General features: G+C 44.9%; 2 protein-coding genes, 2 long non-coding RNA genes and 1 other non-coding gene across 13 annotated transcripts; 2 read left to right on the forward strand and 3 right to left on the reverse strand.

Annotated features, from left to right (window-relative positions):
• Positions 1–45,510: 45,510 nt before the first annotated feature.
• TRNAR-CCU (transfer RNA arginine (anticodon CCU)) lies at positions 45,511–45,583 on the reverse strand. Its single transcript has one exon. It is a non-coding gene; the product is annotated as a tRNA-Arg (tRNA).
• A 29,256-nt stretch (positions 45,584–74,839) lies between these two features.
• On the reverse strand, positions 74,840–80,691 carry CCDC185 (coiled-coil domain containing 185). The gene has a single exon (XM_081485607.1). The coding sequence runs from the start codon at positions 77,187–77,189 to the stop codon at positions 74,970–74,972; it is 2,220 nt and encodes a 739-aa protein (XP_081341733.1). The 5' UTR covers positions 77,190–80,691; the 3' UTR covers positions 74,840–74,969.
• An 18,440-nt stretch (positions 80,692–99,131) lies between these two features.
• Positions 99,132–232,426, forward strand: SUSD4 (sushi domain containing 4). Of its 9 annotated transcripts, none has more exons than XM_081485688.1 (10): positions 99,132–99,420; positions 100,031–100,216; positions 176,438–176,650; positions 194,613–194,786; positions 199,039–199,227; positions 221,230–221,235; positions 224,844–225,035; positions 226,138–226,282; positions 229,570–229,952; positions 231,023–232,426. In XM_081485688.1, the coding sequence occupies exons 2-10, from the start codon at positions 100,066–100,068 to the stop codon at positions 231,049–231,051; spliced, it is 1,482 nt and encodes a 493-aa protein (XP_081341814.1). In that variant the 5' UTR covers positions 99,132–99,420; positions 100,031–100,065; the 3' UTR covers positions 231,052–232,426. The 9 variants fall into 9 exon arrangements, with proteins under 9 accessions (XP_081341814.1, XP_081341811.1, XP_081341815.1 ...); XM_081485691.1 differs by lacking the exon at positions 221,230–221,235 and adding an exon at positions 101,094–101,213 and having other exon boundaries at positions 99,330–99,420; XM_081485685.1 differs by lacking the exon at positions 221,230–221,235.
• On the reverse strand, positions 205,681–213,685 carry LOC145504592 (uncharacterized). The gene is made up of 2 exons (XR_014052315.1): positions 212,211–213,685; positions 205,681–206,011 (listed from the first exon to the last, which is right to left on the reverse strand). It is a non-coding gene; the product is annotated as an uncharacterized LOC145504592 (long non-coding RNA).
• A 27,019-nt stretch (positions 232,427–259,445) lies between the features above and the next one.
• On the forward strand, positions 259,446–269,460 carry LOC145507981 (uncharacterized). Its single transcript, XR_014055269.1, has 4 exons — positions 259,446–259,518; positions 266,197–266,311; positions 268,939–269,114; positions 269,215–269,460. It is a non-coding gene; the product is annotated as an uncharacterized LOC145507981 (long non-coding RNA).
• Positions 269,461–280,774: the final 11,314 nt, after the last annotated feature.

Below are 280,774 nucleotides of genomic sequence, written 5' to 3' on the forward strand. Positions count from 1 at the left end.
GGAATCACTACCAAATATCCCCGACACCTTTTTCTGTTCTTACTTTCTACTCACTCAAGTCCTCCACTCCCCACTTTTCTCCAAGCCTTGGTCTTCCTGTCCCCAGCCTTCTCAAAGGCTTCTTCTGCCCCGCAGAGCTAGGGGAACCCACTCTCTGGAGCTGCACACACTTGGGTGTGGTTCTTGGCATCCATCTTACCATGGGTGTGATCACAAGGAAGTTGGTTTACTCTCAGGGACTCAGTTTCCTCATCTGTAAAATGCACACCATGCCTGTCTCATGAGGTTGTCGTGAGGGTGAAATGAGATGACAGAGGTGAGACTTCTGATATGGAGCGTGGCACTTAGTCAACTCTTAGGAACTGTTACTCTCCCTTCTAACCCTTCTTCTTTTTCTCCTTAATCTCAGAAACCCCATCTTCCTGTGGAAGACCATCACATACATGCAGGAAGGGGTGAAGCAGGAGAGAAACTGCTGGAAACATGGGTCTGGACCAGATTAGAGAAGACCTTGAATGCCACGTGGGGAATTTGGACTTTATTACGTGGACAGCTAGGAATGGGTTAAACTGTGTCCCAATCCCCCCAAGTATATGCTGAAGTTCTAACTCCCCATACCTCTGGACGTGACCTTATTTGGAAATAGGGTTTTTACAGGTGGGATTAGTTAGGTTAGAATGAGGTCATACTGGAGTGGGGTGCGTCCTAAACCCACATGACTAGTGTCCTTATAAAAAGGGGACATTTGGAGACAGGTACGTGGAGAGAACACCATGTGAAGATGAAAGTGTGTAATTGTAAGGGTTTAATTTTGAATTTATACTGGATCTGCTTCTGTGACTTTAACTCTTATTTTGCTGCTTTTACTATTATGTGTGCAGGCCAAGTTGCTTCAGTCTTGTCTGACTCTTTGCAATGCTTGTACTGTAGCTAGTCAGGCTCCTCTGTCCATGGGATTCTCCAGGCAAAAATAGCCCTCCTGCAGGGGATCTTCCTGACTCAGGGATCGAACCCATGTCTCTCATGTCTCCTGCATTGGCAGGCAGGTTCTTGACCACTAGTGCCACCTTATAGGCATACATAATAGCCTACCTAGGGGAGATAACCTGACCCCACCCACCCTTGAAGGACTGTGACCTTCTTGAATTCTTTGTGTGACAAATGGTGCCCCTTTGCTGCTTACCAGAGAGGCTCAGAAAATTCACATTTGGAGTGGCCATAATTGTAGATAGCTGTGGCATCTCTGTTTGTTGATATGACAAGAGATATTCCATTTCATACCACCCATGAAATGACTGTAAGGAAGTGAAACTAACACATCCCCCTTCCTGAGGCTTGCCATTCTAGGAGATATTTGCAAGGATTGAATGATCTTTTTACTTTGCTTCTTCACATCCCCCCATCACTGACCCATAAATGAACCTGGCATCCAGGCCCCAGGGAAGATGGTTATTTTCGATATGCTAGTCTGCCACCTTCTCAGTCAGCCAGCTTTCCTTCCAAATAAAGTCGGATTCCTTGCCTCAACACCTTGTCTCTCGGATTTATTGTCTTATCATGTGGCAAGCAGAGCGAGCTTGGACTTGGTAATAGGTGGAGATCAGGGAGATGCTTCTGCAAGCTAAGAAGTGCCAAAAGTTACCAGCAAACCACCAGAAACTGGGGAGAGACCTAGAATATTCTCCCTCACAGTCCTGAGCGGAACCAACCCTGTGGACGCTTTGATCCTGGACCTCTAGCTGCCAGAACTGGGAGACAGTAGACTTCTGTTGCTCAAGCCCCTCGGTTTATGGTATCTTGTCACAGTGGCCCTGGGAAACACACAGCTGGGACGTTCTGCAAGGTGGGAGCTGGAGTCAATAAATGATAGGCGGTGCTGTACTGGGGACAGGAGATGTGGCCGCGAGTGCAGGTGATGACAGGAGGGGGGATGAGGGAAGCCAGAGGCACCACATCTACGGGGTCTGGCAGATGTGGAGACAGGCTAAGAGGGAAGGGCAGAGTGACAGACCCTGAGGTCCAGGCCTGGGTGGCCAGCAGCTCTGTCTGTGTGTGTTGCCATGTGCACATTGCCCGGACAGCCGTGGGTTCTGCCTCCTCTGACAGTATGGGCCCTTCTGAAGCCTCACGTGGACTTTGCCCTTGATGTGGATCAGTCCGAGCCCCCATGCCAGCATGGGGCAGAATGCTGCTTCTGTGCAGGTCCCACCAGGGCAGACCAAGAGCTGATCCGTGCAGACCCTCAAACCAAGTGTGAAGCAGTGACACCCAGGAGGTGGTGATGGTAGAGAACTTGCATTCCTCCAACACTTGGTAAGAGGGGGCTGGAAAGAGGGGGAAGGTAACAGCATCTGTGTAATGAATAATCCTCCTCCTCTTTGAAATGCAAACAAAGAGCCTCAGCCTTCCAGGCAGGGTAGGGTTGTGGTGGGCAGGTGTGTAGACACCTGGCGCAGAGGAGGGAGAGGGGCCTCACATTCCAAGACCTTTGTAGGCCTAATTTCTTCCCTTCAGGACAGAGGACTCCTGTCTGCAGAATAGAACCTTTATTGTTGTTATTGTTAGTTTTCATTTTATTGGAGTATAGTCAATGTTTACTTCCCTGGTGGCTCAGATGGTAAAGAATCTGCCTGCAGTGCAAGAGATGCAGGTTCAAGCCCTGGGTCAGGAAGATCCCCTGGAGAAGGAAATGGCAACCCACTCCAGTATTCTTGCCTGGAGAATCCCATGGACAGAGGAGCCTGACAGGCTACAGCCCACAAAGAGTCGGACACGACTGAAGCAACTGAGTGCAGAAGCATAGTTGATTTAAAATGTTGTGTTAGTTTCAGGTGTACAGCAAAGTGATTCAATTATACATATAGACATGTATATTCTTTTTTAGATTTTCTTATATAGGTTATACCAGAATATTGAGCAGAGTTCCCTGTGCTATACAGTAGGTCCTTGTTGGTTATCTACCTTATATATAGTAGTGTGTATCCCTTTATTGCTGAAGGTGTACATTTTTTATAGCACTCACTGGTTCATTTATTCATAGCACATACATTGTGAACCTTTGCTATATGTCGAGCAGAAAGATCAAGTCTAAAGTTTAAAGATAAGAAAGAGAGCGCCTGTCTTCATGGAGCTTACCCCCAGAGACAGGTAGACAGCTAAATATGCAATGTGATTTCTGCAGGTGGCAAATGGCATGAAATTTTGCAAGTCAGATAATGGGGGATACAGCACAAGTTGATGGGGAGAGGCCTGTTTTAGATACAGTGGTCAGGGAAGGCTCCCCAAAGAAAAACAAGGGTGAAGTGAGAGAGTAAGTCCCACGGGGACCTGGGGGAGACCACTGGGGGATCAGGCGGTGACTTGCAGGCCCGCAGGGAGTTTGTGTTTTGTTCTAGGTGTGGTGGGCGTCAGGGGAGCACGGGCTCCAGGACAGGTTTTGCAAGAACGGATGCAGAGAGAGCTGCTCTGTTGAAGGACTCTTTTAAATGCTGGGCCCGTGCAGGGCCTACGGGGGCTGAGTGCCCCAAGAAGAGGACTCTACTCTGGGCTCAGTGAACCCTCTTCCCGCTTCCTTGAGTTGCGCCCCCACTCCACCGCTCTGTTCAAATCAAAGACTAAATGAACAACTGCTATGAGCTGCCGCCTGAATAGCTGGGCAGCTGTGAGGCTCTTCACAAGTACTATGCTGTGCTGTGCTAAGTCTCTCAGTTGTGTCCAGCTCTTTGCAACCCCAGGGACTGTAGCCCGCCAGGCTCCTCTGTCCATGGGATTCTTCAGGCAAGAATACTGGAGTGGTTTGCCATGCCCTCCTCCAGGCGATCTTCCCAACCCAGGGATTGAACCCAGGTCTCCTGCATTACGGGCAGATTCTTTACTGTCTGAGCCACCAGGGAAGCCGAAGAATACTGGGAGTGGGTAGCCTATCCCTTCTCCAGGGGATCTTCCCAACCCAGGCATTGAACTGGGGTCTCCTGCATTGCAGGCGGATTCTTTACCGACTGAGCTTCCAGGGAAGCCCTGTTCACAAGTGACTCTGTTACAAAGAGAGTTTTAAGCATGAAGTGCCAAGGGCGCTCCGAGTAGAGGGAGGTAGAAGGGAGCTGTCTTGTTGTTATTATTGCCATTCATCATCATTCAAAGTATTTATTAAGCACCTAATTGAGCCTGATCCTGTGCAGGGGTTTTATTTTACTTTTCAGAGCTCTTAAGGACTAAGCAATGTGCAAACAAGGAAAACAAATATCCATATAAGGCAAATAATTCGTATCATTAATTTTCCTTTTCTCTCTCTTCTTTCTCTTCAAAGTAGTTTCTGACTCACAAGCGTCATCACAGATGACTGGTACATGCCAAAGGCTGTCGCTGGACTGGTGCTGATCTCACTGAAATGACCACCTCATCCCTGTCCCTGCTCTCCCAAACACACCATGCACATACACACACACACTCAGCACACACACACATACACACACTCACTCACCACACACACTCACCACACCTGTGCATTTTACAAGATGCCTGGAGGAGGAGGATGCTATCCTGGGAGTAATGGGGAAAAGACTGAGACCTTGGTGACCCTGTTGTTTGCTGTTCAGTTGCCAAGTTGTGTCCAACTCTTTGCAACCCCGTGGATTGCAGCACTCCAGGCCTCCCTGTCCCTCACCATCTCCCGGAATTTCCCCGAGGGCATGTCCATTGAACTGGTGATGCCATCCTATCATCTCACCCTCTGTTGCCCTCTTCTCCTTCTTCTCCTTCTCCCTGTGGGCTCAGAAATGGAGGGAAAGGAGCTGAAGGAGGAGGAGAGCTGAGGGCAGCTCACAGGGCAGGTAGAATCCTAGCAGGGCTGCCACATGCTGGCTCTGGGACCCTCCCCAGTCCCAGCTGAGCCCCACATCACTGTACCCCCACAAAGGAGAGGGCTGAGCCCACTCAGATGTCACTTCCTCTGTGGAGTTTCCCTGGAGCCCTTGTGTGTTCTTTCCTTTCATCCTTTGAAAAACTGGCAGAGCTCTTGGGCCTTATTCTGGGACTGCCATGTTCAGTTTTGGGTTAGAGATATATTGTCTGCGGTTTCAATCTGTATTGATTGAATGGAACATGAATGACTCATTTATTTAATAAACACTGAAGGATCACAGATTGTGCCCTATTCATGGTGGCTCCACGTCAGGGGTACGAAGTCGAGAAGAAATGGTGTCTGTCCTCAAGGGTTTCCAGTCTATGGAGGAGGCCAGACGGTCATTGTCACCACCTTCAGGAGCCATACCATGGGATGCTGGGCTAAGTCAGACCTGCACTGAGCTCCCCTTGGGCTGCTACTGTTTAGAATCTGTGTGGTCCAAACCCAAAGATGTCAAGCAGGTGTGGATCTGTTTAAACCAACTAAAAGCCTATGGCTGGGGCCCTTGGGTCCTGAGCTTATCCTGAGGGGCTGCCCTCCCTCCCCAGTTTGTCCCACATGCAGATTGATTTTCCCCACTTTCCTTATATATTTACAATTTTATCTCCATAAATTCTCCAAGCCGGAATATCACACTGCATTAGGGCTCTGTCTTCAATGCATTACTACTCTAATTCATCATGCTGTTTTCAATGATGGAGGCTTGGAGCCCAATAAATCACCCTGCACTTCCTAGCTCTTGGTCTAATGAATATAGAGCTTGGGAAGAGGCTGAGCTGGTTCTGGGACCCTCCTTCCTTTAGCACTGTCTTCATTCGAAAAGCTCCCTTTAACCAAACCTGGGGGAAGGATGGGGCCAGAGTGGGGTGAAGTCTGTGGGGACAGACTAGGGAGGGTAGAATTAAACATCAGGTTCCTTTCCTCCCTCCCTCTTTCTTTTGCCTCCCTCTTTCCCTTCCTTTCTTCCCTTTTATTTGAACAATTCTTTATTGAGTACATACTCCATAGCACTCTAAATATTAATACATCTTAAATTCCAGGTATCAAATACCTGGGTTTGCTTATTCTATCCTTATATATATACACACACAATCCAAAAGTCATCCATCAATGCCATCTCTGCTGGAGAGTTAGTTAGTCCCGACCGACTAATTTAGCTCAGCAAGAATTGGTTGATCTGATGAACCTTGGTGAACCCTGGCCCACTTGGAGCTATTAAAGGACTGAGCCACTCGGTGGAACCTGGTGATTGGGAGCATCCTGGGTGACTATGGGGAAGGTGGGCTCATGAGGGTCAGCACAGTGAGGGTCTCTGATCAGTAAGAAATGAAGAGTTTTGGCTTCTGGTAGACTAAAAAGGGGGCTCCCCAGGTGGCATTAGTGGTGAAGAACCTGCCTGCAAATTCAGGAGATATAAAGCCCTGGATTTGATCCCTAGGTCAGGAAGATCCCCTTGGGGAGGGCATGGCAACCTACTCCAGTATTCTTGTTTGGAGAATCCCATGGACAGAGGAGCCTGGCAGGCTACAGTCCATGGGGTCACAAAGAGTCAGACACGACTGAAGCAACTTAGCATGCATGGATGCAGACCAAGAAGGGGCTCTGAGAACACACATAGCACTCCTTTCTAGTGCTGCTCAGAATGATCAAATTATACCCCAGAAGTTTGGGTAAGTACTTTGCTTGTTGGAATCCGAGTTTTCACAGTTATAGAATGAGGAAGTTTTTAATTATTCTGCCTAAGAAATTTATCCTAAGAGAATAACTAAAGGTTATACGCCAAGACTTGGCTGAAGGACACATTGTAGCATTGCTTATAATATTAATAGCAAAATTTTGAAAATAATCTAAATGTTCAACAACACTGGAAAATGGACCAATTACATGATGGTGTTTCACATAATGGTACACTCATAGAATAGACTACAATGTAGTCTTTATTTAAAAATTTTTTTAAAATTGAAGTATAATTGATTTATGTGATTCCAGTGTATACCAAGTAGTTCAGATTTGTATCTCTAGATATATATACATTCTTTTTCAGATTTTTTCCATTATAGATTATTACAAGATGTTGAATACAGTTCTCTGTACTATACAGTAGGTTCTTTTTGTTTATCTATTTTATATATAGTAGTATTTTGTATCTTTTAAATCCACACTCCTAATTTATCCTCCTCCCTTCTCTTTCCCCTTTGGTAACCATAGGTTTGTTTCCTGTGTCTGTGAGTCTGTTTTATAAGTAAGTTCACTTGTATCAATTTTTTTAGATTCCATATATAAGTGGTATCATTTGTCATTATCTGATGTACTTCATTTAGTATGATAATCTCTAGGTCCAGCCATACAATATAACTTTAGAATTAGGTGCAGTATCTATATCCGTATATATCTGTCTGTCATCTATCTATCACCTATCAAGAGAGGGAGAAGGAGACATGAAGATGTTACATGTGATAAAATAAGCTTAAAAAGTTTATAAACAAATATGTGTAGTATATTTCCATTTTGTTTACAAATATAAGTATGTCTATATGAATATCTAGGGCTTCCTTGATAGCTCAGTTGGTAAAGAATCCATCTGCAATGCAGGAGACCTAGGTTCAATCCCTGGGTTGGGAAGATCCCCTGGAGAAGGGAATGGCAACCCACTCCAGGATTCTTGCCTGGAGAATCTCATGGATAGGGGAGCCTGGTTGGCTATAGTCCATGAGATCACACAGTTGTATGTGACAGAGCAACTAACACACACACACATATGTATATCTAGAAGGAGAAAGAACATGAAGAAGTGAGAGGAGTACATTTGGAAGTATAAATAGTGAATGTTCATGGGGTTAGTTTTCAGTGTTGAGATTAAAGAGTATTTTGATTTGCTCTTTCATTTATCTGTACTATGTAATAAGAGTTTAAAATTAAAAATTGATAAACTTGTAAACTAATGTTAATAGAAGTATATTCAATACTGCTACTATAATTCAATTATAACAGCAAAAAGTGGAAACAACTCAAATGTCTATCCACAGATGAATGGAAAGCAAAATGTGATCTATCCATACAATGGAATATTATTCAGCCTGAGAAAGGGGTGAAATTCTGACCACTACAACATGGATGATCCTTGAAGACATTATGCTGAATGAAACAAGCCAGACACAAAATGACAACTACTGTATGATTCCACTGATAAGAGGACTTAGAGTTGTCCAAAACATAGACACAGAAAGCAAAACGATAGTTGCTAGAGGCTGAGGGAGAAGGGAATGGGGAGTTACTATTTAATGAGTATGAAGTTTCTGTTGGGATGATGAAAAAGTTTTGGAGACGGATGGAGGTGATGGTTGTACAACAGTGTGACTGTACTTAATTCCACTAAAGTGTATACTTAAAAATGGTTAACCTGGGAGATTTCATATTTATGTATACTTTACCAGTAAATAAATAAATAGTAAAATGATAACTTCAAATGAGGAGGCTCTACCAGGTGCTTCCCATGGCCCTTCCAGGTGTAACTCCACGACTCCCTCCACCTTTGACAGTGTCGGCCCAGGCGACTTTGCAGAGGATGGAGCAGACAGCCAGCTCGCATTCTCTGGCACCTGTGGTAGGTGGCAGGCAGGGTTCCCAGTGCCCACTCTCATTATCAGAAAGACAAGGCCTTGGCTTCCTCCAGGAAGCCGTGGCTCTGGCTGCTCAGCGAAGAAACCTGGAAGCTGGCGCAGAAGTGAGGGACGTTGTTTTCACAAGGCTAATTAACCAGATGTGTTTTCCTTGCATGTGTCTGTGTTTCCACATTAGGTTTTGCAGCAGAGAGGATATTAAAGCTAATTAAGCTCACAGCTTTGGACAGAGCTCTGAGTAACCGACAAGTTACTTCTCATGGAAGCACACTAGTTAGCGCTGCTATCCTTTACCTGAAATCACCCATCTCTGCAGCCCACCAGATACCAAGGCTCCCAGGTTAGAAGATTTACAGAGTCCACTGGAGATGTAATTCTAGAAACGCTCCTTCCCGCTTTAGAAAGATTTTATAAGCCTCAAGTTAAGCTAACACCACACTGTGCTCCATCACAAACCCTTTGCCTCAGTCAGACCAGATTCCTTACTACCCTCATCTATGCCTGGCTCCCCCTTCTCAGCATGATCTCATTGTAGGAGACCTTTCATGGGCATCTCCCTGAAGACCACCTGCAAAGGTGTCTTCAACACTGAACAATACATTCAAGGGTGGGTCACTACAGCCACATTTCCAAGCGGCCCTGCCCTCCTCAGCCACAGCCAATTGACGCTGACCAGAAGAATCCATTCCAGAGGCAAAGTTGAGTCATATTCTCTCTGCAGGGAATCTGACATAGAAACATGGAAAAAAATGGTTCAGTTAGCTTCAGAACCCTTGTGGTATAGCCACCAGAATCTAGCCCTGCCTCACTTAGGAGAGATTTAGCAATAATACTAATTCTGCTTAACACAGCAATGAGAGGAATTGGGATCAAGTCAGAGTCAGGGCAGTAGGACACTTGGGCAGTCACCAGTGTGATTCTGCTCCAACAGCTTTGGTCATTGTGTCTCTCTGTTTTTAAGTTCAAACTTTCAGGAGAACCTGGCCAGCTCAGCTTGGGTCAGGGATCTACTATAGGGACAGTCAGGGAGCAGAGACAAGATCATGGGGCAGAAATGGATATGGGATGCTTACCTCTGAGTTTTAGGGGATCTTCCCTAGAGAAGGGGGCACTTTGTGGGCCACATCATCCTTTGAGAGTTATGTATGGACATGGAGCACAGGAAGGCTGTCTGCAGACAGAGAGGAATGACCCCGGGTATGGAGAGAAGCAAATGTGGGAGAGGAGGTGGAGCTGAGGGCGGGGGAGGATGAGGAAGAAGGTAGCTCTCACATCTGAAGTCCAGAGGTGTTGCTCCAACCCACTGTGAATCCCACTCTCTGTGACCACCACCTCAGTGACTCAGCTCTTTTAAATTTTTTGTTTTATATTGGAGTGGTAGTTGATTTACAGTGCTGTGTTCATTTCAGCTGAACAGCAAAGTGATTTAGTTGTACATACTCATATAACTGTTCTTTTTCAGATTCTTTTCCCATCTAGGTTATTACAGAACAGCTCTTGATAAAACCATTCTGCACCTGTTATTTGATCACTTCCCTCTTGAGAAGGCTTAGCTGCCTGTGAGTCTGGAGGCATTTGTGAGTCCTGGGCAGAAGGCAGGATTTGTTCTTATCTGATCACAACCATTTGCCTGGCTGTGCAGGCAAGGGCTATTAGGCTGAAACTTAATTCTAAAGACAATTGTGTCCATGCCTACCTCCCACCGCCCCTCAGCTTCACCAGGCTTCTGGAAACTGAACAGAAAGGACTCTCTGTGCCCCTACAGACATGAATGAGGCTTGGTACTTCTGCAGGGAGCTGCTGACTTTCCATTCTAAGTCTTAAGGGCCAGATGGATGTTCCTTGGGGAGCAAGGTCCTGAGTGCTCCAAATACTAAATGCTCAGCTGCTGCCTCTGGGATGAAAGGACAAAGCTGTTTCATGTGCTTCTTGGCGTGTGCGTGCATGCTCAGTTGCTAAGTCATGCCCGACTCTTTGTGACCCCATGGACTGCAGCCTGCCAGGCTCCTCTGTCCATGGGATTCTCCAGGCAAGAAGACTGGCGTGGGTTGCCATTTCCTCCTCCAAGGGATCTTTCTGATGACCCAGGGATTGAACCTGGGTCTCCTGCATAGTCTTCTCAGTATTTCTTCCTATCTTGCCAGTTTCTGGCTTACAGCGCATGTCACTCAAATTTCCTGCAAACTGCCTGCCATTGTGCCACTTTTGAAAGAATGGTGCCTGGGAAGAATCAGAACAAATGGGGAGAACCAAATGGGTCCCCCCTGTGTGGGGCACAGAATGAAGACTGGGCGCAGGCCACACCCTGGGAGGGGCAGTCACACAGAGGAGGGGAGAGGGTGTGATGAATCACAAACACACACCAGGGAAGGGGTTACTGGCTTGAAGGGTGGATTCAGTGAGTCTGGGTAAACTCCTAGGTGTGTTTGCTTAAAAGCTGAAGATTGATTGCATCTGGAGGGCGGGGACAGCTGCGGCTTGGTGGGTGGGGTGACATTCACACACAGGTAATAGACATGAAGAACGTCCAGGTGTGGCGGTCAGTGGGCCCTAGGAGTCCTGCACAGAGCTCACTGGGACAGGTGAGGGCTGGTCTCCAGGAAGCTGTTGAGAAGGTGCTTTTGAGGAAACAGCTCAGAGCAAGGATTCAGAGCTGGGGACGGAGAGACAAGGTGAAAAATCACACGATGCAACTGATCATTTGCAGAAAGAAAGATAGGCAGCTGGCCAAGGTCAGTCACCAGGGCTCCTGCTGTGTCAGGGCCAGAGGACTCTCCAGGCTCCTCACTGAGTGTGAATTCTCTTTGGGACATCAGTGAGAGGCCCAGACCTGAGTGCAGGGAGGAAATGAAGCCAGGGTCTAGGTGAGGTTTAGGAGTAATCTATGGGCTTCCCTTGTGGCTCAGCTGGTAAAGAATCCACCTGCAATGTGGGAGACCTGGGTTCGATCCCTGGGTTGGGAAGATCCTCTGGAGAAGGGAACGGCTACCCACTCCAGTACTCTGGCCTGGAGAATTCTGTGGACTGTATAGTCCATGGGGTTGAAAAGAGTCGGACACGACTTAGCGACTTTCACTTTCACTCACAGAAGATGAAGGTCAGGGGCAGGGAGGTGTGGAAGAGAGGAAGGAATGGGAGAGCTGGGATTCTAAGATGGTGTCGAGAAGCTGATGTTCAGGCTCCCCTCCTCTGAGCACTGTCTTCTCTGTCCACCTGGTAGCAGTGATAGACTCCCACCAGCCACTTTATACCTGTTACCTCTGCCCACTGGCCTCATGATTGTTTCAGAAGTGGGCACCTCCAACCTGGGCTGGAAGAAGTCCTCCCATGAGTGTTTAGGTTAGAGACTAAGGGACTCTAGGCGTCATCTGGGTTGTCTCCTTGCAGAGTTTATGTCAGCGCTAAGTAGCATGAGCAGTGTTTCCTGCCGGTGACTGAACAGCAAAGAAAGTTACTTTGCAGAGAGAGGGAGAGATGAAGAAGCAAATACACAGACAAGGAGAGAAGCAGAGTCACTTTCCTTTCTTTTTGTGAACTATTTCTGAGGGTCCAGACACCTGTGGCCTTGAATTCCTTTAGAATATGCTGAATTCTTTTTTTATGCACCAAATAACATTTTTTCTTTTCATCATTTTTATTTTATTTTTTTAAAAAACTTTTAATTTTGTATTTGGGTATGGCCGATTAACAAACAATGTTGTAATAGTTTCAGGTGCACAGTGAAGAGACTCAGTCATCCATATATGTGTATCCATTCTTCCCCAAACTCCCCTCCCATCCAGCCTGCCACACTAACATTGAGCAGAGTTCCCTGTGCTATATGGTAGGTCCTTGTTGGTTATCCATTTTAAATATAGCAGTGATGCACCAAAGAACATTTATAAAGCAACAATTATAGAAGATACAAAGATCAATAGAAATATTTAAAACAATGGGGCTTGGGACTCCCCTGGTGGTCCAATGGCTAAGACTCTGTGCTCCCGATGCTGGAGACCCAGGTTTGATCCCTAGTTAGGAAACTAGATCCCACATGCCACAACTAAGGCCTGATACAGCCAAAAAAATAAATATAAAAAATAGAATAATGGGGCTCAGGTCACGTAGCTCAACTAGACAGAATACATTTTTTTTTTAATTTTAAAAATCTTTTTTGGACTTAAACTTTCTTTTTTAAAAAATTGAAGTATATCTGCTGTGTTAGTTTCAGTTGTACAGCAAAATGAATCAGTTATATATATATATATATATAAAATATTCTTCCTTAGATTCTTTTCCCTCATAGGTTATTACAAAATACTGAGTATACTTTCCTGTGCTATACAGTAGGTCCTTGTTGTTTATCTATTTTATATATAATAGTTTGTACATGTTAATCCCAAACTCCTAATTTATCCCTCTCCCACCCCCTTCCTCTTTTGTAACTGTAAGTTTGCTTTCTATGTCTGTGGGTCTATTTCTGTTTTGTACGTAAGTCCATTTGTACACTTTTTTAGATTCTATATGTAAATGATATCATATTATATTCATCTTTCTCTCTCTGGTTTATGTTACCTAGTATGATAATCTCTAGGTCCATCCATGTTGCTGCAAATGGTATTATTTCATTCTTTTTATGGCTGAGTAATATTCCATTGTATATATGCACCATATCTTTTTTTTTAACCACATCTTCTTTATCTATTTATCTGTCAATGGGTATTTAGGTTGCTTCCATATCTTGGTTATAGTCAATAATGCTGAAAGAACACTGATGTGCATTTACCTTTTGAAATTATGTATCTAGAGAAAACTAGAATATCCTGCATTTCTAACAGAGGTTATATTGCCCCTAAGGAGGCAAAAAAGCCTTTGATATTACAATGGCTTGTGGCCCTCCAAGCCCTCCAAGGGCCATAGTACATAAACATATACAGAATATATCTGCAGTATTAAGATTGTATGAGGTCAGACCTCATTTCAGAGACCACACAAAGGTCTCTGAAACAGTTCCTGAGAGAGGGTGATAGAAAAGGTTGACAAATCGGGCTCTAAATCATTGGAATGAACCCCTCACCCCACCCTGCCACCTCTTTGTTTCTCAAGATGGCTGTTGAGATTTTGAGTCCCAAAAGCCTTAACTGAAACGGCCATCCTTGGCGTGGTCCCTCTGGAGGGGTGGGAGAAAGAGGAGCTGTGGGGAACCAGGTGGCTGAGCGATCCTGAGAGCATGGAGACCCCTCAGGGTGATCAGCATCAGACCAGGGCCAAGACCAGGGCAGGGCACTCAAGAGGCAGCTGGCACAGGAGGAGTGGAGCCATGGACTTGGCCAAGTTGTTCACGGGTGGCAGTGGTCAGAGAAGTTCTAGGAGAAGAGGAATGAAGTACTCTCCACACAAGGTTCTCACAGTCACACCCGCCTCAGACTTGCTTGCCTGGGTCACGTGATCAGGTTGCAAGGTCACTTTGAGCCCTGGCTGGAAGCTGGGCGGTGCTGGCTCGGAAGCCCCCAGGGCACAAAGTGGAGATGCAGCCCAGCCCAGGCCAGATGGGCCACTGAGGACCCCCAGGCCTGACTCAGGTGGGTGTTGGCACCAGGACCTGTTTTGTATTGTTTTAAACAGCTTTATTGAGATATCACTCACATATCACGTGTGTGTGTGTGTGTGTGTGTGTGTGTGTGTGTGTGTGTGTGTGTGTTCAGTCGCTCAATCATGTCCGACTCTGTGACCCCATGGACTGTAGCCCACCAGGCTCCTCCGTCCATGGAATTTTTCAGGCAAGGATGCTGGAGTGGGTTGCCATTTCCTTCTGCAGGGGATCTTCCTGACCCAGGGATCAAACCTGCATCTCTTGTGTCTCCTGTATTGGCAGGTGGATTCTTTACCACTGCACTACCTGGGAAGCCCCTCAAATACCATATATATCCTCTATTTAAAGTGTGCAGTTCAATGGTTTTTAGTATATTCACAGAATTGTGCAAACATCACCAAGATTTTAGAACATTTTTAGAAAATTTTGAAACATTTTCATCACCTCAGAAAGAAGCCTTGTACCATTTAGCTATCACCCCTCATCCCCTCATCCCCTTTCCAGCACCAGGCAAAAGCTAATCTGCTTTCTATCTCTATAGACTTCCCTGTTACAGACTTTCAGGCAAATAGAATCATATAATACATGGTCTTTTGGGTCTGGCTTCTTTCACTCAGAACCATGTTTTCAAGGCTCATCCAAGTTATGATAAGTATCAGTACTTTACTCCTGTTTATGGATGGATAATATTCCATTATATGAATATACCACATTTTGTTTATCCATGCATCAGTTCTCAGTTGGGCTGATTCTACTTTTTGCCCATTATGAATAGTACTGCTATAAACATTTGTGTACAGGTTTTAATGTGGACATATGTTTAATTTCACCTGATAATATACGTAGGAGTATTGCTCAATCAAATGGTAACCTGTGTTTGTTGGAGAAATTTACAGAGTGCTTTCTAAAGTGGCTGTACCATCCTGCATTCCCAGCAGCAGTGTAAGAGGGTTCAGATTTCTCCCTATCCTCACCCACACTTCCTATTATCTGACTTTTTGATTCCAGCCCTCCTTGTGCGTATGAAGTATTATCTCATGGTTTTGAACCAGTGCCCAGTTTTGCAGGTGGGAGATGGTGGCAGGAAGAATTGAGTAAACCAAAATTCTTGAAGGTGGGTGGACAACAACTGTGGAATATTCCCAAGTGATCAGTCTACTGAGGGCAGGACCCAAGCTGAGGGAAAAGGAAATAGGAAATTGGGTCATTTCTCCAATAGAGATGGGAGGGATCTGGGGCTCCAGTGAGGTGGGCTTAGAGATCAGGTCAGATTTTAGTATCAGCAGAGAATCAGAGCAGCTTAGGGAAACTGAGGCAGAAGCTCTGCCAAATGGGTAGCAAATAGTATAGAGACCACCTCTCCCTACTCCTGCTCTCATGGTAGACATCATTAATCCATCACATAATTCTTTCCTGCTAAGCCCAGAAATAATCTCAACACATCATTCAAGGCTGCCACTCCCAGTGGAAGTCTTCCCTGTAGTTCAAACAGTAAAGAATCTGCCTGCAATGCAGGAGACATGGGTTCGATCCCTGTGTTGGGAAGATTGGACAAGGGAATGGCAACCCACTCCAGTATTCTTGACTGGAATCTCATGGACAGAGGAGCCTGGTGGGCTACAGTCCATGGGATTGCAAAGAGTCAGACACGACTGAGTGACTAACACTACTATACTACTCCCAGTGGATAAGTGTTGGCATAAGCTACTTGTTTCTTACCTAGAGTATTCTTTATCCCTAGATGAGGCTCACCCAGGGAGCAGGGAGTGGGAGGCCCTGACTCAAGAAGCACTCAGGGCTTAGGTCTGGAGTCTGGGGGAACAGGGCTATTGCTGGAGCCACTGCAAATGAGGGTGAGTGGCCAGTGGGCTCCATGCCCTGATCAGACAGGCTCCCGTTTGGGTAGTAGAGCTGAGGTTAGGGAACAAGCAGAGGCTGAAACAGACTGCCCTCTCCAATGCTTAACGATGACCAGGAGGCTGCTGGTCTGATAATCAGAGGGTGTGATGGTCCTACCAGGAAGCACTGCTGCTCTCATGGGGCCATGTGACTTAGGGAGAGAGCTCAGTATATAGGAGGCTAGTGGTGGGCATGAGTATGTCACTGGGCAGTAAGGGACACCATTTAGGATAAGAGATCAGTAGGCCCAAGGGCCAGGCATCTCCAGCAATGTAGGGCCAGAGAAGACAGACAATCTAGAGCAAGCTGAGGTGGTCCCTGGGGTCATTTCACACGTCTCTTAATTCACAAGGCAAATTTCTGGCCAGAAAAGGTCAGATGTGAGGCATATTATATGCTCAGAGCTGGCATCCTAGGAACAGTGAATGAAGAGTTGGAGTCTCCAAGTCTTTGAGTTGAAATGGCCATTGGGGAAGGGAATTTGGGAGCAGCTATTGTATTTTCAGTATCATTTTCCCCGTTTGGGTGATCCTATGTTGCACATAAGAATGCATTTGATTGATGCTCTATGAATCCTTTAATAGAACTCACTGGACCTGAACACAATAAGGACTCATTGGACCCTTTAATAGGACTCACTGGACTGCTACATTGTAGTCTTTCTTATCTGAAAAATAATGTTTCGAGAAGCAAACTGGAATCTGGAATTTATACCTGCATTTATTCATCTGTCCAACAAACATTAACTGAATTAGCAACTAGGAATCTTAGAGGGGACCCTGCCCTCCAGTAAATAACAATCTTTTCTGCACTCAAGTTCTGAACCAGCTGAAAAAGAGGACAAACAGTAAGGCAGATGGAGGCCAAAATATCACAGTTAGTATTGATTGGTTGAAAAATGCAGCTTGGAGTAAGAGCAAATGGGCCTGTTAACTGAATCGTCAAATTAGATAAATTGACCCAGTTATAGAAGTGCTGGGTAACCCAGGCCTCCTTCCTAAAAGGCCAGGACTGGTGCCAGTATCAGTGCCAGTATCAGCCCAGGTTCCAGCAGGAAAAAGGAAGAAGCTGTATCAAGGCCAGTATGCCCAGTTTATTCTTTTCAAAACCTCTAAAGGCACATTTCCTGCCCATGGTGAAGTCAGTTAGTGAGAGAGGATGCTGACAGGAGTTCACACATCCACATGGGAGAAACCTTTAGGAACAGGTAAAAATTGTTCTTTTGTCACTAAGTCATGTTTGATTCTTTGCGACCCCATGGGCTGTAGCACGCCAGGCTCCTCTGTCCATGTCCAGGCAAGAATACTGGAGTGGGTTGCCATTTCCTCCTCCAGAGGATCCTCCAAACCCAAGGATTGAACCTGTGTCTCCTGCATTGGCAGGCAGATCTTTTTACCACTGACCCATCTAGGAAGCCCCAAAATTGCCTATCCCCAGATATTCCAGGGGCTTCCATAGTGACTCAGTAGTAAAGAATCCGCCTGCCAGTGCAAGAAATGTGAGTTTGATCCTTGGGTCCAGATAGAAAAAAAAAGATGATCCCCTTTGGGGTTTCTTGTGATGGGGTTTTAGCTTCATACTGGAAATTGTTCTTTTAATAAGGGACTTTGGTACTTGACTTGTAGACAGAGGAGCTATTTTTTAAACTAAGACTTACATTGAATTCAGCCCTTGTACATCCCAATGTGCTTTTGGAAACCATTACAATAAAGCATGAACACTTGACCTCTCTGGTTATGCGGAAGATGAACGCAGCACAGGAGACTTGCTTCCAGTTCTAATTGAAACCATCTATATTCCAGATTCTACTTCTTACCGATCTTTCGGGAACAGCACCCAAGTAGAAGCTCCGTGTTTGGTTGAGCGGGTGCGTGCCTGCGTGTGCCCGTGGATGCCCATGACCTCGTGCCAACAGACACATTAAAGAATCAAGTGCAGAGGACTGAATAGAGTTCTCGGTGCTATACAGAAGCTCCTCATTAGTTATCTATTTTCTATATAGTAGTGTGTATCTCAATTCCAAATTCCCAATTTATCATCCCTCCTCCCTTCCCCCCTAGTGATCATAAGTTGTCTTCTCTATCTGTGACTCTGTTTCTGTTTTGTAAATAAGTTCATTCGTACCATTTATCTGAAAAAGAGTGGATGTATGTGTATGTATTACTGAGCTACTTCACTGTATGGCAGAAACTGACACAACATTGTAAATCAACTACACTCCAGCGAAAATTAATCTAAAAAAATAATCAAGTGCAGCCAACATTCCTCAGGACATACAGTAAGGTCTTGCTTGGGGGAAAACAAGAGCTCCTAGAACTCTCTGAGACAGACAGACAGACATGGCCAATGAACTGCACTGGAGGACTTACCAAGGGAGTCAGAGGTGATGTTTTAGATTTCTCACCCTTTAATTGTGATGATTAAGGATCTGCAGACTCTCTCTTTTAGTAACAAACCCAAAGGTACGCCAGAAATAAAAAAGGATTTGAAATATGCAACAGGCAATGCGAATACCCTCCATGGTGACTTTTCAGATAGGGAAGAGGGAATAAAAAACAATGAATGCTAATTAGTTTACATTAATCAAAATTGTATCCGGCTTTTTTTTTTCTTTTCAGAGCTCTTAAGTATGCGGAAGCAGGTTATTCAAATTTCACCCCTGTTTTTCAAAAATTAATAAGGGCCATACATTAGTGTAACATTCTGCCTGTTTCATAGAATATATTAGTAAAGGTTTTAATTACTGAAATTATACAGTCATAAAAAGATGATTTAATGAAAGCAATCATATCATTTGCATTCTTTGCCTGCCTGCCTGCAAGATACTGCAAGGAGTGGTAAATTAGACTGAAGAGGAGTCGAATAATTACCACCATTGTAATTCTGCCTGAGGACACTAGGCTCATATGACTTCAAGCTTCAAGTAAATACCTGTTTGAGGCACAAGAAAACCAGCTTTGTCTGAGAAGGAGGATTAGAGCTGACAATGGAGTCTTGAAGTCTCTTTTCTTTTCCAATATCCAGAGCTTGTCCTTCCTGGAGGAATGCATTATGACCTCATCTCAGATAAGGGAAAATTAATTGGTATGCTCTTTTGTTGAAGAGGGTTTTGTGGTGGTTCAAATAATTAGAGTTGACTCTGGAAGTGATGGCTTGGGTATAAAAAAAGACAGATTATTTTATTACTCTCATTTTTCTCTCACTTGCCACAGGACAACAAGGGTGTGTGTGTGTGAAATTGTGCACAGGACTGAGTTGTGTGTTTTGGGCTTGTAAAGCCAAATCCTAAGTGTGGGCAGATGGAGACTGACCTGCCCCTGGGGTCCTCCTGGACTCTCCCCACAAAGAGGGGGGGAAACCCGGTGACATATAAACAACACTGCTGGGTGCTGCTGAGACCCCACTAAAGGGCCACCTGGGGTTATTCCAAGGGCAGTGGTGGTGGCCAGAGGCCTGAACTGGGTTATTCTCCTTAGATTCATACCAACCCTCAGGTGTAAATTCTGGCTTCCCAAGTTACATTCTACAACTCTTCTATGATACCCCCCGTTCTGTGCACCCTAGGGGCACCCCTCCTTTGATGTGTCATTGATGCCAGGACTTCAGAGACAAGGGGTACACTTGAACCTTTGTTTCTTCTCTGTGATCAAATCAATGGATATCCTTTGTAGACCTACTGTGTACAAGACCCTGTGTTAAGCTAGCAGAGTGTACGTGGGGGTATTGTCTTCACTGCATAACAATGCTTTGCGTGCAAGGTATATATCATTTGTATACTCAGAAAGAGAGAAATTCAGTGTTACAGGGACTTAATAACAGGGGAAAAACCAGTCAGATGAGCTGAGTAAAGGATTCTTAGAAAACGCTGCATTGAAGACAGGGAGGAGATGAAGTCAGGCCATTATTATCATTATTAGGCTAGAACCCTCATCTGCTCTTGGAAGATGCAAAAGCGGTGGCTTAAACAGGCTGCTAAAGGCTGCGTGGTGGGAGTTTGTGAAGTCAGGTCTATGCCAGTGTCTGATTCCTGCGCCTCTGCGCTTTGTTCTCCCCAGCCATGTCCTATTAGGGCTGGAGGAAGCTGATGAACCATCGTGCTTAGCTCTGAGCTTTCAGGGATAAGTAAGCCACTGGGTCCAGAGAAGGGAAGTGGCTGGGCTGAAGTCAGCCTGGGACAGAGTCAGGGCTGAACTCTGGCAAGAGGACATGCAGCTAAGGACAGTCACAGAGGTCATGCCATGTTGGGAAAAGGGATTGCAGGGTGGGCAGGTTCTTGTTGATGTCAGTCATGGCCTCTAGATGGAGGAGGCCCATGGGCAGTGAGAGGCCTGGGGGAATGCATAGGTATACTGATCAGAAAGTGAGGAAGGGGGATTGAGAAAAGAGACAAGCTGTTTCCGTACTGCAGAAAGTACAGAAGATATACAGATATATAGATATCAGATATATTTATATAGATAAACAGAAAGTACAGAAGATATATATAGATATATAGACCCCCCACTCATTGGGGCCCTGAGCTGCTCCCCTGTCAGTCTGGGAGGTCTACTGAGCTGGGTTGGGGGGATGCTTCCTTGGTACTAGGTTGGAGGTGCCAAGGGTGGTTATGGACCCAGCTACTTGCAGTTGAGGGCTACTCTGTGCCCATCACTGTGCAAAGAGGCTGGACAATCAGAAATCTGCCTAACGGAAACAAACAAACAAACCAGAAAATAAATCTGCCTAAGGAGCTGAGGAGGAAACCCTGGAGAAGGAAATGGCAACCTACTCCCAGTATTCTTGCTTAAAAAATCCCATGGACAGAGGAACCTGGCAGGCTAAAGTCCATGGGGGTCACAAAGAGTCCGATAGAACTGAGCAACTAAACAAGGAACTGAGGAGTTGTTGCTGGAGAGAAATCCTCAGGGAAGAGTCAATTACCCAGGTTTGGGTTAGTGCTTCAAGGGGAGGGCAGTTGTGCCATACCCTGTTCTAAGCATGCTACATATATTAACTTTTAAATTCTTCCACTTCTGAAGTATTAAGTCTCCTATTACCAGATAAGGAAAGGGAGACACAGAGAGTTTCGGTAACTTGAGTGGGAACACACCATGAGCAGCAGAGGTAGGCTTCAAATCCAGAACCTTCATTGTCAATAGCGAGGCTACACTGCTTGGCATAGTACAGTGGTTGTCACTCGGACGTGTCTCCCAGCCAAATCCCCAAGGACTGAGTTCAATGCTGGAGCCAGAAGAGTAGGGAGCTGCAGATAAAGACTGAAGGTTGTTTTCCTTAAACATTTCAGAGAGTCCAGGACAGAGGTCAATGCTGCTGTAGTACCTACATGACAAGCCACAAAGAGGGAGAGAGTTAGATGAATGAATAAAGAAGATGCGGTACATATATACAATGGAGTATTTGTTGTTGTTCAGTTGCTCAGTCTTGTCTTCTGATTTTTTGCAACCCCACGGACTGCAACACATCAGGCTTCCCTGTCCTTCACTATCTCTGGGAGTTTGCTCAAACTCATGTCCATTGAGTCGATGATGCCATCCAACCATCTCATCTTCTGTCGCCCCTTCTCTTTCTGCCCTCAGTCTTTCCCAGCATCAGGGTCTTTTCTAATGAGTCACCTCTTTGCGTGAGTAGTGGAATATTACTCAGTCATAAGAAGGGACGAAATTGGGTCATTTGTAGAGGTATGAATAGACCTAGAGTCTGTCATACAGAGTGAAATAAGTTAGAAAGAGAAAAGTGAATTTCGTATATTAACGCATATACTGCTTCCCTGGTGGCTCAGATGGTAAAAAATCTGCCTGCAATGTGGGAGACACAGGTTTGATCCTTGGGTCCGGAAGAGCCCCTGGAGAAGGAAATGGCAGCCCGCTCCAGTATTCTTTCCTGGAGAATCCCATGGACAGAGGAGCCTAGTGGAGTACAGTCCATAAGGCTGCAAAGAGTCAGACACGACTGAGTGACTAAGCAACAGAACAAAGCATATATGTGGAATCTAGAAAAATGGTACAGATGAACCTATTTTCAGGGCAAGAAGAGAGACAGAGACATAGAGAACGGACATGTGGACACGGGAGGGTGGGACAAACTGGGAGAGTAGCATTGCTATGTATACACTACCACTGTGTAAAATAGATAGTGGGAAGCTGCTGTATAGCAGAGGGAACTCACCTTGGTGATCTGCAATGACCTAGAGGGATGAGATGGGGTGGGTGGGAGGAAGGCTCAAGAGGGAGGGGATATATGTATAATTATGGCTGATTCACGTTGTTGTATGACAGAAACCAACCCAACACAACAATGAAAAGCAATCATACTCCAGAAAAATATAGCACGGCTCTGAGCAGTGAGGGCATTACTCTCAGGAGACTATGACTGTGCCTGATGATTATGACACTTCTCAGAAAAAAGAGCTAGGGCTGATTCGCAAGCACAGGAGAGACAACCTTAAAAATACTGTATGGCAGGGAACAAGGGGAGTGACTCAGTAGTTGGTGCCCATTATCGTGGGTTGTACGTGCAAAGCATCCTGTATTTCCAGGTCTCTGGAAGTTTGCACTGAGCTGTATCAGCTGGTTCCAGGTGGTGGTACCTGCCTTCACTTGGGGGGTTAGCAGGTCTGGAAAACATTGCTCCAGTTACAGCACAGGGTCCACAGCTTTGCTGGCGAGTACTTACTTGAGCAAGAGATGCATTGTTGGCCTCAGGTCAAGAGCAACTCGAGGGTGGCAGACGCTGAGCTGTACTTCTGGACTCCTCCTCTCAAATGAAAGATTTATTCTCCCCACTGCTGCCAGTTGACAGCTGAGGACTGGGAACTGGCCTCAACAGAAGACAGCTGCCTCACCCAAGTTCATGTCCCTTCCCGGGGCTAGTGGGCATACAATGACTGGATGAATCAGGGGTACAATGACCTGGGACCCTTGCCCATCTGGGGACAACCCTGAAGGGGTGCCCTAGCTCCAGAGCTCCAGAACTCCAGGTGGGAATGGCTGAGGCTTTCATTGTGTCTTTTATCACAGCCTGACCCCTCCCTCAGCTCAGTCCTGCTTCACCTCTCGTGGGGAGCAGCCCCAATAAATGCCCATCTCCAAGGTAGCTTTAACACTCAACATGTGAACAAGGGTCAATATATAGACTATACGGCTCTCTTTCAACTCTTGTAGGAAGTCTAAGAAAAAGAGTTAAAGGTGAGGATTACAGACTTGAAGCTGAAAGAGTCTGGCCCCTGTTCCCCACCCCATACCTTGAGTTTGTGGAATCTCAAGGCGCAAGAACTCTGCAATGGTTGTCCATGTTTCCAACTGCTGGATGATTAAAACAGTAAAATCTTTGAAAACTACGGTTTCTGATTAGCCAAGATAGCCAAATGATTGAAAAAAACAAGTATGTATGCAGTACAAATCAGTCCTAGGAATTATTACATGATAATAGAAAATGAGGACAAGCATTAGAAAATAGGAGACCGTGTGATAAATGCAACTCTAGTTTCTAGGGAGCTGATGTTAAATGATGACAGGTCATTATTTAAAAATAAATAAATAAAATAAAGAATTGTTTGTGTGGTATGGGGACTTGCCTGGCAGTTCCAGTGGTTAAGATTCTGTGCTCCCAATGCAGGGGGCCTAAGTTTGATTCCTGGTCAGGGAACTATATCCCACATGCTGCAACTAAAGATCTGAGTGCTACAACTAAGGCTCGGTGCAGCCAAATAAATTAAAATAAATATTAAAAAAATGTTTATGGGTTTATCCCAACACTGCTTTGACTGCCTCTTTGGGGAACCCATTTAAAAGAGCAAATAATTTAAAAGCAGAAATGCAAAATAGAAAAGATCCTTCACAAAGTGACTTCCACTTGAAACTTGAGAGATTCTTTCTGGAAAACCTCTGAATTCTATTGCTTGCTCTGCTTTCAATGTAATTTCATCAGATTCTGATAGATGTCTACAGATCATCCAAGAATGTATTCAACTCTGAACCCACGGGGCAATTCAGAGATATGAAAGCATTGATACGACCTTGGTCAATTCACTTCCCCTCTCTGAACGCCAGTTTGTTCATTTGTGTGGTGAGTTGTTTAGATTACCTCACCTTTTCCAAGCTGTGTCCCGCGAAACACTAGTGATCCATAAGACATTAACCAGTTACACGCAAGAAATGTTCCAAGATTGAGTCAGTTTGGGGAAAGCTGCAGACCGTAGTACCCTTTGGAATACAAACAGTGTGTATAATGTATTAAAGCACTGCTCCTCAGCATTTTTTACATGATTGCACACATAAAAAATGATGATATTCTGTTTCTGTAGCTCACTGGAGTAAACAGGAGGAGATTCACATTTACATATATTACATTTTCCTTTATATTGTATACTTGTGATTAGAAAATGAAATACAAAGACTTACTTTTTGAAAATGATCTCTAATGAGAAACTTGAGCTTGCTTTCACAAACTTACTTTTTAATTTAGGTTTTATATTTGAAATGGCTGCACATAAATCTTAATCAAGATTTTAATAGTTAGCATTGGAACACATATGTTGTAGCAAATGGCAGAATAATGTCTTTTATTCCTCAGCTGGCAGAAACTTTCCCCTCACCACTAACCAGAATTCACATAATTTGATCTCTTCAAGTTGCATTTTAAGGGTAAGATGCTTCTTTATTTAAATCCAGCAGCTTTTCTTTTCTTTCACTGACAAATTTAATATCTTATGATAATGTGAATGGATTTAGAATGCAATCATATTTGATATTAGTATTTCTAAATAATAATAAAGATTTTCCTTAAGCCTACACAAATGTTCTGCTATTGCTTTTTAATCGTTTTTAAGATTCATGTATTAGTCTTGATTACTGTCACCAGTAAATCACATTAACCCCATTTATCCAAAGGTAAATTTTGCTTGAATTCATAAATTTTGTCCATGCACATTTATGTTTTCATGCAAATTGCAGTTTTGGTAATTTTTCTAATTAATTTCTATCAGATGCTCAAAAGTTATTAGGTCAGTTCATTTCAGTAGCTCAGTCGTGTCCGACTCCTTGCGACCCCATGGACTGCAGCACGCCAGGCCTCCCCGTCCATCACCAGCTCCCGGAGTTTACCCAAACTCATGTCCATTGAGTCGGTGATGCCATCCAACCACTTCATCCTCTGTCGTCCCCTTCTCCTCCTGCCCTCAATCTTTCCCAGCATCAGGGTCCTTTCAAATGAGTCAGTTCGTCACATCAGGTGGCCAAAATATTGGAGTTTCAGCTTCAACATCAGTCCTTCCAGTGAACACCCAGGACTGATCTCCTTTAGGATGGACTGGTTGGATCTCCTTGCAGTCCAAGGGACTCTCAAGAGTTTTCTCCAACACCACAGTTCAAAAGCATCAGTTCTTCGGCGCTCAGCTTTCTTTATACTCCAACTCTCACATCCATACATGACCACTGGAAAAACCATAGCCTTGACTAGTCGGACCTTTGTTGGCAAAGTAATATCTCTGCTTTTTAATATGCTGTCTAGGTTGGTCATAACTTTCCTTCCAAGGAGTAATTTTAATTTCATGGCTGCAGTCACCATCTGCAGTGATTTTGGAGCCCCCCAAAATAAAGTCAGCCACTGTTTCCACTGTTTCCCCATCTATTTGCCATGAAGTGATGGGACCAGATGCCACGAACTTAGTTTTCTGAATGTTGAGCTTTAAGCCAACTTTTACACTCTCCTCTTTCACTTTCATCAAGAGGCTCTTTAGTTCCTCTTCACTTTCTGCCATAAGGGTGGTGTCACCTGCATATCTGAGGTTATTGATATTTCTCCCAGCAATCTTGATTCCAACCATTTAGATAGTCAGAACTATTTTTTAGTATACCTGCATAGTGAGAATGATTCATAAGTTAATTTTTAATTCTTCCTTTTGTCCATAAATTCCTGACACAATTCTTTCCCTGGTCAACCAAAGGACTTCAGTATAAAACATCAGAAATGGATATGATGATATCATTTATGTAGAAAAAGTTAAAAACAGATGGGATGGCATAGCTTGAATTTCATTAGATTTACCACTTTTACAGTATCATTTACTATAAATTCAGATCTATAGGTAAACTTGCCTATCTGAGGGGCTTTTCTGTGAGTAAAATAAGGTGTTACTGTGTCTCATGATTTTCAGAATAAATGCTTGATGTATATCACTTACTCGTTCCTGTCATTGCAGCTATACCATCAATGCCCACATCTCTGCAGGGTTTTGAGAGTATTTGTTTCAGTGCTTTTCATCTATCACTTTGACTATTTCATCACCTGTGGTTTGTTTTGGTACTTCTCAGCAAAACCTGTATGGTTCTTCCAAGCCATTTTCTCCAAAGATTCCTACCAATGCAATTGTGCTAAATCGCTTCAGTCATGTCTGACTCTGTGTGACCCCATGGGCTATAGACCCCAGGCTCCTCTGTCCATGGAATTCTTCAGGCAAGAATACTGGAGTGGGTTGCCATTTCCTTCTCTAGGGGATCTTCCTAACCCAGGGACTGAACTCAGGTCTCCGGGATTGTAGGCAGATTCTTTACCTTCCGAGCTGCCTTATTGAACACAATCACTAACATCTGTAGATTCATCAACCAGCAGTGAAGACATTTTAATTCTGTAATTTGCCTGTGTGCCATCTGAAATGCTATGATGCACCTACTAATAGCATTATTCCAAAGTGCTCCCTTTCCTATCCCCTTTGCCTCATTGGTTCTAAACACAGGGCTGATAATTTCTAGGCAGTGGAAAAAGTGAGCTGTTATGCAATCATAGGACACATTTTGGCTTCTAGTTATTAATTGCCTGACTTTTATCTAGCTTCTTTGAACTGATATTCTTGTAACTGATCTTTTGAAGTTATTTGTTTCTTATTTTGCACTTGGAGATACTTAGAACAGTTTTTTTTTTCCTGTCTAGAGATGAGTATTTTGCAATAACACGTTGACATAATTTTCTTGGCATCTTCATCTTCTTTCTTTTTAAAATTTTAGTTGTGACAAAATACACATAACATAAAATTTACCATCTTAACCATTTTTAAGTGCACAGTTCAGTAGCTCTATGTTCATGCTGTTGTGCAACCAATATCTAGAACCTTTTCATCTTGCAAAACTGAAATTTCACACCCATTACACTACAACTCCCCATTTCTTCTTCCCTTCAGTCCTTGGTTACCACCAGTGCTACTTTCTGTCCCCATGATTTTGACCACTCTAAGCACCTCACATAAGTGGAATTATACAGTAATATTTGTCTTTTTTTCGTGACTATTTTACTTAATTTAGCATAATGCCCTCAAGGTTCATCCATCCACACATGCTGGAACACGTCAGAATTTCCTTCCTATTTAAAGCTGAATGATATTCCATTCTATGTGTAGACCACATTTTGTTATCCATTCATCCACCAGGACACTTGGGTGCTTCCTCCTTTGGCAATTGTGATTTATGCTGCTATGAACATGAGTGTACAAATATCTCTTTGAGTGCCTGCTTTCAATTCTTTTGGGTGTATAACCAGAAGTGGAATTGCTGGATCATATAGTAATCCTATTTTTAAAAAAAATTTCAGGAAATTCCATATTGCTTACCATAGCAGCTGTACCATTTTATATTCTCAACAGTGCACAAGTGTTCCAGTTTCTCCACATTCTTTTCAACATGTTATTTTCTGTTTTTTTTAATACTAGCATCCTAATGGGCATGAGGTGGTATCTCATTGTGGTTTTGGTTTGCAGTTTCCTAATGATTAATGATGTAGATCTTTTCATGTGCTGTTGGCCATTTTTACGTTTTTATTGGAGAAATATCTATTCATCTTTTGCTAATTAAAAAACTGCTGAAAAATATTTATGACCAAATTAATATTTATAGACACAGTAAAATCTAGGTATATTTCATATTATTTAGTAGATAGAAAGCAGAATTCAAGTTCTGAAGAAAAAAATAGGTAATGATACTAAGCCTAATATCATTCTATAACATCTGTGACATCATCTCATTGTTTTATAGTTCCTTCAAGTAAAAGCACAAATTCTCCAAATTCCTAAGTGAAGATCTTTCAGTTTGTAGTATATATATTTAACAATACCTGATCACCAACTTTATTTTTATTGAGGTATAATTGACAAATACAATTGTACATATTTAAAGTGTACACTGTGATGATTTGAAATAAAGTATACATTGTGAATGGACTACCACAATCAAGTTAATTAGCATCCATCACTTCACATAGTTACTTTTAAAACTAATTTATTTTTTGATGAGGATACTTAAGATTTACTCTAATCAAATTTCAGGTACATGGTGCAGTATTATTAACTATTCTTACTATGTCATACATTTGATCCTCTGAACTTACTCATAAATAAAGTTTGTATACTTCAACCAACACCTCCCTGTACTCCCCCTCTCAGCCCCTGGCAATTATTCTACTTTCTGTTTCTATAAGTTTGCCTCCCCCCCAACCCCCCGATTCCACATATAAGTGAATCAGAAATGCTTATAGTGGCCCTTTTCTTCTTCTTTGCTCTTATCTCCATCACTTACATTTAGACATCACTGCTAAGCCAATCTCCCCAGAAGTCCTTTCTGTGTGGTTATTTTCCATTTTTCACTCTACAGTTTTACTATAATTTCTTAAGTGGACTCTTTGGCCCTTCCAAGGCTATTTTCATCTGTGGGTAGCCATTTAACTGTATTTTTTGTGGAGGAACAAAGTCTAGTATATCCTACGCCACCATCTTGCTGACATCATTCTCTCACTTGCCCATCTTTTAATTGGGTTATTTTGTTTTGTTGAATTGTAGGAGTTCTTTATATGTTCTGGATGTTGATCTCTTATCAGATACATATTTTACACATATTTTCTCCTATTCTGTTGGTTGCTTTTTCACTCTGTTGATTGTGCCCTTTGATGCACAGAAGTTTTCACTTTTGATGTAGTTCAGTTTAACTATTTTCACTTTTCTTGCCTATGCTTTTGTTATCAGTGCTTCATTTTGATAATTGTCCCATGCCAGTAGGATAAGATTGAAGAAGAAAATAATTATTGTGTACTCTAATGTACATTTGAGGTACTTCACATTTTAGTGCCTAATTTATGACTTTCGTGTTTTTAAAGCTACAATTTTGTTCATAAATCTTAAGGTCTTTGTTGTGCCTACATTGCACAGGCATACTGATTAGCTAGCTCTATATTGAGGTCTGAGAAATCCTGAAGGAAAGAAACAGGTTCAACTTTGTTTAACCAGGCTTGATCCAGAATTTTCTAAACCTGTTCATTATTTTACAGAACATTCACATTTTATAGAGTATTGTACAAGTTACTAAAGTAACTTGAGAGATACTTTGATAAAATATGAATTCATCGATTTTTCAACCTTCTTGGGTATGGGAATATCCCTTTGCTCCAACAACATTAAGATCAAATTCTGATTTCCACCTAACCTCTGTGTCAGGCTCAAGTGTCGTATGTTGGGCAAAACACAACAGCAGTAACCAATAAGGAGCTCAGTGGTTGTATCAGCCAGCTATTGCAGCAGTTTAATGCTCCATAACAAAGAAGATATTTATCTTTATTAATTTTGTCCCAAAAGCGAACTGGAGGTTTTCACATCAGAAACAAATTTCTTATTCTATTCACAGCAAGAGATGCTTACTAGCCAGAGTAAAGTTTTAAGAATGCTTTATGGGAGTGGTAATCTCAGTCTGTAGGCCGAGCACACAGAGAAATGAATTTCTAGTGTTATGTGCAGAAAGAAGAGGCAGCTTTCCCCCCTTGCCCTTCTGAGAGAGCCTCTTCCGAGTCTTAATGAAAGCATCCTTACCTTAATCCTTTGGCATATAAATAAATCTCTCCAGGGAAAAGATAAGCCCAGTGTCTCCAGTTTTATATCTCAGAGGTATCTTCAAAGTTCCAGACCTCATCCTCCCTTGAAATGTGCACATACCTCCAGAATTAGGTAAATCTCTCTGGAGTTTCTAAACTGTTGTAAATTGCCTTTCAGGGTTTGCTTTTAGCCTAGGAAGCAAATCTCAGTGAAAATTGTTTAGAAAGCACTAACCGTGCAGAAACATTAAACACAGTTTCTCTACAATCTCATACTGCCCCAAAACTCAGTGGCTTAAGAGAACTATTATTTCTCGCAAAATTAAACGTTAAGTAGGGGCTTCTGCTGCTCTGGGCCATGCTTAGCTCATCAGGGTTGTTGATTCATGCGTCTGTGGTCAGTCGGCACATGGGCTTGCGGTGGCCTCAGCAGAGGTGGCCTGGGCTCCGCTCCGTGTGTCCCGTCATCCTCCAGCAGTGCAGCCCAGCCTTATCCTCACGGCACCAGCAGGGGTCTGAAAGAGAATAAAAATGCACTAAGCCTCTGGACGCCTGGGCTCGGACTTGGCACGCTGTCACTTGTGTGCCACATTCTTGTTAGTCACCATAAGTCTGGGGGGCAGTCCAGAACCAAGCTGCGGGGGTGCCGGGGGCGGGGTGCGTATGGGGCGGGGTGCGTATGGGGCGGGGTGCGTATGGGGCGGGGTGCGTATGGGGCGGGGTGCGTATGGGGCGGGGTGCGTATGGGGCGGGGTGCGTATGGGGCGGGGTGGGAGGAGGAGGAAACAGACTCCGCCTTATGATGGGCGGGGCCTCAAGGGGGTGAACGCAGGGAGGAGTGGTGAGCCTGGCCCTTGTTGGCCATCCGCCTTTCACAGAGGTGCTCGGGATTAATTCCTAGTGAGAAACCACGCTGCCCTGCTTCAAAGCAGTGAGTCTACCCCGATTTCCACAATCTAGACAAGAAACATCAGCTCATAGTCTACAGGCCTGTGAGTTGGGGGCAGATCACACGTGCGTGTATGTGCTCTCCTTCCCCTACCCTAATCACACTTTTTTCCTCTCATAATTTATGCTGTTAAAGAAAGATTAGAATGAACATCAAGGATAGCCCCGAAAGGCAAAAGAAAGGATCAAAAGCTAGCAAGTAACATGAGAGATCCGTGATGCAGGCGGAGGGGAGGGATGATCCCAGACCCATCCCTAATACTTGCAGAGCTCAAGGCAAGAGTACAGATGGAGAGCCAAGAGCCCAATGTCAAAATATGTTGGAGTTCTGAATCTGGCCAATACATCAGGTGAAATCTATTTGAGCTTCCTACATCGACACATATTCCTTTATTATTGCCTGGAGGCCAGGTTTGGGTTTGAAACTCTTGAACTCCTTGAAGGTCTGTGCTGGGAGCATAGGAAGAACTGATCCCTGGCCCCCAGACCCTGACGCATTGCCTGCTCTCTTCTCTTTTCATTTCTGACTGCATTCCATTCTGCAAGGGGCCTTGTGAGCTAGCATATTCACACAGGTGTCCATACACACAAGGGTACACTTGTGAGCACATGTGTGGGGCCACCCAAGATGGACAGGTCATGGTGAAGAGGTCTAACAGAATGTGGTCCACTGGAGAAGGGAATGGCAAACCACTTCAGTATTCTTGTCTTGAGAACCCCATAAACAGTATGAAAAGGCAAAAAGATAGGACACTGAAAGATGAACTCCCCAGGTCAGTAGGTGCCCAATATGCTACTGGAGATCAGGAGAGAAATAACTACAGAAAGAATGAAGGGATGGAGCCAAAGCAAAAACAACACCCAGTTGTGAATAGGACTGGTGATAGAAGCAAGATTCGATGTTGTAAATAGCAATATTGCATAGGAACCTGGAATGTTAGGTCCATGAATCAGGGCAAATTGAAAGTGATCAAACAGGGGATGACAAGAGTGAACATTGACATTCTAGGAATCAGTGAACTAAGATGGACTGAAATGGGTGAATTTAACTCAGATGACCATTATATCTACTACGGTGGGCAGGAATCCCTTAGAAGAAATGGAGTAACCGTCATAGTCAACAAAAGAGTCTGAAATGCAGTACTTGGATGCAATCTCAAAAATGACAGAATGACCTCTGTTCGTTTCCAAAGCAAACCATTCAATATCACGGTAATTCAAGTCTATGCCCTGACCAGTAACGCCGAGGAAGCTGAAGTTGAACAGTTCTATGAAGACCTACAAGACCTTCTAGAACTAACACCCAAAGAAGATGTCCTTTTCATTATAGGGGACTGGAATGCAAAAGTAGGAAGTCAGGAAACACCTGGAGTAACTGGCACATTTGGCCTTGGAGTACAAAATGAAGCAGGGCAAAGACTAATAGAGTTTTGCCAAGAGAATACACTGGTCATAGCAAACACCCTCTTCCAACAACACAAGAGAAGACTCTACACATGGACATCACCAGACGGTCAACACTGAAATCAGATTGATTATATTCTTTGCAGCCGAAGATGGAGAAGCTCTATACAGTCAGCAAAAACAAGACCGGGAGCTGACTGTGGATCAGATCATGAACTCCTTATTGCCAAATTCAGACTGAAATTGAAGAAAGTGGAGAAAACCACTAGACCATTCAGGTATGACCTAAATTAAATCCCTTATGACTATACAGTAGAAGTGAGAATTAGATTTAAAGGACTAGATCTGATAGACAGAATACCTGATGAACTATGGATGGAGGTTTGTGACATTGTACAGGAGACAAGAATCAAGACTATCCCCAAGAAAAAGAAATGCAAAAAAGCAAAATGACTGTCCGAGGAGGCCTTACAAATAGCTGTGAAAAGATGGGAAGGGAAAAGCAAAGGAGAAAAGGAAAAATATACCTGTTTGAATGCAGAGTTCCAAAGAATAGCAAGGAGAGATAAGAAAGCCTTCCTCAGCGATCAATGCAAAGAAATAGAGGAAAACAATAGAATGGGAAAGACTAGAGATCTTTTCAAGCAAATTAGAGATACCAAGGGAACATGTCATGCAAAGATGGGCTCAATAAAGGACAGAAATGGTAGGGACCTAACAGAAGCAGAAGATATTAAGAAGAGGTTGCAAGAATACACAGAAGAATTGTACAAAAAAGTTCTTCACATCCCAGACAATCACGATGGTGTGATCACTCACCTAGAGCCAGACATCCAGGAATGTGAAGTCAAGTGGGCCTTAGGAAGCATTACTATGAACAAAGCTAGTGTAGGTGATGGAATTCCAGTTAAACTATTTCAAATCCTGAAAGATGACGCTGTGAAAGTGCTGCACTCAATATGTCAGCAAATATGGAAAACTCGCAGTGGCCACAGGACTGGAAATGTTCAGTTTTCATTCCAATCCCAAAGAAAGGCAATGCCAAAGAATGCTCAAACTACTGTACAATTGCACTCATTGCACATGCTAGTAAAGTAATGCTCAAAATTCTCCAAGCCAGGCTTCAGCAATATGTGAACCATGAAATTCCAGATGTTCAAGCTGGTTTTAGAAAAGGCAGAGGAACCAGAGATCAAATTGTCAACATCTGCTGGATCATCGAAAAAGCAAGAGAGTACCAGAAAAACATCTATTTCTGCTTTATTGACTATGTCAAAGCCTTTGACTATGTGGATCACAATAAACTGTGGAAAATCCTGAAAGAGATGGGAATACCAGACCACCTGACTTGCCTCTTGAGAAACCTGTATGCAGGTCAGGAAGCAACAATTAGAACTGGACATGGAACAGCAGATTGGTTCCCAATAGGAAAAGAAGTACGTCAAGGCTGTATATTGTCACCCTGCTTATTTAACTTATATGCAGAGTACATCATGAAAAATGCTGGGCTGGAGGAAGCACAAGCTGGAATCAAGATTGCTGGGAGAAATATCAATAACCTCAGATATGCAAATGACACCACCCTTATGGTAGAAAGTGAAGAACTAAAGAGCCTCTTGATGAAAGTGAAAGTGGAGAGTGAAAAAATGTTGACTTAAAGCTCAACATTCAGAAAACTAAGATCATGGCATCCAGTCCCATCACTTCATGGCAGATAGATAGGGAAACAGTGGAAACAGTGGCTGACTTTATTTTTCTGGGCTCCAAAATCACTGCAGATGGTGATTGCAGCCGTGAAATTAAAAGACGCTTACTCCTTGGAAGGAATGTTATGACCAATCTAGATAGCATATTAAAAAGCAGAGACATTACTTTGCCAACAAAGGTCCATCTCGTCAAGTCTATGGTTTTTCCAGTGGTTATGTATGGATGTGAGAGTCGGACTATAAAGAAAGCTGAGCGCTGAAGAATTGATGCTTTTGAACTGTGGTGTTGGAGAAGACCCTTGAGAGTCCTTGGACTGCAAGGAGATCCAACCAGTCCATCCTAAAGGAGATCAGTCCTAGGTGTTCATTGGAAGGACTGATGTTGAAGCTGAAACTCCAATATTTTGGCCACCTGATGTGAAGAGCTGACTCATTGGAAAGGACCCTGATGCTGGGAAAGATTGAGGGCAGGAGGAGAACGGGATGACAGAGGATGAGATGGCTGGATGGCATCATCGACTCGATGAACATGGGTTTGGGTGGACTCAGGGAGTTGATGATGGACAGGGAGGCCTGGTGTGCTGCGGTTCATGGAGTTGCAAGGAGTCAGACACAACTGAGCGACTGAACTGAACTGACCTGTGAGCACATGCAAGTTCTGGCCACACCTTTTGCACATAGCTGTCTACCTTTTGGCAGCTCAGATCTGGGGAACAACTCATAGATGTCCTACAAGTGGGCTGAGGTCATCTGGACAAGCAATTCTAGGGACCCAGGCACTGAGCTTGTGGTCAGTGTGTGGGTAATGGTAACACCAGCTTTGGGTGGGCTCCTTGTCCTAAGGAATGAGGTGTGGCTGGAGGAGAGCCAAAGGGGGAGATTTCTATTCCCAGGTGGCAGGGCAAAGGCCTCTCTTGCTTGGATCTTAGGGAGTTTCTATGTGGGTCAGCTAGTTTGCTTGATGATAATGGAGGATTTAGAGTTGATTTTAAAAAACAAAACTCAGATCTTTTTAAAAAAATTAATTAATTTTTTTATTGAAGGATGATTGCTTTACAGAATTGTGTTGTTTTCTGTCAAAACTCAACATGAACCAGCCATAGGTATACATATATCACCTCCCTTTTGAACCTCCCTCCCATCTCCCTCCCCATCCCACCCCTTTAGGTTGATACAGAGCCCCTGTTTGAATTTCCTGTGCCATACAGCAAATTCCCATTGGCTATCTATTTTATATATGGTAATTTAAGTTTCCATATTACTCTTTCTATACATCTCACCCTCTTCTCCCCTCTCCCCATGTCCATAAGTCTATTCTCTATGTCTATTTCTCCATTGCTGCCCTGTAAATAAATTCTTTAGTATCATTTTTCTAGATTCCTTATATATGCATTAGAATACGATATTTATCTCTCTCTTTCTGACTTACTTCACTCTGTATGATAGGTTCTAGGTTCATTCACCTCATTAGAATTGACTCAAAGGCGTTCCTTTTTATGGCTGAGTAATATTCCATTGTGTATATGTACCACAACTTCTTTATCCATTCATCTGTTGATGGACATCTAGGTTGCTTCCATATTCTAGCTATTGTAAATAGTGCTGCAGTGAACAGTGGGATACACGTATCTTTTTCAATTTTGGTTTCCTCGGGGTATATGCCTACGAGTGGGATTGCAGGGTCATATGGTGGTTTTACTCCTTGTTTTTTAAGGAATCTCCATACGATCTTCCATAATGGCTGTATCAGTTTACATTCCCACCAACAATGCAAGAGCATTCCCTTTTCTCCACGCTCTCTCCAGCATTTATTGTTTGTAGACTTTTTGATGATGGCCATTCTGACCAATGTGAGGTGATATCTCATTGTAGTTTTGATTTGCATTTCTCTAATAATGAGCCAGAGGAGGCAATGGCACCCCACTCCAGTACTCTTGCTTGGAGAATCCCATGGATGGAGGAGCCTGGTAGGCTGCAGTCCATGGGGTCGCTAAGAGTCGGACACGACTGAGCGACTTCACTTTCACTTTTCACTTTCATGCATTGGAGAAGGAAATGGCAACCCACTCCAGTGTTCTTGCCTGGGAAATCCCAGGGATGGGGGAACCTGGTGGGCTGCCGTCTATGGGGTCGCACAGATTCGGACACGACTGAAGTGACTTAGCGGCAGCAGCAGCAAGAATAATGAGTGATGTTGAGCATCTCTTCATGTATTTGTTATCCATCTGTATGTCTTTGAAGAAATGCCTTTTTAGGTCTTTCTCCCAGTTTTTGATTAGGTTGTTTGTTTTTCTGGTATTGAGTTGTATGAGCTGCTTGTATATTTGGGAAATTAATCCTTTGTCAGTTGTTTCATTTGCTATTATTTTCTCCCATTCTGAGAGTTGTCTTTTTACCTTGCTTATAGTTTCCTTTGCTATGCAAAAGCATTTAAGTTTAATCAGGTCCCACTTGTTTACTTTTGTTTTTATTTCTGTTTCTCTAGGAGGTGGGTCATAGAGGATCTTGTTTTGTTTTATGTCACTGAGTGTTCTGCCTATGTTTTCCTCTGAGAGTTTTATAGTTTCTGGTCTTACATTTAGGTCTTTAATCCATTTTGGGTTTATCTTTGTGTATGGTATTAGGAAGTGTTCTAATTTCATTCTTTTACATGTAGCTGTCCAGTTTTCCCAACACCATTTATTGAAGAGGCTGTCTTTGCCCCATTGTATATTCTTGCCTCCTTTGTCAAAAATAAGGTACCCATAGGTGCATGGGTTTATTTCTGGGCTTTCTATCTTGTTCCATTGGTCTATATTTCTGTTTTTGTGCCAGTAACTTACTGTCTTGATGACTGTAGCTTTGTAGTATAATCTGAAGTCAGGAAGGTTGATTCCTCCAGCTCCATTCTTCTTTCTCAAGACTGCTTTGGCTATTCGGGGTCTTTTGTGTTTCCATATGAATTGCGGAATTTTTTGTTCCAGTTCTGTGAAAAATGCTGTTGGTAATTTGATAGGGATCACATTGAATCTGTAGATTGCGTTTGGTAGTTTAGTCATTTTCACAATATTGATTCTTCTTACCCAGGAACATGGACTATCTCTCCATCTGTTTACGTCATCTTTGATTTCTTTCATTAGTGTCTTATAATTTTCTGTGTACAGTTCTTTTGTCTCCTTAGGTAAGTTTATTCCTATATATTTAATTCTTTTTGTTGCAGTGGTGAATGGGATTGATTCCTTAATTTCTCTTTCTGATTTTTCATTGTTAGTATATAGAAATGCAGGTGATTTCTGTGTATTGATTTTGTATCCTGCAAGTTTGCTAAATTCCCTGATTAGCTCTAGTAACTTTCTGATACTATCTTTAGGGTTTTCTATGTACAGTATCATGTCATCTGCAAACAGTGAGAACTTCATTTCTTCTTTTCCGATCTGTATTCCTTTTATCCCTTTTTCTTCTCTGATTGCTGTAGATAGGATTTCTAGAACTATGTTGAATAATAGTGGTGAAAGTGGACACCCTTGTCCTTGATCTTAGGGGGAATGCTTTCAGTTTTTCACCATTGAGAATAATGTTTGCTATAGGCTTATCATTTGTAGCCTTTACTATGTTGAGGTAGGTTCCTTCTATGCCCATTTTTTGAAGAGTTTTAATCATAAATGGGTGCTAAATTTTGTCAAAGACTTTTTCTGCATCTATTGAGATGATCATATGGTTTTTATCTTTCAATTTGTTAGTATGGTGTATCAGATTGATTGATTTGCGTGTATTGAAGAACCCTTGCATCCCCGGAAAAAACCCAACTTGATCATGGTGTATGAGCTTTTTGAAGTGTTGCTGAATTCTAAAACTCAGATATTTTTATTTATTTATTCTTTTTTTTTTATTTTGTACTGGGATACAGCCAATTAACAATGTTGCAGCAGTTTCAGGTGAGTAGCTAAGGGATTCTAACATACATATACATGTATTCATTCTCCCCCAGACTCCCCTCCCATTCAGGCTGCCACATAACATTGAGCAGAGTTCCCTGTGGTATACAGTAGGTCCTTGTTGGTTATCCATTTTAAACAAAGCAGGATGAATATGTCCATCCCAAACTCTTGCAACTATCCCTCCCCCCAATCCCTCCCCCATAGCAACCATAAGTTAGTTCTCTAAGTCTGTGGATCTCTTTCTAAAACTCAGATTCTTTTGAAGTAACTTCTTCCTCATTGACTATTTTCCCTCAGTTCCAGTCTAGTCACTAGTTATGGCAGCAGTATGGGTTAGGGAAGGAAGGAGAGCAAAGCAGATGCCAGGAAGGGTCCCTAGAGTCAGAGGACCCCAGAGATGGCCTGAGATAGCAGCAGCAGCAGGCCAGCCTCTGCCAAGTAGAGCTATGACATCTCAGAACACTCAGGCCCTGAAACATCCCGGTATAGCCCACACACAGAGGGTAAAACCACTCCCACCCCACAAAACCAATATGCCACAATCAAACCATGGAGCATTCAAACCTCACATCCATACAAGGACTTTCAGGTGAATGTTCATAGCAGCTTTACTTATAAGAGCTGGAAACCGAAAGCAACCCAAATGCCCTTTAACAGGTGAATGGATAAAGAGATCACAGTCGAAGGACATACAATGCACTAACAATAAAAATGAAGAAACAATCAATGCACACATCATCAGGGATAAATCCCAATTACGCTGAGTGAAAAAAAGTCCAGCCTGAAAAATAATGCATACTGTATAATTCCATTTCTATAAGAGTGTAGAAAAAGAAAATCTATAGTGGCAGAAAGCAGATTCATGTTTGCCTGAGGATGGGAGTGGGAGTGGGAAGGTGGAGGAGGAAACTTTCTGGGGTGATGGATATGTTCATTATCTTGATTATAGTGATGGTTTCCCAGTTGTATACATATGTCAAAAATTATCAGACTGTACACTTGAAGTAAGTTCAATTTATTGTATGATTATAGACAATCTGTTGTCTGCAATGGAGAAGGCAATGGCACCCCACTCCAGTACTCTTGCCTGGAGAATCCCATGGACGGAGGAGCCTGGTAGGCTGCAGTCCATGGGGTCACTAAGAGTCGGACACGACTGAGCGACTTCACTTTCACTTTTCACTTTTCACTTTCATACATTGGAGAAGGAAATGGCAACCCACTCCAGGGTTCTTACCTGGAGAATCCCAGGGACAGGGGAGCCTGGTGAGCTGCCATCTATGGGGTTGCACAGAGTCGGACATGACTGAGGTGACAGCAGCAGTAGCAGTAGTCTGCAAACTGATGAACCAGGAGAGCAGTGGTGTAACCTGGTCTGAGTTCAAAGGCCTGAGAATTAAGGGGCTGATGGTGTAAGTCCTGGTCTCAATCTAAAAGCTTGAGAATCTCATGGTATTTGAGGGCTGAAGGAAGTGGATGTCTCAGTTCAGGCAGAGAGCAAATTTGCCCTTCCTCTGCCTTTCTGTTCAGGCTCTCAAGGGGTGGTTGAGCCCACTTGCACTGGGGAGATGATCTCGACTTGATCTACTGATTCAAATGCCACTCTCTTCCTGAGACACCCTCATAGACTCACTCAGAAATAATTTTTACCAGCTCTGTGGGCATCCTTTAGCCCAGCCAAGATGATCCATGAGCTTAACTGTCACAGCGAGTACATGCTGTGTATCTTTAATGTTTTTGGCAGCATGTCAGATAGTCAATAGGAGGAGATGAGACAGTCATTACCTCCTTGGCATCCATTTCCCTTTTCCCCTTCTCAATAGCTCTTGGTTTTTGTTTGGGGGTCCAGATCAACCAGCTTGATCCTAGCCCTGGAGGCAGTACACTAGGCCCAGGCAAAGCTTGTTGGCACAGTTGACCCCCACCCACTATACTCAGCGGCTGTCAGGTGTGGCCATGAGACCTTCCTCTTGGAATCCATGACAAAGTTGTCTCTCTTCCTCTGAGCCATGTGATCTGACCTTGGAGGTCTGGAATGACTGCAACTGTTTTTGCTTCAGTGAGTAAATATAACTGAGGGTAAAGCCTACAGATAGAGGAGGGCAGAGGCAAGAAAGATGGAGAGAGAGAATGTAGGGCTTTAACACTCTGTGGTCCTTTGAATTAACCCATGTCTGAAGGCCACAAAGCTTTTAGACTTTTTAGTTAGGGATTAATATGTTCTTTTTATTATTTAAGCCAATTTGAGTTGGATTATCTGCTACTTGCAACTGGAAATATGCTGATGGATACAGAATTCAAGAGTATAATCCCTTATCTTAAATCCTGGAAGCCTGGCATGTTTCTAATTCAGAATTTTTCAGATTTAGAAAAGTAATCCAGTTCGTAAACTATACATTACGTAACACCACAAGTGGAGTCTGGGCAGCACTCTGCAAGCAACACAAGTATTTCTGCAGTGAAACATATGAATATTCATAGAAGGAAGAAAAATTAGAAGTATAAATAGTCTTACATTGGTTCAGGTCAAGTTTTGCTGCCTTGGGAGTTTGTTTCCAACTTTGGGAAGAAAACGCTATGGCTATCTGAGCATTTGGATTCCAGAGTTACAGGTAAAGAATTGTGGTTCATATTTGCAGGAACACAGATGGACCTAGAGATGATCACACACACTAAGTGAAGGAAGTCAGACAGAGAAAGACAAATATCACATGATACTACTTAAATGCAGAATTTTAAAAAATGGTACAAATGAACTTATTTACAAAACAGAAACAGACTATGCTTCAATCAAAAAAAAAGAAAGAAAGAATTGTGGCTCATTCAATATTTCTTCCTTCCTTTAAGTTCCTTTTGTCCAGCTGGAAGACAGTATTTTAATAATCCAAACATCCTAGGCTAAGGCCATCTGAAACCAGTGCTACACTTTGTGATGTAGTCAGTGCATTGCAGATGCACTTAACATGATAAGTATTTACTAACAGAATGAACGAACTGACCAATAACTGTGTATTGAGAATCTACTGTGTTGAGAGCACAGAGAAAGAACAAAGGGAAGGAAAGGATTAACCAGTTAGTGAAACGATCCTGGCAGTCACAAAAGGCTAAATAGCAATTCCTTGGTTGAATGAACACACTGTGGGTCTGTAATCACTAAATTGTCCTCTGCCTACTAGTGGTTTTTCTTTAAAAAAAAAAAAAAAAGCCAGGGTTGGACATGTTCAAACAGTGGGGGAGGGGTGGGGCGCAAGTGAAGGGAGGGTGCCTGGCTGGAGTCCTAGAGAAAGGAACCCCCAGAGTGTGGGGGACAGGAGGGTGGGCACAGGTCACGGAGGCCCTCAAGTCTCAAGTTAGGGAATTTGGTCCTAATGCCACAGGGAAGGGAGTGTGGGGTCGCTCAAAAGCTGCTTCCAATCCTTTCAGAGGATGTGGAAAAAAGATGGGGTTTGGAGTCAGGCAGACCTGGGACCAGATTTTGTCTCTGCCAATTGTAGCATGAGTTTGGATGAGTTCATTTTCTCAATTAAAAATGATTTTTCGAGCATGTGTGGAGGAATCCAGATAATGAATACATGTGAAAACGTCTAGTTCTGGGGGCTGTCAGGTAAGGGATGCTAATTCATTGATGCTCACGATTTTTATCTGCTGTTCCATACACTGTGTTGGTGGTTGGGAAATGGAACATGGGACTATCTCGCCAGCCTCGCTTGCCTTCTGCTAGCCGCCCCATCATTCTCTAACTGAATACTGTCTTGAGTATAACAGTTACCATAATTTGGGAGTTATATATGAGAGGGAGAAAAAGTCCACTTCTGTCAAGAGGTCAGCTCTGACTTTTCATGGATAGCATTACACTTAAGCAAACCTAAGAATCCACTTCTGTTCTTTGTAGAGGTTGCAGCAATTATTGTTGTTGTTGTTATTGCTATTGCTGTTATTGCTATTGCTGTTATTACCATAATAAATTCTATGGACCACTGACCGTATGTGGGACACAGCTCAAGACCTAGAACCAGATTCCCTGCTCAGTCCCTACAAGTAGAATCCACTTTTGTCCCTTGACTTTCAAAATCATCCAGACAACAGTGGCCTCTTGGAGTAAGATTCATTACTATTGGTATCTGAGTCACAGACATTTTCACAAGGATCATTATCAGGCTGTTTAGACACGACTTTTTGCAAATTGTCTGCCTGGCAGCCATAAAAGTGTGTCACTCATATCTTCCACAGGAGGGAGCAAGGTTGACTGATGGCTCCAGTAGGATCCAAGATGGCACCTGCATGGGGGACATGCTTGCCCAGGGCTGATCCCAGTCAACAGCTCCGCAAGGTGGGGGACTATGGCAGCCCAGTTTCTGCAGGATGGGGACTCCCTAGATGAGCTATTTTTCTTCAGAGACTCTTTATCAGCTTGGCAGGAGCTTTCTTAGAATAACGCTGAGTTCTGAGAGTTTCCCACATCATCCTTCTTTCCCTCTGGTCCCTCCAGGGTCCACACTAGCACAGCCATCTGAAGGCTCACTTTCCCTCTCTTGCTCCCTCTCCTCTGTCCTTCAGACATTTTCCCCAGTAAAAATCTCTTGCCATCTGAATATCGGCTTCCCAGAAGACTTCAATTATCATGACTTCATACAGCATCTTGACTGGTGCAGCTGGTTGTGAGGGCAGAGGCAAGGCTGTGAGATCTCCGGGCCATTTCAGCCTTCCCCTTGGCCTTCAAACCTGCTCTCAGACTTGGGCTGGTCCACCAGCACATCTTTGTCCCACATGGAATAGATAAGATTTTTCCTTCTCTGCCAAAGTTCTCAGTTGGTGTGTATTTATCTTGCTGACGGCTCCTGGCTGTTTTTGCTCTGAAACAGACACCAGCCTAGATCAAAGATGAAAGCATCTAGAGTTGGCAGCCTAAAGCAGCTACCATACAAATCGGCATCTCAGCCCCATTCATTGTTTTAAACAGGAAAATGAATCTTCTGGTCTTGCAAATTATACCTGGTCATGTAGAGATAACGGCGAATTATAGCTTTCAGAGAAGCCATCCTTTAAAGAGGACATGCATGTTTCATGGTATTTAAGTAGACGTTTGAATGTCAAAGGGAGTGTTTGTGTGGCACTTTATCATAAGTAATGTGACAGATGCTTATTCATCACCCCTAAGATACCAAAGAGAGGGAAAGAAAGAGTATGGTCTCTGTTCAGGTTGTTCTGCTATATTTCTGAATCACTACATGATTAAGTAGATTGTGATGGGAACCAGTTGGGTACCGACTTTGGCAGAGAGCTCCCAACAGTTTCAAACTCACTTCCCTATGGCATGGGACCTGGGAGCACCTGCCTCTCTAAGACCAGCTGGCCAACCCTCAGAATTGCCTGGGTGTATAATCGAGAATGGCTCAGTGGTAAAGAATTCACCTACAGTGCAGAAGACATGGGTTTGATCCCTGGGTTGGGAAGATTCCCTGGAGGAGGAAGTGGCAACCAATTCTGGTATTCTTGCCTGAAAAACCCCACGGACAGAGAAGCCTGGTGGGCTACAGTCCAAAGGGTTGCAAAGAGTCAGACATGACTGAGAAACTGAGCACAGCACAGAATTGAGAGGGTGAGAGATGCAGAGGGGGAAGGAATGTGAGCCAGAGCCTGCTGCGTGACTTGACTTCTATCCTACCCTGTGGAGTCCTGGTCCACACACCCCTTGGGCTCCGATGCCTTGAGAAATTGGTGGACATGCTGGAGCCCTCAGTGTCACCTGGATTCTGTGAAACACCCCCATGGACCTGGCAAATTTCCAGCTTTGTTTGTGACTCACAGCAACCTGGCTCCCAAGTCTTAGTGGCCCTTTAGGATCTAGCCTGCTCTTGCCCTTCGTTTATACCCTGCACTTCATTTATCTTCTGTGATCTTGACTGCTACGTCCAATATCTCAATGAAATTAATGACACTTGTTGAACCCAGGGTCTCGCCCTCAGTGCCTCTCATCCAGGTCTGACTGCAGCGTTTGACCTAAGCGTCACCCACTCCTGACCCTCCCTCCTCTCAAGGGCCTCCCAGCCTCTTCTCCTGCCTTTCAGATATTCTTTCTTCCTTCCTGCCGTTTGGTTGACCTCCAAGGACAGATTTTCATCTTTCTTCTTTCTCAAACATCCCTCTAGGTGGGCACACTCTGCTGCTTGCAGTGGAGCAGCTTTTTAAGAACAAGTGTCCTTATGCTTTCTGGGAGCAAGAGTGCAGCGTCACCCTCCCAACACCCCATGCCACCATCAGGACCCTACAAGTCTCCAGTAAAGCTGACCAGCCCCTGCTTTCCTGTGTGAGTAGTTTGGGAGAAAAATCAAGGAAAGGGGGTGCATTCTACCTCCCAAGTCAGAGAGAAGGCCCTAGTTTCAAGGAGGGAGACAGAGCGAAATCAGTGTCCAAAGGCCAACCTGTTGAGACCATGTAAAACACACCTGGCCTCCATCACTTCTCATCTTCTCGTCCACCTCACTGGTCCTCACCATCATGATCCCTTGCCTTGGTGACTGCATCTTTCCTTATTGGCCTTGCTGCTTTCCCCCTAGTGCCAACCCAGGTCAGAGAGAGCTGCTAAGTTTCTTCTCATGTCACTCAGAGGACAATAAAAAGGCAAAGAAAGTCCTTCCAGAAGTCTACAAGGCCCTACACAATCCACCTTTCCATGACTTATTAATAAACTTCATCTCCTCTTCTCTCATTACCCATTTCACATCAGCCTAGTTGGCCTCTTTGCTATACTGCTGGTATGTGGTTTAGCTCCTTGCCAGTCCATCTGCCTGGATTACCCTTCCTTCAGTTCCTCACATGGCCCACTCGAATGACTCCTTCATAGTCTTGCTCAAATGCCACTTATCTCAGCGTGGCCTTCTCTAACCATTATATTCACATCTGATATTCCTCAGCCTCTCCTGCTCACCCTTCCTCTCTCCCTGCTTGATTCTCCTACATAGCACTTGGGTTCTAAATACTATATAATTTACTTATTATTTTACTTGTAGTATGCTTCTGCCAACTAGGATAGAAGTTCCATCACTTTCCCAATGTGGTAGCAGTAAGTTTTGTATGTTTGTCCTCTGCTCCTTTCCTAGATCCTAGCACAGTGCCTGCCCACAGTAGAGGCTCACCCTTGGCTGCTGAGTAGACCTTTTTTACCTCCTCCCCCAGCCCTCTGCCCTGGATGCACCAGGCTCCTTCCTCTGTGCCTTTCTGCCTCCTGAAGATACCCTCAGCTGGTCCCACCCAACCTGCTCAGATCTGCCCCAGTTCTTCACCATGTCTTTTTTTTAGAAAAATATTTATTTGTTTGTTTGTCTGCATCAGGTCTTAGTTGTACTGTTGGGATCTTCTATCTTCATGGCAACATGTGGGATCTTTATTTTATTATTTTGTTTTTTTCAGATAGTAAAATTTTGCTTTTTATTTTTAATATAATTTTATCTTATTTTATTAAAAAAAATTTCAGTTCAGTTCAGTCTCTCAGTCATGTCTGACTCTTTGCAACCCCATGGACTGCAGCACACCAGGCCTCCCTATCCATCACCAACTCCTGGAGTTTACTCAAACTCATGTCCATTGAGTTGGTGATACCATCAAATACACATTATTGGAGTGTAATTGCTTTACAACTGTAGGGTCTGTGGGATCTTTAGTTGAGGCATGCAACCTCTTAGTTGAAGTATGTGGGATCTACTTTCCTGACCAGGGATCGAACCTGGGTCCCCTACATTAGGAATGCAGAGTCTTACCCACTGAACCATCAGGGAAGCCCTTCCCCTGTCTTTCTAACCATACCAATATGTCAAGGAGACAGTCAAGGGCCTCCTCCTCCAGGCAGCCTTCTCAGTTCATTTCCTCCCATGCTGAGTTCTCCCTTCTCTGGGTTCCTTTGCTTTTATGACTCTGGACAGATGTGGTGGCTATAATGGACCTCAGTCACCTGGGGAACAAATAGTCAAATAGAATAAATTCTTTGGGGACGAATTGCTTCTGTTTTTCCCCTAAACCTTGTGATTCCCCCAAGAAAACAGGAAGAGGAGAAGAGCAGGGGCCACTGCAGAGAGACGGCTGTCAGATGGACAAACCCTGAAGGACGTTCCTAGTAGCCCAGAGGACAAATGTGTGAGGTGCACGTGGTCAGCAGTCAGGAAACAAGTGGCAGCAGTCAGGCTTGGTGACGCCACAGCCTCAGTGGTCTGGGGGAGACATGAGCTGCCCTGGGACTCTCTGCAGGAAAGAGGGCATGGCTCTTCTTGATGAGGGGCGGGGACTCGGGCAACACTGGCTTTCCAAGTCCATGTGATTATGAGCTCTGTCATTGAGATGACCTGGGGTCCACAGGCACCATCCATAGTTGGTATCTGCTCCAAGGACAATAGACTATCACTTGTTGATCAGATTTATTCAGATGACAAATATGCTGGAGAGTTTGGCAGAAATGCCACATTGAAAAGAACAGTGCCTCCTTAACCCTTCAAATGTAGTCTGTGGGAGATGCATCCATAGAATAGAGTCTTTCCAGAATGGATGGCAGCTCGTCTTATGCACAAAGGGTCAGGGACACACATAACAGCATTCAATTTCTTTCTCATTTTCTCATGTGCGCTTGTCATTCTTAACAGGCTGATAATCCTGTGAATGGCCAGGACCATGTCATGCTGTGCTGTCTCTTCCAAAATGCCTAATTCTGAACACACAGTAGATTCTAAGTAATTTTTTGATTGACTAAATAAAAGACAAATGTCTTCCTATTTCCATGTGAGGGATGTAAATGTACAGATGTAACGCCTCATCGTTTTTTGAGAATTCAGCCTTGGCATTATTCTATATCTTCTGTCCCCACAAAATTGTGCTGCATATAAAGGGAGCAAATAGCTTTTGAAAGGGATTGAGGGACTTGGGAATTATTCCAAGAGAGAGTGTTCATCAGCTTGTGACAAAGAGTCAGAGAAGGATGGCTTGGGCTGTAGAGGGCAAGTTCATGCAAAGTGCAATGGCAGCTCTGACAAGTTCAAGCTCATGTGACAGAGCAAAGCACAAGACCTGCCTCTGAACAGCCAGTTTCAGGATGGCTTGCCCACCTACCAACCCCCATAGTACACTGGGGTCTCCTGTCCCACCGGAGACCCTCTCCCAGCCCACTTCTGGTGATAAGATGGCATCCTCTGGAGAAAGACCAGTTTCTTTCTTTCTCTGGGAAAGACCGTGTCTCTTTCTCTGGGACCCAGGATCTTTGGGGCAGTGGGAGTAACAACCATTCTTCCTCTTAGCAGAGATTCAGAGCAAGTCACCCAGAGCTGTTTGCAGCCCTTGCAGGTATGAGGTGGGAGTTTTTGCAAGGACTGCTTTGCCCCAGTAGCCTACCAACTGTGTAGTAACATGAAGTCCTTCAGCTGATGGGGCACCCAGGAGGAATCAGAGGGGTACTGAAACCTCGCTTTCACCGCCTCCCAGGACTGCTGAGAGCCTGCTCTGCTCCCAACCCCACTGTGTCCATCCTGGAAGCTTGTACAAATCATTTCAACCCAGAACAAAGCAAACACCTTGTGTTCTGGCATCTGCAGTATCCCTCCCAGCTCCAGGAAGCTGTGGCTCTAAATTCAAGGCTTAACTAGCAGATGATGCGAGCCCTCTGCTTCTTTTCCTCCGCCGCCTGCATTTGCTGTTTCATCGTGTTCCTTATCTCCTCTGCCTTATGGGACTGAAAGTAAAGAGAAACGCAAATCCATCACTTTCACAGTTTGTTGGCAGCTCAGACTCACCAGTCTTGCAGCTGTTTGCAGTTCTTGGAAACAGTGTTTGTTGGGGAAAGATGACGGGACCACAGCCTGGTAGGGGAGACAGAAGTGCAATAGGGTAAATCCAGGTAAAGGTTTGTGGAAGCACAGATGGGGAGTGGCCAGCTGCTCAGGGATATGAGAGGAAACTGAAGGGGGGCTGGCAACTGAATTGAAGAACTGAGTCTTCAGGAGAGCTTAGAAGTTTCCCAGCCTTCATCTTCGTTGCACCATCTGCCAAGAAAACACTCCCTTGGCAATTCCTGTGGCTGGTTCTTTTTCTTTCTTTCTTTTTTATGTTAAGATTTTATTTTTTAGAACAGTTTTAGGTTCATAGCAAAATTGAGGGGATGGTAAAAAGATTACCGATACACCCCCTGTGCACACATGCAGTCTTCCTCATTATCAACATCCTCTACCAGAGTGGTACATTTGTTACAGTGATGAACCTATGTGAACACATCACTGAAAGTCCATAATTTACATTACAGTTCACTCTCAGTGTTGTACATGCTTTGGGTTTGAATGGGTAGTTCTTTTCATTCTTTAGCTCTCATTTCAAACGTCATCTCCCTGAACTGAAGTGTTCATCAGTGGATGAGTGGAAAAACAAAATATCCCATACAATGGAATATCATTCAGCCTTGAAAAGGAGGGGAATTCTTTTTCTTTTTTTTTCAGAGCAGCAACCTGAGCTCATTTGCATTTATTTACTTATTTTTTGAAAACTTTTTATTTTGTATTGGGATATAGCTGATTAACAATGTTGAGGTAGTTTCAGGTGAACAGTGAAGGGACTCAGCTATATATATACATGTGCCCATTCTCCCCCAAACTGCCTTTCCATTCAAGCTGCCATATAACATTGAGCAGAGTTCCACATGCTATACAGTAGGTAAAAAGGAGGGAAATTCTGATACATGTTTCAACATGGATGAAGCTTGAGGATGTCATGCAAGTGAAATGAGCTAGCCACTGAGGACAAATATTGTATGATTTTGATTCTTTGAGGTGCCAAGAGAAGTCAAATTCACAGGGAAGAAGCACAATGGTGGCTGTTGGGAGGTGAGGGGGAGAGAAGAAGAGGGGAGCTAGTGTCTAATGGATATGAAATTTAGGTTTGGGATGATTAAAATGTTCTAGAGGGGGAAGGCAATGATAGTTGTATAGTAATATGAACGTACTTAATGCTACTGAACTATACACTAAAAAATGGTTAAAAGGGTAAATTTTATATTATCTACGTCTTTCAATAACAGAAAAAATAAGATGCAAGATACAACTGAACAAAAGTCACCTCCTCAGAGAGGCCTTCCCTGGCTTAAGTTTCCTGATATAGGTGAGAGAGGATTGATGAGAGGAGAGCTACAGGTCTGGGAGAGGAAGGAAAATGAGAAACAAAAGTATTTTAGGCAGCATATGATGGAACACTGATGGAAAACTTAAGATTTCAAACCTCTGTCTTTAGAAAATGGTGCCACTGCCCAGAAATAGACATATCCAATGGTGAGTTTGTCTCAAATGAACATAGAAGTGATGGTGAGCTTGGTGTTGGCCAGGCTGAGTGTGAGCTCCAGAGAGGGCATCCTGGAGGAGACAGCAAGTAGATGGAAAACATTTAGGGCATTTTTGTAGCACAGGAGAGAAGCTGGACCAGGAGTTAGAGATTTAGGAAGCCCTGCATGGAGATGATCGAAGCCTTGATAAGGGAGAGTCATGGACAAAATCTAGGGTCAAAGCCTTCTCCAAAGAGCTCTTTTTTTTTTTTTTTAAATAAATTTATTTATTTTAGTTGGGGGCTAATAACTTTACAATATTGTAATAGTTTTTGCCATACATTGGCATGAATCAGCCATGGGTTTACATGTGTTCCCCTTCCTGGACCCCCCACCCACCTCCCTCCCCATCCCATCCCTCTGGGTCATCCCATTGCCCCGGCCCTGAGCCCTTGTCTCATGCATCGAACATGGAATGGTGTTCTGTTTCACATATGATAATATACAAAGAGCTCTTTTTAAAGATTTTTAAAAAAGATTTAGACTTAGTGTTTATTGCATTATTTTTTATATATTATATATTATTTTTAGAATAATTATTTCTTTATTTTGGCTTTGCTGGGTCTTTGTTGCTCCACGTGGGCTTTCTCTAGTTGCAGGGAGTGGGGACTACTCTCTAGCTGTGGTGTGCAGGCTTCTTATTGTGGTGGCTTCTCTTGTTGCAGAGCACAGGCTCTAGGGCATGTGGACATCAGTAGTTGCAGTTCCTGGGCTCTAGAGCAAAGGCTCAATAGTTGTGGTGCTCAGGCTTAGTTGCTTCTCATGTGGGGTTTTCCGGGATCAGGCATTGAATCTGTGTCTCCTTCACTGGCAGGTGGATTCTTTACCACTGAGTCACCAGGGAAGCCCTCCAAAGAGCTCTTAACTGCTGCTTAATATTTCATGTTGTTGTTTGGCTTCCCTATTTGATTGTAAACTTAACTGCTCTTCTACTTTTTCAAAGGTGACTTGATAAATGACCTCTTTTAGCTTCAGTTTCCTCAACTCTAAACTCTAAAATGGGACTAATAATACCTACCACATAGATAGCTGAGAGGATGAAAAGAGATCATCTCCTAGAGTGACTAGCATCATGCCTGGAACACAACAAGTATACAACGAACACAGAATATTGTGTTGATGTGATTTATTTGTTTCAAAACCAAACGGTGTTCTTGCGTCCCTGCCAGATGTGCATACATTTCCTGGTCACTCAGGGTTCGTGACAGTGGGCGGGAGGAGAGGGGTGGGGCTGGAGGGATTGAGGTGGGGGTTCTGTTCTATTCTTGTCACTTCCTCCTGTCCAGCCCTGAGGTCACTTCCTAATTAACCTTGGGAGAACTGCCCCTTCCTTGGTTTATAACAGTCACTCCTATAATACATAGGAGGGGATTGGTATATGGTTGCAGATTCAACTGAAAATAGACTTCCCAGTAGCCACAACCCGCATACTGCTCTGAAGCTCCTCTCTAGCACAGACATCCAGTTCTTCTTGCTCTCGAAGGGACTGCTCCTGCTGGACAGATGGGCGGTTGCCAGAGGACGGACAGGGCCTGAACAAAAGAGAAAACAGCGGGGACTCATCTTTCTTGGAACTCAGCCTTAAGCAGCCCAGAATCCCACCGTCTCCCCACCTTCCTTGTTTTTCTGCTGGGGTTTGAGGCCATCCCCTCCCCTCAGGAGACACCCAGGTTGATCTGACCAACGTTATTTGCTCTCCGCTAGTCTGTGCTCCCAGAGAGAGAAGGGGAAGAAGAATTTAATTAAGTCTCTGAGTTTCCAGATGCCAGCAAGAGTGCCCTCAAGGTGTCGATGTGTGAGTAGCTTTGGGCTAGTTTTGAGTTATTTTTAGGACTATAAGGAATCAGCCCTGAGTCACTGCACAGGCTCCCAGGAATCGGTGGACATGGAGCTCTTGGTCCCTGGCGTGGAAGGGAAGGAGAGCCTTACCTTGACCTTGCTGCTTTTCCCTCTAAGAAGCCAAGTAGAGGATCCTAGGGGGGGCTCAGACAAGGATGTGCAGCATATGAGTTCTTGTAGAAATACAACCCCTCCCCACCCCCATGCTCATCCCATCTCCCCACCAATTTTTCCTAAGCTATTTTGAAACAGTCATGACAAGGTTTAGAATGGGTTTAAATTCAGGTGACAGTGATGATTCTCTGCAAAGATCTGGAAAGCCCGATGTGCTCTTATAGACAAGGAGAGGACTGGACTTGGCCATTGCGGGAAAAATGGCCACTACCCTGGTTTGGCAGCATACACACATGTCTTCAGATATCTCAAAGAAAAACTCAGATTGTAAAAAAAAATAAATTTTGACCTAACTTCCAATTTACAGAGAAATGACAAGATTAGTACGAAGAATGTTACTCAAATATAGGCATACCTCACAAATATCATGGGTTTGGTTTCAGCAAGAAGTGAATCACTCTAATTTTTTGTTTCCTAGTGCACATCAAAGTTATGTTTACATTATAGTCTATTAAGTGTGCAATAGCATGACTAAAAAAGCATATATAACTTAATTAAAGATACTTTGTTAAGAAATGCTAACCATCATCTGCACCTTTATAATCTTTCTGCAGTAACACATTAAAGATCACTGGTCACAATCACCATAACAAATAATGATAATGAAAAGGTGAAATACTGCAAGAATTACCAAAATGTGACACAGACACATGAAGTGAGCCAATGCTGTTGGAAAAATGGTGCTGATAAAACTTGCTTGACTCAGGGTTGCCACAAACCTTTCATTTGTTAAAAAAAACAAAAAAAACAAAACAAAACCACAATATTTGTGAAGTGCAATAAAGCCCAATATACAGAGTCTCCCTGTACCCCAAGAGTTAACATTCTACTATATCTGCTTTATCATTTTGTGTCTTACCACCTATATTGATCCAGGGTAAGACTGAGACAATACTATTCCCTAATCTGCAGATTTTATTCAGTTGTCATCAGTTTTCCTATAAAGTCCTTTAGAACAAAAGAAAACCCAAGACTATGTTATTCAGTTGCTGTGTCACTTTATTCTGCTTTAATTTTGAACAGTTACTGAGTATCTCTGCATTCATGACACTGGTATTTTTTCATAGTACTGGCCACTCATGTTGTAGGACAGCCCTTCCTTTGGGTTTGTGTGATGTCCCCTTGCTATCGCGTTCAGGTCATGTGCTCTGGGCAGTAAGCCCGTAGCAGTGGTGCCATGTCCTTCTCAGGACACCGTGTCAGGAGACACGGGCTGCTGTCTCTTTGTTTCATCACTAGTGATGTTAGCTTTGGTCATTTGGTTACGGTGGGATAGGCCAAATTTCTCCACTGTAAAGTGACTTTTTTACCCTCTCTGTTAAACTATTTTGTGATTAACAAGAATCTTGTCAAGAGACACTTGGAGATGATCTATATAGTCCTCCAAATCTCACCCATTAGTTTTAGCATCCATGGATGATTCTGGCCTGAATCTATCATTATGATGATGGTTGCCAGACGCTGGTTTTCTAAATCCATTGTTCCTTTTACATTAACTTGTTGGCTTTCTACTATAAGGAAGACTTTTCTTGGTTATCTGTCTATTATCTATCTATCTCAGTTTTTTTTTTTGGTAAAACAAAACAAAACAGCATAAAATCAGTCATGTTAACTAAAAAAATTCGATTTATTCCCACAGTGGTGTCCTTCCTTGAGCCTTCCCTTGCAAGTAAACGTGTCCAGGCTGGTCTGGTGAGCTGGAGCCTGGCAGGAGGAGTCATTTTACAAGAACTGAACTGTATTAGGGCTCTGAGTGTGGTGGCGGATTTGTGCTGGCTTTCGACAGGGGCAGGTTGTGGAGGGCAGCAGGTAGGGGTTGAAGGAAATATCTTGCATGAGTCACTGTGAATCTAAGAATGTGAGCAGCTGACAGGTATGTCCGCATGACAAATCAGGGCTCACAAGGGGGACAGGGGAGTTTAGAATTCTGGACACACAGCACGCTGTGCTATAGAACCATGTGGCCTGGCAGCAGTAGCAGTGTAGGGAGATGGGGACATTGGGATCTCACTTGGGCATGTGGACTTGCTGGACTCTCATGTGGGCTTTTTGGAGGATGGGAGCAGGCCAGAGGAAGAGCATGGCCCACAAGCATGGTGATGGAGGAGGGACACCTACTCTGGGTACATCCAGAGGCAATTTTGTGAGTCCAAGATCTTATATGAGCAGATCGAAATAGAAGCCAATTAAAATTGAGGGTTACCTTTGCAGGGCACGAATAATGACACAGACGCAGGGAAAGGACATGTGGACGGGGTAGGGTGTTGGGATGAATTAGGAGATTGGGTCTGATGTCTGTGCCATGTGTAAAAAAGACAGCTAGTGGGAACCTACTTTATAGGGTGGGGAGCTCAGCTTGACGCTCTGTGATGACCGAGGTGGGTGGGAGTCGGGGGTGGGAGGGAGATCCAAGAGAGAGGGGCTATATGTATACATATAGCTGTTCACTTCATTGTACAGCAGAAAGGAGCACAACATTGCAAAGCAAGTATACCCCATTCTTCTAAAAGCAAAATAAATCAATAAATAAGTGATGCGTACCTCATGTTAGTGGCTGGAGAGGCCATGGGACATGAGTACCAATCCACACAGCACTTTCAGGCAAACAGTCCCTGAAAAGTGATACTCGTTGCAGTAAGGATGGGGCTTGCTTGGATCTGGAGCGTGGTGCCAAACTGGTGAGCTGCTCCATCTGGCAGCCTCCCATGCTTATCAGCACAGTTTGGTTGTCTCCTGCTCATTCATCGGTGCTTCCTTAGGTTCTGAATGGCAGAGTACCAGTCCTCCTCCTCTGAACTAGACAGTTGCAAAGATGGACGAATGTATGACAGAAGAACACCCAAAGATGATGGAAAATGGGGAGACATGGTTACACAGGGAAGAAGCATCACCCCCATCTACCAGCTAGCCCCATAGGAAATACTCAGTCCCACCTTTCATTAATTGAAGACCAGAACATTATTATCTCTGGCATGAGGAGAAGTTATCCCAAAGAAAATGTACAGTGGTATTCATTTATCATTGACTCAAAAATAACGAGTGTCCTACATTACATTTCGATTGTGTTTGGGTATCACGTCAAATCAAGCGGTGTGAATCTGTCTGTGGGAGCGAAGAGATGCTCCACTAGAAAGCCTTAATTTGAAATGCTGAGTGCATTTTCCACTGTGTACACTTTAGTAGTTTTCATTTGGAAGTTGCTGGTGGTGCAGGGTTTTCTACAATACAGTCTTTACTTCAGGCTTTGGAAAACGTGCCAAGATTTACAATGCAGGACAGCTGTGCTCTCCCAAATATTACTTCTTAAGTGATCGGGGGGGAAGTTTGGAGATAAGCCAAAGTGCACTCTTGCAGCAGGTCTGGGTATGCCTCTAGAGCCCTGCCGGGCCACCAGAGGCCACCTGATCCAAGTCCCTCCTTACAGGATGGTGACGAGCACAGTTGGCTGATCTCCGGCCCCTGGAAGCTGTGTGTCTGATGGCCTCCGAGCTCCTGTGTGCAGGGGTTGTCCCTCCTGGATCAGGGAGTCACGTGGAGCTCACAAAACAGCTGCCAGAGCCTGATCCGGCCAGCAGGGATCTTCCCACTGAACTGCTGCAATTCAATTTCAGTAAATATTTATTGGCAGTCGACATCAGAACAGATGCTCTGGGAGGAGGGTTCAGGAAGTACAAACAGGACCTGCCTTCAAAAGATGGACAACTTAGTTGGCATTCAAGTAACTTGTGTTGAGGAAAAGTGGGAGAGAGTGAACAGAGCTTGGAGCTTTGTGTTTGGGCTTTGATCTTGTCATGGGTTTGGGGGGTGCTGGATACCCGGAAGGACATTTCAGGGTCTCCATCCACACGAAGTTTCCCTGTCCTCGTCATACATGGAGGATAACTATTCTTACTGCATGGATTTCTTGTAAAGGTTAATGGGAGACTAGACAAAAAGCACTCAGGGAGGTGTCTGGCCCAGATAAGAGGAAGCAAACAAAAGTTGGCTTTTGAGGACTTTCACATGATGGGCACACTTATTTACCTATGTGCTTCCCTCACCCTTATGAGCAGAGTGTTATTTTTATGCCCCATTTACAGATGTAGAAACTCAAGGCCAGAGAGGTGAAGGGCTTGCTTTTAGTTAGCAGTTCATCAGCAGTAGGACTGCACTTAACTGCCCACCTTCTGACACCTGACCTGAAGGCATCCTTACCCTGACACGACTGGCCCTTGTGGTGTCATGATCACTGATGAAGAAGAAATGTTCTGGCATCTTCTCAACAAGCACACCACTAATAACAATGATCTCGTGTGTGCCTGCAAAGTCATTTCAGTTGTGTCTGACTCTATGCGACCCTATGGACTGTAGCCTGCCAGGCTCCTCTGTCCATGGAATTCTCCAGGCAAGAATACTGAAGGGGGTTGCCATGCCCTCCTCCATAGGATTTTCCTGGCTCAGGAATCGAATCCATGTCTCCTGCATTGCAGGCAGATTCTTTACCACTGAACCAGTGGGGAAGCCCAATGATCTCTTACCTTTATGTAATTCCTTTTACCTTCCAAAGTGCCTTCACATCTAGTACCATTGATCCCCTCTGCTCTCAAGAGGAATCTCTGTTCCACCTGCAAAAGTCAACTTCTACCAAGACTTTTTCTGCCTGAAAGACCGAAGTGTGGCAGAACGAATGTTCTGGACAGTGTCTTTTCCACTCTGGGCAGGGAGAAGGGTGGCTTTCCTTCTGGACTGAAAAGGCACAGTTTTTTTTTTTAAGGCATTCCTTTTATTTGCGGCTTTTGTGCAGCATCCCTAGCCCAGTCCATCCACCCCACTTCAAGCTCCTTCTACTTTATGTCATGAACTAGGGGAGCGTTTCCTCTTTTCTTCAGTACTTTCAAAGCCCCAGACTCATCTTGGGATGATGCAGAAGGCACACTGATAGGATGCTTAGACCAATTGCTTACCCTTATGTATGTCCCTTGGCATACACACACAAGCGTGCACATGGGTGTACACTTCTGCTTCCCAACTGCCCTACTGAGTGAAGCTCATTGAACACCGATTAGTAAAACTCTATGGAAGTCTGCTAGTTCAAGTTTCTACCTTCCCTCCAGAAGCTCAAATGTTGATCATCCACATGTCTCATCTTCATCTCCTTCAACTTGCGGGGGGTGGGTGCTGCTCCCATTAATAAAAGTTACATTCAATAGAAGCATTATATTCCTTCCTTTGAAGTGAGGTTCTTTTTCAAACAACAAGTGCAAATAATTATTTAAGAAACATTATGTAAAAGCAGCATTGTGTGAAAACTACACAATTCAAAATCTATTTTAGAAGCTTTTTTAAAAAGCAGGAAATTCAGAGGGAGAAGCAGATGCCATATTCTTTTCATGATAAATGCCTCTGCCCCCAGGGGCAAGGAGGCCTTGGGAGACTGCCTGGCTGGTGCAGAATAGTATGGGAAGATTTTCCAAACACCGTCACTTTCCGCTTCAACCAAAACGCCCTTAGACTCAAGCAGTTCTGACCATAAGGGTAAGGATGAGAGGAGTATTTTGCTGGTTCTGATATCTGCAAGAAATGCAGTCAAGTAAGCAGTTGATTTAGTACCTTGCTCCCTCCCCTTGCAGAATTTACCATTAGACATTTGACACATGTGACCGAACTCCTTGGCAGAAGTTCCAGTGACCGAACAACACCTGGGTGAACTGAATGGGCCAGGTCTGGGGTCTGCAGGGTCCCCAAAGCGGCTTCAAAGGAAACATCTTGTAATCTGAAGCCATCTGCTGAGGAAAAACTCGATTTGTTTCTTGTGGTTTATCCCCACATTATCACTAGGTTCCTAGGGGAGAGGGCCAGGAAGAACAAGACTGATCACAACCATAGCTACCACATTCCAGAATAGCCACAGGCTTCACATACACTATCTTGTTCATCTCACAGGACTCCAGTGAGGTGGGGACTATAATTATGCCCATTTTCCAGTGGAGGAAACTGAGTCTCACAGTGGCTACATCCCCTATGGACAGTCCCATCGGCTGGTGAGTGGCAGAGCCAGTGTTTAAACCCAACACCATTTGCTTCAGCATCTAAACTTTACCAGCTTATTGTACAACTGCATTCTTATACCCCTTCCAGCCATTAGCCCTCCGCCCCCACCCAAGGGGAGCCACTCTCCTGACTTCCATAGCGGAGATCAGCCCTTCTGTATTTGTACTTTACAAATTATTCATTAATTTATTTACTTAAGCTGCACTGGGTCTTCATTGCAGGGCGGGCTTTCTCTAGTTGCAGCGAGCAGGGGCTACTGTTCATTGTGGTGCTCGGTCTTCTCATTGCGGTGGCTTCTCTTGTTGTGGAGTGTGGGCTCTAGGCAAGTGAGCTTCAGTAATTGCAGCACATGGGCCCAGTAGTTGTGGCTCACGGGCTTAGTTGCTCTGTAGCATGTGGAAAATCTTCCCTGACCAGGGATCGAACCTGTGTCCCCTGCATTGGCAGGTGGATTCTTAACCACTGAACCACCAGGGAAGTCTCTGTATTTGTACTTTAGATAAATGGAATCATGCAGTGTGTGCTCTTTGGTGTCTGGCTTCTTTCACTCAACATTAAACTTGTGAGTGTCACCCACATGTTGAGTATGGTTGTTGATCATTGGTATGCTCTCGGCCATATAGAATTCCACGGTGTGACTATGCCTCCATTTATGCATCCATTCTGTCACTGATGGACACTGAATTGTTTCCTGTTCTTGGCTATTATACAAAACACTATTATGCATGTACAAACTTTTAAGGTTGTAAATAAAATATCCATATGTACAGTCACATCATCTGTGAATAATGAGAATTTTTACTTTTTATTTTCCCCCTTTTCCAAACATTATACCTTTTATTTGTTTTCTTTTTCCTTCCTGATTTTAAAAGCCTTCACTGTTTCACCATTAGATATAATGCTGTGGGGAATTCCCTGGCAATCCAGTGGTTAGGATTCTGCGCTTTCACAGCTGAGGGTGTGGGTTCAATCCCTGGTCAGGGAACGAAGGTCCTGCAAGCCAAATGGCCAAAAAAACAAAACAAACAATCAAAAAATAATGTTTGTATAGGTTTGAGGGTATTCTCTTATCAGATTATGGAAATCCCTTTCTATTCTGAGCTAGTTAATTTTGTAAACCATAAGTAGGTTTTCTGAATTTCATCAAATGTGTTTTCTCCATCTATTGAAACAACCATATTGTTTTATTGTTTTAATGATAATGGGGTGAATGATAATTACAGATTTTCTGAAGTTAAACTTTATATTCCTGAAATAAATTCAGCTGAGTCATGAAGTGTTATTTTTTTCATAATGTGCAAGATTTATTTTGCTAATACTTGTGTAGGATTATTGCTTTTATGTTCCTAAATGAGGTTTTCCTACGATTTTTCTTTATTATATTTTCTAGTTTTAGCATCAAAGGTAAAGTGGACTAGAATAGATTGGGAAATAGTCTTTTTCTTTTTTACTCAAAGAATTTGTGTAATATTAGAAAGATATGTTCCATGAACACTTGGTAGAATTTACCTGTAAAATCATCTGTGCCTAGTGATTATTGGTAGGAAAATTAAACAATTGATTCACTTGTTTTGATGGCTATGGGCAATTTCTATTTGAGTCGGCTATTTTTAAAAGAACATGTTCATTTCTTCTAAGTTAATGCATCTTTATGCATCCTTTGGCATGTAGTTTTTTTTATAGTTCTCTCTTATCTTTTTAGTCTCTGCTGGATCTCTCATTATATCCCTTTTTATTTTTAATATTACTCATGCATTTCTCTTTCTTGAACAATTCTGCTAGAGGCTTCCCTATTTCATTCATGTTTTCTAAGAAGCAACTTTTGGTTTTTGGAAATCATGTCCATTAAATCTTTGCTTTCTGTTTCATTAATTTTGACACCTATAGTTATCTTTGTTTAAATTTATTCTATTGTTCTTTTTTAAATTTCTTAGGTTGGGTACTTAGCTTATTAATTTTCAGCTTTTCCTGTTTTATACTAATAAGTATTTAAGTCTCTACATTTCTCTCATGTCTCTTATATTATCTTTTTAACTGCATGCCAGAAGACTTGGTATATTGTATTTTCATTATTGTTTAGATCTAAACGTATTTAAATTTCAACATTTTTAAATCCAGAAGACATTTAAAAGTGAAATTTAAAAGTTCTAAATGTATATTTTTGAGGTCTAATTTAATTGCACTGTGGTTTAAAACTTTGTTCATATGATAATGGATATTTGAAAATTTTAATTCTCAAATATGATCTATTTTAATTTAATAACTATTTTAATTCTCAAACCATGGTCTATTCCATGGTTAGTCTTTGTAAATATTGTCGTATGGAATCTATGGATGTCCTATAAGCAAAACCTTATCATTGCATTTTTATATTTTTACTAATTTTTTGTCCTATCAATAAAAAAAAGAGCTACCTTGAACATCACCCACTCTAATGATGAGGTTAATTTCCTTATGTACTTTATCAATTTTACTTCAGATATAACATAAGACTTTTTAGAATTGTTCTGTCTTCCAGATGCATCAAACATTTTGTTACTTCATAGAGCCCTACCTATGCGATGCGTTTCTGTATTAAAGTCTACCTTTGCTGACAGTAGAAATTTTTCATTTGGTTAATATTTGCTTCATACATCTTTCATTTCCAGCATTTCCCTGTCCTTATGTTTGTATGTGTCCCCTGTGAATAACACAGCACTGAATGCTTTAAAACATCTAGTGTGACAATCTCTGTCCATTGTGTAGTAAGTTTAGTTCTTTTTCATTATCGTGATGCCAGATTTGTCTGTCTTTCCACTATGCTGTTACCTTCTGCTTCCTATTTGTTTTTCTCTCTGCCTACTTTTCTCTTCTTTACTATTAAAACTTTCCATTTTTATTTGCTTTCTCTTTCCATTTTTTTCTTACTTGTTTGAAAACGATGCTATACTGTTTTTTCTCTGATGGTTACCATGCCATGCAAAACTGCTACACATTAACATTAGTATCTCAACCTTCTGAGCAAATCACACAAAAATTTCCTCTCAAATTTCATACTATTAGTCTGACTATTGTGTTGGCCAAAAAGTTTGTTCAGGTATTTCCATCACAGCTTATGGAAATACCTGAATGAAATTTTTGCCAACTCAATATTTTCAGTTTTTGTCCTTTTAACTGTTTTTATATTTCTGTATGTTAGACATGGAAATTAAATGATAACATTTTATGGACAGTATTAATATTTGCCTACTTCTTTACTTCTTTGCATCTCAGAGCTGTCTCCCAAGATTTTCTCCCATCTTCCTGGAGTGCATCTTTTAAAGTTCTTCTTGTTTAGATCTATTGGTAGTAAACTTGGTTTCTGTTTCTCTAGAAACGCTTTTATTCACTCTCATAAGTGGAGATATTTTTGTTGGCTGGACAATTCAAGGATGACTGTGATTTTCCTCCAGCATTTAGAAGATACTATTCCATTGTCTCTTGGCTTTGGTTTCTGCGGTTGAGAAAATTGCTGTCAGTCTGTCATTGCTTTGAAGTGCTGTATTTTCTCTTTTTTAACGCTTTTAAAATTTTCAGTTTGCTTTTGTTACTTGGCATGTTGTTTTCAACGTGTCCAGGTTTGGATTTACTTTGTCTTGTTGGGTAACTGCCATGATTACTGTGTCGTTGTATTCGTCTACATCAGTTCTAGAAAATTATCTTTAAATTCACCCTCTCCCCTATCTTTTCTACTCCTTTCTCCTGGACTCTGATTTGATATTGGAACTTCTTTATCTTCCTTGTCTCTTTTTCTCTCTTTTGTACTTTACATTTTGTTTCTTTATACTACTTTCTAGAACATTTCTACAGATCTACCTTCAAGTTCACCAATTTGCTCCTCAATTGTGTTTAATATTCTACTTACTTCACCCTCTGAATTTTTTCATAGTTATAACTATATATTCCATTCAAAAAGTTATATATCTTTTTCAAATCTGCCTATTCATATTTCTTATTCTCTCCTGCTAGTTCATCTTTATGAGTCCATGTTTTTCTTAAACCACTTTATATATGGTTATTCTCTATTCTGATTCTGAGAATTCAAATATTTCAAATCTATATGGGTCCTAATCTATTTTATTCCTGTTGATCATCATTCATGATGATTTGTATCCTTGTATGATTATCTTTGTGAGCTCACATATGGCTGCTCTTGATCTGTGGAAAACAGACAAAGATGCTTGTCTCCAGAGTGGTTTCTTTTTTAGGACCAGGAACACTGCTGATATGGACCAGTGTCATCCTCTTCCATAGTCCCTGGACTGAACTGAGAATCTCAGAGTCAGCTTCTCTCTCTTGACATACTGTTATCTGGAACTGTCCTCAAAGCAACTCTGTCTGTATGTGTAGTGACTGCTCAGGTCTCTGACTGTGTGTGTGTGAGTGTGTGTGTGTGTGTGGTGTTCCCATGAAGGTTTCTCTTATTTCCATAATCCCAGCAATGCAAAGAAAGTGTATTTTATGAAAGATATGCATGCAAGCATGCTAAGTCACTTTAGTTGTGTCTGACTCTTTGTGACAGTGTGGACCATAGCCCACCAAGATCCTCTGTCCATGGGATTCTCCAGGCAAGAGTCCTGGAGTGGGTTACCATGCCCTCCGCTGGGGGACCTTCCTGACCCAGGGATTGAACTCACGTCTCTTTTGTCTTCTGCATTGGCAAGCGGGTTCTTTACCACTAGTGCCAGCTGGGAAGCCCATGAAAGATATACTTATTCTGAAACAGAAGGATCCTCAAGGTCATTAGTCTCTGATACGATAAGCAGAAATTTGGGCCTGTTTTGGCATCAATAAAAGAGAGGAGTATGAGAATTCAGGGAAAGATGGAAACATTTCATTACCATTAAAGCAATCCTAAATAAATCCTAGTTATTGTTTGTGGCATATAATTTCCTAAATCTCATCATCCTGTCGTTGCTTTCTGATCATCTCATGTGTATGAAGCTTGCTTCCTAAGTTCCAAGGGCTACACAGTATCCTCTCTTTTATTTAGCATCTCAAGAGCACTTTTGCCCACTTCACCTCATTTTGTAATGGCCACGTGAGGCCTGACTTGCAGACTGAATGGATTATAATGCTGTATGCAATAAACTTATAATGAACACAGAGACAAGTCCAAAGGAAGGGCTTGAGTCCCAAATTGGTCCAACCCAAGTCTTTCCTGGAATTTTCCGTACTGGAGGCAAAGAAGTCTCTCTTCTTGGATTGCAAGTAGGAAATATAAGACCGAGACTGCTGGTGGCCATCTTCCATGTCACGTAGGGAGAGTGAATCTGTAGCCTTGATTATCACACAGGTATGTTTCTGAGCTGAGCCTAGGAGGATATTTACAAAATGATTATAAAGAAGGATGGGGAAGGGGGTAGTCCCTGGCAGTTCCTACTTTCAGACTGTTGCAGGAGGGCTCCCTCCCTGTGCCATTACAGAGCCTAAGGCTTCTGTCCCCTTACCACCTTCAAGGCAGTGAAAGTGGTATGGCTTTGAGCAATTGCTGTCATCCACCCAGTATCAGTGACAATTAGGCTAATGGAGAAAATAAGATTCAGAACCTTTTGAAGTGGTCTCTCCTTCCCCTTTTGAGAATTAGCTCACCTCTCCTTAACCTCAAAAATGTAAGCTTGCCAGGAAATCTGACCTCCTAGTTCCTGTGAGTTAGAACATCTGCAACATCGAAGTGGAACAATCGCTCCTTTAGAAGCACAGAAAAATTAAGTGGAAAGAGGGCGATTCTGGTTTCAAGTGTTATGAGAAAGGGAAATGGGTCTGATTGTAACTAGATATAGAAGTGGAAAATACCCAGAACACTCTGATTTTTAAAAAAGGCAAAATCAACTGGCAAGTGTTTGGTGTCTCAAAAAAGAATTTTTTAAAAGTCCATTGTTAACTCCCCATTATACAAGATACACTAAAAGGAGAAGAATACAGCTTCAGAAAAATTAACTGGAAAGCACAGAAAAATTAACTGGAAAGAGGACGATTCTGGTTTCAAGCGCTATGAGAAGGGGAAATGGGTCTGATTGTAACTAGATATAGAGTGGAAAATACCCAGAACACTCTGATTTTTAAAAAAGGCAAAATCAATTGGCAAGTGTTTGGTGTCTCAAAAAAGAATTTTTTAAAAGTCCATTGTTAACGCCCCATTATACAAGATACACTAAAAGGAGAATACAGCTTCAGATCATTTCAGTGACATTCCAAACCCAGGAAGGATTAATGCCTGCAAATACTCAACTGAATCAGTATTTTGTCCCCTCAGTGCATAATCATTACAGGATCAGGATGGAGTGTGAACATTAATAAAAGCTGGTCCAATATGGAATTAATTCCATTTCAGTCAGTGGATGAACACTTCAATCCTCTAGAGCCAAAGATAACTTTTTAAAAACTCCTGATATCTGTTCTAATGAAACTAATATCACTATCAGTTGTTCAAATTCTACAATAAAAGACATACACATGTTAATGTTTGACAAAAGTTAGGTTAATTTAGCATTCATTCCTCCCAAATTCTGAGTGTCCTTGAAAATAGGATTTTACAAAAGCTTCTTTCTTTCTTAGGATTTAAAAAAAAATATTTTGTCCAGCATTGGAGTCAAGAAAATATTATATAATAAAAGCTAATGTGGAGTCCTTGTTGTATGTTCAGCACTATTCTAGATACATTACATGTGTTGATCCATTTAATCATCACAACATTTTCCCTGGTGGCTCAGATGGTAAAGAACACGCCTGCAATGCGGGAGACCTGGGTTTGATCCCTGGGTTGGGAAGATCCCCTGGAGGAGGGCAGGTAACCCACTCCAGTATTCTTGACTGGAGAATCCTCATGGACAGTGGAGACTGGCAGGCTACAGTCCATGGGGTCGCAAAGAGTTGGACACAACTGAACGACTTTTGCTTTCACTTATGAGTCATACACTCTATTTCCTTTATATGGATAAAGAAACTGATGCATGGGTGGGTGAAGAAACTTGCCCAAGGCCACTCTTAGTTAAATGATGGAGACAGGATTTGAACATGGGTAGTCAGGTTTCAGAGTCTGGGTTTTAATTACTATGGCATATTTCTTCTTCATCACTGAAAGACTGGCAATGTCTGGAAACAGCATAAAGAGTCAGAGAGAACTGGGTTCAGATCCCCGCTCTGTCACTTGCTAGCACCATTTCAGAAATCTTGCGCAAGCTCTCTAAACCTCAGCTCTTCATCTGTGGAATACCATAACTCACTTATGTTATAAAGGTTATCAAATAAAAGGATATAAATGAATGTAAAAGTGTCTAGTGTATGTCAAGTGCCTGGCACATAGCAAGGATTTGATAAGGTTTGACTAAAGGATAGAGTGTTTGATTCTATAGTTTTGATCTGATAAGTACTGAATACAAATATTTAAGCCAGAATACCAAGCCTTTAAATTTTCATTGAGAGAATATTTTCTAACATGGACTCCTTTAAACCAGTTCAATTCTGTGACCAGTTTCCTAAACGATACAGTCATTGCTTCCAAATTTTTCTATTTTTATTTTCAATTTGTAAAACTTCTTTGCATTTAGACCAATTGCATTTATTTATCAATATTCTTGACAGTATCAAATGCTACCAATTACAGCTTCTGCTTTTGTGGGAATTATTTTTACCAAGTTCAGTTTCTTTCAAGCCAAATTATACAGATATACATGTATAGAGAAAATTTGCTTCTATCATTCAATTTTTAGTCAATAACAACTGTTATTATTTTCAGTTTGAGCCTTGTTGAGTTTATTTGGTGTTAATACATTTCTCCTAAATATAGTTTTCCTGGATTCAGGTTTTGACGTTCTTATTGTCACCAGCAAAAATGGTATTTTTTTTCCAGCAGTAAATAATGTCAGGTTTTTTTTTATTTTTAGAAATCTTTTGAGATAATTGTAGATCCACATAAAGTTTTAAGAAATAAGGCAGAGAGATCTGATGTGTTCTCTAATTTTTCCTGATGATAACATCTTATAAACTATAGGACAGCATCACACTGAGGTACAGCCAAGACACAGAACATTTCCTTCATCAGAAGGATCCCTCATGTTGCCGTTTTATTTCTATGTGCACCTTCTTCCACCTCCATCCCGTCTATACCCCTTGACAGCCAGTAATCTGTTCTCCAGTTTTGCAATCCTGTCATTTAAATAATGCTATATAAATGTGGAATTGGGGCTTCCCAGGTGGCGCCATGGTCAAGAATCTGCCTGCCAATGCAGGAGACCCACGAGACTTGGATTTGATCACTGGGTCGGGAAGATCCTTTGGAGGAGGAAATGGCAACCTATTCCAGCATTTCTTGCCTGGGCAATCCCATGGACAGGGGAGCCTGGCGGGCTATAGTCCATGGGGTTGCAAAGAGTTGGACATGACTGAGCACACACACATACACATGTAAGTGGAGTCACATTTTTAGGATTGACTTTTTTCACTTAGCATAATTCTCTGGAGATTCATCCAAGATGTTGTGTGCATCAGTACTTGTTTCCTTTCCATTGCTGAGTAGTATTTCAGCAATAATATGGATGTGCCTCTGTTGGTTTAACCTTTTAGCTGTTGAAGGGCATCTGGGTTAACTCAGTTTGAGATTATTATGAACAAAGCTGTTACAAACATCCATGTATAGATTTTTGTACGAACATAAGTCTTAAGTTCTCTGGGATTAATGCTGGGAGTGCAATTGCACTCCTATGGTAGTTACATCTCTCAGTTTTTGAAGAAACTGATCAGTTGCTTTCCAGAGTGGCTGTACCATTTTGTATTTCCACCAACAGTGTCTGGATGATCCAGTTTATCTGCATCCTTACCAACATTCCATGTTGTCATTATTTCTTATTTTAGCCATTCTGATAGGTCAATAGTGATATCTCGTAGTTTAAACTTGCATTTTCTCATCTCGTAGTTTGCCATTTCATCTTCTTAACAAACTCTTTCACACATCAAAGGAAGTTCTTTCACACATCAAAAGCTTCTAATTTTTATAAAGCCCAATTTATCAGTTTTTTCTTTTATAGATTATGCTTTTGGTGTCAAGTTTAAGAACTCTTTGGCTAACCTTAGATCTTGAAGATTTTTTCCTAAGGTTTTTTATATTGTATTATGATTTGCATTTAAGTCCATGATCCATTTTGCGTTAATTCTTGTATAATATTTGAGACTTGGGTTGAAGCTCTTTCCTCCTTGCCTCTCTTGCTCTCTCCTTTCCTCCTCCCTCTTTGTTACTTTCTTACTTTTTGCCTCTAGATATTCATTTGTTCCAGCATCATTATGTTTAATTGTCTGTCTTTCTCCATCAGATTGCTTTTGTATCTTCATCAGTTCAGTTCAGTCGCTCACTTGTGTCCTACTCTTTGCGACCCCATGAATCGCAGCACGCCAGGCCTCCCTGTATCTTCATCAAAAATCATAATTGGACATATTTATGTGGGTCTATTTCTGGTTTCTTTATTGTTTCATTAATGTATGTGTCTATCCCTTCATCAATATCGCATAGTGTTAATTACTACAGCCATGTACTAAGTCATGAAATTGAGCAGACTGATTCCTCCCACTCTCTCTTTTTCAAGTGTTTTAGCTATTCTAGTTCCTTTGCCTTTCCATATACATCTTAGAATAACCTTGTCCATGTCTACTAAAATTCTATCTGGGATTTTGATAGGAATTACAATAAATGTGTTTATCAGTTTGGGCAGAATTGCTGTCTTTATTGAGTCTTCTAATCCACAGAGAGTATGTCTATTTATCTAGGTCCTCTTGCTTTCATTAACATTTTGTGATTTTTAGCAAATGTCATATACATATTTTATTAGCTTTATATCTAAGTTTTCCCAAGTTGTTGCAAATGGTTCAGTTCGGTTCAGTTGCTCGTGTCCAACTCTTTGAGACCCCATTGACTGCAGCACACCAGGCCTCCCTGTCCATCACCAACTCCTGGAGTTTACTCAAACTCATGTCCACTGAGTCAGTGATGACATCCAACCATCTCATCCTCTGTCTTCACCTTCTCCTCCTGCCTTCAACCTTTCCCAGCATCAGGGTCTTTTTCAATGAGTCAGTTCTTCACATCAGGTGGCCAAAGTATTGGAGTTTCAGCTTCAGCATCAGTCTTTCCAATGAATATTCAGGAGTGAGTTCCTCTAGAATGGACTGGTTGGATCTCCTTGCAGTCCAAGGGACTCTCAAGAGTCTTCTCCAACACCACAGTTCAAAAGCATCAATTCTTCAGCGCTCAGCTTTCTTTATAGTCCAACTCTCACATCCATACATGACTACTGGAAAAACCACAGCCTTGACTAGATGGACCTTTGTCAGCAAAGTAATGTCTCTGTTTTTTAATATGCTGTCTAGGTTGGTCATAACTTTTCTTCCAAGGAGCAAGCATCTTTTATTTCATGGCTGCACTCACCATCTGCAGTGACTTTGGAGCCTCCCAAAATAAAATCTGTCACTGTTTCCATTGTTTCCCCATCTATTTGCCATGAAGTGATGGGACCAGATGTCATGATCTTAGTTTTCTGAATGTTGACTTTTAAGCCAACTTTTTCACTCTCCTCTTTGATTTTCATCAAGAGGCTCTTTAGTTCTTTGCTTTCTGCCATAAGCGTGGTGTCATCTGCATATCTGAAGTTATTGATATTTCTCCTGGCAATCTTGATTCCAGCTTGTGCTTCATCCAGCCCGGCATTTCTCATGATGCACTGTGCATATAAGTTAAATAAGCAGGGTGACAATATACAGGGTGACAATGTACTCCTTTCCCAATTTGGAACCAGTCCATTGTTCCATATCTGGTTCTAATTGTTGCTTCTTGACCTGCATACAGATTTCTCAGGAGACAGGTCAGGTGGTCAGGTATTGTACTTTAGGTATTGCAAATTGTATCGTACTTTAAAATGTCAATGACCCTGAGTTCATTGAGAATATATATAAATATGATTGATTTTTGTATGTTGTTCTTATATCCTGTGATCTTGCTGAACTCGCTTATTAGAAGATTTATGGACATTGCTTTGGATTTTCTAAAAAGACCATCATGTCATCTATAAATAGGATAGCTTTTGTTTCTTCTTTTCCAATCTTCTGTCTTATGTTAATATTTCCTTTTCTTGCCTTCCACCATGATGTTTAATAAGAGTAGTGAGAATGGACATACTTGCCTTGGTTCTGATCATGGAAGAAACAAGTTGGGCTTTCAGTATTATATGTGATGTTTGCTGTAGATTGTGTGTATGTGTATATCGAATCAATGCTCTTTATTAAGCTGAGGAAGTTCCCCTTTATTTCTATTTTTCTGAAAGTATTATTCATGAATGGATGTTGAATTTTGTCAAACATCTTTTTCTGTGTTGATTTATGTATTCATGTGCTTTTCTTCTTCAGTTTGTTAATATGCTGTATTATTAACATGGTGATTCATTTTCAAGTATTGAATCAACCTTGTAATCTTGGAATAAACCCAACTTAGTTGTGGTGCATAATTCTTTTTATATGTTGAATGCAATTTGCTAATGCTTTAAGGATTTTAAAGTCTATACTCAAGAGGGACATTATTCTGCAGGTTTTCTTTGTCTATTTGGCATTATGGTAATAGTAACTTCACGAAATAAATTCAGAAGTGTTCTCTTCTATTTTCTGGAAGAGATTGTATAGAATTGGTGTTATTTCTTTTTTAAAATTTATTTATTTTTAATTAAGGATAAGTGCTTTACAGTATTGTGTTGGTTTCTGTCAAACATAAACATGAATCAGCCATAGGTATATATATGCCCCCTCCCTTTTTAACCTCCCTCCTGCCTCCCTCCTGATGTTATTTCTTCTCTAAGCATTTGTGAAATTCTTGAGTGCAACCATTTAGGCCTGTATTTAGTTGGGGGAAGAGTTTTAAAATAATGAGTTTAATTTCACTAGTGATTATTGGCTATTCACATGCTCTGCTTCATATTGTGGCAGTTTGTATTTCTGGAGGAAGTGATCCAATTATCTAATTTGTCAAACTTATGTGTATAAAGTTGTTCATGTGTGGAAGTGTGTGTATGTGTTAGTTGCTCAGTTGTGTTGACTCTTTGCGAACCCATGGACTGTAACCTGCCAGGCTCCTCTGTCTGTGGGGATTCTCCAGGCAAGAATACTGGAGCATGTGGCCATTCCTATCTCCAGGGGAATTTCCTGACCCAAGGATTGAACCGGGTCTCCTGCATTGCAGGCAGATTCTTTACCTACCGTCTGAGTCACCAGAGAAGCCTAAATTTGTTCATAGCATTTCCTTATGATCCTTTTGATGTCTTTAGGATACATAGTTATAATGCTATTTCATTCATGATATTGGTAATCTGCATCTTCTCTTTTTTTCTTTGTCATTCTTGTTAGTGGCTTGTCTATTTTATTGAATTTTTCGAAAAACCAGTCTTTGTTTCATTGATTTCCTCTATTGTTTTTGTTTTGACTTTAACTGATGTCTGTTCTTTTATCTTCTTCAGCTTGCTTTGGGTTTACTTTGTTCTATTTCTAGGTTATTCTAAGGCGGGAGTTTAGATGATTGATTTGAGATTTTTCTCTTTTTAAATATACTTAATTCTATCAATTTCCCTCTCAGCACTGTTTTAGCTGTGCCCCACAAATTTGACATTTTATTTTAATTAAATTTAACGTATTTTTAATTTTTTCCTTTAAGACACCGACTTAGGAATTGTTTAGAATCATTTTGATTAATTTCTAAGTGCTGGAGATTTTTCTGTTATCATTGTCATTGATTTCTAGTTTGATTCCATTGTGATCAAAGAACACATTTTGTATGATTTCAATAATTTAAATTTCTTGAGTTTATTTTATGGACCAGGATATGTTCTCTCTTGATGTTTGTTCCATGGGCACTGGAAAAGAATCTGTGTTCTGCTGCTGCTGTATGGGGTTTTCTATAGCTGTTGATTAGATCTTGTTAGTTGACAGTGTTAAGTTTTTCTATATCCTTGTTGATTTTCTTTTTAGAAGTTCTATCAGTTGTTAGGAGAAAGGTATTCAAGTCTCCGGCTACAATTGTGATTTTTTTTTTTTCTTTTCCATTCTATTGGCTTCTGCTTCATGTATTTCATATTTCTGTTGTTTATGTGTATGTGTTATGTGTTAGTCGCTCAGTCATGTCTGACTCTCTGCAACCCCATGGACTGTAGCCCACCAGGCTCCTCCTGGGATTTTCCATGCAAGAATACTGGAGTGGGTTGCCATTTTCTTCTCCATTTTATACATAGTAGTATGTATATGTCAATCACAATCTCCCAATTTATCCTCCTCTCCCTTTATACCCTGGTAACCATAAGTTTGTTTCTACATCTGTGGCTCTAATTCTGTTTTATAAATAAGTTCATTTATATCCTTTAAATTGAATTGTTTGCCTTTACTAAAATTTTATGTATACATGTTTAGAACTATGTCTTCTCAGTGGGTTGACTCTTGTAAGTTTACATTTTTTTCCTGTTTATGGTAGTTTTTTGCTCTGAAGTGTGCTTGATCTTGTATTAATATAGCCACTGTTTAGCAAATATTTTCTCCCAGTCTGTGGCTTACTTTCTCATTCTCTTGATCAAGGTTTTTTCCTTCTTTTCTTCAGTTTCAGAAATTTGACTATGGTATGTCTTATGGGTTTACTCTTTTGCAAGGGTTCACTCAACTTTTTGAATATGTAGGGTTAGCTCTTTACCAAATCTTGAAAGTTTTCAGCCATTATTACCCTGAGCACTTTTTCAGTCCTACCTTTTCTCTGCTCCTCTGGCAATATACCATGAATGTTAGAACTTTTGTTACACTTCTACAGTCCATGAGGCTTTAACTTTTTTGTAATTTTCTATTTCTCAGATTTGGTAATTTTTAAGTCTTACAGTTCACTGATTCTTTCTTATGTTCCCTCCATTCTATTGTTTAGCTCATCCCCCAGCTTTTTATTTTTGTAAATGTATTTTTCAGCTCTAAAATTTTCATTTGTTTCTTCTTTATACCTTGCGTGTTTTTTTGTTGAGATTTCCTGTTTGCCAAACAGTTTTTTGTTTGTTTCAAGTGTGTTCATAGTTGCTTGTTGAATCATTTTATCATGAGTGATTTAAGATCTTTTTCAGGTATTTCTAACACTGTAATCCTCATTTCCTGTTGTTGTTCAGCCACTCAGTTGTGTCCGACTCTGCAGGTCATGGACTGCAGCACTCCAGGCATCCCTGTCCTTCACTAACTCCAAGAGCTAGCTTAAACTCATGTCCATTGAATCGGTGATGTCATCCAACCATCTCACACTCTGTTGTCCACTTCTCCTCCTGCCCTCAATCTTTCGCAGCATCAGGATCTTTTCCAATGAGTCGTTTCTTCACATCAGGTGGCCCAAAGTATTGGAGCTTCAGCTTCAGCTTCAGCATCAGTCCTTCCAATGAATATTCAGGGTTGATTTCCTTTAGGATTGAATGGTTTAATCTCCCTGAACTCTCAAGAGTCTTCTCCAGCACTACAGTTTGAAAGCATCAATTCTTCAGTGCTCAGCCTTCTTTACGGTCCAATTCTCACATCCACACATGAGTACTGGAAAAACCATGGCTTTGACTACACAGACCTTTGTTGGCAAGGTGATGTCTCTGCTTTTTGATGTGCTGTTTAGTGTTTAGGTTGGTCATAGCTTTTCTTCCAAGGAGCAAGCATCTTTTAATTTTGTGGCTACAGTCACTGTCCGCAGTGATTTTGGAGCCCGAGAAAATAAAGTCTGTCACTATTTCCATTTTTCCACCATCTACTGGCACATATTGTCTTTTTCATTCAGTTCAAGATATCCTTGGTTCTTAGAATGAAGTGTGATTTTGAATTGAAACCTGGACATTTTGTGTATTGTTTAAGGCTGGATCTTCTGTTTTACCTGGCTTCCTCTCATACTGCTCTAGAAAGGGAAGGAGGTTGAGGCCTTATTATTGCTAGGCAGGGGTATAAGTCCATTCCCCAGTCCACCTCCATTGCCACCTGAGGAGAGGAAGGGGCACTCTTCATCAGTGCTGAGTGGAGGTGGGGGTGCTGGCTCCCTTCTAGGCATCCATTGATACTTTCTTGGCTGGAAGGGCTAAGAACACCTCATTGCTACTCTTCACATGACATCTACTGATACCAAGGAGCTGTTCCTGCTGGAGGGTGATAAAAGTCCTGTCCACTAGGCTTTATTGGATACTACTCAGTAGGGAGAGAGAAGGGTCCCCTGTTACTGCGTCATGGTGGTGGTGGTGGCAGTAGTGGTTGAAAGTCTAGGCTCTTCAAGTGGTCTCAAATGACACTGCTAGGGTGAGGAGCTCCTTGTCACAGCCTGGTGAGGGTAAAAGTCTAGGCTCCTCAGTGGGTGTTGGGAGCTTGGGTAAGCGTGGGGTCAATATATATGTGTGTGTGTGTTTTTTCAAAAGGAAGACTAGAGAAAAGTAAATACTTCATCTTCTGTCAGTTTTATTCTGTATTGATTATTTCTACAAGTAATATTCATAAAGAATTGGATAAAAGAATGAAAGTCTGTATTTCTATGAGCAAAGAACATTAGTAGGGTAATGGCATGGGATATGGATGTGGGGTCAAAATATCCTGCTTAATGGCTTTTATTTTGACTGGTAAGCATGGGTATAAAGAATTCTAAGAAAATGACCCTGGCCTTAAGTAGCATTCAGTCCAGCTTGGAAGCCAAGATGCAGATTGCAAAATGGATATGTCAACAAAGCAGCAACTTCTAAGTGCTCAATAAACCATAAACTGAACATCTTGTCAAAGAAGGCTGATGCTGAGAAGGAGCAGCCAGGGAGGTCCCATATTTCATACAAAAGGCAGGTTGTGAGCTAAGCTCAGAAAAATCAGACTTGGATATGATAGGAGGAGGCAGCTGGTGAGAAGGCATTGAAATAGGGAGAATGGAATTGACAAAAATGGAAAGTCAGTAGTATAAAAAACTGTAATATTTAATTATTGCACGTGTATTATGTTCTGGACACTATGCCAGATGCCTTTTATTATTGTACTTGATCATCTTTCACAGCTTCCCCTTTGAAGTACAAATTACAATCCTTTTTTACAGATAAGGAAACTGAGGCCTAGGAAAGTAACTTCCCCAAAGTCACATACCTATGTCAAGATGAAGAGCTAGATTCTGAGACATTTTAAGCTCTTTCTTAGAATGCTGGGAATGTGCACAGCACTTGGCTGGAACAGCACTAGCTTTGGTGAAGGGAAGAGAATGATAAGATTGAAAATTGAAGGAACATGTACCAACAAAGGAACGAGAGCCCGAGTAGGCCTCTTTGGGGACAGCAGGAAGAGGGGAACTGTGGCAGGGAAGGGGGCCCAGTTTCCATCATGTAAGATGGGAATATGGCTCTCACGCTGCCCTTTGTTGTTTTTTTCTAAGTTGCATTAAACAAAACAAAACAAAACTGTTTTCTCTGGTCATGCCTGGGGTATGTGAGATGTTTGTTCCCCAACCAGGGATCGAACCTGCATCCCTGGCACTGGAGGTGTGGAACCCTAAACACTGGGCCACCGGGGAAGTCCCTCACAATGACCCTTGAATAAAACCCCTTGCCAGGTCACCTTTCATGTCATTTCAAAAATACTAAGATGACAAAAGTCTTCCAGTGGGACTTATTCTTTCTCTCTCTCTCTCTCTTTTGAAAGACAAATGTTATTCACAGTACGCTTTTAGAAATTTTTGATAGAGACTTTGAGATATGATGGGTTAAATTCTACTTAGCTTCTGGCTCTTAGTTTTTAAAATGTCAAGCTCCTGAATCATGTTTAGTCACTCATTCAGAGCCTGGTTAGGTTAATTAGACACAATGTGGGTAGACAGAATGACATCACATACCTCCTTCAGAAGACACAAAGGAGCAATAGAAGGGAAGAAGAGGATTCTAATAGAATTTTGTTCCAAAAGACTGGATGAGACTGACCAAAAAGGGGGAAAAAATTGGACCCAAAGATTCCACTCAACTCTTGAACGACATGTCTGTGGTGGTGTAATCACTAGTGCTAAAGGCATTATAAACACTTTCTATTAACACGGGAAAGGAAGGCCAAAGAAGTACCATCTGAGAGGATCCACAGAAAGCCGTTGCCAAAAATATTTCACAGAAGGTCAATTCCATGGAAGGATCCAAGAGAAAAAAAAGTTCCATGGTTTGTGAAAAACACTAGGTTAATCAAATGTGTCTTTACTGCAAGACTTTTCAGAGCCTTTAAAATTTTCAGCTGTGTTATGAACTCCCAAGAGGGGATGTAGTATGCTGTGTTCCCCAATATACTTGTTGACAGGAATTCCCCCCATGCTTCCCCACCTCACTTTTTGTTTTTGGAGATTTCCTATGACAAGTGCTTCACACTTCACCCTTGCATAAGTTCTGGGACAGGGAAAGACTGAAGCCATGGCACAGAACTCTATTCCCCACTGTAGACTTTTTCTTTGGTTCCTCAAAATATGTCTGACATACATACGCTTCTGAGATTACTTGAGAGCAAAATGAGTATTTTCTATTTAAAGCCAAATGTACAAAGGCAAGTAATTTTCTTAAAACTTGGAAATTTTTATCCCACCCTCTTAACCATCCCAATGAATCAATAAACTAGTTCGTGAGAGAAACTGCTGCTATTTTATATACTTTTTAAAAATCAATGCTCAGCCATAATCAAATTAGAAAATGAATCACATTGCCAGATCTCTGTCTAGCTGCCTGGGCTGGAAGCTATTTGTCATCAGGTTCTCAGTAGCCCCCTCTTTGCTGCCCAGCTGGGACCTGGGCCTCCCTGGCCATCTGATCAAAGAAGTTGTTGGCAAGTGTTCTCACGTCATCTGTCCTGGAGGCCCTGGAGATCTTCTGGAATTCCTCGAAGGTTGCGTCTTTCTCTCGCAAGATCTGCTCCATCCTCTGCTCCTGTCTCCGAATGGCTTCCTTGATGCCTTCGATGTGGCACCTTTCCTCCTTCTCGGCTTTCAGCTTCAGGATGTGATGATTCTTCTCCCGTAGGATGTTGAGCTCTCGAATGTGGTGCGCCTTGTCCCTGACGTTCCTGTGGACCTGACTCTGGGTCTGAAGGATCTTCTGGTCGGCCAGCTCCTCCAGCAGAGACTCCTGCTCCTTTCTCTGCTCCTGGGACTCTTCCGCCCACCACTTCACCTGCTGGAACTGCTCCTCCTCCTTCTGGACTTTGTCCTTCAGCTCTCTGTGTGGCTCCTTCCTCTGGCCCTCAGGCATCTCTTGGGACCATTGGGAGCTCTGTTCCAGGGACAGCTTCCTGAGGAGCTCCTCAGCCTTGGCCTGGCAGTCCATGAGGACCTTCCTGGCCTGGTAATTGACTAGAGAGCTGAGACTGGTCTCCTGGATCTTTTTCTGACCCTTGGTGGGGTGAACGTGCTTCTTTAGACTGGTCTGCGCCAGCCTCTTCTGCAGCTGCAGGCTGTTGCGCGCCTGCAGGTCCCGCAGCATCCTCTCCGGCAGGCGTTGCACCCGGCACTGTTTCTCTGGCTCCGTCTCGGGTTCGGAGGGGGCCCCCTCCAGCTTCTCCTGGCGCTGCTTCTCCTGGTCCTCCAGCGGCGCCTTCCACCCGCTGCTCTCCTGCTGGTTCGTGTTGGTGACTCGTCTGTCCCGCCGCCGGACTCGCAGCTCCCGGTTCAGCCGAACCTTGCGCTGCTCCTTGTCCTGCCGCCACTGCTCTTGGCTCTGCTGCAGCAGCAGCTTGCGCTCCCTCTCCAGGGTCAACTGGACCTTCTGGTCGGAGCGCTTCAGCTCCTCCCAGGCTAGGGCCGCCTGTTGCTGCAGCTCCCGCATCCTCTGGGCCTTTTTGAGCCGGCTCAGCACCAGGGCCACGATCTTCTGGTCCCTGGAGGACATTACTGCCTCCTCCAACTTGTTCTTGAGGACCTGGGTGTGCTGATTCTGCATCTCCTTGCTGGAAACTAGGGACTGGGAAAGCTGGCTGGTTAACGACTCCACCGGATCATTGCTGTGTCTTTTCTGGATGTGCATGCAACCTGACTGCGTCCCGAGCTCTCTGGAGGACACAGAAGACTTCACCGTGTGAACTGAGGAAAGGGACCAGGGACGTAGACCTCTGCAGACGGGCACTGCCCACTGGTCTCCGCTCTGGGCCTTTTCTTCCTCAAATGCTCGGTTCGTGGGAGTGTAAGCTCCCTGCGAGTAAGGTGGGGGCGAATCTCCCTGGGCGGGAGGGTAGTGCTGGCCGTGCTGAGGCTGGGGCTCCAGCTGCCAGGCCGGGCTGTGCCGGCTGCCTTCCTGCTCCTGGGGCTTGGTCCTTGCCTCCCCCCAGGCATCCTCCAGGTGCCGGCTGCGGGGTCGGGGCTTCCTGGCGCGGTCTAGGAATCTCCGGGCCACGTCGGTCAGGCTGCGACTTTCCTGCGGCGAGTCGGAGTACGGGCGCCGGCTGGGCCGAGGGGTGGGTGAGCAGAGCAGGTGAGGCCAGGGCGCGGTGGCCTCGCTCTCCTCGCCTGGTGTCTGGGCCCAGGAGCACAGGCCCGCTTCGGTCGGCGGCGGCCCCGACCCGTCCAGCTGAGCCAAGGATGCGCTCTCCTCGCTGGGCGGCGGAGGCTCCCAGAGGGCCGAGTGGGGCCGCGGGGAGAAGCGGCCGAAGCCCTGCATTCTCCCTCTCTGCGCGCCCAGCGTCTGAGTCCGGGTCCCGGGTCCCGGCGCTGCCGAGACCCGCCCTGCCCTCTGATCCCGGGGTCCCTGCCGCCTGTGACGCTCCGGCCACTTCACAATGCTCCCGGCGCCACCCGGCCGCTGCAGCCCTCGGCCATCGCACACCCTGGCCTTCCTAGCACCCCGCGCGGCGAGAAGGGGGGACGGCGGCTGGAGGCTGGGAGAGGGCGCGTGGTAGAGGGGGCTGTAGAAAGTCCGGGTCACCCTAAAGATGAGGGTGCGTAGTGAACCCCCACCAGTGTTGCAGGCAGGAATTTGAGCTCGCATTTGTACATCTTAAAGTAGCAGAATTTTAAAAGAGCACAGGTAAAGGCATTCCCCCCAGCACAGAATGTGGCCTGGAAGTGTGGGGTCCTTTAGTCACAGGTCCCTACCACAGTGCACCTCTGCAGTGTAGGCATAGTCGAGGCACATTAATTTACATGCACCATCCTTTTGCCCTTTTAACTTAGCAAGCCCAAAGTATATTTTTTTAAACTTTTAGAGGAGAGAACACAAAACAAAAACATACTAGTTTGTTTCCTCCTAATACAGCAATTGCTGCTTTTGTCAAAATAGGAATGTTTTGACATTCTGAAATAGCATTGGTGGACACCATGGCAAATCACTTCATCGTTTTCCTTTTTCTCCAGTTTTATGAGATGACTTTTTCGGGTTGAGGCATTCAGGGCTCATGGGAAGAGCACTAAATTTGGTCATGTAAACTTGAGTTTGACTCTCCTCTGCCACTTTCTGCTTGTGCGGTCTTGGTCAAATTGACAACAGCTTTCCTGACCCTCAAACTCTGGAACAGACGACTGGAAGAGGGGCCGTGACAATACCACGGTAGGGTTGCCCTAAGGTAGATGAAACTATGCCTCAAGAGCTTACACCTTAATACAGTCAATAAATATCATTTTGATGTCCTTCTAGTCTTCAGTTACAAATTGTAAGATTTAATACAGTAAGTCCTTTACATATGAACGCGTTCCATTCCGATAGTGTGTTTCTAAGTCCAGTTTGTTCATAAGTCCAACAAGATCAGCCTAGGTACCCAACTAACACAATCAACTATATAGTACTGTACAGTGATAGATTTATAATACTTTTCACACAAATAATACATAGAAAACAAACACAAAAAATAGAACATTTTTAATCTTACAGTATAGTACCGTGAAAAGCACAGTAGTACAGTACAACAGCTGGCATACAGGGGGCCAGCATCAAGTGAACAGGCAAGAGAAGTTACTGACTAGAGGAGGGAGAGGAGGTGGGAGATGAGATGGTAGAGCTGAAGGATCATCAGCAACAGGAGGGCAAGCTGCAATTTCACTCATGCCTGACATTGGTGTTCCAAGTTCTGGTTCCTTGCTAGAACCAGATGCACGTTTCCATCTTTGAAGGTTTGCATGTAGGGGACTTACTGTACATGAGTTTACAAAAGTTTCTACAGATTCCTAGCTTAACAAAAGAAGAACAGAATTAATGTCATTAATGTCATCCTAAAACAGTTTAGGTAAAGGATAGAGAGCTAGGGAGTGGTGACGTCCAGGCTCCATTGTGTTCATCGTGGACTGTGGATCTTGGTTCAGTCACTTCCTTTCTCTGGGATGTAATGAGGAAACAGTTATGGATAATATTCTCCAAATATGGTCAATCCTTAAAGAAGAAAACCAAGCATTTACTCATCCCAGTCCTCTTCCCCCACATCTTCTTGACGCTTCACAGTGATTCCAGCTAGGCAGGGCCAGTAGAACTGATAACATTTCCTTAAGACAAATCTGACACTTGGCTGTTTTAACTGATTCCCACAAAGGTCAGTGGGTCAGTGGTGGAAGTTTTGATTTTAGGTTCACTTGTCTTTCCATGATATCATGCTGCTTCTCAGGAAATGCACTCTGAATTGAGACTTGTATTATGGACTGAAAATTTATGTCCTTCTCAATTCATACACTGAGGCTCTAGTGGGATGGTATTTGGAGGTGGGGCTTTTGAGAGGTGATTAGGTTTAGATGAGGTCATGAAGGTGGGGCCTCCGTGATGGGGTGAGAGGAAGGGACCAGAACTTTAGCTCTCTGCCACGTGAGATCACAGACAGAAGGTGGCTGTCTGTAAGTCTGGAAGTGGACCCTCACCAAGAACTGAATGTGCTCTCACCTTGACTGAGCACTTCTCAGACTCCAGAACTGTGAGAAATAAATGTCTGTGGTTTAAGCCATCCAGTCTATGGTGTTTTGTTAGAGCAGCCTGAGCTGACAAAGATGACATGCTTTAAAAAAAATTATGATCAGATGTATATTCAAGGGTCATGACAGCCATGTCCTTGAAGCCATTTGGTAGCAACCTTGACCAGAGTGTCTGAGGCCTCCCCGGGAGCCCACTCTACCTGGATGGGAGCTCACGTGCAGTCATCAGCACGTCTATAGCCAAGGACAGGAGGTTGCTTCTACCCTAGATTTCTATTGGTGCCACTCATACCATTATTAGAGAAATTATTTGGTGATTATAATTTTTGCTTGGAGGCAATTTTACATAAAATAAATTTGAAATGGAATCGTTTAAGTGAGGAGATATTTGGGCATGAACTGAGTCGTGCTGAACCCTGAGTGTCATCTCTCTCTGAAGAAGCTTCGTAAAACATTTTGTACATCTACATGTGGTTCTGGCTGGCACCAGGTAATTTCCTGTTACAGAGAAGCGGTGTTGTGTGGGTGAAAACACAGCCACTCAAGACCCAGGAGACTTGCCACCAGCCAGCTTTGCCACCTGCTGATCACCTGCAAGTGGTCATTTCACTCTCTGTCTGGAGATTCTGGTGGTTTCCTCATTGCTGTAAGAGATGATTTGTAAAGATCTCATTCAGTCCCAAAGGCAACTGGAAAGAGGAGTTCAATCCAGTAAATCCTGCAGGCTTCCTTTTGTAAAACAGAAATGAGTTAATCCCTGAAAAATGCTTACAGCAGTGCTTGGCATGTAGTTGCTGCCTAATAAAAATTAGTCACTAGAATGATAATTATCATTATTCCAAGAGCACTAAAACCATAGCAGTGTAGGGCTGAATTTAAAGACATAATTTGGCAGATGTAAGCTATTATATATGGAATGGATAAACAGCAATGTCCTACTGTATAGCACAGGGAACTCTATTCAATGTCCTATGATAAACCATAATGGAAAAGATTATTTTAAAAAAGAATGTATATATCTATACATGTATAACTGAGTCACTTTGCTCTATAGGAGAAATTAACACAACATTGCAAATAAACTATGCTTTAGTTGAAGGAAGGAGGGAGGGAGGAAGGAAGAAAACAAGAAAGAGAGAAAAAGAAGAGAAAGACATAGTTTGGAGCAGAGCCAAGATCCTCAGTTCCAGGACTCTTTGGCCTTTTTCTTGCCCTAGAGGTTGTCAGAATTCCTAGTGGAACTGAGAATAGCCCACCCACTTCTGCTGATGATAGAACAGGGACACAGTTTTAACTTCATAATGCCACTAACATTTATTAAAATCTGAGTCAGGATTAGAAAGATAATCAAGGACCTTCTCCCATAATATTTCTAGGAGAAACTCATCCAGATTACAGATGTGGTAAGTGGTTAAACTGTAAATTCAACAGGATTCCTAGAGGAGGGAGGGGTTAGTTCTCAAGGGAAGTTCATCCAGGTTGTTCATAAGGAAAGAGTTCATGTAGAACGATGGTGCTAAATCTGGGAAGGCAGCTGGGATCACACCAGACAGAGATGAGCAGGAGGACACAGCTGGCAGAGAATGCTGCGTGGCCGCAGTATGAACCTCAGAAATGCCTGACATATGAGGGTCCTGAGTGGGTTGTGTAGTGGGGACTTGGGGTGTGTGTGCAGTTCAGTGATGGGTGATGACATCAAAAAGATGAGCTGGACCCAGATTCCACTGAGCCCTGAATGCCAAGTCAAAGAGCATAGGCTCCCCACTGGGCACCCAGCATGTGTCCAGAAGTGCTCAGGATTCCTTGAAGCTGCCATGGGCCCAGAGGAGGGCAGGGCTAGAGGACTTTAGGGCAGGCTCTGCAGCTTCTTGGGCTTCCCTTGTGGCTCAGCTGGTAAAGAATCCGCCCGCAATGTGGGAGACCTGGGTTCGATCCCTGGTTTGGGAAGATCCCCTGGAGAAGGGAAAGGCTACCCACTCCAGTTTTCTGGCCTGGAGAATTCCATGGGCTGTATGGTCCATGGGATCGCAAAGAGTCAGACATGACTGAGTGACTTTCACTGCGGCTTCTGTCTCTGCTTCACTCAGAGCAGCTCAGATTTTCTCTCTTTTCTATCCTGGGGCTCTTGGTAACAACTCACTGAAAAAGGTTGGGACTTCCTCTGCTTATTAAAAAAAAAAGTGTTGAAATCCACTGTGTAGACAACAGTGAGGAGTCAGAGTAAAAATCTTGAAATCAAAAAAGTGACCTGATTTAGTTTCTATTTTAGAAAGCTCACTCTGGTAGCAGGGTAGAAGATGAATTGAGATGAGGAGTAGGGTGAGGGGAAATCAGAAAAACGGGCCAGTTAGGGAGTTGGCCAGTAAGCTGGGCAAGCAGGAAGGAAGTGAGTGTAAACCTGGACAATGGCAAGGGGACTGGAAGACACGGAGGCAAGGTGCAGTTCAGTGGTCAAGGGACCATGACCTGAAAGTAGATTCCATCTGGAGAAAGAGGGTTTCTAACCCAGGCACCCGGGCAGATGTGAGTGTTAATGACAAGAGGTCTCAATCGAGGTGACCTTGAGAACAGTAATCTGGGAAATCAGGTGAAAGAAGCTGTAATAAAAGTGAATACTGCACAGAACAGCAAACAAATGTCTGGAAGAGGCTGACGAAACTGGGAAGAGAAATCTTTTCCTCTCAGGGGCCTGGTGATAAAGCACCTGCTTGGCGCACAGCTGCTGGAGGAGGACAGGTGCTTTTCACCTGCATCTTTAGCATCTGATTAACATCCCTGGGAAGATGACAAGCTGGGACGCCTTGGTCAGCTCTTCCACTGGGCAATGAAAGAGATGTTTTGTAAACGTTAAACTGCCAAGCATTCCCTTGATACTAAGAACAATTAGCCTTCTTTCCATTTGGCAGAAAAATCCTCACTGTATTTCACTGAAGGCTTCAGTATTTAGACCTTCTGCCAAATGAAGACCTGGGCCTCTTTTCTGCATTTGTTGAAGATTTGGAAAATATAGCAAAATATGCTCTGGCCCCATAATTTGAATTGACCTATGGAATAGAAATGTGTTTTGGGCCCTTCCTCAGAATGACTATTAGTGGTAGTGACTTCAGATTTAATCTCTTGGCACAAAGCACCTGGTTCTTGGATGGGCCAAAGGGGAGAAATAAGCTAGAGTTTCTTCATCCAATAGCCACACCTGGGTATGAGCATTTGAACGTGGGTAGTTCCAATTGTCATGTGCTGTAACTATAAAATACACACTGGTTTTAAAAACTTACTATAGAAAAGTTAAATATCTCAACAGTTTTTTTAGTATTGATAACTTGTTAAGAGGGTTGATATTTTAAATACAATAGACTAAATAAAATATATTATCAAAGTTAGTTTCACATGTTACTTGTTTTAATGTGGCTACTAGTCAATTTAAAATTATATGTATGTAAATATATATCATATTATATTTCTATTGGACACCAGTGCTCTGGATAATTGAGGTTCCCCAGTATTCATGTTGTAAGCGAAAGCTTTCGATATCTGGGTAATTTTTATTTTACGTAAATGTATTGCTTTGAGAAGAAGGGTTTAAGATGGTGGCATAGGAAGACCCTGAACTCACCTCCTCCCATGGATACAATGAACTGACAGCTACATGTGGATGATCTTTCCCTGAAAAAGACCTGAGAACTAGATAAACAGTGCCTTGACAACAAAAAATAAAAGAGATGCACTGAGACATAGAAGCAGAGACACAGTCTCATCCAGGGCTCTACCCCAGAAACAGTGACCCACAGTTGGGTGCTGTGCTTAGTTGCTCAGTCATGTCCAACTCTTTGTGACCCCATGGACTGTAGCCCACCAGGCTCCTCTGTCCATGGGGATTCTCTAAGCAAGAATACTGGAGTGGGTTGCCATACCCTCCTCTAAGGGATCTTCCCAACCCAGGGATCAAACCCAGGTATCCTGCATTGCAGGAAGATTCTTTACCATTTGAGCCACTAGGGAAGCCCAAGAATACAGGAGCGGGTAGCCTAATCTTTTTCCAGGGGATCTTCCCGACCCAGGAATCGAAACAGGGTCTCCTGCATTGCAGACAGATTATTTACCAGCTGAGCTACCAGGGAAGCACAGTTGGGATGAATGCCAAAAACACAGAACTTTCCCTCAAGGAGTGGAAAGATTGAGTCCCATGTGAGACATCCTAACCTTTGGGTGCAGCCCCGGAAAGATGAGCCCCCCAAATCAGTGAGAATTGAGTCAAGGAGAACCACAGAACTATCTGTTCCTACAGCAGAGAGCAGAGAACCTTCTCTTAAAGGGCTTACACGCAGATGTATTTGCACTGAGATCCAGGGTAAAAGCAACAGGAAGGCAAAAAATGGCAAAAATCACCTAGATCATAAAGGAGGGAGACTCACTGATTTTACAGTGGCTGCCAGAGGGACGAGAACCTGCTGGGACTTTGTCAGGGTTGGGCATGCTGATGGGCACCATTTTTACAATTTCATCCTAACTTGCTGGTGACAGAGCCACCAATTTTGGTGCTCTCCTCTAGCATGTTAGCACTGGAAGACATGCTCTACCCACTCCACAAGGCAACCCAGCTGGGTGTGCCTAACCCACTCTGCATAGCAGCTGTGCCACAACTGGGATAGACAAATGCACTGTGCCCTGCCTTCCCCATGCAGCGGTCATGCTGCAACCAAGCCAGGTGAGCGCCCCAAGCCCCTGACTTTTCCACACAGCAGCTGAGATCCCACCATAGCTGGTGGATGCACGCAGCCTACACGAGGGCCACCCCTTGAGCACCTGGCTCTGGTATTCAGGGTAGACTGTGCTTCTGGGCCCCAAATATCATCTCCTACACAAGAACACTCCTTGAAAACTGGGAGAAGAAGGTGTCTTGCTTTATACCTATAGACAAACACAGATAGTCAGGCAAAATGAGGAGACAGAGGAATCTGTTCCAAACCAAAGAACAAGACAAATCCCCAGAAAAAGACGTTAATGAAATGAAGATAAGCACCTTATCTGATAAATAGTTCAAAGTAATGATCATAAAAATGCTCACCAAACTTGGAAGAAGAATGGATGAACATAGCAGAACTTCAACAAAGAGATAGAAAATATAAGAAAGCACCAAACAGAAGTTAAAACTGAACTGAAAGCCATACTCAAAGGGTTCAGTAGCAGACCAGATGAAGTAGAAGAATGAATCAGTGAGTTGGAAGATAAAGCAATGAAAATTACCCAGACAGAGCAGCAAAATGAAAAAGAATTTTAGAAAGTGAAGATAGCTTAAGTAATCTCTGGTTCAACATCATGTGGAATAATATTTGCATTATAGTGGTCTCAGAAAGAGAAGACAGAGAGAAAAACCTGGAGAGATTATTTGAAGAAATAATGGTTGAAAACTTCCTTAATCTGGGGAAAGAAATAGATATCCGGGTCCAGGAAACCCAGAGAGCTCCAAGTAAGATAAGCCCAAAGGAAACCATACTGAGACACATTATAGTTAAAATTGTAAAAATTAAGGGTAAAGAGAGAATCTTAAAGGCGGCAAGAAAAAAAATGTTATTATGTAGAAGAGAAACCCCGTAAAGCTATTAGTAGATTTTTCAACAGAAACTTTATGGGCCAGAGGAGAGTGGCATGAAATATTCAAGGTGCTGAAAGGAAAAAATTTCCAGCCAGTCATTCTCAACCTGACAAGGTTATCATTCAGAATTGGAGGAAAGATTGATTTTCCAGTTAAGCAAAAGCTAAAGGTGTTCATCATCACTAAACTGGCCCCACAAGAAACATTAAGGGGAGTTCTGTAAGCTGGAAAACAAAGGCATTAATTAATAGTAAGAAACCATACAAAAGTAAAAATCACACTAAGAAGGTCAGTACACAGGAAAGGTAGCAGATCAACCACTCAAAAAGCAGGTATGGAGGTTGAAAGACAAAAGTAGTAAAATTAACTAAAATTACAACAATCAGTTAAAGGAAGCATAAAATAAAAAGATGTAAAAGATAGCAAAACATGGTGGAGGGTGTAAAAATGTAAAGCTCTGGACTGTGTTCAAAGTTAAGTTTATATCAACTTAAAAGAGATTGCTATATACGTAGGATGTTATATGTGAACCTCACAGTAGCCACAAGGAAAAACTTAAAGCAAATACACAAAAGAAATTCAGAAAGGAATCTGGAACAAGAAGGAATGCTTCTAAACTCACTTTACTGTATAAGGTTAGCACTACCTGATACCAAAACCAGCTAACGTCATCACAAAAGAAGAAAATTACAGGCCAGTATCCTTGATAAATACGGATGGAAAAATCCTCAACAAAATATAAAGAAACCAAATTCAATAATACATTAAAAGGATCATACACCCCATGATCAAGTGGGATTTCTTCCAGAGATACAAGGATGATTCAACATCTGCAACTCAGTCAGCATGATATACCACATTAACAAAATGAAAGATAAAAATCATATGATCATCTCAATAGATGCAGAAAAAATATTTAATCAAATCCAATATCTATTTAGGACAAAAAAAAACCTCTTGACAAAATGGATATAGAGGGAATGTACCTTAATAAAGGATATATATGATAGACCTGGAGATAAGATCATATTCAGTGATTAAAAGCTGAAAGCTATTCCTCTAAGATCAGGAACAAGACAAGGATGTCTACTCTACCAATTTTATTTAATATAGGAACTCCTGGCCACGGCAACTAGGCAAGACAAATAACTAAAAGGCATCCAAATCAGAAAGGAAGAAGTAAAACTGTCATTATTTGTAAATGATATAATGCTATATACAGAAAACACTAAAGACCTTCCCTACCAAAAAACCTACTAAAACTAATAGATGAATTCAGCTAAATTTCAAGATACAAAATCAATATACAGAAGTCCGTGGCATTTCTATAAGAAAGATAAATCAAGAAAAAAAACCCTGTTTACAATTGTATCAGTAAGGATAAAATACCTAGGAAGAAATTTAACCAAGGAAGTAAAATACCTGTACACTGAAAATTGTAAGACACTTATAAAAGAAATTTAAGAAGACACAAATAAATGGAAAGATATACTGTGTTCATGGACTGGAATAATTAATATTGTTAAAATGTCCGTATTACCCAAGCAATCTACAGGTTCAATGCGATATCTATCAAAATTCCAGTGGCGTAAGTCACAGAACTAGAACAAATAATTCTAAAATTTGTGCAGAGTCAGAAAAGATCCTAAATAGCCAAAACAATCTTGATGAAGAACGAAGCTGGAGGTATCATGCTCCCTGATTTCAAACTATGCTACGAAGCTTGATAATCAAAACAGTAGGTACTGGCACAAAAACAGACATGCTGATGAATGGAACAGAATTGACAGCCCAGAAATAAACCTACACATATAAGAACAATTGATTTATGACAAAGGTGCAAAGAACATGCAACGGAGAAAGGACAGTCTCTTTGGTAAATAGTGTTGCAAAAACTGGACAGCTACATGTTAAAGAATGAAGCTAGACCACTGCCTTACACCAAACACGAAAATCAACTCAATTTAAAGACTTGAACGTAAGGCCTGGAACAGTAAAATTCTTAGAAGAAAAAATAGGCAGTAACCTCACTGTCATCAGTCTTAGCAGTGTTTTGTGGACCTGACTCCAAAGGCAAGAGAAGCAAAAGTAAAAATAAGCAAATGGGATGACATTAAATTAAAAAGCTTCTTCACAGTGAAGGAAACTATCTTCAAAACAAAAACCAACTACCTGGATGGGAGAAAATATTTGCAAATCATGTATCTGATAAGGAGGTAATACACAAAATCTATAAAGAACTCATAAAATTTAATACTAACAAGAAAACAACCCAGCTAAAAAATGGGAAGAGGAACTGAATAGCTGCATTTCTAAAGAAGACATGCAGATGGCCAACAGACATAAGAAAAGATGTTCAGCAGTACCAATTATTATGGAGATGCAAATCAAAACCACAATGAGATATCACCTCATACCTGTTAGAATGGTTAGTATCAAAAAGACAAGAAATAAGTGTTAGAGAGGATGTGTTGGTGGAAATGTAAATTGGTGTAACCACTATGGAAAACTTTATTGAGATTCCTCAAAAAATTAAGAGAACTACTATACAATCCAGCAATTCCACTTGAGTGTTTATTCAAAGAAAATGGAAACACTAATTCAAAAACATATATGCACTTCTATGTTCATTGCAGCATTATTAAGATGTGAAATCAACCTAAGTGTCTGTCCATGGATGAATGGATAAATAAGATGTAGTATGCATACCCAATGGACTATGACTCAGGCATGAAAAGGAATGAAATCTTGCCATTTGTGACAATATGGATGAACCATGAGAGTGTTATGCTAAGTGAAATACGTCAGAGGAAAAAGACAAATACCATATGATCTTTCATGCTAGGAAGTTGCATCAGTCATGTTCTACTTTTTGTGACCCTATGAACTATTCATGGGATTAATAGTTCATGGGATTATTATTCATGGGATAATGAATAATATCCCATGGCCCCTCTACTCATGGGATTCCCCAGGCAAGAATCCTGGAGCGGGCTGTCATTTCCTTCTCCAGCCATATGATTTTACTCATATGTATTAATAGAACCTAAAACAAAACTAAATGAAATAAATGAACAACTTCATAGTTACAGAGAGAACAGATCAGTGGTTACCAGAGGGGAAGGAGGTTGGCATGCAGGCGAAGGGGTGAAGAGGGTCAATTTTATGGTGTCAAAGGTAGTGTATACAGATGTTGAACTATGATGTTGTACACATGACACTAGATAATAAAAAAAAGTATTGCCTAGAAATTACCTTTTTCTAAGAAGATAATATTTTGGGTCAAAAAGTATTTGTCTCAATGGCTAGATGATAGGGTAAATTATTACATTTCGGAATTTAGCTTTGCAGTACAATTTCACAGGAATTCAGCTCTTTCACGCCCCACTCCCAGTTTTTCCTTACTACACAGGATGCCCCAAAGCAACAGTATCTGAGAACACAGAATAGGCCATACTCTACTGTGCCTATGAGATACGGATTCATTAAAAATACCAGACCTATAAAACAGTGAGAAAAAATTTACACGAACACCCAGGGCAGTGAAAGAAAAACTTATGTTAAGGCAGTTCTAAGAAGAAAATTGTAGCTTATAAACTTCCTTGAAAAAAAAAAGGAAGAAAATGGAACTATGAAAGTTAAGTTTCCATGGAAACAATCATTTACCCACAATGCAAATATTCCATGTGTACGAGAGTAGATATGTGTAGAAACTAGGGCTGACCCATATTAAGTTGGAGCCTTGGAGTGTTATCATAAGTGCTTTATGTGTAAACTCTGCCACAAAAATGTGAAGTTTTAGGGGGCTGAGGGTGCCTTCCCTGCTGATAACATCAGCAAAGAAGTGAATGCACAAATATTACAATACATGCAGAGTCAACGCTCACAGCAACTATCCATCACCAGACTTGTATTGTAGACCTATCTCCCTTCACTTAGACTTTTCAGAAAAACAAATTTTCTTTGAAGTCAAAAATGCCAGGCTCAATTTTAATAAAACAGAGAAAGATAAAACAGAGCTTACAAAGAAACCATACATTTTTTAAAGTTTCAACAAAGCACACTTGAAAATATTTTTAATACAATATGTCGAAGATGAAGAAGAAACTCCAAATTGGGTAAGTTACTAAAGCACAACTATTTTTTCCAAATTTTCACTGGGAAAGCCTCTTCCTATGTTTAACTTTACATACTATTTGTGATAAAATTTCAAAGATACATATATTATGGTGCAGTTGTGTGTTCCTGAGTCACTGCTGAATGATAAAGTAACTGCACCCCATTGTCACACTGAAAGTGAACTCCCTTTCAGTTCTCAGAGTACTTATTTTGAGTCCTTCCTCCTTCATAAGAACTGATTAATTGCCATCTCCTGCTTTTAACTGCATTAAGGTTACAAATGTGAAAAACATCAAAATTCTAAGACGAAGCAAATTTAGAATAATAATAATATTTGTGCTTTCACTTTCTTGAGGATGTTATCAGCAGAGAAGGCACCCTCAGTCCCCTAAAACTCCAGCTGCTGCATCCAGCAGGCCGATCCTCCTGTGGATATCATATGGTATTCTTTTCACTTACAGCCATCCCCGCCAGGACTGCAGTAGAAACTCAGCAACCACAGGTGGCTTTGTCTGTGTGCTCAGCAAACACTTCTTTCCACAGGAACCTTACAAAGGTGCTTTTGTCTACATGCCTGGTTCTCTGCGTGGCCCCAGTTCAGGGCAAAGTTATGAACCGTTCTCCCTTCTGCATGGAATGATTCTCCTTCAAGTCTCAGTTCAAGGGAAGCCTTCCCTGACCACCCTGACCAGATGAAACCCCTCTCACAGCCCCTTAGAGCACCAGCCCCTCTCCTTGGTGGTATGTGTCCATTGCAGAGCTATTCTTGGCAGCTCTGTGATTAACAAAGACCTCCACCAGAAAGTTCCATGAGAGAATGGGCTTGCTTGCTTTTGTAACTCTTCTTCATTAATATTTCTCCAGTGCCTGGCATGGTGCCTGGTAGGTGTAAGCACTTAACAGATATTTGTTGAACGAATGAAATAAATGGTTGGCTGCATCAAAAGTTCAGTATCTAACTACAGCTGAACCCCCATGGGTGAGTATCCATCTTTTTCTTTGTGTACATGCAACTCTTGCAGTGGAGATTTCCAATCTTCCTTACTTGACTCAATGCCCAAACTTGACCCACCCACCCTTTGTTCCTGTTCTCAGCCCTTACATTTTGGACAAGATCAAGAATTATCAAAGCATACTTCTTCAACTTCTTCTTCCTCTGGACCTTCACCCATTTTCTTCTTCCATCTTTTTTTTTTTTTTAACAATATTTTGATGTGGACCACCTTTAAAGTCTTCGTTGAATTCATTACAATGTTGCTTCTCTTCTACCTCCCGGCTTTTTGGCCACAAGGCACGTGTGATCCCAGCTGCCTGACCAGGGAGCTGATTGAACTCGAATTCCCCACAGTGGAAGGTGAAGTCCCAACCACTGGACCACCAGGGAAGTTCCTCCTCTTCCTTTCTGACTCAGAGCAGAAAGTGTCCCTGTCGCTTACCAAAGCCAGCTCCCCATATTCTGATCCTGCCCGCCTATTCTCCCTGAGGTCACTGCTCCGTCTTGCATCCCCTATTTTGACTTTTCTCCCTTTCTCCAACTCCTTCCTCTCACCTTACCGCTGTGCTCAGGTGACTCCCATCTTCTAAAACATTGGCCTTTGGTGATTTAGCTCTACAACATCACTATCCAGTAGACCTTTCTGCAGTGGGGGAAATGGTGTATATCTCTGCTTTCCCATATGGAGGCTACTACCACATGTGGCTAGTGAGACTTGAAATATGGCTAGTGTGACTGAGATGTGAAATTGTAATTTTATTTAGTTTTAATTAAATTTAACATTAAAATAGATACATGTGGCTAGTAGACTCCATATTGGACCCTGTAGCTCTAAACTGTAAGTTCCAAAATCATATTGGTTAGGTTAAAATAAATTATAGATGTACAACCTCTTAACCATTTGCCCTTGGAAAAGCTACTTATTAATAAGTTCTTAAGTACTAAACTTTTTCACCTAAAATTATGATAATGGTATTTTAGAGTTGTTATTAATGAAATCATTTATGATATTACACTTTAGCACTAAGGGTATATACTCAAAATGTATTTGTTGTGTCATCACCATCATCTTCGTTGTTATTCAGTCCTATTGAGATTGCTTTTTAAAGCTCCAGTTCAGATGTTTTAATGACCAACAAAATCAGTTTAGCGGATCTTGACTAGCAGATTTTTTAAAAAGAAATAGACTAGACTAAAATAAGACTGTAAGTGCCTTTCCCTGGTGGCTCAGATGGTAAAGAATCTACCTGCAATGCAGGAGACCTGAGTTCGATCCCTGGGTTGGGAAGATCCCCTGGAGAAGGCAATGGCTACCCACTTTAGTATTCTTGCCTGGAGAATTTCATGGACAGAGAAGACTGGCAGGCTACGGTCCATGGGGTTGCAAAGAGTCAGACACAATCGAGTGACTAACACTTTTCACTTTCATGCAGTAGCAGTAGATATTAATTCATGAAACATTTGATTGTTATAAAGTGCATTGTGTACCAGATGGTGAAGTAAAATGTATTTCTTAACATAAGTTGCATAAAAAGAGTTGGGTTTCTCTGGAAGTGCAGCTTCCAAGTTGAGCTGGTCAAGACATATCCCAGAAGCCTGATCCAGTGGTCTCTTCTCAACCTCTTCTTGATTTCTTGGTCCTGTTTGGCACCAAAGTCCACCTCTGTTTGACTTTTTTTCCTCTGTTTACCTTTTCTCTTTCCCATCCAGTATTTCTTTGAAGGCAACTCACATCAAAATAACTCCAGGAGGGTAGGGACCTATGGTTGTTGGCCTCCAAGTTGCCTACCCCTTCCCTCTCCACGATTTTGTCTCTTGTCACCCTGTGAACTCTCCTCTCACAGTAAATAGGATTCACCTATGTAAACAATAGGATTTTGCAGAAATGAAAAATGTGACTTCTGAGACTGGTTCGTAAAAGATGTTGTGGTCTCCACCTTGCTCTCTTGGATCACCTGCTCTGGGGGAAGCCAGCTGCCATGTGATGAGGACAGTCATCTTGGAAACAGATCCTCCAGTCCCAGGTATGTCTTCCAACACCTGAAATCTGGCTTACAACTTGACTACAACCTTGTGAAAGCCCTGGAGGCACCCATCTGAGCTGTTCACAGATTCTTGATTCCCAGAAACCAAGAGATCAAAAACGTTGCTGTGTTAAGATGTGGAATTTTTGAGTAATCTGTTATGCATCAATAGATAATGAAGGGGGGGGATGTTGTGTTCTCTTTAGACCGCATGTCTCTACCCCAGACATACAGAATTTGGTTTTCTGGGGAGGGACCTAGGAATCTGCATGAATGTCTCTGGGTGATTCTTTGACCCTCTATAGTTTGGGAACCACTGCTCTTTTTTCACTGACTGCCCTCCTTCTTTCTTCCCTCCCTCCATTCCTCCTTCCTCCTACAGTACCGTTTCCAAAAGCTCTGTCCAGGGCTTCTTTTCTTTTTATTGTGCACTCCCTGGGTCAGGTACATCTGTTCTGTGACTTGAACAGACAACCTTGGAGAAACCCATGGACCCACTTCTTCCACTCCAAGCCCTCTTCAAAACCCCTAAGCTGGGCTGCTCTGGTGTCTCAGTGGTAAAGAATCCTTCTGCCAATGCAGGAGACATGGGTTTGGTCCCTGATCCGACAAGATCCCACATGCCACAGAGCAGCTAAACCCATGCACCACAGCTATTGAGCCTGTGCTCTAGAGCCCGGGAGCTGCAACTACTGAGCCCAAGTGCCCTAGAGCCCATGCGCCACAACAAGAGAAGCCACAGCAATAAGCCCTCAAGCCCTCACACCACAGCTAGAGAGTAGCCTCCACTTGCCTCAACAAGGAAACAGCCTCTGCAGCAACAAAGACCCAGCACAGCCAACAATAAACAAATAAACAAAATAATTTTCAAAAAATGCTCCTTAGGCCTGTTTTCCAACTGCCTGCCTGATATCTCCATATGCATCAATATTTCTTTTCAGCAAATCAAACTCACTGTGTCCAACATGGAACTCATAGCTATCCTCACAAAACCTTTGCATTTATGTTCCCTATTTTTGATAGCAATTTATAGCTTAGTCTCCTAGGCTCTGAATCTTGATAGCATCCTTGTGTCCTCTTTTTCCTTGCCCTCCACACATCCTGGTCCCTAAAATCTGACAGTCTCCTCTTCAGAGCCTCCCATGGTGACTGCCACCCCTCTGGTTCATACCTCATTACAGCTTATTGGGACAGCTGCCCCATTTTCTCACTCTATTCTTTCCCTACAACTTCTTCCATTCCAAGCTTTGATCCTTTGATGACTCTCGTTTTCTTCTGAATAAAGTTTAAACTCCTGGAATGGCATGTAAAATACTCAACAGTGTGGCCCTAATGGGATGTTCTACCATCTCTTAATTTACCTCTAAACACACATACTCTCTAGGAACAAGGCATTATCCATAATTTCCTAAACATGCCTCAAAGGGGTCTATATCTTTTCTCATACTATTATGACCCCTATAGAATTAAAAGTTTCCCTTGAGAATAATCAAAAACATACTATAAACCACCTTGCAAAATTTACTTGTGATGTAGTCTGAATTGGTAAATGTGATGTAGTCTGCAATGGTAGATATAGTCCATGCCTGCACCCTTTCAAGCCAGTCCCCAAACCAGGTTAGGAGAAGGTAGGGGGAGAGTGTGGGTGCAAACCTCATTGTGTTACTTTGTTGCCTTTAGATAACAGATAGGAAAAAGGAATTTTCAGCTTCCTGTGGGACTTCACCAGTTTTAGCTATATTGGTTGTACTTCTGTGAAAATATGTACTCACTGTTCATTTATTGAGCTGTACACATTATTAACTCTGTCCTAGACATCTTGGTGGTGGATGTCAAGATTAAGACCTAGTTCCTGCTCTTTGTCGACTCTGGTAGAGAGTAGCAATTGCCAGAAAAAAGATACGAAAATATCAGGGGGACTTCACCGGTAAAGAAAATCACCTCTAGGTTGGAAGAGTGGGGAGCAGGGGTAAATAACTGCCTACCTCCCTCACCTTCAATGTAAACTCCAGGAAGGCAGGTATCTTTGTTTTGTTCAAGTCTGTGTTTCCAGTTGCTAGAGGACAAATCTACACAGAGGAGGACCCAAGATATATTTGTTGAACGAAGGGGTAACTGAATAAAAAAATTTTATGTAGAAAAAGTATAGGTTTAGGTTCATAACTGTGAGCCCCTTAAAGGCTGAAATGATATCCATTTGCATTTTTTATGGATTTGCATTGTGTTCAGCATGTCTTAAGTGCTCAGTCAGTGCTGGATGAACGTTGAATAAGTGATTCCATAGTGAGGCTTGTTTTCTCCCACCCCTTTCCTGGTGTCATGAAGTGTTAGCCTTCCTGAAGAAAATGTTCATGCTAAGTTGACAGTGGTTTTAAAGGCAAGCATCTTTAAGAAACCAAGATAAAAGACAAGGTTATAGAAGATTAGGCAAGATAAAAAGGTCAGGAAAATAACATTCTTAATGTAATTAACTGCTGAAAGTGTTCCTGAAAGCATCGGTTTACCTTTATCTAATAGTCTATTAAATGGAAAATTTGACTATAGGTGGTGATACTGGTAAACCATCTCATTAGCAACACTTGTTTGATTTAATCCAAGAACCAAATACTGCTATGTAGAGGTCAAAGCTTAAAGTTATTGAAGTTTATCCTACTCAAAATTAAATAAAAAAAGCCAAAGGCCCAGATAATATTTCTGCTGCTGTTCTTCCCCACCCCACTCCCTGCAAGTGATTTACATTTTACTAACTGAAATTATATTCAAAGAATCAGATATTTATGGCTGACTCTTAAGTGGCAGTTATGTCTTTTCATATTGAAATTGCTTAAGGCTTGTTTTAGTGAGAAGCCCACTGGGTCCAGAATTAATTGCTGAGGAAGAATCAAAAGCAAGAGAACATGATGGTCTTTGCCCTGAAGCAGCTTACCAAGAAAGCAGGTGAAACACTTATTAAGAAAACAAGGCGAGGGAAGTAAAGAAATACGTGAGTTCAGATTAATTTACAGACTTTTGGCAGAGACTGCTAGTGGACTGTTGAAATCTGACCTTTCCTTCTCTAGAAGCATCTTTCCCTGGGACTACATTTCCCAGTGCCCTTTGCACTTTCATGAAAGCATGTGACTAGCTGGCCATGTGACCTAATTCTGGCCAATGGAATGTTGGCAGAGAAGATGTGGACCACTTTCAGGCCTGAACCCTAAGCCTTCCCCTCCTTCCCCTATGGGCTGATATAAACAACAACAACAAATTTTTTTAAATTGTACTCTCTTGGCCTGGTTTTGAAGCCCTGAATAGAGCTGATCTAGAATTGCCTTCTTAGGCAGTCAATCAACTCCATATTCCAAATCACTTCATTTGTTGGGCCCTGACATGCTGGGACCACCAAACATACACCCTTATTGCCCCAGAGTCAGGTACCAGACAACCAGGTATGACCCTGATGCCCAGAGCCTTCCCATCCCACCAAATTATTCAAAGCAGCCAGTCTACAGGGATTCCATGAAAACTAGCTAACTCACTCCCTGCCCCTGCAACTTAGCATACATCAGTTGCCCCATAGAACCCAGTTTGCTGTTACTCTGTCCCTGGATACAACCGCCTGTGTGGCCCTGCTTAACAACTTTCTCTCATTAAGAGCTCTAAGTAAGTAACAGAGAATTCTACCTTTCATATGGCCAAGTGTCATTGCTGGGTCTCACCATCTTTAAATCATGAAACAGCTGAAATGGCAGTGATCAGAGTCTCTTGGAAACTATATTGAAGATGACAAAGGTACTTTCTGCCTGGTCTTGAGTGGCTTTCTCTAACTCTCGCATTTCTACCTCACTGACAGTGCCCTGAACTATCCTATGAAGAGAAAGGAACTTCTATTATGTTGGAACCGTTCCTTGTTTTGGCTTATTGGTTGTGGCAGTTTAGCCTACTATAATTATTACAGGAAAACAATCAACCTATTGCTAGGGATATAGTGTGGAATAAGGAATTGTCCAAAGAGATAGGCGAAGCCACTATCTCAATAATCTTTATGAGGAGAGGAGCTCAGAGTTGTTCTATTTAAAAATGTCAAACTAGTGTAGCAGTTAACCTTTACTGGACATCCTTTCACTCCTGTCCAAGAAAAAGCTTCAGTCAAAGGATGCCCTATGTAGACAAATCTCCATTATCTCTAGCTTCAAAACATACCATCAATGCATAGTATTCTCAAAGTTAACTTCATGTCCTTAAGCCCCAGGTTCATTCTACCTTCTCCCCTTCTATGTTTATCTTTTACCCTCCTATCTTTTCTTTTGCATTGCAAATTAATTTTTAATTATATAAGCAATACATAATAGTCTTCTAACCAAAATTATATGCAAATAAATAATGAAAACAAAATATGAATTATAGAAACAAAATTATTCTTTGATCACTCCCCCCAAAATTCCATTTGCTCTCACCACTGTCTTCTGTGCATCCTTTCAGACATTTTCTCATTTTGTTTACATTAGTTGATAGAAAATCTATGGTATTGTTTTTCTATAAATTATCTTTTACTGTCCATTTTGTCCCACAATTTGCTTGTTTCACCCAAAATGCTTCATAGAGCTCTCCATGGTCCTGTATGGAGATCTAGTTTATACCTAGTGGCTACATACCGTTCCTCAGTGTGACTGTACCACAATTCATTTATCCATTCCTTTATTCAAGGTGTTTCCAATTTACCATCATTAATATCTACATTAAGCATCCTTGGATGTGCTTGCCTTAGTACTGACTAGGTCCTGGGTGCTCTTCAGGTACTTTCTAGCTGTGATCTCATTTAAGTCTCTCAGCAGTTGTATGAGGTAAGTACTGACATCATCTTTGCTTAGTGGGTGAAGTGTTTGAGGTGAACTTCCTAAAGCTTCTTTAAGGAATAATAGTGAGTGGTGCCTCTGCAAAGCCATATACCTCCTCTAAGTAGAGCATGATTTAAGGGCATCCAGGCTTCATTTTAATCAGGTATGGTAAGACATGCAGACATGGAAATTACTGTCAGGAAAGAAGTTTTTGTTTTTATTGCTCACAATTCCCTAGAAACAGGGCCACTTGGAGAAGCACCAGGGCCAATCAGGAGGCAGAGGAAGTGAGGGGAACAGTAGGGAATGTGTGGTTTTCATGAGAAGGAAGAGGTGAGTGGGTAAACAAGTTTATAACAGGCTAGTTTTAATAACTGTGGTATGCTTTGAGCCATAGGGGCTGGTACCTGGCCCTGGGGTGATTATGGCAGGTGGATAGGGACTGTAAGCGTGAGAGCCCATAAAGGAGGGTTGTGGGGGTTGGGCTCTAGTTTACTTTCTTCAGGAATTGGTCACACTTTGCAAAGTAGCTAAGTTTAAACCTGGAGAAGGGAAGATTCAAGGGGCCATAAAGCCATCTCCAAATGGATAAAGCACTGTCTTAAGGAAGAGGAGCTCCATTTAGCTGTGTGGAACCAAGTGGGAGAGCTAGAACCAGTGTGTAAAAGTGTCAGGCAGGTAGGTTTCAGTTCAGTACAAACAGGGCTTTTCTAAGAGAGCTGCGGGCAAATATAACAGGTTTCCTCAGGCATTCCATGAGGCTAGGGGACCACTTAGTAGAAATGTCAGGGAGAGGACTCAAGCTTAGGTCCTGCGATTGTACCAGCTACACTTGGATGTTTCTTTCAATCCTGATATTCTGTGTACAAAATGATTGTACTTACCGGCTGGAGAACATATCTCAATAATGCTTAGACGTATCTCTTATGATTGTAAAGACATGCCCTTGATCAACAAATGTGTTTGAGCTTTGTTGATTTGATGGCTTATTAGAAAGCTTTAAAAAATTTACTGAGAAAAACAAATATTCAGACTCTAGAGGTCAGTCATAGGACCTTGGAAGCACTGGGTACACAACTAAGATTCTGGAGCCCCAAAGCACAAGATTTAGCAGAAACCAACTTGTGCTCGTGAAAATCTTATTCTGTGCAAAGTGGCTATCTCAGTTTTACAAAGCAAAAACAAAACAAAACAAAAAAACCACCCCACAACACACACCAGACTTTGATTTATCTACTAAAAGTTAATCTATCCTGAAAGAATTTGTTAAAATGACTCCCAGTAAGAGTGGACAGAGTGAAAGTTGTAATTTCCCAACTACCAACAGTATGTGAGATTTGGGGAAAGCCGATAGAAGCAAAGGATGAAATTTGGTAGAGGTATCTGAAACATGGTTTTCCTATCCACAAATTGCTACAGAATAATGGGGTGCCGCTGGCAGTAAAGTGATGCCTGCCAGCACCATCTCATTAGCTCACACCCCTTAACTACCGTGGCCGGAACGTCGGCCTCGAAGCCAGGCAGGCTGAGAGAGACCAGTGTCGCGCAGGGACAGCGGGCGGTCAGAAGCAGTGCGGAGTGAGTCGCCTCCGGCTACGGGGTGGTCTCGGGCACCGAAACCCTCACCGAGACAGCACCGACGAGGCGAACTCTCCCCACCGCGGGCTGGGAGGGCAAACACCCTTGACCCCCTTGGGTTCCGATCCACGGCCCCCGAAGCCTCCACCCCACCCCCCCGCCCACTCCTCCGTACTCAACCTTCTGCGCGCCCGGCGGAGGTTCCGAGGGACCAGCGCATCTCCAAGACAGGCTAAGAGTCCTCGCGCACTACGCCCGCGACTCGCAAAAAAGCAAATACAAGGGAGCCACGGAGGGAGAAGAGTGTCATTCGGGCTCCGAGGGGACACGCAGAGCCTTGGTGGGACGCGGTTGGGGGCGGGTGGGAGGGGTGGGGCGGGCTAAACGCTGGAAAAGAAGAGACTTTGGCAACTGGCCACCTCCCCTCCCTGCCCACGTGAACCCGGTCGGTGGTGAGGATCCTGGGGTGAGGACCGGCCGGGCTGCGCACTCTTGTCCCACGGATCGGAGCCACCACCGCGGCAGTAGCCTAAAGCGGGGCGCTCTCCCACGCCGAGCAGGCGCGTTGGGGGCACGGGAGGACGCGCGGAGGCCGCGGCGGCCACCGGGACTCGCGCGTAGCCCAGGCGGGGACCGCCGTGGTCCTGCGCCAGCGAAGGGGCGACCCGGCCATAGGCATGTGGGAACCATCCGCCAGGCGCCTGGCGTCCCGACAGGTGCAGGCGCGCGGGCTTCCCATTGGTCGCGGCAGCTGCGACGGCGGGCCGTTTCCCCCTCCCCGCGCTCGCGGGGCCCCTTCCCCAGCCGCGGCGCCGGCTGGGTCTGCGAGGCGCGTGCCCGCGTGCGTGCCCCGGCTGCGCGCCTCCGCCCCGCCCCCGCCACCTCCCTCTTTCCGCGCCGCCGCCGCCGCGCGCTCGCGAGCTCAGGTAGCGGGCGCGCGGGCGCCTCCTCGGGGGCGCGCGGCCGGGCTGCCATCCTCCCGCCCCCCCGCCCCCAACCCCCGCACCCGTCCGCTCCGGGAGCCTGGGGAGGGAGATCGCGGGCGGGGGGAGCTGGAGCCGGGCGCCGCCACTGCCGCCGCCGCCGCCGAGGCTTCCGTCTCGCTCGCTCGCGCAGCGGCGGCAGCAGAGGTCGCGCACAGATGCGGGTTAGACTGGCGGGGGGAGGAGGCGGAGGGAAGGAAGCTGCATGCATGAGACCCACAGGTAAGACCGAGAGCCCTGGAAGGGGCTTTCCATCCCGGGGAGGCGCGCGCAGGCCGAGGAGGGGGAGTTGGTGCCTGGTTCCGCTCCCCGAGGGAGGAATTTTTTTTTTGTTTCTGACAGCGCAGAGAAATCTCACTGGGGACTGGGCAATAGGACCCATCCCGATCCTGGGGAAAACCAGAGAAGTAGCTGGGGGGATCCGGTGGCCACATCATGAGATCCCTAAGAGTGAAATGTATAGGCCCAGGGAAAAGTGTTTTTTCAGCCTCGAGAGGCTGAAAGGCTTTAGACTTTCCTGTCGCGGCCACAGCCGCTGAATCCCGGGGACCGGCGCAGAGCCAATGTGCGCTAACCCCTGCCCTCCCTCCCCTCCTCCACCCCTACTGCACGCGCAGCATCCCGCGGCGGCTGTTACTAAGTGTACCCCGCGCTGTGTGTGTGGGGGGGAAATCTCGCCGTGGGAAAGGGGGCGGGGGCCCGTGCGGGGGAGGAAAGGGGATGGAGCCGGGGAAACAGAGGCTCCGGGTCCCAGGGCGGAGAGGCGGCGGGGGGAGCGTGGCCCCCGAGCCCCGGCAGCCTTGGGTATTGTCGTGTTCGCTCCTGGTTGCAGACTCTTGCAAGCCGGATGCCCTCTGTGGATGAAAGATGTATCATGGAATGAACCCGAGCAATGGAGATGGATTTTTAGAGCAGCAGCAGCAGCAGCAGCAGCAGCCTCAATCCCCCCAGAGACTCTTGGCCGTGATCCTGTGGTTTCAGCTGGCGCTGTGCTTCGGCCCTGCACAGCTCACGGGCGGTAAGTGACCCCGCGGTGGTCGGGAGGGCCTGGGATGGCAGGGTGGGGGAGCCTGGCTGGCAGGACAGCCCTGGCCCCGCCAGTCCCCACCCCCCTCCAACCCCCCAGACTTCTGGGGGTACCGGAGAACCTGAGGAGCCCCTGTGTCCCAGCCCGAGACCACCCTTCTTCATTCAAAACCCCTGGAGTTCCCAGAAAATTCCTCTGTGGAGCCTGCACAGATTCACACACCCACATTCTGTCTGGAGCTTCCCACTAGCCACCCAGCCTGGCTTCTCCGAAGGAAAGACAATAAGCCTGGCCCATTATTTTCACTTTGACCAAAGAGAAACTGAGAGAGAGAGAGGAAGAGAGAGAAAGTGGTGCGTATGTGGTAAAGGAGTAAAGTTTGTGGACCTTTGTGCCCTCAGGAGGCAGAGGTCAGATTTCAGCTTCTGGATTTAGGCGAGAGTTGCAAAGGACAACCTTTATGAATGTGACGGGTCTGGAAACGTGGCCAGACTGGCTGCAGGACAGGTTTATTTGAAAGTTAACTTTCTCTCGCCTTGGGAGGTGGAGTGTTCGGGCATGCCCGTGCGTGCTGGGGTTGGGGAGGGGATGCAGAGGTCTTCCTTCAGATGTGTTTCTGGAGGATTGCTCGGCTCATTCAGGCCCGATTTACAGGGCAAGTAAAGCCGAGTGCTTTCCTGTGAAGTGGAAGTTAGCTGAAATCAGATTCAGAGCCTCAGTCCCCATAGGTGGTTAATCTCTAACATACTCGGCTCTGGGGGACAGGGCTCTCTTTTGGCTATGGTAGAGGAAGACCGATGGCATTCCTGTCTAAATTTCAGAGCCTAAGATTCTTTCTGCCTCCACTGCTCATTGCTGTCCGTTTCAGATTCTCTATGAGAGCTTGCTGATATGGGCATGTTAAAAGGGCAGAATCGTGTGTCTGGAGCTGACAAGCTGTTAATACATGAATAAATCATAATTGCTGGAAAAGCAGGTATTGAATGATGTAAGTAAACCATCTGAGTGTTTTAAAATATTGCTGTTTTAGAGAATTCAAAGGTGAAGATGGAAATAAGGAGTGAAAAATTAGCAGAAGTGGGGAGGGGAATACCAAGTTGGGCTTTAACACAGAGTAATAGGTAACTTAGGTGCTGCACTTAGAGGTCTGAAAGATGCCCAGAGTCTAAAGGAGCTTCTTGTGATGTGCCTGTCTATGGGAATTAGTGAGAAGACACTTGGTTTAGATGAGGGACCTGGTTAAGTTTGGGTTTCGGTTTTTCAACAAGAGGTAACTTTTTTGGTGGTCTTTTTTTTTTTTTTTAATAGAAAAGTCTCTGAGGCAGGTGTCCTCTTCATAGAGGACAAAGTCAACAGAGATGCTAGGCCAGCACCCGTATGGCCTGCCTGGGCTCTGGTGACAGCCTCTTCTGCCGTGGGCTTTCGCTCCGCTTGGAGGGTGAGTAGGACCAGGTGGGCAGGACAGCCTTGAGCAGGGCTGGGTCATTACCTCCCCTCTTTTCTCCTCTTGCCTCCAGTTCTGGCTCGTTGTTTCCTCAAACCAGGGCCACCTGATTCTCCGTTTTCTCCATCCCTTTCTCTGATCTAGATGACAGGTTAATGAGGGTTCATGTACCTGTCTCTGGACTGTTGTTATTGGAAGTGTGAAGTCCAAGCACAGCCTGGATTTGAAGGCTGGCCCTTGGTTCTGCCATTTGTGTTTACAGAGCATCCCCTCCAAGGATCTCAGATCTGCAGACACAGCACAGCCTCCCCAGTCTCCTACATTAGTCACCCATGTGACTGTACAACACGTCTTTCACTTCTCTCTTCTGAGAGGCGAAGATTTCCTCAAAAAGATCCAGGGCCTCGAAGAAGGTGGGAGGAGGGTCGCCTGTCGCCTCTCCCTTCTTAGTTCTCACATGCTGCAGAAAGGCTGACCATCAGCTTTGTGTCATCTGGAACTCCCCTCAGGCTGAGAGTGTGATTTCTGGAAGATGATTTATCATTTCATAATTCTTCCATGAATAAACAATTTGGGTGGAGAAAGGTGGTGGATGATGTTTTGTGAAGTTCACTACACAGAGATTTGTTTCTTAGGAAAGAAATCCACGTGGAGGGTCCAGGAGGGTTTTATTAAATCAAATTCATTTTAATTCCAGACCAGTGCTTCTAAAATTCTCACGTGCATACAAATCACCTAGGATCTTGCGAAAAGGCGGATTCTAGTTCAGCTGGTCTGGGGTGGGCCTAAGAGTCTCCATTTCCAACAAGCTCACACATGATGCAGTTGCTACTGGTCACAGGACTACACTTTGATCCATGGAATTCTCCAGGCCAGAATACTGGAGTAGGTAGTCTTTCCCTTCTCCAGGGGATCTTCCCCACCCAGGGATCAAACCCAGCTCTCCTGCATTGCAGGTGGATTCTATACCGGCTGAGCCACAAGGGAAGCCCACACTTTGATTAGCAATGCTTTAGACTAAAGCATTCATTAAGATAAGTTGGATTAAGATAACTCTGGATTTTCTGCCACCTCTATCCAATACCCAAATACAAATGACCTGTGAAAGGGGTGGGGGGGGAGTCTCACCCAGGTATCTAATCTTTTGGTGGTACACAGAGCTGAAACTCTGTGCTAAAACTCAGCGCTGTTTTTTTTTCCCCCAACTGTATAAAAGGTGCCTATTTAATAGACACTGTTCTGAAATGTAGATTTTCATTTTTGATTGCTTTCAATGGAAAGGAACATGACAATAGCAAGATATAATAGTCTCAGCTAGGAAAAAGAAAAAAAGCTTGTGCCCGATACAAGAATGACAGTAAAAGCCTGAACTGAAATGGGAAAAATGGAGAAAATGATCAGATGAAGAAAAGGGAGGGAAAGAACTCCATGGAAAATGAAATGCTTTGTCCTAGAAAGATGGAGGGTCAATTCAATTCTTGGAGCCCTGGGAGAGCTTTAGTGATCCTGAGTTGGCCTGAGGGGACCTTTGGATGGGTCTTTCCAGGTTGTCATTTGTATATTAAGGAAAAAGTGCCCGCATTTGGGACCACTAACATCATGTACTGTGAAAGGACTAATACCAGGTTCATGGGGAGACACAGGACCTCGCTGTGCCCAGAGTCTGCATGGAGCATGGCTTCTTTGGCTGCTTCTTTCTTCTTTCTCAGTGTGTGTTCCCAGAGATGGTATTTGGGTATTTGATCACTGCTTGGAGTGGTCCACCCAGGTTTAGAGCAAGAGAGCTAAGAATTTGCTTTGTGTTTAGGTTCTTGAAGGCAAACTCATTAGCACATCCTTATATTATCAGGAAGACTTCCCTGGTGGCTCAATGGTAAGGAATCCACCTGCCAGTGCAAGAGACACAGGTTCAATCCCTGGATCAAAAAGATCCCCTGGAGAAGAAAATGGCAAACCACTCCAGTATTCTTGCCTGGGCAATCCCAAGTTCTGAGGAGCCTGGTGGGCTACAGTCCATAGGGTTGCAAAAGAGTCAGACATGACTGAACAACTGAACAACAGCAACATATTATTAGAAACAGTGGCCAAGTTCTGCTGCTTGATAGCTTTGCAGCTTTGGGTCTTAGAAGCCTCAGTTTCCTCATCCGTAAAATGAGGATGATGCTACCTAATTTCTGGGGTTTCTCTGATGGATGGGGGTCATGAATGCACTCAGTAAACATAGACAATAGTGAGGAGGGGGACTAACCAATCTATAATCTTCCCTACTTGTTTTATTCATTCAGGGAACACTGAGCACTTGTCCCTACCCTGTGCCAAGCACCGCTGTATATAATGTTCTTTTTACCTTGAAGAACCATTCCTTCCTCTCTATTTTTTGCCCAATGAACACATTTCTCTTCAAGACCCAACTTAAAATGCCATTATCTCTTTCACATTTCATTTCTCCCCTGAGCTAAGTGTAACCCTTTGTCATGGTGTTGTCTTATCCATGAGACCATAAGCCCACTGAAGGCAAGAACTTTGACACTATTTTTCATGTCCCGGGCACCCAGCATGGTATCTCCTACATAGAAGGTGCTCAGTAAGGCTGATGGACAGCAAGAAAAAAGATTGCAAATTACTGCTGCACAACTTAGAAAATAATTACCACGGACAGTTACAAAAGTACAGGAGTGTCATGGCAGTTCAGGCCACTTCCATTTGGAGGTGGTCTAGGAGGTTGGTAGAAAACTCAGGAACATTTCCAGGGAAGAAATGGCACTGAGGATGGGATCTGAGGGAGGGAATGGTTAGAACATCTCAAAAGAGGCATTTTGTGCAGCGATAAGGAGTTGGTGACATGTTTGGACCATTCAGGGAGAGAGAACAGTCTAGATCTTCTGGAACATGATATGAAAAGTGAAAGTGTTAGTTGTTCAGTCATGTCTGACTCTCTGTGACCCCTTGGACTGTAGCCCATCAGGCTCCTCTGTCCATGGCATTCTCCAGGCAAGAATACTGGAGTGGGTAGCCATTCCATTCTCCAGGGGTTCATCCCAACCCAGGGATTGAACCCGGGTCTCCTGCATTGCAGGCAGATTCTTTACCATCTGAGCCACCAGCGAAGCCCAGAACATGGTATACCAGCAGGGAACCAGCAGGTAAAGAGGGCAAATAGATTGGAAGCCTATCGTAAGTGTCCTTGGAAGCCCAAGTGAGGATTCTGAGTGTCACACGGCAGGCGGTGGGGGCCACTAAGGGTTTAAAGCAGGAACATAATATCATCTGAGCTGTGCTGTTTCCTTTCTCTGCTTCCGAGTCTCTGACCCAGGGCACTCCCTGTGGGGCTGCCCTGTCTGCATATTAGAGTTGCGTCACTAGTACCATTGGCTTAAGCTCCTTGAGGTCTTGTTTGGGCCACGTGTCTGTAGCATTGAGCTGTGTGCCAGGAGACAGGAACAAACGCTGTCTGCCTGGCTCACTGATTTGGAGGTGCTAGTCCTTTGGAGTTTGAGAAAGATTTCTTACACTGTGGAGCATAAACTTTTCCTGCAATGTTATGTCTAAAAGCCACAATTTCAACCTGTACTTAATTCGGTCTGTAAACAAAAGTCCCAGTGCCTCAAACTATAAAGCATGTTTCTTTAACAAAAGGCCACTCTAATATAAGCAGCATGGGAATGCTTTTGATTCATCCCTGAAGTGAAATCTGAAAGCTCTGGGAGACACAAGAGAAGGATTTCATACCGCCAGTAGCAAATCTCTCATCTCAGAGGCCTGAAGTGGTGAGCTGGAGAGTGAATCAGTGGTTCTTTAATTCCTGAGAGTAACAAAGAGTGTAGGTGAAGATCTCTCTCCAGGAAATATTGATTAGATACGTGAAGGAAAGCACCTACATGATTCTTTTCCTGGTGTCAGAGGCATATTTCAAAAGCTTCCAAAAGGCCATGGGGACTTGCCCTTAGCTGGGAAGCTCTGTACACCTCGAGAGCTCTGTGTTCTTTATAGAGGTGACAGATTGAGTCCGGTCTCTGCTGTTAAATAGCTCCGTGGCTTTGGGGAACTGGTATAACTTCTCCTTCGCTCAACTCCTTCCATATCACTCACATTCTTTAATTCTGTGATTATAAGAATTTGATGGGTTCTGTACTCTGGGTGAAGCCAGCTCTGTTTTTCCCCTCTATCCATTCATCTTTTGTGAATGTCTTGCATGCCTGGGGGATGTGCAGATAAGGGAACGTAGTCCTTGCTCCCTAGGAAACAGACAAGTAAGGGCTGGTTTCTTCTCGAAAATTTGAATGCAGAAGCTTGCATTAAACTATTTTTTCACATACTATTTTTTTTAAATGGGCTTATTTCTGAGACTTTCTTTTATATATATATGATTTCTGAGACTTTATTATATATATATGATCCTGAGACTTTCTTTTATATATATATGTATGATTTCTGAGACTTTCTTTTACATATATATGTATACATACATGTATATATAATTTTATTTATTTAGTTTTTGGCTGTGCTGGGTCTTTGTTGCTGTGCGGTCTTTTCTCTAGTTGCAGTGAACCTGGGTTTTCTCTAGTTGCAGTGCACAGGCTTCTCATTGCAGGGGCTTCTCTTGTTGTGGAGCAGGGGCTCTAGGGCACTTGGGCTTCAGTAGTTGTGGTGCATGAGGTTAGCTGCATCCCAGCATGTGGGATCCTCCCAGACCAGGGACAGCGATTGGACCTGTGTCGCCTGTATTGGCAGATGGATTCTTTACCACTGAGCCACCAGGGAGGCCCTTCACATAGATTTTTAATTCAGTTTAAAATTTAGTGTTACTTATTGATACTGATGAAGAAGGTGATTTTTCCAGACTTCTTCTTTGATCCTTGTCTTATTTTGCAAGCTCATTTGGTGTTTGATAATTGAAAGAACCACACATAGCAGTAGTATGTCTGAAGAGGTCAGTTGGGATCATTGCCTCTGAATTGAGGGAAAGAAAGGGGCAGAAAAATAGGTTTTTCTAACTTGTTTATAAACACAGTCACGTTTCACCAAAACCAAATACAACACTGAGGACAGAGACATCAGATGCATATTCTCGTGCATCAGATACCTCATTTTGTCAACTTACGGGTCTGTTTTCATAAGAACAAACTATTTAACTGTTGCTAACCAGGAATGATTGTAAAAAGATGGGACAGTTTTTAAAGTGGCCAACATCTGAGTGGCTGATAAAAATTTGTCAATTGTTATAATAGTACTAATGGCAAACCTTTAGACAGTGTTTACTCTGTGCCAATGCTGTTTTCCACATTACATGCATTAACTCATTTAATCCTCATGACAGCTCTATGCAGTAGGAACTATTATTTCTCAGGGTCACCCTGTTAGAAAGTGAGGCATGGTGACCCAGATTATCCTTTTAGTTGTAAGCTTGCTCCATAAGCATGGAAAAGCTAATCGCTAAATGCATTTTTTGCTTTTTATATTTCAATCCATATATTTCTCTTTAAGCCGGTTATTGAATATTTCGGAACTTTGGCTCATCCACCTTGATATAACAGAACTCTTTTTTTTTTTTCCAATTGAAGTATAGTTGATTTACAGTGTTACATTAGTTTCAGGTGTGTAACAGTGATTTCATAGTTTTTTAGATTATACTTCATTTAAGGTTATTATAAAATATTGGCTATATTCCCTGTGCTGTACTTCACATCCTTGTATCTTATTTATTTTATGCTTAGTAGTTTGTTCCTCTTAATCCCCATCCCCTGTTGTGTCTTTCCCTGCACTGGTAACCTCTAGCTTTTTCTCTGTATCTATGTCTGTTTCTGTTTTGTTATACTCATTTGTTTTATTTTTTAAATTCCACATATAAATGAAAATGTACAGATTTGTTTCTCTCTGACTTACATTGCCAAGCAAAGTGTCCTAAGGTTTACCTATACTGTTGCAAATGGCAACATTTCATTCTTTTTCATGGCTGAGTAATAGTCTGTTATATGTACTGTATGGTGTATATACCGTATCTTCTTTTTAAAATTTTTTTTTAAATTGAAGGATAATTGCTTTACAATATTTTGTGATTTTCTGTCATATATCAACAAAAATCAGCCATAGGTACACCCATGTCCCCTCCATCCCAAACCTCCCTGCCATCTCCCTCCCCACCCCACCCTTCTAGATTGTCACAGAGCCCCTGTTTGAGTTCCCTGAGCCATACAGCAAATTCCCATTGGCTATCTACTTTACATATGGTAATGTAAGTTTCCATGTTACTCTCTCCACACCTCTGACCCTCTCTCTTCTCCTCTCCCCTGTGTCCATAGGTCTGTTCTCTATGTCTATTTCTCCACTTCTTCCCTGAAAATAAATTCATCAGTACCATCTTTCTAGATTCTATCTTTATGTGTCACTATTCAATATTTATATTTCTCTTTCTGACCTACTTCACTCTGTATAATAGGCTCTAGGTTCATCTACCTCATTATAACTGACTCAACTGCATTCCTTTTTATGGCTGAGTAATATTACATTGTGTATATGTACCACAACTTCTTTATCCATTCATCTGTCGATGGATATCTAGGTTGCTTTCATGTTCCAGCTGGCCATATTCCAGTAAATAGTGCTGCAGTGAACATTGGGGTACGTGTATCTTTTTCAGTTTGAGTTTCCTCAGGGTACATGCTTAGTAGTGGGATTGCTAGGTCATATGGTGGTTTTATTCCTAGTTTTTTAAGGAATCTACATACCGTCTTCCATAGTGGCTGTATCAATTTACATTCCCACCAGCATTGCAAGAGGGTTCCCTTTTTTCCACACCCTCTCTAGCATTTATTGTTTGTAGACTTTTTGATGATGGCCATTTGACTATACACCATATCTTCTTTATCCATTCATCTGCTGATGGACACTATGGTTGCTTCCGTATCTTGGCTGTTGTAAATAATGCTGCTATGAACATGGGGGTGCATATATCTTTTAAAATTAGTGTTTTCATTTTCTCTGGATATATGCCCAGGAGTGGAATAGCTGGATCATGTAATAGTTCTATTTTTAATTTTTTGAGGAACCTCAATGCTGTTTCTCACAGTGACTGCACCCACCAATTTACATTACCACCACCAGTGTGCAATGGTTCCCTTTTCTCTCCATCTTTAACAACACTTATTATTTGTTATCCTTTTTTAACAATAGCCATTCAAACAGGTATGATTTTGATTTGCATTTCTAGGGGCACTCATTTTGTGTTGTGACTCAAAAGCAGAAAACATACAAGCAAATCAACAACAACAGAATCTCCCAACTCAGGATAAAGTGAGAGCCACAGTGCCAAAACCTTGACTCCAAATGGAGAAAAGGAAAAGGTTAGACACTCTTGAACCCATCAGGATGTGTTTTATCTCCATTCCTGTCTCTGTGACTGTCTGAGGAAGGCGGTGAGAATGAACAAGACATGCTCCAAGTCTTACCTGCCCTGAGGAGCAAAGGGTGCAAAAACAAAGGGCTGGTTTCTGGGGCCTTCTGCTGGTGGCCTTCAGACTTTCATCTTCCCCTCCTGTTTATCATTCCCAGTGAGATAGCATTCTTTGGAGGGGTCCTGTTCCATGTCATGTGGTCAAGCATTGACCACATAATTTTAGCTAATACATGTTTAGAATGTTATGGTCTGCATGGTGTCTTTACATGTGTCATCACCTTTAATTTTCTTAACACAGTGAGAGGACGAGATTTTGATTTTTTCTGTCCTTTTTTTCTTTTTTAATTTGAAGAAACATTCTCTAGGAGTTTAATCTCCTAAGGTCCTACAAATAGACAAAAACCAATAAGCAGTCAGGCCTGTTGGTCAAGACTTTCCTCTTTGTCATTCTACACGCTAAGTTGCTTCAGTCATGTCTGACTCTTTACCACCCTATGGACTGTAGCCTTCCAGGCTCCTCTGTCCGTGGGATTCTCCAAGCAAGAATACTGGAGTGGGTTGCCTTGCCACCTCCGGGGGATCTTCCCGAACCAGGACTGAACCTGCGTCTTATGTCTCCTGTCTTGGCAGACGTGTTCTTTACCACTGGCGCCACCTGGGAAATCCAGCCTTTAAAACTGTTTTTTCATATATATGATGTACATGATAATCTAGTTCAGCTCAGTGCAGTTGCTCAGTCGTGTTCAACTTTTTGTGACCTCATGGACTGCAGCACACGAGGCTTCCCTGTCCATCACCAATCCCCGGAAATTACTCAAACTCATGTCCATCGAGTTGGTGATGCCGTCCAACCGTCTCATCCTCTGTCATCCCCTTCTCCTTCTGCCTTCAATCTTTCCCAGCATCAGAGTCTTTTCCAATGAGTTAGTTCTTTGCATCAGGTGGCCAAAATATTGGAGCTCCAGCTTCAGCATCAGTCCTTCCAATGAATATTCAGGACTGATTTCCTTTAGGATTGACTGGTTTGCTCTCCTTGCAGCCCAAGGGACTCTTGAGTCTTCTCCAATACCACAGTTCAAAAGCATCCATTCTTCACTGCGCAGCTTTCTTTATGGTCCAACTCTTACATCCATACATGACTACTGGAAAAAGCTACTACCGTAGCTTTGACTAGACAGACCTTTGTCAGCAAAGTAATATCTCTGCTTTTTAATATGCTGTCTAGGTTGGTCATAGCTTTTCTTCCAAGGATCAAGTGTCTTTTAATTTCATGGCTGCACTCACCATCTGCCGTGATTTTGGAGCCCAAGAAAATAGTCTATCAATGTTCCCATTGTTTCCCCATTGATTTGCCATGAAATGATGGGACCGGATGCCATGATCTTAGTTTTTTGAATGTTGAGTTTTTAAGCCAGCTTTTTCACTCTCCTCTTTCACTTTCGTCAAGAGGCTCTTCAGTTCCTCTTCGCTTTCTGCCATAAGGATGGTGTCATCTGCATATCTGAGTTTATTGATATTTCTCCTGTCAGTATTGATTCCAGCTTGTGCTGCATCTATCCTTGCATTTTGCATGATGTAATCTGCATATAAGTTAAATAAACAGGATGACAATATACAGCCTTGACATACTCCTTTCCCAACTTGGAACCAGTCTGTTGTTCCATATCTGGTTCTAACTGTTGCTTCTTGACCTGCATACAGATTTCTCAGGAGGCAGGTCAGGTGGTCTGGTATTCCCATCTCTTTAAGAATTTTCCACAGTTTTTTGTGATCCACACAGTCAAAGGTTTTGGTGTAGTCAATAAAGCAGAAGTAGATATTTTTCTGGAACTGTCTTGCTTTTTTTGTGATCCAGCAGATGTTGGCAATTTGATCTCTGGTTCCTCTGCCTTTTCTAAATCCAGATGATGATAATCTAGTTAGTATATATCAAAACATAAAAAGAAAAATTATACCTGAGGATCATGAGCATGTCAAAAAGGTCCTTCAAAAAAGTTAACTTTGAAGTAAGAATAAGGTTTGATTGTTGATGCTATCTGAGAGCTGCTTACTCTACTGTCCAGGAAGCCATGTTTGATGGTATGATACTAAGTTTTAGCGAAGAACTTGGCCCAATATTTTGTCTTCTTTAAGAGAAAGATTGCTCTACTATTCAAAGACAAAAGAAGTTATCCACTCAAGAAGAAAACCAAATAGAAATAATTAAGTGACTTGCGCACCAACTGGAATTGAAAGTGCATTGTAAAATAGCTTCTTAATTGAGAGTATTGTAATTGCTTTACTAATCTGAAACAAGGTAAACTGGGAGCATCAGAGAAGTCAAACAAAATAGTTCTTGACATTATTTGGCAGTGACACCAAACTTGAGAACCCCTGTTACTTCACCATGAAGGCAAAAAAACAGGTAGCCCCAGGAGGGCAGGGGGCTGTGGGTGGGCACAAGTGTGAGTTCATCCAGCAGACGTCTGGTCTCCAGAAATGGAATTTTACCCTTAGAGGTGAGAGGAATTGCAGACCTTGGTAAACTTGGTGAGTACTCATTTCATTATTGTCTCAGTAAATTGACCTTTTCAAGAGAAAGGATGAGTAAGGTTTTTTTTGGAAATGACGGTTCAACCTGGTTATCTCATGTTTCTGTTTGAAATTGGTGACTTCTCTGTCTTGGAATTACCAGTGAGGGAGCAGAGCCAAACAAGGAGGGTCACTCTGGTTCAATATACCTTTTTCTCCAAGTAACCAAAATACAAAAATTTCTTATTTCTTTGACTTGGTTGCCTTTCTAAAAGATATATGTGGTTAAATTGGGTGAACCAGCAAGAGAGAGATTCTTTTAAGAAAGAAAGAAAATCCATTCTTACAGTGGATTCTTTACAATTTGGATGTTGTGCAACATTGTGACTGATGTAACTGGTTTCCAGTTTCAGAGTCTCAGTACATAGAAGAATCCTTTGGACTTAACCTAAACACTTAAAGTCAGAAGATTCTGATTCTCTTCAGGCAGAAAAAACAGAATCTGCTTGTTTTGTAGAAACTTGATAGGTTTAGAGGGTTAATCCTGGGAGAGGCTCTCCATGTTCTATTAGACTGCTTCTGGTAACTCTGAGTCTCAGTGTCAGAATCTAACCCAAGGATACATTTTCACAGTTTCTTTTGGGAGTGGAATCTGCAACTTTAAGTGGTTGTATGACAGCATGTGGGTTTCCTGCCTGCAATCAAGAATCTTCCTGCAATGCAGGAGCTGCAGGAGACGCCGATTTGATCCCTAGGTTGGGACAATTCCCTGGGGGAGGGTATGGCAACCCACTCCATTATTCTTGCCTGGAGAATTGCATGAGCAGAGGAGGCTTGCAGACTACAGTCCATGGGGTTGCAGAGAGTCAGACACGACTGAAGCGTCTTAACACACATGCATGACAGCATATACTCAATGGCTCATTGGGGCCACCTCTATGTTTAAATTATACTTAAAAGAGGGGAATAATCTTTTAGAAACTTGAGTTCCTCTGGTATGGAACAATTCAATAGTTTTGAATTGCTATTTCTATTTATCCTTTAAAGGGCTTGCTCAGATTTTTACCATTGGGTTGTAAATGGTAGACCAGGTTTGTTTTTTTTTTTTAATAACACCCATCTGTTTACACCATTGTTTTATAGAATGAGAGGTGCTCTTTTGCAGGTAATGATGACTTGGGTTTGTCTTCATTTCTTGAGGCAAAGAGCTGGAGCCATGTAGGGTCCAGTGGAAACTACACAGTCAGTTTTCCTTGCTATTGTCATCAGCTAGCCTAGTGATGGTAACCTAATTGCTGCCTCAGTTTCATTATTTGTGAAATATTTGGACCATCTCCCTCCCATAATTGTTGTGAGAATCAAATGCATGAATAGGGGAAAGTATTGTAACTATGTCAGATGTCAACATCATCACCAGCAAACTGCTCATGAATAATGAATGCTTGCTACATTGACTATGCTGGGGTTAGCCTACCAAGAGCTTCCTCTGTTTTGAAGGAATATAGTATAGCAAATACATGACAACACCCAGTAGCACATGCTGAGACAGGTGTGTGGTATTGAAATCACCTGGTGGTCGCTGGTCCTTGGCCCCAGTAGAGACCTCACTGTCATGATTCCTGTGGCAGGTCCTATGGGGGAGATTTATATTGGAGGCTCTGGGGATGGAGGAGGAGCAGGGACAGCTTATCAAAGAAAAGAACACTTGAGCAAAGTCTCGAACAGTAAAATAATTTTCCAGGCATAGAAGGTATTCGTTGAGAGATGCTTTTCCTTTTTTTTTTTTTCGGGAGAGAGTCTTGAGTAATGCTGAGGATTGAGTAATGTTCAGATGCTGAGATTGAGAAAGAATATGTACCAAAAGCAAGGACTAGCCCAGGACAGCGTTAGTAAAGGGCAGATAGATTGAGAAGAGACAAGAGAGGAGGCTGGAAAGGCAGGTTGGACCCACATGCCCAGCTAATTACATTTGGGCACCATCTGTCCATCAGGCAGTTGAAAACTCAGGTGCCCAGGAGAGAGAGTAGAGCCAGAGATGTAGGCCTCTGCATCAGCTACATGGAGAGATGAGCAGGAGCTGGGGGCGGTGGGGGGCGGGGAGGAGGCTTAACTTTCCCAGGAAGAGAGTGTAGAAGAGGTACTGAGGAGGAATCCCAGGAAATATCCATGTTTAAACATCCACATTCTAAAGAGGAGAAGCCAGTAAGGAGGGTGAGGAGTTGTGCCACATTGGTAATAGTAATAATAATAAAACAATGATAACAACAACAGAACTTGATTCTGTTGATGACCGATTCTTTTTGAGGGCAGGAGGTTTTATCTTATGTTATTATTAGGATGATGATGTTTAAGTGCTTTGAATTCTGGATACCCACACCCATTGGACAGAAAGGAGAGCAGGGCAGGAGGGAGGAAGGCTGTTTGGGAGGATGGAAAATCTGCAAAGAGATGTTTGAGGCTTGACTGCAGGAGAGTCACTGTCTTTTCCAGCCTTCATGGGGGACGGTGGAGCTAACCCAAGAACTAGAGCTGGACAGGGCCACTAGGTGCCCCGGGGTGGCTGGTGGCTTTGGGTGTTTCCCCTCTTGGGGATGTTGGGCAGAGGGGATGGAGTTCGTGAGCACAGTGAAAGTGCTCATGGCCTTGTAGTCTCTGCCTTGTAGTCACCCCTTCCTCTGAACTCCTGGGGGTTGGGCTGCAATGTTTTATGAGCTTCGGGGTTCGGCCTCGGATGCACGTCCTTCCTTCACACATCCTTTGGCAGCCCTATCCTCCAGTCCTTCAAAGATTCAGTCTTCTCGGGCTGTCAGTTAATCTTCAAAGGTGCGATTGTCAGAGAGTGATCCCTCTGTCACCCCCACCCCCTGTGACCAGCTCTGTCACCTCTGAAGCAAGTCACTTAACCTCTCCATGCTTTGGTTTCATCTGTACATCAGGGGCAACAAGGCACGTTCCTCTACACTTCGCGGGGGGCCAGGTGTGCAGGTTCCGAGAAGGCAGGGTCAGAAGACAGGCGTTTTATAAATACAAGACGGAGTTAGGACTGCCTGTCTGGAAGAAGACTTCTCTGCTGTGCCTAGGGCCAGTTTTTCCCTTTCGCTTTCCTAAATCCCAAAGAAAGATGCTCTGCTCAGCATGGAAACGCCTCCCCACGTGCGGGTCCTGACCTCCGTGAAAGCTCATTTTGTGCAGACATGATGTCAAGGCGGCTGGAGGAGCTCTTTTGCTGCAAAATGGATCGTGCCAATCTGCTCAGGCCCCGCTGCCGGTGCATTCAGTGAATAGTCGCCTCTGGAGATGGAGAAGGTCCTTGTGCCGCGGAGAGGAACTTCTCAAGAGCTGTTGGCCCAAGCCCAGTCAGCCCCTTTACTGTGCTCATAGACGCCCCTAGAAAAAGCAGTTCAACACGCGAGGCAGGCAGGGGATTCATTAAAGGTGCTTCAGAGGTCTTGGAAGGCAGCGTGTCTGTGTGTGTCCCTCTCCGCCTCCCCCTTCTCCCTGTGGTATTTCTGCTGCTGGAAGCATTTGGGCCAGCATCTTCTGGCTCAGGACAATAAGATGAATTGAGAACTGCATCTGGATCCAGGGACTCAGTGCTTTATCCACCTTCTCTTACCTTCGGCTGCATGCTGTCTCTCATTCTCAGGAATCTCTTTATAGTTTTGTGGATGGGATGCTGCTTTTGCAAGTCTGTGGCTGGAGGTCGTGGGATCCTAGTCTTCAGCCAGAATGCCTGGAAATCCCTTTTGCGATCCACTCAGAGCCCTTTGGGGGAAAAAGCCTGTTAGCCGCCGAGGGCACCTCTCTGTAGCCTCCTCAACCCTGGAATGCCGGGTCCTGATTTGGGGAAGGAGTCGTTTAAAGGACAGCCCCATCAGGGGCTTTGGATTAATAGAAGAGGGTCCTGCATGGTTTTATGAGGTGGCAGGGCATTTATCCTCTGAGAGTGGCTTTGCTGAAAATCTGCCTTGTAGTTTTCATTTACATGGTAATGAGCTCAGAGCTTTTGCCCTTTGTTACCTCCAGATGAAGGAAGACCCAGTTCCTTGGGGGCTCCCCCAAGCACAGAGGATCTAAGACTGGGAGTGAACCTGCCCTGTCCCTGTGAGGATCACCTTTGTGCCCTGGGCAGCCGCACTTGAGGGCAGATTTCTAAGACTCTGTTGTTGCTGCTGCTGTTAAAATTGTTCTCTCTTGCTTTCCTTCATGCAGTGTGGCTACCAGAGGCTTTAATCAAAAGCAAAGCCGTGGACTGGTCTCTACCTCCAGTTTGCGGCATGGTTTGTGTGCATCTCACCTCCCACGCACCTTGGTCTTCTAATACTTGGCATTTTCTCTAGTCCTTGATGTGTTGATGTTGTTGCTAAACTGGGTCATGTTCTCGGTGATGTAGCATCAGCTAACGTGCAAGGAAACGCAAGAGGCTGCAGCAAGCCTGTTTCTCCTTGGGCCTTCCATGTACACGTAAGCTCTATTTTTCCAATATCATTCCTGGATGAAGGTACAAGTTGAAGAGCCAGATGGCCACGTATCTTTTGAGTGTTCCAGAAGAAAGATGATGCACTACAGATGGCCTGTTGACTTGGAAAAACAAGGGTAGGGCAGAATTTAACCCTAAATTAAGGTTAAGATTAGGGTTAGGGTTAGGGTTAGTAGCCCTCCGGCTGGCCTTTACCCAGGCCTGAAACATTACCTGCCATCCTCTTTCTACCTTCCCAGAGCCTTCCTGTCCTTGAAGAGACAGCTTACATCTCCCTTCCACACCTTCTGCGACCTCTTGGACAGTCCTTGGCTGCCTTAGCTCCGAGAACCCTCTCTGTCAACAGAACTCTCACAGCATTGGAATCGTAGGCTGTTGAGCTGGGGAAGACCATGGAGATGGTTGGTTAGGGGGTTTGGATGGAGCCCCTTGGCTCTCCCACAGAGTTTGCCTGGACAGAATGGGCACTGAGGGGACCTCGCTGAGCAAGCCACCCCACATCCCCACCTGCTTCCCCACCTGCTTTAAGTGGCTGCACCTCCTCATATCCTGTTACCAACCTGCAAAAACACTGTACCCCATCCAGCCCCACAATTCTAAGGAGGAGGGAGAAGAAAGTCTCTCATCTCCTTATGTAGCACTTTTAGTCACTGAGGACAAGGGGTCTGGAGACAGATCTCTGGGACTGAATCCCACCTCTATTGCTTGGTTGCTTTATACGTTGTGGGGGAAACTGCTTAACCTGTCTTTGCCTCAGTCTCCTCATCTGTGTAATGGAGATAATAAAAGCCCCATCTTAGAACTGTTGTGAGGAGTGGATAGGTTAATACATGGAAAGTACAGAGACCAGTGCCTGGCTTGTGGTGAGATTTCATTTGTGTTGACTGCTGGTCTCCTCATTGTCCTTATCATCATCAGTATTTTTTAACTTACAAAAGCTCCTGAAAGCTAGGATCCACAGCTGATTAATCTTTTTTTTTAAACCTGACCATGCACTGTGAGTTCTAGATACTCAGTAAACATGAATCTAATGACTAATGAAGGTGCTGAGGACCCGGACAATATTTCCTAATGCAGATCTCACAGCTAGGCTACAGGTTCCTTCAGGGCAGGCACCAGGCTTTTCCCTGGTGATCTCTCAAAGCACAGTTGACCGAGAGAGTCCTACCTAGCTCAATCAGCAGGTTAAAGGACTCTGCGGCCAGGATCTGCTTTTATATGAATAAAATATGTTGTTGAGTTGAGCACTTTATTACTTCTGAACTCTCTCTTCCCTCTTGCATCTGACATCTGGGCAGGTGGCAGCAACTGCTGCAAGTAATTGGCTAGAAGGACACTAAGTGGGTTGATGTCTGGCTTTGCCTTGAATATCATCCCTCCCTCAGTGAGTGACAGAACCTGGAGGGTTTAAGGTTTCACCTACTCTGACCTTAGGGGATTTAAACATGGCTCTGAGAGTCTAAGGGTGAGAAAGGTAGGAGGTCTTCATCGCCTGTTACCTCTATCCACTGTCACATTTACTCATTAGGGATTTATTAAGCACTTACTATGTTTAAGGACCACATTATATAACAAGACTATAAACAGGAAGAAGATAGTGTCAACCCTCAAAGAGTTATGTGTCTGTGCATTTGTACTGTTGACCATTTGCTTGAGCTGCTGTGACGAAATACCATAGACTGGGTGGCTTAAACAACAGAAATTTATCTTCTTATGGTCTGGAGGTTGGAAGTCCAAGATCGAGGTGCCAGCAGGGTTGGTTTCTGGTGAAGGCTCTCTTCCTAGCTTGCAGATGGCTGCCTTCTATCCATGTCCTCACCACATGGCTTTTCCTTAGTTTGTGTGCAATGGGTAGAGACAGGCCAAGGAGAGGGAGCACTCTGGTGTCTCTTGTAAGGATGCCAGTCCTATTGGACTAGGGCCCCATCCTTCTGACCCCATTTAACCTTAATAGGTTTAATTTAACTTCTGTATAGGCCCTGTGTCCAAATATAGTCATGTTGGGGTTTTCGGCTTTAAGATACAAATTTGTGGGGGTGGGCACAATTCAACCCTTAGCAAATGTCAAAGGAAGACAAGTTCTAGTGGCAAGATATTGTGAGAATCCAGAGTTCTTATCCAAGGCAGGGAAGATCAGGGAAAGCTTCTAGGAGGAGATGATAGCAGAGCTGAGTTCTAAAGGAATAGTGGCAGTTAGGTGCACAAGGGGAGGAAGCAGCACTATGAGCCAAGGTGAAGCCATGTGAACCTGCCTCTGTGTGTGTGTTTGTGTGTGTGTGTGTGCGCGCATGCGCACACGCATGTGCATGCGTGTTTAGGGGGCTGGTTTACAAGTCATTCACTTACCTATGTATGCATGTCATGAAGTCATTCATCAAATATTTCTTGAGGTTTGCTCTACACAGACCAACCATACGCAGAGTCTGACAGTGGGGTCCAAAGATGATCTGGAAGTTCAAATTTGCCAAGTTTTTCAAATTACAGGGCCATCAGATTTGCTCTAACTGAATCAGCCTACTGTTAGACACTCCCATTATTCCATTACAGTTGTCAATCACTGAAAAATCAATTGCAGGTGGCTCCCCAGGCCACCTGGTGGACCCACTCCTAGTTTACGTCAGGTAAATATTGGATTATCATGTGGAATTAGCCTGTAGAGAAGTGACGGGTTAATACGTACAGTATCAGGAAGCTATCTTTGATTATGTCTTTAAGTCAGTTTGGAAATATCTTTTATGAAGCAATTTCTTCTCTCCTAGTCAAAACATTTCTTTTGTTCTTTTTTTTCCCTTCTTCTGATATTTTAAGTTGAAACAAATGAAACAGCTGAAGGGTTTGTGAATCTGGATTTGGTTGTGGTACGGTTTTGAAGGAGGCCTGTGTTAGGAGACCCGAAACCCTTTTTGTTTAAGAAGAGATGTCATCCAGGCAGAAAAGACAGTGCCAAGTACCCTAAGGCCTAGCTCCTCCTTCCCCTGCTGCTCCCCCACAGCCTAGGAGTTGCAGCCTAGTGCCTGAAAGTGAAAATGTTAGTCACTCAGTTGTGTCCAACTCTTTGTGACCCCATGGACTACATAGTCTGCCAGGCTCTTCTGTCCATGGAATTCTCCAGGCAAGAATACTGGAGTGGGTAGTTGTTCCCTTCTCCAGAGGATCTTCCTAACCCATGGATTGAACCCGGGTCTCCTATACTGTGGGCAGATTCTTTACCATCTGAGCCACCAGAGAAGCCCATGGTGCCTGGGATCCAGCTTATGAAGGCCTGAGAACCGCCCCCCACCTTGTATCCCACACCCCTGGTCCTACATGTGGGTGAAGACTGGTGTGTGCATTTCTCTGAAGAGAATATGCTGCTTTCCACAGATCCTCAGATGGGTTTGTGACCTGAAAGGGTTAAAAAACAATTACAGGCTTAGAACAGAGGGCTGTGGAGTGAGTCTGTGGCCAAGCTCCTGACAGAAATGGTGCAGAGAAGGAGACTGTTTTCAAGGGTTTGGCAAATTATCTTTCCTCCTTATTGAGTACGTTTCTCTGGCCATTTTGGACTTGAACACCTATAGGCTGAGGTTCAGGGGGTAGTGGGGAGAGAGGGTCTAAAGAGAATCTGCAGACAGGGAGGCTGACAAAGTCACCAGACTGGCAGCCTGCGGAGAGCGGCCCCTTTAACTTAACCCCTCCTCTGCCATGGCTGTGGCAAATCAACGCTGTGCAGTTTAGAACTCTCTGATATTAAGTGGTTTTTCTATAAATTTTTATAAATATCAAAACAATAAATAGATAGAGAAGAGGTGGGGTGATCATTTACTCAACCAGCATTTTTTGCACCTTTATTACATGTGATGGAGAAGGAAGTGGCCACCCACTCTAGCATTCTTGCCTGGAGAATTCTATGGACAGAGAAGCCTGGCCAGCTACAGTCCTTGGGATCACAAAGTCGGACACGACTGAGCCACTAACACACATATTACATGTGAGGCACTGGCCTAAGCAGGGTGGGAGAGGCAGAGGCGAGTGACAGGTGGGACCAAGGAACTGGTGCGCTTATAGGATGTGGTGTATGGAAAATATTCCTCTACCTTCCCCCCTGAAAATGTTGACAGAATGAGAAATACTCCAATAAACTGGCAAAAGTGATCCTTATCTCTGTAATTCTGCAGGTCATTGTGACATACTGGGACATATAGATTCTATAAGTGTGATGATGCTACTGTTTCTAGTGTTGTAATAGGATGGTTTAGTTGCTCATGAAAAAAAGTGTTGTTTTTTTTCTTTTGGTTATAATTTTGCTATAATGAATGTTCAAAACATAATTGATGTCTCTGTTGTTCAGGTTGGCCAGGCTTTGGATTAGTATCAGTAGAACTGAAGAGACCTAGGGACTGTCTTAATGGCTAAAGTTCCAGAAAGGGGTTGAATTATGGGCTTCACAGCTGGTTAGTGGCACAGGTGGGACTGAGGCCCAATTGATCTCTTCTCTGCTGGGGCTTTTCTGTGACATCATTCCCCATCCTTCAGACACCTGGAGATTATAACAACAGGACCCACCTTTGGGGGTTATTTGGATTAAATGAAATAATACATGGAAACACTTATAACTAGTGCTGGCCAGGGACAGAGAAGCTCAGAGAATGCTGGCCACTACTGCTCCGCTCCTGCTAATCCTTCCCTTCCATGAACCTTGTTTTCCATAAATTCACTGAAAACTCTTCTTCATTTCAGTAGGTTCTTTCCGCCCACACCCCTAGTCTTGGGTCATGTACTTCATATGCCTATGAGCTGCTAAATACTTCTTTTTAATTTCCCTCCAGTACATTTAGAGTTGAGCTTCCCTGGTGGCTTAGACTGTAAAGAATCTGCCTGCATTGCAGGAAGTCTGGTTCCATCCCTGGGTCAGGAAGATCCCCTAGGGAAGGAAATGGCTATCTGCTCCAGTATTCTTGCCTGGAGAATTCCTGGTGGGCTGTAGTCTGAAGTTGCAAAGAGTTGGAAACAACTGAGCGACTGAACACATTTAGAGTTAGAAGGAACACTCAGATCAGCCTTGCATTTTTAGGGGGGGCAGAATTTAAATATTTTAAGACTTCACCTTCCTGGGGCATTGAGGCTGTCTGCCCCCTCTATCTTCTCATCTGTCCATGTGCCTGAGTCTCCCTGGGCTGGGATTCGGGGTCCTACACCCCTGAGACTTTCCGCAGGGGCAGCAGGGCACAGCTACCCAGGCCTGTGGGCTGTTCCAAGGCTGGTGCGACAGGTTCCTTTGTAACAAGGGCTCAATTTTTGTTCCTGGAAGCACACAAGGTGCTATTTTCTCCAGGGAACTGAAGTCCAAACTCTCAGGCCCTTTTGTGCCATACACCAATGGCCATTGTTTCACCAACACCTGTAGTGTTTTCAGTGAGCTCAGCTCACTCACACCAAGACTCAGGGGTGGTGTAACAGGAACCTTCCCTTCATGCTGAGACCTTCAGACTCCTGAGAACCGTGAAGGTTCACTGTGTCTCAGTACAGGGAAACCATCAAAGCTGGCACAAAAGCAAAACTACAATGAAGCCATTGATGATTTATGTGAGAATATTAATTCAACACTTAACATACTGAAAAAAGATAGAGAAACTGTGTTCATCATGCTTAAGACTTTATAACTGAGAACTGAAAGTTTTAAAACTTTTTGTTACAAGTATATGTTAGCAAGGATACCCAGTTCAATATAGTTGGGTTTGAGTACAATGGGTCTCCCATAGCTGAGGGTTCTGCATCTACAGATTTAACTAACTGCGGATTGAAAATATCCGAAAAAAAAATTCCAGAAAATTCCTCAAAGCAAAACTTGAATTAGCCTCACACTGGCAATTACTTATATAGCATTTACACTGTATTTCTAACTATTTACATTGGATTTACATTGTATTAGGTGCTATAAATAATCTAGAAATTATTTAAAGTATAAAGGAGGATGTGCATAAATTACATATAAAGAATCTGTCTGCAATGCAAGAGACATGGGTTCAATCCCTGGGTCAGTAAGATCCTCTGGAGAATGGAATAGCAGCCCACTCCAGTATTCTTGCCTGGAGAATTCCATGGACAGAGGAGCCTGATGGGCTACAATCCATGGGATTGTAAAGAGTCAGACACGACTGAGCGACTAACACTATCACTATTATATATAAACGTATATTATAGGTAGATACTTTGCCATTTTATATAAAGGACTTGAGCATCTATGGATTTTGCTATCTGCAGGGGTTCTGAACCAGTCCCCCAAGGATACTGAGGGATGACTGTATTTACATGCCTTAAAATGCTCCTCTCAGACAAGAAATCATAGTATTATAAAATAGTATTTTAGATTAGTATTTCCTTTATGCATTCAAGTTAGAATCACTAACTATGTGAAAGGCTACATTCTAGGTTCTATAGAATGACTCCTAAAATAGAGGTTGAGATGTATTTAGTTGGGAAATAATTTTATTCCCTATACTTGTGACAGAAGAAGGTATGCGTTGAGTGCATAATCATAGCATTTTGGAGTCCAAGAGTAGGAAAGATGGCTTTTGTCTAGTTTGAAGAGGGAAGGATTGTAACAGAGATAACACTTGAGTAGGCCTTGAAAGGCACATACAATTTCTGCAGGAGGACATGGAGAGCAGAGGATTTTAGAAGAAAAAGCATCAACGTAGGCATTACCATGGACAAGCATAAGGTATGTTCACTGCCTGGCTTCCCTGGTGGCTCAGTGGTAAAGAATATGCCTGCCAATGCAGGTTCCATCCCTGGGTTGGGCAGATTCCTCTAGAGGAGGAAATGGCAACCCACTCTAGTATTCTTGCCTGAAGAATTCCATGGACAAAGGAGCCTGGTGGGTTACTGTCCATGGGGTCACAAAGAGTTCAACACAACTTAGTGACTATATGATAACAATGTTCCCTGCCATGTAAAGATTCACTGTGGCCTGAACTGAGAGCATGTTTTGGAAACATACAGTCAGTAAGACTGAAAATGTAGTAGCCATATTATTAATCATGGTAATAATGATGGCTAACATTTATCAATTACTTGCTTCACTCCAGGCACATTTCAAGTGCTTTATATGTATTAACAGCCTTATGAATTAGGAACTGTTTTCTAATGCCCATTTTCAGACCAGCAAACCACAGCAGAGAGAAATGAAAGGACAGACCTAAGGGCCTGGAATTAGGAAGGGGAGGCAGTGATCAAGACCATCCCCAAGAAAAAGAAATGCAAAAAGGCAAAATGGTTGTCTGAGGAGGCCTTACAAATAGCTGAGAAAAGAAGAGAAGCTAAAGGCAAAGGAGAAAAGGAAAGATACACCTGTCTGAATGCGGAGTTCTAAAGAATAGCAAAGAGAGATAAGAAAGCCTTCCTCAGTGATCAATGCGAAGAAATAGAGGAAAACAATAGAACAGGAAAGACTAGAGATCTCTTCAAGAAAATTAGACATACCAAGGGAACATTTCATGTAAAGATGGGTACAATAAAGGACAGAAATGGTATGGATCTAACAAAAGCAGAAAATATTGAGAAGAAGTGGTAAGAATACATAGAAGAACTATACAAAAAAGATCTTCACGACCAAGATAATCACAATGGTGTGATCACTCACCTAGAACCAGACGTCCTGAAGTCTGAAGGCAAGTGGGCCTTAGCAAGAATCACTACAAACAAAGCTAGTGGAGATGATGGAATTCCAGCTGAGCTATTTCAAGTCCTAAAAGATGATGCTGTGAAAGTGCTGCACTCAATATGCCAGCAAATTTGGAAAACTCAACAGTGGCCACAGGACTGGAAAAGGTCAGTTTTCATTCCAATCACAATGAAAGGCAATGCGGAAGAATGTTCAAACTACCGCACAGTTGCACTCATCTCACACGCTAGTAAAGTAATGCTCAAAATTTTCCAAGCAAGGCTTCAACAGTATGTGAACTGAGAACTTCCAGATGTTCAAGCTGGATTTAGAAAAGGCAGAGGAACCAGAGATCAAATTGCCAACATCCGTTGAATCATCTAAAAAGCAAGAGAGTTCCAGAAAAATATCTACTTCTGCTTTATTGACTCGGCCAAAGCTTTTGACTGTGTGGATCACAAACTGTGGAAAATTCTTCAAGAGATGGGAATGCCAGACCACCTTAACTGCCTCCTGAGAAATCTGTATGCAGGTCAAGAAGCAACAGTTGGAGCGAGGCATGGAACAACAGACTGGTTCCAAATTGGGGAAGGAGTATGTCAAGGTTGTATATTGTCACCCTGCTTATTTAACTTATATGCAGAGTACATCATGAGAAACGCTGGGCTGGATAAAGCACAAGCTGGAATCAAGATTGCTGGGAGAAATATCAATAACCTCAGGTATCCAGATGACACCACCCTTATGGCAGAAAGAAAAGAGAAACTGAAGAGCCTCTTGTTGAAACTGATAGAGAAGAGTGAAAAAGCTGGCTTAAAAGTCAACATTCAGAAAACGAAGATCATGACATCCAGTCCCATCACTTCATGGCAAATAGATGGAGAAACAATGGAAACAGTGACAAACTTTATTTTCTTGGGCTCCAAAATCACTGCAGATGGTGAGTGCAGCCATGAAATTAAAAGACGCTTGCTCCTTGGAAGAAAAGCAATGACCAACCTAGACAGGATATAAAAAGCAGAGACATTACTTTGCCAACAAAGGTTCATCTAGTCAAAGCTATGGTTTTTCCAGTAGTCGTGTATGGATGTGAGTTGGACTATAAAGAAAGCTGAGCACTGAAGAATTGATGCTTTTGGACTTTGGTGTTGGAGAAGATTCTGGAGAGTCCCTTGGACTGCAAGGAGATCAAACCAGTCCATCCTAAAGGAAATCAGTCCTGAATGTTTATTGGAGGGACTGATGCTGAAGCTCCAATACTTTGGCCACCTGATGTGAAGAACTGATTCATTGGAAAAGACCCTGATGCTGGGAAAGATTGAAGGCAGGAGGAGAGGGGGACAACAGAGGATGAGATGGTTGTATGGCATCACCTACTCAATGGACATGAGTTTGAGCAAGCTCTGGGAGTTGGTGATGGCCAGGGAGGCCTGGTGTGCTGCAGCCCATGGGGTCGCAAAGAGTCAGAGATGACTGAGCGACTGAACTGAACCGGGGCTGGGGTCCTATCCAACCATCTGGCCCTGGAGCCCTGAGGGTCTACCCCTCCTTGCCTCACTGTCTTCAGGCAGGGGAGCCTCAGCCGTGAAGCGCCAGATGTTAGACCAAGGATGAATCTGTCAGCCTCTCTCTCTGCTTTTCCTCTTAAGCTCTCTTTCTCAGTACACCTTGAACCTCAGCCCAAGGGAAGTGGAGCCCAAAACCTCCAGAGAAAGGAAGTCATACATAGGAAACATAATTCCCCAGTCTCTTGAAGACTGTTTCCTTCCTAAGAACTCATTGGGAGGACACTGGGAAAGCACTGAGAGTTTCTGAAAGGAGCAATAAGTTTGAGCCAGGCTTTAGGGTCATGGTTTTCCACCAGGGCGATTCCCACCCCCAGGGGATGACTACAAATGTCTAGAGACATTTTGGATTCATGACTGGAAGGGGTGGAGGGTAGAGGCCAGGTATGCTGCTGAACATCTGACAATGCACAGAAAATACAGCAAAGAAGTACACAGCCCAAGGTATCCATGAGGCCAAAATTGAGAAGCCATGCTCTGGGGTGATAAGCTTGTCTGTGGTTGGGGTAGGGTAGGCTGGAGGGAGACCCAGAAGGTCTGGGTGGACCAGGAGAAGGTGTTCCAGGGGAGGGGTGATAAAGGCCCAGAAGAGGCACTGACAGCAGAAATGGGAGGGGAGAGAAAGCCAGGGAAGATCTTTCAAAGGATGGATGCAAAATAATAGAAGGGAAGGCCAAGGAAGAAATTGCAGCCAGAGGTTTCTAATGTGGGTGTCAGAAGAGTGGAATCATTAACTGTAACGGAGATGTCAAGGAGAAAAGCTTATTTTAGAAAGATGATGAGTTTGGTCTTAAGATATTTAAAATTTGACATGCAGGTGGAATTGCCCAGCAGGCACTGGAGAATAAGGATGGAAAGAGAAGTTGGGGTAATAAATGCAGATTTACGAGTCATCTTATGGGAAGCAATCATCCTAAAGAGCATTTGGTGGTCTAGAGAGGAGATGGAGGGACCAGGGGCCTGGGGGTGATGCCCTTGAGGGGCTGGCAGTGAGGGAGAGTCCGGAGGCCTGCCTTTGAGACCTAGCCCCATTTCTTAATAAGCTCTAGAGTTGGGATGTTTCCCTGAATCTGTCTGTGCCTCAATTTCCCCTCAGGTGACCAAGGGAAGGTTCAGACAGATAGGGGACCAGGATAGGGCAGTGTTATCGAAATATGAGACAAGGAGGTATAAAGAAGGGATAGTCAGCAGCGTGAAATTCTGCGATTCTTGAGCAATTCCATCAGTGTATTAAGTGCAGCCTGGCTCCATCCTTACCTGCAAATAAGCAGGCCAGTTTTATTCTCAAGAAAGGAAACCTCAGCAAAGTGTGATGTCAGCACAGCCTTACGCCAGGCCTTGGGGGTGTTTGAACTCTCACGAAATTAATTTTTTTGTGGTATGAGACCCTCACCTGAGAAACTGGGTCCCCTCTCCACCCCTCCTCTGACCTTTGGCAGTCATATTTTTCCTTCCTTGCTTGTGTCATACACCACACATGCCCATAACACATAAAATATGCCCATCTCTTTGACAGAGTATAAGGATGACCTTTGCTGCTCAGTATTAAAACTTGCAATTGCCCCTTTGTCCATTTATTAGATGGTCAGTCTGTTCACATATAGTCAATAAGTAGACATGGTTCTCAATGCTAACTAAACACAGACAGATTTCCCATTTGAACTGTTCTTGGAAGTCTGGCTGTTCAGTGGAAACCTGAAGTTTTTTTTAAAGTGAGGTGTGCTCTTTCATTTAGTTTGTTTTTTTTTTTTTAATTTAGTTGTGCCAGGTCTTAGTTGCAGCCCACAGGATCTTTAATTGTGGCATGCAAACTCTTAGGTGTGGCATCCCTAACCAGGGATGAAACCCAGACCCCTTGTATTGGGAGCATGGAGTCTTAGCCATTGGACCACCAAGGAAGTCCCTCACTTAGTTTTTACTTTCTGAAGACAATCTGGGGCTTGGAGATGGCTAAACAGAGTTCTACACAGTGCCTTGGAGCTAGGCTATGCTCTCTTTCTTTCTGTTGGTGGAAATAAAGGTGGAGAGGTGGCAATGGAGGGTTAGGGAGGATATGTGGCAAGGGGTACCCTCTGTGACTCCTGTAGGAATCCTGCTGGACTCTATGGGTTGGAGAGGAAAACCATAGCTCACTTTAATCTCTCCCTCTCATTAAAAAAGCTGTGTGCCTGTGTGTGTATTCATTGCTGAAATTTTAAAAGAGAATTTGGATAAGCAAAATTAAGAAAACCAGTGTCACACTAATTTCCTGTTAAAAATACATTTCCCTCCCTCACCCCCATGGTACTATGTGTGTGATTGTGGAACTTGCTTTTACTACTTAACAATATATCATGATATCTTTTATACCCTTAAAATTAATCTTTTATAACACTTTAACTCACTGTATAGTTTTCCATTTTATGTGTATCATATAATTTATATAACTGTTGTGCTGCACATACAGTGATCAGCACAAAACAAGCAGCAGTTTGTCCAGAGAGGGAGACAACAGTCTGAGAAAATAATTTTATCAGGTAAATAAAATATTTACAAAATAATTTTGTCAGATAAAGAAAAATATTTACAAAAATAAATATATAATTATCAGCTGTAAAAAGTGCCAAGAGGAAAACTACTGGGTGTTAAAATACTTATAAGGGATGAGAGGGGAATCTCACTTAGTCTGGGATGAAGGAGTGTGCAAAGAAGGCTTTCCTGGGGGAGTTAGCTTTGACCAGAGAGTTGAGGGATTTACCTAGGTAAAGATGAGGGGAGAGGGTTCCTGATGGAGGGAACAGTCTGTACCAAGATCCTGTGTCACAGGGTGGCATAGAATGTTCTAGAACCTGGAAGAAGGCCAGTGTGGCTGGAGTGAAGAGAGTCTCATATCTTTTTAAACAATTTTTTATTTTTAAATTATGAAAGTATGATAACACATTTACAAGAGACTTGTAAAATACAGAACAAAGTTACATGTAGTCCTACTACATATTAAAATTAATTTTAAGTAGATAAATTAAGATTTTTAGTTGGAGTTTCAATATCAAACTCTCAAAAATTAATAGAATGAATAGACAGAAAAGTAGAAAGATAGAGTAAACCTGAAAAGTGCTATGAACCAATTCAACATAATTAAGATTTATACAGTTTTCACACAACAGCAGGATACAAATTCTATTCAAGTTTCCTTAGACTATAAACCAGGAGACATGGAGCATATCCAGGAACATAAAACAAGATGCAAAAATTTCATGGTCTAAAGGTATTAAAATCATACACAGTCTATTGAGAGTCTCATATTTTATTGACCATTTGTATTTATTGGTTTGAATTGTTGGTTCATGTTCTTTATCAATTTTTCTATTGGTGTTTTAGTTTTTTTCATATTCATTTATAAAAGCTTCAAATATTCACTCTTTCATGTATATTACAATTATTGTTCTTGCAGTTTCCGCATGCCTTTAATTGCATTTATAATATATTTATCCACCTTTTTTCTCTGTGGTTTCTTCCATTTGGTGTCATGCTTAGTCCTTTGCCAATATGAGGTTATATAAATATCCACTTATATTTTCTATATTTTATTTGTTATATTTAAACTTTTAGTCAATCTGGAAATTCATTTGTATGTATTGAGACAAGTGGGTATACAGTTTATTTTCGTCCAACTGGTTAGCCAGTTGTACCAATGCCATTGACTGAACAGTCCATCCATTTCCCACTGTTTTGAAATACTAGCTTCATAATATACTAACATTGTTTAGATTTTTGGGTCTGTTTCTCGACCTTCTATTATAGTCCATTGATTTGATGTCTCTTCCTATGCCATTATTGCAATATTTTGTTGCTTGTACCTTATAAAATCTGATAGAGCAAATCCCCACTCTTTACTCTTCTTTTTAAAAATGTTCTCAGCTGGTCCCATGAAATTATTCTTCCAGATACATTTTAGAATCATTCTGTTAATTTTGTGAATTAATTTGGGGACAAGTGACATCTATTCAATACTAGTGGTCTCAGAAAAATGGCAGGCCTCTGCATTATTGTTGATCTCCTTTGGGACTATTGGGTAGAACATGTCTAAAGCCAACGTCAGCCCCGAGGATATTGCCTTTTCATCTAAAAAAATATGACCAGAATGAAAACTTGACCAATAGCAGGACACTGAGGACCCCCAGGTGGTTTTCCCTGTCCTGTGTGTTCCAACCATGGTCCCACTGTGACTGTGGTCTCCCAGGGCTGACCTCAGCCATAGTTATGAAGAAGGTGTGGATTTATCAGGGCTCATTTGTGCTGTCTGTCTTTCTCACTGCTTTGTATGTTACTTCATTTACTCTGAATATGACCAACAAATTAGTGATCGTGAACTCTGCTTTACACCAGAATCTGAGACCCTGAGAAGGGACAGAATTTTTCCCAAACAGGGATGAATGTTGATGGGCAAGCGGGAGGCAGGTGGTGTCTGCTGGCAGATGGTTGGACCGGATTTGGAACCCAGGCCTCTGAAGACAAAATGCCGCCTCTTGCCCCTAGATCAAGATGTTTGCTCCCCTCCTTCAGGCTGAGAGTGGCCCCTCACTGGTCATTAACTGGGGAGGGGGATTTAGCAGTGCTCCCTATAGGTGTGGCTGAACGTGCGAGTTGTGTGATGCTCTAGAAGTGGGGCAGCAGTGTTGGTCATCCCTTGGTGGTTTGTGTATTCTCATCGAGACCTGGACCTGAGAACCGGACCTGCGAATTCTCACGTGCCTGTCACATGAGAGAATCCGGGACCACGGCCCTTCTGCGTTGAGCGCTGTGCCCTGGGAGCTTGATGGGAGCCGCCCCTTACGCTTCCTGCTTCCCACGCGATGGTCACAGCTGGAAAGCGGCCCCGCGCGGGTGGGCGGGCAGCGGGACCCTCTCCAGGCTCTGCTGGCGGCAGCTGCCCTGCCTCCCGTGGAGCCTGGGCTGGAGAGGCAGCCGCAGCTCTGCTATTTATAAGCTGTCCGCTACGCTCCGGTGGAGGCTGCCCGCGTCTGATGCTGATTCATGATCCAGCTTGCTAATTGCAGCAGCGCCTGTGGCCTGCCAAGTACCCAGACAGGCATCTGGCTCTGCATTTCAGGTCCTAGTGATCTCGTGGGGGGACAGGCAGAACAACAAACGACCCCCGCGACAGGGGTACCTGGCAGGCCAGGACTGCCATGGCTCTTGCGGATACCTCTGGATTTTATAAATTCACAGGAACCACCTTTCTCCAAAGAACACCAGATCATTACTGTATCTGCTTGGGGATAAGGATTCTGCATATGAAACACGTATATTTTAGCCATCAAAGCTGCTCTTATTCCCACCCTAGAACATAGCACTTACGTGCAAACCAGGTTAAAAGCCCATGTTGTAACACGTAGGAGGTTAGCTGTATGAGGTCACACATGTCTTTTTTGGGAAGACAGTTTAGGCTAGGTGATGACTTTATTTCCCAGACAACGGAGGTTGAAGAAATGCTCCTACAGAGAGCCTGGCAGCCTTGGAGGTCCTCTCTCCCACCGCAGGCCTTTTGCGTGGGTTTTCTCTCTCCCTAACCGCCTTACTAGTTCGCAGGACCGAAAGGGCCTTCAGGTCACCTTCTGTGGGAAGAGGTCACACTGCTTACCTCTGATCTTCAGCTGGAACCTGTGAGACCCAGCCAGAGCCCTAGAGGTCAAAGCAAGTTGAATACCGTGGCCTTTGGACAGGAGCCCCTTTGGATTATTGAAGACATGATACACTGAGTGTCGACAGCCCGTTCCTCACCTTTACTCTCAAGGCCTTCTCTGCAGCTGGATAGGCTTCTTGCCCCTTCTTTGACCCAAAGCAGACTGCAGTTTCCTTCACAGTGCTGCATGCTCGCCCAGCTCCCCACCCCAAGTGAGGCCTCACAGGGTCAGGCCATTCCTCTGGGTCTGTGGAGGTGCCCACGCCTCCCCCTGCCCCCTCGGAAGGACTGACAAGCTTGTGGCTCTTTTCCAGCCTGCAGAGCCTGAATCTTTTGTCAGTTCTGGGAGGCAGGACCAGTTTGCCTATAGCTGTGGTGTCCTGGGAAAAGGGGTGCTGGACCAGGCGCGTGGTTCTCCTGGTTCCCAGATGAACACGGTGTCTTAACTCTCAGCACTGTTTGTTCTTTCTCAGGGTGTTGGGGCTGGCGCTGAAGCTCATATCACAGCCAGAACTTCCCAGGATTGGCCTGTATGTCGTCCTCCTCAGGGGATGTGATTTGAGCCAGGTGATTGTGGGCCTCTATTACCTGCAGTTCTTCCAGGCCCTGATGGGTAAAGGAAGACAACTTTAAGGAGATAAAGGATTTCTGTCATTACTCTGTTAGAGGAAGGGCTGGTATGTGAGAGCCCCAGTCCCTTCAGCTTCGCAAATTAGCCTCAGCTTCTCTCAAGACTGTTGGAAACTGCCTGGAACCATGTGAGGGCAGGAATAGTGGGCAGACTTGGGACTGGTCAGTCCTGGGGGAGGGGTGGACCAGGCCCTGCTTCTCGTGCTTTCTGTGTGCCCTTAGGTATACAATTCACAAGGCATGTTAGTGGAGTTAGTGGTGTCTCAATGCACCGGAAACCACTGAGGAATTTCTACAAAGATAGACTTCCTGGACTTCCCAGGTGGTCCAGTGGTTAAGAATCCATCTTCCAGTGCGGGGGATGTGAGTTTGATCCCAGGTCAGAGAACTAAGATCTCACATGCCATGGAGCAGCTAAGTCCGCATGCTGCAACAAAGATCTCAAGTACCACAACTAAGACCCAACGCAGCCAAATAGATAAATTTAAAATATGTATGTATATATCTATTTCTTGATCTTGCCTCCAGAGACTCTGAGAAGGCAGAACTGGTGGAGCTTGGGAATCTGTATATTTCACCAATGGCCTGAGATTTTGATGGGTAGCTAGCTAGGTTTGGTCACCCTCCTCTAGTAAGCCTCTCAGTCCCACACAAGATCTGAGAGGACTTGACGTCCCTGAGAGAAGGTGACCATAGCTACACCAAATCCCAAGACAAACTGGCCAGTGGGAGATGCCACCTTCACTTCAGCAGGCAGGGTGGGAGCCAGCCAGGTGGGGAGTGTGGGGCTCCCTGTCCATCCCACCACTGCCCCTCCTGACGCCTCTGTCCACAGAAAGACCTAACATCTCCCCTTTCAAATAGAAACCCTTCCTCGGTCCTGGCCCTGCTCTACTGTTCTCCCTCTGCAGCCAAGCTCCTTATTTAGGCTCTTTGTTCACTTCCATCTCACTCTTCAATCCATAGCGATACAGTTTCCATCCCCACTGCCCCACTGAAATTCCCCCGATAAATGTCACCACCTGAAGACACAGAGCACCAAGTCCATGCCCAGTGTGGGGTCTTGTCTGCTCTCCCCTTTCTTGAAATCTTTTCTTCCTGTGACTGTGGGGACACCACTTTATTGCCAGAGTTTCTTGGCCCTCTTCTCTGGCAACGCACAGTCTGCCCCGTGCAAGCTCCTCTAGCCTTGGGGCTTGAGTTACCACCTAGAGCTGGGTGTTTTTCTTCCACTCACTCAGATTATTTTCCTGGACCTGATGGGGATATGCCGCTACCCAGTGGACACTTCCACTGAGATGTCTTCCACATACCTCAGCTTGTCTAAAACTCAGTTTTACTGTTTTCTCAAAGTGCTTCTCTCTCCAAGATCCCCATCTCGGTGACTGGCATTCTCTCTGCCTTGGCCCCACAGTCTCCATTCCCACTTTCTCCCTGTTGCTCCTGGACCATTCTCGAAGCTGCCTGGTGCATTCTCTGCCTCCAGCATTGCACCTTCCTGTCTGTCCCCCCTACAGCTGTTGTTGTTCCAAAATACATCTGTGCCGGCATCATTTTCCTGCACAGGTCCTTGCAGGCAGACTGTAACCGAAGCCCCAGACACAGCACACTCTGTAGGCTGCACCTGCCTCCTCCCGCCTCTGTTGCCACCTTCTCTCCTTTTTCATACAAAATGCTTCAGGGGTTCCTGGATACTCTGTGCAGCTCTGATGGGTCTGATTACAAGACCAAAGACCCAACTCTACCTCTGAGAACAGTGGCTCCCATCCTTTACCCTACTGGATCCTTTTTATTATCTTCAACCCACTGACTTCGTGCCCTAAAAGAGAGGGACTGTCTTTATTCAGCAGTAGTTCATTTATTTCCCTCATTTTTTTTTTTATTAAACACGTGTGTGAATGTGAATATCAACCTTTTCACCAGCCTGTATTTCCAATCAAAGAAGCCTGGATTTTTATATTGGTCTATGTGGATTTGTCCTGGATAAATGTACTATTTCCATTTACCTTTTTAAAGCAATGAAAAATAGTTCAAGCACTGCCTTGGAGTCCAGGGACCTTGGGTGGAACAGATCTGGTCCTGCTTGAGAAAGAGGCTCTGCCTAGAAAGGAGGCTGGGCAGGTGCTCTGAGGGACTCCTGCCATCTTTCTTAAGGGATTTGATGTGCTTTGGCCTCCTTTTCTCACTCTGAGCCTCCTTTGTTTTTCCTTCTGTTGATGCCAAAAACAACAGCCCTGCCCCTTGAGCACAAAAGCAACCCTTAGTGGTGACTCTGTAAACAGATCATGTAGCAGGTAAGCACACAGCTGACACAGGCGTGGGAAGGGACGTATGACCAGCTAGTTCTGTACACAGCTCACAGCCATGGGCAAGTGGTGCTGGGCTGTCGGGCTGCCGTGTCCTAATTGCCATCTTCTGAGCAGATGGCTGACTCCGGGGGTGTGAAAGTTTCTGGAGAGCTTCTGTGATTCACACCCAGTTGTAGCGAGAGCTCGCATTTCCTCCCACCCTGTTGTCAGGAGCTCACTATTTGTCCTTTATACCTCATGCTAAAATTAGCCATTTCAGGTTTCATCCCCTTGGCAGAGTTTGTGAGGAGGCTCTAGGAAGTGGCATTCATGCACTCATGCATTCTATTGATATCTGAGCGCTGAGGGAGCTATGGTGATGGAGATAGATATAGCCTGCCCTCATGGAGTCTGCAGTCTAGAGTAAGATGGACAGGAATACAGTAACAATGAGGCGTGCAGAATGCTAACGTATGGACACCAACGGGAGAGGTGGAGGTGGGATGGATTGGGAGATTGGGATTGGCATTGACTGTCGATACTATATATAAAATAGTTGACTAATGAGAACCTACTGAATAGAGCAGGGAACTCTGCTCAAGGCTCTGGGGTAACCTAAATGGGAAGGAAATCCAAAAAAGAGGGGATATGGATATATGTATAACTAATTCACTTTGCTTTACAGCAGAAACTAACGCAGCATTGTAAAGCAACTAGACACCAATAAAAATTTCTTAAACAACAACAAAAAAGAGTTAAAGAAGTTATCCTGGCTGCTGTGTAGAGAATATGACAGGAGCAGGGCTGGAGGAGCATGACCGTTTTGGATGCTGGGGGCAAAAAATAGCCTGTCTTACCTTCTCTCTGATAGAGGATGAGATGGTTGGATGGCATCACCACCTCAGTGGACATGAGTTTGAGCAAACTCCAGGAGATAGTGAAGGACAAGGAAGTCTGGCATGCTGCAGTCCATGGGGTCACAAAGAGTCGGACACAACTTAGTGACTGAGCAGCAACAACGTAACCTTCTCTGTGACTCTCTTACCAGGTTCCAGGTTCTTCAGTGGGAGAGAGTGTTTCTGGAGTCACAGGCTGTGGGGCACAATAAAATCACACCTTCACCAGATACTCTGAGCACCTCCTATGAGCCAGATACTATGCTCAGCGTTCGTGAGATGGAATTGGTGCCAGATTTGGAGTCAGAAAAGCTGGGTCCAAGCCCACCTGGAATATGAGCTGTGTGGCTTTGTCAGGTCCATATAGAAAAGTATGTATATATCTGTAAAAAGAGGGTAATGAGATAATACAAGTGAAAGTATTCAGTAAAAGGTTATGCCAAGTATAGACATAGTAGTAGTGGCTGTTTTCACTAAGTTAGTTTCTATCTTCATCCATCAGTTTTCTTCTGGGTGAAATAGTCATAGCCGAACCTCAGTAAGAATTAAGGGCAGTTCATTCTTTTATAGAACCACTTTGGCAGTATCATTTCTATTTAGGCACCACTGTGCTTTTCCTGATGATTCTAATCAAATGCTAATTCTTTGAGCAGATTTCAACTTTTTCCTTCTTGGAAGCAGGTTTGCCTTTAGTAGTTGAACATATCTTTCTTATAAAACAGTTTTAAATAGAACATTTTACTCTGTCAGACTAAAGCTCTCCATTACAGTCACCAAGACGCTATTGCATAAATGATTATACAAATGAATATGCAGATTCATACAAGTGTATGGGTCAACTCACCAAAATTCTCACCTGTTAGGTAATAGACAGGCAAGAGTTTTAGAAAGCACAGAAACCATGACCTCTGGGCAGAGGTTTAACCTGGGAGAGAGCGGGCGCCTGCACCTCCCCGCTCTGGCCTGAGCCCTGCCCCTCCGAGGCAGGCACTGTCAACACTTCTCATTGTTTATGAGGTTACCTTCACATTTCTAAATCATTTGCTTACAGGGGTATCTCTTCATTTATAAAACTTACATATTAAAATTCTTAGACATTAACTGTCAACTTCATTGGAAAAGACCCTGATGCTGGGAAAGATTGAGGGCAGGAGGAGAAGGGGATGACAGAGGATGAGATGGTTGGATGGCATCATCGACTCAATGGACATGGGTTTGGGTGGACTCCGGGAGTTGGTGATGGACAGGGAGGCCTGGCGAGCTGCGATTTATGGGGTCGCAAGGAGTCGGACACGACTGAGCGACTGAACTGAATTGAACTGTCACCTTCGTATGGGCTTCTCAGGTGGCTCGGGGGTAAAGAATTCACCTGCCAGTGTAGGAGATGTGGGTTTGAACCCTGGGTGGGGAAGATCCCCTGGAATAGGAAATGGCAACCTGCTCCAGTATTCTTGCCTGAAAAATTCCGTGGACAGAGGAGCCCAGTGGGCTACAGTCCATGGAATCAAAGAGTTGGACACAACTGAATGACTGAGCACACACATATATTGACTTCATATAGGAAATAAATTTACTCCCCCAGTTCCTATTCTTTCTTCTCTCAAGACAGTTGTCTCCTAATTTTTGTTTAAATCTAGTCATGGTTTACATTCTATTGTCTTGGTAAGTAAATTTCACTACTAAGTCCAAAATTATACTAAGATAACATTTCCTTTTTTTTTTTTCCAGTAACTTTTTGTGTTTCCATGAGTTAACCATCACTTTGTTGGTGTTTTGTTTTAAAGTATTTCTGTGTCTCTATAATTAATTCTTTCCTAAATCTCCAAAATAACTCTAAATCCTTTGTAATACTACTTTCTGTATGGTTAAATGCAATCAGTAATCTATCAACCCCATTTTCCCTCCACTGGAGACATCCTTCATGGAACCCTCCCACTACCATCCCAATTTGGACTGCCTGTTCTCCAGGTCTGCTGCCCAGTTGCCTTGGAGTTTGTCTGCCCTCCTGTGTTGGATTTCCTGTTTTCCAAATCTGTGTCTTCTCATTTCTTGGGATTACCCCCTGATTGTTTTTCTGCATTATTTCCTATTTCTTTGTTCATTGCCTTTTAAATTTGAGACTTCCTTGACCACTCATGGTTAAGGTCTAGACATGTAGGGGAGCTTTATGTGCACAGGTTATTGTTGTTGTTGTTTAGTTGCTCAGTCGTGTTGTTGTTTAGTTGCTCTCCCTTTTTGCAACCCCATGGATTGTAGCCTGCCAGGCTCCTCTGTCCATGGGATTTCTCAGGTAAGAATACTGGAGTGGGTTGCCATTTCCTTCTCTAGGGGATCTTTCCAACCCAGGGATCACACCCATGTCTCCTGCATTGGCAGGCAGGTTCTTTACCATTGAGCCACTTGGGAAGCCCCATGTGCACAGGTGGGCCTTGTCAATTCCTGCTGCTGCTGCTAAGTCGCTTCAGTCATGTCTGACTCTGTGCGACCCCATAGGCGGCAGCCCACGAGGCTCCCCCATCCCTGGGATTCTCCAGGCAAGGATACTGGAGTGGGTTGCCATTTCCTTCTCCAGTGCATGAAAGGGAAAAGTGAAAGTGAAGGCACTCAGTCGTGTCCGACTCTTAGCGACCCCATGGACTGTAGCCTGCCAGGCTCCTCCGTCCATGAGATTTTCCAGGCAAGAGTACTGGAGTGGGGTGCCATTACCTTCTCCTGTCAATTCCTAGGCATCATTGAAAACTGGGCTGGAATTTTAGCTGTTTCATTGAGGATGAGGGGAGGTGGTTCCTGACTGTCCACATCTGTAGCATCCATAAGTGTTTTCTCTGTGAATGTTCATTTCCCCAGAGGAGAATCCTCTGATTTCTCACCTGGGGTAGGGATGAGGAGATTCATCTGAATGCCACCTTTCCATGCCACCTAGAGAGGGTGGAAGGGCAGTGAGGAGGGGTGTTTGGTCTAGATTTACACTTTTCTTTTGGCTGTGCTCTGTCTTTGATGTGGTGCATGGGCTTTCTCTAGTTGCAGCGCACGGGTTTAGTTCCTACTTGGCATGTGGCATCTAGTTCCCTGACCAGTGATTGAACCCACATCTCTTGCATTGGAAGGTGAATTCTTACCACTGGACCATCAGGGAAGTCCGTAGATTTATACTTTCACTGAAGCCCCTGTTTTGTGTCTTGTGCTGTGCCTGGGGTCCCTGAGTCTCCAAGTCTGGGTCTGCCACAGAATGAACCTCTCCTCTCCTACTGTGATGGGTGATGGGTGGTCTCCTGGAGGCCCCAGCCAGGAGAAGGGACCTGGGTTTCACTGCTCCTCAATACATTTCAGCCCCACCTTCAGCAGAACCTGATGCTTCCAATTGCCCAGCCTTTCTGGCGTTTCATGACTCAGAAAGAATTGCCCTTATTGTACTCATCACAGCTCTGCTAACTTATCTATCCACTTTCCATTTTCTTAAGAAATTAGAGACATTTTTTGCATTGTTGCTTTTCTTGTTGTCTATGTTGTTGGGGGTTTACGATGTTTCACAGTCCTTTATTTTCATTTTTGTGGCGTGTTCGGAAGGAGAAAAATTATCCACGTGTTAAATGTGCCAAGATCAGCAGGAAGCCTTAATTTCATTTTAATTTGTTTCAGAATAATTTTTTTAATTGAGTGTGTAATAGTACCAGACACCATTCTAACTGGTTTATGTGTCTCATCTCACTGAATCCGCCCACTGGCTCTAGGAGGTACTGATGTCCCTGGTGTACAGCTGGGGACACTTAAGCAGAGAGAGGTTTAGTCATTGCCCTGGGAGAGTCTGGGTTGAAGCACCAGTGGAGTCTAAGGTTTAACTGCTGCCTCTTAGGAAGGAGAGTGTGGCTGATTGTCCTGGGATAGTGATCTGGGCAAGGTGGACTGTTGGGACAGTGTCCACCCAGAGTGCCGGGGGCAGTCATTGGATTGGGCACATTGCAGAAGACGGCCAAGAGAGGCACTGTGAACATTTTCCCCAGTCTCCCCAGTACCCCAGAAGGAGCTATGAAGGACAGGGGCAGGACAGGGACAGATCCAGCTTCAAACCACCAAGCCGTGGGAGGATGTTTTAACCCCTGGTTCTATTTCCCTGTGGTTGAAGGAGAGGCTTGTCTGTGGAGGTTCTCATCTTCTTGAAGTTACTTCCAATCACTGAGAATTGCAGAATAACTCACTTGGTGTGGTAGGGCCATGTTTCAATGCCCAGGATGTGTATTTGAAAGTCTTGACTCCAAATTACAGCCTTAAAAATAACAAACAACCTCTAGTCGAAATGGGCAGATCCTAAGAAACTTTATGTATCTTGGTGCAATGAACTAGGAAGGCTGATGTGAAGTAATGCAGAGTGCCTGAAAATTGTTATAGATACCAGCATCAGTAAATATCCAATTTTTGCAAGAGAGCTCACCGAAGTAATTTTATCCCTCTGATGCTTGTTGGAATTCAAGTACCTTGTCTGAATACAGATATGCCACTTCTACACATACTATAATATTTTCTGTAGGTGTGTGCGTATATGGTCATGTCTAAAACAAGTTGCTTTGAGGGAACCTAGCCATGCTTTCTAATGATACCCTCCAAATATTTTATGAACTGCATGTTAGGTATTTTAGGACCACCCAGAGCACCTCCTAATTGGCATTTGAGGACTGGAACTCGGCAGCTGGAGAAGAGGGGAGCTTGTACTGGTGCCACCCAGGTCCTCTGTCCCTGTGACTCAGCCCTCCCTGAGGGGCTTCCAGGTAGTAGTCTAGAACCGCCAAGCTGGGATTTTATGAAGGTCGGTGTAGGTGGGAGGTCAGGATAGTGGAAGGACGGGAAACTGGAATTGCCAAGTGTCCCTTTAGGGTTTATGATGGACTCACTGGCTGCCTCATCCATTGGTAGTTGTCTTCTTGTTACTTTTACTCTTTTTAAAAAATATGTATTTATTTATTTTTGGTTGCACTGGGTCTTTGTGGCTGCACACCAGCTCTTCTTTAGTTGTGGTAAGCAAGGACTACTCTTTGTTGCAGTCCACGGGCTTCTCATTGCATTGCATTGACTTCTCTTGTTGCAGAGCACAGACTCTAGGCGGCTCCCGGGCTCTAGAGCACAGGCTCAGTAGTTGTGGCGCATGGGCTTAGTTGCTGGACCAGGGATCGAACTCATGTCTTCTGCATTGGCAGGCAGATTCTTAACTACTGGACCACCAGGAAAGTGCTTGCTTTTACTCTGGTTTTCAATACAACGTGGGTGTTTCATCATTGCCCTTCAGCAGATTTGGGCTGGTTTCTTGGCAAGGACGAGGAAAGCCGGCATCTTCCTCGGCATCTCTGCATCATCAGCACCAGGCTGGGGCACTGGCTTCTGCCTGCGGGAGCAGATGGCTTGGACGGAGTCTTTCTGGCCCGGCTGAAAAGGCACAAAAAGTCCTGTGAATTGAGACCTTGCACAGTACGTGACTCAGCGAGGTCGGTGTTGAAAAGTCTCAGACCCCAAGTACGTCAGTTGTGCCTCATACAGTTCATTTCAGAGGCCTTAGAAATAACCCAAGGACTTTCCAGGAGGCAGTGTGGGCCGACTGGGGCTTTCAGGCCAGGCTCACACTGGCTTTTCTGAGGCCCTTTCAGTGATACTCAACCTGGACCACATGGGGACATGGGTTCAACTGTGTTTTTGCTGGAAATGGCAGTGCTTCGTTGGCACACAAGATTTCCCAGCTGGCTTGGAACTAGAAGAATAAATGCTCAGGTAAAGCTTGTGTATAGGGCTCAATGGCTCAGGGCGGTGGTTCCGGGCTAAGGAGCAGGTCTCCCTTGGATGCTGGAATTGGAAGTCTAAACAGCCAAGTCTAAGCCATTGTCATGATTACTCTTGATTATTGGCAGTGGCCGCCACTCTGCAGTTATAATTGCTGACGCCATCAGAGAAAATAGTACGAATCTGATGTTGAAGTGCAGGCAGAGGAATTGAAGGGGTGACCATTGAGTGGATCCATTAACGGGCTTGGTGGACCTGTCTCTGCCCCGTAGCAGGACAGTCACATGGGTGGCACTCCACCAGCAGGGATCTGGCGATGTGGGGGAGGGAGGCTCAGCAGAACTAGCTTGTGGATTCAGGCATTTTTATTGGAACAAAGATCGCAAATCACCATTTGGCAGCACTACTCCCTCTATTCCCCTCCCTCCCTGCCATCCTTACATCTTTTATGTCCAGTGGTTGAGTACTTCTGTGATGAGGTGCCCCTAGCTGGCTACATGGGACTCTTTTCCCATAGGACTCCCCTGTTTGTTTTTTTTTGCATGAAGCCCACCAGCTACTGTGGCTAGCACCCTGAAACTAAATGCTGCAATCAATTGTGTCTACAATCTGTTTACTTGAATTTGTCTCCACTGTACTTGAACTTTGTGGCTCCTGTTGCCTGGGGTGCTAACTGTACATTAGCTGCATGAGGCTGGAGACACGCAGTTTTATTTCTATTAATGCCAGGAGAGAGAGAAAGTTAAAAGCAGTAACTAAGACAAATGGCGTTGCTATTGGCAGATATTCCTTTGGCTGTCAGCGAACCTATTTTATTTTTCTTAGTGTGGACTTTATTTTCTCCTTTGTTGTTTTCTGACTCTCCTTCCTTACGACTTAAAATTTGATGGAAATAGGCAATGAGAGTCTTAGAAAAGAATAAAGGTATTTCAGGAGAACTGGGAAGGCATATTAAGCAGGTGAGAGAAGGGAGACCTGGGGAATTTTCCAAACAGAAAACTGTTATTTCTTAAATACGAAGTGAGAACAGTGATATGTGGGTTGTGGTTTAGTGAGAAATCTAGCCCTTCAAGTTCTGGACCTTTTATGGCTTTCCCTTGCTACTGCATGCCAGTGTGCTTTTAATTTAGTGGTGGCAGCAGAGAAATTGCAAGACCTCCCCAACTGAGAACGTGCCTAGGAATCAAATGAGTGTGAAAATGAGGATGAATGTGAGTTGCTTTTCCAAAGAAATACAAAAAGAGAGTAAGTTGTAGTAGTATCCCCAAAAGAAGAGTCTCTCCTCTCTCTTCCCTCCTTCCATCTGTCCATCTACCCATTTGTCCGTCTGTCCATCCAGCATGCATCCATCCGCCATCTACCCATCTATCCACCCACCCATCTATCCATCTGTCCACTCATCCATCCACCCATCCATCCATCCCCCCTTGGTCCGTTCACTAAATCAACTTTTACTGAGCTCCACTCATGTGAAAGATGAACAGGAAGAACTTGAGAGATGTAAAACTGAATCAGGAGTGTGTGCCTTCCAGGAACTTAGAGTAAGAGATGATCACAGAACACACATGACTGTAAAATAGAGAAAGCAATAAAGGAATGTGTAGATGAAGTGCTGGGGAAGGTTAAAGGAGGGCAGGTTACCATCTTGGAAAAAAGGATTTGGAGTGTGAACACATCGGAAAAGCAGGCCAATTTCAGGCAAAGGTGTTTTCAAGTTTTGGTGAAGAAGATTATAAATTATTGTCAGAATAGACAACCCACAGTCATTCTTGCTCATGTACTGATTGAGAACAGGATAATTTGGGGAAGTGAAGGCCTTTGCGGATAAAGAGATTGGAGGATTGGAGGCCGCTGTTGAGAACTCTCTTTTCTCTCCTGCACACTTCCCTGTGGACCAGAGCCAAACAAGAAACTGCCCCTCGAGAAGATAGATTTTCAGCAAACTGGTGCTTTCTAAGTGATTACAGGGTTTGACCATGGAGACTTTGTATGTAAAGGCAATATCTTATTGAACGGCAGAGGCTGGTACCAACTCCTGGTGATGGGGTTGTACAGGTGGCCTCAGCTTTACTCATCCTGGCTGGGCTCTGGCCTGGGATTTTCACATCTCCCTTTTTCTAAGTACACGAAGGCTCCCTGTGGGTGAGCAGCTGCCCTGTGCTCCTTATTGAGTTAGAGAAACCAGGGAGGAAGCAGAGTCTGGGAGCGGTTCCCCAGGAGCTCAGCAACCTCGTGGCCCCAAGCATGGTGGGGTCACAGTTTTAACCACGTAATAGAAAAGCCCCTTTCTCTTACTCTCTCTGGTGAATGGGTGAACTCATAGGATGAGTTAGAGGTGGTTTACAGGAAACTGTACACATTGTTAAAGCTTGGTATAAATTAGGAATAAGCTCTCCTTCAAATTCTGTAGAACTTCCATGCCTTCCAAAATTAATCTCCCCTGCCACTCTTAATTTGGCTTCCCTGGTGGCTCAGTGGTAAGGAATATGCCTGCCAATGCAGGAACCATTGGTTCAAATCCCTGGGTCAGGAAGATCCCCTGGAGAAGAAAGTGGCAACCCACTCCAGTATTCTTGCCTGTGAAATCCCATGAACAGAGGAGCTACAGTCCATGGGGTCAAAAAAGTCAGACGTGACTAAACATATTTCTGTTAAAGTCGTGTGTTTTCTGAATTTTTTGTTATGGCTAAATTCAATCAAATGATCAAATTCAATTAGTTGGAAATTCCTTTCGTTTTTCATATGCATGTTGATTTTTTTTTTTTTTTAATAAAGATCTCAGCATAGGGGAGGGGTTCTCTTGCCTATCTGAGGAAGACAGGGGAGCAGGGACACTGATGCTAAGCCAATGAGAGCGGACTTTAATTCCAGTCCTGGTTGAGGATGATCTCCGTGCGGCATTCAGATTTCCAGATTCCTTGGTCGCTTTTTCTCCCTTGGCAAAATTAAAGCCAGGGAAGTAGGGCTTCCCAGATGCGCTAGTGGTATAGAACCTGCCTGCCAATATAGAAGATATAATGCAGGTTTGATCCCTGGGTTGGGAAGATCCCCTGGAGGAGGGCATGACAACTTACTCCGGTATTCTTGCTGGAGAATCCCATGGACAGAGGAGCCTGGTGGGCTACAGTCCATAGGGTCGCAAAGAGTCGGACACGACTGAAAGGACTTGGCACGCACACACAAAACGAAGGCCAAGTATCCTAGGCCCATATCATCTATGCTGTGGCAGTGGGTGTCACATAGACACACAAGAAAGAACCCTAGACTGCAGCGCAGTGCACAGATCTTGGGGTGGGGCGGATGAAGTATGTGTGTTTCCAAATAAAAGTTCTACTGCTGAGAGGAGCAGACACAGTTACAGTAAACCACATAGACGGTTCTCCTACAAATTCCCCTCACCATCTTGTCACTCTTTGGTACAGAGTCTGGGCTCAGTCCTGGCCCCCTCAAGGGCTGACGTGACCTCTGGGTGCAGGGGAGCTGGGATGTGCTCATGGCTCTGAGAAGGGGCCGGCTGGCTTTGACCTCTCTTCCTCTGAGTCCTCACCCTGGGCACCGGGCATCCTGCTGGCATCTAGGGCTGGAGTCCACACCTTGGGTATGACTCGGGCTGAGGTCCCTCGGCCTTCCACCTGCTTTGACAGGTCTGCCTACAGAATCTCGCCTTGCTCTCCATCCTGCGCCCGACTTGGGTGGTCCACCTTGCAGCTTAGGTATGGAGCCTCCTCTCTTCTCCCCCTGGCAGCTCAGGGCACATCTGCTGCCTCTCAATATTCAGCTACCTTCCAGGTCCACCCTGGGTCCCTTCATGTTATCCGGAAGCCCAGGGACCCTTGTGGTTGCTCTCCTGACCCCTGCCTATCAGATCCCTGCACACATCGCTGCGTTTCCTTTCTGCTCTGGTTGTCATCTGTTGATGCCAAGGCATCTGCAAGGTGGTCCTTACTCAGCATCTTGAAAGGATGCTGGAAATAAGTGCTTTTATCCTCTTCCTTTAACCTCTCTCCATCCTCCTTTTCCCCCTCCTTCCCCTATCCCCTCCCCCTTGATGTTGAGAGGTCAGCCCCAAGGGGAGGAGGGGCAAGACTGGTGCTGCCCTTACCCCTCCCTACTCTCCTCCTCTGTCACTCCCCACCCCCGCCCCACCCCTGAAGGTGGCAGGTGGCTGCCTTTCTCTCCATGCCTGCCTCCTTCCCTCCCTGGCCTTCCCTGCTGCTCTGCTCCCCTCCTTTGAGGAAAAGACTTAGCTGTAATTGTGGGAGGGATGCAGGGAGCATGATTATAAGGGAATGAAAAATATGTCCGTCTAATATTTTCGATATGTTATTCCTATTGCACAGATATAAATAAAGCATGCTCTGTGTCTGTGAAAAGCTCACTTTAGCCAAGGAGACAGATTGATCATTTATAATTTCAAAATAATTTGATAAATGCAAGGACTGCCATCCAGTCCTCCACTCCTCACCTTACACACACACACATACAGACACACACATGTGCATGCACATACCTGAGCCCCCCTACCCTTCTAATTACTTACTTTATGGCTTTTTCTAGCTTTTTTCTTGTGTCACAGTTATTTGCATATAGATCTTAGCTTCTAGAGGGCAGGAGCCTCAGAATTTGTTTGTAGCACTTGGCACAATGTGCTAAGTTTATTAATTTTAAAAAACAATGTGTTAAGTCCTTCCTGCGTACCAAGCTCTGTACTTGAGGCTGAGCTTACCAAGATAAATAGAACAATGAACTCTTAGAAACTCACAGTCTGGATCAATGTTCTCAATAGATTTCAAGGGGTCTGTGAGTTTAGATTAGAAAAAAAAAATCACCTTTTGATTTTCACTAATCTCTAACTGAAGTGTACTTATAAAGACAGGAGATTGACCAGAATGATATCAGTTGTCCCTGTGACTTATCACCAGTAGAAATGACAGATATTTCATACTACTTATAGTTGTTGCAAATATCTCAAAATACCATTTATGTTCATCACTCCTTCAAAATAAGGGTAATTATGAGACCCAGAGGTAAATCTTGTTATTTGATGTGTTAGAGGAAGCACAAAGATTACCTTATCACATATCTTTTTTGAGAAATGTTTTGATAACTGTATTTCAGTACGACCAGTTTCCTTTAAAATCCTGTGCATTTTATTTTATGTATTCTCAAAACATTGCATTGAGAAGGGGTCCCTGGCCTTCACCAGGTTGCCAGAGGAATAAATATGTGTTCTAGTTGGGTCAAAAAAACATGTGACTAAATAATTACAGCAACACAGTAAGTGCTGGGCTGGTGATGTGGACATGATGTTGGGGAGATACAGAGGAAGAAACAAACATCTTCCCAGAAGAGGTGACGGCCACTAGATAATGATGGCAACAATGAGCAGCATGTATCGATTGCTTTCCAGGCACCAAGCAGAGCTCTGAGTACTTTAGATATCCTATCTCCTTTAAACCTCCTACTAGGGGGCTTCTCAGGTGGCGCTAGTGGTAAAGAACCCGCCTGCCAATGCAGGAGACGGAAGAGAAACGAGTTTGATCTCTGGGTCAGGAAGATCCCCTGGAAGAGGGCATGGCAACCCACTCCAGTATTCTTGCCTGAAGAATCCCATGGACAGAAGAGCCTGGCGGGCTACAGCGCATAGGATTGCAAAGAGCTGGACATGACTGAGGCATCTTAGCACGCACGCAACAGCCCTGGGAGGTGAGGACTTCACTGTTCCCATTTCACAGATGAGGAGACTGAGACCTGGAGAGGTTGATTGGCTTGTCCCAAGTTACACAGCTGGAGATGGGCTGATTCCGGGTTGAGGGCAGGCTGTCAGATGCTGAGGTCTGTGTTCTTCTCTGCACATGTGCTGCCTCCCGAAGTGTTGCAGAAGAGCAGGAAGGAAGCTCAGGGCCAGAACCGTAGCCTGGAGCAGGCCCTGTGCTCCTTCCTGGGTCGGCTCACGTCAGCCAGCGTCTTAACGATGTTGCTCTGGCGTCACCACAGCATGAGGGCCCTGTCTCCAGTCTCACTGGCCCTGTACTGTCAGCACTTCTGTCTGAGGCGGGCGAGTCCAGTGGACCTGAGCAGTGGCCTGATCACAGGGGGTGGGGCTGCCAATGGTGCCGGGTCTGTGAGGACCAGGACTTGGGTCTGGGAGGAGGAATTGGGAGAGCTGCCCAGGTGGAAACCCATAGCATCATAAACCATGTGGCCTGAGAAACTGTTACAGTGAGGCGGGAGCCTTCCAGACTTGGAGGAAGTCAACTTCGGAAAAACCTGAGGGAAATGCCATCCCCAACAAAAGCTGGAGCGCTGACCAATGGTTTCAATGAGATTCAAGGCAGGTTTGTGAGCAGGAGGGTTGTCAGTGGGGCTGGATCCAGTGACACAGGGGCACAGTCCTATGGAGGCGAGACCTGTCCCAGGACAGCAGTTCCTGAGCCCAGGACTGTTGCGGAAGGAAAGAGACATCTACAGCGACAAACCTTGTCCTCACTCTCGGGGGCTGTGGGGAAGAGGGCTTTTGATAGTGTGGCCTGGGGTGAGGGGGCCTGTGCCCCGAGACCCTCAGACCACACCAGCTATTTGCCTCTCCCTGGGGGAGTGGCCGGGTGCTGAAGGCTAGATTCAACCACTTCCATTTTTAAGGACACTGACCCATTGCTCCATTCTCCCCAAAAGAAATGTGGATGTCAGCAGGCAAACCCACATTCCATGGGGATCTCTGTGTGGCACTCCAGGAAGCAGAGAGATAGGCCACCCTGGGCCCTGCTTGTGTGGACGGAACCACAGCCCCGGCCCACGGAGGCTCCAGCCTCCTCCTGGTCTTGCTCCCGGTGCTGAGACCATTTAGGTCTGTGGCACCAAACATGGGTGTTGGGGCCCTGTCTCCTTTCTTCCTTCCTCAATCTCGAGACCAGAGTTCCTTAAGGATGGTCTCATTCCCACCCACCCTCCCCATCATCCTTGTGATGGTGACATTAAAATCAGAGCATGGCAGAGACTATGCAGGGCACTGCATTGCTAGAGACATCCAATTTCTTGAGTGGCAGGGACACAAAGGAGATGAAAGCAGCTTTTCCTACTTGTGTCTACATTTTTAAGGACAAATTATCAAATTCCTCAAATAAACCATTAGAGGAAAAAAAAAAAACATCTTCCAGATGAAGGAGGGCAGACGGAAGCTTACTGAGGGCGTCACGCTTTTACTCACATAATGGTTCATTGAATCCTCGCCACAACTCAGCCCGTGTTAACTTGGTTTTGCTGATGAGAAATTAGGAGTCACGGAGCGAAACGCAACCTGTCCAGCCAAGACCACTTGGCTGACCAGAGGCAGGGCTGGATTCGAACCTATTTCTAGTTGACTTCAAGCTCTGGCCTTCCCCACTGTCCAGCCCACCCCCAACACTTTGCCCTACGAAAGTCAAGAGGTGCTTCTGAGCATATTTACACCTTTGTTTTCTTTGCTGGTTGGAAATGTCAGTAGGAAGCTTTCAACTTTATTGAAAAACATCAAGAATTGTGGATTAAAATTCAGCAAGAAGAAACCTGCCTTTAGAAAAGATGTCAGTGCTGTAGAAAGCACAGCTTTGTTCCTCCTGCCAGTGAAACCAGACCGTCTGGTGCTCCCCGTGATGGCTTGCGGTTTTCAGTGTGTGTTTTGGGTTCATGCTCCTGACCCGGCGGTGGAGTCAGAGGGTGTCTTACGGGGAAATTGTTAAGTCAGCCCTTTGAGGGGCAGAGCCTGCTGGGCACACTAATCCCGCATTCAGAAGGCAAGTTAGAGAGAGCTTCTGCTCCAGTGCAGTCAAGGCCACAGCCAAGCAGACCTGGAACAGATGGGCTTCCTGGCCTCATGAGAAACAGGGATTTGAGGTTTCTGAAAAATAAATAAATAATGTCCTTCTGGGAGGAAGAGGAATGTGCATGCATGCTAAGTTGCTTCAGTCATGTCTGACTCTTTGCAACTCTTTGGACTGTAGCTTGTCAGGCTCCTCTGTCTGTAGTATTCTCCAGGCAAGAATAGTGGAGTGCCATGGAGTTGCCATGCCCTCCCGCAGGGGATCTTCCAACCCAGGGATCAAACCCATGTCTCTTATGTCTCCTGCATTGGCAGGCAGATTCTTTACCACTAGCATCACCATATGAGCTATTGGCAAAGATCACTTCTCTACGTTTCTTGAGGACTTTCGGAATTTCAAAGCAAAATCTTTCCAGAACCAGTCTGAGATCTGAGCAGTTCACAACTCTGAAGCTTCACTTGCAAGCCTTCCCCCACCGGCTCACTCGCTTATTTGTGGCTCTCTCCTTCATGAGATCCGGCTCCCAGGCCTTTCTGCCTTCCTTGGGGCATCCCCCTGCCTCAGAAACCCTCTGAGACTCATTCACTCACTCTGCTTTAGACTCACTGGACTCTACTGTCAGGAGAGAGAGTGGGCTAGACAGTCCTGGAATCAGATCCTGGCCCTGGACCCAATAACTTGATGACCTTGGACAAGTTACTTAACCTCTTGGAGCCTCAGTTTCCTCAGTTGTAAAATGAGGGTGTGGCCAGGAGCCCCAGCCCCACCTAGGTTTTGCCCTCCACCAAGCACAGCACTAACCTAGCAGAAAGTGAAAAAGTGAAGTCGCTCAGTCGTGTCTGACTCTTTGCGACCCCATGGACTGTAGACTACCAGGCTCCTCCATCCATGGGATTTTCCAGGCAAGAATACTGGAGTGGATTGCCATTTCCTTCTCCAGGAAATCTTCCCCACCCAGGGATTGAACCTGGGTCTCCCACATTATAGACAGACACTTTACCATCTGAGCCACCAGGGAAAGTTAAGTCTCTTTGAAAGAGGGGTGAGTGAGGAACAGGCTCATCTTCGGGAGAGAAAAAGGCAGATCACCAGTGGGAATTACAGGGTGAGGACAGAGCTCAGTACTGCCTGGCGGGCTCTTCCTCATGTGTTTTTCTCCAGGGTTCCCTCTGGCCGGGGCGTGGGGGAGGATGTAGAAAGAGCTCTGAGACTGAAGGAGCTGAATTCTGTACGCCACAGGGTGTAAGGGAGAATTATTTTGGCTTCCCCGTCAGACTGATGAAAAAGGAGAGACCCTCTCCCTCTCTTCTCAGAAGCGCTTGTCCTTGTGCCTGGTTGTGTCTCTGCGTGCTCAGTCACTTCAGTCGTGTCCGACTCTGCGACCCCATGGACTGTAGACCGCCAGGCTCCTCTGTCCCTGGGATACCCCAGGCAAGAATACTGGAGTGAGTTGCCATGCCCTCCTTCAGGGGATCTTCCTGACCCAGGGATTGAACCCAAGTCTCCTGTGTCTCCTGCGCTGGCAGGCAGATTCATTAATGCTGAGCCACTGGGGAAGCCCCTTGTGCCTGCTTACTGCTGGATAAATACACAGATAGAGCCCCTCTCCACCTCTACCCCCTACCGTTTTTCAGTCCTTAAGATTTTTGCAAGTCATTTTCGGTTCTATCTACCATACTTTCCTGTCGCTCTTCTTGCAAGCCCATGTCACACCTTTATGTGCATCCGTGGTGCCCTTCCTTCCAGCCTTTGTACACAGATCCTAACATCTCTTTTTCTCTGGGCTGTGCCACGTGGCTTGTAGGATCTCAGTTCCCAGCCCAGGGATTGAACCCGGACCTCGGACCTCGGTAGTTGAAAGCCCAGAATTCTAACGTGTAGGCCCCCAGGGAACTCCCCAGGTCTTAACATATGAAGCCACTTTCCTTGAGGCAGAGGAAAGAAGAAGAGCATCTCAACACTTTTGAGTCAGTTTTTTTTCTAGAGCCTCGGTATAGAATCAGCCCTGTTTTTTCAATCACTTTTTAAATACTTGCTATTGTAAGTATAGGCTTTTTAGACAGATATGTCTAGAATCTTCTTCCTTGCAATCAGAACTTCTAATCAGCAGTCTTTCCCTCCCAAGGGTAGGTCACTTTAATTTTATTGTCTGATTCTTGAAACTCAGGATAAGTTGCAGGAGAGCAGCCATCCTGGTTCACATCTATTCTCTGAAAAAAACACTTTCTTAAAATAATGGCAGAAACTTTTTTTAATGACTTTTTACCTGTAACCCCCATATAGGAAACATGAAATAAATGGTGGCCTCAGAGTCCCACTCCCTCAGCCCCTCAGCCTCTTTTTTTTTCCTTCTAGGCTGAACCTGGAAAATCCCTGTTCTAGGAGGGGAGCATTCTCAGTGGGGATCACGTGTCAGATGCTCTGCTCAGAGAAAGAGGTTTTCAGATCATTTCTGGATCATCTTCCTACTCTCGAAACCCATTTGTGTCACTCATTTTTCACCCTGCCCTCACCCCACCTGCAGGCCATGGTAGCATCATGACCCCAGCTCCCTACCGCAAGGCTCAGTACTTGACCGAGGTGTCACTCTACCAAACTCTGGACTCTCCCCCACCACTCTGCTCAGATTAGACCTTCACTCCCGAAATGTTCAGGACTTGGAGTGACATTTCATTCAGTTCTCATAACTGCATGTGGTAGGTATTATTTCCCTCATTTTACCAGTCAGGAGGCTACATTTGGAGGAAATTAACAGGTTTAGTGATCTGCATAAGGGGAAACAGTGACAGATTTTATTTTCTTGGGCTCCAAGATCACTGCAGATGGTGACAGCAGCCATTAAATTAAAAGACGCTTGCTCCTTGGAAGGAAAGCTATGACAAACCTAGATAGCACATGAAAAAGCAGAGACAACGCTTTGTTGACAAAAGTCCATATGTGTGCTTTGTCACTCAGTCGTGTCTGACTCTTTGCGACCCCATAGACTGTAGCCCACAGGCACCTCTGTCCATGGGAACTCTCCAGGCAAGAATACTGGAGTGGGTTGCCATTTCCTTCTCCAGGGGATCTTCTTGACCCAAAGATTGAACCTGAGTCTCCTGTGTTGCAGGCAGATTCTTTACCAACTGAACTCAGAGGAAAGCCCATGGATGTGAGAGTGGACTATAAAGACAGCTGAGTGCCAAAAAATTGATGCTTTTGAACTGTGGTGTTGGAGAAGATTCTGGAGACTCCCTTGGGCTCCAAGGAGATCCAACCAGTCCATCCTAAAGGAAATCAGTCCTGAATATTCATTGGAAGGACTGATGCTAAAGCTGACACTCCAATACTTTGGCTACCTGATGTGAAGAACTGACTCATTGTAAAAGACCCTGATGCTGGGAAAGATTGAAGGCAGGAGGAGAAGGGGATGACAGAGGATCAGACGGTTGGATGGCATCACCAATTCAGTGGACATGAGTTTGAGCAAACTCCGGGAGATGATGATGGACAGGGAAGCCTTGACACGCTTTAGTCCATGGGGTCACAAAGAGTTGGACATGACTTAGCAACGGAACAACAACAATAATCTGCATAAAGTCACAAAGCTAAGTGATAATAAATTGAGAATTCAGCCTGAGGTTTTCTGGTAGAAATCCAGATTGAGATCACTCATCCCATTTCCCACTGCCTTCCTGCCCCCTTGGGCCCTGAGGACTGGTAGTGCAATTCTGACACTAACTCCCAGACTAAGCATAGACCCTATAAGTTAAGGATGTGGTTCCCAACAAGACTGCCCCCACATCAGACATGAGCCACAAATTCTGAGGTTTCCAGGTCACGTCACCCGCACTTCTGATCCACTGGCTGCAAATTTGGGGGTTTCTAGTATCCTATCAGATTTGGCAGTTCATTAGACTCAACAGAACTCAACAAAGTGCTGTACTTACGATTATAGTTGTATTATAAAGAAATCAAAGAAGACCAGTTAAAAAATGGACACATAAGGTGAGGTCTGAGAGGATCCCCATGACAAAGTGCCCTTGCCCTCAGGACACATCACTCTCCCACTGCGTCAGTGTAGGTCTCTAGCCAGGGATGCTCCCCTGAGCTCTGGTGTCCAGTGTCTGTTCTGGGCTTTCATTACCATAGGCGTGAGTGATTGAATCATTGGCCACATGGCTGAACTCCCATCTCCAACACTTTACTCCTCCCCAGAGGTCAGAGGTTGAGCTGACATCACCTGACCCAAAGCTCCAACCCTCCAATCATATAGTTGGTCTTTCTGGCATGGTCTGCCCCTGTTCTGAGTCATCTCATTAGCATAATATATCCGGGGCTCACTATGAATAGTAAAGATACTTGTCAGTCAGGAAATCCCAAGGCTATAGAGAGTACCTCCTAGGAACAGGGATAAAGGCCTGCCAGACTCTTTATCATACAGCAGGGCTCTGTTTACTCTTAGCTTCCTGCCCAGCTCCACAATGCCACTTGGTCTGCATGGTCTGCAGACTCCTACACTGGGCTTCCATGACTTGTACCCAGGTAGCATTACTCTGTTTCTAAGGTGGAAGTGACCTAGGAATCCTACTGAATTTCATTCCCCCTTTCTCCAGCTGGCTCACTGGCCAAGGGGTAACAACCATGAGTAGGGACAGGGAAGCATATAGGTATTTTCCTTGAGCCTCTGAAGAAGGGAACCCAGCCTCTGTGCTACACCTCTATGATGCCAGTCAAATCTGCCATCCTTGGTCCTCTGTTTACCAATCAGGTCATTTCCTAACTGTATTTAAATAGCCTTCTAGAATTTGCAAAGCACTTAAAACACCTTACGTCTCCAGGTGCCCCACAGCTCTGAGAGATGGACAAAAAAGAAAGTGAAAGTGTTAGTCGTTCAGTTGTGTCCAACTCTTTGGGACCCCATGGACTATAATCCACAGGCTCCTCTGTCCATGGAATTTTCCAGGCAAGAATACTGGAGTGGGTTGCCATTTCCTACTCCAGGGGATCTTCCTGACCCAGGGTTTGAACTCAAGTCTCCTGCACTGCAGGGAGATTCTTTACCATCTGAGCCCCTAGGGAAGGGTCATTGCAAAACCCTCTTTTTTAGATAAGGGAATAAAGCTCTGGAATCTAATGTAATTTGCTAAAGGTCATGGGTTACGGCGGTGATGGAGCCAGCCTAGCAGCTGTGATTTACTGCCCCTCCCTCCCACCAGAGGGAGCAAGTGGCTGTGGATCACTTTTTCCTCTGGTGCCGAGTTGAGGCTTTAGTTCCCAGCCTATCCTATTTGCCAGCTAATGAGAGAAACTGTAGGCACCATAAAAAATTACATAGCAGCTGGTTCATTTTCTTCCTATCCAACTTTGAAATTATGACAATCTCCTGTGCATGGTTGCTCAAGGTAGGAGTGTCTGGGCCTGCAGGAATCCAAGAATCCTTAAATGCAACCAGAATCAGATTTTTTTTTTTTTCAGATCGGCTAGTGTCAAAGATTTTGAGCACCACCTCTCATGAACCAAATGAAGCGCATGATTCCTGGTCACCCCTGTTAGCTGCTAATTAATAATACATCATAGGTAGAGGCACTACCTGTGGCTGCTTGCTGAAATCATAGCAAAGAGATGAAATAAAAAACTAAATTGCGCTTAGAGAAAATTAGCAAACAGCTGAATCCTGGAACACAGAGTTCTCTGCAGTTCTTCTAGCCATAAGAAGCAGCAGAGATACTGAACAAGTCTCAGCTTTACTTAAGTGCAGATTCTATTTTGTTTGGGTTTTTTTGGCATATAATGATAATAAAGGCTGCATGTTGACACTTGAGAAAGGAAGACTTATTTGCCTATATGTTCTAGAAGGTTGGGATTTTATAAACTTTGCAAGAAAAATAAATAATAATAAAACCCCAAACCTTTTGCTACATAAACAAGTATCTATTTGCATTTCTTCTTTGCATTCATGTTAAATGAATTTATCCTTCTATTCAGAAAGTTCCTGGTGGCTCAGATGGTAAAGAGTCCGCCTGCAATGCATGTTCGATCCCTGGAGAAGAAAATGGCAACCCAGTCCAGTATTTGTGCCTGGACAAGAGGACAAGAGGAGCCTGGCAGGCTACAGTCCATGGGGTCGCAAAGAGTCAGACAGGACTAATACTTTCATCCCTCTATTCGACTGCTCACAAGTACCCTCTACCTACATCATACTATAAGGTTGTAACATGCATTTTAAACTATGAATTAGGGTAGAAATCTGCAGATTAAAAGGGCCAACTTTTCAATGCCCTTTGGTAATATTTTTAGTAATTTTTTTTTTATGAGGCAAAACTGCTGTTCAGTAGCCCAAGGCTGCCTAGAGAATGTCTTACATTATTGGTGGCTTTTTCCTTTATTCTCCAGATAGGCTATGGGCTTCCCAGGCAGCTCAGTGGTATAGAATCCACCTGCCAATGCAGGAGACGAGGGTTCCATCCCTGGTTCAGGAAGATTCCCTGGAGAAGGAAATGGCAACCCACTCCAGTATTCTTGCCTGAGAAATCCCATGGACAGAGGAGCCTGGTAGGCTACAGTCCATAGTGTCGCAAAGAGTCGGACACAGCTTAGCAACTGAGCATGCACAAGTGTATAGGCTAAGATCAGAGGGAAGGATATTTGTTTGGGGAACCAGTGGTATATCGTCAAGTTGTTTCTGATTCACTTCCTTTCTTCACAACCCCACAAACTCCATTGACAGCATGTTTATAATACAGTGTTTCAGAAATTAAGTAATTTCAGATAGGAGGTAGCGGTTCATTATCAATCCCAACCAGTCAGTTGTTTTATCTGAGGCATCCCTCTGTTTTGCTTCTCTCCTAGTCTGCTGGTGCTGGCCCAGGGTGAGCACCATTTATTTTCAGGATGCAGGCACCCCTTTCAGGGAGCAGAGCTATAAACCATGCCAGCACCATTCTAGATGTCAACAGCCCTTAGACGTTCACCACAGACCTTCAGAGTCTTGGGTGCTCAGAGCTAATGCCTCTGCTTGGGCAGGGAGATGATTTAGGTAAACCACTAAAGGGACGTTATATTATTTGCAGGCGCCTCTGAAATGTAATACCCACCAAAGCAGAGCCTGTCCTCAGTACCACATTCCTCTGGAAGAACCTCACTAGTTTGTCCTCTTTTGAATCTCTGAGATTGTGTGTGTCTGACAAGAGCCACATGGGTCAGCTCTCATCCACCTTGAATTTAACACGCCTTCGCCATTAGGGTTCATTTTAAAAAAAGTTTGTTTCTTTTTTTTTAATGTTTGTTTCTTGATTACAAATATTCAATACAGAGATTTTGAAAAATATAGAAATATATAGAGAAGAATAGAAGGATCACCCATCAGTCCCACGTGACACAGTTAATATTTTGGAATATTTCTTTTCATTTTTTTCTGTGCATATGCACCCTTTTTGTATATTCAAAAAATTATTCGTGCAGTGTACATTTTTTGTGTGTTTTGTATTTTGAGATAGCTATACATACGGAGAGGGCTTCCCAGTTGTTGCTAGTGGTAAAGAACCTGCCTGCCAATGCAGGAGACGTAAGAGATGTGGGTTCAATCCCTGACTCGAGACGATCTCCTGGAGGAGGGCATGGCAACCCACTCCAGTATTCTTGTGTGGAGAATTCCATGGACAGAGGAGCCTGGTGAGCTACAGTCCATAGGGTCACACTGAGTCAGACGTGACTGAGTGACTGAGCACGTATGTACACATACATGTGGGGACTTCTCCCATAATCATTAACATTTAATGATCAGGAAGTCTTCAGAATGTAATTTTAATGGATTCAGAGAGTTTTATCATATGAACAGATACTAATAATTATTTTGGTCCAGGTACCAAATATATAGGTGATCCTGAGAAAATGCTATGTGACCAACATGATTGCAAAGTGGAGTGCTATGAAATTTTATACAAGGGTCCCTAATAGAAGAATACAGGGAGTGCACATTCTTTTTATTTTTAATTTTATTTACTTATTTATTTTTTATCTTTAGGCCATGCCACACAGCATGTGTGATCTTAGTTTCCTGATCAGGAATTGAACCCTCATCCCCTGCATTGGAAGTGCAGTATCTTAACCACTAGACCAACAGGGAGGTCTGGGAGAGCATGATCTTGCTGCAGCCCAAGGCCACACAGCACCACAGTTGTGCTCATAAAAACGTCATGCCGTTAGGCATCTCAGCAGAAGTAGGCTCTGACACCAGGGCACCATTCAGATTCACTGCCTCTCTGCTTGGTCAAAGGCACCATGCCAGCGCCTGTTTAGCCGAAGGAGAGGGATACCCTTGAGGACCACAGGCTGCAGTAAAAGATAAAATGTGCAGCCTTTTCAAGCCAAAGGTCCACCTCTAACTTGCCATCAACGGGCTGCAGGGGAGGCCACCCCGTCATCCCAGGCACACCCTGGTGCTGGAGTTTGTGTGCACACCGGATGTTACAACTCAGCCATGAGATGCTGGGGACACTGATGTGATGCTTTATAAGACATAGGTCATGTGAGGAATCCAGATTACCTGTGCTTTGTGAATAATAGAATAAGGTCAGGAAACTCTGCCAGTCAAAGACATGTCAGGGGTTTATCCCAAAAGACCAGTCCTTTGGCGGAATACATCTTATCCCTGGGGATGACCTTCACCCAAGCTTTGTGTATTCTAGGATAACTGCCACTGGGGTGACTCATCCATGTTCTCAGCAAACTCACATACCAGGACCAAGGCTTCATGTGGAGACAAGAGGGAAGAAGTGGCACATTCCTGTATTTGTCTAAAGCAAATGTCATTTGCTTTGAGCTCCTAATTTCCCGGCTGATGAGAAATTCAGTCTTATGTGTCTGTGTGTGTGTATGTGTATCTCGTGGGGGGTGTGGGAGTCTCCTCCATGACCATGTTCATTGGATCCCACAAGAATCCTGGGCTTCTGTTTGTGCTAGGCGGGGAAAACACCGAGGTGCTGCTGTGTTACCACCCCTTCCTCAGCTGCCTGGGTACTTCCAGCTCGGGTTTCCAGTTCTGCTCCTCCAGAAGGGCTCAGGCTGCCCCCACAGCACCCCTCAAAGCTGAGCAAGACCCCAGGTGCCCATGCTGTTGGCCCTGGAGTACCACCTGTGCAGCCCCCATCCCCTCCTATCCTCAGAGAAGCCCTTCAGAACCTCTGTCTCCCTGATCCTGGCCCCTTCCTGCTTTATCCAGCCTAAGTCTGCTTCTGCAACAACAACAAAAAACTGATCATGAGTAGGTAGACATCACAGTACAAGGTATAAATGGGATACTTTGCCGCTGTTCAGAAGAAGGAGGCTGAGCTGCTCATGAGATAGTTGGGAATACATGTGTACTAGGTTCCCTCTTTCTTTCTAGCTTCACCTTCAAAGCCCTTTTGGCCTATTGCAGGGAGGTTTTGGTAATGTCTTAGCCTGCTGTGCTCTGAGATGGTTCTAAAAGAGGGAGAGAAAAAAAAAAACCTCTCTTTATGCATCAAAAGAGCAATGTTCCCCCAATTTTTATAGTCAGAGAAAAACCACATACTCTACAAGTCTAGTCAAATGAATTTGTACAATTATCATAGATAAGAGGAAATCCTTTGGATTTCACAATCTGATTCCTATATGTTTTCCTGGAGGTAAATGTTGGTGGTGGTCTGAGGTAAAGGTGCCATCACGTTTAGATTCCCATTCCAGCAGGGGGCAGACTAGTGTAGCTCCTCTTGGAGGTTAGCTTTCTGCCCTCCAAATAGGAAGAAGCCTGCATCAGGAATCTGGCCTTTGTCTTCTAATCCCATGCTTAAGCGATTCACGGTGTGTGTCTGCACAGCCATTTAAACTTTTTGGTCACATATTTCTCAGCTAGAAAATGAGGGAGGAAACTATTTAGGTGACTTCTAAGATTCCTCCCAGCAATAACATTCTCTAATTTCTGACAAGCTCCAGCTTATATATGACTGCATAAAGATGAGGCTTCCCTGGTAGCTCAGCTGGTAAAGAATCCGCCTGCCATGCAGGAGACTGGGGTTTGATCTGGGTGTTGGGAAGATCCCCTGGAGAAGGAAATGGCAACCCACTCTTGCCTAAAGAACCCCATCGACAGAGGAGCCTGGAGGGCTAGAGTCCATAGGGTCACAACGAGTCAGACACAACTGAAGCAACTTAGCAGTCACTCAATCATCTTAAAAATGAAGAAAGAAATAAAAACCCTCAAACAGAGCTCTTTGTTACTTGCATGTCCTGAAGTTTACCTGTTAATAGGACTGAAGATCATCTTGGTGGTAAACGAAGACAGTGTTCTTGCACGATCCTGTCCTCACTCAGCCAGCAGCTTCTTTTCCATCTTCTATTTCACTTTGTATCTTGCTCTCCCTCCCTATCCCCACATGCTGAAAAAGCCCCAGTGGCATTTGAGAATATAAATGAAGATTAGAAACCTCAAAGATGATCTGGATTCTAGTTGGTGATTGAACCACTGAGGGGAGGGAATATGCAATGTTTTTGGAAAGACGGTTTAGTGTTAGTCGCTCAGTCGTGTCCGACTCTTTGCGACCCCATGTACTATAGCCCACCAGTCTCCTCTGTCCATGGGATGCTCCAGGCAAGAATACTGGGGTGGGTTGCCATTCCCTTCTCCAGGGGATCTTTCGGACCAGGGAGTTGAACCCTGGACTCCCGCATTCCAGGCAGATTCTTTACCAGCTGAGCTATCAGGGCTTCCCTTGTGGCTCTGCTGGTAAGGAATCCTCCTGCAAAGTGGGAGACCTGGGTTCGATCCCTGGGTTGGGAAGATCCCCTGGGTTGGAGAATTCCATGGACTGTATAGTCCACGGGGTCTCAAAGAGTTGGACACCACTGAGTGACTTTCACTCCCTCACTCACTCATTGTCATTTAGTGAAAAGATGGTTAGTACTCTTAAAAAAGTTAGTACTGTTAACAGTTGGATTTTTATATGGTGGCAGTGAAAGCAAATGCAATCAAACTGTTATCTTGATCTCATGGGGTTGGTGTGTAGGTGAAATGAGATTTGTGTATGTAAAACACTGTATAAATTGTAAAGTTCTCCCCATGTGGAAAACAGTTTTCGTATTGCTCTAAAGCTGTTGATTACAGAAAAGAAAGATAATTTGATTTTTAATTACCTCTTTATTTCAACAAAGTTTTTAAATTACAGTATAGTTGATTTACAATGTTGTGTTAGCTTCTGGTCTACAGTAAAGTGATTCAGCAATATATATATATATACATACATATATATATATGTATATATATAATTTGTATTCTTTTCCATTGTAGGTTATTACAAGATATTGAACATAGTTCTCTGTACTGTACAGTAGGACCTTGTTGTTTATCTGTTTTATATAGTAGTTTGTATCTGCTAATCTCAAACTCCTGACTCATCCCTCCCCGACCCTTTCTCCTTTGGTAATTTTTAGTCTGTTTTCTAAATCTGTGAGGTTGTTTCTGTTTGTAAATAAGTCTATTTGTATTATATTTTAGATTCCACATGTAAGTGATATCATATGATATTTGTCTTTGGTTTCCTTCACTTACTGTGATAATCTCTAGGTCCATTCATGTTGCTGCAAATGGCATTGTTTCATTCTTTTTTATGGCTGAGTAGTATTCCTGTGTGTGTGTGTGTGTGTGTGTGTGTGTGTATACAAACCACATCTTTATCTATTCATCTGTCAATGGACATTTAGGTTGCTTCCATGTCCTGGCTATTGTAAATAGTGCTGCTATGAACATTGGGGTACATGTATCTTTTTGAATTACAGTTTTTTCAGGATATGAACCCAGCATGGGATTGCTAGATCATATGGTAGCTCTATTTTTAGGTTTTTTTTTTTTAAGGAAGCTCCATACTGTTTTTCACAGTAGCTATACCAATTTATATTCCCACCAACAGTGTAGGAAGATTTCATTTTCTCTGTACTCTAACATTTATTTGTAGACTTTTTAATGATGGTCGTTCTGACTTGTGTGAAATGATACCTCAGTATAGTTCTGATTTGCATTTCTCTGATAATTAGTGATGTTGAGCATCGTTTAATGTGAAGGAAATTTGATTTTTAAAAAACAACAAAAAACCACAGGTGTTTTGAAAGTGTGTTCTAGGATTTTTTTTTTCAGCACAACAATGAATTGTCTTATGGACCTCTTCAGTCTGAGTGCTTGTGCTTTGGGAGACTGCACCAATTTTTATCAAAAAGTCACTAGAAATGGAATTTGGGAGTGGAAGAGGTAAATCATTCAATTGCCTCGTTTATGATAAGGTGTTAAAACTCAGAAAGATTGCATTACCTATCCAGGATCACAGAGCTGGCTAGAAAGGTCACCTCATTATACTCAATAATAAGGATTTGCTTTCCAAAAGAACCACATTTTTAACTTATCAGTTTTTACATGTATCCATACCTTATTTAAATTTTTAGTCAACTGATCATCCTAAAGTTTAAGTTTATATCCACTGTGACATTTCCATACTACCGTGTTGCATTCTTCTTCCCAACTGATGGAAGAAATTCTCAGATTTTTCTGATGAATGGTTTTCTGTGCTTGCTTTATTTTCAAATAGATAAAGATTTACTCTGTTTTTTCTTGTTATAATATCACAATCTGGAATAATTTTATTATATTGCTGGGCATGGTTTTATGGAGCAGTATCATGAGACGAGAGTGAAATCACATTATGAGTTAGCATTGTTATCAGTTTTATTGGAGCTGAAACTGAGTGAAAGGATTTAGGAATAATTGGGTAATCAAAGCGAATTAAATCAAGAGAGGAAAAATATCAGTTCGGCATCAAATGGGGAGCACTGTGACTGCCACATCTGTAGTCTTTATCCATTTTAATCAAGTTGAAATTATGCTATTAAGACTTATTTTTGCTACATTTACTTGCTCAGACATAGCTGACTTATATTCATTCTGGATATTTCTTGAAACATTAAAACGTTCTCACTATTTCTTGGGAAATGTTACCTAACTTGATTACCATCCAAATATCAAGTTGCTATTATGTTTATAACTGTGTATGCAGTATTCAGTGCAGCTTCTGAGTAATGGAATCCAAAATACTGAGTTTTCAATCCACCTAGCTAAATCTTGTATCTCCCAAATCATTGTTGGGTCTTCAGAAAACTAGGTTTAAGTGGTATCTTGTTAGTATAAATTTGCTGTAATAAATAGTGTGTCTTGTTATTGGTATGGAAGAAATATTACTATAGTAACTAGCCTGGTCTTGCTTTCTGGTGTTTCTTTGCTGTATTTCCCAGGGGTTACTATTTTTGCAGTGAGAAATCTGTTTAGCCTAATAAATGGTAACAGTAATCAGCTTCCCTTTCCCCCCGCCAGATACCTCTTAAATATGCGAAGTTATAATGCACTGAATTATGAAATGACATAACACTAAATTCACAAACCAAATTAATTTAGAAACCTTTGAGTTCCTTTGCTGAATTCTTTGTGTTGTCTCTTGCTGGAAAACATGTCTTAAACCTGTTCTTTTGCCCTGAGCTCTTTCTCCATAAATCTTAGAATCCTTGGTATTTTCTGTTTGGTTTTGGTTTGACTCATTGGTACCAGGGAATGTTCACATCATTGTGCCCAAATCAGGAGGTGATTTGGAGCTTGATTGCTTATCCAAAGAGAGCCTGGGGGAGGTTTCCATTAGGGATGGGCTGGACTGCTGTCTTTAGAACAAAAGCCAGAGCTGTCAGTGCGTGGAAGGGTGCCGGCCCTCAGATTTCACCTCCAAGCTTGGCTCTTAATTTAAAGAAACCAGAGTTCAATTCTCTGGAGGTTTGTGTGTTACTATTGACAGTTTTATGACTTAGCCAGTTGGCAAAGAGAAGGACTCTAGATATATTTGTTCCTGCTCCTATGTCTTGCAGTGATTTTCAAAGACACTTAATTCTACAGCAAGTTAGGAAAAAACGTAAGCTTGGAAATGAAGGTCGCTCAAAGAAATTAGGGGGCTTCCACGGTGGCTCAGAGGGTAGAGTGTCTGCCTACAATGCAGGAGACCTAGGTTCGATCCCCAGGTCGGGAAGATCCCCTGGAGAAAGAAATAGCAACCCATTCCAGTACTGTTGCCTGGAAAATTCCATGGATGGAGGAGCCTGGTAGGCTGCAGTCCAGGGGATTGCAAGGAGTCGCACATGACTGAGCAACTTCACTTCTCAATTCTAAGAAATTAGGAGATTGCTCCTTATGAAGCAATATGGTTTTGTTCTTTAAGGAGCTGGTTGAATGTAATGACTTAACACGTAAACCTATATTTATTGTGTACTTAACATGTGCTAACCATTGCTTTACATGTACTTACATCTCATTTGAATTTCACAACAGCCCTAGAAGTAGGCACTGTTGTTATAATACCCATTTTATATGTAACACAACCTAAGACAGGAAGCCCAGGTGGCTCAGTGGTAAAGAATCTGCCTGCCAGTGCAGGAGACTCAGGAGACCCTGGGTTGGGAAGATCCCCTAGAGAAGGAAATGGCAATTCACTCCAGTATTCTTGCCTGGAAAATCCCGTGAACAGAGGAACCTGGAGGGCTACAATTCACAGGGTTGCAAAGAGTCAGAAAAGGCTAAGCAGCTGAACTTGCATGCAACCTAAGACACAGAGGTTAAGTAACCTTCCCAAGGTTATACACCTGGAAAATGGTAGAGTTAGGATTCAAAGCACCCAGGCTCACTGCAGAACCTGAGCCCTTAAGCTCAGGTTATTTGTAGTAAATTTATGTTTTCACATAGAATAAATAGTAAGGTGGAGTATATTTCAAGCAGTGTTTTTCAAATCTTTTTGACTGTGAACCACTGAAAGAAATACATTTTACATTGCAGACCAGCATGTGTGCACAAACAGAACTAATAAAACCACACATAACAGTACTCACCCTTACCATGGAGGATGTACTCTGACCTTTCCTTTCTCTTTCATTTCTAAAAAGTGTTGGTTATGACCCTTAAAATTGATTTCCTGACCTACTATAAGGCCATGGCTTGTAAATCAAAAACTCAAGGTCCTTAATGTCGGCTGGCTCTGCAGGAAGTCCCAGTTCACGTCATCTGCTGAGTGAGCACCGTCTGCTCTTTTCTCTCAGCACCCAGCCCTATTTGTTGACTAAGTGAATGTAAACACAGATTATAATTTTCTTTTCCCCATCTCTATTTTTTTAAATACCCTCTCCCTTTTTCTTTTTTTAAAAACAAAAAGCTGAAAATTTGCCAAACATGGAGATTATTTAGACTGGAACAGAAAAGGTAAACAAACACTAGTGATATTATTATGGAGATATGGGTTATAAATGAATCTTTATAAAGTAAATTACATTTTCCTGTTGGTTTTAATTATAATTCTAACAATGTGAAACTGTTAAATTGCTGTTTCTACTACTTTCTGACTCTAGGAGTTCCTCTTGTTCTTCTGTGACCCACACTCGCTTCTCTTCTCAAGGTGGGTTCATTTGAGATAAGCTTACCTTTTCCTCCACCTCCATGAGAGTTGAGGCATTCTGGCAGTCTTGGGGACTGGGTTACTCAGTCCCCTAGCATTTCCTGGAGCATGTTTGGCAGTCCCTAAACTGTCTGTCACTGGGGAGGATCCTCTGAATGTTTGAGCCGGACCTTGGCACAAGACAGACCTCCAGAATACATAGAAACTCTTGAGAGTTTCAGGTCAGAAGGAACATCCTTTGATGTTCATCTCCAGGACAGCATCACCTTGAAGGGATGTCAGGAGCCTCTGATGGGCTGATGGGCAAAGAATGGACCGGTCCAAATGTGCAGTTGGCTGCCAGTACCTGGAAACTTCTGGCACATTAAGTAGTTTTATGTTATCAGGTCACCTATAGGCAGAAGCATTGTGTTTTAAAATATTGATATTAGAGAATTGATACCAAACCAGAGAATTGATTTATTTGCTAGTTAGGTTTTTCTTAATATGATTTCTTGAATACTGCTTCTCTCTTCCTCTTCTTTTCATTGCTGATACCTTGTTACAGATACAACACCAGCTCACACAGTTTCTGGAATAAGACTGGCTATTAATACATGTGTTCATTTTAAAAATAAGATTGTTCTAAGTGCTAAGTCGCTTCAGTCATGTCAAACTCTTTGCGAACCTATGGGCTGTAGCCCACCAGACTCCTCTATCCATGGGGTTCTCCAGGCAAGAGTCCTGGAGTGGGTTGCAATGCCCTCCTCCAGGGGATCTTCCCAACCCAGAGATGGAACCCATGTCTCCTATGTCTCCTGCATTGGCAGGCAGGTTCTTTACCACTAGTGCCACCTGGGAAGCCCAAGATAGTTCTGAGAGCAAGGAATTTTTGAAACAGTGAGGAAGGTCAAGGTGAGGTGTGTGTTGGCAGTAAAGTGAAAGTGAAGTCCCTCAGTCGTGTCCGACTCTTTGCAACCGCATGGACTGTAGCCTACCAGGCTTCTCCATCCATGGGATTTTCCAGGCAAGACTACTGGAGTGGGTTGCCTTTTCCTTCTCCAGGGGATCTTCCCAACTCAGGGATCGAACCCAGGTCTCCCACATTGCAGGCCGACGCTTTATCCTCTGAGCCACTGGGGCTGATCAAAGGAGATGGTCAAAGGGGCCCCTCATCAGCATGTCCTCAGGACCTTCCCTTTGCCTTTTAGCTTGTGCTTATAATTTAACAAGCTCAGGTAATGAAACTTTCAGAATCTTTAAAAATAGGAAAGGTATTTTTTGAAGATTTTTCTCCAAGGAGCAGAAAGCTTTCCTTCTTGGTACAAATATGCGTTTTGAAGCACAGTGATATTTTACTAGTTAGGTAGTTTAAAAGAAACTTTGTCTACATTGTTGATGATGAGAAAAAGACAGATTTCAGCCCAAGGCAACTGAATTGGAATGTTCACATCTAATGGGGAAAAAGCCCTTACATGGTCAAGAGGGACTTCCTCAAGCTTACCCACATCCTTCTCCCTTTATTCTTTTACTGTTGAGGGCAATATGCACTCCACTCTCCAGGACCAATTCTATTTTATGAAACTGCTATCTGGAGTTAGGCTGTGATCTCCTCAAGGGCATCTTTCATCACTGGAAAGGTTCACAGATCCCTGTCATGGTCAGTGGATGTCTGGTGGCTGACTGTCTGGATTTGTGAATGTTTGGGGGAACAAGAATGGCTTCCCAGCCCGTTGATGCTAAGACTGTGCACTGGGAGGTGTCAGCTTTGGGGGAACCATGAGGAGTGCATCTTACCGAATCATTAAACATTTCGCCATTGCTATTGGCTCAGTCCTGTTTTAATTGATGTGGGGGACTCAGAAACACTTATGCATATTCTTTCCGTCAAAGAGTTCATAATGTCATGAAGACTTGAATTATTCACAAATATGAAATATGACAGGAAAAGGCTAAGTGAGGACAGCATCATCACTGGCAGAAGCCCTGGATTGTGAGTCAGAGACCCAGGTTTTAGTTCCAGCTCTGCGATTAGCCATCAGAGTGACCAGACTCACACTTGAGGCCTTGGTGTCCTCCCCTGAGAGACAAAGGGGTCAGAGCAGAGACCTCTAGGGTGATTTTAATGCCCACTGTGTGAGACTGATAGCAGGTACTTTAAGGCGTGGCGGTGGTGGCGAGGCGGAGAGGCTTGGGAGTTGCTCTCGATTCTAATTAAAATTTGCAAACGTGTCTGTTTAAACTTTAGCAGGGATGCCCATTTCTCCCAAGCCCCAGGACCCTCTCACTAAATAAAATGCATAAAAAATCAATTTTTGCATCTATATCCTGTTTCTTTCCCCGCAAAGACTCATAGAGCAGTTTACAGAGAAATGGAAACTCAGCCCCAGTTCAAAATTGATTTGACTACATTTGATACACTCTTCCTTTCTAGGATATGACTTTTCAGTTATAATAAGCCAAAAGATTGCTTTTCACACCTCTTTCATTTTTATGATTCTTTTCAAAGACTCTTCTGTTGCTCGCAGGAAAACTGTATGGTAGGTTTCAACAGACTCAAAAGTAACCAAACCAGAAGTGTCAAGACCTCGTAATGAGACTGAGGCTGGATGCATTTCTTTGTCTGTGAAGATGGAGATTCTCGCAATGCCACTGAGAATGAGTCCAAATTACAATCCTATCCTTGACTTGTTCCTGGGCTCACAAACACTGGGCAGGAAAGTCAGTGCCAGTAATGGAGAAGCCAGGACTGAAGTGTGTGACACAAGCTGAGGAAGCACCAGAGGGGACCTCAGGCCAAGATGCTACACCAGGCTGTTCAGCCCCCCAGGCCAGGCCCCAGGTGCTGCCTCCCCTCACTATACCCCCACCACCTTGATGGGCCACTATACCCTGAACTCAGGGGTCCTGAGAGAAATAGCTTCCCCTGAAGTGTGGGGACAGTCAGCATTCTTGTCACTCATTACGACTACTTAGCACCAAAGCATACATAGAACTTGAAGAAGAGGAGACAAAGCAATTGAGACCTTAGGAGTACAGTTCCTAGGATAAGATTATTTGAGCAGGCTCACACTAAAGTTATTTTCCATTCATCTTCCCTAATACCTAAAGCAGACCACCCCCCTTAACGGATGTGTTAGTTGATGGGGCTGATCACCAACATTGCAGAAAGACATTAAGAGAACAGTGCTACAGAAAAATGACCCGGGCTGAGAACCGATCCGCTAGGGGGTAATTTGAAAAGTGAAATCTGAAGCTGTGGCAAGCTGTAGAAAATTACTATCTTGCTCAATGGGATTAGTTGTCCAAAATGAAGAATATTTTCTTCTTATACCATCTCATTTTCTGATCCCTCTCTTTTTACCACTTGTACTTATTTCCCTCTTCTGTGCCAAGGGCTGGATCCCAGGGCCAACAGCCTCCTGGTCATCAGTGCTGTCCCAGGCACAGAACACAGCCCGAGGCTGGCTGTGGTGATATGAAAGCAGAGAAAGTGGGTGAGAATGTTCTTTTTAAAAGGAAAGAACAAGTACAGAGAGAGTACAGAGTTAGAGTCATTGGGAAATTCTGCCGTTCTCCATTGTCATTTCCATGACACTCTCATCACTTTCTTATTAGAGCAGGGGTCATTTTTCCAGTGGGTCAGGACTGCATCTTCAGCTCTCTTTTGAATCATCTGTCCTTCTCTGAGAGAGAATAGCTTTGTGGCCCGGGGCAGGGCTGTGTGAGAAGCTGAGGCGTCTGTGCCTAGAACTCAGCAGGCAGCATGGCTCATTTATGAACAAGGGGTGATTGGCCAAGAAGTGTGTGTGTGCTGGGTGGGGAGGCACAGATATCTCCATTGAATCCTTAGTGTAAACCTACCTTAGACTTCACAGTGGAGAGGGAGGAGGAGAGCTGAGGTGTTTGAGTATGTGGACTGGAAGAAGGTTATGAAAATATAAGGAGTGCAATCTTCTCAGACTGGGAGGAGAGAGGAAGGTGAGAGGGTATTGGGAGTGTGTCTGTGCTGGGGGACAACTTTCACACCTGCCTTGTCTGTTGAACACAAAAACCTCTAGGACTATCAGAGTGATTAGTGTGACTTTGGTGGGATGGGGTAGGGACCTTTGCCTGAGTCCAGCAGAGCATGTGACTCCCTCCACCCACCTACCCACCCACCTTCCATCCATTCATCTCTGTCCATGTATCCATCCACCCACCCACCTATCTTCTATCCATCAACTCACCTATGTTTTTTCTTTGGTGATGCTAATTCCTCAACCAGGGGTCAAACCCATGCCCCCTGCAGTGGAAGCATGGAGTCCTAACCACTGGACTGCCAGGGAGGTCCCACCACCCACCTATCTTCTATCCACCCACCCACCTATCCTCTCCATCTATTTGTCTATCCATCCATCCAACCACCCATCTTTCACTAGCAGCACTTGTGAAATGCCCACACTCACTAGAGGAGGAGGTGAAGGTTAAGATCCCATCTGCCCCTTCTTGGAGTTCACAGCCCAGTGGGAAAGACAGCTCAGTAGACCAGCGATAACAAGGCAAGGGCCACTCCAAGCGAGGACAGCCCGGGTACCTAGATGGGAACAGAGGCCTCCTATTCAGTCTTGGAAGGAAGAAGGGAGGCTCCCAGGGGGAGACGCTATTAAGTCCTGGAGGATGAGCACATTATGGGGTATGTGCCTCCCTCATTGGAGGTTCTGGCAAAACTCTCGTTCCTGCCTCAGCGGTTCAGGTTCCCTCCCCGCCCACACTCAGGTGGGGAGAACACACCCCACCTGCCTCCCCTTTACTCCCCTCCCCAACCCACAGCCTTTTTTTCTTTCTCCCTGCTATGTAGAGACATATTGAAATCTCTTTCATCTTCAAATTTTATTACAATAAAACAATATAACCCCTCCCTTGACCCTAATCCAGGGATAACTCCCACCCTATGCCCTTTTGTTCACACTAAGCATCTGGAAAGAGAAACCCATGCTTACTGTCACCCACCCCACCCCGTTCAAACATCAGCAGGCAGGCACCCTCTCCCAGGACAGTTCTTGCCTGTCCCTGAAGCCGCCTAGGCTCTGGTCCCAGTGCTCCGGTCTCCAGCTAGTGGATGCTTCTCAGACTCAGAAAGCAGGTCTGTGGGTGGTGGTTGACACTGCTGTGCATTCCTTCCTTCCCTTCTCTTGCTTGCGTAACACAGTCAAGTCTTCCTTCTCCATGGCCCTGGATTCCCAGTGTCCTTTGTGGGTGCCTGGGCTGCGCCTCCTTTCACACTGTGTTTGTTCCCAGAACGGCACGCCTGCCCATGCCCAGATGTCCAACCCAGGACACTGTGGAGCTTCAGACTCAGCCTCCTGGTCATCACCAGACATGTCTGCCTGGGTGCCCCCCCAACCCCGCTACCCTTGAGAGCTCAAACTCCCCGCCCTCCCAGTCTGCCTGCAGGGCCCCACCATCTACTCCATCATCAACCTCAGAACCTGGGAGTTTTCCTAGACGCCTCTCTTTTACCTCATCCCCCTGACCCTGTCCTCCATCCAGTGGGTCACAGGTTTTGTGAGTCTGTGTCCTTATTGTTGCCCATTGGCCTTGCTGTTCCATCACCTCCACCTTGGTTCCAACTCCTGGTTTCCCACCCGGTTACAGCTCAAGCCCTGAAATCCCACAGTCCTTAGTTGCTGGTCCTCAGGCAGGTGTGGGGCTGGCTGTCTCACAATGGCTGGGACAGCTTTCTAAAACTCAAGACTTCCTGGCCCACCCCAGCCAGACAGCCTGCGTCAGTGGATGTCCTTTCACAAAGCTGCCTTCTTGCTCCTGAGGTGCAGCTGGAGGCCTGGGAGGCGATTCTGATGAACTTCCTGCCTCCAGCTTGGTCTGTATCAGTCAGTCCTCCATGTGGGTACAAGATCATTCAAAACTGCAAATCTGATTGCAATCATGTCACTGTTCGAAGCTCTCAGTACTAGCCACAACCCCATCCCTCACCCCCTCATCAAGTCTAGACCCTTAGCCAAGACACACGGCCCTTCGTGGCCTGCAGCCAGCATCTCTTGCCCTCCCTCCACCCCGCACAGGGCTCCACCTGTGCAGTCAGTCACCCTGCCCCCAGCCCGACAGAACCACCTCATCCCTGAAATGCGCTCAGCGGCTCCTGGCCTCCGCATGAGCGCCCTTCCTTGCTCTCGCTGGCTGGTGTCTGCTCAGCTGTGAGGTTTCAGCTCCAGGTCTTCTGCAGGCCTGTCCCTTCCTCTTACCCTCAGCTTACCCTTCGGTGGCCGCCCACCGTCTGATACAGCTTCTCTTTGACTTACAGCATGTGAGTCAGAATGACTTTGACCCATAGCCTGCCAGGAAGTGTCCAGACCACTCGGGTTTCTAAATGTTCCTGCTTCAGGGCTTTCTAGGCTGGGATGCAATTCCAGTGCAGCTAGTTACCACCTCAATACCGTGATGGATGTACGTTGAAAGAACCCACCCTGTGATGGCCAGACTTGGAAGAAAACCTTTGTCACTTAGCAAACACTTGACAGTCTACTTTCCTTTGAAATAAAAACATGAAGCCATCACTTAGCGACCTGCTGGTACTTCACTGCCCTCCCCCAGATGGGTATTAATCGTCACCCTCCGCAGGCCTGGAGAACACCATGTGCTGTCAGAGTGCTCACAGCGGGGCAGAGCTGCATCCGCGTGTGAGTGGCGCTGAGGCTGGGTGGGGTCTCCTTTGTCAAAGCACCTTCTGTTCAATAAAATATCAGACCTGCTCCCGCTGAAAAGATGTAGTTGAGTCAGATGTGGCTGCTCTCACCTTCCCTGCCTTCCTCCTTGGTTTCCCATTTGGTCCACAGCCTTGTACTCTCTGCAGAGGGAACATGTCGTGACTTCTGGACACCCTATCACTGTGGCCCCTTCTGTACCATGTGGCTTTCAACCCAGCAGCGCTGGCAGGGTGTCTGGGGTCACAAGGTCAGTTGGGGAGGACCACAGGTGAGTCCTTCATAGGCCTGTGAAAGTTGGGATGGGGGAAATCACCTACCAGCTGAGGGCATTTTGCAAGTCCAGCTGTCGCAGAGGATCAGATGTCTCCTGAGGCCGGCATCTGAGCATCACCTGGAAATCAGGTAAATCCTCCAAGGGTTCCAGTGATGCTGCCTCTGGGTCTGGGCTGGGTTTTCTAAGGTGGCACAGGCTGTTGCTGACCCTCTCCCACCTGGGGGACCATCAGCTGCCCTGGGGGCGGGGGTGGATGGGCACACCAACCCCCGTCCCGATGGAGTTATGCGTATTTGTTCTGGGAACTTAGTCAGGATTTTGTAAGAGAGTGAAGTAGAAGGCCTTCATGGTGCACAGGAGTTGAGGGTTCTCTGTGTCTCCTTCATTCCTTCCCTTTGAGTGGTGGGCACACAGAGCACCCCTTCCCTATCCTTGGTCTCTGCCAGCGAGCTCATGTCATCCATGTTTGCTTCAAGATCGGCCTTCTTCCCACCTGCCAGGCCATCTCCCTCATCCCACATCGGGCCCCTGAACTGGAATGTCTTGAACTCTAGAGCCCCCCTTGCTGCCTCTAGCACTCTCCTGTGTGCTGAGGCCCACCGTGTCTTACCCGCACCATTGCCTGGGTCTCCCAGCCGTGCCCTGAGCTCTCTCTCCTCCACTTACTCCCTCCAGCATCCATCGTTTGGGCCTCCTGGGACCTGCTGCCCAGCTCCATGGCTCCACATTGGCCTGCTCTCTCAGTGTGGCTTTCTAGGGTCACCCCAGCTTGTCTCCCACTCTCTTTCCCAACTCTTTTTGTTCACTCATCCAACATTTATGGAGCAGGTTCTACACAGGACTGTGATAGATTCCATGGGACACAACAGTGAAAAATCTTGGAACTACTCCTTGGGGGCTCATAACCCACAGTGAGAGGCTATTGTTCTCCAAATTAGTCAGCACAAGGCTGTGTTCACATTACAGGAGTGGAACAAAGAGAGGGTAGGTGAGGCGAGTGGGGATAAGGAAGGCCTCCCAGAGGATGAGGAATGTGGTCCAGGCCTGGCCGATGGGGGCAAGGGCAGCAGGCAAGGGAGGGTGGGCATCCCCAGCCTGCCTCTCCTGCAAGCCCTGTATTGCTGTCGGCCACCTGCTGCTCTGCCAGTGTCACCTGCAGAGGTCTCCCAGCTGGGCCATCACGCCTGCCGTTCCCCTATGCCTCCCTCCACAAAGGTGATTCCATCCTTGACCTTGAAGTCTCACCTGTCCTTCAATACTGGGCTCAGATTCTATCTCCCCCTTCCCTGACCACCTCTCCCTCCTCGGCTCCCTTCTGCATTTTATTTTATTTTATTTATTTATTTTTTTTGACATGAATCAGCCATGGGTTTACATGTGTTCCCCTTCCTGGACCCCCCTCCCACCTCACTCCCCATCCCATCCCTCTGGGTCATCCCATTGCCCCAGTCCTGAGCATTTGTCTCATGCATCAAACATTGAATGGTGTTCTGTTTCACATATGATAATATACATGTTTCAATGCTATTCTCCCAGAACATCCCACCCTCACCTTCTCCCTCAGAGTCCATAAGACTATTCTATGCATCTGTGTCTCTTATTCTGTCTCGCATATAGGGTTATCGTTACCATCTTTCAAATCCCATATATATGCATTAGTATACTGTATTGGTGTTTTTCTTTCTGGCTTACTTCACTCTGTATAATGGGCTCCAGTTTCATCCATCTCAATAGAACCGATTCAAATGTATTTTTTTTTTAATGGCTGAGTAATATTCCATTGTGTATATGTACCACAGCTTCCTTATCCATTCATCTGCTGATGGACATCTAGGTTGCTTCCATGTCCTGGCTATTGTAAACAGTGCTGCGATGAACATTGGGGTACACGCGTCTCTTTCAATTCTGGTTTCCTCGGTGTGTATGCCCAGCAGTGGGATTGCTGGGTCATATGGCAGTTCTATTCCCAGTTTTTTAAGGAATCTCCACACTGTTCTCCATAGTGGCTGTACTAGTTTGCATTCTCACCGACAGTGTAAGAGGGTTCCCTTTTCTCCACACCCTCTCCAGCATTTATTGCTTGTAGACTTTTGGATAGCAGCCATTCTGACTGGTGTGAAATGGTACCTCATTGTGGTTTTGATTTGCATTTCTCTAATAATGAGTGATGTTGAGCATCTTTTCATGTGTTTGTTAGCCATCTGTATGTCTTCTTTGGAGAAGTGTCTGTTTAGTTCTTTGGCCCATTTTTTGATTGGGTCATTTATTTTTCTGGAATTCAGCTGCAAGAGTTGATTGTATATTTTTGAGATTAATTGTTTGTCTGTTGCTTCATTTGCTATTATTTTCTCCCCTTCTGAAGGCTGTCTTTTCACCTTGCTTATAGTTTCCTTTGTTGTGCAAAAGCTTTTAATTTTAATTAGGTCCCATTTGTTTATTTTTGCTTTTATTTCCGATATTTTGGGAGGTGGGTCATGGAGGATCCTGCTGTGATTTATGTCGGAGGGTGTTTTGCCTAAGTTTTCCTCTAGGAGTTTTATAGTTTCTGGTCTTACGTTTAGATCTTTAATCCATTTTGAGTTTATTTTTGTGTATGGTGTTAGGAAGTGTTCTAGTTTCATTCTTTTACAAGTGGTTGACCAGTTTTCCCAGCACCACTTGCTAAAGAGATTGTCTTTTCTCCATTGTATATTCTTGCCTCCTTTGTCGAAGATAAGGTGTCCATAGGTGCGTGGGTTATCTCTGGGCTTTCTATTTTGTTCCACTGATCTGTATTTCTATCTTTGTGCCAGTACCATACTGTCTTGATGACTGTGGCTTTGTAGTAGAGCCTGAAGTCAGGCAGGTTGATTCCTCCAGTTCCATTCTTCTTTCTCAAGATTGCTTTGGCTATTCGAGGTTTCTTATATTTCCATACAAATTGTGAAATGATTTGTTCCAGTTCTGTGAAAAATTCCATTGGTAGCTTGATAGGGATTGCATTGAATCTATAGATTGCTTTGGGTAGAATACTCATTTTCACTATATTAATTCTTCCAATCCATGAACACGGTATATTTCTCCATCTGTTTGTGTCCTCTTTGATTTCTTTCATCAGTGTTTTGTAGTTTTCTATATATAAGTCTTTTGTTTCTTTAGGTAGATATATTCCTAAGTATTTTATTCTTTTTGTTGCAATGGTGAATGGTATTGTTTCCTTAATTTCTCTTTCTGTCTTCTCATTATTGGAGTATAGGAATGCAAGGGATTTCTGTGTGTTAATTTTATATCTTGCAACTTTACTATATTCATTGATTAGCTCTAGTAATTTTCTGGTAGAATCTTTAGAGTTTTCTATGTAGAGGATCATGTCATCTGCAAACAGTGAGAGTTTTACTTCTTCTTTTCCTATCTGTATTCCTTTTATTTCTTTTTCAGCTCTGATTGCTGTGGCCAAAACTTCCAAAACTATGTTGAATAGTAGTGGTGAAAGTGGGCATCCTTGCCTTGTTCCTGACTTTAGGGGAAATGCTTTCAATTTTTCACCATTGAGGATAATGTTTGCTGTGGGTTTGTCATATATAGCTTTTATTATGTTGAGGTATGTTCCTTCTATTCCTGCTTTCTGGAGGGTTTTTATCATAAATGGATGTTGAATTTTGTCAAAGGCTTTTTCTGCATCTATTGAGATAATCATATGGTTTTTATCTTTCAATTTGTTAATGTGGTGTATTACATTGATTGATTTGCGGATGTTAAACAAACCTTGCATTCCTGGGATAAAGCCCACTTGGTCATGATGTATGATCTTTTTAATATGATGTTGGATTCTGTTTGCTAGAATTTTATTAAGGATTTTTGCATCTATGTTCATCAGTGATATTGGCCTGTAGTTTTCTTTTTTTTGTGGCATCTTTGTCTGGTTTTGGAATTAGGGTGATGGTGGCCTCATAGAATGAGTTTGGAAGTTTACCATCTTCTGCAACTTTCTGGAAGAGTTTGAGTAGGATGGGTGTTAGCTCTTCTCTAAATTTTTGGTAGAATTCTGCTGTGAAGCCGTCTGGTCCTGGGCTTTTGTTTGCTGGAAGATTTCTGATTACAGTTCGATTTCCGTGCTTGTGATGGGTCTGTTAAGATCTTCTATTTCTTCCTGGTTCAGTTTTGGAAAGTTATACTTTTCTAAGAATTTGTCCATTTCTTCCAAGTTGTCCATTTTATTGGCATATTAGCTGTTGGTAGTAGTCTCTTATGATCCTTTGTATTTCTGTGGAGTCTGTTGTGATCTCTCCATTTTCATTTCTAATTTTGTTGATCTGATTCTTCTCCCTTTGTTTCTTGATGAGTCTGGCTAATGGCTTGTCAATTTTGTTTATCTTCTTGAAAAACCAGCTTTTAGTTTTGTTGATTTTTGCTATGGTCTCTTTTGTTTCTTTTGCATTTATTTCTGCCCTAATTTTTAAGATTTCTTTCCTTCTACTGACCCTGGGGTTCTTCATTTCTTCCTTCTCTAGTTGCTTTAGGTGTAGAGTTAGTTTATTTATTTGATTTTTTTCTTGTTTCTTGAGGTACACCTGTATTGCTCTGAACCTTCCCCTTAGCATTGCCTTTACAGTGTCCCATAGATTTTAGGTTGTCGTGTTTTCATTTTCATTTGTTTCTATGCATAATTTGATTTCTTTTTTGATTTCTTCTGTGATTTGTTGGTTATTCAGAAGCGTGTTGTTTAGCCTCCATATGTTGGAATTTTTAATAGTTTTTTTCCTGTAATTGAGGTCTAATCTTACTGCATTGTGGTCAGAGAAGATGGCTGGGATGATTTCAATTTTTTGGAATTTACCAAGGCTAGGTTTATGGCCCAGGATGTGATCTATCCTGGAGAAATTTCCGTGTGCACTTGAGAAAAAGGTGAAATTGATTGTTTTGGGGTGGAAAGTCCTGTAAATATCAATTAAATCTAATTTGTCTATTGTATCATTTAAAGTTTGTGTTTCCTTGTTAATTTTCTGTTTAGTTGATCTATTCATATGTGTGAGTGGAGTATTAATGTCTCCCACTATTATTGTGTTATTGTTAATTTCCCCTTTCATACTTGTTAGTATTTGCCTTATATATTGTGGTGCTCCTATGTTGGGTGCATATATATTTATAATTGTTACATCTTCTTCTTGGATTGATCCTTTGATCATTATGTCTCTTCTGCATTTTATACTTTGGTTGTGACGTTTACCGCTTTGAGTGCTTTTTGTGATTTACTTTTCCTCATCTCCCTACTTCTAGAATTTTCTTGAAGGGCTAACTTGACGGTGGAACTGAAATCACTGATGAGCGTTTTTCTAAGCAAAGAGCAAAAAGCAGCCTGAAACATACACTGAGTGAGTGAATGAGTGAAGTCGCCCAGTCGTGTCCTACTCTGCGACCCCATGGACTGTAGCCCACCAGGCTCCTCAGTCCATGGAATTTTCCAGGCAAGAGTACTGGAGTGGGTTGCCATTTCCTCCTCCAGGGGACCTTCCTGACCCAGAGATTGAACCTGGGTCTCCTGCGTTGCAGGCAGACGCTTTACTGTCTGAGCCACTAGGGAAGCCCGAATGTTCATATTCTTGGCTTTTCTGTTGGTGGAGTCTGGTGACCCACAGCGTCGGAAAGACGACAGTATCTGCTCTTTGTCCTAGAAGACCCTCGGAATCCAGAGAATGTATTCAGAGATATCTTTTCTTCTCTCCGTCCATGTAGGGTTCGATGACTTTCAGGTGTGCTCGGACCCCGGCGTCCCCGAGAATGGCTTCAGGACGCCCAGCGGGGGGGTTTTCTTCGAAAGCTCTGTCACCCGTTTTCACTGCCAAGACGGATTCAAACTGAAGGGCTCTACAAAGAGACTGTGTATGAAGCATCTAAACGGAACCCTAGGCTGGATCCCGAGTGACAAACCCGTCTGTGTGCAGGAAGGTAAAGTGGTCCCTTCCATCCCCACCCCTACCTCGTGGAAGCTGCTCCCGTGGTCAGCTCGTGGCCGCGGAGGTACTGAAGCTGTGTGCCAGAGGGACCAGCTCCCTGGGCTGCTCTCTGTGTCAGGGCTGGTCCAGCAGGCTGATGGAGGATCGCGCGTGCCCAGGAAGGGCTGGGCCGGGGGATAAACGCATCTCAGCATCAAGAGTAATCGTCTTCCTCGGTGTCTCAATTACAAGCCAATTTATCGTCATTTTTGTCAATGCAGAAGAGCAACTCAGATAACGTGAGGGCCATTTATTATCGAACTGCCAACTCAGCACCCATTTCCATGTTACTCAATAAAAAATGCAGTAAATATATTGAGCCCAAACTGTATATAATGATACAGAAGATGCATGTTACTCAGAGGATTAAATCAATTACTCCTTATCAGTCCTACGTTAGACATGATTCATTTAAGGAAAGAAAGGACTGTGGCAAGCAATGATAGATTGATAGGGTAGATATTTATCTCCAGTAGTTATCCCTAAATTTATTGATCATGACAAGATATTCATTTACTTCTAACAGCTATCCCCAAGTCTTTTGGTTGAAACAACTTCATATGTGTGTGTGTGTGTGTGTGTGTGTATGTGTATTTTTGCTTGTTTGTTTTTACTCTGTGAAGATACTTGTAGAATTTAAAAGAATACATTGAGTTTAACTAATTGGAATGCCAAATTGTGGCTTATATATCTCTGATGATCAGCGAGGTTGAAGTAGGAATAGGCATGAATCAAGAGTTAATTCCAGCTCCAAATATCCACGAGGCATAGAACTTGTATTTCATCAAGTTCATTAGAGGTGGGTTTCACTTTCTCTTAACACCATTATTGATTTTGTTTTCAAATGGAGCTTTTATAATAATGTTTTGTAAACTCTTATTCTGATTTAGTGTGTATCTTCTTTATGAAACTTTTAAAATAATTTAATTTGACAAGCATTGATCAAACATCTATTATGCTCCTCATTATGGAAATTATGAAGGATGAGTATGGTAGTGTCTTAGTCTTAAAGTGTTTACTTGCTATCTTTGCTTTTATTTTCAAGATTTTTTTAAAAAGCCAAAATTACTATGAAGAATTAAAAATGTTAAAAGTAAGTTTGTTTTTTCTCCTTAAATACAGTCCAGGCAAGTTGTGGTTTCTTTAATTAATTAAAAGCTTATTTTAAAAAGTCGATTTAATATATAAAATAAACAATAAAGATCTACCATATAGCATGGGAAGTTATATTCAATATCTGATAATAACCTATAATGGAAAAGAATCTGATAAATAATATACATGTATAGCAATCACTTTGCTGTACACCTGAAGTTAACACTACATTATAAATCAACTATACTTCAATTTAAAAAAATTATTTAGTTTGTATGTAAAAACTCTCCTGCTAAAACCTATGGCCTAAGATACCCAGTACTTAAAACGCAGAAAAACTCAAAAACATCAGAGAACAAAGAAAACCAATAGACTTTCTGAATATTGCCCAAAGTTGAAGGGCCTCTGTTACTTGGTCATCCTGGAAAAAAAAAATTGCATCCCTTTTTAGATGACCTTCTTTCCAACCTTGTACATAACAATATAATACATAGTAATTCCAAGAAAGGGAGTGAAAAATCATCTTGGAGTAGAGACTTCTATCATATAGGTCAGCATGCATAACCCTTAACACTTAGCCCCAAACATAAGACAGGGGCTGTGTACATGAGGATGGCAGAGAAGAGTCAGCTCTTTTATTCGGTTCTGTTCAGTTCAGTTGTTCAGTTGGGTTCGACTCTTTGTGACCCCATGGACTGCAGCACACCAGGCTTCCCTGTCCATCACCAACTCCCGTAGCTTGCTTAAACTCATGTGCATCGAGTCGGTGATACTATCCAACCATCTCATCCTCTGTCATCTCCTTCTCCTGCTTTCAATCTTTCCCACCATCAGAGTCTTTTCTAAGGAGTCAGTTCTTCACATCAGGTGGCCAAAGTATTGGATCTTCAGCTTCAGCATTTCAAAATATGATCAGATATTTCCAAAGGACAGTCCACGACTCCTCATTGCCAGCTGATGTTACACTCATCAACATATTTCAAAGTTTGGAAGAATGGGTGTTTCCTTTCTAAGTATGATGGTATAATTATTTTTAATATAAATGTTGATTTTTGTTGGTCTTTGAAAGATCTATATAAGGAGATTACTTTCTTTGCCCTTGCCATGGAGAGAATCCTCATTGTTAATGTACTAAGCCTTCTGTATGAGGCTTACAGGGGCAAGGGGTGCATAGAGGTCTATTCCATGGATGTCAGAGAGGAGGGAAGGAGCCAGACTTTTTTCCCCCCGGTTTGTAAATGGCCTTTACTCTCTGATTAGGATTTATTCCAGGTTAATAGTAATGACTGCTTAATTCATTTGTTTTCCCTTGTCAGGTAATTCTTAGAGAGCTAATGGATTTTTTTGTGTGTGCTGGTAATAGTGATAACAGTAATACATTACCACATTTTTATAGGTCATTAGAGTTTGAAAGTATGTTCAGATTCACTATCTCATTTAACATATGCAGTCACCGTACAGGGCAAGTCTTATTGTCCTTATTTCCAGTTTAGGAAACTGAGGCCCAGAGAAGTTTCCTCACTTTGTCAAAGTCATATAGCTGGTGAGTAAGCTGCAGATTTGTAACTAGTTCTAAGCCAGCACTTTTTCTTCTACTAGGTTATGTCTAAGTTTCTTCTTGCATCACAAAATTCCTATTGTAATCAGCTATGCAAAAACACATTGTTACACCAAATGGCATCATCAATGTTCAGAGTTGAAGGGACTTATAGAAGTCAGATAATTCAAGCCCTCATTCTAATTTAGTTTGTGTTCAATCAATAGGGAAAATGAGTCTCAGAGAAGCTAAGAGTCTTCCCAGACATAAATGGCCATTTAGGGACACATCTGTTGTAGCCCAGGTCTTATCACTGTTACCTGGACTCCTTCCAATCTGCTCAGTTGTCAGCCAGTTCTGCCTGAGACACAGATTTTGAAAAATAAGTTCAAATGCATTGAAATGCTTTATAGCAGTAAAGTGCTCTACAGAAGCAAGGTGGTATTAAGGCAAATATTTTCTTGTTCATTCACTCGGATTCCCTCTTTTATGCTCCACTTCACCCTGCCACATGTACCAGTTGTCTCCCTTCTCTCACTTTAGTCTAAGTGGTTTATTCCAAGCAAACTCGCTTTTAGACATTTGGACTCACAGAACTGATAATATAGGCAATGAATTAATTTCATGGCATCCAAAGCTTCCAGCCTAAGAGATATCTCTGCTTGTCCAAGCTGCTTCTGTAAGACCAGAGCCTTCATATCCCTGAGTAGGGGCGAGGATGGTTATGGTCCAGGGAGCAGGAGAGGTGACCAATATGGTGGAGAGGGGACCGTGGGGTTGGCAAAGCACTGAAAATACTCCCTGTGGGCACAGGGCTGCTGACATAGTAAGTACAGGGACTAAAGGCCAGAGGACAGCCACCATCTGGGCCTCTTCCTTTCCAAAATCACTCAGCACATCTACTGGGGGACACTTTCCCTGCTAACACATCCCTTTCCCACATTGAATAAGAAAAAGTGTAGGTAAAATCGGATTGACTTTGCGTAAGTTCACTTGACACTTTTACAACACACGTCAAATCAGGACATAGAAACATGCTGTCCTGTCCTGAAAGCTGTAAAAGAGGTGAGGTCAGTATTGTGGCAATTCAGACTCTGGCTTTTTGCACATTGTGAAGAAGTAGTTTATTAAAAAAATAAACATCCTGGAACCTTCCTGGTGGTCCCGTGGCTAAGACTCAGCACTCCCAATGCAGGCGGCCCAGGTTTGATCCCTGGTCAGAGAACTATATCTCACATGTTGCAACTAAAGATCATGCATGCCACAATGAGGACCCAGCACCACCAAATTAATAAATATTTTTAAAAAAATAATTAAAAATAAATATCCCAAAGAAACCAAAATAAAATGGATTCAAATCCATTTGTATTATGTATAAATATGACATGGGAGGAGCAGAGAAGAATCAGTCTATGTGTTGCCCAAACCTATTTATTATCAATATTAATGGAAATATATCATTACTTGACTGCCCCTTGGTCCAGCTGGAATACACGATACATCTCATTTCTTGTGGCACTGGTTATGCTAACTGGACAGAAGTTTTTTTGTTTTGTTTTTGGCTGTGCTGTGTCTTAGTTCCAGCATGCAGGATCTTCAGTCTTTGTTGTGGCATGTAGAATCTTTTGTTGCAGCATGCAGCATCTAGTTCCCTGGAGAACTAACTAAAGAACTAACTAACTAACTTAACCATGATGGTGTGATCACTCACCTAGAGCCGGACATCCTGGAGTGCGAAGTCAAGTGGGCCTTAGGAAGCATCACCACGAACAAAGCTAGTGGAGGTGTTGGAATTCCAGCTGAGCTATTTCAAATCCTAAAAGATGATGCTGTGAAAGTACTGCACTCAATATGCCAGCAAATTTGGAAAACTCAGCAGTGGCCACAGGACTGGAAAAAGTCAGTTTTCATTCCAATCCCATAGAAAGGTAATGCCAAAGAATTTTCAAACTATCACACAATTGCACTCATCTCACATGGCAACCCACTCCAGTACTCTAGCCTGGAAAATTCCATGGATGGAGGAGCCTGGTAGGCTGCAGTCTATGGGGTCATGAAGAGTCAGATACGACTGAGTGACTTCACTTTCACTTTTCACTTTCATGCATTGGAGAAGGAAATGGCAACCCACTCCAGTGTTCTTGCCTGGAGAAGCCCAGGGACGGAGGAGCCTAGTAGGCTGCCATCTATGGGGTCGCACAGAGTCGGACACGACTGAAGCGACTTAGCAGCAGCAGCAGCACATGCTAGCAAAGTAATGCTCAAATTTCTCCAAATGAGGCTTCAACAGTACATGAACTGAGAACTTCCAGATGTTCAAGCTGGATTTAGAAAAGGCAGAAGAACCAGAGGTCAAATTGCCAACATCTGTTGGATCATAGAAAAAGCAAGAGAATTCCAGAAAAACATCTACTTCTGTTTCATTGACTATGCTAAATCCTTTGACTGTGTGGATCACAACAAACTCTGGAAAATTCTTAAAGAGATGGGAATACCAGACCTCCTGACCTGCCTCTTGAGAAATCTGTATGCAGGTCAGGAAGCAACAGTTAGAACTGAACATGGAACAACAGACTGGTTCCAAATAGGGAAAGAAGTACATCAAGGCTGTATATTGTCACCCTACTTATTTAACTTATATACAGAGTACATCATGAGAAACGCTGGGCTGGATGAAGCACAAGCTGGAATCAAGATTGCCGGGAGAAATATCAATAACCTCAGATATCCAGACACCACCCTTATGGCAGAAAGTGAAGAAGAACTAAAGAGCCTCTTGATGAAAGTGAAAGAGAAGAGTGAAAAAGTTGGCTTAAAACTCAATATTCGGAAAACTAAGATCATGGCATCTGGTCCCATCACTTCATGGCAAATAGATGGGGAAACCGTGACAGGCTTTATTTTGGGGGGTTCCAAAATCACTGCAGATGGTGAGTGCAGCCATGAAATTAAAAGACACTTGCTCCTTGGAAGAAAAGCTATGACCGAAGTCCACGGGGTCTCAGAGAGTCGGACATGACTGAGCAACTGAACTGAACTAACTTCCCAGGAGAGCTAACTAAATAATTGTACTCAGTTCCTGGGTAGGGTGAGAGACCATTACCTAGATGTCCCGTGGCACCCAAATCCCTCCTCCCTCTGATTCTCTTTCCTGGGAGAGTGTCTGGGACATTGTTTAAAGCTAGACCCAGAAGCTGAGCTTCTGAGTAGGTTCAGGGTGTCCGTGGAGCATCCTTGGAGGTAGATTGCATACTCCTTGTGCAGAAACACACCTGTTTCTTGTCTCCTTTGAGTTTCCTCCTCCCGAGCATGTGCCCAGGGAGGTAGCAGCTACTGCTGCTGCTGCTGCTGCTAAGTCGCTTCAGTCGTGTCTGACTCTGTGCGACCCCAGAGACGGCAGCCCACCAGGCTCCTCCATCCATGGGATTTTCCAGGCAAGAGTACTGGAGTGGGGTGCCATTGCCTTCTCCAGTAGCAGCTACAGCAGCAGTCAAACATTTCTTTGCAGAGGGTCCTCATAATTGAGGACTTTTTCTCAGACCTCTCCTCTTCGAGGTAGAGGGGACCTTTATCTTTTCTCCTCACCTTCTCCCTTGAGCAGCTCTGCGAATAGTTAATGGTCGCATTGGTAAATTTCAGATAGACCCATACCAAGCAAATAAGAAGGATTTGAGTTCTCACAGGCAGATGGCCTTTTCAAGTGAGAGTCTTCCAGAGCACATTCCAGATCAGCTTGAAGCCACTGTGGCTCTTCTGAACGACCCTGGGACCACGATGCTGAGAGCTGAGGTCCATCAACTGCTGCTTGTTTGAGAGAACCAGCTCTATGAGCAGGCAGCTTTCTCAGGACGTCCCTGCTCTCAAAGCAGGAGACAAAAGCACTGCTTAAAGCACATGTTAGTGTAGCCCGTGAACCGCTGCCCCTGTAAGGAGAGTCCCTCTTGGGATGGCTTTCCTCACTCTGAGAAGGACCAGCGAAGCCCCTGGCAGGATGGTCTGGTTGGACCTGCAGCCCTGAGGCCCCAGTGGTACCTGAGAGCTTTGCCCAACAACCCTTAGAGCAACCTCATCCAGCCTCTCAGTGCTTCTGGAGGGCAAGGTCCCTCCATCTAGAGGGAGATGAGGGTACAGATGACACAGGAGCATGTGATGACCAGCTCCCACAGTAGATAGTACCATGTATTACCGGCCAGTCCAAGCAGGTGGTTCTCCCGCATGAGGCAGGCAAGGCAGGCCCCAGTGCACTGGCAGTTGTTTCCTATGGCTGCTTCCTGCCTGTCTTCTCTCATCCCTTGGCCATGGGGCTGTGTTTTTATAAACAAGGAAACTAAAGCTGAGAATCCCCTGGCAATCCAGTGGTTAGGACTTGGTGCTTTCACTGCTGTGGGCCCAGGTTCAATTCCTAGTTAGGGAACTAAGATCCCTCGAATTGTGTAGCTCCCCACCCCCCAAAAAAAAGTTATTAAAAAAGAAAAGAAACTAAAGCCCATAGAGTTTAAGCGACTTACACAAGTCACATGGCAAATAAACCAGGATTTAGAACCTGCATCCTGACTCCTAGTTCAGAGCTCTTTCTACCAACCCGGTGGTGTGCAACCCAGGCTGCATGTCAGCATCACCTGTGGAACTTTTAGAAATAACAGTGTCTGTAACTTTATCCGAGAGATTCTATTTTGGTGGTTCTGAGCAATGGGAGCTCCAGCATGGTTAAAAGCTCCCAGGGTGATTTCAGTTACCACTGCCACCTGCCCGTTTTTGTCTCAATCACTTTCATTGTCTGCTTGTGGCTGCAGGTCACAGAGAGCACAGGGGTGCTGTCCCCTCCTGCTGTCACACCTGCTGTGTCCCCATGCTGAACCTTTCTCTGCCCCAGCTCCTTGCAGAGTGCAACAGGGGGGGAATAGATGAATTCACTAAGCAAACATTATTTTTAAGTACTTGCTAAGGTATATGACTCCCATAGATCTGACCAGGATTGCTCTGAGATTCATAATTTGATGTTAAGAAGGTCCTTTGAGTTTCCTGGGTAAAAGGTGCAATGTGAGTTTAAGTAGTATTATTACATTATAAATTTTTGATTAAACAATTCAACTTGACTCATGAGCTAAAGCTGGCAGTAACGATGGCAGATAACTCCTTTATTCAGTGAAACTGTAGGGTACAGGCATTTTTCAAAAGCAAAATAGTCATACTTCTTTTTTACAGTTACTCCTATATTAAGGTAAGTTGTCTCCCAGCTCCAGAAACCTCCCCCAAACAGAAGGATGCTTCAAAATGTTTTATTTAGGATCCCTTTCTTCTCACGTACGTTTTCTATCATCCAAAATTTCTTTCTTGTTGCCTTGGACGTGGGTTATCAGAAACAGCAGGCAGTGCCCACAAGGGCAAGTATTTGCATGTCTTCCCCTAAGATAATATCTTCTCGTTTTCCGTCTTCTAAGATGGGAAGGAGCAGAGGGCTGCCTCTCTCTGTCTCCAGGACCACTGTCATTTCTTATTTTTGCTTCTGGTAACAGAAGTCACTGCTTCCCTACCCTCCCTCCTTTGTGGCTTAAGTGTGAGTTTCAGTTTTTGTTCTTTAAAAGATTTTTTTTAACTTAAATGTGGTCATGACTTGAAAGGAAAAAAATCCAGAGGAAGTAAGGTCAGGTCAGATGGGGGCACATGCAGCAAAGATAAATGACAGCAATGATCAGTTATCATTGTTGCAAGATGATGGCTGGACCGCCACAGACAGGGGTTCACAAGCCTGCACAGCTGAGCCCCCTGGAAGTGCAGAGGGAAAATCCAAATCCTAGCAGACTTTACCAGCTGCTTGCCGTCATCTCCCGTTTCGTGCGAGTGCTGCAGTTCGCCCTCTCTTACAGGGGCCGTGGGAGTAGGAACTTGCTTTAAGCCACAGAATTATCTGGCAAATGCAGAACATCCATATGTGTACACAGCCTTGTCAGATCATGTGTAAAGGTCACAAAATGATTATTAACAACCTCAAACGCCAGGTCGATCACCAAGATTCCCTAGAAAGCCAGTTTTTCACAAGCTTGCAGCAGATACTACCCAGAATTAGGTTGGCTGCCTGTGAAAAATGCAGGGTAACCCTCACGGGTGTCCTTCCAAACCCATTCCAGACCAAGTTTATTTCCCCTCATGTGGTTCTTGAGTGGTTTGGGGATGACCGTGGCTCCCCAGTCTGCATCTTGAGAGTCCTGTTATGATGCAGATCTCTTAGGAACCCCACACCTGACTGCAGAGGGAGAGGCCTTGGGCGCAGAGCTGCCTTCCAGCTGCTCAGATAGGATTCTGTTCTTGACTACATTTGTCTGACAAAGCTGCTAAGGATGGGTGGGGACTTGTTAAATGTGAATTATCCTCTGCTAGTCAATCACCTTGTGTATCCATGAAGCAGTGGTTCTCAACTTTGACTTCATGGGAATTGCCCAAAGGGCGTGTTAGAAATGCACATCACCAGCCCTCCTCTTAGAGATTTTTATGCATTAGGAGTCTGAATTTATCAGGCACCTCCAGGAGATCCTCATGCTGGCTGGCCTCAGAGCACACCTTGATATACTTGCCATAGGCACTCCGTAAGCAGAACATCAAGATGTAGGTTAGAATTTCCATAAGTCCTCAGCCCATGAGAATGGTATTTGAATGACTTTCTTTTATTTTTCTTGTGAGCTCAGCTCTGGCAACCAAGTGCTTCTATCATTTCCTTGTTGAAAATAAAGGCTACTTCTGGAAGGTGGAAAGAGACTTCAAAGGTTTTTTTTAAAAGAAAATTGTTTCTGGAAAATAATTAAAGTTTTATGCTTTTGGAAATTTAAATGCCACCCCAAGATGTTTAGTCATTCATTTCCCAAAATTCTGGTAAGCGTTATCTGTCAGGCCCAGAAGCTCCCAGTGTAGCTGGGAAAGATCATTGCCTTTACAGTGAATTCCCTTACTCCTCTTTCTGGATTAAATGTGCTGTTGTTTCTTTAACCTTTTAAAATTCATAAAATATAACATATATAGAGAGATGCATACAGAACCAAACAGTTCAGTGAATTATCACAAAGCAAACACTCTTGTCATGACTATTCAGGTGAAGTTGTAGAGCATCACTGATACCCCAGAAGCCCCCTCCCAGTCACTTCCTCCCTTCTCCCTCTCTGAGATCACCCCTTTCCTGAATCATAATGACCATTTCCCATGGTAATCACTTTGTCTGGAAGTATGCATTCCTAAACATGGTACTATTTTAAGCTTAATTTACTTTTGTCTTAGTTTTGAGTTTATATACATGGAATTATTAAGTATAATTTTATGTTGGACTTTTACTTTATGTTTGTAAAAGTCACGCATGTATTATTTTTAAAAAATATTTATTTGCTCATTTGGCTGTGCCAGGTCTTAGCTGCCGCACATGGAATCTTTGACCTTTGCTGCAGCATGCAGAATCTTAGTTGCAGCATGTAGGATTTAGTCCCCTGACTAGGAATCAAACCTGGGCCCCCTGCATTGGGAGCTTGGAGGTTTAGCCACTGGACCATCAGGGAAGCCCGCATGCATGTAATGGCATGTGGCTGTAGTTTGTTCATTGGCATTGCTACACCATGTTCTATTATATGAATAGACAATATTTGAACACTCTGATGTTAATGAAAATTTAATGTTTTTCCAATTGGGTCTGTTACAAATAGGGCTGCTGTGAACATTCTTGAACACACCTCTTGGTGAATGTATATATATCCATGTTCTGTTGGATATATGCCTAAGATTGGACATGCTTGATTGTAGGATATACCTGTGTTTTAGTGTTAATAGGTACTGCCATTATCCAAAGTGGTTGTGCCAATTTACACTCCCGCAACAGAGTGTGAGAGTCCCAGTTAACTCCTTGCCAACACTTGCATTATCAGTATTTTAGACACTGGTGGGTATTTAGTGGTAGCTTGTGGTTTCCCTGGTGAGTAGGAAGTTAAAAACCTTTTTGTATATTTATTGAACACCTTGTTATCCTCTCTTATGAAGTGCCTGTTCAATTCACTTGCCCATTTATCTACTGAGTTGTCTTTTTCTCATTGATTTTTATATATACTGAGTTTTTTATATGTACTGAATATAAGCCCTACATTGGTTGTATGTGCTAAAAATACCTTCTTGCATTATGTGGCTTACGTTTTTATATTATCATATTATTATTTGCAACTATTTACATATAATTTACATTGTATTAGCCTAGAGATGATTTGAAGTATACAGGAGGATGTGTGTAGGTTGTATACGAATCCTTCACCATACTGTATAAGAGACTTGGGCGTCTGTGGATTTTGGTGTCCATGGGGTGGGGGAGGAGGTCTTACTTGGAATCAGTGCCCTATGGATACTGAGGGATGGCTGTATTCAATTCTATTTCACTGTGACCAGAAAACATACTCTATAGTCTCAGTCTTTTGAAATGTGTTCTTTCTTTATGGCCCAAGTATGGTCAATTTTTGTAAATTTTCTATGTATGCTCTAAAGACATGTATAATGGTCTGAGTCCTTCAGAGTGGACACCTAAGAATTATTTCTGTAGAAAGAATTACTATCCAAGTGTTAAATATAAATTCTTTAAATACCAGATACTAATTGCCTTTTTCCACCACAAATAAATAAAATATACCAATCTATAGGTCAAAGGAAAACACTAAGTACAAGAAACACGCTTATTTACGATAACATTACTCCGTGCAGTTCTCTTCCGCGTGCCTTATTCTCAGTGGTTTTAAGGATGGCCTCATGATAATTCCACTTTAACATTCAGCTGAGAGCCACATGGTCTTGAGTACCCTGTCCTGATGTGTCTTCTGTTTTTGTAAGAGTCAATATCCTACAAAGAAGAAAGAAACAGCCTGAGCTAGCCCTGCTCCCTGAGCAAAACTACCCACATGGTGGTGCCCCTTTTCTATGAAGAACCCACTGCTTCCAGTCATCTCCTTTCTGAATAGCACCAACTCTTGCCTCTACTTTTCTCATGTTGCTGGTTTATGATGACATCATTAGCTGCAGTTGATTCTATTCCAAGTAAATGATGGTGGTCAGAACAGTGTTCTCTAAGCACTATCGCACGGAACAGGAGTTCTGTAGAATAGTAGAGATGTGGAACACCACTGATGCACAGCTGTGATTCTGAGGAATGTTAATAGATAGTAAGTTTAAAAAAGGGTGTTGTGATACAAGGTTTGGGGACTCCTCCCAAACCACCATCACCTCTGAAACCAACTGCAAGTTCAAGGGTTCCCAAGACTATCACTCTGAATCCAGTCACAAGTTTAGAAGTCCCCAAGTCCATCTTCAGGTTCAGTAATTCACCAGGACTGATGATACTCACGATTATGATGTATGACAGTGAAAAGACACAGATTAACATTATCTAAGGAGAGAGGCACACAGGGTCCAGGAGGCACCAGGCACGAGCTTTCAGTCGTTCTCTCCCAGTGAGCTGTACACGCAGTGCCTGTTCCCCAGCAACAGTGTGTGTCAATACACGTTGAGTATTGACAACCGGAGAAGCTCACCGAGGCTTGGTGTCCAGCATCTTAATTGGAGCTTGGTCGTGTAGACATGGTTGGCCATTTGTGCATCCATTTGTGCATCTCCAGTTCTTTCAGAAGTAGAGCTGGTAACTGCCTGGGCCAATGTTCCCTGGCCTAAATCACACTGTTGTTGTTGTTGTTCAGTCACTCAGTGGTATCCGACTCTTTGCAACCCCATGGACTGCAGTGCACCAGGCTCCTCTGTCCATTATCTTCTAGAGTTTACTCAAATTCATGTCCATTGAGTCAATGATGCCATCCAAGCATCTCATCCTCTGTCATTCCCTTTTTCTCCTGTCCTCAATCTTTAAGCTCCAGTTAAAAAAGATACTCATCTCAGATTGCACATTCCAAGGACTTAGTGGTTACTTCCCAGGAGCTGAGGGCAAAGGCCAGAGCCCCCTTTGGGCAAGGCCAGCCCCTTATTGCACGTACCCACAAGATACAGAGCATGTCATGGCCCATGCTTTAGAAGTCCAGGAGTTCCCCCCACACTGAAGTAAAAACAAATGCCCTGTCCTTATCTACAAGGCCCTGCATGATCTGACCTTTCCATCTTACTCTCGCTTAGTATATTCCAGGCACTCTGATCTTCCTTTGTGTTTGTAAGGACACTGAACTCTCTCCTGGCCTGTGTAGTGGCAGTTCCCTCTGTCTGAAATACTCTTCTCCCCAATCCACACATGATTGGATTCTTCTTGTCATTAGATCTCAGCTTAATAAATGTCATTTCCTCAGAGGCTCCTTTCCTGTCTTCCCAAATTAAAGGAGTCCCTAAGTCAGTCCCTATTCTATTACCTTGTTATGAGTTCATCATAGCAGTGATCACTGCCTATTATTTTCTAGCTCACTTACCTGATAATTTTCTTATTAGTAGTCTCCTGCCATACAAATGCCATAAGAGTAAATTCTTGACTTTTTCTCTATCCTCAACACCTAGGATGTACCAGGACTAGAGTAAATGCTCAATAACTCAATGAATGAATGAACTGATGGATGAATAATAAGCTTTAAAATGCTGGCTTAAACTAGATCCAGTAGAATTCTTTACAGCAAGGCTTTCAGAGCCTTTAATATGCTAGTAGGAATTATGAATCTCTAAGTGTGTATCATGTGTTCATGCTTCTGTGAACACTGTGGCAGGCATATTGATGCAGAAATTTGTCATTTTAAAGGAATCAGATTTGTTTTCACATATAACTAACATTTTGCCAAGTCGCTTCAGTCGTGTCTGACTCTCTGTGACCCTACGGACTGTAGCCCACCAGGTGCCTCTGTCCATGGGATTCTCCAGGCAAGAATGCTAGAATGGTGTTTTGCCATCCTCCAGGGCATCTTCTCAACTTAGGGGTTGAACCCGTGTCTCTTACATCTCCTGCATTGGCAGGTGGGTTCTTTTCCAATAGCACCACTTGGGAAGCCCCAAACAACATTTTAAAGAAAAATAAATCTTAAAATATGGCACATATTCTTTAAAATTCGTCTTTCTCTTTACTGCTCCATCCTTTAGTTGCTGTCTGCAACTAATTGGATTAATTGATTTGTACATGGGTATACGTGTGTAGGACTGCCTTAGGGTCTTCTGTCCACTCTTTTATTTATTATATTAAATCCTCATTGTTACTAGAAGCAGGACACAAAAATAATGATAGTTGTAGGTTTGTGAAAGAGGATTTCAGGCATGGAAGCTTTTGATACCCCTCAAGTTATATTTCCAAAGTGCCCATTGATACCCTGTAGATAAAAGTCTTGACTGTTGACCTGATTCTACTCAATAGAATCAGTTATTGATAGACCTTCTTTTCGCAGTCTTTGATAACAATATTTTTGCAGTTGCTCTTACAAATTCTTTGTGTTGGCTGAATGCCTTGGTACTATAGAAAGTTGTGTTATTTCTGTTGAAAACTTTAGAATTGATGAAGATGTGTGTGTTTCTTTTTAGAGACTAAAGATCCTGGTATGTTTCTTTCCATAAAAATAAGGACTAGAATTGTTGACTGCTACCACTGATGGGTTGAGACTTTTTCCAGATGCTTTTTTTCTTTCTACATCACCCTCCTTCAGTGGCAAGACTAGGTGCCAGCTATTCTGGATTTTAAAAAAAAATTAGAGAGTCTCTGGACAGAATTTTCTCCTATCACGGTTTAGTTTAGGCTTTGCTAGAGCTGATCTATTTGAGTTTTGTCTTTACATGTGGAGCACAGCTGCTCCTGGTCTCTCTACCATGGTGCAGTTTAAACTCCAAACTTCCACCGACTCCCCAGTGAATACGGGGATCACCTCATGTAGTAAATTGGTCCTGCATCACTCCCTGTGCTGACTCTTCCAGTCGAGTACATAAATTATGGGCATATGGGAGGCAGTGAATTCCCTTTGAACCTCTAGTCCTCGGCTCTTGCCTATGGAAACAAGATGTTCTAATTAGAAGTTCAAAGCATACTACACTATAGACTACTATGTAAAGGAACCACCTTCAGAAACAAGGCTTGGTGCTTCCACTTCTGGTCAGCCAGTGTCCTTGTGTTACTACAGCCACATGGCCATTCCCATCCATTGAGTTTACTGCTGCTAGCTGACCACCTCCTGAGTATACCAGTTAATTCTTGAACAAGTTTTAAATCAATCATGAAAATAGTTGTTTAGTCATATAAATTACTACCACAGGATCTATTTACAGCCCAGATTTTACAGACAGATGCCTTGATAAATGTGTTTTTATTTGCTGTGAATAATTTCTGCAGAACGATATTGAAAAAAATGTAATTCACATTTTTCATTAACAAGAAGGCTGCAGTGGTGTGCAGAGCTGTCAATTATCTATGTCTCCAGTCAAGATTGGGCTTCTCCAGGTGTCTCACCAGTAAAGAATCTGCCTGCAATGCAGGAGGTGCAGGAGACATGGGTTTGATACCTGCGTTGGGAAGATCCCCTCGAGGAGGGCCTGGCAACCCACTCCAGCATTCTCGCCTGGAGAATCCCATGGACACAGGAGCCTAGCGGGCTGCTGTCCATGGGGTCACAAAGAGTCGGACACCACTGAAGCGACTGAGCAAACACAAACGCACCAGTCATGATTATTCTGGGATTAATTTGGGACGAATTCAGCTATTCTTGTAGAAAAACATGAACAGTTAGAAAACCTCTTTCTGTAGCCGGAAAAACTCTTTCCATGCAAAAATGAGAGGTAAAATTGAAACCAGAACCCAGTTCTCCAGCCAAGACTCCCTCTGTTGAATCCAGAGGCAAAGGGAAGAGCTGATAATGAGTTTCCTCATCATGAGGGGAAGGCTTAGCTGCCAGAGCCTGAAAAGAATCAACTTCTCAGGTCCACATGGCCCCTCTCAGCCTTTCCTCCCCAGGTGTGTACAGAGGTCTGGAAGCACGGAAGGAATGTCGCAGGAAGTAGCGGCATAGTCCCTGCTCTTAAGCTCATGGTGGGAAGGAGGGCTGAGATCATGGCAGAGCTGGGCTCATGAGCACTGGGCTCTGATGACCTTTGCGGGTTGCTGAATGGCCACCACCCTTGCCTTCCCAGCTGCCAGATCCCTCGTCTGCCCGGGGGACCCTTTTCTGCCCGAGGCTTTCCTGTCACTGATGTTCTGTTTACTGGAGTCCGTTGTTGTCAGAGTGCTCCCAGTAAACCCAGCCCCAAACCCATATCGTAGCCCCCATGACATGCTCTTTTTAAAGTCCCCCAAGTTCCCAGCCCCCAGAGCCCTCCTCCAGCCAATCCCTGCATCAGAGTTCCCAGGACTTGTTGCCTGAGAGCTGACAGTTCAAAGCTTAGAGGAACTTGAAGCTCAAGTTTCTTATGAATACTATTCCAAACTATTCTGGATTCAGTAGGCTTTGGGGAGTGGCTGAGAAATCCATTGAAAAATTTCTGGAGGAAGTTTGTATGATCCTCAAAATGCTATTTTTAAATTTTGCCTTGTTTCAGAAAATTAAGAAACAAAAAAGTGGGAATATAACTCATATACCTGATTCTAAAAGTAGAGATAGATAGCTCATGCTTATAAGCATATATGCATGTAAAATCAGAGACTTTAAACAGGAGATGGAGAGAGACACATGGTGATCTGAGTGACTTACACCAGATGGAATTGACATACACACACTGCTGTATTTAAAATAGAAAACCACCAAGGAGACACTGAATAGCACTCTGCTTAATATTCTGTAATAACCTAAATGGGAAAAGAATCTGAAAAAGGATGCATATATATGTATAACTGATTCACTTTGCTGTACATCTGAAATGAATACAACTTTGTTAATCAACTGTACTCCACTAAAAAACAAACAAACAACAAATCACAACAACAACAACAAAATCCAGATGGAATGAGTTGGGTGGTGTTTAGAGTGAGGGGCCAGAAGGAGCAGGATTGCATCTTGCCAGCACAGAGTGAGTGTCCCACAAGGTAAACTGGAGGTAGACAGAGTTAGAAGCAGATGATTACCCTTCAATAGGTTTTATTTGTTCATTTATTTTTATTTATTTGGCTGCATCAGATCTTAGTTGCATTATGCAGGGTCTTTCATTGAGGCATACTGGCTTCTCTCTAGTTGCAGCATTCAGTTGCCCCGTGATATGTGGGATCTTAGTTCCCTGACCAGGGATCAAACCCACATCCCCTGCAATGGAAGGTGGATTCTTAACCACTGGACCACCAGGGAAGTCCCTAGTTCTATTGTATCTTTTAATCATTCTGTTGCATGGGCTGCTGATCCCCCCACTGCCCTTCTTCTGACTCCTACCATGGCTCTTTCCCTCCCAGAGCAGAAGTCAAAGCAGAGCTGAGAACCACAGCCTCCATCTGCCCCTACCTTGGCAGATGAGCAGATTGTCCCACGTTCTGTCTTCCCGACATAACGAAACAATGTTGTATAGGTTGGGGTGTGCTGTGTCTGTGCTAAGTCGCTTCAGTCGTGTCTGACTCTTTGTGACCCTATTAACTAGCCCACCAGGCTCCTCTGTCCATGGGATTCTCCAGGCAAGAATACTGCAGTGGGTTGCCATTTCCTTTTCCAATAGGTCGAGGTACCAGATCTTGAATCGTTCATGAAAAGTGATGATTAGCTTCTGCTCTGTTTGTAGGAGACAGTAGCTGCTTCATCTGAGCCTTTGTGATAGTGGCAGTAGTAGGTGCTGCTCTATTTATTCAAAATTATCTTTGTAAAAACAGATAAGGTGGATGGGAAATGCTAACAGCCAATACAGCCACAGCTCAGCCCCCTGCTGTTCTGCAAAGCGTATTTCCTTATCAGGCCCTGGCCCTGGCCCCCCAGGTAGAGGCAGCAGAACTGGGTGAGACCAGCCAGCCAGGCTGTTTGGTGCTGTGTACCACCCACAGACGCCACCAAGTGGGCAACCCGCCGGACAGTTCGGGTGAACCCCCAGCTTTGATCTTTCTTCACTCGTTTCCAGAATTATCTGTAACCTCAGCTGTAGGGTGTGAAGTGTCAAAGGCAGAAAACCAGGTTCCTTTTGGGCTTGGACCTCTGCACCCACAACTCCTCTTCCTGTTTCTCTGTGAAGAAGATTCTCCAGCTTCTACTGCTTGTCCTTGGGACCTGAGCCTTAATGATAAATAAGGAACCGTTTATCAGATTGCCATGTAGATCGAGACCAAGTCTGAAAATAGGAGCTTTCTTGTGAAGCTGTGAACCACAATGGCTTTGAATTCCAAAAATAATGTATCCTTTTTGCACAATTGCAGATTGCCGCATCCCGCAAATTGAAGATGCTGAGATTCATAACAAGACATACAGACACGGAGATAAGCTAATCATCACTTGTCATGAAGGATTCAAGATCCGGTACCCCGACCTATACAACGTGGTTTCGTTATGTCGTGATGACGGAACGTGGGACAATCTGCCCATCTGTCAAGGTAGGGGCAGATGGAGGCTGTGGTTCTCAGCTCTGCTTTGAGACTCGACTGCAGATCCAGTGCACATTTCTCTAATAAGATGGCAGTTGTTTAGTCGCTCAGTCGTGTCCGACTCTTTGCGACCCCATGGACTGTAGCCTGCCAGGCTCCTCTGTCCAGGGAATTTCCCAGGCAAGAATACTGGAGTGGGTTGCTGTGCCCTCCTCCAGGGGATCTTCCCGACACAAGGACTGAACCCACGTCTCTTGCACTGGCAGGTGGATTCTTGACCACTGAGCCACCTGGGAAGCCGGCAAGTGACAAAGGGAAACACAGAGTCATGCACACACCGTGGTTCAGCTGTTCTGCACTCTGATCACCAAAGCTCTGTTTTTGGAATCTTCACATCGATCCCTGTGATTCTCTCTAGCTCCCTATACCCAGCTTTAAAGTTTAAAAGTTTAAATGGAAAATACTTTATTCTTTAGAATGCTGGCTGTCTCCTTTATTCTAAGAAACCAAAAGTAGTTGCAGAATTAGGAGCTTTGTAACTGGGTTGTGAACACAATGATGAACTATTGTATATTTAATGGAAATAACACAGCATTTATACTGATTTCGGTTGTGGTACGAATATATTTAAAGCCAATCTTACAGAGGCCATTTTCTCTTAATAATGTTATCCTTTTTTATAATGCATGAGGAGCAGAAAAATAATCAAATTCAAATTTCATCCAAACCAGACGGTGAATATTTATCCTCTTGCATTTTTTAAATTTGCCTGAGCCGACACAGAGGGCCCTGTTTGTGAAAATAAGCCCTCCAGTTCACATTAATTCTGATTTTTATTTTTTGACATGTGACTTGGACCAAAGGACCAAGAAGCCCATGCATAATTCATCATCCAAGGGAAAGGGCGAGCAGCCTTATTTGCACCAAAAGCACTGGCATGTTAAAGTTGAGGCGGATGTCAACTTTCTGCTTGGAAATCACCACTGGCAGACTCTGATATTGCTTTGCATGCCCCATAGTTGGAAATAAATCATTTCCTCATGCGAGAGCTTAAGAGCCATGGCCCCTTGAAGAAACAAAGGCTTCAGGATTAGAAGGACCAAGACAGTCCAGGTCCTCACCTTCCTGCATGTCCCCCCGAAACTTCCTGTGTGCTGAGATGTTATGCGTTACCTTGTTAAAGGAGATGCATGATTTATTTGCACTGTCAGAGACTCTCCTTAGAATCAGCAGCGGTGTTTTAGGTGGGGCTGTTTATCCAAATGAACTTTATTAACCACTGCTTCGTTCTGGTCCTGCGGCGATATCCAAACCAATATAATAATTTCAGACTCCAACCCCTTCTTGGTTTTACATTTTCCACTTTTCTTTTGGTTCTCCCACGCTTTCCATTTCCTTTTATGTCATGTAAATACACGATGCTTCTTTAGGAGTTCTTTTTGCCCCAGTGATTTTCTTTCTTAAATGCCCTATGGTGATAGACATCTTGGAGTGTCATCGTTAGGAGTTCAAGTGCAGGCTTTTTCTTGCTCTATCTGGGACCCCTTACCCCTCCACCACCACTTACTACATCTCAGTCCTTAACACAGCTTTGATGAGGTTTTTTTTTTTGCAACAACAAATGAGCTGGCTGCTACTCTTGAGAGGTGTGCTTCTTTCGAGAGCAGTACAGCCTACGGCCACCTTCATCCCTCCTCAGAGCCCTTGGTCCCCACAGAGAAGGTGCCCCTGTTCTGGGCCCTGATCCCCCTTCCAGCCCCTGTACCTCGCCTCCCATCCTCACAGACACAGCAGGGTTGCTGTAGAGAGTCTGACACTCTGGAGTCCCTGAGGGGAATATAATTGGCCCTTCGAGTGACAGTTCATCCTGTAATTTTTATTTGTACCTATAGATCCAGGGGTTAAAGCCTGAGGAGCCTTCTCTCTATTATCTCAAAGCGCAAATAGAAATCACATTCAGCTATTGAGTTGAAGCCAGTTTTCTACTGTATTTTTAGGACAGGCTGTCAGAAACCAAGAGTGGCATAGCTTTCCTTCTCTGATTAGCTGCACATGTTACAACCGCCACTTCCATCTCCTTTTGGAGTTGGATGGGAGCTGTCTCAAGGCCATTCCCTGCACCCCTCACCCCCCCGCACCCAGGAACTTTGTGTTTTAGGTGATGCTTCCTTCTCTCTGTGGGTCAGAGTCAGTTTTTTTACTTAGGGGATGCAGTTATCCACGTGGGTAACTTAGAACTGCACTCCTCCCCAGGAGGGGGAATGGGAACTGTCATATGCTCAGTCATTTGAACCCTGCTCAGGAGTTCTAACACCACCCTGTTTGTGTTGATTTGCTTATCTTTTTTTTCCCCCTCAGTTATTGATCCTGTTTATTCCTGATTGCCAGCTTCCCTCCCCCCATTTCTCTTTTGCCATGAACACTGTCAGTTTTCAGCTTAAAAAAAAAAATTGTTTGAAACTTCGGTGGTTAAGACTCTGCAGTTCCAATACAGGGGGTGCAGTTTCGATCCCTGGTCAGGGAACAAAGATCTCACATGCTGTATGGTCAGCCAAAAACTAATTTTTTTAAAGATTAAAAAAAAAAAAGATTTAAGGCTGCTGGGACTGCCAGAAAGAATGGCCTAACACCACGTGTTTCTGATCTGGTCCATCCTGAGTGTGGCAGGTTCTGGGCAGGGATCTTTGGGGTCTGTGGGGTCTTCAGGGCTCCGGGACACCAGGCTGCAGTGGGGAAGGTTGACACTAGCACAGCCCCAGAGTGAATACCTCCTGCATTCTGTACCCCCTCGTTCACTCTGGTCCTGCTCTGATATGGATGCCACATTCTGGGGCACTGACCCAAGCAGTTCACTCAACACAGAGCTCTCTATCACTTGTAATATGCCACAAAGTCAGCTTAGGAGAGGAATTCCATCACTCGCTGCTGTGCGTGCTCAATATAATTTGTACTAGGTGATTGGAAGGGAAAGTAGATATTCCCGTTATCTGTTATTTACTTCACACACAATTAGTTCTCTCTGGGAAGAGCACCAGCTCTGCAGAGTCATTATTCCCTCCAGTGAAACTGCTGAAGCCAATAAGAAACTCCATGATCACAGTGGATGCCACACCAAGAGGGATGCTGTACCATGAGGAATGTTCCACTGGGCTGCACAGGCTTCAGGACAAAAAGGCAGCTACTGATTTACAGAAGGAGGCATCCAGGTCTCGTGCGCACTCAGACGGCACACAGAATTCTGTGCACAGACTTGCTATAGCAGATCTGCACAGAGTCTGGTGCCCCCAGCAGCAGCCACAGCGGCAGCACCTGAAAACTTTTAGCAGTGCCGATGCTTGAGCTCTGCATGGACCCAACGGACCAGCAGCTCTAGGGGTGGGGCCCAGCAGTCTGTCCCTACCAGCCCTCTCTCTGGGTTACGTTCAAGTTTGAGAACCACTGTGCTGCACGCTGCTTTCCTAGTTCACCTAAAACACAGCTGAATTTTTCAAAATTTTATTGCACCGTGTCAGGCAGGTGTCTATTCCATCAGTTGTTGCCCTGGAATCCAATTTGCATCCCAATATTGGTGGCTCAGATGGTAAAGAATCTGCCTGCAATGCAGGAGACCTGGGTTTGATCCCTGGGTCAGAAAGATCCCCTGGAAAAGGGAACGGCAACCCACTCCAGTCTTCTTGCCTAGAGAATTCCATGGACAGAGGAGCCTGGCAGGCTCAGTCCCTGGGACCACAAAGAGTCAGACATGACTGAGAGACTAACACACACACATTCTCAAGCCGCCACCCGCTGAAACGGTTGGAATGTCTCTTATTTCTGTGGCACGTTAGTTTTTCTCAGCCCTGATGGCACTCAAAGTTTACTTGGGGAGCTTTAAAAAGATAGGGGTACCCAGGCTGTGCATCAACCTTGGGCACAGAGCCAGCTATTGGTGTTTTTAAAAATTTCCTCAGGTGATTCTAATGAGCAGCCAGGGCTGGGACTATCAGCCAGGGGGTCCTGAGCCTCAGCCACACCTCCCTTTACCTCTTCCCTACTTGTCTGACCCTCTTGGACCCACTTGCAACTATAAAAGCAAATGCCTGCTTTAGAAAGAGGATAAATACAGAGAGGGGGTCTGAGCATGTAAGACCAAGGTGCGCAGTCCTCAGAGGCCGTGCCACATGTACAGCGGGGGAATCCAAAAGACGTATAGCGCTTCGTCTTTCAGGTGTATGAAGGTAACCTCATAAAGATACTTCCCCTTGTCTTTCCCACGTCGCAGGCTGTCTGAGACCACTTGCCTCTTCTAATGGCTACGTGAACATCTCCGAGTTCCAGACCTCCTTCCCAGTGGGAACTGTAATCTCCTATCACTGCTTTCCTGGATTCAAACTCGAGGGGTCAGAGTATCTTGAATGCTTGCACAACCTTATCTGGTCGTCCAGCCCACCCCGGTGCCTTGCTCTGGAAGGTAACACATCTTACCTTGTGGAAGTTGAATTTTGGCTTATTAAAGTGGAGGTTTCCATAGGAGGTGCAGAGCTGAGAAATTACGATCAGCAATAACTTTTGTTCCCTGAGTACACATTGCTTGCCTCTGTCCCGAGCAGAGGCAGCAAGCCTGGTTATCTGCCACGAAGCAATACTTAAACAGCCAGACATAAAACTGGCTTCCCCTGTCCTTAAGCTTAAAGGGGATGAAAGAGAAAACTTTCAAGCATCAAAGGTTAAACTGCAAAATATTGCAAAGTTAAATGAAATGTCTTCAAAAATTAATTTTCTCTGCACCAAACAAAAACAGATTGTATTATGGCATTGTTAATCTCACCCCTTGTTTTTATTGTTGTGTCAATGTTTCTTCCTATTTCCATGCGTTTTATGGCTTGGTTGTAAATGTTTTGCTGCAAGCACACACTCAGAAGTCTGAAACCAAGAGATCTTTCCTTCTCGTTTTGGTTAAATATATATGATTATTTTTGAGTGTGGTTCACCTAAAGACCGCTAATCAGTAGTATGAAGTAGTGGCAGTGGGTGGTGGGGGGGGCGGTCGGTAGTCAGAGCATCCATTGCCAGAATCAAGCCAGTGTCTGTGATTGCAGAGTTTTAAAAACTTCCTAGGGAAGTTGGGCCTGCTGGCTCAGCTTTCACTTTAATTCTGGTCTTGAAATTATGACGGAAGGAAACACATGCCGATTTACTTCTTGGCATCTGAATACAGTGGACAGGAGGGGGAAGAAAAAATGGAGAAATATGGGGAAAGGAAAAAATGAAAGGAAATCTCTAATCAGGAACCCCTCCAAAACCCATTGATAGCTTTTCTTGGGAAACAGATCAAAACAGAATAGAACGTAGAAACCAGCAAGTTCTTACAAGCACCATCTCTACGCATGCACCTCAGTGTAGGATGAGGTTAAAATGGGAGGTGTGTTGGGGGCGGAGGGCAGTGATCAGCGGCATCTCCTAAGGAAGACCATGAATTAGAGTGGGTTGGCTGGAGCCATGGAGCCTCTTTGAAGGGAAAGGGGGAGGAGATGAAAGGGAGGGGAGCCTGGTGCTTGGAGAAGTGAAGTTGCCAGCCTGGGCCATCAGTGGTGCTGTTCTCCTAGGCTGGTAAGTGGACCCCCCACTCACCCCTACTTCCCACTCATCCTAAATCTCCTAGATCAGAGCCCACTGATGGGGATGTCAGATAAAGTACCAAAAGCCAGTTAAATCTGAATTTCAGATAAACAACAAATAATTGTTTAATATGGACATGTCCTAAATATTGAGTGGCCCTTACTTATGGACAACAGTTACTCTTTGTAATTTTTGTTTATCTGAATTTCAGCAATAACTCAGTGTCCTATATTTTCATTTGTGAAATCTGGCAACCCTAGCCTAGAGAGAGAAGGTCATCCCCTCTGTTTCCACTGGGAACCACCACTGGCAGGTGAGGTGAGCACAAGCTGCTGATGAATGTGGGCTTTTCTGGTTCCTGGAGGTTTCTCCCTGCTCCGATAACCAGAACGAGAGGACTAGTTACTAAAAAAAAATCATGTTACGATTATATCCATTTGAAATGCCTGTCTTCAAATCTTTTCAAATTTGGTTTAAATGTCTTTCAAGCCATCATATTCTAAGCTTCATTTGGGGACTTTGAAAGCAGTGTTTCTGGAGCTTAGGGAATATGATGTGAATAGGCATAAAACAAAATCTCACTTTAAGGGGCAAAGAGTTAAGTTTATGAACAGGAGGCTGTGACTAACTTCTGATTGGAAATGAGTCTCATGGCTTAAAACCTGTTTCCTTTTCCTCTGCCAGCCTGTGCTGTGATGGAGGGGGACACTAAAAATCCAGGTGACAGCTGCCTGTGACAAGAAAGCCACCTAATACCATTTTTTCCTCCATAAAAAAAGTCTTTACATCCTTATTTTCAATAAATACATGTTTCTTTCAATTATCTGATGCAATTAGTTTGTGAGACCTTTAAATGGTACCCTGGCTAAAGGCACCAAAGGCATGATTCTGAGAGACGCAGGGTGGACTAAAGGACTTTTTGTCTCAAGACTTGATAGAAACTGGGTTAAGTTAAGCAGTGTATTAAAATAAAAGGTAAGGATTCATGAAAAACGAATCTAGATACACCTGAATATTAGAGTTTCTTTAACTCTTACTTGAATTGTGTATCATCTTATTCAAGGGCTGTGCCTTGTTTATGCAAATTGTCAAAGGGTGATCAACATAGATGCAGTATCCCAAGGGAATCTACCCACCTCATTAATACATCACCCCCTTCATTTTTTTTTTTTTCTTTTTTTGGTCTTCCGGAGCACACGATTTGATTTTTCTTGATGGAAGAATGAAAATGATTACACTGTGCTGGGGGATCATGATGCTCTTGGGGACTTTGAAATATTAGGCAGTTCTGACCCCTGAAGTGACCACGTCTGCACAGCTGGACTGGGGAAGCCTTTCTCCATGAGCTTTTTTCATCCCCTTCCGTATCCTGTCTCCCTACTAATCCATCAATCCATCACATATCAGTGTACCTGTCACTACAGCTTCCTCCACCCCTGGAGCTCTTTTCCTAACCTGCCACCAGCTTGAAGATGGGATCACCAGGATGGTCATAGAGGTGCTGTGGGCTATTGATTACAGTGTGAATTACCATCCGACTAGCTGAGTTCACATCCTGAGTCTCCTACTTAATCATGTTGACTCAGGGCAAGTCACTTAGCTTCTATCAGTCTCTATGTCCTTGTTTATAAAGTGAGGGAGATGATTATACTTGTGGGACTAGGAAGACTATGAGGATCCAGTGTGATAACACTGTAACACTTTTAATGAAGGGCTGGATACAGGGTAGGTGGTCAATGAAGTGTCCATCATTATTATTGCTCTTAGAATTGTGTACAGAGGCACAGTAAAAGAGACTCTGAGCCTGGCTGTGAATAAAGTGCCCAGGTCTTTATGCATTTACATTGTAACATTGTTTTGGTTGTTCAGATTCAGTTTTGGTTACTTGCACACTCTTTTTTCCCTCCACCTTCAAAGCCAGCAGCATAGCGTCTTCCAACCTCCCTCCTCTCCGACCTCTGCTTCTGTTATTCTTTTCTTGAAGTTACTGATATACTTTTAACTGTGTTTGTATTAACATGAATCCCAGATAATAGAAGGAAATATTAAGCAGTAATAAGAATTGCTGTGAGTCTTGAGAGCTTATTATGTGTCAGAATGTTTGACACAGTATCTCATTTAGTCCTCCTATTGTCTTTGTGAGACACGAGCTTTTTTTTTAACTATTTATTTATTCAGCTGCTCCAGGGTCTTAGTTGTGACACACAGAGTCTTTGATTTTTGTTGCCATGTGAGGGATACAGTTCCCTGACTGGGGATGAACCACAGGCCCCCTGCATTGGGAACAGAGTCCTAGCCACTGGGCCACCAGTAAAATCCTGACAATTACTATTTTTAATCTCATTTTACTGATGAGCAAACCCAGGTTTCTAAAGATTCAGTAACTTACCCAAGGTCACACGGCTCCTAAGTGGGGGAATGGGGACTCGGACGTGGATCTTTGCCATTCCAAAGCTCATGCTCTTCCTCACCAAGGTACATTATCTGATTATGCATTATCCAGTTTGTTCTGATTTCTTTACAATTCTTACAACTATTTTTTTAAAGCGTCAAAAAATTCAGAAGAGTGATCACACAGCAAGGGGTTTGTCCTTCTAGTCCAGTTGGCCTCCCTGTAGAACTCCTAGCTGCAGGGAGCCATGAGTCCAAAGGAGATCCTGCTGCCCACCAGGGGGGTGGAGCACCCTCCCCACTGCCCCCCAAGTGCCCATTGGTCACCCCATTACAGCAGAGCCTCACTTCAGCCCCTGGACTGCTCAGGGATGGTGTCCCCTTTCGCAGACCTGGAGACTGACACCTTGAAGGCTGTCAGTGGCCTGACTTTTCCACACCTCCAGTTCTGGGCTGGGCTTTTTCTACCTCATGGTGCCTCCCCGCTCTAGTGGCATGGAGCAGGCTTTGCTGGTTCCAGTGTCACGTGGCAGCTGTCACACTCAATGTCAGCAATCCCATCATTGAGGTCTGGCTTCATGAAGGACTTTATAATTTGAAAGGAAAAGCTCTGGAAGCTTCACCAAGGGTGGCAAGAATTCTAAGGCCGGGTAGGAAGTTGTGAGTGATATGTTTCAAGGTCTGGGCTGTAGTACCCAGCTTATGTCTGTTTTCCCACAGCCAGGTTCTGGGGGCGGAGAAACACCTGAAATCATAATATTTTGGACCAGAATGTTGGCTGTATCAGTTTAAATTACATGAATATATAAATTTGAGCCTGGAAGGAGCCCCTTGGGTTTCTGTGTGCTGGTCTGTCTCACTGTAGGTCTGGGTGCTTTTCCTTATCTCTGTGTATCTTAATGTTTTCCATTCTTAGGCCATCTTCACCTCTGAGGGTCTCATCTCTCTCTCTTTCACACATACATACATGTACACACACACACATGGAATCCAGGCAATCTTTTAAAAAAACTATGACAATGAGTGTGGGCAATTTCTCATTTGTAAGTGCTAAGAACTTGGTTTACATTGTCAGCAGTGTTTATTAAACACCTGGTAGGCACAGAGCAACACCAAATTGGGCTCTGGGGAATTGTAAAGAAAGAAAAGAACATCATTCCTTGTTTTGAAGAGCTTATAGTTTAATGGGGAGACTAAGATGACAAATCCCATTCCCTGGAGATGAGCGTCATCACAGATGGCACCAAGTGTGCCTGCAGTTAGCTTTACCAAGGGGCATATGCGTGCTTCTGCTTTGGAAAGGGTGGAAGGGAAGTTCTGATAAGTGGTATTGCAATTGTAAAATGAAAATTTCTATCTAGGGTTTATGAGTTTTGGGGTTCTTTTCCCTGGAGATCAAACAGAATCATGTTTGTTTTGTCTCTGGGCTTTGGAAAGAGAGAAAGGGTCTAAATGTTTCACTTATCCTGAAGGACCATGCATTTTGAAGCTCTGTAGAGCTCATTAGCCAAGGCAACATGCCTTAATGTGTGTGCGGAGTATGCTGGCCCAGTGGTTCGAAGGTGGAAAATAGGAGGACATTGATTTCATTCACTATGACTTAGGTGGGGGCTTCCCCAACGCTGACCTTTCAAAGCAGACCTGACCTTATTAGAAGCTGAATATCCAAAACATTTTGTTTTTAAATCCAACCAGTTCCCAAACTCAGAATGCCTAAACCAGTTCCCTGGGCCTGCCCCTTACCATCCATTTCACTGCTCAAGTGGTCAGAGATGGAAGCTTAATCAGTTTCAGATTTAGTTACAAGGAAGGCAACAGCGTTATTTCCAAAGAACCTTCTAGTACTCAGGATTCCTTTTGGATCGGCGTCCTTACATAAGAAAAGAAGGAGAAATAAGAAACAGAAAAGCCTTGTTTGGCCAAATATGAAATAACTTGAAAGGTTCCAGTTTGGGATCAAAACTCAAAGCCAGGCTGGATGGAGAGGGATCCCAGCTCCAGAGCCGCCCTCAGCCTTTGCAGTGTGCTCTGCTCCAGAGTCAAACTCTTCTTCTGGGATAAGAGGCAACAGTAAGCATCTCTCCCTCTAGGAGCTCTGCCTTCGCCCAGAACTGCCTCAGGACTTTAAACAAATCCTGTGTAGGAACAAGAAAGAAGATGGAGGAGCCCAGGCCTCCCCAGATAAGACCTGCCCTGTGTCTTATTCTTGGTGGATAACATTGCAAGGAATAATCACAATCCACCCTGTGCTGAGGTGGTTCCCATTCTACAAAAGCAAACTTCTAAGCACAGAAAGGAGACCAGGCCAGGTTTGAAGAAGGCTACGGAAAATTACTGTCCGTGGTATGATCACCTCTCACTGTGTCATCCTGTAAACCATAGTCAGACACGCTACCACAGAGCTGTTTCCCGGGCCTGGAAAAGGGGAAAATCGCAGATCTTCCCCCGTCTCCAGTACTTTGGCCACCTGATGCAAAGAGCTGACACATTGGAAAAGACCCTGATGCTGGGAAAGATTGAAGGCAGGAGGAGAAGGGGGCGACAGAGGATAAGATGGTTGAATGGCATCATCAATTCAGTGGACATGAGTTTGAGCAAACTCTGGGAGATAGTGAAGGACAGGGAAGCCTGACCTGCTGTAGTCCATGGGGGTCGCAAAGAGTTGGACACAACTTAGGGACTGAACAACCTCCATCATGTGACATTAGCTGGGGAGAAACCCTGTCTGAAGCCATGTGGAGGTCGCCTTGTGAACTGAAAACCATCTTCTGCCATCTGAGCACATATGTGAGTGCATCATCTCCTCTCCTGTTCTGTTTCCCGGCCATGAAAACTCTCGTATCTGGCAATGTTTGTATTACAGCCACCTTGCCTGTGACCCTCACGGGGTTTTTTATTAGAAGGAGATGCAAAATAGCAAGCAGCCTTGGTAATTTATTGCTCACAAGCAATAGTAAATTATCCTAATACCTTTTCCATGTACTGTTCATACATTACAGCGGAGTGATTACCAGAAAATAGCCACCTGCATGTCCTACCAGAGCTTCTCAGGGCTCACTGTGCTTAATTCTCCTCTGTCTCTTTTCTTTACACAAGCAGTAATTGCCACTCTAGCATCTTCCTCTTCTTGGGCACACGTCTCCTTGTACTCAAGAGTAGATTGTGCTGTGGCATCAAGAAGCTTCATTATTCTTTCCGTTTTTTTTTTCTTCTATATTGAATCCAGAAACACTGATCTTTCTGTCCTAAGGAAACCAAGAGACCTTGTTACTATTTTTCAAGCGGAACCAAGTTCTCAGGCTTCCCAGCTATTACATGATAGGCTCTTTTTCTCTTGAATTGTAAGACTCCTGATCTGACACATAGCCCTGGACTGCCCCCACCATCTTCTCTCTCCAGGCCCGGAGCCCCTCCGCAGACTCTGTCAGGCACTTTCCCTTCCTTTTAATCTCCTAGGAGACATGTAACCGTCAACCCTCCAGCTCTCTGGGGCTCCTGGGATTTTTTTTTCTCACCTCGTTCAATTGCAGAGATTTTACACTAATGTCAAAGAAGAGAAGTGATTCCTCTTCCCACCAAAGAGGAGCAAAGGGGGCAAGAGTTCTGGATTGGTGTCTCCCACCAAATCAAGGAAAGACGATATCATCAATGGGGGACTCGACTACCCCTCCTCAACCACACTCTCACGTTCAGAGCTGGGGTCCCAGCAGAGGGGCTCTGGTCTATCTTCTCCAAGGCCCCCACCCCTCAGCTCTCACCCAGGCAGAAAGCCTGTCCTGGGGCAGATGCAGGCCCCAGGGGATGCAGTGGATCTGATGCCAGGCACCATCACTCCCGTCTTTATGGAAATATGTCTTGGGTGCAAGGCACAGGTCGAATCATCGGAAGCCTGCTCATGCTGTGGCTCTATTGAAGCCCTTTGTCAGACTGTGTCAGTAAGGATGCTGCAGGTTTTCTGTAGGGGAAGCCACTCATATAAAAGAAGAATCCTACACACAGTCTCCTCCCAGGCTCACAGTTCTGAACTGGTCTGAATTCCCCACCTTCCATGGCTGAGGTATCTGAGATCTTTTACCCTTCTTTTGCAGGCTAGGATGCTTTCTAGGGAGCAAGGGTGTGGGGACAAGTCTCTGTTAGTCACTGAGTTCATGGTTCTCACTAAAATGTATTTCTGCTTTGCCTTACAGTTTTCTCATATTTTTGGAAAGCTCACAGGCATGGAAGCAGAGTTCTTTATTATGTGATGTTTAAATGTCAGCTCAGTGAAAGGACCGCACAGCTAAGCACCAACAAAGCTGCGGCCAGTGGTTTGAGCTGCTTGCTTGTGGCAGGAGGGTGACTTCATCACACTCAGAAAATATATGGGCCGATACAAATGGGAAAATCTTGGTGTTTGTCCTTAAACTCAAGAATATCTTCTCTGTCCCTGCTCCAGACAGGATTTATTTCCTTCTTTCCTCTCTGGAAACTTAGATGACTTGTATTTCATGGTAATAAAACCTCTTGCAATCAGGTGCAACACAGAAGGTAATAAATCCCTTCAGTCACTCCCTGCCTTTTACAGACCAAAGAATCAGTGGGAAGTATTCGGCAGGGTGGTTTGGGGGTCATTCCTCCCCAGTGTCCGCCCCTGGCCCCCCTTTTCTTCACAAGTGATTGCCAAAATTTCCCTCTTCTCCCGAAAGTGATTAGACACTTGGGATGATCAGCAGGTAAAATAGGCCTACCTTTACATCTCTATCTTAGAGTCTTATGTCATTCTTTTTTTAGGGGAGGGAGGTAGAACCTGTAACATAATACCTGTATTGGCAATCATTTTCTCCTTCTGTACAGGAGGTTTTGTACAGGAGGGTTTTCGGTTGGTTTGGGGATTTGTTTTACAAAAAGATGGTTGTTGTTGCTTCATTGCTAAGTCGTGTCCAACCCTTTGCAGCCCCATGGACTGAAGACCACCAGGCTCCTCTGTCCATGGGATTTCCCAAGCAAGAATACTGGAGGTGGTTGCCATTTCCTTCTCCAGGGATCTTCCAGACCCAGGGATCAAACTCACATCTCATGCATTGGCAGGTGGATTCTTTACCACAGAGCTACCAGGGAAAAAGATGACGCCCGACTCTAAATTGTGTCCAGTTTTCCCTAAAGTTAAAGCCCTTAGTGGAGATCTGATCATCGGATCTCTCCTCTTCCTCCCTGGGGGTCCTGCAGAAAAGTCTAGGATTTTCTCATATTCTGGCCAGTTTATTCTTTGATAGATGAGAACCTAATGCATTTTCTAACACCATCTGCTCCACTCATGGGAAGGGATGTAATAGGTCCAGGCATTAAGAAGGTGAAAACAGCTGAAGGTGGAAACAGCTGGAATTTTAGAACGAAGCCAATTATACTGGATTTCAGATTTTAAAACTAGTCCTTAGCTCAGGAGATCACAGGCAAACAACTGTGCCGACATCAATCTGTATTTTCCTGCCATAAATATCTTATTATGAGGGAAATGTTTTTGAATTGAAAAGAAAAGTAAATTTATCAGATGCTAGGAAGTCAAGAATTTTATAGACAACTATGACTAAACTCACATAAAATAGGACCCTTCGTGTGTGTGCTGAGTCACTTCAGTCGTGTCCGACTCTGCGACCCTATGGATTGCAGCCCGCCAGGCTCCTCTGTCCGTGGGATTCTCCAGGCAAGAATACTGGAGTGGTTGCCGTGCCCTCCTCCAGGGGATCTTCCTGACCCAGGGACTGAACCCACGTTTCCTATGTCTCCAGCATTGGCAGGCATGTTCTTTACTACTAGCACCACCTGGGAAGCCAAATAAGACCTTTACCCTCCCATATTACTTGACCTTTTCAAAGATCCTGTGGTCCTTGGAGTTAACTGTGAGTGACTCTCTACTGTTCCCAAAGCAAAGGCTCCCCATCCTCGTTCCTGCCAGCACTGCCCAAAGAGAGGAATGACTGGTATCTCCCCAAGGAGCCTTTAAGGTACCAGGCCCGGGATGCTGTCTTCCTGCATGACTCTTCCTCCACTCTGTCCACTAAGGCACAGCCCATGAAATAACCACTTTCAGGTACACAACTTTTTTTTTTCACTTCACTTTGAGAAAATCTTGGTGTCTAATTATTTCCATCAGCATTCTGACATTAGCCAGGAAACCCTCCTGTTGTACTTGGTTATTTCCCTGTGGACCTGGCCCAAGGGCTTGGCCACTTCCTCCCAGGCCGAGGATAGATTCATGCTGCACTAGCTTCCACAACATAGCAAAGGCTGGGGACTTAAGTGTCTTCCTCATGGTTCCAGGGGCTAGAAGTCCAAAATCCAAAGTGTTGACAGGACCGTGGTCCTTTGGAGACTCGAGATAGAATTCTTCCTTCTAGAGGTGGCCTTGGCATCCCTTGGCTTATAGCTACACCATTCCAATCTCTACCTCTGTCATCACATGGTGTTCTCCCTATGAGGCTGTCTTCATATATCTTCCTTCTGTGTGTCTCTTCTCCTATTATAAGGATGCCTATCATATTGTATTAAGGTCCCACCTACTGTAATATGACCTCATCTTAAGTTGATTACATCTGCTATACACTCAATTTCCAAATGAAGTTATATTTACAGGTACCTGGGGTTAGAATTTCAACAAAACTTTTGGGGCAATACAACTCAACCCACACTTTGCCTTGGCTTGAGAAGAAACAGATGCTCCTTGTGTCTTCCTTCTACCTCTTTTGTTGTTGGTCATTCGCTAAGTCGCGCCTGACTCTTTGCGACCCATGGACTGCAGCTCACCAGTCTTCCCTGTCCTTCACTATCTCCTGGAGTTGGCTCAAACTCTTGTCCATTGAGTCGATGATGCCATCAATTCCCTGCTGTCCCCTTCTCCTCCTGCCTTCAGTCTTGCCCAGCATCAGGGTCTTTTCCAATGAATTGGCTCTTGGCATCAGGTGGCCAAAGTATTAAAGCTTCAGCTTCAGCATCAGTCCTTCCAATGAATAGTCAGGGTTGATTTCCTTTAGGATTGAGTGGTTTGATCTCCTTGCAGTCTGAGGGACTCTCAAGAGTCTTCTCCAGCACCACAATTCAGAAGTATCAATTCTCTGGTGCTCAGCCTTCTTTATGGTCCAACATCTGTACATGACTACTGGGAAAATAATAGCTATGTCAGGTTTAAAGGGCCATCTGTAATGCTTCCCAAACCCCAGTTGACCTGCATTCTTGGACTCTCCCTATGCCCTGTCCTGAGCTCATTCTTATCAGGGCCTGTCTACAGCATCTTGCTGATACCCATGTGTGAAGCAGGAATGCTCTGTGTCCATCAGGGTTCCCCCCATCACCTTTCTTCCATCTCTAGAGGCTCCAAGGCTTTTCCAAACTCCAACTCCACTTCACACAGCCCACATCTTAGCAGATCAAGAAACCATTGCTCTTACATTTGGTCTTTGGGTGGCCGATGCTCCCTTGCCCCATGGCAAGACTCCATGAGAGGGCACAGCTTCAGGGTAAGCCTTGTTGCAGGTCAAATCCTAGGCGCTCTATTTATTTGTTTGACCTTGGACAAGTAACTTCCCTTTCTTGAACCCCAGTTCCTTTCTCTGTGTAAATGATTCCATAGCAGCATCTGCTCTGCAGAATGGTTGTTAGGATAAAGTGGAACAGTGTGTGTATGCTGCTGTCAGTGTAGGAGCTTGTTGAAAGGTGTCATTGTCCTTTCTGCTTGCATTTTCTCTCATTGGCTCATAATGTGACTACTATATATACATAATATAGTTACCAATAATAGTAGCTGTCTGTTTATCGGGCATCTGTTTTTGTGTCAGGCACTGGGCTTGCTGATTTACAGCTACTATTTCTAATTTTTATAAAAGCTCTACAGTGTGGGTGTTACTATTCTCATTTTAAAGATGATGGAAACCAAAGCTTCTTCAGAAAGAGGTTAAATGAAATGCCCAAGGTCACATCGCTCCTAAGTGTTTGAGCCAGGATTCGAACCCAAGAAAGTGTGTTTTGCACTGTGTAAAGCTGCCTTGGGGTCTTCCATTCATCTACTGATGTGTTGTGCCTTCCTGGCCTTTCTCACACTTTCCTTTCCTGTTCTTCTAGCTGAATTTCCCCCTTTTTTTCAGTTTTCATTGTCCACAACTTCTAAGCCAGCAGTTTTCAAATACATTCAGATGTCAGAAGAGCATGGTACTTTTCACAGACTAGCTTTTTTTTGTTTTAACAGAACACTAAGAAATACTGTGTATGCCTTAGAAGTACTTGTGCCAGCAGGAAACATAGCTGTTTATTTTCCAGTATAGGACCATACACAAAAGTGTACATGGGTACACAGTTGCATTCACTCACACTTACTTAGGAGCCAAGCATAAGGAAGGGCTTCCCATTATCATGAACTTACTACACAATTCTTTATTCTTTCATCTGCTGGGATTTGATTACAGAAAAGAACAAGAAGGCACGAGAAATTTAATAAAACATTTATGGGAGAAAAACTTGAAATGCAGAAAATCAATACATTAAGGTATCAGCATGATTCCTTTGTCCAATTTGTGGGGAAGGAACTTACAAATACACTGGCAACTTGTATATTCAGCATGATCTCTCAGGGGGAAGGGTTTGCTAATTGCAAGGAGAGGCAGGAGGGACCCACCCTAAATGCTCGCTCCCCTATGGGCTTTCTGCCTTAACTTGTGTGTGCGTGTGCGCACTCAGTCATGTCCAACTCTTTGCGACTCCATGGACTGTAGCGCGTCAGGCTTCTCTGTCCATGGGATTCTCCAGGCATGAATGAACCCACTAGAGTGGGTTACCATTTCCTGCTCCAGGGGATCTTCCCGACCCAGGGATCAAACCCGAGTCTCTTGTGTCTCCTGCATTGGCAGGCAGATTCTTTACCACTGGGCCATCTGTGGGGAAGCCCCACACACCTTTTTCATCTTGGGCCTCGGATTTCTCTCCCTTTCAAGTTAAGGACTTCCTTGGTCCAATGATTAAGACTCTGAACTTCCAATGCAGGGGGTGTGGATTCCATCCCTGATTAGGGAAATAAGATCCCACATGCCATACAGAGCCGCCAAGAAATAAAAATAAATAAATATAATTACATTTTTCTTTAAAAAGTCAAACCTGCCTCTGGTGGGAGAAATGTGGATAATTTTTTAAAAAATTAAGATGCCCTGATAACCATCAGACGTTCCAAGAGTAGGAATCTCATTTGCAAAGACGTTCCCAGACAACCAAACATTTTGACACCACAGATGTCTTGTGATTTATTTCCGTTCTGTGGTGAGTGAGGCTGAACCCAGCTTAGCCTCTGGTCTTCAAGTCACTACAGAGAAAGAAGTGCACCTCATCGGTACCAAAAACACATGTCGGCTTTAGATGCCAACACCGGCCTCCCTCTGCTGCCCAAAGCTGTCAGAGCAAATCACGGTTTTATACTTGCTCCCTCACCTGTGCAGTCCTGTCTCCAAAACCAGCCACACTTCAGGTTTCTTATGTGAAACTGTACTTCTTGTTTTTGGCACTGAAGTTTCCCGGTCCTCATCAGATGCATTGTGTCTTTCTTCAGGGACACCCTAATGTGGTGACTCTGAGATGAAAAGCAGACCAGAACCCCTCCTTTGGGGCTGCTGAATAATAGTGATCTTAAATTTCATCTGTCAGCATGTCTCTGAGCAAGTCAACAACGTGTTCCATCCTATCTGGAAATAAGCAAAGGACCAGCCTTGTCATCATTTGCTTCCTTGAGTGGACACATTTATTGGCCTTCTGTGTTGTTACAACAAAACAAAAGTGGAAAATGTTACATGCGGTATAATGTTTATTGCTTTTCCCAGAGCTGAAAGCAAGGTTTTGGATGTAGTCTTGGAAACAGCTATGATTTTGGCATGGAGGGTGACAGCCAGCTTCCTGGAATCATTACCCCCAGACTTGGATCCAGCCGGTACAGTGGCAGTTTTGATTATTGGAAGCCAGCAGCAATCCTGAAGGCAGAGGTTTGCCTGGTTCTGTCTGTGGATAGAGCAATGCCTGCTCTCTTAGTTCTGGAGAGCTGCTACGACATCATGCTGCTGGTCTTGAGATGATGATGCCTTTGGACTTGAGACACAGAATCGCCGGCCGTCCCACCACCTCCCCATGCTCTGCCAGGCCAGCTGAGGGCCAGATTCTACATTAAGAGCGAGTTATCTCTCCTCGTCACCTCTGAGCTCAGCTACAAAGCTTCCTCGTGGTCTGGGGCAGCACTTCTCAGACTGGACTGTGTGTGTGAATCACCTGGGAATCTTTCTAAAATTAAGTTTCTGATTCAGGAGGCCTGGGGTTTGGCTTTAAATTATGCATTTTCTAATAAGCTCCTGGCTGATCCCAAAGCCAATGGTCCATGGACGGCAGTTGGAAAACAAGGGCCTCATGGAAGTAAAGACTCCAACCAGATGCCATGGCAATTTAATTCCCTGACTGGCTCCACTGCATGTTGTAAGCCCTCCATCCGAGAAGGCGAGAACAGAGGAAGATTCATCTCTCCAGCTCTCAGCTCTGACCACCCAGGAGAATCACCTGGGGAACTTTGCAGAAGACCTGGCCACACCCAGGACCCACCCCAGACCAATTAGACAGAGCTGATGTTCAGGGTTGAAGGACTGAAATCACTAAGGTGCTCTTCAGATGTAGTGCTAGCATGGCAGGGAGGGTGGGTGCCCGTCATGGCAGCAGTGAACTGCAGGAAAGCGAGTTCCACACTGTATGTATGATAGACTCATTCCTAGAACAAGGTTCCCAAAAGAGAATATTGGCTCGAATGAAACAGAAGCTTATTTTCACATGTGGAATTAGTGTGTGGGGGTGAGCCAGTTCCTCCTTTGCAGGCAGTCATTCAGGAGCCAGTGGAGCCTCTGCTGTTTTTGAGGTGCAGTTTCTAAGGACTCCTTGGGGGGTTGTCTCATTCTAGAGCCAGAAGCTTGGGAGAGTTCTATGGATCAGGCCTGGAAGAGGATTTATCACTTCTGCTCACATTCCATTGACGAGAACACAGAGAAACAAAGGATGCTGGGCAGTGCAGACAGCTCTGTGCCCAGGAAGAAGAGGGGGAGGGGATTGTGGGAGCAGCTGGCAGCCACCAGCACCAGCTCTGTGGGGTGGATCTGGGCGCACACACTGAAGGGCCAGCTCCTCCCTACGTGAGGACCAGCCGGGGCTGGGTGGCGCACGAACCTTTGGAAGACTAAGAATAGAAACAGGCAATCCAAATACCTGGGCTCATGGCTCAGAAGGATTAAAACAAATAATTAGCACTTGTCACATTCTACATTCTTCTGTCCCCCCCCAAAATAATTTCTGTGAATGTTCACAAGACACACAGACTATTTTTAAACCTCATTTTCCTCTTCTGCACATAATGAAATATATAAATGGGTGACAGACTGTAATAAGGGATGTATAATTCTCAACTCTAAGTCTCCCCTTCCCAGGCAATGCCTCACCACACACTGCCTTCAGAGAGTGGGAGGCTCCAGACCACAAGTTCCCCATGTCTCCATCACCCTGGCTTTGATCCATTCATCCCTGTGTCCAACTCTGGTTTCCTCCAGCTCCTGTCAAAGGCCAATCTGTCCATTGATGGACATAGGAACAGAGGTCCTTTTACTTTCATGATGACCTTGCGTTCCTATTCCAACCCTGCATCACCAGCCTGGTCCTCCGTGTTGGTCTATTCCCACACAGGACATATAATCAAGGCCCACAGCTCCTATGGGGGTGGGCATGGTCCCCACCCTGCCCTCCTGCCATCCTATTGGCTGCTCCTGTGCAGCCAGTCTCCCCTTAGACTCTCTAATGAGACTACCATTCCCACTGCACCCCTCCTCAGCTCACACTGCCCCTCTTCTCTGGCCACTCACCACTCTAATGAAATCACTTACCTCAAGGCCACTAGGGACTTCCATGTGGCCAAATCCAGGGTCCCTATCCTGTCTCCATCTTTCTCAGCTTGCTGGAAACTACTCCTCCTGCTCAAAAGTTTTCCTATATTAGCTTCAGGTGGGTCAGTGGTAAAGCATCTGCCTGCATTGCAGGAGACACAGGTTTTGTCTCTGGGTCAGGAAGATTCACTTGGACAAGGTCGATGGATGAGGTCGATGGACGAGGAATGGCAACTCGTTCCAGTATTCTAGCCTGGAGAATCCCATGGACAGAGGAGCCTGGTGGGGCTACAGTCCATGGGATCTCAAAGAATCGGACACGACTGAAGCAACTGAGCATGCATGCATGCATCTTAGTTTTGGTGGCCCATCCCAGTCTGCTTAGCTAGTCTCTTCCACCCTCAACTGATTTCTGTCTTTGGATGGGGACCCCTCCTCTTTTCTCTCCACCTTCTCTTCCTGGGTGAGTTCACCCTGTCTCATGGATTTGAGTCTTATCTCTAAGATCATCACTCCTGAATTTTGGGTTGTTTTTGGCCTTGCCAGGTATCTTGTGAGATCCCAGTTCCCTGACCAGGGATTGAACCCAGGCCATGGCAGTGAAAGCCCTGAGGCGTAACCACCCGGATACCAGGGAACTCCCTGATGCCTGAGTTCTTTACTGACCACGGGCACTTTCTCCTGCTGCCTGATCGACACCTAGATGACTATCTCACTGGCAGCTCAGACGTAACCAGTGCAAAGCCAGACTCTCGCTACCTCTCACTTCGCATAAAACAAAGAAACAAAAACCTAACGTGGTGGACAGCATCACCATCTGCCTGGGTGCTGATGGCAGAAATCTGGGGTCATCCTGGGTTTTTCCCTTGGCCCCAAACTCCATCTCTCAGCAGGTCCTGTTGTAGAAACAGAAGGTTCTAAAATAGATCCCATCAGTTTCCTTCTCACCGTGTCCCTACCACATCCTGGCCCAGGAGGCCACCGTCCTCTGTCACCCGATCGTGGCAGCAGCTACCTGACAGCCTCCTCACTTCCATCCCTGCTCTCTGGCTTCCACAGAGCAGCTGGCGCATCCTGGTGAAGACAGGTCTATGCTGGCTTTTCCCAGTGTCCCTGACACTCAGGATAAAATCTCCACTTCCTGTCACACTGCCCTGGCTGCCTCTTCACCCTCTCTGTGCAGCCCCCTCCCCTGTCCTGTCACCCACGGCCACCATCCCCTCCTCCCTTAGAGCCTCCAGCTTGCCCCCTTTTGTGTCACACCCTCTGCCCGGGACGTTCCTCCCCGCACATCCTTGACCACCTGTCCCAGATCAGGGTCCTTGCCTTCAGCTGCTCTGATTTCTGGGGGATCCTCAGTTTCTTCATTGTGGGGTGCACACAGCCACTGTCCTCTGGCCTTTCTCCATCGCTAAAGGGAGCAAGGTGGCCTGGCCTTTTTTAAAGTTTTTGTACCCCTGGTTCTCTAATCCCCTGCCAGGACCAGCTTACATTTGGGATCTTCTTGTGTGTAAAAGAACATCCGGCTCCCTTTGGTCCTAGGTGCCTTCTAGACCCTTGGGGGCAGGTTGCCCACACTGCCTCCTGTGTGTGAGATTTAATGTGGGGTTGACGTCTTTTCCAACAGACAGAGGCAAGGCCTCCTCCAGCCACATCAATATTCATTTGTTTACTTACTTATCCTCTGTCTCTAGTAGGCCCCAGAAGGACAGAATCGATGCATTATCTATTTTCAGTGGTGGTCCAAAAAATATGTAAGTAAGTGAATTAAGAAATGAGCAAGGGACTTCCCTGGTGGTCCAGTGGTTAAGAATCTGCCCTGCACTGCAGGGGCCATGGGTTCAATCCCTGGTTGGGGAACTCGGATCTTGCAGGCTGCTGAGCAACTAAACCCACACGTCACAGCTACTGAACCTGAGCACCACAACTAGAGAATCTGTGCGTTGCAACGAAATATCCCACGTGCTGTAACTAAGACCCAACGCAGCCAAATAAATAAATAGATAATTATTAAAAATTAAAGAAAGGAGCCAAAGAATATAATCAGGATACCTGAACAAGAACGTGAAGAGGCTTTTCCTTCAGAGGGTCTGAAATACAGCCTGTCCGAGTAAAATCGCTTCCTATATCTATGCCCAGGTGGGTGCCCCTGTGCTGATAACACAAAACAGACAGAGGTGGTCGAGGAATCATTTTTTGTTTTTTGCACTTAGACATGCATCAGCCTTTCTTTCCAGCTTCATTTCCCTTCAGGCAATAGGCTTAGTTAAACTTTCCCGAATTCAGACGGTGGGTGTAGGGACCTGGATGGATAGAAGGACAGGAGAGAAGCTGTTTGGGGTTGATTTGTGTGTAAGCAAATGGAAATGCTCCACACTGATGGATGCGTGGTATGGCCCCACCATATGCAAGGGGGCTTTTGCTGCCTGACTGTGGAGCCCTCCGACCCCTCCACCCTCATGTCCGGTGGTCAGCCACACTCAAGAAGAGGCCAGGAGTCCCCTATAGGAACCGTCAGAGGCTGGAGAGATGGAAGTGGTGACTTGGGTAGGAGAAGGCGGCCCTTCCCTTTTCTCTTCCCACCCCCTACCACCAGACATCCTGCCAGCTAGGTGGAAGGGGCTCTTCCTGGGGCCAGAGATGAAGGTGAGGTGCAGGAGGAGACTCTAAGAGTGATCCTAGGGGCCTCGGCAATGTGTGGGAGCGTTTGGGGTTGTTCCAGTGCCCTGGAGGTGCTGCTTGTATCTCTTGGGCAGCCAGAGAGTTAAATCCCTGTGTTTCATGAGACCGCCCATCCCTCAAAGAAGCACTGCCTGCCCCGAGTGCCACCACAGCCCCACGGAGAGGCTCTGTGTGTCTCAACCCTAGCTTCTTCCAGGTTTGCTGAGATGCTGTGTAATATTAAGAAAGGAATCTGATTTCTCCTGACCCTGTAAATGCTGCTCCTGTAATGGGGAGATGGTGGGTGGGCTGTCCTCTCTCAGGAAGACTGAAGAGTGGGTTTCCAGTGGGGCAGTCCTTCGGAGTCTGAGTGTGTGAGCTTTGGTCCAGCACAGAGCAGCCAGGCCACCCTGGACCCACTGATGTCTGTCCATGGAGGCCACTGCCCAGGGCTGTCACTGGGCCAGGTCCGTAAAACTTCAGTAGCTCTTTGAAGAGCCGGCAGGGATTTTTCCAACTGAGGAATAGAATCTTCCTGTGTTTCATTCGTACCCGTGTTTCAGGAGGAAGTCCTGAGCATCTTCTGTCTCACCCCCCCACCCCCGCCCCGTGCTTCATTGGCCACACCTCAAATTGGCAGCCACTAAATTTTATTTTAATGTTGGGTTTAATTCTCTTCCCACCCCCACATTCACCTTTCCTCAACTAGCATCCCACAACTCTGCTCTAAATGCTGTCCCCATGCATTAAAGGATGATCGAGTTAAACAGTGCATTTCACCAGATACCCTATTGCCCCAGATCTGCATACCTGTTAGGTGCATCGTGGGAGGAGACAAACAGCCTTGTCCCAAACGTGTTAGGAACCTTGACCTCTTTATTTCAGTGTATTTTTTTTTTTGACACCAAAGATTTTGTGTTGAGGTATAGCCAATTAACAATGTTGTGATAGTTTCAGGTGAATAGCAAAGGGACTCAGCCATACACATTTCAGTGTATTTCTTAGAGTCAGGACTGGCCAAGCTCTGTCACCTTTTACTAAGACATCTGTGTGTAAAAGTGTTAGTCACTCAGTCTTGTTTGACTCTTTGCCACCCCATGGACTATAGCCCACCAGGCTCCTCTGCCATGGAATTCTCCAGGCAAGAATACTGGAGTGGATTGCCATTTCCTTCTCCAGGGGATCTTCCTGACCCCAGGATCAAACCCACGTCTCTCATGTCTCCTGCATTGGCCGATGGGTTCTTTACCATCTGAGCCACCTGGGAAGCCCCCCCCCCCCAAATCTCTGTGTTGTGCTTTGTTGTCATGAAGATTTGATTAACTTATTATCGCATCTCAACATTTTCCCCTGTTAAAGAATGACTTAGCGACTAAACCATCACCACCACCAAAGAATGGGGATCAGAAATGGCATGAAAATGGCCTCTCTTTGCCCGTGGGAGAGTGATGGGGGAGGAGGCAGCCTCTGGCTTATCATGAAGACTCTGCAGTTTTCATTCACTTGATTAACAGGTGTTTATTAAAAAATAGTGCAGGATGCTGTAGGAGTGACAGTTTACAAGACACAGTCCCGACTCTGAGAGAGTTGTTGGATCTGTGCAAGTAGGAGGAATAGAAAATGTTCAAAGTGCTTGGGAATTCTGAGATCATGCCTGGCGGTCTGAGGGCTTGGTGAAGAAGCTGATGTTTGTTCTGGAATTAAACCTGAGTAAGTGGAAATAGCCAGAAGTGGGTGAGGAAGGACACTCAGCAGGTGGTGGATGGGGGGCTCCTAGAGAAGGGGAGAGGAGACAGCTGGAGGGGTGCTGAGGAGGCTGGGTGGGAAGGAGGGCTTATTTAGGAGCAATCATAGGCCTGTGCCTGGCATTTCCAGCCCCAACTCTGGCCATCCCAGGGCAGACTGAGGTTCCCAGGCACCTGCTCCCCAGCTTCTGCCCCCAGTCTAGCCGATGAGAGACTAACTATGGTGGTAACTGTACTCTACAGCCATGTGGGTAGGTAGGAAGTTTCCTGCTGATCAAGAAGGAGCCATCGCCTCATCGTAATACCAGGGGCAGAGCAGTGACTCCAGGTAGACAGTAATTATGGTCCATTTCCAGCCGAGTCTCAGCCAATTCACTTGCATTCTCCCTGCAGCCACCCAAGGTTCAAACTTCAAGTTGCACAAAACCCATAACTGTTGCTAATAATTTCTGAAGTTGTGAGAAACATTTAGAAAAAAATAGAATTACTGCAGAATTTTTGTTCACACCACCCACAGGTTTTCGCGGGTGATTATTTTGCCTAGAACTAGCAACTGCTAGGCCTGAGCCTCCAACTGAGCCTAAATGAGTGCTAAGGAAGGGCAGTTGCCCTTTGATCAACCAGAAATTCTAGGCACTGCTGGGTTGTTTCTGTGCTAACTTCCTGTCTGCCTCTCAGGAACAGTAAGAGAGGAGAGGGGTAGCAGAACCCACTTTAAACCCATGGCATTGTTGTTGTTTAGTTGCTAAGTCGTGTCTGACTCTCTGTAACCCCACTGACTGTATCCTGCCAGGCTCTTCTGTCCATGGGATTCTCCAGGCAAGAATACTGGAGTGGGTTACCATTTCCTTCTCTAGGGGATCTTCCTGACCCAGGGATTGAACCCGCATCTCCTTTACTGGCAGGTGGATTCTTTACCACTGAGCCACCAGGGAAGCCCTTAACCCCATGGTGAGAGCATGTAATGAGAGGAGGAGTTCCCTGAGCTCAAGATAACCCCAAACTGTTATTTTAAAATAAGCTTCCCAAGTTTATAATTAACTTCCAAGTTAAAAGAACACTCCCCACCTTCTGTCCCTACCAGGATGCATGGGGGGGGGGGTTCCTTTCCAGCAAAGTTGATGGCCGGCCAGGTGCAATCGCTAGAAACACTGCAAAGTATGAAGATAAATGTTCCTACGTAGGGGGCAAATGCATCTCTATTAGCAACCGATTATGACATTCTCAGAGTCAAAGCCTCTACCCTGAATGGTTTTTATCTGGCTTCTGAGAAAACCTGCTGGTGAGATGCTTCCCGATTCCCTCCAGGAATGTTTGGAGCCCACCTGCTGCAATCCAGATATCCTGATTGTACAGGGCCTGGCGGTGCCTGGCACAGGAGGGTGGCCTGGACACCCAGCAAGTTTGGACGCCGGTGACACTGAGCGCTGTTGTTTGTTAAGTGCCTGTTGTGGTCTGGGCTTTTGTGTTACGTATGTGCCATGCATTTTCTAATCCTCACAACAACCCTAGGAGTTAGGAATTGTTTCCCTCACTACATGGGTGGGGAAGCTAGAGCCCTAAGAAGTTAAGCAAACTGCCTAACCCCCCTGACTTGGCGGTACAGAGCTGGGCTTTGAACATGAATTTGGGACCCTCCATGCCCAAATGCACATGCTGTGCCACTCCCCTCCTTTTTTGAATACAGGATCCAGTCAGCCCAGGCCTTCCTCAGCACATCAGGGACCACCTGCCTCAGTGTCCAGGTGATGATTTGAACAGCCCTTTATCCATCAAGTGAGGGAGAATACTGCAGAAAACTGTTGACCAAAAAAAAAAAAAAGCATAACCTGAGAGCTGTGAGTTCAGTTTGATTTGGGGCCAAATGAGGACTATAGCCCAGGAAACAGACTCTCTCACATAGCTCCGAGGAACTGTTCTGGAGAAGAGGAGGGTGGTCAGTACATATGTGATTTTGGTGACAAGAGATACGTGCAGTCAAGCACACGTTTTGGCAGAAGGTTGCTGCCAGTCACCAGGAGCAGATGTCTCCATTAGTGATTTTAATGCTTTTCTTGATGTAAGAAGATGCAAGACATTGGGCTCATAAAATCTCCTGAAAATATTTAATTATCCAAAGGCCTGTTCTGCCAGTTTGTCCTGGAGCACAGAGTGCCTCATTCCAGATCTCCACCCTGAATTCCTTTCAGGTGTGGAAGGTCAGTGACTGCAATGGCTCGTGCCTTCATTCTTGTAGAATCAAGTGGAGAGCAACAATTTTTAGTCAACAGAACACACTTGCATATATTTACAGGGCCTCTTCTGACCTTTCGTGATGTGTTCAGGGCCTTGAAAATGTTCCAGTGATTTTTCTCATCCTAGAGGAACCCTTGAGGATTTGTCCAAAAGGCTCCTAGCAGGAAAGCCCTACTGCACTGCATACCCTTAACCATGGAAAGGGCCTCCTCTCCCAGCAGAGATCCAGCCTCCTCGTGAGCCTCTGCAGGGCTGGAGGGCACTGGTGGGAGGTGCGGAGGAGGGAAACCCCTGGTGGCCACGGGAACTCGGCTGCCCCGGAGGCTGCTGAAGTGGCAGACATCTCTGTCAGGCTGACCGCACAGGGAACATCGGACCTCCCCTTAACTCTGGCAGCCAGGGCATCCCCTAGCCCAGGAAGGCGGCTCTGAGAGCCTGGTGATCCCTCCCTGGGCTGGATGTGTGTGGACACTCTCCCTTCACTGTGTTCTTCATGGAAGGGCCATTGCAGAAGGAGAGGTCTTTGCTACAAATCCCAGCTGGCATCCTGGGCCAGCTCACAAGGCTGGTCTTTCTCACTTGTCCTTGTCCTTCCCTTCCCTTTCCTCTCCTGCTGCCTTGATCACCTCCTGGAGAGGCACGTGGAACACTCTGGAGGTAGTGGATTTGGCAGAAGCTCTAGCTTGTGGAACTGAAAATGCATCAGGTGACGGGACTCCACGGCCCTGGGCAGCTCTGTGGAGGGTGTGCATCTGCCAGGATGGGAATGCCCTGGGCTGGCAGAAAACCAGAGCCCCAGTCCCTACTCTGCCAGTGTCCACCCATGGGACCTGAGGCATCGTCACCTGCGAGCCACCATTCATGGAGCACGCCCTGGGCCTGTGGGCCTCAGACCCCGTCTTGTACCTTCACCTACCACCTTCTGGCCAGCTGCCTCCCCACTGGCTTTGTCCAGAAGGAGTGTGGGCAGGGGGAGAAGCTGGGGCATTTCCCACTGACCCTCTCTGCCCCTGCAGGGTGTGGGGGGTTATCTCTGACAGTGTCTGAGTTTCCTCAGCCTCCAGGTCCCACCAGATACACCTTCACAGCTCCAACTTCCACAGGGGCTCAGCCACTCGGACACTGTCATCCTGTCTGCCCACCGGTGGCAGTGACTTCCTGCTTCTGCTCATCTCAGGAGCCTTGTTGCCTACGTTGGTCTTCTCATTACCCACAGAGGCAATTGCCTCATTATGGCCCTTCTCTGTAGATTCCTGGGTCCTGGTTGTCCCTGGCTGCCCACTTAACGTTGTGTCAGCTCTGAAAGGAGACCTGGCCAGCCCTTCCCAGCCCTCAGATGCTCCTCTTTCACAGATGAGACCACTGAAGCTTGGAGGGAAGAAGTGACTTATTTGGGGTCACTCGGCTGGTGAGGAGTTGAGCCAGAACTCAGCCCAAGCTCCTGCTATTCCTCCAGCTGCTCCTGGAGGACTTGACCTCTCTGAGTTTCTGTCTCCCCAACTCTGAAAGAAGCCAGCAGGAACTGCCTTGCAGCATCCTTTGCAGAATGAGAGATAGTGTCTGTTAAGAGCCTTCAGGCCCCAAACCATGGGACATCCCCATCGGGTGGACCCATCGTGCTGACTGTCTCCAGGGGGCCTGGGTTGCTGCTGGAAGAGAGCTCCAGACATGCCTTCCAGCGGCCCGAGTGGGGCGGGCAGCTCCCTGCAGATGCAGCTGCATGGGGTGAGCTGAGAGGCCGGCTCACCTGTGTGTCTCGTCTGGCCAGGACATGGGTGTGCCTGGGAAGAGGCTCAGACGTTAACTCTCCCCTGTTTTGGTCAAAAGCTTGTAGTGGTTTCTACAGGTGTGGGTTTGTAGCTGGCCTCGATAGTCTGGGCTGTGATTGTTTCTTGAGGTGTGTTTAAGGGCCATGGCAGCTCTGAGTCCTTGTTGAGGAAAGGGAGCTTTTTGTGGGAAGAGGTGAACAATCACCAACTCCACAGACACCATCTTTCTGGATCCAGAAATAGAACTGTTCTTATCTCACATCCCAGAATCTGGGTTTGTCAACTAAAAAAGATACACAATGTGAGAATTTCGAGTAAAGTTTTATTTGGAGCAAAATGAGGACTGCAACCCAGGAGATAGCTCTGAGAGACTGCTCCAAAGAGGCAGTGGGGGAAGGTCAATATATAAGATTTTGGTGAAGGGAAGAGTTCAGTGTAGTCAAGCGCTTACTTTCAAAAGGTTTTCTGCCAGTCACAAGGAGCTGATGTCACCATGAAGAAATCTAGAACTTTTCTAGATATGAGAGTGTCCCTGGTAGGGTCAGTTGCTGAGTCACGTATGACTCTTTTCAACCCCATGGACTGACTGTAGCCCACCAGGCTCCTCTGTCCATGGGATTTCCCAGATAAGAATACTGGGATGGGTTGCCATTTTCTTCTCCAAGGTATCTTCCTGACCCACGGATCGAACCCAGGTCTCCTGCATTGCAGGCAGATTCTTTACCATCTGAGCCACCAGGGAAGCCCTCTCTAGATATGAAGAGATGCAAAAATCGAGATCATGAAATCAGTTCCTGAAAATATCCAACTATCTAAAGACCTGTCCCATCAGATTCCCTGGAGCACAGAGGGCCTCACTCCACCCTGAACTCCCTCAGGGGGCGTTGAAGATCAGCAGCTGCAGCAGCACAGAGTTCAGTCTCCACAGAGGCAGATGGCAAATGCCCATCTTGTTGTTCAGTCACTGGCAAATGCCCTTGGCAAGTGCCAATTTGTAGTTGACAGGTTCAAGAGAGGAAACAACACAACTTTTTCTCCCCCTAAAAATCATAGAATATGAGGGTCAGAAAAACATTATCAAGGGCAGAACAAGCTTCCATTTTACAGAGAAGAAAAACAAGGCTTCAGTTGGGTTAAGTGACCTTTATGAGATCACGTAGCATGTTGGTGGCAGAACCAAGCCCAGGTCCCAGGCCTCCTCCCCACTAGTCAGGGGGTCTGGCATGAGAGGCTGTGGCCTGGGCCTGCACAGAGCTGCCTGTGTGTCATTGTCCAAATTCCAGGAGGACATTTGAGAATCAGGTCAGGGATATCCAGGGATTTGGATGGTCCCAGATTACTCCCATAGCTGCAGAAACAGGCTCAGTCTTGGTGACGATTTTGCCCATAAATATCTTAATTTTATTTACTAGGTTGTCTGGCACATAATAGCATGCGTTATTAATAGAGTAGCTTAATTCTATCTATTAGGTAGGCATACTATTTGCAACGGAAGATGAACATCTCTTTTACGATGTAACTTACAATGCCATGTGACAGCCTCATGTGCTCAGAATCTTGTCACAGGCTTCCATCTGACCTCAAGTGAAGGGACGGGAGTCGGAACGATCTTGGGGACAGCTCAGCATCACTAGAATGATGATTCATGTAAAAGCACATCTCTGAGTGAGATGTTCTCCAAGCTATATCTGTTTTGAGGGTCCGGACAGGATAAGCATGTGGTTCTGAAACTCTTATTCTCCCCAACTGCCCAAGTCTGTCCGCTACCTCCAATGGTGAGTCACGGTGATTTCATCTGCCACCCGCGACCTTGCGAGCGCTACAACCACGGAACCGTGGTGGAGTTTTACTGCGACCCTGGCTACAGCCTCACCAGTGACTACAAGTACATCACCTGCCAGTACGGGGAGTGGTTTCCATCCTATCAGGTCTACTGCATCAAGTCAGGTGAGCATGTGGAGAGCGTCCCTGGACCAGGTTCAGACTACACGCAGCAGCCAGTGGCATGTCCTGGGCCCGGGCCCTCCTCCCCCACACAGTTTTAGGAACAGGATATAGAAGTTCATATTTGTGGCTCCATGTGGCCGATGCTTCTTGACCCTGGCCGGGAGCATTAACCCACCCATGCCCAGGTTAACATGCTGATCCTCTGAACGGGATCCCTAGACCCCAGCACCCATGGAAGGACCCGGACACTGTGGACTCTATCTTCTCCCAGCCTTGTCCCCTTCCCCTGACAAGGACACAAGCCCGGGGTGTGACCCAAGCAATGTAGGATTCTGCCTTTCTCTTATGCTCAAGGACACATATCAGAACACAGGTGATATAATTATGGGCAAGACCTGCTCTCACTTTCAAAAACATAAGCCTTTTGCAAGCTTCAGTGCTTCCTGTTGTTGTTCAGTCACCCAGTTGTGTCCAACTCTTTGAGACCCCATGGACTACAGCATGCCAGGCCTCCCTGTCCCTCACCATCTCCCGGAGTTTGCCCAAGTTCATGTTCATTGCATCAGTGATGCTATCCAACCATCTCATACTCTGACGCCCTCTTCTCCTTTTGCCCTCCATCTTTCCCAGCATCAGGCACTTTTCCAGTGAGTCATCTGTTTGCATCACATGACCAAAATACTGGAGGTTCAGCTTCAGCATCAGTCCTTCTAGTGAATATTCAGTGCTTCCTGCTTGATAACAAATGACTAGCAAACCATCCTCACCACTGGCCTCAGAGCATCAGGGTAGGGACCCCATGGTGAAGACCTGGACACCAGTGCACCACTGTCTCCTGCCTGCCCCGGTCCTGCCTGCTCGCCCCAGTGTTTTCCAGGCATAGCCATGGCCGCCTGCCCCAGGCTGGGGTGATGGCTGCACACCTTCCCCCTGGATGTGGCACGTGGGGGAAGCATTCGCTCACGCAGCACATGTGGAGGCCCACCAATACTCATGTGAACCCATGCAGAACAGGGGGCCCATCCAGCCATCAGTGCGTGGGCACCCCAGCACCCAGCACAGCCTGGCAGCCTCACAGCTGCTTTGTTCTCTCTCTCGGCAGAGCAAACATGGCCCAGCACCCACGAGACCCTCCTGACCACGTGGAAGATCGTGGCGTTCACGGCAACCAGCGTGCTGCTGGCGCTGCTGCTTGTCATCCTGGCCAGGATGTTCCAGACCAAGTTCAAGGCCCACTTTCCCCCCAGGTCAGTGCTGAGGCCCCTGGGAAGCCCACAGCCACCCAGGGCCAGGCGCAGTGCAGCCGCCTGGAGCAGCAGAGAGAAAGGATGCTCAGCCTCAAGGGGTGCAGAGCCCAGCTTCTGAGGGGAGAAGGGGAGAAAGCCAACATGCTTTTTTTCTGCGAGGTTTTGGGGTCTGTCTGCAAGGTGGAGACAGATTCATTTCCCTCTTTCCGCCTCCTGCCTCCCCCCTCCCCCAACCTTGAACCCCTGTCTCCCTCTTTCCCTACTAGACATTCTCAAGGCAGGCCTTGTGCAGGGTGCAGAGAAGGGGAGCAGAGTCAGAGATGCACGCCCCACACCTCCCCACCCCCCCAGGGCACCCCCATTGCCCACTATGTGCCCGTGGCTCTCGAGTTATGTACCTTAGAGCTTCCAGGCCACGAGGGAGGATAAGAAATACACAGAACTAATTAGGGACGAGGTCCAAGGTGCGTGACCCAACAGAGTTTCCAAACAGGTGTGCAAAACCTCAGCAAGTCTCAGGAAGGAGAAAGGCTCTGTTTGGGGGCCAGGGCATGGCTGATGCACTTCTGCCTCCAGGTGGGATCTGAGCTTTTGGAGTGGGACCTGTGGGCAGGGGTGGAGTGGGGGGCGGGGTGGGTCTCCATCCTCCTTGGCTGCACCAGTGAGCTGGGGTCAGTGTCTTCATCCTCGCTCTTGTCACCACCAAGAGGAGTCTATCAAAGTCCCTCAGAGGCGGGTCTGGTCCTCTCAGTGCCCGGGGCGGCTGTGGCCCTTCTCCTCTGGTGCTGGCCACTCGTCCCGAACCAAGCATGCCAGCGCCCTGCAAAACCAAGAGCCACCCAGCACTGCTGTTGGCAGATCACCGTTCTTGAAAGGAGAAGTCATTTAGGAAGCACTGGGATGAGCTTGTGAACATGAGGAGAAGGAAGGCAGGGCACCAAACATCACAGGATGTTAGCCAGGGCTCCCTGATTCACAAAGGCATCACGTATCCCCGTGGATTCCTGTGCCCACGTCAGAGTCTTCTCACACGGGGATCTCAGGCTTCAGCCAACACAGCCTGTGGGCACGTGTTTCTGCCCACAGGGACAGGCTGGCCCCCCGGGGGCGTGTGTACTGCTCTTCCAGCAAAGAGAATGTTACTGAGTGAAGGAGGAGGTGGCTTCCAGGACTAACCACTTCCCACTTGGCCCTCCAGGAAAACCCACACTCATACTCCCAGCCGGGCGCGGGGGAGGGAAGCAGACGGGGCTGCTGGAGACAGCATCCCACCTTTTCCCTCAACCTCGCGCCTGCAGGACGGCCTCATCCCACAGAGCAGTGTCCTCCCACCTGGCTGCAGGGGCCCCATGACCTGAAGGCACCCCACTCTTCCAGCCTCGGAACTGTGCTAGGTGGGGGGTGGGGGTAGGAGCCCCTGCATCCTTGCCAGACACAGAGTGTGTGAGCACCATCCTGGGGTCACAGCCAAGCCCCTGCTGAAGTGCCAGAGCCTTCTTTCCTCTCGAACCGGTCACCCGGACTCTCCATTCTCACGTGATTTATGAGTCAAGAGACTGTGTTCTTTCATTGAGCAATTAGACTATCTAAAGAAGGCCTGGGGGTTACAAGGAGAAAGCTAAACTACATACTGTGATTTATAGTACATGGAGTGTTTGAATGTGGCCTATAGAGAGAGCTATTTTTCTACATAGGCTTGAGAACCAAGTTTCCAGGATACAGACTAAAATTTAAGATTTTTTTTAAATGGTCCCTAACACTCACTATACTTTTTTTTTTTTTAATTCCTTGAATATTTCCTTCGTAGGTTACTCTCTAGCCATGTGGAAACTGGTCTCAGCTAGGCAGATTGATCATAAGATTCTCAGGGCAGGTCCAGAAGGGGTTTTTGCTTTTTTTCTCCTGGTCCCAGAGCCATAGACTATGAAGAGATGCTGATGATAGTCCATGGGGCTGGGACCAGCGAGGGAGAAGCTGCCAGCTCGTGGGAACCCTGGTGAGGGCTGTTGTGGGGAGAACAGAGGCATCCTTGGGGTCACCCTGACCTGGGCAGCTTGCAGCTGAAAGGAGCTGAAAAGGTAGGCAGGGCCAAGTGAGACAGGAGGCCAGCATGAGACTGTTCAGGCTGGGGAGTAGGGGAGCTCGGTGGATCCAGGATCCACTCATAAGGGCCACGGAAGAGGAGAGAACCCAGATTGAAGCAGACTCTTCCTTTCCTCCCAGCTCCTGTCTTTGGGAGTGGGGTATGGGCTTTGTAATCTCCCTCTGTCTCTGAGTGGCCTTAAGGATGGTGGAACAAGGGGACCCTGCCAGCATCTCCAAGCAAGATGCTCCAAAACGCCAGTGGCCGCAAGTGTCAGAGAGAGAGACGGCCTGACGCTTTCCTCTGCCCTACACATCCAGACCTCTCAGTCCTCAGACTTAGAGCTCCTGTGGAGGCCTACATGCAGGAGTTCGTGGCCTGCCCACCCACCTGACTTGTCCCTCTTCCTGATGGTTTACCTTCTGGCCACATCACTCAGCACCAGTTCCCAGCAGAGAAGATAAGGAACCAAGTCCCACTGGCCGCTTACTAGCCACTCCAGTTCCTCTAGGGCTGAGGAGCAGAGAGAGGTCAGCAGAGCTGAGACTTTAGCCTCAGACCCGAGGTCTGGAAAGTGCAAGGGACCGGAGACCAAGGGCAAGGCCAGAGCCGAGTGCATGGCAGAGTAAGGGAACCCCCACTCTGTGCAGCACGGTGAAGCTTAGGTTCAGGTGACCGTGAACCCACAAACCTGGAAAGAGTTCCTTTATTTTTTTCTGTTGTTGCTTCTCTGTCTTAACTGAAAATGACTGAGTTTTAGACCACAGGAGAAAACAAAGAAGCAGCATATTAAGTGCAGGGGTAACTAAAAGGGGCACCTAAGGTCCACGCTTTCTCAAGCTCTTAGTGATGCTATTCCATTTCCAGCAGGGGATACTGCAGGGGCACCTTGGGATGCTTGGTTGGAGTGGGCCACATAGACCCCCGTCCATGAGTTTATAGCATGATGAGATGATGGAGCCCAGAGAGGGCAAGGAAGAGCAAGAAGGAGGCACAGGGCAGGGGCCGGTGAGGAGAAGAAAGCCTGTCCGGTCTGGAGGGTGGCCCTGGTGGACGCACCATCTGCCGGAGGGAACCTGGCAGGGCGGCTGCGTGTCCTGCACCACCGGCTCCGCTGCCCTGAGGACCCCAGCTGCAGTGGGTGGGTGCTGTGGCCTTGTTCCCGGGATGACCTGTCACCTTGGCACCACTTTGCTCTCCATAGGGGACCACCCAGAAGTTCCAGCAGCGACCCCGACTTTGTGGTGGTGGATGGCGTGCCCGTCATGCTCCCGTCCTATGACGAGGCTGTGAGCGGCGGCTTCAGTGCCTTAGGCCCCGGGTACCTGGCCTCTGTGGGCCAGGGCTGCCCCTTACCCGTGGATGACCAGAGCCCCCCAGCATACCCCGGCTCAGGGGACACAGACACGGGCCCGGGGGAGTCAGAAACCTGCGACAGCGTCTCAGCCTCTTCGGAGCTGCTCCAGAGTCTATATTCACCTCCCACGTGCCAAGGGGGCACCCACCCTGCTTCCGACAACCCTGACACAGCTCCCAGCACAGCGAGGGAGGTGGCATCCACCAGCCCGGGCATCGACATTGCAGATGGTAAGCGTCAGCCCTGAGGTCTGAGCTACCCTGGCGCAGCCCATCCCACCCCCACCCCACCCCCACCCCCACCCCCCGCTCCCAGCTCAGAGTCAAATCAGAGCTTCCATCTCTCTCAGCTGAAATTGCATGCTGAACGTAGAGGCCATGGGCAAGGCCAGTTATTGGAAGGAAAGATCATCACCTCACAAGTGATGAGCCTATTAACTGAAATTTCAAGAGGCACAAAAGAGTGCCAAGCCATCCAGAGTAGAAAGGCTAGGTGGGTGGAACTTGATTTTCATAGCATCCGTGTAATCCAGGATGCTTTTCTTCTCTCTCCCTTAGTTAGGCAGGGCTTCTGAAAGTGGTGCTCAGGATCAAGGTAACACATGCATGCTAAAAGGGAAGACCTACATCAGGGCACGAGGGCCCACCCCAGAGAAGTTCTGGGTACATACAGGCTATGTTTACCAGGTGTGAAGTAGAAGGAAGGTGCTACTACTTCCTTGCTACTGCAAGGAAAAGCAGGTTGCAGATCATGGTAAAATAATAAAAATGCATCAGATTAAATAGGGCTCGTTTCCCAGGGAGGGAGCGCCAGTACTTTACAAATGAAAGCACTCATTCCAGCTTATATTGGCAGTAAGTCGCAGTAACTATGTGGACGCAGGGGTCTCCTGGTTCCCCATAGAGAACTCTGTACTTGAACTTGTAAACTTTACCATTAGGACACACGATTGAAGCCTAACAGTTTAATTTTGATGAGCTGGATATGAGATTTTCCAGCTAATGATGTACAGAGGTGTTGGTTTATTTGCTTGTTAACTGATACGTGGAACTTAGCATTATCTTCTTCTTACTGATTTGTGTGTGTGTTAGTTGCTCAGTCATGACCGACTCTCTGCGACCCCATGGATTGAACCTGGATCTCCTGCATTGCAGTTAGATTCTTTACCACCTGAGTTACCAGGGAAGTAGGAACTCTATTTTACTGAAGCTCACAATCCCAGATCTTCACAGTATTTTTCAGTGTATTAGTATGATAATCGTCTCTTTCTTTGCAGTTTAATACCCATCTCTTTTTACAGAGATCCCTCTAATGGAAGAAGATCCATAACTGGAAAAAGTCCCGATGATTCTGCTACCCGCTTGGGGATGGGAACCATGTACCTTGGAGTGAGGCCTCTGGAGGACAGAGCTTGGGGGGATGGAGCAAGTTTTCTAATCTATCAACAACATGAGGACAGTGACTCATATTGTGCATCTCGGACTCAAGAGCGAGGCTGATAAACGGCAGCGGCAGTGCTTTAAAATGAGACACGAGGATTTGCCAAGACCAGTGAGGAACAGAAGGATGAGGGGGAACCCTGAGCAGTCCTGGATGAAGGTATTAAGGGCATCTCGTGCTGCAGAACATGGGACAGACTGTTCCACGCATATATCCACCAAATTTCACCTCCCACCGACTTACGAGTACTACCCGCCTCCTCTGAAAGCATGTCACATTACGTAAATCGCTTCTAAAATCCGCTTCAAACTGTCTCTGGACTCCAGATTCGGATGGCTCAACCTCTGCGGGAAGTCTGTTGAGCTGCTGGAAGAGCAGCAGAGCGCCCCCTGCAGGCTCCCAAAGGAAGGTTCTCGAGTGTCCCTCGGACAGTCTTCCTTGCGCTGGACAGACAGCCCTACTCAAGGCAAGATTAAAGGGGGATGTAGCAGTTCCACTGAGAATGAAAAGGAAAGACTCAGGCAGACTCTGCTTTCTGGAAATTTCTCCAAAAGGTAGAGTTCCTGTCCTCCGTGGTGTCCTTTGGTGAAATGTCGTCAGTATTTGTATTCATGGTCTAGCACATGGATCCACGGCATTGGCTAAACCTTGTGACTTTACACATGGTCAGAGTGTGTTCAAATACATCTCATGGTGGAGAAGTAACCAAGGTAATGTTTGGTTTCAGCATTTTTAAAAGCTTCCACTTAACAGTTTATCTCAGTTGTGAGCCCCTCTCCTTTTAACTAATAAGAGTTGTTGCCCCCACTCCAAAACTCAGTCAGATTTAATTTTCCAAAACAGAAATTCTATCTGGAAACACATGCCTCCTCCTCCAGATAAAGTCTGAGGTTGAATTATTTTCCCCCTTTTATCTTGTCCTGCAGAGTCCGCAGGCTCCAAAGATGGACGGCTCTGCCCTCCTGCTTCGGGGGTCCCCTGGCTGCCTCACCCATCCAGCACGCCCACCGCACCCTCCTGGGGCCCACTGGGTGTCGTTCCTAAAAAATGATTGATAAACCCATTTCCCGAGTCCCGAAATGTCTCTTCAAATACATATTAATCTGTGGAGCTGATTCTTTTTCTCCTCTGGGTTTCAGACAAATACAAACAAAACTCTTTTTTTTATCCATAAAATTGCTATGCTGATAGAGCGGTGAGAGCTGGAAGCTTGATCAAATCCTGTTTTTTCTTGACACAGACTGATTAAAAATTAAAAAGAAAATGACAGTTTGGAGCGTGACTTTAATAGTGGAGTGGATTTGGGTGGGCAGGGAGGGGCAGTGACAGTGATCCCAGGGGATGGGGTTGGAGACAGCACAGACCATCACCAGAGGCTGAAAGAGGGAGGGAGTGGCAACGAGCGAGCCTGACCTAGCATCAACCGCGAGCTGGGCACCTGGGTAAAGGTGTTTGGTAATCATAATGTTGTTTAGTGCTGGAGCTGGTCTTCATAAGCTTCATGCTTGAACTCCACCTGGCTGGCTCAAACACTGATGGCATGGGCGGCTGAGCAGGAGGGGAGTCAAGAGTTCACTGTGGAAAGCCTCCCTGACCACCACCAGCCCCACCATCTACAGCCTTCCCGGGATCCCTGTGGGATCACTCTAAGGTCTCAGCTCTTCACACCACACCTGTCCCCCCCATCCCCCCGCCGCCATTCACTCCAAATGGTGAGTGTGTCTTGAGACTACCAGGTAAGTACTTCATTTCCTACCAAAGAAGCCAGGGCAGGGGAGGGTGGGGGGTGGAGCTGTCTCTGAGGCTTGGCCTCGCCTCCTTCCAGAAAATGTTCTTCCTCCCAAAGTAGAGAGCCACACGCAGCACACAGCTAGTGAGCCGAACACAGGGCTGCCTCTCCAGTCCCCTACCTCCGGCATCTGGGAAACAGGTATCTCAGGTGCCACATACTTCCAGGTGTTAGTGCCCACATCGTTCTAAGCACAGAGGCTGGTAGGAGCAAAATGCCTGCTCAGCAACAGTGTCAGCCTCCGACAAAATTACCTAGATCCACTTCCCCCACCACCCCGTCCCTTTGTGTCTGCCATATCAGGGTCTCACTCACAAATACCGTTTACTGTGATTGTTTTTTCATTATAATGAACTTAAGTGGCAAGGAAGAATCCTCATGATACCCTAAGCATGCCGTGATTCTGGCTCTTCATGTCAAGGTCCCAGACACCCTCTGAGTATGAATGGAATCCATCTTTCTTCTGCTTCCCCCCAGGAATTAGGAGATACAAGAACAAACTGGGCCGTGTTGAGAGCTGGTGCCCAGAGAGGTGGTGTGGGAGAAAACCATCCCCCCAAAAGTGCTTTTTGCTTTGGAAGAGGGAGTTACCCCAGCTCAGAAGCACACAACCTAGACCCCAGGGTGTTCCTGGGGTCAGCCCGTGGTATTTACACAAGTGCATGCTGGAAGGAACTGCAGGCCAGCAGTTTTCCAGCTGACCGGCTCCCATCATAGGCACACCCAGCAGAAGTCACAGGACGCCTTCACACTTCACTTCCATGTAGCTTTTTTAATTGCAAGGTTGTGATTGGCTGGCATAGGCTCTGTAGAGCCTTTTCCACCTAATTACACCCATCCCAGCAGCTGGCACAGGGTCAGGTGTTTGGCCCTGGAGCACACGGCAGAACTGGATGGTTGGTGGGGAGTGACGTGCTGAGGTTCATCCAGTCTTCAGGGGGGTGAGGAGTGGGGTGCGGGGGGGGTGCCTCTGCCACTCCTCTGCTCCCTCCTTTCTATCTGGCCATGCTAGGCAGCCCTCCTCCTGGGATGCCCGGGTCCCAAGGCATGCCCTGAAGAGCAGATGCAGTGTCCTGGGAGAGCAAGGACTTTGGTACACACCCATCATGTGCCTTAAAACCTGCCTCTGCCACTAACAGGTTGTGGACTTGGAGGAGATCTGCCCCCCCCCCCGACCTCAGTTTCTTCCTGCAGAGGTGGTATCCCTCTACCCTCCCCGCTGGGGTGCGGTGAGGGTGACAGCTCATGTAAGGTCACAGCACACCGTAAACATCTGAAAAATGGCCGCTGCCCTCCACTTGTCACCCAGAGTGAGGGAGGGTGTCACATGGGCGATGTACTCTGTGCATCCCTGGGCACCGCTGACCCACCGTGGTCCGGCCACCCTGCAAATTGTTTGCAGACATTGCTGGTTTGGACTGCCCCCAGTGGGTGGACTGAGCGTGTGCCATCCTGTTCCCCTAGACCCTCCAACTAGGAGCCCCTCTCTGGTTTCTGTACCTAAGCTTGCTGTGCCAGGGGAAGCTGTCATTTCTTCATGCTTTGGGCATCTGCCTTCCCTCCCAGCATAGCCCTCTCTGAATGTTAAAGTTCTGCTCAGGGAGGGCAGGACAACCTCAGAAATTTCCCCCAAGGACTCTGAAGAACTCAGATCACCTCCACAGGCAGCCCTGTAGATTAACACTAACCTGCTTCCCTAATTTTATTGTCTATTTTGGATTTGAAGGATAAAAGTTAATGCCCATGCATCTCCAAAGTGCTAGAGAAGAAAGTCCTTGGGAAAGATGCCTGCTCTATCTCGCAGGCAGAACAGGGCCCCGGGGAGCAGCATTTACCTGTCAGAGAAGGCAGATACTGAACACTGTCGCACTGAAACCATAAAAGTTAACACAGAGTGTGCGGCCTCACTGGGTCCTGTTTAACTACTGGAAATCATTCCCTGAGAACCTGCAGCGCACAGCGGCCAGAGGAGGTCCCAGCTACCTGCGTGGAAGCCGAACCTGCCCTGTTTAGCACCTCATCCATGTATTCAGGGTCTCTGAGAATCCTGGCTGCTGGTCCTCCAAGACCCTGGGATAGAGAAACCTGAACTCCAGCAGATGCTTAAAGAGCTTGGGACAAGGGGGAATGGGCTACAGCCTGTGGGAAAGAGGTTGATATTGTCTTCTTGGCACTCACAAGAGTATTTATAGACCCTGTTCAGTCAATAAATATTTATTAAGAGCCTGCTACAGGCCAGGCAGTTTCAGTGCACTCTAGTCTGGTGGAAATAAGGGCTGGGAAGCTGGCAGCTACAAACCCGGAGCTCCGAACGCCTGACCCAGAGCTGGGCTCTCAGAGGCTGCCCTTGGGCTGGGGGCAGGCTGAGAGGAGTGCTCAGGGAAGCTGCGAGAGGAGCACAGGCCTGTGCTGAGATACAAGAGGGCTGGGGACGGGAAAATAGGAGAGGAGGTCTGTGCTCAGGGTGCCTGGAGGTGTGGGGGTGGTGAGGGGCTGGAGAGGTAACTCAGGACCAGATGCCAGACCCTGGTGCCATGTTAAGGAAGCAGGTGATGGCTCCCTTCAGGGAGTGGGAAGCCAGGGCAGATGTGAAGCAGGAAGTGCTGGAGTGAGATGGGGCAGGGCAGGTCTGAGAGTCTTCTGCAGGCCTGCTCAATTTTGTGGGGCATGCCCAGGAGTCCACGACATTGGAACCCAGATGAAGGCATCACCCACTGGGTCTCAGAGAGGGTGGCAGGGGGAGGGGGAAGGGTGTTACCTTCAGCTTCTCAGCAGTACCCTAAGAGGGTGCCAATGGTCTCAAAGAGCCCTTCCAGCTGTGACAGGGTGAAATTCTCTTTCCTGACTTTTTAAAAAATGTCAGAGTCAAATGTCACCCAGCCCCATCCTGGGATCACCCTTAGCAGTGCCTGCTCCCGTCCCTCCCCCACCTACAGTGTCCCACCTCCTCCCAGCTCCTCCTCCCATGGAGCACCAGGAGCCCAGGAGCTTTCCCCCCACCCAGCATCCCTTTAGGAGGGGTCCACCCTCTAGAAACTCTGCAGCCTCCTCAGTCAAGGTGGGAAATGAGAGACACAACCGTGACAACTCTGACCTCCTATGGTGGTTGCCTGGACCCCTTGGCCGGAAGCAGATGCTAACAGTGTACCTTCATGGAGTCCATTTCGCTATGATGGCTTGAAGCAACTAAAAGCCCCAACAAATCTATTAGACTGGTTTCACCCACGAATTCTTTATACCTGTGTAGCATTGTCCATTCTAGAGGCATGCTCACCCATTGTGTACTTTGGGGGTGGGGGATTGGAAGGAAGCAGACATGAGCCAGATTTGAGTTGGCTGTGCCTCGTTTTACATCTATCACCGGCAGTGAGGAGGCTGCCCTTTCCTGTAGTTCTCAGATGCCCATGACTTCACAAGGATGTACCACCAATATTTCCTAGTTATGCTGCAGGTGTGGACAGAGATCTGTGTTTTCTTTAATAGACTTTATTTGTTTTGAGCTGTCAAAGGTTTACAGAAAAGCTGAACGGAAAGTATAGAGTTCCTATATCCCACCTCTTTCAGGGCAGTTTCTGCTGCTATTAACATCTGCGTTACTGTGATATGCCTGCCACAATGTTTTTGGCCGTGTCACTCAGCATGTGGGATATTAATTCCCCAACCAGAGATGGAACCCATGCCCTCTACAGTGGAAGCAGGGAGTGTTAACCACTGGACCACCAGGGAAGTCCCCGCCTGTTACAATTGATGAGCCAGTATCGATACCTTAATATTTCAGTTCATTTCGGTCGCTCAGTTGTGTCTGACTCTTTGTGACCCCATGAATCACAGGATGCCAGGCCTCCCTGTCCATCACCAACTCCCGGAGTCCACCCAAACCCATGTCCATCGAGTTGATGATGCCATCCAGCCATCTCATCCTCTGTCGTCCCCTTCTCCTCCTGCCCTTAATCTTTCCTAGCATCAGGGTCTTTTCCAATGAGTCAGCTCTTCGCATCAGGTGGCCAAAGTATTGGGGTTTCAGCTTCAACATCAGTCCTTCCAATGAACACCCAGGATTGATCTCCTTTAGGATGGACTGGTTGGATCTCCTTGCAGTCCAAGGGTACTCTCCAGAGTCTTCTCCAACACCACAGTTGAAAAGCATCAATTCTTCGGTGCTCAGCTTTCTTTATAGTCCAACTCTCACATCCATACATGACCACTGGAAAAACCATAGCCTTGACTATACGGACCTCTGTTGGCAAAGTAATGTCTCTGCTTTTTAATATGCTGTCTAGGTTGGTCATAACTTTCCTTCCAAGGAGTAAGTGTCTTTTAATTTCATTGCTGCAGTCACCATCTGCAATGATTTTGGAACCCAGAAAAATAAAGTCAGCCACTGTTTCCCTATCTATCTGCCATGAAGTGATGGGACCAGATGCCATGATCTTAGTTTTCTGAATGTTGAGCTTTAAGCCAACTTTTTCACTCTCCTCTTTCACTTTCATCAAGAGACTCTTTAGTTCTTCTTCACTTTCTGCCATAAGGGTGGTGTCATCTGCATATCTGAGGTTATTGAGATTTCTCCCAGCAATCTTGATTCCAGCTTGTGCTTCCTCCAGCCCAGCGTTTCTCATAATGTACTCTGCATATAAGTTAAATAAGCAGGGTGACAATAATACAGCCTTGACGTACTCCTTTTCCTATTTGGAACCAGTCTGTTGTTCCATGTCCAGTCCTAACTGATGCTTCCTGACCTGCATACAGGTTTCTCAAGAGGCAAGTCAGGTGGTCTCGTATTCCCATCTCTTTCAGAATTTTCCACAGTTTATTGTGATCCACACAGTCAAAGGCTTTGGCGTAGTCAATAAAGCAGAAATAGATGTTTTTCTGGAACTCTCTTGCTTTTTTGATGATCCAGCGGATGTTGGCAATTTGATCTCTGGTTCCTCTGCCTTTTCTAAGACCAGCTTGAACAACTAAAATCTATAGCTTACATCAGGGTTCACTTTGGGGGTCCCCCATTCTCTGGATTTGGACAAATACACAATGTCTTGTGTCCTCCAGGACAGGGTCACACAGAGTAGTTTCACTCCCCTGAACATCCCCAGTGCTCCACCCATTCATCCTTCCTTTACTTGAACTCTTGGGAGCCATTGATCTTTCTATTAATATTGTCTACACAGTTTTGCCTTTTCCAGAATGTCGCATAGTTAGAATCATACAGTATGTAGCCTTAGCAGACTGGCTTCTTTCACTCAGAAATATGCAAGTAAGGCTCCTTCAAGTCTTTTAGATCTCTGTGCTTTAAAAGGACAGGGAAGGCAGTTGCTTCTCACAACTAGAAACTTCAAAGGCGCTTCTTGGCTCATGGGCTGGAGAAGAATGTGAGAGGCCAAGGAGTCTATCACCAGCTCCCCTCCCCAGGCCACCCAAAGACTTCAGAGAGAATGTTGCACAGCTTCTCTCAAGACCACATCCTGGGGGATGACAAGCATCTTCCTTATATCTCATCCTTTTGGCCTTTCACTGAATTTGGGCCCCACATGCCTTGTAGACCTTTGCTAACACTCAGGCTCCAGGGCCCCAGGACTTCCTTCTTTCCTCTCTGCTTTGTAACTCTTTCCATCCCTCCGTTCTCAAGTCCTTCCCACCTCCTCATCAACATTAATGGAGAGCCCCTGAAACCTCACCGAGCTACATCTTGAGGGTCCCTAAATGGAAGAGATGACATGTACACACAGGAAAAGATAAACCGGCTGGATGTGCAGCCTGGCAAGTATGTGGCGGGGCCCCCAGCCCCAGCTGGGGAGTCAAGGAAGGTTTCCCAGAGTGGGGATAGGAGCTCAGAGGGTCATCTCTTTGTGCACACAATAGATGCTCTTCCCCAAGGTAGAGGACGGTCTCAGTCTAACTCAGTCTCAGCAGTCTGCTGGTCATGACCTTTCTCTGCTTCAGTTTCCCCAAGTGAAAAACATGGAAAATAATAAGACTTATCTCAGAGGCTTGTTATAATGAGTGAATCTGTGTACAGTAATTCAAGTCATGCCTGGCCTGAAGCACACACTCAAAGAGATGCTCTTACCATTAATGTTTCACCTAGACAGTACCATTGGCTCCCCGCCCTGATATCCCAGACATGGAATTAAATCTGCCCGCTCGATGGTGTCTGCTTTCTCCCCAGTCAGGTCATGGTGACATTTTCCTCTTTGATTCTTGAACCGTCTCCACTTCTCTCCGGAGACTCCCACTGAGCTTGTCATGGCTAAAGGTGGCCCTTGGGGCTCAGGTCTTCAATGCATCAGAAAGCAGCCCACCCTGGTATCATCCAGCTCATTTTCCAGAAGTGTCCTCATGAATGTCGGGAGAAATGGGAGCAGATGCTCAAAGAACAGCCATCTGCAGGTTCCCCTCCACCACCCCCAGACCATCAGAAGGGCAAAGCCATAAAGAAGGATGCAATCAGGCTGGCAGGACAAAGTCAGAATGAGGAATGAAGTCAATCTGGCATAACTTGTTCTCTGTTAGCTTAGGCTCTCACAGTGATTTTTATCTACCACCACTTCCGTACCTAAGGGCTGACAAGTTGTGTATTTAGTAACTGAACCCAGTGCCTGTCTACCATCAACACTGAATTCACAAGTCTGTGGGGCCCAGCCCGATCTTCTCTATTTTGGCCAAACACTGTCTCAGGTGGGCATCTCCAGCCTCAGGGAAGTTCCACCGTCCGCAGTTCCACACGGGCCCCTATCGCTGGTTTCACAGGGTCAGCTCTGTGCTTTCTGGGTGCCTGGAGTGGATGCTGGGCAATGCTGTCTGCCGCTTAAACTCCTGGGTGTTGAAAGCCAAAAGACCTGGGTTTACATTTCAGCTCTGTAAGTTACATAAGCAAAGTCAGGCAAGATTTTGATGTTCAAGCCTCAGATCTGTCACCTGGAAAGTGAGGCACCTAAGAGCACCCACCTTGTAGTTTGCCGTCAGGATTAAATACCATGATGACCTAGATTGCTTAGAACAACACCCAGCACAGAGTAAACTCTTAAACCTGTAGCTGCTCTCAAGACTCGATTATTTCTCCTTCTGTCCTGTAAAGCAATCAAAATGGTCAGCCCCGGGACTTCCCTGGTGACCCAGTAGCTAAGACTCCACGCTCCTGATGCAGGGGGCCCAGGTTCGATCCCTGATCAGGGAACTAGATCCTACGTGTCGCAACTAAGAGTTCACAAGCCACAACAAACATTAAAGATACCTCATGCTGCAACTAAGACCTGACACATCCAAATGGATAAATAAATATTACAACAGCAACCAACAACTGTCAGCCCCGCACCCTCCAACAGGCAGCAGTGTGTTCCTGCCGCTCCTGTTTTTAGCCCCACCCCCACCCCCACCTCAAGCTTCTATCCTTCAGGCCAGGGCCCTTTTCTCTGGCACCCATGGGTCCCTGCTCTTCCCCATCCAGCACTGTGGAGGGACTTCCTTGTGGCATCTCAGGCCGTGAGACCAGTCTCTGTTGACCCTGAACTTGCTGAAATCTGGAGTCACAACAAAAACAGGATAAAGAAAAGCCTCATTGATTGAGTGCTCAGGCATTGAGGCATCATTGCACTTAACCCTCAAATAACCCTCAGATGTCACACGGTGTGTCTAGCATGGTGGGGATGTTGCTTCCCCGCCCCCGCCCCGAAGATAATTGTCTGGAGGTGTAGAGCTGGTTCCAACCCTTTACTGAAAGTGTAACTTGGCTGAGTAGGACATACTCAGACCCATCTCCTTCCTGGTGGGGAAACCAGTTGCAGGGGCTGCTGTGGGGCCCTTTGGAGGGTCTTGAACATGAACTACGTTCACTTTTCTCTGAAAAAGTCTCTATACAGCAACATGTCCCAAAATCGAAGATGCTAATAGATATTAGGTGAAAGGGTTCTGAGGTCAAATTCAGGCAAAGTTCTGTTAAGCAAGGGGCTTCCCTGATGGCTCAGATGTTAAAGAATCTGCCTACAGTGCAAGAGATGTGGGTTTGATCCCTGGGTCCAGAAGATCCCCTAGAGAAGGGAATAGCTACCCACTCCAGCATTCTTGCCTGGAGAATTCTAAAGACAGAGGAACCTGGCAGGCTATAGTCCATGGAGTTGCATAGAATCAGACACGACTGATAGACTAACACACACGATTCTGTTAAGCAAATTGTCGAAGGACGGCTCGGAGTTTTTTTTCTGGAAATGGTAATGTTGGGCTTCCCATGGCCAACAGAGTCCACACGTCACAGCCTTGCACTCATACAGGCCTTGATGGTCTCAACACGTTCTCCTCTGGGCAGCTAGGAGACCATGGTGGTCCAGATGAGGCAGGCATGCTGCCCCAGCTGGGCTCACATGCCATCCCGGCAGGGTCCCAGGACTGCTGTCCAGCTCCACCCGTAAAGGCCAGCACCCACCTGTTTCTGGGGCACCTCATCAAGGCCACACACATGTTGATCCCAGGAAGAATAAAATGCCGCTCAGCCTCCCATTCAGAGACCACTGTGATCCAGGCATCCTGGCCACCCTGCCCCCACCCAGGACTAGATCAGCAGAGGCCAAGATTGCTGGCTGTTGAGCTGGGCAAGGAGGTGGCCCAGCTGAAGCAGCTGCTGGGGGACACCTGTGGGTCACGCAGACTGCGGGTACAGGCTGGGGCTCTCAGTGGGCACGCCCCCACCAGGAGCTTGCTCACAGGGCAGCCCAGGTGGAGGATAATTCAGAGGTAGCACCACCAGTACCCAGCAGGGAAGCCAGAAGATGCGCGTTTTCAAGCCATCAACAATAAAAACAAATTGACATCCACCGTGTGTACAGGAGAGACAGAATTATCTTTTTATTCTCTTTATAGAAAATGACAATGCCAATTATCATCCCAGGAAGAGGAGATCAAAGAACATACAGCCAAAATGTGTAGGATAAAAGTATTCTAGATGAGTAACAGTGATGATCAATAATAATGATTTATAAAATATCTTATTTGTGTCTCAGTTTTGGTGATATCTGTGTTGTCAGCTTTTTGAAATGTGTAATTTGTTGTGATTTCTCATCCTAAATAAATGTTCATTTTTGTATTAGCATCACATTTGTAGTTTTGCTTTTTTTTTTTCCTTCAAGAGGGTCAAAAGACTCTGGGCTCCCCTTGCCCAAGGCTCTCTGAGAGGCAACCAGGTGTCTGGGGGACTTCTTCGATTCCTTCCCGCTCTGTCATTTTATCAGTCTCCTTAAGTCCCAGATGTTAAGGCTGCCAACCTCTGATAATAAAGTAATAATAAGGGCTAATATTTGTAGAGTAATCAGATTTTCACAGTGCTTCTATGTCCACTATCTCATTCAGTTCTCCCAACAACTCTGCGGTATGTAGGTAAATCATTCTATAGGCCTAAACTGCGGGCTTCCCCAGTGGTTCAACAGGTAAAGAATCCACCTGCAATGCAGGTGACACAAGAGATGTAGGTCAATCCCAGGATGAGGAAGATCCCTTGGAGGAAGGCATGGCAAGCCACCCAGTATTCTTGCTGGGAAAATCCCATGGGCAGAGGAGCCTGGCGGGCTATGGTCCATGGGGTTTTGAAGAGTTGGACACGACTGAAGTGACTGAGCACATTGTAATAATAAGCCTAAATAATACAATTTTTTAAAAAGCTTAATAAAACCAATGTGTATATAAACTTAAGAATTTTCCCATGGCCTGAACTGCCCCCCTGGCCTTTGCTGTGCCTGCCCCATCCCCACTCAGCCGGGCACTCCTCTGCACTGTTACCAGTTACCCATTGCTACCATATCTTTAGTTGACTAATCACGGACCAAAAGGCATCATCTGGTGCAACCAGGAGACCTGCCTCTGTCACTACATGTACCATCCCGAGAAGAGCTCTTTCCCTATCTGGGCAATGCAGTCTGCTTCTTAAACTCCTGGGCATCGAAAGCCAACAGACCTGAGTTTACATTTCAGCTGTGTCAGTTACAGAAGCAAAGTCAGGCAATATTTTGACATCGAAGCCTCAGATCTGTCACCTGAGAAGTGGCAGGTTTTTAGAATTGTTAGAAAGGCTGCTAACAGCACGTACCTTGTAGTTTGTTGTCAGGATTAAAGACCATGATGACCTAGATTGCTTAGAACAACGCCTGGCACAGAGTAAACACTGGAAGCAGCAGCTGTTGGGTAAGACAGGGTAACCTCTGGTTGGCATAACCCTGGCTTGAGAAGTTCTAACTTGTCCATGCCAGTGTTTTCAGGACATGCGTTCACTTCTCTGCCCTCAGACATCTCTGATGCCAGCTCGGCAGGGACAGCCTCCCTCCTCCTGCCAGGCCTGCCATGCACCCAGGACCTCTTGTAGTGAAAGAGACAGCCCAAACCAGACTGGGTGATGCTGCTCCTGGTTCCCACAGGGGCAGGGATGGGCGCCATGACCACTGAAGCATGCAGTGGACAGCTTCCAGATCTCTGCCCAGGAATACCGGGGCCTCCTTGGGCTGCCGACTTTCTGCAGAAGCGTCAGCATGATCAAGCTCTCTCCTTGCTCTCTGGGACAGAGGGCCAACCAGAGGCCATGGGATGTGGTGCCCAAAGGAGGAACCCCAGGAGGATCTGCAACCCCTGGAGTCTGCTCGGGTAGCCCAGAGATGGTGGACAGGGCGGAGCTCCTGTGCCAGGAGCCCCAGGCTTCTGATCTCCCTCCTTCCACTCTTTCGGCTCTTCCTTCCCTCAGGCAACCATTCAGCAAACACAGAGAGCCCTCTGTCCCAGGAGCTGCCAAGAGGCTCCTTCTCAGCACACCCCCAGCAGGCCTGCTCCGTCCCATCCACTCCTGCCCTCCCAGATCACCCACATCTCTCCACTCCCTCTCCCCATCAGTCCCAACTCCTCCCTCCCTCTCCTGACATTAGGCTTCCCTCCCCATCCCCACCTTGCACAGGGACCCAGAGGGCCCCCACCACCCTCAGGAGAGGGGGGCCAGCCCGTGGCACCTGGAGCTTCTCACGCAGACAAAGGAGGGGCAGCACCTGTGTGCAGGCTGTGCCCAGGAGGAGGAAGCAAACACTTTCTGGAGAACAGCATCAGAGGACTCCACAGAGGACAGGGCTGGTGGAGGGCACACTCCAGGTGTGCAGAAGGGCTGGAGTCGGGGGGGGAGGGGATGCGAGAGAAAGCAGAGAAGGAGTCAGGAGACAGGGAAGCCAGGAGAAGGAGGAGAAATATATGTGGGCAAGAGAGGGTGGATCGTAGCAGAGAAAAGAGCCCCCATCCACCACACCCCGGGGCATCTCATGGCAGACAGACAGGGCACCTTGGCCACCGGCTCTGCATTCCAGTCCACCTCTCTCCCCAGGTCTGATCATCAAAATAGCTGTATTCTTTGTGACTCACTTGCCAGCCGGGCTGGGAGGTGGATTCCTTGCCAAGTCCTTCACCCTTGTGGACAAGCCAGCGCTGCCTCTCTGAATGCTGATAGAGCACTGTGGGGAGAAACACAGGCTCCCGTGTTGCCCTCCTCAGAGGTCAGAGTCCAGCCTCACTCACGTCCCTCTTGATTTCTCTCCCCCCAACCCCGCAGGTCAGGGCAGGTGTGGTGCTCCAGCAAGGAGCTGGGGAGGCAGCCTGGGCTGCCAGAGAGAGTACAGGATGGATGGCTGGGAAAAAATGACTCCTCCCGGTTCACCAACCTGAGCCTTGGTTTCCTCATCTCTACAAGAAAGGGGCGAACACGTGACTCCTGGGGTTCCTTCCAGCTCTGTTACCCTCTTCATTATGCATCTGCAGAGGCCCAAATCTAGTTCCCAGAGTTCAAGGAATATAATATGGCATAAGAGATGCAAAGCACAGATTCTAATATCCAGGATTACCTGGTTAGGTCTGGGAGTGGAGGGCAATGATGATGGAGAAATGGGAGTGATGATATTGAGAAAGAATCACACATCAGCTGAGCAATTTTCCCCTGCTGTGCTTGGCTTAGCCGAGTCCCCAGGTTGCCAGGTGCAGTGTGAGGCCAGCTTGGGTGCCCCTCACCCTGGGTCCTTTTGTGGCTTGAGAGAAATTCCAGGGGTGAGATGAAGGCAGAGGTCTAGTCCTGGATGTTGGCAGGAAGGGCTAGAGGTGGTGTAGACCAGCCTCCTAAATTGTAAAATGGTTAAAGCAAACTTTGCAGTGTTTTGAAAGTCAAGCAGGACTGCCAGTCTGCAAAGGCGAGGGAGGAGGAAGTGAGAAGAGGAGCCATTTTGTCTCCGTGCCATCCACTCGTGGAATCCGAGGATCCCAGAATGTGATGGGAGGTCCTGACCAAGGAAGGCCTCGCGTTGCACTTGAATTCAAGTCTGTCAGAATTAAATGGGCTGAAAGTGGCAAAAATCCCCGTGAACTGGCAACCCCTGGGTGGTGCTTCATTCCTCCAAAGGCTGGGGCTCGGTCTAGTTCCTGAGGACACTCAGGGAGAGGCAAGCCTGACATCAGAGCTGCGGGAGAAGGCATGAAGGGCTATGTTCACTCTGACGAGCTCTCCATGGCCTGGGGTTTATTTGACAACATAGATTGAGTGCCTGCCTTGTTCCAGACATAGAGAGAGACCCCTGGGGACAGGGGTCAACATGAGTGGCCCTTAGAATGCTCCAGTCTGGAGAGAAGCACTGAGTAAATGCAATCAGACACTGCCTGCCATGAGTGGGGGATGAAAAGTGGGTTCAAGAGGCCTGGAACTGGGACCCTGAACCTGATGCATACTGTAGAGGCCTCGTGGCCATGTTGAGGAAGGCAGCGTCATCCCTCAGGGAACACGAAGCATGTGAGATTTCTGCTGTTTTTTTGACTGAGCTGAGACTCAGTTGCAGCATGCGGGTCTTCCATCTTCATTGCAGCAAGTAGGATCTTGAAGCCTATTAATCAACTATATTCCAAAACAAAATAAAATAAAAAATTTAAAATATTTGCAAAGCTTCAAAAAATGCTCTCAGATCCAAAGAAAATCCCCACTGGGGTACACCTACCTTAACACCCAAAGTGAAGTTAAGCATTAGTCGCTCAATCATGTCTGAGTCTTTTCAACCCCAAAGACTGTAGCTCGCCAGGCTTCTCTGTCCATGGGATTCTTCAGGGAAGAATACTGGAGTGGGTTGCCATTCCCTTCTCCAGAGGATCTTCCTGACCCAGGCATCGAATCTGGGTCTCCTGCCTTGCAGGCAGATTCTTTATCGACACCTACCTACTGGGGAACACCAAATGATTTGACGTGGTATATGGGCAAACTTCTTCAGATATTTAGGCTTTTATTTTTTAACCTTCTGTTTATGGAAAGTGAAAATAGTTTTCCATTAGACAATAAGAATGTATACTCTATTTTTAAATCAGTGCATTTAATTTTAAATGAATCAATTTAAAGAAAAATATCAGCAAATAAAGCATGTTCAAAGAAGGTGAGTGTGATGAACGAGCAAAGTTTGGGAACTACTGGAACAGAAAGATGAACTCTGGGGTCCCTCCTGGCCCCAGGACTCCAGTCTCTGCAATTCCCATTAAAGGACCATTTGCTGCCCACAGAAGGGATCCCCTTAGCTCTTGGTGCACAGTAGCCAGGCCCGGCTTCCAAGACTCTGTGTGTGATATGTGTGTGTGTGTGTGTGTATGTGTGTGTGTGCACATGTGCTCATGCACACACAGGGGGAGATGAAGGTGGGCTGCAGGGTGGTCCTGGCACAGTTGAACAGACCTAGTGTCCACATCAGCCTTCAGTCTTAACCCAAAGACCAAAAGGATGTTGGGTCACAGGGACGCTGTTCCTGGGGGATACTGCCCCAGGCAGACTTACTCAGAGAATCAGATGTGGGCTTATTCGGAAACTTCAGAACTCCACCTGCTTCTACTGAAGAATCTGCCTGCAATGCAGGAGACCCGGATTCGATCCCTGGGTCAGGAAGATCCCCTGGAGAAGAGAATGGCAACCCACGCTAGTTTTCTTGCCTGGAGAATCCCATGGACAGAGGAGCCTGGTGGGCCACACAGTCCGTGGGGTCACAAAGAGTCGGACACGACTTAGGGACTAACATTCTACATTGCAGAGACTGAGATCTGGTCTGGCTCTGGGCTCACAGGCCCCTGGATGAAGAAACAATTCAACAGCTTCTGCCTCCCAGGCTGGCCGGGCACGGAGCAAGCCAGCACCGAGAGTCAGCAGGCTGGACAGGCGCCCAGGGGTTACGCTGAGAGCCTGGCTGCTTGGCAGGTCAGGTGCCAGCAGCTGTGGCTGCTTCCGCTAATGAGGGGAACCTCCCCGCCAGCTGCAGAGCCACCTCACTGTCCCTGCCCCAGATCTTCTAGGCTCTCCCACCACCCTTGGAATGCAGCCCAATCTGCTTCGCAACCAACAGGGTCTCTGCCACCAGGGGCTTCTCACCCCTCTTCCATCACACCACGTGTTTCTCCTAAACTCCACTTTGCTTGGGTCCTGCCCTCTGGACCCCAGGGTATCATGCACACCATCCCCCTGCCTGCAACACGCTTGTCCCTCTCTCTCTTTGCCTGGCTAAGTTTGTTTGATCTTCAAATCTCAACTTAGGCATCACTAAGCATGCTTCCTGTCTGCTGTGCCTGAAGCCCTCCTCCCCCATTAGAGGCTTCACCCAGCTTTCTGTCACCTCCTGTCTCCTGTCCTCCCCGCCCTCTGCCCTGGAAGCTGCTGGAAGGCAGGGCAGGTCTGTCTCCATCATATATATTGTCCTGGGGCTCAGCTGTGTGTCTGCCACCTGGGAGACAGTGTCTGCTCTTTGAGCGAATGAATGATTTCTGAGGGTTCATTACAAAGAACAGATGTTTGTGTAAATTGCCATAGAGAGCTTTGGGGATTGACTCAGACTTCATATAATCAAGCCAAACATTTCCAAGAGGAGTCTGTCCTCTCCAGAAGGAGATGTCTCCCCACTCCCCTGAGGGGGAGCCTGTACGCAATGATCCAAGGACCCCAGCGCCCTCGTGACTTAGAGCCAAGTGTCTGAGCCCCTCGGTCGTTCCCTGATAGACACAGTGTGTTGGGCCTGGGAGCACACCCACAGGGGGTGCAACAGAGGGCCTGGAGTCCACACCTGAACCCCCTGCCATCCTGGAAAGGTGGACACGGTGAAAGGGCCGCATCTACCTGCTCGGGCAGGTCCTTCCTTCCCTGTTTTCTCACAGACTAGGAAAAAAGGCTGGGGAAACTCATCCTTCCCCTTGCTGGGCCATCCAGACCCACATGCAGAGAAATTGACTGTAAGATGTGTTCTCACGCCCCAGAACATCTCCCTGAGGCTGTGTCGTCTGCAACATTAGAGAATCATTTAGGTTCACAACCAGGGTCAGTAGCAGGAGCGAGCAATTAGTACAGAATTTTTTAAAAATTTAGAACAGTTTTTAGAAGTATTTTTTTCTCTTCAATCGTGATAAAATATACATAACATGGGGACTCCTCTGGTGGCTCAGGTGGTAAAGAATCTGCCTGCAATGTGGGAGACCGGAGCTTGATTCCTGGGTCAGGAAGATCCCCTGGAGAAGGGAACGGCTATGCACTCCAGTATTCTTACCTGGAGAATTCCATGGACAGAGGAGCCTGGCGGGCTACTGTCCATGGGGTCGCAAAGAGTCAGACACAACTGAGTGACTAAGCACGCATGTGTGACATGAAATTTTACCGTCTTAATGATTTGGGGATGCACAATTCAACGCACTAAGTACATTCACATTGTAGTGCAACCATCACGGCCATCCATCTCCCAAACTCTTCATCTTGCAAAGCTGAAAAGTCTTCCTTAGACAATAACTCCCTCATTCTCCCCTCACCTCTGCTTCTGGCAATCTGTCTCTATGAATTTAGCTATTCTAGGTAACTCAAATAAGTGGAATCATGCATCATTTGTCCTTTTGTGTCTGGCTTATTTCACTTAGCATAATGCCCTCCAGGATCATCCAGGTAGCATGCCTGAATGCCCTTCTCTTTTAAAGACACATAACATCCCATTGTGTGTTTAGACCATATTTTGCTTATCCACTTATCCGCTCATGGACATCTGGGTTGCTCCCACCCTTTGGGCTGACCCAGCACTGGCTTCACCTGCCTTCTCTGCCAGCCTGTGAGCCACACAAGCTTTCTCAGCCCAGCTTCTCCCTGAAAAGCAGAGCCAAAAACAAGGGTTTGTTTGCAGGTGGTTCATTTAGGGAAAATGATGCCTTGGCATCAACTCCTTGAATCACCCGTCTACAAACAAGCAGGAGTTCAGGCCCGACAATAGTGAAGCATAGAAGGAGGGAAAGGTGAGACAGGGTTTGTTCTTGAGCTGTCACTGCTGTGGGCACCTGGAGCTTGTCCCACTGGGACTCTCTGAGATGCCCAGGAGAACGTGCCTGGGAATCCCAATGATGGAATTGGCTCCTGTGCTCCATTGGTCCGCAGTTGCCTCATGGGCTGTTTACAGCGTCAGTAATTCAGGTTGTCCACTGTGAGTGCCAGGCAGGGTCCTGAGAAAGATGCTGACAGGTAGACCTGTGTAAGATGGCCTCATCAATGGCCGGAGGAAAATGTGTCCAAAGGATGTGAGGAGCAGACAAGAGGAGTCTGATACAGCATGTTACTTACCCTTTAGCACAGGGTTGTGGCCTAGAAACAAAGCCAAATAGATGCATGTCACGTTAGCAACAAAGAACATTGATACAGCATTTACCATTTGCTCGGCACAGTCCCAGGTCTTTACATATATTAGCTTACTGAACCCTCATGGCAACCCTGTAAAGGTATCCTGTGATCACCCCATTTTACAGATGGGGAAGTACAGGCAGAGGCAAGTCCAGTCAAGGGCACCCAGATGGTGAAGGGCAGAGCAAGACTCACAGCCACTCTTCAGACCGTCCAACTCTGATGCAGAAACACACATACCAGGGTATCCTTTATTTCCTAAGCTACCCAGGCCAGGGAAAGCCAAAGAGGATATCACAGCATACTAGTAATAATTACCTTTTGGGGCTCTGGCATCAGACACATCTGGCTGAGTTCAGATCTTGGTGCTGCCCCTCACAGCTGTGTCTCCCTCAGCAAGTCACATAAACAGCCTAAGCACCACTCTCTTCATCTGTAAAATGCAGGTATGACTCCATGATTATCCCAAGTAGTCAAATGCTGGAAACAAGCCAGGAACCTATGGAGCGGAGTGTGGTATAGCCACACAGTGACTACTCCCCTGTAATACAAAGGAATGGACTAATGACACATGCAACATCATTCACTCAGCATGGATGAGCCTTGAAAACTTGCTCAGAGGAAGGAGCCTTAAGTGAAAGAGCATGTTCTTTCCATTTATATGAACTTCTGAAATAGGCAAAACTAACCTATGATAGAAAAATCAGAACAGTGGTTACCCCTGGGGAGTAGGGGGCAAGGGCTGACTGAAAGAGGGCATGATGGAACTTTCTAGATAATGATGATGTTCTGTGTCCTGATGAAAGTGAAAATGAAGGTGAAAGTCGCTCAGTCGTGTCCAACTCTTTTCGACCCCATGAAATACACAGTCCATGGAATTCTCCAGGCCAGAGTACTAGAGGGGGGTAGCCTTTCCCTTCTCCAGGGGATCCTCCCAACCCAGGGATCAAACCAGGGTCTCCCACATTGCAGGCGGATTAGCTAAAGAATCTGCCTACAATGCGGGAGACCTGGGTTCCATCCCTGCGTTGGGAAGATCCCCTGGAGAAGGGAAAGGCTACCCACTCCAGTATTCTGGCCTGGAGAATTCCATGGGGTTACAAAGAGCTGGAGGCGACTGAGTGACTTTCACTTTCACTCTTTGTCCTGATAGGGGTTTGCATTACATAGCTGGGTTTCCACTCAAGAAATTGGACTTGAGTATTTCATTGTAAGTACATTTTACCTCAAAAGAAATATCTGTTTAAAAAATACTGAACTCTAGTTAGTGATTGCACACTGAATTTAGAGGGAAGTGTACTGATGTTCACAATTTATTCTTAAATGCATCTACAAATAAAGTGGATTAATGGATGGATAGAAGGGTGAATAGTTGGACAGACTATGTGACATTGCAAATACAGCAAAATGTTAATGTTAGCATCCAGGTGGTGGGCATATGCAAGCTAGGGATCTTCACTGCAAAATTTTTTCCACTTTGCAGTTTGTCTGAAATTCTTCATAACGAAGAGGTAGAATACAGCACTTTTCTCACAAAGTTGCAGCAGGTGATCTGAGGTAAAGAAGTAAAGTGTAGAACCAGATGCCTGGTTTACATCATCAGCTACTCTGATGGGTTGAATTGTGTCCTGTCAAAGTTTCTATATTGGTGTCCTAACTTCTAACCACCTCAGAATGGGAGGGAGGGGACCCAGAGACCAGGGAGGAGCTGATGTGGGCTGAAATTCCCTCCTCCCATGACTCCTCCCATACATCTTCACTAGCCTTTGGGAGGGGAGACTGGCAGATGGCTTGTATGTTTTCTGCCTGCCTGTGAGTGCAAAGCTTCTATGCCACCTTGTCTCTGAGAAGCAGGCTTCGGTGTCCTCCAGTCCCTGTAACATCAGCTCACGGTCAACCTTAGAGCCCGGTGTTTCAGTCCCCCAGAGATGGCAGAGCTGCAGGAGGCACACTTGAGCCTTACCAGTAGAGTCTAAAGTAGTGGCTTTCCAACTTGTGTGCGCACAGCAATTACCTGGCGGGCTGTTCAACCGCAGATTGCTGGGCTCAGCCCCAGGGTGTCTGTTTCTGAGGTCTGAGTGAGGCCCAAGAATTTGCTCTTCTCCCAAGTTCCCAGGTGTGGCTGGTACTTTGCCCCCAGGCAACTGAATAATAGATGCTTCCTTTGGACTTGGAGTTGATTTCCCCACCACCTCTCCCCTCCATCTCTTGGACTCCTCGGGCTGTGCTAACAAAATGCTACAGACTAGGTGGCTTAAACAATAGACAGTTTTCCCCCCACATAGTTCGGGAGGCCGGATGTCTGAGATCAGGGTGCCAACATGGTTGGGTTGTGCTGAGGGCCCTCTTTCTGGCTTGCAGACGGCCACCTTCTTGCCATGTCCTCACATGGCAGGGAAAGAAAGAAGCTTGGCTGTCTCTTCTTAAAAGGACCCCATCAGGAAGGCCACACTTTCATGGCTTCTTTTAACCTAATTACCTTCCAAAGGCCCCACCTTCAAATACTCATCACAGTGGGGATTAGGGCTTCAAAAGGTGAATTTTAAGAATTATGCACAAACATTCAGTTCATTATACTCTCCAATGTCTTGCTCTTGGCGTCTCCAGCCCCCATAACTCAAAGTGGATTCTTGTCTGCCAGGGGAATGGACACAGCCAGGATGTTACAAACCACCAAGTACTGGAGGGGACTGGGAGGCAGGCAATGAACGAGCACAGAAAAAACAGATTTTTCTCTTCCTGTTTCAGTTAACTTGATCTCATTGAGTAAATGTTTGATCCAAAATTCAAACTGTCTCTCCAGGTTTTCTTCCTTCTCTCAGAGCGACCATCCTAATTTGCCCAAGACTGAGGGGTTTCAAAACTGGGAAAGTCCCAGGCAAACTGGGACAAGTTGGTTACCTTAAAACCTCAGGTGGCCCTATTTCCTCATTTGTTGAATTTGTTCTCTGACGGTGAGGTTGGCCTCTTTTCACATATTTACTGGACTCTGGGAAGGGGGAGGGGCTTCCTAGGTTTGGTGCTAGTGGTAAAGAATTCACCTGCCAATGTTGGAGACGTAAGAGATGCAGGTCCCTTCCCTGGGTTGGGAAGATCCCCTGGTGGAGGAAATGGCAACCTGCTCCAGTATTCCTGCCTGGAAAATCCCATAGACAGAGGAGCCTGGCATGGCTCCTACAGTCGATGGGGTTTCAAAAGAGACACATCAGAGCAACTAAGCACAGCACAATGGACTCAGATTCGCTCTTCTGCAAATTGGTGGCTCATATTCTCTCACCATCTTCTTACTGTTTTTAATCTATCTTTAAAAAATACAAGTAATTTATAGGCACTCAACACAAGAGATATTAACCCTTCATCCATCTAGGTATCCAGCTACCTGGCATTTGTCAATCCAGTGGAAATATCTTCCATAATCAATTGCTCACTCTTTGATTTTGCTTCTGGATTTTTCTTGTTATATAAAATGTTCAATTTGTAAATAATCAATGTCTCTACCCTTTCTTTTATGGATTCTGAGATTCCTGCTTAATATTGCTTGATATTGCCTCACCCAAGCTTTTATAAATGTGCCCCTAAATCTATTCTAATACTCTAATGCTTTATTTTGACACAAATATCTAATTTACCTAATTTGTTTTCATATATGGTTATTAGGGTCTCCCTTACATATATAATATAACGATATTATATATCAGTGTAATCCATTAAATATACCACTCTTTCCCTCTGAATGGAGATATTACCATCATATTTTAGTTTCCTCAGTTTACCTGCATCTATTTCTGGGCTTTCTAATCTGTTTCCTTGTTATTCTGGCTAGTTTCTATGCCAATATCATGCCATTTTATTGTGATAGCTAAGTTTTATTATTAACTAAAGCTGCTCACTCTCCCCTCATTTGTAATTTTCCTCACCATTTTCCAGTGAGCATTTAAAACGTAAAATTATTTTGTCTATATAAAATTTAAAATTACTATCTCAAGTTCTTAGAATTAGGATTCTAATTAAAATTGCATTAAATTTCTATATTAATCTCTTGAATTTATATTGTCGTTCAGTCACTAAGTTGTGCCCAACTCTTTGCAACTCCATGGACCACAGCACACCAGGCTTCCCTGTCCTTCACTATCTCCCAGAGTTCAAATTTATGTATTACTTTTCTAAGCTCTGGCATGCTTGTGATATTAAGTCTCTCCACACAGAAACATGTCTTGTACATCTCCATTTGTCGAGGCATTGTTTTGTATCCCTCAATACAATTTTATCACTCTGTTTGCATACATGGCATATCTTTTCTTGTTAATGCACCCTTAGAAATGCTATAGTTTTTGTTGCTATTGTGAATGGGCTATTTGTTCCATTTCCCTTCCCAAATGTTTATTGCTATCATAGATCAAAACTTGATACATTTATCCATTTACCTCATTAAGTTCTCTTATTCATTTTACTATTATCTTATTAAAATCTATTAAGCTGCCTAGGTATGCTCCCTATTATCTATAAAGATATTTCCTCTCCATTTTCAATATCTATCCCCATTTTCCTGTTTTACTCTGTTAGTTAAAAATGTCCAAACCTGTGTTGATCAATAGTAGCAACAGCAGACACTATATCTTGCTCTTGAATTAACATAAATGACTTCAGCATTTTTCCATTTTGTAAAATGTTTGATCTTAGGCTTTAGGAAATAGGCTTTATCATGTTTAAGCAGCTTCTATCTGCACTCGACAACTTCTTAGGGAAAAAAATACTATGTACCTGTCAGATATATGCTAGAACTACCAAATAGCTATGAAATTGGGTCCATAAACTGTGAGGCATAAGTTATACTTCTATTTTCTCTGCAACAATATGAAACTCATAAATTTTTGTGGTTAGAAAGTTTAAAACAACGGGAAACTAGGGTCATTTTGGAAACACAAAATCCTGCCATCTAAAGGAGAGAACTCCACGATAGCCTTGCAGCCCATGCTCCCCAAACATCTTAGATACACTGAGCAATTGCTGGCTGTGGGGCTCAATGGCCCAAAGTCAATTTACTCAGTGGCCTTGCTAATCCAGGGGAGCTACAGAGAAAGGTTGTTGTTGCTGTCGTTCGGTCACTCAGTCGTGTGCGACTCTGCAATTCCAAGGACTTCAGCACACCAGGCTTCCCTGTACTTCACCATCTCCGAGTTTACTCAAACTCATGTCCATTAAGTCAGTGACGCCATCCAACCACCTCGTCCTCTGTTGCCCCCTCCTCCTCCTGCCCTCAATCTTTCCCAGCTTCAGGATCTTTTCCAGTGAGTCGGCTCTTCGCATCAGGTAGCCAAAAAGAGAGGTACACTGTAGCAAAGGCAGGCTGGGGCGCCCTGTGACAGAGATGGGGCAAAAGCTGCTCTCTGTGCAGCTGGCACGCTTGCCATCCTGTGCTGTCACGTTGGTAAATAAATTACTTATTGTACTTATTTTTCTTACTCCCCAGGAGAGCTGTGGAAATCAGTCAGAATCCCACAACGAGCAGGAACCTTGGGAGTCCTTTAGTCCAGGCGCAGCTGCCAGGAGGCTTGCCTTTGAGCCAGGTCAGGCGGAGAGAGATGACGTGAACTTATCCTATCCCCATCTCCCTACTGAAGCCCCATCGAGGTGTCTTTGGGTCCACTGACTAATTTGCCACATGGAGAGAGGGTCATGGTCCTGTCTGCCAGGTACACAGGTCCGACACTCAGAGGCAACACATGCGGATTTCCCTGGTAATCCTGGGGCTAAGACTTTGAGCTCCCAATGCAGGGGCCCAGGTTCAATTTCTGTTCAGAGGACCAGATCCCACATGCCACAACTAAAGAGCCTGCGTGTGGCGATGAAGATCGAAGATATCATGTGAGGCAACTAAGCCCTGACACAGCCAGATAAATAAATATTTTTTCAAAAAGGCAACTTGTGGATGCACGCAATCAATATTTAGCCTGGAGCTTTCTGACTCTGTGGCACCTCTAGTCCCCCAGTCAGGACAGCTTGGCTATTACTGACCCTTTGTAATAACCAAGCAGGTCCACACAGAACAGCATATCTCTGTTTTTCCCTCCTCCACTACTTATACCACCAGTTACCTATGCCCCTCAGGGAAGAAGGCGGGCGACAGGGGAAGCATGTGGAGAGTGTCCCCATGTCCCAGAGATTCTCAGGAAGCAACTGTCTACCTCCTACCTTCTCATCGGCAGTTTTTCCAGAATAGGCAAGTGCTTCCCAGGTGGCTCGGTGGGAAAGAACCCATCTGCCAATGCAGGAGACCTAAGAGACAGGCATTTGATCCCCTTAAGGAGGGCATGGCAACCCACTCCAGTATTCTTGCCTAGCAAACTGGATGGACAGAGGAGCCTTCTGGGCTACAGTCCATAGGGTCTCAGAGAGTCAGGCACATCTGAAGTGACTTAGGACACACGCATGCCCTGGTTGAAAATAGCAGGCCAGTTCCTCCAATACCCCGAGTGTCTCGCTGTGCTGGGGCTGCATGGGGACACAGATGAACAAGGGGACACAGATGAGCAAGGCAACACTGATGAGCAAAGGAGCTGGAAGAGAGACAATAGTCCTGGCTCTCCACCTGACCTTTTCTGACACCATCTCGGCAGGGGTGTTGGGGGCACCTGATTATAGTCTCCCAAGGGTGGAAGTCTATGCTCCATACTTGTACTTTGGTGACAGGTTGTTTGTTTTCTGTAGCTTTTGGAGTAGAATGGTTATCGTCTGAAAGTTTTGTGTCTTGCTAGTCTGCCTTTTCCTTCATCCCTTGGCTTGAGAGACAGGTTTTTCTTGTTTTTATTTCTTTTCCTTGGCTGCACCTGTTACTGGCTTCCTCAGCTCCTGGTCTGGGATCGGTGGGCCAAAAAGACCCCCAGGAAGCTTATCACCATGTCATTCCTCAGACCCCACAGCCACTAACTCATCCACTGTCTTCTCTCCACTTTCAGATTCTTCTCGTGTTCATTTTACATAAATTGTCCGGAGTTTCTAGTTGTCCTTAGCAGGAGGAAGAGCAAAATGGATGTCTATTACATCTTCCCAGAAACACAAGTGCACACACATGCACACACATGCATACACACACAGATGCAAACTGCGGTCATTTTAATATTGGCTTTGAGACCATAATTTTCCCTTATCCCCTACTTTATCTTCATTTGTCTCATTTTTCCCTCCTTCCCCTGCCTCACACTCTTCTTTCTTCTACACTCTCCTTTTTTTTCAATTTTCATTTTAAGACTGCAGGAGAGTTGATCAAATTTAGCAGAACCACTAAGCAATGATTTTAAACCCATCAGTCTTTCTATCCTACTTCATTCACCGTTATGTCTCAGATATGTGGGGCCAGGCTGGGCTTGCTGAGTGCAGCAGGAATCCACCTACGCCTCAGGGTCCACAGAGATCTTGTGTTCCCTCTAGGCATCTGCCTCCTACAATTGCATCTTCTCAGTGCTCAATTTCTATGACTAATTTTCCTTCTTGTCTGCTGGTGTGCCATAGTTTATGCCTTCCACATTTCATTCTTTGATGTTCTGATTGATTTCTTACACTTCCTCCTCATCTGTGTGGATTCTCTGCTTGTTATCAGATCTTGATTGCAAAGTCTTGATGATAAAAGTCTCCAGCACAAGCTTAGCACCTCCCAAACTACTTGATTGCCTGGCCCATTTCTATGAACTGGGCTTCCCTGATATCTCAGTTGGTAAAGAATCTGCCTGCAATGCAGGAGACCCCGGTTCCATTCCTGGGTTGGGAAAATATGCTGGAGAAGGGATAGGCTACCCATTTCAGTATTCTTGGGCTTCTCTGGTGGCTCAGCTGGTAAAGAATCCACCTGCAATGCGGGAGACCTGGGTTCTATCCCTGGGTTGGGAAGATCCCCTGGAGAAGGGAAAGACTAACCACTCCAGTATTCTGACCTGGAGAATTCCATGTACTGTATAGTCCATGGGGTCGCAAAGAGTCGGACATGACTGAGTGACTTTCACTTTTCTCTGAACTGACTTTAACCTACTCAGTCCTGCTCAAAGCGATGCCTTAAGTGACCTCATGCTTAAACACGCCACATCTAACCCTACTGTGCCTACCGGGTTTATGAAAGGGAAACCAAGTGGCTAATGGTCTTTATTTTTCTAACAGTCTTAGGAAACAAATTTATGCAGGATATAGATATGCATAAAAGAAGTAGTAGCTACTTTGTCCTAGCTAAAGGGTAAAGCCACATTGGTATGCACTGTGCAAAAATAGAGGCAGGCTTTAAGCCATAATTTGCACTTTCTCCTTGCAGAGCTGTTTATCTGGGAATGTTAAAGTTCTCTGTGTGTGGAGAACTCTCAGTTAATATTGAGTAAATGGACTCTGGTTAATCTGGGTAGCTCAGGGAGATTTCCGGTAGTGGGTAGCATGTATTCTGGAATGGCTTTCCATCAGTCTGTAACAACTATCCCCTAATATGAAGGAAAAGCCTAGCAACAGGAAGCCTCTGTCTGTAAGAGAACCTTAGAAGAGATGGTGAAAACCTCAATCTCAGGTCTTTGGAGGAAATTCCCATTTCTAGAAGGGACTGTGGAGGACAATGTCATTCAAGGATTATCCTTAAGTTAGCAAGACTTCAACCCCAGTCAGAGTAGGCAAAAATATAAGGCAAATATTTGAACAAGTGAAAAAAAAGCCGTGAACAAGAAGACAAAATCATCCAGAGAAAGAGGCTGGGCTCAATCTAAATCAAATTTATAGAAAGGTCCCAGTCTGGACATGTCTTTCCCCACACAGCTACGGTGGCCGCTGAAACAGCAGCTGCTGGTTTTGTGAGCTTAACTCATGGGACACCATTTGTCAAGGTCACACTGTGAGCTCTTGGAGAAACATACTCAGGCTGCAGACTTCTCTTGACTTCATTCCATATGATCACACAGCTTAGCTACCATGGATCTGAGGAAGCAAAGTGTGTTTGTATGGGTGAGAGTGTGTATATTTGGTAATGGATGTCCCTGGGCCATAGTGCTCAGAATACGCTGACCCACTCCTGCTCAGAGACCTTGTTACATATGAATGTCTGTCTGCCTCATGGTGAGTCTTGTATCACAAATCAGACCACAGGTCCTTGCAGACTGGACAGCCTCTCAGACTTCAATTATCTCTATTACCCAGCTCAGTACCAGGCTCAATGCCAGTGCGAAGTCCCTTCAGTCGTTTCCGACTCTTTGCAACCCTATGGACAGAGGAGCCTGGCGGGCTACGGTCTATGGACTGTCCATGGCTTCTACAGGCAAGAATACTGGTTGCCATGACCTTCTTCAGGGGATCTTCCCAATCCAGGGATGGAAACTGGATCTCTTGCGTCTTCTGCATTGGCAGGCAAGTTCTTTACCACTAGCCCTAATGGGGAAGCCCTAGATAAATGCTATACAAACACGAAAGGGTCTGAGACTGATTTGTAGTATGCATTAGTCTGCTCCTTCTGCTATAACAAAATACCAGAGATGGAGTGGCTTAAACATGAGATACTTATTTCTCATAGTTCTGGAGGTAGGAAGTCCAAGACTAGGGTGCCAGCCAGTTAAGCTCCTGGTGAGAGCCCTCTTCTTAGCTTTTCGATGGCTGCCTTCTCACTGTGTCCTTATGTGGCAGAGAATCAGCAAGCTCTCTCTCCTCCTCCCCTTATAAAACCACTAAACTTACCATGAGGCCCTCACCCTCATGACCTCATCTAATCCACTATCTCCCCAAGGCCTTACCACCAGACACCATCACAGTAGGGGGTCAGGCTTCAGCATGTGAATTTGAGGACACAATGCAATCTATAACATAATAATTCCTAGGGTCAACCTCAGACCAGAGAGGCCACCGGGGGAGAGGGATCATGAAGCTCTGAAATGCTTCAGCAGAGAAGAGGACTTTCAAGGTAGTGAAAACCTAAGAAACAGCTGCAGAGTAAAGCTGGGGAAGGAAATGCTTCATCTCATTGAGAGAATGGCCATCTGTCCCTCAAATAGGTTCTGTACTCCAGGACTTGGGGGAGTGCTCTCCTTACCTTGGGGGCACAACTCAGGGTGAAGTTTTGAGGCATTTCTTTGCAATTTCCTGATGCAGATCAGTGAAAGGCAACTGGGGTCTGTGGAAGGGGGATGTCCCTCTTTCTAGAACACCTAGTTCAGTCATTTCTGGTACTCCTTTTTGGGGACCAAGTTGCCGAATCATCCATTCACTCTTGCCCAGGACAGTACAGGCTGTTAAATTTTAAAGATACCTTCACTACAAAGCAGTTTATAGCGGACTTCCTTCGGGAATAAGAGTAAGGGACAGGCTGGCAGGAACAATGTGGGAGCCCACACAGACCTCCATGTAGGGGAGGAAAACCAGCTTCATTAGGTTAAAAGGGAGGTAGGGCTGAAATACTCATGGATTTCATGGGCTTCTCTCTCTCTCTCTCCCTGCCTCCTTCCCTCAGTGTGTATATCCCTTTCTCACATACAAGTACACACACACACACACACACACACACACACACACACACACATGCACTCAGAAGAGCTCACACCCCAGGGCTTCTTGACTCCTCCTGGGGGCCACCTGTTTACTGCATTATCCAGCTTATCACCTGCCTCTCCAGCTTATCACCCTCCTGCACCCTCTCTCCTCGCTGGCACTTTAGCTTCTCCAGGGCCCTGCCTGCCCTTCATTTAATTTCACAGCCTGTCACGGCACAGTGATTTCAAGGCAGAGGGAGGACGGAGTAATTTAGAAAGCTTCTCCCTTCTCTCCAGTCCCTCGCCCTCTTCTGCGATCCCCTCCCCCGGCTTGTAGGCTCCCAGGGACCCAGCCATGCACGTGAGATTGTCTTTCCTGGTCCACTAAACTGTCAGAGCCCCTGAAAAAAATTTTATTTCTCCTCTAGACGAGAAACAGAGTCTTAATGAAAAATCCACCCTCCTGGTGAGAGTCTGGTAGCCACGCTGGGGGTGGGGAGGGGCAGGAGTTGCCATTCCTGAGGGAGCAGAGAGGGTTGGCCTTTCTGCCTTCCTGTCTGCAGGGGCTGGTTGGTGTTTTGTTTCACGTGGCCATTTTGAAAACAAAAGAACACTTTCTGAGGGTGAACTCGGGGGGAGAACAGTGAACAGTCCTGAAGAGAGATGGCAGTTCCCTGCCCAGGAATTGAACCTGGGTAGCCTGGATGAAAACCAGGACTCCTAGCCACCAGACCACCAGGGGCTAGAGGCTAGAAGCAAAGTGGCCCTGGCTCTTTCCCCCATTTGAAAGCAGGAATGTTTCAAGGAGGCCAACCTATAAAAAATAGGAATCAAGTTTATTATTAGAGACACAGCATAACAGGTGGGAGAGCACACAGTGAAGCAGTTTGTTTTTTTAAGGCAGAAGTTACATAGAAACACACACGCAGAGAGTAAGGCCATGGGTGTCCTCTCTGATGAGGAGGTGTAAAGGAGCAGTAAAAAGGTGATTCAAATCACTTGTACAGGAAGTTCTTCCGGGTCTTTGTTTACCTTTGGCCAATTACCTTGTATCTTTTTTTCACACCTGACTGGTCCTAGAACCCTCCCCAACATGCATGAACAATTTTTTGCTAAGATGGATCCCACCTGAGGCCTATGGGTACATGTCCACACTTATTATAGGGTGGGGCTCCCTCTCTTTTTTTGACTCCCAAGGGACCTTCCTACATTTGTGCAAACAGAAAAGTTTTCCTTGACCCCAGGAGTGGGCACCTTATCTCTTTCCTCCAGCAAAGCTCAACTTCTGCCTCTAGCTTTGATCTTGGAGTATCTGGGTGGGGTGGGGGGAAACAAAGCTTCAATTTTATTCCACTTGACAAACACCAGCTGTCCAGCCCAGGGGCCCATCTATCTCCTACTTCAGGATAGGAACCGAAACTGGAATCTCGGTTGTGTTGCACATTTTGGCTAGATCGGCATCCAGCTCTATTAGTCTATGTTTTTCTTCTTTTTTTCTTGGCTTTCCTTGAGAACCATCAGGATATCTTCAGAACTGAGCATCAGCCTTCTCTTTTCCTTTCCATTTTCTTCTTCCTTAAATCTCCAAAACACAGTGGTTGACATCACTGGAGGTTTGGGGGTCAAGTTGAGTTCAAGTTCCAGTTCTGCTACTTGTTAGCTACGTGACCTTGGGCAAGCGATGTCACCACTCCCATCCTTTGTAAAGCAGGCATCATGACAGTGCCTGCCATAAGGGATCGAGGCACTGATCACGTAGAGCTGAGCCTGGTGCCCTGAGTGTTAGCAGTTTCCATTATCATAATTTTGGAAAAGAAGATCCAAACAGCAGTCTGTATACATGAGAGCTCTCTGGCGCACTTCGGGACAACTCAGACCTACGATGTACACCGCAGGAATGTCTGCGGCCAACGCTGGTCCGTAAATGCCCTGGGCCTGGCCTTCAGCCAGGGGCTGCACAGTGAGTGGGCATAGGGAGAAAAGCCAATGAGCAGACCATCTGAGCTTTGAAATCTGTCTCACCCTTGTGATCACAAGCAACTTCCTCATTTCTCTGAGCCTCTGTTTCCTCATCCTCAAGATGAGGATTCTAATTTCCAGCTAAGAATATTTTGGTGAAGTTTACAGACCATGTATCTAAAATGTGTAGCTTCCACCTGGCTGGGGGTGGATGCTGAGAATTAAAATTACCTACCCTGTGACACCCACACGCTTACTTTGTGATAAACATCACTTGCAGTGTGGCCAAATGTCTGCCGGGAAGTGTAGGGAAAGTGTTGCGAAATCGAGCAGCTCATGGCAGCTCCAAGATGCTTTCAAGTATGTGATCTCACTCCTGAAAGTATGTAACTCCTCTGAGGCAGTGTAGGAGTGGTCAGTCCCTCTGAGGAGTGGGCAACGGGGGCCAGGGGTGATGAGATGGGACTCAGGCCATATAACCTGAGAGGCAGAGACAGTCCTCACACCTGCTCTTCCTCCCACCTACCTTTCTCCACCATTGAGTGAACCACTCAGGTTCACTGCCAACCCACACTGCAGCCCATCCCCAGGGCTCCAAAGAAATGCCAATCTTCTCTGTCCACCCAGAAGAGTCGCTGCCTCTCAGGAGGTGGAAGGAGTCAAAGGGAATGGTATTCAGCCAGGGAACAAATTTAGTGCTTTTTAAAGAAGAAATCATAGAATAAACATGGAATATGAAATTTCAGAATGCAATGCGCACTATAAGAGGATATATTTTTTGGTGAAACTTTGTTTTCATTTGTGCCTTTGTCCTGAGTATTGATGTAAAATGTATTCTTCAGTTGGGTCTCTGTGGAGAAAAAATTTAAAAAGCACTTTTTGGATATTGAAATGTATACTAGTTGCTGACTGCTGTACTCAGAGCGAATATACTCTCCAACCATTGCAACTATTCTCCAGTGGGGACTCACCAAATCAATCCCCACCTTCCCTCCCCTCCCCTCCTCTGCCAAGTCTTCAATCTGCTACAATAGCAAACAAATTCTTTCCACCTTACTTTCGTCGCATGGCACCCTCCTTCCAGCTCTGAAAGCACAGGGGTCATCCCACACTTTACCAGGTGAATCCAAATTCCTTTTGGCTTCTAGCCTGCAGCCTCTCCTGCCACCTCTTCTCCAAGTCCTCAGTGTCTGTGCTCCCCCCAGTCTTGTTCTTGGAGGCAACTGTCATCTGTGGAGGACGGAAGTGCCCTCTCGGCTTCCACAACTCTCTATCCTCCAGGCCCTGCCCACGTTTCACTACCGCCTGGAGCTCTCCTCTCAAGGGCCATGGCAATTCGCCACCCTATGAAAGCACAGCATTTCTTGTGCAATAAGCCCAGGGGGCCCTGGTCATGTGTTGTCTGGGTCAGTTACTGAATTACTGCATTAAAATACATGCTCCCTCAGCACGGTGCTTTTGAGATTCACCTCTCTGTTCCATGCATCAGTAGCCTGTTCCTTTCTTTAACCACTGAGTACTCTTCCATGGTACACACCACAGTTTACCCATGTGCAATGAATTTGCCAAACTGCAAAATCTGAAGGAAGCATCCCCATACAATGCCCTCAGTTCAGGCACCAACCACAAGTCTGGGTGTCCCTGGCGCTACCCTCACTTCAGATAAGCTGACTACATATTTGGGAGTCTCCACAACCACACTCAGGTTCAATAATTTGCTAGAACAATTCACAGAACTCAGGGAAAGTGCCATATTTAGAATTACATTTTTATTATAGCAAAATGATACAAATTAGAACCAACCAATGTTCTACCACATAGGGCGGAGAATGGGAAGGCTGCAAAGGAAGTTTCCATGTCCTCAGGGATGTGTTACCCCTGCTGGCATCAGTGTGTAGCAAAATGCAGAGTGTTATTACTAATCCAGGAAGGTAACCCATGCTTTGGTACCCAGAGCTTTTTATTAGATCTTAGTAACACACTGCCACATAGCTGACCTTTAGTCTCCAGTCCCTTAAAGATCAGAACTGATACAGTGTCCCAAAGACTTATCCATCATAAAGCACTTTGTTAAGTTGATGGGTGGTCAAGCCCCCAAGCAAACGAAACATTCCTATGAAGCAGGATATCCCAGGGGTCTAAAGATCACCTTCCAGTTGTTGAAGGCAAAAGCCAGAACTTTCTTTGGATCACTCTTCACTGCACGTCATTCACCTTGTTGATGTTTAGTCGCTAAGTTTTATCCAACACTTTGTGACCCCATGGACTGTAGCCCACCAGGCTTCTCTTTCCATGGGATTTCCCAGGCAAGAATACTGGAGTGAGTTTCCATTTCCTCCTTCAGGGGATCTTCGCAACCCAGGGATCAAACCTGCATCACCTGCATTGGAGGCAGATTCTTTACTGCTACAGATAGACATTTGGAGTGTCATCAGTTTGGGGCTGTTAGCAATAATGATACATGAAACAACACAACTGAATCATAAAAATATTAAGCCAAACGAAAGAAGCATATACTTATGATTTCATTTACATGAAACTATACAAAGGGCAAATCTAATTTATGGGGATGGTAAGATAGGCTACACCTATATAGTCTGTGGGGCGTAGTGCATTTTATTGTGTGCAAATTATACCTCAATCAAGTTGATACTTGATACCACTCCCATTTACTTTGCCCTTGCTATCAATTTGCTAAGCACTTTATGACATTACCACCTTTATGGTCAGATAACACTGTAAGGTGGGATTATGAACCCTACTTTTAAGATGAAGAGACTGAGACTTAGAGCAGTCAAGTCACTCACCCAAGTTCTCATCTGATGAGTGACAGAATCTGAATTTGAACCCAGGCCTGTCAGGCACCAAAAGCAATGCCGTGAACTGCTGTGTGCCAGCACCACTGCTCTCTGCTCAGCGCATCCCTAGGCTGTGTTTGGCTTTTCATTTGTGTTTTTCTGGTCTTTCTGTTTTCTATAAGTCCTCAAGAATAGAGCTGGCACCAACAGTGAAGGGAGGGATACACTGTGGGGTACACTTGTGCATCTCTTTTCAGACTTCTTCATATGCAAATATCTTCAGATCTAGGTGTGTCAAATTTTGTGGGTTTTTTTAATAAGATTAAGATCTTCTATACAATTGTATCATGTTTTTTTCACTTAACAATGTTTAATGAGTTATTATTTCCTCAGTGTTTAGAGAGTGTTCTTCAGTTGGTTCTTTCAGAGCAAAGAGAGAAACAGAAAGTTTCAGTTTTCTGCAGTGTCAAAGGCACAGTGTTTACTGTAGATGATAATGCTGCAGGAGCAGCCACACGAGGTCTCACTGCAATTTAGATGGTTGTAGCCTATACACGCCAAGGGGCTCAGATGGTAAACAGTCTGCCTGTAATGCAGGAGACCCAGGTTCGATCCCTGGGTCGGGAAGATCCCCTGGAGAAGGGAATGGCAACCCACTCTAGAATTCCACGGAGAAAGGAGCCTGGCAGCCCATAGTCCATGGGATCCCAAAAAGTTGGACACGACTAACACTTGCTTTCACTTCATCCTATACATGCAGACGCTAAGAAAGATCAATAACTTAGAGAAAAAAATCCTTTTATCAAATTCAAGTGTTTTATTTTCTTAAGGACAATTTTAAAGGGTAAAATATGAAATGTTTCATACAAGTTTTATGCACAGTACATGCTAATTTCTATCTGTATATCTACCATCTATCTGTCTATCCATCTACCTACCTTTCTATCATCATCATCAACTTAATATCCCCAACAACATCTTTAAGGCTGCATGTGTCCTAGGATGTAGATGTGCCAAAACTAATCAAATTAGTGTGAAATTTTTCAGAAAAAGACTAAGAATTTAAAAGTTCCTGAGAGGGAGCTTGGGGGAGGTATTCTCAAGGTAGGTATGTAGCATCTGAGCTCATTGAGAACTGAAGCGTCTTGAGCACATGTGCAGATATGGTCAAAGGCTCACAGCGAAAGGGTTTCCACTCTAAGCACAGGTCCAAGTTGGTATTTCACACCATACAGTCCCATGGGTAGATGGGAGTCTCACTGTGATGCTGTTGGCCTAAGAAAGATGCAAAATCTGCCACTGCAAACAGATCACAGAGTTGCATGAAATTTCACAGTTGTTTTCATTTTCCTTCAGGCAACAGTTTGTAATATTGTCTGTGTGACGATAAATGGAACAAATGAGTGACTTCCCAATTCCCTTTGGGCTCAGACGTCAGTGAGAGGATCTGAGTTTAACCTAGACCACAAAGGTAAACTGTACAACGGGATCCTCGCCACTCTCAGAGTTCATGGGTGACAGGGGTGACCCACGGGTAGGAGCACAGGGCTGCCCAGCTTTACCTCCACCCCTTCTCTTTCCCTGCCCCACTCCTGGGTGTAGCAGGTGCTGCAAATGCTCAGCCTGAATTCCCTCTGCTTCCCACCGTGGATGTGACTGCTTCCAACAGCTGGCTCCCCTGACCCTTCCCTTAGACAGTTTCTGAGGCCTCATTTACCCCCCAGAGCTCTTCTGCACCACCTTGCTGAGACTTTGCCTCAACGTGTTTGTCTTAGTCAGCACAGGCTGATGTAACAAAAACAGCACAGACTGGGGTGGTTCAAGCAACAGGTATTTTCCCCTGTTCTGGAGGCTGGAAACCCAAGGTCAAGGTGCTAGCTTGGTAGGTTCTGGTGAGAACTTGCTTCTGGGCTTGTAGGTGGCCACTTCCTTGCTGTGACCTCTTATGATGGAGAGAGGGAGAAAAACAAGCTCTTTGGTCTCTTCCTGTGCTCAGTTGCTCAGTCGTGTCCTACTCTTTGTAGCCCACCAGGCTCCTCTGTCCATGGGATCCTTCAGGCAAGAATACTGGAGTGGGTTGCCATGCTCTCCTCCAGGGGATTTTCCTGACCCAGGGATCAAACCCACATCTCCTTTGCCTCCTGCATTGCGGGCAGATTCTTTACCTACTGAGCCACCTGGGAAGCCCCTGGTCTTCCTATAAGGGCACTATACCATTACCAGGGCCCTGCCCTTATGATCTTATCTAATCCTAGTTAACTACTAAAGTGCTTGCCCCACCCCACCACCAATAACCATCACATTGGGGGTTAGGACCTTGACATAGGAATTTTGAGGGGGGTTGGAGGACATAGTGCTTTTGTAGGACACAGTCATTCTTCCCCCACCCTCCTGCTCATTTCTCCAGGGAACAGTTTTCTTAATAAACCAGTTTCACACAGGTGGTCAGAGCTGGCTTCTGGAAAACCTGACCTAAGGCATTGTGCTTATGGAAAGTGAACTAGAAAAGGTACCTAAAGAGCTTCACAAGGCTTAAGCCAGTGGCCACAGGATGACAGACATAAAGGCCCTGTTGCTCAGCCTTCTTAAGAACACTCGGTATTGTTATTCTGCTTTTGTTCTTGTTTTGCTTTTGTTTCTCCAGCAGATAGAGAATAAAATGGCAATGAAGTTGGCTTAGGGACTTCCCTTGGTGGTCCATTGGCTAAGACTCCGTGTTCCCAATGAGGGGGCCCGGGTTCCATACCTGGTCAGGAAACTAAATCTCGCATGCCTCGACTAAAGATTCCATGTGCTGCAACTAAGACCTGGCACAGCCAAATAAATAAATACCTTTTTAAAAGTTGGGCTAGCGCAAGACCCAGAAAGAACTTGCTAGGCCTTGGAACAGCCCACTCTTGGGAGGATTGAATCTGCAGTGTAATCACGCTTACCAAGGCTGCTGGATCATTTTGGCCCAGGTGAAGAGAGAGAGAGAAAAAAGCCAAACTCCTTGCCTTCGGGATCTTTTTTAGATAAGTTGCATCCAGGAGGAAAATATGGGTCAAAGCCCCTCCCCACCCCAACCAGGTAACTTATTCCCTTTCCACGGAGAGGGGAAATGTTAGGACTAGAGGCTATGAACATTTAAGGAGTGGATCTTCCTTCTTAAAGAAAACATCAGGATTGGAGAAGAAACATCTTTCTTCCAGCTAGTATGAAATGGCATCTCATTGTTTTTAGTTCCATTTCTCGATTATGACTGGGGTTGAACAAATTTTTATGAATTTATTGGCCATTGAAGCTTTCTTACCTTGGAATTGCATCTTCCTATTCTTGTGCATTTTCCCATGGTGCTGTCTGTCTTTATCTTATAGGTTTGTAGGCATTTATTTATATATTTTGAATTCTAAACTTTGTCAGCAATACACATTGGGGCTCTATTCTCCCAGTCTTCAAGTGGCATTTTCACTTATTTATGATGAAGTAGAAGTACCTAAAAGCTGAAGGTTTTGTTTCAATATGCTCTAACCCTTTATCGACTCCTCCTTTTAAGGTTTATGGTTTTTTTGTATCTTGTTTAAGAAATCCCTTGCTTCCTTTTACTGGCTAGGAGTGACAAGAGTTTCAGGCTGTGTGTGTGCGAGGCTGCTTTGGCCACATCCCAAGGATGGGAGGTGAAAGCCTGTAGTTCTCTGGACCAACCTGGTGAAGAGGAAAGTCACGGAGAGGAAGAAGAGAGCGAGTTGGAGGATTGTCAGCCTCCCCTCACTGAGCTAGTCCTGAACAGCACAATTTTCTAGAGTTCCACCAGGCTCAGGTCCCCAGGGTAATGGAGCTCCTCTGGCCATAGCAACTAATATGCCTAAAAGGACTTCTGTCCTTGGACAGTGGGGGGCCCCCCAAGCCAGAAAACCCAAGGGTCGCGTGGAGGATGGTGCAGACTACCCCCAGGTCTGGGCATTATGAAAGTATCTCTGAATCTTTGTTCAGGGCGAATCTTAACTTTTGAGGACAGAGCTGGTCCCACACACACTGGGAATTGTCTGCCCATGGTCCACCTCAGAGAGGTTTGGGGAAGGGGGCCGCTGAGTCTTAACAGGCTCTATGTTCATTCAGGTAAGAAGGGGTCCCAGGGTCCCTGAGTGGGCTAGTGAATCCAGAGCTGATGAGCCAGGACGGCTGCAAGGATGAGCCAGCTCCTAGAACAAGATGCAACAGGGAGCACGGTGCTCAGTTTACCTCCAGAGGGCTATTTCCTCCAGATCATCACCTCTGCTCACACACTTCCTCAGGTACCTCGAGTGAAATCTTTCCTCTCTCCTCTGCAGTTTCTGTGTCCTGAAGTCACTACCTCTTCTGTGTCCTAAAGTTACCATCTGTTTCCACCACCAGGTGAGCCTAACCAGTGGCTGAGCTGACTTGAAATTTCAGGCTCCAAGAGGTGTCCCACATGATCCTCTTCACCCAGCACGGACCAACCACCCCTCTAAGGACATTTCTCCAGTGTTTTATAGCCTTTCCTAACAGCCTCGTCCTCTGTACTTCCACTGTCGCAGCTTAATAGGTTTTCTCTTCCCACCTTCTCTTCTTCACCAAACTCTAACGTATATCACAGTCCAAATGGCTTTTTGTTGCAGTTAGCAGATTGTTGGTGTCATTGCTTCCCAGGGAATCAACAAATTTACCTCTCATTTGCTCCCAGCCCCCACCTGGCTGAGACCCCACTTCCCCAGAGTCCTTGTTCCTGCTCAGTGAGCCCAACTAATCTGAGACCCACGGGGGATATTAATGTTCTGTGAGTTCTGATGCATTTCCCAAAAGCTATAGGAGTTGAATGGAAATTTCCCTAACGTGATAAAAAGGAATTTTGAAACCATTTTACTATAATGAAACCATATTTTTGTAACGTGTACTTGTGTTGGTTACTTGCCTGGCTGTGCTCTGCCTTCCTCATCCTCTTTCTCTCATCTTCATCCTACAATGTGTCATGACAACCAGTAGGTGGTTGCAGTTTTACACACATGCACACACACACACTCTCCAAGCTATTGCATTTGCCAAAAATAAATGAATGTTTCGATGAGCGAATGACCAAACAAATTAATGAGTGAGTAAATGAATGAATGAGGGCAGAGGAGAGGGGTATTGACAGAAGACACTCATATACCCCAACTGTTCAGAAAGCCAAGGAAACAGGCAATGGGAGCCAGAAAAATGTATCAATTCAGTGCAGAAGTAGAGTGTCTGAAAAAACAAACAAAAAAGAAGAAAGTAAAAGAATGGGGGCAGCAAAAGGTGGAAAAGAGAGGACAAGATAAAGAAAGAGGGAAAGAAAAGAGTAGATTATATAGTGAATTCCAGGACAGGCTGTACATGAATAGGTATTAATGTTGACTTAGATTCAAGTATTTCCTATTCCTCCTACATTCCAGGCACTGAGCAAAACACACATCCACACACGTGGATTCACTGAATACTCACACCAGCCCTGGGAGGAGGCACTATTCTTCTCACTTTACAGATAATTAAATCAGATCTGTGAGAAATGGAGACTTGCCTGATCTCATAGTCTTGTGCCTGAGGAGAGTGTTTCAGAGCTTCAAGGGATGCTAGTGGGGTGTAAAGACAAGCTCTTCATCTCTGTCCTCAGGGAGTTTCAGGCTAGTTCAGGCAACAAAGATGACAGCCATGAATCGAAAAGACAAACTAGACAGAAAATAAAATCGGGGTTGAAAGGGGGTGACTCAGACACCACATGCCACATGAATTCAGAGAAAGATGGGACTGACCACCCAAGACGACATTCATGGTAAAGGTAAGGGATAACTTAAGGAGTAGATGGTGGAAGAAAGGGGTCCCAGGTGAGAAGAACCAACTAGATGAAGGCAAGGATGAGCCTGGTGTTCAGAATACAACAGAGATGTTATCCCAACTGGGATGGAAAGGGCCTAGGTGAGTGGAAATAAATTGGGTAGAAAAAAGGATCATGACAGCCAGACAGAGGGTTTCCAGGGAAACCTGGATGTCAGTCACCCACATAACTTTCCCAACTTCCCATCAAAATATTGAAGATGAGACATGAGTATTCACTAAAAATTAGGTCCAATGGCCCATCTATCCCTAGTTACTAACTATAACATTTATAAAACTGGATTGAGAAGCCCAATTAAAGGCAGATGTGAGGATGTCGGTCTCAACACAGAGAGAGGGCCCCTCATCATTTTCCCTGATGCCTGACCTGGAGTCCAAAATACAAAATCTATATGAACTAGAAAACTGGGCAATCAGGCCACAGAGCAGCTACTTTCAGAAGTAGGCAAAGAATTCTGTTCCTTCTTCCCCTGTCCACCATTAGCCCTTTTCTCTTTATTATTTTTAATTTTTTAATAAAATATTTATATTTTGGCTATATGTCTTAGTTGCAGCATGCAAGATCTTTAGCTGTGCATGAAAACTCTTTCTTGAGGCATGTGGAATCTAGTGTCCTGACCAGGGATCAAACCTGAGATCCCTGCATTGGAAGCTTAGAGTCTTAGCCACTGGACCACCAGGGAAGTCCCAGCCCTTCGCTTTTTATGTATCTGTTTATAGATTTCCACTTCCTAATCTAATGGGACAGGCAGTGAAAGGTGAGGAGAAAGGGGAATGCCTGTCAAGAAGATCCCACATAGCAGTGACCTCTGAAGACTACTCCATTTTACACAATCTGAGGTCAGTAAGAGGAGCTGAGAAAAAGCATTTTGGTCCAGTGGAATGGGGGAGAACACAGCACCACTGACATAGGAATTGGGCTGAGAGCTCTGCCTCTTGACTTATTGCCCAGAGATGAATCTGGAAAGGAAATTTGACAGAAAGATAAGTAACACATAGATGCTATAATGAGTCACACACTCCTCTGTGGACATACACAAAGTCTGGGTAGGTCCTTGCTACTTTGAGGAGGAAATAAACCAAAAGCCAAGACAGGACCTATGGAAATGGACCAAGGACCATGGGAGAGCATCCATCATCCTTAAGACTTAGAGAATGCCAAGATCTCTGGACGTGATTTCCCGCAGACTCCACAAGGAAAATTGAGAAACAGTACTTGGCATTCTCTAAGGGATAAAAGATACGGCCTTCATAAAGCAGTGCAAAGAGAAAAAGATCTGAGATGAAAAGATGGCAGATATTATTATATGAAGAGGAAGATAAGGAAATATCACAGGGAAATTAAATAACATATGATGGAGGAATTAAAATTCATGTTTCTGCCAAATATCACCCCACATACCACTTGCTAATCTCAAAAGGGAAATATATCAGATTGTTCTTACCTTACCAATGCAATCAAACTTAGCATCATGAATGATGGGTCATGGGGCCATATGAAGAGTATAATGTTGCTATGAATTTCCTTGACAAAAATGTTTAGGCAGACTCAATTGCACCTGCAAAGCAAGTTTCCACTTTACAGCAAATACCAAAATTGAGGAACAAGCTAAGTTCACCAAGAGAAAATAATCAGACAATCCAGAATGTAGGAGAAGGTACAAGTTAATATCGAGGAAAAATATGCTCAGAGAAGGGGAAATTCTTCTAAATTAAGAGGCTAAAGAGGCAAAACAACAAAAAGCAATGTATTAACTTTGATTATGTACTGATTTGGGGAAAAAGGGGCACGTGGGGGACATTTGAAGGAGTTAGATATTAGAGAATTATTGCAAGTTTTTAAAATTTTGATACAATATTGAAATTATAAAGGAGAATGTCCTTACTTTTTAAAAAATTTATTTTATTGATGAGGTGGTTAGATAGCATCACCAACTCAATGGACATGAATCTGAGCAAACTCCGGGAGACAGTGAAGGGCAGGGAAGCCTAGCGTGCTGCAGTCCAAGCGGGCCCAAAGAGTTGGACACCACTTAGCAACTGAACAGCAACAACAAATTGTTGATTTACAAGGTTGTTTTAATTTCTGCCGCACAGCAAAGTGATTTAGTTATACATGCAGATATTCTTTTTCATATTCTTTTCCATCATGGTTATTGATTGAGGATATTGATGATAGTCCCTGCGTTATACAGCAGAACCTTGTTGTTTATCCATCCTATGTATAATGGCTTGCATCTTCTAAACTCCCAGTCCATCCCTCCCCCACTTCCCCTCCCCCTTGCCAACCACGTCTGTCCTCTGTGTCTGTGAGTCTGTTTCTGTTTCATAGATAAGTTCACATTTAGATTCCACATATAGGTGATATCATATTGTTATTTGTCTTTCTCACTTACTTCACTTAGTATGATAATCTCTATGTCCATTCATGTTGCTAGAATGTCCTCACTTTTAAAAGATGCATGCCAAAGTACTTAAAGGGGATATGTTTTATTATTTGTTATTTATATTCAGATGAATCAGCATTTTAAATATACATAAATTACAAATAAAGTATTAACAATGATTGAAGCTACGTGATGATCATTATATTATTCTTTCAATTTTTTCATTTGACAATTTTTCATTAAAAGTTAGAAGTTGTAAAAAGTTGCAGGGAAGTCACAATGTGTCAGTAAAGAGCGGAACTCACTCTGATCTGCTCAATCAATCATGTGACCACAATCTTGAGAAGCACTCCCAGAAAGCAGAAGAAAAGACAGAGGCGTGAAGACTATGAGAAAGGTGATAACAAGTATGTAGATGTGGCTGGCAGGGGTGGGTGGAGGGGTGCTTCCCAGGTGGCTCAGTGGTAAAAAGAATCTGCCTGCCAAGCAGGAGACACAGGTTCAATCCCTGGGTCTGGAAGATCCCCTGGAGAAGGAAATGGCAACCCACTCCAGTATTCTTGCCTGGGGAATCCCATGGACAGAAGAGCCTGGTGGGCTACAGTCCATAAGGGTGGGGTCGCAGAGTCAGACATGGCTGAGTGACTAAGCAGCAACAGCAGTTAGAGCGCATGAGAGCACCTGAGGGGGTGTGAGTGAGAAAATAAGAAAAATATCTCATTTTCCGAGCAGCAGAAATGAAAGAGAATGGGGATTCAACATAGGAATAATAAATGTTCCCGAAGAAGACATTAGAACAAGCAGAAGAAATAATCAAAGACATAATTTATAAACAAGTTTCAGAATTGATAAGTTGCCTGAAAGTACAAAAGCATAGTCTGGATTCCAGGTACAATTAATTATCTGCTCCATTTCTAGAAATCTTTTGGAAATAGTTTTTACTTATAAGGCATGCAAAAAAGTAATATAACTATTCGGAAAACGGAAAGTTTTTATTTGCATTGTAAGCAAAGGAATGGATTTTATGTTATAGACTTCTTAGCAAAGCTAAATATTTTTTAAGTTATATCCAGAGCATTTTGAGTGAAGAAAGTAAGATATTACACAAAACCCCAAAAGAGCCTTTTGGCCAACTCAATAAAGATTCGAGAATTTTACTCCCATACAAACTGTTTGTGATACATGGAAGTAGCAGAAAAATAGTCATATGCTCATGGAAAACACAACTTCTGTGAAAAAAATTACACAAACTTATGTTCCATTTGACTGAAAGCTAAATTTCAGAACATGACTGGTAAAATCACACATAAAAGTATTTATGTGTCCCTTCTCACTGAATTTGAATCCCAATCTTAGTAATCCAGTTTGATTATGTATCTCCCTAGGGCAAGGCTTGACCATGCAGAATCCCCTCATCTCCTTTCCCGCTTCTGCTTCCACAGCTTTTCTAGCACCAGGATGTGTGGTTTGAGCCATATGTATCACTCCATCCTTGGGATTGTATCTCCTGCCAGGCTTGATAGGAACAAAACAATAACTGCTGCTATTCTGTTCCAGCAGTTATGAACTGCTATAAATGATTAACATGGTAGAACACTGTGCCAGGAGAAACGCTAAATAAAGAATCTCTTTTTGCCTTCCATTAAAAAATTTTAAATATGGCCACACAATAATAAGGAACTTCAATAGTGATTTTTCCGCGTTGTGAATGGTAAAAGATTTTTGGTTGTATTTTTGATGTTTAAAAAGTAATACAACACCAAGAAGCAAATATGAGGTCATCAGTCTCTATTCACATCACCTTTCATCTAAGACATGTGAATGTTCTTGTGCTAATTACTCTTTAAAGAAATATATGTGGCAGTATCTTGGCTGTGTCACTTATATGCCCACACAAAAGGCATATATATAAAGAGAGATTGGAAGAACATGAATGAGAAAGTGAGACAAAAATGAATCCTATTTCCCAAGCTGCAGAAACACTCGCTATGGAAATATTTGCTGATGTTAGAAGTTTCCCTTAGTGAGCCTTAGGGTGGATGGAGCTATGTACATGCATATGCACACATGTACACAGGTGGGCACATTACATCTGCTTACATTTTCCAACCATGAGACTTCTGCTTTGCTGAGTAGGGGATACAAAATGATGTGGTAATTGAGTTGTTCCAAAACACAGAAAGAACGGGAGGCTAGGAGAATAATAACAGCTCGTTATGTGCAAGGCTCCATTCTAAGCATTTTTTAAAAAATACTAACAACTCTGTGAGGTAGATGCTATTCTTCCCTATACAGATGAGGAAACTGAGGTTCAGGGAAATTAAGTGACTCATCCAAGGTCCAAGAGCTAGTAAGCAGCAGAAGTTGGGGCTCAAACCAAACAATTCTGAAGACTTCCCTGGTGGTCCAGTGGCTAAGATTCCACACTCCCAAAGCAGGGGGCCTGGGTTCGATCCCTGGTGGGGGAATTAGACCCCACATGCAGCAACTAAGAGGTAGATCAGCCTAATAAACAAATAAATAAAACCAAGCAAGTCTGGCAGCAGGACCTGTGTTCATTGCTTTCACTATATTGTCCACTCTTCTTCACTGCCCGGGAAAGAGACCAGTTGGCGAGAAAGGAATTTAAATAAGTTTCTGCTGGATAGAATGTGATGTGAATTCTCTTCCTTGTGTTCCAATAAAGTGTTTTACAAAATAGTCCTCCATAATGTGTGATAAAGTTGAACTTGTGTTTTGAGATACAATGAAATACCAAGTATGGTGTGGGTGTGGAAGTGGGTGTGTGGGGGTGTGTATGAAAAGACTAAGAATGTTGAAGAGGGACTTCCGTGACAGTCCAGTGGTTAAGTCTTCATGCTTCCAATGCAGGGAGGCAAGAGTGTGATCCCTAGTCAGGGAACAAAGATCCCACATGCCGAGCAGCCTGGCTAAAAAATAAAAAGAATGTAGAAGAATCTGGGTAATTCTTTTCTTCTTTATATTGTCATTTTCTGTAACATTTCACTGTAAATGAGTACACTTTTATAGTCAGGAAAAAGAGATTATTTCTTAAAAAATCAATTTATGTGATTTTATATTTGCCATATGATGACTGCATTTAAAATATTCATAGCAAATATGCTTGGAAAGAAACTCATTTAAATGTTAGCAATGGTTATAACTCGGTGGAAGAACTATGAGTAATCTCTTTCCCTTCTTTCCTTTCTACAATAGCCATTCTTCCATTCTTTCTACAATAACCAGATGTCAATTTTGAAATGGAAAAAATTGTTCTAAGTAAAATCAAGAATGATACTTTTAGATGCAACAAGCAGTGGAGGAGGCTGTGAAGACAGAGGGTTTAAGGAAAGTTTGCCTGACTGTATTTGAAGTTGACTGGATCAAGGCCACGGAGATACAGAGGGTCCTGCTAGTCCAGTCTTGCCAGCTCTCCAGCCACGATGAGATCGATCCTCTCAGCTGACTGATGCACCTATAAATGCTTATTGAACACCAGCCATGGGCCAATCATGGGCCTAGGAATGATCAGGAAAGGCCTCAGATGGGACACACAATGGACGAGGAGTTCAGATGATAAATTAAGTGTATGGGGAGCTCCTACAGTAAACAAGCAAACCAATGAATACACAGCTAGTTGCAGAGAGCCAAGGAGGGGTGTGGAGGAAATAAACAAGATACTGATCAAAAACTAAGGGAGAACAGTGAGGAAGGATCTCTGCTTTAGACAAGGGGGGCAGGGAAGGACTCAAAGGTGTCATGGTTGGGGTTTGACCTGAAGGGTGAAAGGAGCTGCCCTGGGAAAGTGTTGCAGGCAGGGGTACTGCAGGGACAAAGGCTGGAAGGAGAGCAGGAAGGACAACCATGAACAAGAGGGGCAGCAGCTGAGCTAGGAGGAGGCAGAGCCAGTCACTCTGGGCCTCACCGGCCATACAGATGAGTTTCACTGGACTCCAAGTGCAAGCAGAAGCCACTGGAAGCTTTTAATGACCCATGAATTATGTCTCAAAAGGTCACTCTCACTACTCATGGAGAGTGGACAGGAGCAGAAGGACTGCCGAGAGCAGTCACCAGGTCACGGCCACCCCTGGTGGAAGATGCTGGGCTTGACATGGTACTCTGGCAAACATGACTCAGCTGGCAGTCTTTCAAGAATCCGCTCACCTGTGCCTCCCATCTGAGGTTTTTCCTGATCCTTCTCAGGTAGGCTCGTGAGCCCCTCGTCTCCCCTACAGATGTCTTTGGCTGCAATTGTAGCATCTGATTGACTTGCCATGTGCATGTCCATATCATTCTTATAAAGGGTCAGCCTTCTTCACTCCTAACTGGTGCCACACACACCAACTGGCAGGTAGCAATTGAACACCTACAAACCACCAGCCTTCTGCTCGGCAAGGTACAGGACATGTATAATTTTAATCTTGACAATAGCCTGATAAAGGAGATATTATTGTTCCCACTTTACAGATTAGAAACTGAGGTTCAGAGAGACTAAGAAATGCATCCAAGGTCACATAACTGGGAAATAGGACAGCAGAGCTTTGAATGCTGGGCTAGGAGGCTCCCCAGCCCATGCCACTATTGAATAGAGGTTCACTAAATATGTGTTGAATGAATGGACGAAGAGATGAGGGCCTGGATGAGGGCAAGTGTTGATGAGACTAGACATAAAGAACTGGTTGCAAGAGAAATCTCAAAAGGAAAATCTGAATGAACATCGGTGCCTGTTAACTGAGGGAGGAAGCAATCATTCAAGACAGCCTCGGCGTGGTGCAGCCAGGTGACTGAAAGCACAGAGGGACAGCCAGGTCATGGAAGTGGCCAGGAGTAGAGAGCTGTCCTAAGAGAGAAGATGATATTTCTGGTCTAACTGTTCAAATAGATCAGAGGTAACTCGGATGTGGATGTGTCACAGAAACAAAAGGGGAAGACAGCTTGGAGGAGATGGCTCTCAACGAGATAACACTGCTTCTTCGAGTTCAAACGGATTAAAAACAAAACCTCTTGCCGCCTTTTGAGGAACCAAAATTGCAATACCACCTAAGAAAATTTTGCAACTTGATATGGAGAAGAGACTCAAAGTGGGTCAAATTAGGTCATGAAGTTCATGTCCACCCACACACATCCTCCACCGCAGATGCTCAGCAGCCACTGAGGAAGGAAGGAGAACACAGGAGGGAGGGAGACAGAACACAGCCATGAAGCTTCTGGTCACGGTGGGCCGATTTCTCCCCAGAGCCAGATAACAGAAGACTCCTGAGCCTCCTGGCAGCACCCCCAAAAGGAGAGGCTCCCTCCAACCCACAGCAAGAACACAGCACTCCAGCTGTGCCTGCCTTTGCCCTGCAGGGAACCACATTTTAACCTTATGACTGCTCCTTGGGGATTAGTAGAAATGTGTGATATAGGGTCTCCCCAGGCCCTCCTCGAGATTTTCAGAGATGTGTTCTTTTTAAAAAAATTAATTTTTATTGGAGTATAGTTGCTTCACAATGTTGTGTTAGTTTCTGCTGTACAGCAAAGTGAATCAGCTGCACATATACATATATTTCCCCTCCCTTTTGGATTTCCTTCCCTTTTAGGTCATCACAGAGCACTGAGTAGAGTTCCCTGGGCTATATAGTAGGTTCTCAATAGTGATCTACTTTATACATGGTATCAAGTGTACACATCAGAGATGTGTTCTTTGATAGAAACGCAGCAAGGAGTTTACAGACAATAAAGTTGGAGAAAAAGAAAATAATTCATGCTTTTGGCATAAAGAGAAGAGGATGGAAACTCACTTTCTTATAATTGGTGTACTATCTCACTTTCTTATAATTGGTGTTGCCAGGCAGCAGAAAGGAACATTGCTAGAAGAGAAGTGCCTGCACCCTTGCCAATACATGCCTCCCTCTGGCCCACGCCCCTCTCTCTCACTCACTCCCCTTTGCCAACCAACCAGGAAATCTGCAACAGGCAAAAGCCGGCAAAGAGGTCTTAGCAGCCCTGAAGCTATGCCTGAATCTGAGATCTCAGATACGCAAGCGTGCATCCCAGGAGATGAACTGCTCACTGTAACTTCTTGGCATTTGCTAACTAACAAGGTAAAAGGATTCCACCTTGGCTAGGACTTGGGAGGAGGAAGAGGTAGGGAGAGCAGAAACAAGAGGATCCAGGAAGAGACAGTCAGACTCTACCTAGGATCAAAGGAAGAGGAGTTCGACTGCTTAAGGGCAGTACTCAGTTGCTCAGTCGTGTCTGACTCTTTGTGATCCCATGGACTGTAGCCCACCAGGCTCCTCTGTCCATGGAATTCTCCAGGCAAGAATACTGGAGTGGGTTGCCATGCCCTCCTCCAGAGGATCTTCCCAACTCAAGGATCAAACCCACATCTCTTTCATCTGCTGCTTTTGCAGGTGGGCCCTTCTATTTCTAGTGCCACCTGGGAAGCCCTGCTTAAGGACAAAGGTCCCCAACCTCCAGGATCTAATGCCTGATAATCTGAGGTGATGCTGAGGTAATAATAATAGAAATAAACTGTGCAATAAACGTAATGTGCTTGAATCATCCCGGATCATCCCCATTTCCCCCAGTCCATGGGAGAATTGTCTTCCACAAAACTGGTCCCTAGTGTCAAAAAGGTTGGAGCCCGCTGATCTAAAAGAGAGAGGTGAACCCTCACAAGCGTCTTGTAAACAAAAAAGCTTTGCATTGGTGAAAGGAGAAAAGAAGTAGAGGGGGGAAAAGGAGGAGGAGAAGGAAGCAATTAAGATCCAGTGAGGGACATTATCAAAAGAACAGAAAGCTCAAATCCAGCACTAGACCAGAGGGATAATGTCAACTCACTTTAGCAGAGTGTGACAAACTGCTATTTCTTTTCCTAACCTAGAGTACTGGCCAAAGGACTCTTCTGAAGTTCAGTTGTAGAGCTGCGGTTACACAGCCTCTATTGTATTCCTGAGCCCTCCAACTGTTTCAGGCCCTCAAATAATTGGCCATCCTGAAGAACTATAAAATAACCCCACCAAGGGGCTTTCAGAAGCTTTTTACAGCTCAGATCTCTGAAACCATCAGCAGACAGGGCCATCCCAGCAGCCCTTCTGTGGGTTCCTTTTCAGTGGTACGTGGACAACTGGCTCTAGAAAGGGGACAACCACTGTCACCCATAAGGGTCTCTCCAGGGCTTGCAAATTACCTGCCATGGCAATGGCCCCATAGAACTCCACAGCCACAAACTGCCACAGAGAAAGTCAGCTTCCCACATTCCCAAAGCCTGGTTCCCTTCAGCCATAATGAGGTGACATGGGTTTTCACCGTTCATCACTTCACCCCTTTGGCCAACATTTATTGAGTACTCACCATGTGTCATGGCTGGAAAAAGGGGCCAGGGACATAAAGGTGAAGATAAGGAAACTCTACAAAGAGAGCTGCCTTCTTGATGCTCACAGCCTAGCTGAGTGATGAACGAGGAAACTGGATTCAAGGGGAGAACTGTGACACCGATGACAAGATGGCAAATGATGGCAGCACAGGGTGGAAGAAAGGATCTATTTGAGCCAAATTTGTCAGGTAGCAGAGTGAGGGAGAGTTTGTTGAATCTTAGTGAGGGACCACAGGGGCATTGGACTCTTACTTTAAAGGCTTCTCTCAATGACCAACTTGATGCTGAAGTCCTCAATGACCTGCTGTGTTTGGTTTCTCTCATTGCATAA

This window comes from Giraffa tippelskirchi, chromosome 5 (assembly GCF_054371585.1).
Source record: "Giraffa tippelskirchi isolate mGirTip1 chromosome 5, T2T-mGirTip1v1.2.pri, whole genome shotgun sequence".
Classification (NCBI taxonomy): domain Eukaryota; kingdom Metazoa; phylum Chordata; class Mammalia; order Artiodactyla; family Giraffidae; genus Giraffa; species Giraffa tippelskirchi.

Bases quoted from the DNA above. Each gene is read 5' to 3' on its own strand.
- SUSD4 (XM_081485688.1), top strand. From the start codon at position 100,066: ATGTATCATGGAATGAACCCGAGCAATGGAGATGGATTTTTAGAGCAG. The intron at 100,217-176,437 runs GTAAGTGACCCC...CCGTCCATGTAG, and splicing joins CCCTGCACAGCTCACGGGCG to GGTTCGATGACTTTCAGGTG. The intron at 229,953-231,022 runs GTAAGCGTCAGC...CTCTTTTTACAG, and splicing joins GGGCATCGACATTGCAGATG to AGATCCCTCTAATGGAAGAA.
- CCDC185 (XM_081485607.1), bottom strand. From the start codon at position 77,189: ATGCGAGCTCAAATTCCTGCCTGCAACACTGGTGGGGGTTCACTACGC.